At 39.6% G+C, this 265804-nt stretch overlaps 6 protein-coding genes across 19 annotated transcripts; 3 read left to right on the forward strand and 3 right to left on the reverse strand.

Annotated features, from left to right (window-relative positions):
* Positions 1 to 1571: 1571 nt before the first annotated feature.
* Positions 1572 to 21921, forward strand: MPL (MPL proto-oncogene, thrombopoietin receptor). 3 transcript variants are annotated; one of them, XM_039323406.1, is made up of 13 exons: positions 1576 to 1899; positions 2016 to 2021; positions 5891 to 6020; positions 6591 to 6772; positions 9758 to 9912; positions 10036 to 10192; positions 14838 to 14967; positions 16230 to 16387; positions 16577 to 16719; positions 19536 to 19692; positions 19827 to 19914; positions 20013 to 20106; positions 20617 to 21921. In XM_039323406.1, exons 4-13 carry the CDS (start codon positions 6622 to 6624, stop codon positions 21043 to 21045), a joined length of 1662 nt encoding a protein of 553 aa, XP_039179340.1. In that variant the 5' UTR covers positions 1576 to 1899; positions 2016 to 2021; positions 5891 to 6020; positions 6591 to 6621; the 3' UTR covers positions 21046 to 21921. The 3 variants fall into 3 exon arrangements, with proteins under 3 accessions (XP_039179339.1, XP_039179340.1, XP_039179341.1); XM_039323405.1 differs by having other exon boundaries at positions 1572 to 2021; XM_039323407.1 differs by lacking the exon at positions 2016 to 2021.
* Positions 21922 to 23094: 1173 nt separating this feature from the next.
* Positions 23095 to 30980, forward strand: CDC20 (cell division cycle 20). Its single transcript, XM_039323409.1, has 11 exons — positions 23095 to 24805; positions 25402 to 25621; positions 25846 to 25988; positions 26082 to 26178; positions 26802 to 26930; positions 27136 to 27332; positions 27695 to 27789; positions 27934 to 28165; positions 28759 to 28884; positions 29023 to 29140; positions 29616 to 30980. The coding sequence occupies exons 1-11, from the start codon at positions 24767 to 24769 to the stop codon at positions 29786 to 29788; spliced, it is 1569 nt and encodes a 522-aa protein (XP_039179343.1). The 5' UTR covers positions 23095 to 24766; the 3' UTR covers positions 29789 to 30980.
* Positions 30981 to 31999: 1019 nt separating this feature from the next.
* ELOVL1 (ELOVL fatty acid elongase 1) lies at positions 32000 to 50174 on the reverse strand. Of its 2 annotated transcripts, XM_039323410.1 has the most exons (9): positions 50017 to 50174; positions 43117 to 43206; positions 41412 to 41479; positions 38709 to 38899; positions 37107 to 37187; positions 36813 to 36869; positions 36194 to 36299; positions 34501 to 34637; positions 32000 to 34237 (listed from the first exon to the last, which is right to left on the reverse strand). In XM_039323410.1, exons 3-9 carry the CDS (start codon positions 41455 to 41457, stop codon positions 33992 to 33994), a joined length of 864 nt encoding a protein of 287 aa, XP_039179344.1. In that variant the 5' UTR covers positions 41458 to 41479; positions 43117 to 43206; positions 50017 to 50174; the 3' UTR covers positions 32000 to 33991. The 2 variants fall into 2 exon arrangements, with proteins under 2 accessions (XP_039179344.1, XP_039179345.1); XM_039323411.1 differs by lacking the exon at positions 43117 to 43206 and having other exon boundaries at positions 50017 to 50164.
* Positions 50175 to 77201: 27027 nt separating this feature from the next.
* Positions 77202 to 104064, reverse strand: MED8 (mediator complex subunit 8). The gene is made up of 7 exons (XM_039323382.1): positions 103928 to 104064; positions 88207 to 88325; positions 87052 to 87196; positions 79761 to 79901; positions 78764 to 78845; positions 78363 to 78611; positions 77202 to 77765 (listed from the first exon to the last, which is right to left on the reverse strand). Exons 1-7 carry the CDS (start codon positions 103931 to 103933, stop codon positions 77701 to 77703), a joined length of 807 nt encoding a protein of 268 aa, XP_039179316.1. The 5' UTR covers positions 103934 to 104064; the 3' UTR covers positions 77202 to 77700.
* SZT2 (SZT2 subunit of KICSTOR complex) lies at positions 104015 to 183199 on the forward strand. Of its 10 annotated transcripts, none has more exons than XM_039323375.1 (73): positions 104015 to 104107; positions 107764 to 107889; positions 108060 to 108233; positions 108537 to 108707; positions 109990 to 110121; positions 115162 to 115321; positions 117108 to 117214; positions 118527 to 118737; positions 119278 to 119448; positions 120926 to 121157; positions 121513 to 121642; positions 122877 to 123019; positions 123246 to 123398; positions 126416 to 126530; positions 127167 to 127372; positions 128066 to 128290; positions 128558 to 128636; positions 129398 to 129489; positions 130772 to 130940; positions 131276 to 131396; positions 131487 to 131600; positions 132018 to 132209; positions 132285 to 132388; positions 133460 to 133595; positions 134543 to 134671; positions 136205 to 136409; positions 136676 to 136788; positions 137061 to 137286; positions 140209 to 140362; positions 140459 to 140551; positions 140693 to 140774; positions 142531 to 142809; positions 143013 to 143148; positions 143231 to 143347; positions 143438 to 143501; positions 143702 to 143887; positions 145582 to 145863; positions 145999 to 146185; positions 147318 to 147395; positions 147598 to 147736; positions 148452 to 148557; positions 151560 to 151683; positions 152401 to 152553; positions 153559 to 153661; positions 153809 to 153920; positions 154924 to 155035; positions 155453 to 155571; positions 155744 to 155908; positions 156255 to 156345; positions 157084 to 157134; positions 158906 to 159079; positions 159232 to 159414; positions 159878 to 160032; positions 160646 to 160806; positions 161114 to 161211; positions 161566 to 161698; positions 161856 to 161983; positions 162087 to 162196; positions 162300 to 162482; positions 162555 to 162825; positions 163107 to 163186; positions 164506 to 164631; positions 166379 to 166581; positions 166860 to 166953; positions 167148 to 167228; positions 168090 to 168164; positions 175646 to 175859; positions 177060 to 177243; positions 179315 to 179437; positions 180019 to 180508; positions 181618 to 181734; positions 182065 to 182133; positions 182583 to 182726. In XM_039323375.1, exons 1-73 carry the CDS (start codon positions 104015 to 104017, stop codon positions 182724 to 182726), a joined length of 10758 nt encoding a protein of 3585 aa, XP_039179309.1. The 10 variants fall into 10 exon arrangements, with proteins under 10 accessions (XP_039179309.1, XP_039179311.1, XP_039179304.1 ...); XM_039323370.1 differs by lacking the exon at positions 104015 to 104107 and adding an exon at positions 104224 to 104415 and having other exon boundaries at positions 182583 to 183199; XM_039323373.1 differs by lacking the exon at positions 104015 to 104107 and adding an exon at positions 104224 to 104415 and having other exon boundaries at positions 166863 to 166953.
* Positions 183200 to 183757: 558 nt separating this feature from the next.
* HYI (hydroxypyruvate isomerase (putative)) lies at positions 183758 to 193524 on the reverse strand. 2 transcript variants are annotated; one of them, XM_039323381.1, is made up of 8 exons: positions 193277 to 193524; positions 192597 to 192708; positions 187096 to 187210; positions 186018 to 186096; positions 185596 to 185645; positions 184451 to 184520; positions 184195 to 184329; positions 183758 to 184039 (listed from the first exon to the last, which is right to left on the reverse strand). In XM_039323381.1, the coding sequence occupies exons 1-8, from the start codon at positions 193473 to 193475 to the stop codon at positions 183957 to 183959; spliced, it is 843 nt and encodes a 280-aa protein (XP_039179315.1). In that variant the 5' UTR covers positions 193476 to 193524; the 3' UTR covers positions 183758 to 183956. The 2 variants fall into 2 exon arrangements, with proteins under 2 accessions (XP_039179315.1, XP_039179314.1); XM_039323380.1 differs by having other exon boundaries at positions 187096 to 187270.
* Between the last annotated feature and the right edge of the window lie 72280 nt (positions 193525 to 265804).

Genomic DNA, 265804 nt, shown 5'->3' on the forward strand with positions numbered 1-265804 from the left:
TGCACACAGAGACTTTCACTATGACTGCTGGTAAAAAAATGTTGTATATGCATACAAAGGGGCAGAGAGCCAGGGAGAATTTTCAAAGCCTGCAGGAACCCTCTGAAGATTGGGTCTGTCTGAATCTATCAAGAGTGAAAGCACTAATATACTTAAGAACACTATTTGAATGTTTAGCACAGCCTTATTTAATGCCGCCTCCTGCTTCTCTGCTCAAACAATACACACTTGGAATTCTATAAAGCATTTGTATGTGAATCATTGTATGCAGTCTTCAAAGTTTCCTGCAATCAAAATTGTTTAAAATTAATGAGATAGTGACTTAAAATGAAAAACCTACAAATCCAGGTTAAAATTGAAAATCCTGGCCTGGGCACATGTGTGACATAACCATCCCTGACCCTCAAGGTCTTCATTCTCTATAAAACATTTGATTCCTAGACAACTAAAGATTATCAATCCCCGCTGTCTTCTTTCACAGGCAGTGTATAATGTAGGATGGCTGGGGAATTCTGGAAGTTGAAGTTCATGCGTATTAATGTTGCCAAGGTTGAGAAACGCTGGTTTAAAGTATTACATTAGGACTGGGAAGACTCTTGTCTGTAGACACTCCCTGGGAGACTTTGGGCCTTCTATCTTAGTCCAACCTATCTTACAGGATTGTCATTGTGGAATAAAATTGGAGGAGAGAGTGCTACATATATCACCTTGAATTTCTGAAGGAAAGACGTCAACCAAACACATAATAAATTAAGGTGGAAATTGGTCGCTACTCTTAAATAACAATATGGCTTGAGACTGTGTTTTTCACAGAACATAGGAAGAGGAAACATTACCTCTATTGTGACCCTTTTCTCCCCCCCAAGGTCTCTAAAATTTGTCTTTGCATTCAGGTCTTGAGGTATCTGTTGTGATGGGATATGGGGGATGATGTCCCCCCATCACTTTTCTACTGCAATGATGATGATGACAATGACCATGATGATGACGATGACAACGACAGCAGTTTATATCCTTACTTAAATATGAAAGCAACAATAACAACCAAAGTAATAAAAGTAATGTGTTAATGAATAGCATAGAGGATAGACTTGACTGGGGTCTCCTCTTCATAGAATCATAGGGCTGGAAGGCATCTTGGAGGTCTTCTAGTCCAATCCTCTGCCCAAGACAGGAGTCCTTATTCCATCCCAAACAAATTGTTGTCCAATCTTTTCTTGAAAACCTCTAGTGATCGAGCATCTTCACTTCAAATTTCCTAAAGATGGTAGTCAACGCCAGTCAACTATTTCTCTTGGTTCTCCAGAAATATGGCTCTTACTTATTCATATGATTCTATCACATTGCTCCCCATCCTTAAATATTGTGAACAGTGGGGAAAAAGTGTCCCCTTTCACTAATGAGGGTTGTTGACCTATATGGATTGTTTCTATTTCAAGAACATCACCAACACTTGTCTGCCCTTCATACTATCCTGTGTAAGGTCAGAGGATGTTTATTTCCTGTATAAGAATCTATCCTCCAAGGCACTACCACAAGGGTAGGACATTCACCCTATCTGATAGCAACAGCCTCTAGGCAGAGTTTCCCCTCTTGCAGGCCATTGCATAGTGGTTTGGGGCTGAGGAAGTGGCAGAAGAGTGGAACTATAGAAGGCTCTTGCCAAAGTTTCCTCTAAGCAGCTGGGCTAACACTCTACAGATAAGTTTCCGTTACAGAGGTCCAGCAGCAGAGACTCAAGAGTTTTGGAGTTCAGCCTTCTTAACTGGAACATCAGATTGAGCAGTTACTGCTCCTACCATGTCCAGCAAGTATCCAGACCTCCTGTGCATTCAGATGTCTGTAACTTATAATCAGGTTATGTGATCATACTTAGCAGCAGTTTAGATATTTAAACAGGTAATGATTAATCACCTTTAGAATGGCAATCAATTTGTGCTCAATGACACCACTTCCTTTCCTTGTTATGCTCCTGCTCACCATTTTACGTATGCTCCACTTTGTTCTTGTTACAGATAAAGGTAAGGATAAATATTGTTACACTTCCCTTTGTTTGTGAGGAATGCATGATTTTTGCTGCTTTTCTCGGATTCTGCTAATCTAAATATGAATATAGCTCAATCAGGTGGGTACATAACTATTTAACTGTAGTGTCTGGGACGGGGGATGAAGTTAAGATTTCTGGAAGCATCTCAGTCAGTTTATTTGACATTGCTAATTTCTGGACATAACTCTGAAACTAGGAAATCCATTTGGGAGAATTTTCTGGATAAACAGTCTATTAATTTTAAACAGAATTTAGGCATTTTCACTTTTCAAGCATATCTGTATCTGGTAAAGAGGGATCTCTATATCCTTTCAGCAATGTGGGAGAACCGCAAACAAAACTCCACCACTGTATACAATTTAGCTCTCTTTTTACATTATCAACATGTCCTTCTTCCACTCTGAGAGTCAGTGATAACCTGCAAAAGAAGTGATGCTGGAAGTATAGGGTAGCAAAGCAGATGCCTAGAGAGGAAACAAAATATCAGTGAATACTGTAAGTGCAAAAAGGTTATTGTCTTAATGTGTATTGAGGCAGCATTTCAGACTTCTGCATTTAAGTGAACTGATGTATTTGTCCAACTGTGGCCCATGTTTAGAGAAAGCAATTCAGAGGTAACAGAAATTGGACACTGAGCAAGAGGAATCAACTCCAGGGGCCCTTCCTTACTAATATCACAAGGCTCTCTTTCTTTAGTCCAAAGAAAAATCTATTTTGTGAATGAAGGTAAATAAATTGTTAGGAAAATCTGTTAGGATAAAAATATGGGATGGGACAATGTAACTTGGAGCTAATGACTGATATTTCTATTAAAGCCAATTGGCCAAAGTGTTTTAGACTAGTGTCTGGAATATGAAACATAATGCATTAATGGGCAAGTAAATAAATGTCCACCATCATAATCTCAATTATTTCATATTGTAATCAAAAGCAGATATTCTTTTGGATACAGCACTGCCATATCACGTCTACTCTGAAACAAGTAAATAAATATGTTTCTTTATGTTCCATTTTTCTCTTTAAATCCAGTCCTTATTTTTTAAAAATGCATGTTGCTTCTATAAAAATGCCAACAAAAGATTCACATAAATATCGACTCTGCAAATTAGCTGCTGTATAGATTTTGTACAAGAGCCTGAGTACAATTTGGTACAGTATGTGTGGCTTGGGGTTGTACATAATGAAATACATTAAAGCTTAGAGTGAAAATAAGCTTTGCTGTTAAAGTGTCTTGATGATTCCTTTTTGTTTTTCTGCATAAGTCTAGATGTCACAAACGTGTTAAAAGGGGGCACCCCTATACTAGAATGCTCTAAATGCTTTCGTTTTTCAATTGAAGGCTTTAAAAAAAAAATAGGTGTTGTATTTCCATTCCATGTTGGATAGAACCAAATATATTCCTATTTCTTATTGTTTATGTAGCCCCTTCAATCTTTTCCTCTGGCAAAAAATGCTGGAGAGGCAATTGTGCCAGATTCCTGGCTGCACCTGCCCTTTTCTGTCTTGCCCTAGTCTTCCTAAATTAGTCACCTCAGATAAAAAAGCCACTAGAAGAATAGAACACTGTCTCATCAACATCAGCCTAAATTCATACTCTCAATCTGTAGCTGTAATATAGGGTGGAGGAGAGAGAGATGATCTTGTCTTTCAGTTCAGGCAGCAAAATATCTCCAGGCAGCTCTGCTAATGAGAAAGGAATCACACAACTGTTTTCTCTGCTTTCTAAGACGGTTTTTCTATTTTCAAAATCATATGGGTTTTTTGGTCTACATTTACATGTAATATATAGTTGATCCTCTTGTTTCCTCCACACTTCCTTGAGAGCTCTATCTCCCTAAAGCAGGAAGCTTTCATCCCCGAGCCCTCAGCAAACACTTATCGCAAAACCACCTGGTTATTTTAGAATGTTTTGTTTGTGAACAAAGGCTCTTACTCTAGACCACGAGGGTCTAATAAACAGCTCCTTTGCTTCGTGTTCTCTAAGATCATCATCATAATTGTTTATTCCATTCAGATTTCTCCCTGAAAAAGAGAGCAAGTATACCATAAGACCAATGACACTTAGGTTTATAACTGGACAAGTGGTCAATAGAAATTAAAATCATACAAAGCACAGATTTATATTCATGAAAAGATGCCAAGTATATGTCTTTTCACTACATTACAAATGCAACAAAATTAATATACTGTCCTGATGCTGCCACCTGCTCTTAACATTTTCAACATTGCTGAATGCCACCATTATTTTTTTTCTCCCCTTTAAAATAGGGATCTCCAAACTTGGCAACTTTAAGACTTGTGCTTCTGGGAGTTGAAGTCCATAAGTCTTAAAGTTGTTAACCTAAGTAATGTTCACTTAAGTAATTATCTTGGAGAGGACAGAAGGTACTCAGCCTCTCTATTCTCTTATATTCATTACTCTGTCGATCCATTATACCAATGTTGTGTGTCCTACTAACAGCCAGAATGGAACAACTCACTGCAGCCAACTTGCCACGGTCAACTCGCCAGGACCAATTCGCCGTAGCCAACTCATTATGATCAACTTGCTGCAGGACAACTCGCCATGGGGCAATTAGCTGCGGAACAATTCAACAATTCAATTTAATTTAACTTTTGTCATTCTGATTTCATTTCATCCCTCCTTTGGCATCCTTTCTTTAATGATTCTATTCTGCCATTTCTTTGATATTAGTGTAATTCTTGTCCCAGGGCGATTTGGCCATGGCGAGTTGTTCTGCGGCAAGTTGGCTGCAGTAAGTTGACCATGGCGAGTTGGCCGTAGCGAGTTGTCATAGACCCCTGACAGCAGCACGTTGGAAAAAGGTTTTCACATCTCTTCATAAAAATGCAGAAAGTCTCAATAAAATGGGAGAGAGTACTGTAATGTTTCTCTTCCTGAAATTCATTACCTTCCCTTGTGCAAATAGGCGTGAATACTGTGTTCACAAGTCCTGCTAAATAAATTGATATGTAAAAAAACCCCAAAATTTTGGACTCAATTATATACAGTAATATAGAATACTTTAAAACTCATGTACAATTGAAACCAGAGACTTTTCTTTTAGGTTGGATGGATATAAGCACCTGTTAAAAAAAATAGAGAACTTTGTTTTCATATATGATGACTGCAGCAATATGCATAAAAATGGAAAGATTAGACTTTACTCACAATGGAGTAATGGATAATGAAGATAATGGAACTTATGAAATGGCCAAATTAACAGCTTTCATTAAGATGTAGGGATAGGATGTTGTCTAGATTTAATGATGATTGGAAACCCTATATTGACTTTTTGTGGGAAACATTATTTTATATTTATACTTATAGATTCTATAAAATAAAATCAGGTCATTTTTTTATAATGCTTTTTCTCTTATTTGATTTGATTTCACACTTTTTAATCTTTTTTCCTTTCCTTTTCTTTCTAAACATTAGCTTTCGTTAGTTTTTATTTTGTATTTAAAATTTTAATAAAATTTTATATAAAAAACCAAACTCTGCTAAATCATGATATCGTTTGCTTGCATATGTTTAAATGAACGTGTGAACCCACCTTAGTGCTTATGCGTGAATCGGGTCTTAGGGCATGTTTAACAAACTACGTTTTAAAAGATTGGCTTAGTGTAATCTGCAGACAAAGTCCACAACAACTATTATAAACTGCTTGATCTCTTAAAAAATAGCAGCATAATCCCCAAAAACTTTTTGTTGAGGATGTCAGCAATGTTGACTACTACAATATCCTGGATAAATTTGTTGTTCTTTTCATCTAAAAAAGTACCGGGAACTCAATTTATTTTTTGATTATTTTTTTTAAAAAAAAACATCTCCCCTTATAGAAGCTATTCTACTGGCTCAAACAACTCAAAATGTTCTCTGCTTTTCTCGAACCTTTGAGGATCTCACCTGTTTCTGGGATGAGCCAGCCCATGTGAAAGGAGCATATCGATTCTTCTATACATACGAAGGGTAAGAAGTTATTTTCCACATAGACTGGTCAAATTGTCTGAGATGGAGGGTTTACCCAAGCACTTATAAATGTAGATGCAGATTCTAAGCAAATTACTTTGGCATCTAGGAAATATAGGGGCACAATGGCTTAGTGGTTAGAGATGTTGACCTTTGTGATATGTGTTTGAGACGTCGGTGCCACAGGACAGGGTGAGCTCCCATTACTTGCCCCAGCTCCTGCCCACCTAGCAATTCGAAAGCAAGCAAATGCAAGTAGATAAATAGGTACCACTTCAGTGGGAAGGTAACAGTATTCCGTGTACCTTGACATATATAGCCATGCTGGCGAAATGACCACAGAATTATCTGTGGACAATGTTGGCTCCCTCTACTAAGAAATGGAGATAAGCACTGCCCCATAGAGTTGGACATGACTAGACAGGAAAAACGTTTTCCTTTACCTGTGCTTTTATTAGGAACTGTAGGAAAGGGATGACTGAAACTCACTTTTACCATTTCAGAAAAAGATTAGATTAAGTCACACTGGGGAAGTATCACACTCCTAATTACTCTATTTTACCCCTGCAGAGACAAAAGCCGAGAATGTGCTCTAATCTCTATGAAAAATATAGATGGAAGTTGGCGCCACATCTGCAGTTTTCCTGGAAACTATTATGGCATACAACTCTTTATCGAACTCAATATTGAAGTGTTGGATAGTGTTAGTAATCATACCATATTCTCACAGTATCTGAGAGTGAACACTGTTGGTAAGTTTCTTCCAATAGGGCATAAACTGTATGTGAAGCAGAGAAAAAGGTGAGAACTGGGTAAAGTTTTGAAGAATCCAGCATCCTAAAAAAAACATTCATACTATGACCTGCATTTCACCCAACAATTTTAGCCAAGTCATGAACAAACATGACTTCCATATTATAATTTTGATGATTGCTGGAATGAATCTGTGAATCACATAGACACTTAACTTATGGATTTAATTGAATTTAATTACTGCTCTGATTAATTTGGCACTGACAGATTCTTGTTTGAAATTAATAATAGTTATAATCTATCTATCTATCTATCTATCTATCTATCTATCTATCTATCTATCAGTATCATTTCATGACATAAGTAATAACCAGGCTTTTATTTTAAGTTATCTTTCAGGGCATAGAGTTATCAGTTTCCAAGACATCAGATGCTACTGATGTCCTCAGAAGATAAGAGAACACCCAAATCTGCCCCCAGAAGAGAGGGTAAAATTTTTGCAAGGAACCTGAGAAAATGGTTAAGCTCAAAATAGGCACAATGAGCCTTCAAAATTTGACACAACTATTTTGCATCTTATGTAGCACAGAGAGATAGAAAACAATACTATCAAATGTTGGAGGTTTGTTCACAGTCTTTTCAATATGATCTGATGGGTTTTATAGAAAATGCAAATGAAGAAACAAGGGCTGAAGGACAGCAAGTGGCTAAAACAGTGCATTTCCCCACCAATGAATTAAACAATTTTTTTAAAAAAAGCTACCTATTACTAAAAATAATTCAATTATAGTACAATACAAATGACTTTTGGTTTTCTTTTTTTAAAAAGCAGTAACCATGCTTTATTTTTCTTCCTCGGAAATGGCGCTCCAAAAATGAGGACCCACTACTAAGAAAGCCCTATTCCTAATATTTCCAACAGCCTAACAACTCTTGCTGGTGAAATACAGAGAAAAGGTTGCCATTTACCCTAAAATGTAACTGTAAAGATAAAGCAGAGACAAAGAGGAAGGTGATGAAATAAAGTAGAAAAAAAGGCCTTCATCTGTAGAATGTGATTAAATTTGTACAGTTGTACAGTTCAGGATGTTTCTGAAGGATGTACCGCTGTGTTGGATTTAATAGGTGCTTTAGAAGTATAAAGGAACTGCTGCAAGAAAGGGCCAGAAATAAAATAGAAATTGGGGAGTGGTTAGGAAAGGATTAATACTTTTTCTAGTGTTGCAGTCCAAAATCCTGAACATGCTTCTATTGGTAGGAAACAAAACTTTTATTTGTTTGCTCATAATCTTTGAAAAGTCCTCTCTCCCAGAGCTATAGAAACTCTTACCCATAGCAAAAATGCTTTGATGGTGACAGCCTAACTCTGAAACTCTCCTTAATTGAATAGCCTTGCTGGTTTCAACTGTACATAATTTTCAACTGGTGCCATGGTGGCGCAATGGTTAGAATGCAGTATTGCAGTATTGCAAGCTAACTGAACTCTCTGCCAGGAGTTCAGTCCTCACGGGCTCAAGGTTGACTCAGCCTTCCATCCTTCTGAGGTTGGTAAAATGAGGACTCAGATTGTTGGGGGCAATATGCTGAGTGCAATAGAGAGAGAGCTGTAAAGCATTGTGAAGTGGTATATAAGTCTCAGTGCTATTGCTGTTGCTATTGGTTCCAAGACTAGAATAATGGAAGATGAGCTGTTATTTTATGGATTGGATTCAATAGTCTTAATTTTAGTTGGAACTAGAACCATTTATCAAATAGCAATCACTACTTGACTGACCTCTTGGGTATTTTTAGGAGCCAGAAAATGTTATGAATGACTCTTTTCTCTTCCATGAAGGGCCAGTAGCAAAGATCCTGTAGCGGAGGATGAAAGGAATTTTTTTCTTCTGTTGCCAAATTGTTTATGTATGATGTAATCTGAGAAGAAGAATGTGCTGAGAAGAAGAATGAGAGGGGAGTAGTGTTTTACTCAAGCCCTAGCCAGCCAGCTGGAGAAGCTTAGTAGAAGCAGTCATCTGGCCTACAGACTGAATATTGATTTTAGCTTAGTCACAGGGCTTATTTGATTACAAGCATGTTTGCAAACCTCAAGACAAAAAAAACAGGAAGGCTGTAGATAGGTTTCTAGAACTGATGAATGGTGGATGTCATCTGCTCTTTCCTATAACTGTTGCTAAACAAATACTGTAATGTATAGGTGATATAAATCAACTTTCTATCTTTGTGAAAATTATGAAGCTATTTGTTCACATACTGGCAGTGGCAGTACAGTGTTGCTATTTTTCTCTCTCTATTTTTCTGTATTTCCATCAATATTTTCTTTATTAGCAGACATTTTACTCAACAAATCCTGAGTCCATCTTAAGTTCCAATAGGTACAGCAAATGAGGCATGCACTGGGTCCTGTCTATTACGGAGTGTTATCTGGCAGGTCACAGGAAGAGAGACTTTTCTGTCATGGCACCCATCTTTGAAATATCATTCCTCCAAGATTAGAGTGGCCCTGACCCTGCCAGCTTTTTGCAAGGCCTTAAACACAAGGTTCTATCAATGGAATTTGGAAATATGGCAAGGACACGCAATGGTTCTGTTGATTTATTATTGCTGAAGGTTTTTTTTTAACATGGAAATAGGACCATTTGTATGTTGTTGTTCTTTCCTTTATGATTTTTTTTAGAAAACCAATTAAATTATTATTTAATTATGATTAAATACCCAACGTAATTAACCCAAGAGATAAATTTAGGCAATAAATTAATTAGTAGATCTTTTAAGAAAGTTCAGCTATCAATTCTAAAAGAGGCACAGGTGCATTGTGACAGACATTCCCAATTTCTGCTCTAGCAAATTAGCATGCTAAATATGTTGATCAGTTTTTGCCTTCTGTTTAATCTAGAAAGGCTGTTCTTTCCTATTCAATCGTCACATGAATAGCATAGAGATAAGCAAGAGTGCTAATTTTTGTTTTGTTTTGTCGTTGTTTTAAGGTCTCATTGCTCCACCAACAAATATAACAGTTGAGTGGCCAGGGATTGCACAACAGTTGCTTGTAAATTGGATGCCTCCATCTATCAGCTATGCAGACTTCTTGATTTATGAAGTTCTTTATGGTGTTGAGGATTTGATTCAGGCACCATTCAGGGTATGGTTAATATAGGAAAAATGGCTTTGATATAATAGCTAGATTTTATTTTTGCTCCAATACTTTTTTGCTAAAATAATCTAGCTGAGGAAACATTTATAGTCTTATTCTATTTTATTGTAGATTGAAGTGAAAAACAGCTATATGTGCCATCTCAAGAACTTACTTCCAGGACAGCAATACCACATCCAAGTTCGCTCCAAACCTGATGGCCTCTCTCTTGATGGCATCTGGGGACCCTGGTCTCCAGCAGCAACAGCAGGAACACCCCATCTTTCTGGTGAGTGGCCTGTTGACTGGGAAGCAGCTGTCAGTTGTGCAACTTTAGGGCAATAGTATTTCAATAGCATAGAAATGCACCATTTCTAAGTGGAAATTACAACTGGCAGAATCATATTGCATCAATATTACTACTGCAAAATAAAAAAAATTAAATGAAATTGTTGCAAGCATGGATTCTATGACTCCCTATAAAATCAATTTTTCTTCTATGGGAGTCATGTTTATGCATGAAAGTAGTCATATAAGGCTTGTGAATCTGTATTTCTGCTAAAGTACTTGCACATTTTTCAGACCTGTAGGAGCCTGTAGGTGCCAATACTAAAAACCATGTCCCCTGAAACAATGAATTGCAAATACATTTTCTCTCTCATTCTCTATTACTATTAAATAATTTAATAACCCCTATGGAGATTCAGTATCAAGGTATTTGAAATTCTGGAAATGCAAATGTTGCATTCCCTTCAGGAACCATAGCATAAAACTACTGATTATCCTGACACAAAAATGCTACACTCAAATCTGCATTTGCTTAGCTAGCATGACTGAAAGAAGGGACAGAGAGGCATGAATATTTACTTCCAGTTTTGGAGTCTGTTAGGCTGTATGGGCACAATTAAAAAGCATGGAGAGCATAGTAAAGGTAAAGATTTCCCCTGTTCAGTCATGTCCAACTCTAGGGGGCAGTGCTCATCTCCATTTCTTAGCTGAGGGAGCTAGCGTTGTCCAAGGATGCTTCTGTGGTCATGTGGCCAGCATGACTCTATGCCTAAGTGCACGGAATGCTGTTATCTTCCCACTGAAATGGTACCTATTTATCTATTTGCATTTGCATGCTTCCAAACTGCTAGGTTGTCAAGAGCTGGGACAAGTAATGGGATCTCACACTGACACATGGCGCTTGGGTCTTGGACCCAGGCTGTTAGCTTTTCAGCTGACAAACTCAGTGCCCCATTTTATTGGAGAGCATATGGAGGACAAACTCAACCAGGGCACAAATGGTGCCCTTTTTTTCATTAATTCCTGCATGTTTTCCTGCTCAAAATTTGCTTCCCGGCTTAGTTCAGGTGTTTACTTCCTAATACTGGTAGTTCTGCTACCATAACATACTTGACCCAATCAGTCATTAATTCAGTCAGATTTCATAACAATGATTCTAGCAATACACAATCACATTAACTGAATCAAAAGGCACAGAAATATTGCCTGCCTTCTCAAAGAAGTGACTTGTGTTACAGGACCTCTTGTACCAGAAGACTTAGTAGACTTTATGACATCACCATTCCCTTTTCTGTTATCCAGGGCAAGTGACAGCATTTGATATAGTTTAGTTATTACAACTGATCAGTGTTTAATAAGTTTTGTGCAACCAGATTGTGGCAATACTTTTTTCAGTCATTTTATGTCTCAACCTTTTTTTCTTGGGGAAGTAGATACAACTGAGTTAAGTTTTATGTTCTTCCAAACATGTGATGGATAGGGACTGAACCTGACTCCAAAGGCAGTATTTGGTCCTTTGATCTAATTCCCTGCCCCTGCCCCTGTTAAGTGTATTGTATGTATCCTTGCCTGTATATTTTTCTAAATTTGCCATGCCTCATTTATAGAATTTTATGAGAAGTGTCTTATTACCTTTAATTTTAAAAACTGTGCTTTCAGTTGGAAGAGACTTTGGAGGCCTTTTAGTCCAACCCCTGCTTAACCAGAAAATCCTACACCATTTCAGACAAATAATTGTCCAATCTCTTCTTAAAATTTTTCAGTGTTGGAGTATTCACAAATTCTGGAGGCAAGTCATTCCACTAATTAATTGTTCTAATTGTCAGGAAATTTCTCCTTAATTCCAAGTTGGTTCTCTCCTTGATTATTTTCCATCCATTGCTTCTTGTTCTTACTTCAGATGCTTTGGAGACTAGGTTGACCCCCTTTTCTTTGCGGCAGCCCCTTATAGATCAGGGCTTTTCAACCTTTTCACAGATTGTACCTCTTTTAGGACATGACAATATTTGAGTACCACCAGTGCTTAGCAAGGTGTCAAAAACTTGATGACTTTAAAAAGGGGGGGGGGATTTTGGGTTTTACTGATTAGATTCATTTGTTGTTATAGAAATGGCTAGTTTATAATATTATGGAAAAAGTAAAAAGTTGTTAATGCTTCCTTCTACTGCAACAGAGGAAGTCTATTCTTTTTCCCTACTCCCCCTCACTCCCCCCCCCATTTTTCTCCCCATTGTGTCCTACTATTTGCTTTTGTATTTTTGTATTTTATTCTATAATCTAATAAAATATTACAAACTATAGAAAAAAAAGAAAAAAAGTTCCAGTTTTAATTTCTTTGGTGACTGTTCCTTTGCTGAATCACTTTCCCTTTGCACTGACAAATGTATGATGAATTTATCCATGTTTATTAATATGTGCCACTACCAGCTAGCTCAGGAGTCTTCAAACTTGGCACTTTTAAGACTTGTGGACTTCAGCTCCCAGAATTCCTCAGCCATCATGGCTGGATGAGGAATTCTGGGAGTTGAAGTCCACAGGTCTTAAAGTTGCTAAGTTTGTAGACCCCTGAGCTCGCTGGTCAGCCCTTCTTAGCTCTCCTTCCACAGTGTAGTAAGAATGCACCCTACCCAATCCCTTCCCTATACCCTTAAAGACACAGTAATCAAGTGCAAAGTAAGAAAGGCTCACAAAATAAAGAAACACTTAAACTCTGGGGTTTTTTTCTCTTTAAGCTGCCTCAGATGTGTCATGTGTCACAATGTTGCAATCCAAAAGGCTCCGGCAATTGCTAAAAACTTTAGCTTTAAATTAAACCTGTTTATCTTCAAAGAAAACTTTCTAAAAGCCACAGATAGACTCAAGAAAATGGGGTAAAACTAATTACATGTGTTTAAAGGGATTACATGTGTTTAAAGTCAGCACTTTGGACTCATTGCTAGCCTAAAATACAGACTAAAATATACCAATAACCAAAGCACACAAAGGAGCCTCTGAATTACAAAATGCTGTAAAAACTGTATAAAAATCCTTATGGTAACCCAATCAAGCTGCCAGCTGATCCAGAACTAAATAAACCCATCTCCTTTCTGACATGCTGGCTTTTCATTTTATCAGCACTGATTGTATTCTCCTGGCTGGAGAAAATGAACCAGGGGATCTTTTCTTCCAGCAACGGCTGCTGCTTCTTCTCTGTCCCTGTTTCCTCCCTGCAGGCTGACCTCTCCTCCTCTTTCTCTGTTGTCTTTTTTCCCCTTTCTGCCTAACCACCGTCTTTTATAGCCTCTCCTCTCCCCTACCCTTTTTCTTCAGTTCACCTCCATCTCTGGCGCTGCGAGCCCAGACAGTCCTGCAGCTGCAGCTGCCTCTCCCTCAGGCTTAGGTCGCTTTGGCTCATTCCCCTCCCCTGCTATACTTGGCTAGCAGTCATGTACCACCTGCCACATGGCAAACTACTTCAGGTGGTACACCTACCACCGGTTGAAAAGCCCTGCCTTAGATATCGGAACACTGCTATCATGTTACCCCATCACTCCTTGCCATTGAATTAGAAATATCCATTACGTCAACCATTCTTTGTATGTTTTATCTTCAGTCCCATAATCATCATTGTTACTGTTCACTGCACTCTCAGCATCTCAACATCTTTTTTATATCATGGTGACTAAAGATGGAGTCAATATTACTAAGAAATTATAAAGCGGTCTTAACACTTCACATGATCATGATTCTATCCTTCTGTTAATACAGCCTAGGACTGTGTTGACTTTTTGGCAACTGCAGCACACTGCTGGCTCACATTTAAGTGATCGTCCATTAGGGGTCCAAGATTCCTCTCGTAATTACTACTATTGAGCCAAGTACCACCTATTCTCTTCCTGTGCATTTATTTTTTCTTGCCTAAATATAAAACCTTACTTGTCTCATCACTGAATTTCATTTTGTTAGATAAGGCTTGGTGTTCAAGTCTGTCAAGATCCTGTTGTCTCTTGAGTCTATCTTCTGGAGACGTTCTTCTGCATCTTCTTACTCCTTTATTCACACACACACACACACACACACACACACGCACGCACACACGCACGCATGGGGGGGGAGGTGAGGAGAAAAAAGTAGAAAAGCTGCTCAATGTCCTTTGACTGTAAACCCTAGGAATCTTCCATCTGGATGTGCCCTAGCGTTCTCCAAATTCAGGCTGGTCCTTTCCTCTCCAGAAAGAGTTTTGCTTTTAGGGCACAGCAATAAAAAAAATCTAAATATAATTATTTTCTTGTTAATGAAGTTTTTTCACAATTTACAATAAAGAATAAATTCATGAAAAGTTTCTAAGGGGAAGGAGTTAGATCACGCAATAGATGTTCTGAACAGCATAAAGGGCCTCTTTAAGATAGATAGACAGAGCTCTGCAAATGTTCTGAGCCACATTCCCAAGCAGCCTTACTCAGTATACCCAATGTTGAGAGATTTGGGGAGTGTAGTTCAGTGGCATAGAATTTTTAGAAGATATTGCTCTGGAGTGGTGACAGTCTGAAAGGAAGGACATGTACTACATATAAAACAAAGAAAATAGATTTAACATGTGGGACACAAAATAGTACTGAAAAAAGCTGCTGTCAAATTGTTCTACATCTGTTCTCTTTTCTGGACAGAGGCGATTGGTCTGCACTGTTTCACTCCAGACTTGCATCAACTGCACTGCCAGTGGAACAAGAAGACCCTGGAATCTGGCCCTTTTCACAGCCTCTTGTACTGGATGGAAAGCAACAGCAGCAGCACAAGGTGACTAGATGGGCAACTGAATAGTACCAGGTCTTCTCCTTCCTGTTCTGTCCCATAATGTTTGCTCCTGTTTCAGGTACCATTCCAAATAGTGTCCTTCAGTTTTCACTGAAGGCATTTTTTTTTTCTTCCGTTCAATTGTTTCTGATTCTTGGGAACTGCCTGGACAAATCCCTGTAATTTTCATGGCACAGTTTTTCAAAAATGGTTCGCCATTGCCTCCTTTCTAGAGCTAAGAGAAAATGACTGACCCAAAGCTGGCTTTGTGCCTAAGTTGGGATTAAAACTCAAAATCTGCTGGGTTCTAGCCTGCTGCTTTAACCACTACATCAAACTAGCTCACATGTAGGCATTGCCAGTGGTGTGATTCAACCGGTTCACACCACTTTGGCAGAACCGGTAGCTAATTTGTTGTTGCCCAGGCCCAGAATGGACTTCCGGAAGCAGCATCCACACAGAGAACCGGTTGTTCACGTATTTGAATCCCACCACTGGGCATTGCTCTGAGTCTTATTTGGTAGCTTAGGTTAACAAACAAGATTACAAACATTTAATTATTGCAAATCCCATCCTACTTTCAAATTGTTTTGGTGGCATAGATAGTTCTCCTGCCTAAGCTACTTATTTAACAGCAGCAACTCTGGGAAATTGGATAGGACGAGATGAAGAGGCTGACTAAAGCTTACTGGGCGAATTTCAGGGTTGAATGGCAACTTGAACCTGTTTCTCCAGTCCCAATACAACAGTTAAAATGAAATCACATCAGTCCTGCTTCTTTGTTGCTTAACATTCACAACAACCTCACCTATTTAGTATTTATTAAGTCTCAAACCTTCGAAGTTAGGAGAAGGCTGTACTGCAGTGTCTGTTTCATCTATCATTTCTGCATCTCGGCCCTGGTAATGCATCTTCTTCACAGACTCTTTATTTCAAATGGCCCTATGACAATCAGTAGAAAGTGATGACGGCTGCTCAAAATTATAATGCAACAGGGATGATGAATAGTTGGAGCGATGGTAGCACTTTTTAGAATTTTTTACAACTTAATGAATCTCACTAATCATATTCATTCCAATACGATTACTGGAATCTCCTAATTTGGAGGGAAAACTTAAACAGAACTTGGGGGTACTAATAGTCAAGGAAAGTGTAAGTGTGGTTGATAATTTAAGAACTATTTAAAAGGCAACTTCAGATAGTTCTAGCAGACAACTCAACATCAGATCACTGTTGATATGCAATTATCCAATTTTAATTTTCAGAGGGCAACTCTGGCACAAATGTAAGAAGGAAGACCCTGCTTCCTGCACATGCACCTTCCAGCCCAGCAACACTCATTACCTTTCTATCCTGGTGACTATCAGCCAGAGGGAACAAGAGGTCAGCTACTTTGAAGAGCCATTCAAACTGTACCATGCGGGTAAGAATCTTCAGCATCTCTTGGTCTCAGCACGATCAGGACTTTCAGCTCAAAAGAGTGAGCTGTCCTGCACTAGTCTGGCATCAAAAGAACAGCAATATTAGAAAAGATACAATACTATTAATATTGCAATATTAGCTTCCCCATGAATCTAAGCTGACCTAACCAATCATCTTTCTCCTGTTATAGTGCACACTGCTCCCCCAAGAATCTTGGAGGCTTCAATAGACAGAAATATACTAAAGCTGGAGTGGGCCTCCCCACTAGAAGAAATAGCTGAGCACATGGTATATCAGATACAGTATATGGTGCAAGACACCTTGAAGTGGAAGGTATTTTTTTTCTCTAGCAAATATTCTTGTGATATCCAATTAGCAGTGTCAGATAGTTGCAAATAAATGCTTCTGTACAGCAAATTTAGAACGATGGCTTCCAAGCAAGAAATCGCTACCCTAAATTTATTTTACTCTGCAAGAAGCATCTGGAATGTTGTGTCCTATTCTGAAACTCTATATCCTTCTTATATCACAAAAAAGGATAGAAAGAGTAAAAGGAGAATGGGGATATAACAGCATTCTTCATACAGTATATCCAAATTAAAAACAATAATCATTTATTTTTGGCTGTTCCAAGATTTATTACTGATACAGTTGGGACAAGGAGCTCCAGTGATCATTAGGCAATACATTGTATGGTCTTTATGACATCAATTCTGTCACAGTTCTTAAGTAAATCACACATGATTTTTTTAAGTGAGACATCACAAGACTTGTGATTTTATTGCCATCTTCTCCATTGACTCTGCTTGTCGGACTTTAACTGTGAGGTACTCAAATGGCAATTGCATGATCATGGTACACTTTGATGATCATTCAAAGCACCTGAATCTCAATCACATGACTGCAGGGACACTGTGACCATCATAAATGTGAACACCAGTTGCAAAGTTATGTTTTCAGCACTGTCATAACTTTGAGTCACTAAACAGAGCAGTCATTAAGCAAGGACTGACTATCTGTCTTAAATTACAAAAAGGATGGTTTCAATTGAAGATTTTAAAAAGCTTCTGGGCAGTAAGGGCAGATTCATATGCCCAATTCCTGAGGAATCAGCTGGAATCAGGCCTACTACAGTGTTTGTCTCCAGAGCTGAAGAAGAGAATTCAAAATACCAATCAGCCAATCCATGCTTTTCCTCCAGATGGCCAACCCAAAAAAACAACAACAAACATTATTCTGGCATTGTCTCATTGATATTAACATAAATACTCTTACTCCAATTTCATAAATAAAAGAAATTACTGTCACTCCCCACATCCACATTTTTTTCACTACCTGTATTTCTCTGCAATTAACTAATGAATGCAGAACAGTTTTGACAGGGGTTTTTTTTGGCTATGAGGGAAATTTGCAATGGAAGGTTGATATGAAAAAAATGGAAAAAAGTAAATTTGGGGCACAAAGGGAAGAGTCCTAAAAAATCAAAATTGGGGCTGCAATTCTGTGATTGAAACCTTGTCTCTTTTTATGTATCCTACATACACAATGCACATAAAAAGAGGTGGGGCCTCAATCCACTCTCTCAAAGGTTTTTCAGGTTTTTTACAGCCATTCCTCTATTACATTTTTAAAATCCTATGAAATATGTAGGTGAAATACTAGCATATTGCCAGTTTTGAACTGGGTACTTTGGTCAATAGGTATGAAAATAGATGCATCTTGATAAGTTCTAAACAATACTTGCAGAAATAGATAATTTCCAGAAACAGGACACCAAATCTCTCCAAACAAGCTGATATACTAGTCTTTAGAATGCATAGAAAAACGGATTGTATTTCTGGGTCAAGTAATAATGTCTAAATGGAACCTTTACTAGAGAATGAGATGAATGCATGCCATACTTTTTTATTTGGCTCAAGATATAACTAAGGCAACCAGAAGTGTATGACAGCTTAACAAAATATCTTTTAAAAAACTTAGGAATTAAAAAATACCTCCTCCCCTTTTCCAAACATGCCATAACCTAGGGAACAACACTACAATGTATTCCCTAGTAAATGAAGTATGGGGAGTGTTTCATACAGAGGAAAAACCATGACCTAGTCAGTAGAACAATACCTAAGTACTGCTGTACAAAAAATCTTCAAGTTATTACACAATTGGGACCAGAATTTTCATTGCTAAACAAGGCAATAGTTGACTTTTTTGCATCTGATTGTTGTGATTCCTCACCAGCCAGTGGACCCGGTAGCTGAGTCTTAGGAATCAGAGGAGGAAGAGGGGCCTGGAGTGACATCAGAGTCAGAGGAAGGCTCTGAGGAGCTCCAAGACTTACAGTCTGACAAGGAGCCTGGCCCCTCTACTCCTGCTCAGGCTGAGACACAGCTGTGGTGGGAGTCTGAGTTCGACAGCAATGAATCACAGCTGAGAGATATCCAGGATCCATGAAAACACTGGCAAGAAAAGAGAGTAGGATAGAGGAATGCAATGGGATGGCTCCAAAGGCAAAGGCATTAGGAAGCCATGCCTTGCCTGCAAAATAAAAGGGAAGGTGTGAGAGGTGCTGGTTGCCGAAGGCAACCATTCGTGTTGAGGATCGAGTTTCTGTGAACTGTGTTTGTTTGCCTTGGACATTGACTCAGGTCTGTGAATAATAAAAAGGGATTGTTTTTTTTCCTGCGGTTCCAGCCTGCTTGTTGGAAGAGGAGTTTCTCCTTGTGAGCTTAATAAGGACTCACGTAGGCTGGGACAGAACACTGATTTTATGACCTTTTTGCTACTGTTGTTAAGCAAATTACTGCAGTTGTTAAGTGAATCGGGTGGTTGTGAAGCAAATCTGGTTTTCCCATTGACTTTGCTTGTTGGCAGTTGCATGGGAAAGTCACAAATGGCAATTGCATGACCCTGAGATGGTGCAACCATCATAAATACATGCCAGTTGCTAAGCACCTGAATTTTGATCACATGACCATGGGGCTGCTATGATTATTGTTAAGTGTGGGGACTAGCCATATGTCACTCTTTTCATTGTAATTTCCATTGCTAAACCAATGGTTGTAGGTAGAGAACTACCTGTTCTGTATTTGGGGGATGTGAAACCCAGGAAACTAATTAGTAGAGTATACATGATGGGGCCATTTTCTGGGTAGACTCTACAGGTGCAGTACTCAAACACCAGTGAAATTCATCTAGCCACCCAGGATCGCTACTGCCTTCAGCTGCGTACCCAGCCAGATGGCCAGAAGTTCCGTGGGGACTGGAGCACCTGGTCAGAATTAGCGTGTGTTGAAGTCCCACCTGGTACAGGTAAGCAACATCAGTAATGTGCATTGGAGAGATGTTGCCAGATATGGAGAGAAAATATTTGACAAATAAAACCAAGATTGCTGAGCCTCAAGAAAGAAAAGTCACAAATTCACCACCATGTGCTTCTACTTTAGATTCAGTGATTATGATCGTGGCTATAGCACTCTTGCTGTGTGCAGGACTTGTGCTGGGACTGGGCTTCACCTGCCTTTCCAACTACAGGTAACTGAATTCTGTGCAGCTCAGCCATTGAACAAAAAACATAGTTTGGGATATGTATTGTTATCCTTTTGCGACCATCTGTATTTCTTTGTTAATAGTAGTATGAAACAAAAGCTCTGGCCACGCATCCCAGACCTACACTATGTCCTAGATGGATTCTTCCAGGATAATGGCAAGCAGCAGCAGCAGCAGGTAAGACTTTCTTGTTATTGTATTACTTCTAATGCAGTAAGTCAGTAAAAGCAGAATTAGGCTATCCTTTTACCAGAAAAGAAGAACATTCCTGTTTTTTAACTCCTTCCGATATACTTTTTGTGAGAATCTTGCATTATTCTGTGGGCATATTTACCAGATTTCAGGAACAATACGAGCAAAATCATTTCTCATCTGACTTTTCCAAGATGCAGACTTTTTCAGTTCCATCCCATTTCTGAACTGTGATGTATGTGATGATGGAAACAGAAATAAAATGAGGTAATGTTAGCGTATGCCTAGAAGTCTCCCTTATTCAGGTTACAGTGCATGCTAAATACTGGGTGGAACTTTTCGTGGTTTTTAACTTTTCCTAGTTGGAGTACATTGCTCTTTTATTGTTTTTCACATTGTTATTTCATCCAGATTCCCATAAAGTGAATGTCAAGGAGGGATGAAATAAACCAGAGGTCCTTTTGAATTTCTGATTGTTTCTTTCTGAACTTTTAGGTAAATGCTTTATTTTGCAACAAAATGTTGGAGGATGTGCCTTTGACTTGCTTGTTGGAAGTACTATCTGAGAAACCCCTGGAAACACGAAGCTTTGATCCTTTGCTAGATATGAGTTTGGTAGAACAGACAGAATGGGGCAGCCAACCTTCTTCCCATCAGCACTACATGGTGCTGAGTTCTAACAATCCCCAAAGCAGCCACCATGAAAATGAGTACTTTGATGACACAAATAATAATGGAAATGCTTTCCCACAGACTTTGGAAGGTGATCTACACATAACATCAGAGCCAATGACCCAAATAATTCCATTCACCTTGTTGAATGTACCATCAGAGATTAAAGAAGAAAGAAGGCAGGAAATTTCTGATGACCAAGCCACATCTGTCACTGATATTTCAAACCAGACATATTTGCTAATGGGCTGATTGTGTTATCATTAGAGGACAGCACTATGAGAAATTATTAGGCACTGTGGAAGTTTATAATACAATACAAGCAATTTTCAATTGTAAGGCAGCTGTTTAGCCAGTACTCCTCAAATCTGTTTCTTGTGGACCAATTGAATTTAGCAGCTTGGGCAATTTTTCATGGCCAGAAACTACCTTGAATTTTTGGAAGGCAACGATGCAAAGTGACTAGAACTGTATTCATACAGGACTCATTTTAGGGGCGGGGATTGAAAGGGGAAAAAAATTACACTACAAGGTTTATTTTCGCATTTCTGAATGGCAGGGAATCATACTGCCAAATTCTAGTAGTGATGGCCAAAGGGTACTTTGGTTGCTGCAAAAGGATTTGAGGATCTGTGGCCTCAAATTACCAACCCAAGCATTGGATTATGATATGGAGTTGAATGTGGAACTTTATCCAAAGACATGTCCACATTGCATCTGGTAACAACAGATCTCCAAAAACAAAGTGATTCTTATGCAGCTGTGTCCCAGTGATTTGTAAGTCAGCTAAAATAAAACAAGATTTAAAATACCTTTTCCATTTTGAAGAAATAGGATCAACTATCTTCCTGCAAAGTATGTTTTATGAAATGATGAAAAAATTGTAATAATACAACTGCATAGCATAACCAGAAATAGAGCAAAATAGAAAATATACCATGCTGAGGACTAAATACAATTTGTGAGATAAGCACCACTCTGTTAGGTCACTGTAATAGTCGGATTTATTTCACTGATTTTAAATATGGCACACATTACTACTGATCTGTACAGATTAGGATTCACTGTTACTATTTGCATTGCCATGGTTGCTTGTAAATAAATATTTGAATAATGCAACTGCTCTGATTCATGGCAGTTAAATGTACTTTTTTTTCATGAGGATCAAATTTAGGAATTCACACAGTTCACAGTGAATTACTATAGTTCAGTGTCATAAAAGCACTTCTTACCATCGCCAGAGAGGTTTCAGTAACATTTTAAAATCCATTTTGCTTTAAAAGTAAGATAACAATGACCCAATATTTAATGGAATCATTAATGGAGTAAAGGATAAGTAAATTCTGCTGGCTTATTCTAGTCAGGACAAGATATAGTTCTGTTCTGATGCTTGCTTGTAGCAAGCAAATTAAGTGCATAAGATGTAATACAGCAATTAATGGCACAGATTCCTGGGCTCCTCAGAAGTACTTTGGGTCAAACTAACATAAAGCCTCAAAGGGCCTTACACTCTACTGCTGATAGAAAGTCCACAGAAAGGCCCAAAGCAAAGGGTATTTTTGAATGAAGCAAATGGACAGGTGAAACAGTATTGTAGTCAATGGGATGGCCACAGTCAGTCATATATGTGAAGAAAGCATAACTGTTCTAATGGGGAAAATACAAACAGCAGCTATTTTAAGGTGTCATTGTATATATCACTTTTATACTAAAATGTCAGCTAGAGAGTTGGAAATGTCAATTCCAATGCTTGGTAGGGAGTTGAAGATGTTATATTGCAGAGGTCCCCAACCTTTTGGGAACCAGGGACCAGTTACGTGGAGAGGTTTTTCCACGGACCAGAGAGGGGCATGGTTTTGTGTGCTGCCTGCACCCTGCAGATGGGGCTTTGCTTGTTTGTGCGGCCCAGTTGTTACTGTTCACTCACTGGTCCATGGACTAGGGGTTGGGGACCCCTGTTATACTGAATATAAATGTACTCTCTCTTGTCACTTGGAGGAGAGGTTGAAGTGAGGAAAGAAAAACTGGGATCCGAGACTGCATATTGTAAGTACTTCCCATTTACCTGGTATGTTCCCCATTTAAAGATATATTCTGTTAGCAGAATGGCAATTATATCTAGTATAATAACAAATAAAACCAAATTTCTCGAATGGAGTTGTCCCAGAAATGTATTTATTAAAAATATAAAGGTTAAAAAAACAATACAGTATAAAAACAATCAAAAGCAATCAAACAGCAATAACTCTTCATTCCCTGATGACAACAATCAAATAAGCCATTTCATGGGCTCCATCCCACCCTGGGGTCCCCAGACCTGTTGGCAAAACCATGTCTTATGAAGGAGTGTCAAAGTCAATAATCTCTGAGGAGATGATGTTTCACCGGGAGGGAGCCACCATGGAGAAGGTCCTTCTTGGTTCCGCTAGATGGGCCTCCTTAGGAGAGGGGACACGTAGCATTCCCTGCCTCCCTGCTCTGGTGGATTAAGTAGATTTGATTGGGAAAAGATGGTGCTTCAAATAACCTGGTCCCAAGACATGTAGGGCTTTTGAAGTGACAACTAGCATCTTGAATTGGACCCCAAAGCAAATCAACAGCCAATGTTTTTCTCAGTTGATACATATGCACATCTAGGCCTGCATAAAACCATGCATGCATTTTGAACCAATTGAAGCTTCTGGATATTTTTCAAGGGTGTTTCAATAATCAAGACGGGAAGGCACGGGTGACTCTGAGCAGGGATTTTTGGTCAAGGAAAGGGTATAACTGGTGTACAAACTGCAGTTGCACAAAGCGCCTCCTGGTCAAGACTGCCACCTGCTCTTTAAGCAGGAGTTATGAGTCTCTAGAACTCCCAGATTATATTTAAATCTTTGAAAATGCACTTTGAAAAATGTATCCAAGATTAAGGGAAGTATCAAATGTACTAATCAAAGTACAAGAGGCAGAACATGGAGCATTCTTGTAAGCGAATTCAGAATAAGGTTTAAAAAAAGTAACATATAGCAAGTAATGTTACCTTGTTCATCTGTAGTTGGTGAACTACAACCATCAACATCTCTCACTATCAAGCCTGCTAGCAAAAGCACCTGGAAATAATTCAGCAACATCTGAAGGGCTGCAGGGTATCTGTCTCAGAGGACTGCTTGCTGGGATCCATTTTTCAAATAGCTGAATTGAAAACTGCATTTGCTAAACAGCTTCTTTACTGTACAGTACTACCTGTTTGGGTCTTTCCTGCAACTAGAGGGTGAAGATGCTGATGCTATTTAATAAACAATTGAACAAACTGATTTTCTAAATTAAAAATCTATTATAGGTGTCCATTTTAAAACATTACTTCGTTCCTTGGAACATGAAAAGGCTCTAGCCTCGTGATTAAGGCTGGAGACCTACAACTTGAGCGCAGATGAGCTCCATTAACCATAGAGAAGATGAGCAGTATCTTATGGCATGATGTCTCATGAAAACGAGTCTCTTTCCATAAATCTTGCAGTTGTCTTTAAGAACACTCTTTTCTCCGATTTTGCCACTTGAATTGCTTAGCAGAAAGGTTTACATCAATTTAGGCTTGGCAATCAAATAAAAGCTATCCCCGTGTAATTTCTTGCGGCTTCTGTCTGACCTGCGTCTCTCTAAGCACCGAGCCATAGCCGTTTGCTAGCCTTAGAACGTTGAACTAAAAATATTTTGATTATAGCGTCAAACGCCATGGAAACGTTCCCCCTCCCCTTCCCACCGCACCCCGAACATCGGCAGAAACCTTTTGCACGCCACTTCCCCCGTTACGACAATGTAGGAACCATCCAAGACAACTAACCATCCAGAGAAATGTTTGGTAGCAAAGCCACACCCACCTACATTCAGGGACCAATGAAAGTAAAGTTAGGCGGGCGAGCCGTAAGTCATCCGGCGGACGTTAAGTTCGAAATGACCAATAGTTAAACAAAGTGGGAAGTTTAAATCCTGAATGGCGGAAGGAGCCGGAAAAGTTGGAGTCAGAGCAGTGGTAAGTAAGAGGTTCTGCCGAGCCGAATTTTTTAGGATCCTAAAAGCATTTTTGTTTTTGTTTTTTCTGGTTCTCGATTTCTTCCAATCCTCTAGTTTTTCTGCCCAATATTTCTTGCAACGTATTCTGCCGCGGTGCACAAAGTGTTTCCCCTCCCCCCAGTGCCAGAAACAGACCCAGAAATTGTATGAGAAAGAAAACATGCTGCTTTGAATCAGCAAACGTATCGCAATAAGAGAAAAATCACTATTTTGTCTTATTGCAATACGTTTGCTGGTTAAACCTCCTGAAGATAAACTGTAAAGTACAAAGCAAGCTCCATCCTGTTGAGCTATTTTCACCTTTTGCGTGAGGGAAAAGTCAGGTAGGAAGCAAAATATTAAAGAAAAGGAGGATAGTCTTTTCTTGCCGCTTGTGCTTTTAAGGACTACATTCAGTCAGCCGAATCTTATCTCGTTTGTTATTCTGGAACAAGATGTGTGAACCTATAGCCATCCTGTGGATGCAGATAAGTCCATTTTCCTGATGTTCTTGTCTACTGTCCTTCCTTATCTGAGATCAACTTACCTACTTTTTCCCTGGCTCCGATTACACAGCACTGCATCCCTATGGCACAGTTTCTGTTTGAGAGTGATTTGCACGGGCTGTTGAAACTTGATGCCCCAATACCAAATGTCCCTCCTGCACGATGGCAGCGTAAGGCTAAGGATGGTGCTGCTTCCAGCATTGGAACTGCCTCAGATGCTGCAGCTCCTTCACCTATGAAACCAGCTAACAGGCCTCATAGTACCAGCAAGACGCCTTCCAAAACACCAGGTAAGATGTATTTTGTAGCCAATGGGAGGATAAACATCACTGTATGACATGAAATCAGACATTAAGTGCCAAGTCTTTGTTCTGTGCTATTTCTCCAATTTGTTTTCCAGTGCTGGACATGTATGTTTATCTTAATGACCCTTTCAGATAACAATAAAAGTATCTTGTTCTCAGGCTAGCAATTACCTGAGGGGATACAGATTAATGAAATCTGTGTTTTGCAGGTAAGTCTGGTTCCAAATCACAAAATACTCCAAACAAAACTGGAGGCGATAGATACATCCCTAATCGTAGTGCTATGCAAATGGATGTGGCCAATTTTCTCTTAACCAAAGAGGAATCATCTGAGGAGACACCCACCAAGAAGGTAGAGTTTAAATGTCTGGTACAGTGACTGAATTCTGTGTGATCAAGTATAGTATTATTGATTTCTTACAGTGTTTTTTTTTTCCCCTCCAAGGAGCATCAGAAAGCCTGGGCAATGAATCTTAATGGTTTTGATGTTGAAGAGGCAAAAATCCTGCGACTAAGTGGAAAACCTCAGAATGCCCCTGAAGGTAAGTCTGCACTGGGCTTATTCAACACAAGAGCAAACTGAAAAGTGAAGTGCATGGTGGGTTTCCAGATGCATCCCTTGTGGATAAAAGCTCCTATCCATAATAGCTGGCTTCTAAACTGGTATTGCAGCAGTGGTCCATAATCCAGTTCATTCAAATTGATTCCATTGATCTATGTTTGTGTTTTAATGGGAATTAGTCTAGAGATGTTCAGTTAGCAAGCTGACAACTATAGACTTTTTTACAAACTTCTTTATCTTTTTTTTCAAGTCACTATTTAGAACCACACTGGAAAAAGCAGCCCATTTTCTGAATAACAGCACTGTTGCTAACTTGAATTAGTTTGTGTTCAGCTTGTTTAAAAAAGAACAAAACTTGACTTTCTCATAATGTAATCCTTCGCTGCGCTAGAAAATAAACTCTACAGTATCTCTTACAGTCTTCTATAATATATTATCTGTTGTATATGTTAAGACTGATGTCTCTATTGAAAGAAATCCAGCTAGTGCCCTCTAAATGGAGACTCCTATTTCCCAAAATTTCCATTGATCCTGTTAGCTTGGAATTATAGGAACATTTGAGTTTTTCTTTATTTATGCTGATAATTGTTTCCTCTTTTCCAGGATACCAGAACAATCTCAAAGTGCTTTATAGTCAGAAGAGCACACCAGGCTCCACAAGGAAGATAAATAGATACATAGCCTCTGTGTCAGAGCGGATTCTAGATGCCCCAGATATTCGAAATGATTACTGTAAGCAGCCATAGATTTTGAGTTTAATTTTAGTGAGACTTTGTTCCAAAGTGCAGAGGATACCTATCTGCTCTGCTATATTACAGCTGCCTTTGAAAGAATTATGTCCCCATATTGTATTGTATATGGCTACCATGGAGAGATAGGAAAGGATTGTATCTTGACTTGGCTTTATGTTTCCAAACTAGTGTGTATTCTCATTTAGATCTGAACTTAGTTGATTGGAGCTCCCTCAACTTTTTGGCCGTGGCTCTGGATAAATCAGTTTATCTATGGAATTATGATTCTAGAGAAATAATCCAGCTCATGCAAATGGAAAACCCTGACGACTACATCTCTTCTGTTTCATGGATCAGAGAAGGAAATTACCTTGCAATTGGCACAAGTAATGCTGAGGTCCAGGTGAGGCAACTGAGGCTGTGTTTAATGACCTCTGTGCATATTGCTAACCTAATATTCTGGCAATGGGGCAGAGAAGAATAAAAAAATCTTTTAATATTAAAGCAAGTTAAATTCTCTTTTGGGGGAAACTTCTAAGATACCTTTGGTTTTTAAACCAATGTGGGCTTGTTACATTTTGGATTGGAAAACTATGAACTGCTTCCTTTGATAGTCCTTACGGTCATTATTTGATTCATTTCTACATAGATGAAATATGTTCATAACAAGTGGGACAGCTTTGTGCATTTTATCACTTGGGCTGTATTCCATGAGACAATAAAAATTAACAAGGTTGGATATTTGGACTGTTTATATTGATTTAGTTATGGGACATCCAGCAGAAAAAGCGTCTACGAAATATGGTCAGTCATTCATCCCGTGTGAGTTCTTTAAGTTGGAATAGCTACATCCTGTCCAGGTAATAATTTCTAAGCAATAGATCTCATGGGCACTGATGGGAAAGGGGCCATGTGGCTTATACATTTCATAGTGAAGATAAAATATATTACATTGGCCGCCTGGTATATTTGATATAGGAGAATATGCTAATTTTCCCTTACAGTGGATCACGGACTGGTCACATACATCATCATGATGTCCGTGTGGCAGAACACCATGTGGCAACACTTGCTGGTCATACACAAGAAGTATGTGGGCTAAAATGGGCACCTGATGGCCGTTACTTGGCCAGTGGAGGCAATGATAATCTTGTAAACATATGGTCAATTGCTCAAGGGGACAACTGGTCACTACCTCCTGTGCAGACTTTTACACAACATCAGGGAGCTGTTAAGGTAAGTACATATCTGTATTTAGATAGTAGACATACATCTATTGGTACAAAATTATATGGTATAAAGCTCAATTAATAGTCATTTGGGTAGCTCTCTAACCAGGTTCTACAGCTTGCAGTGTGGTCTGAATCCAAACCATAGCAATTTAGGTTCTCTTGGAAATTGAAATTTGTAATACAGTAAACAAATCTTGATTGTGAGTTGTGATTTTTAAAGTCCAAAATGGTAGCCACTTTCAGGTTCTGACAGCACAAGAATTTGTTAAATAACCATGACAAGAAATTAAAATGATAGCATTTTAATAGAGCTTCTTAAGTTATAGATAGTCCTTGTTTTGCAACTGCCTCATTTATCAACCATTTGTAGTTATGATTGTAATGAAAAAGTAACTTTACGACCTTCACAGGTCTGTAAAACAAAGGAAAACTGAAGAAAGACCATAAGCACAATTGCAATTTCACTTAGGAACATCTTTGCTTAATGGCCCAGTTTGCCTGTCCCAAATGTGGTCAGAAATGAGGAATATCTGTAGTTTGCAAACACAGTATTTCTAATCACTGAGAAGGGTGACAATAGTAAACTTTTTCCCTTAGGCTGTGGCTTGGAGTCCATGGCAATCCAATGTGCTGGCTACAGGAGGTGGAACAAGTGATCGCCACATAAGGATCTGGAATGTGTGCTCTGGGAGTTGCCTCAACACAGTAGATGCACAGTCCCAGGTAGGTTTGCTTAATACATTTCGAAGAAAGATAAAGAGTATTTCAACACTCTAAATTTAACATGCTGCATTTTTTTTCTACATAAGGTTATATCCAGTCAATATTTTATTTATTGGATACTTTTTCTGGTATTAATAGGTCTGTGCCATATTATGGTCTACAAATTACAAAGAACTTGTGTCTGGTCATGGCTTTGCTCAAAACCAACTGGTAGTGTGGAAATACCCATCTATGTCAAAGGTCACGGAGTTGAAAGGTAAGACCCATTGTGGAAATACTGCAGTTACATAAATGAAGGTACAATGAAGCCCATGAACATCAATGTGTACCAATAATATCAATACCTAATGGCATCCCTGTCTCACTTTTTAAAGATTTTTATATAATTATAGAACACTGGCTTCAGCACAAATCTTTACACATATTTACAAAATTGTCCTTGAGCCCAACAAACATCCCACAGCATGCTAAGGGCTATTTTCTTTTCTGGTAAATTGGTGTTTTAAATTTGATTGTGTTCACTGTAGCAGCTCTTTTGTACACACATGAGAATTTTTATTTTGCTCCTAAAATTTCAAATGTGCCAATGGCCAAAATGATTGCTTTTCCTGAGTTGGATTAATTTAACCTACATATTATGCTGCTCAATTCCACAAAGAAAAAGTGCCTTTGCCAATTTGAATAGATTATCAGCTATTATTTACAATTATTTGTAAAATGTATTTCCTTAGGTCACACTGCTAGGGTGCTAAGCTTAACTATGAGCCCAGATGGAACCACAGTTGCTTCAGCAGCAGCAGATGAAACACTGAGGCTTTGGCGCTGCTTTGAGTTGGACCCAGCACGTAAGAAGGAGAAAGAGAGCAGTACTAAAACCAGCATTATCCATCAAGGAATTCGCTGAGTTTCATCCAACTCCCTTCCAATCTATTGCTTTATGTACAGAATTTTAAACTATTAATAAATACTTCACTCTCCTTTAGAAATAGTGTTGGTATATGGATTGAAATATGAATCACAAATGGTGTGAATTACTTTAATTGGTATTGGCTGTTTGCTAGGACTTGGCTTGTATATTACTGTAATAAAAATAAACTATTGAATCTATTGAAAGAAAATAAAGACCAGACTCTCCTCCTGATCCAACCGATAATATATTGTTCCTTCTCAAAATCACCATGACAGCTTTATCACTAGGCAAATTGTCTTAGGTTTGGTCTTTTCTTTGCTTTTGAGGAACAATTTAGTTTTCCTCGACAGATTAGGTTCCTGAACTATTAATTTGGGATTTGAAGTATGTTTTCAAGTCATAACTGAAGCTGGTGCCTCTATGCACCAGATGCAGAACCCACATACCATGTAGGATGAATGTGACAGTTTATCGACCTCAAATGCAACATCCTGTTATGGAGAAACACTGTTTTATTGGGAAATACATAACTAAAAATTTTGTCTTGCCAACTATTGTTCCCTTACCAAACAGATATTGGAAATTCACTTAGCTGAACTCAGTAATTTTACTGAACTATGTGGGCTGATACTTAAGATTGCTCTTCCAAAACTATTTTCTTTGAATTCAGCCTCAGCAGTTAAGGAATAGCTTATCCTGAGAGTTAATCATTCCACTCCTTTGTTATTTCTTGCACTTCTTTTATACTCAAGGCATTCTAATATTCCAAATGCTGGTGGACGAGTCTAGCCTTTCTGTGGTTTTGGTTTTTTGTTTTTTGTTTTTTTGCCTCAATCAAATCAACTGTAACCCAAAATGTCCTACAAATGATTTTACTGCCTTCTGATTGAATGGAAGCTGTAAAAATCCAAGCCTAATCAAGACCAATATTAGCCTCAGCTCATCTTTGCCAAGTACACTAGAGTTTTTCCAAGATTCTTGGCTTATGCAAAAATATGAAAATCATCTGTTATTAAGTAATCAAAATGACTAGAAATTATTAGACAATTGCCATTTTGGCAGATAAAATCTGTTGTGTAACTATTTTGACGGTTGGGAGTCGGGCAGTGTACAAATTTAATAAATAACAAAAAGATGCAGTAAGATTATAATTCAGATTACACGAATAAAGTACATTTTTAATAAAGATTCAGGAGTTGGTCTTCAATTCATCAGTAGGGCAATTCATCTTATGAAATCTATCTGTAGTTGTAACTAAGTGAAACTGCTTATGCCCAAGAGGTGTAAACACTTCTGTTCCCATATGTGATAGAGTTCTCTTCTGGATTTCACACAGATAATCCTTGACTTATGATTATTTGAAAATACAATGGGCTGGGAATGAGTTCTTTATGGCCTGTAAAGCTTGTCTGCCCATCACAAAATATGCTATATACAGCCTTACAGTCACTTGACCATATTTTGGGTGCTTAGCAACTGGCTCAACTTTATGACCAACTGCAATATCCCATAGTCATGTGATCCCATAGTCATTTTCCCCAGAGGAACAAGTTCACACAACCATAGTGTTCACTTAATGATTTGCATAATGACCATGATGATTCACTTAATGATCATAAAAATGTAAAATTGGGTCCAGTCAAGGGAATACCTCCACCTAGAATCGTTGACAACTTATGACCACGAATCAATCCCAATTGCATTTGTAAATCAAGGACTACCTGAATTTCTAAAACACTAATCCTGTAGCAAGCTAATGGAAACTATATTGAAGCCTTATTAACTAGTCTAAACATACAATTCTGATACCTACTCATTCAGAAAACTGTAGATAATCACACTCAAAATTTAGAGCAGTTAACTGTACATCGTATTTAGAAGGCACATGGCTATTCAAAAATGCACCACATCAGAAAGACACTAGGGCAACATGAATGCTATCTGACAAGTACTAAAATCAGCACTTGTAAAAATGCTGAAAAAATAAATACTCCATAAGGGCCTCTTCATTAGATTTCATGCAAACCAATGATTCTTAGAACAGAAATTTACTTTGGGTTTACAAAAAAGAGCATTTTGGAATGGGTAAGCTATACTGCCTAATTTGGGAACTGTAACATACTGATTTTTCATCACCCTTGCATGATTATCATTGAATATTGATCCATTAAGTACAGCAAAAAATGTTGAGAGAAGGCACACATATAGGAGAACAAACAAGTATCTTTTACTTTTTTCCAAATTGTACCCCTAAATATCCCCTACATTGTAAAAACTTCTCAGTCAAACATTGTATCAGTTTTAAAGGTTGCCATTAGCATTGGTTTAGGGTTTCTCAGACATAGGTGGGGAAATGGTACACAGTAGGATAATCAGCGGTGGGAAGGTAAGTAGTGTTACAAAACCTATTTCAACCTAACAGTGAACTTAGCTTAAAGGCTTTTAAACAAGATTGCTTTGTTTCAGAATGGCCAGTGAATGTATCAAAATATTCTGGGTTATACAAATCTCTCCAATAGTATATACAGCATTGTTTATGGCACATAATCTAGATTCTAGGTTAGTCTACCCCTAGCACTGAGGTAGAGAGACCAATACAAGTTTATTCTAACAACAAAAGTATTTTTAGTGCCTTAGCTTTTTATATTTGCCAATATATCCTTACTTTCATATTTTGGCACTCTGAACTTAGGATGCAATACAGATCTAAGATCTGGCTAAGATTACTTTTCCAATTTATTCTATTACGGAATTATTTTGTACACCACACACAGTAGTTGTAGCTTTTCCACTTGTCACACTCAACCAGACCATAGGCAATAGCACCAAGGACTACAGGTCTCTTCAAGCCCAGGAGGATAATGCCCAGTAGTTGGAACTACACCAAGAGCCTAAGCCAGTACAAACAGGAAAGCATCTGGCCTGAAAAAGTGTCCATATGAGGAGAACAAAATTAATACTGTGCTGCCTGGAATAGAAGACAGGACAAACAGGAGCCAAGGTCTTTAATGCTGTATTGAACTTTGAGTGAAGGTATTCTATAGACCCAGAAAACTAGTAAAAAATTTCAATTCCTGTGTTCTTGAACAGAAATAATCTGACACCTGACACCATGCACTGTGGATGAGCCAGAACATAGCCACCACTTTATTACAATGCTTCACAGGACTTTGATCTCAGTTTTTCAGTTCCTCTCATCTAGTAAACCAACTTCAACTAAGACGCCAATTCACTGCAAGAAGCAGTAGTCATTGGAACTGAAAATCAATATTAACACGGTACTTACAGTAAAATCATTCTTTTCTCACATCAGGCCCAACCAACAATGATCAAGGCCTTGAAATCAAGAACAGAATGACTATTCTCTTTCTATCCCTTTATTTCTGTGAATACAAATGGAAAATTCAGGAGAGAGATATATCCTCCTGAGAAGTCCTCCCCAAAATTTAGATTATAGGGAGCCTCTGTTCTTTGGAGCAGATCCAATGTTTTAAAAGGCACACAGAGCAATGGCATACAAGCTGGACAACAGGGTCCTATTTCTTCTCCCTGGACCTCAGTGCAATAAGAGCTTGCAGTCATCAAGCCATATGGAGATTGAAGTCCAGAGTTATTGCTAAGGTGCTAGGATCAAAGCAACCAAAGCTGCGGAGCAATGCCAAGAGAGGAATACAGCCAAGGCAGTAAGACTTGCCTAGTAGTACCCCATTTGCACACAGAGCAGGAAAAGTTGTCTCCAGAGGAGTTATTTCCCACCCCCAGCAAAAAGGGACCACTTACATTCAAGTAGGAAAGGAGTAGGAATGGCAGGACACCAATGGTAAATAATAAAGAGAATTAATAAATGACAACACAAACTTAGGGAAAGCAAAGTAACAAAAATCCCCACCTAGATCACATTGCGTACATTGAATTAAGTGGATAATTGTGTCCCATCTGTCAAGGGTTCTGCTTTGGTCCAGCTCTGAACGGAGCCCAGCCCAGGGCAGACATAGGCACTTTGGAGGCCTTGGACTGGATTCAGCACCGACAGCCCAGGCAGCCTGTCTCCCTTGGGGAAAGGTGAAAGCGAGGCAACAAGGGAAACAGGGCAGTTGGGAAGGTGGTTTGGAACTGCAAGATAGTCTGTAGGCACTTGATCTGGTTAACAAGCCCAGATATGGGATCTAGTTGATTTGAATCACCTTGATCCCACCCCTAGTTGGCTTTGACTTTGCCATTAGCAATGGCACCATTCTCATGGAAGCCATTTTGCTGAGGTGGTGTCATGAGCTTGGGCAGACGCTTGCCTTTGGTATATGACTGGTACCAGAAGTTGGAGAAGAGAATGAAGAAGATAACTCCATAAATCCAGATGAGGTGGATGAAGATTGGGAACTGATATTTGCAGTCAGGCATGAAGTAGTACTGGGAGATGTGGACGGAGACGAGCACAAACTGCAGCTAGAAACAGAAACAAGGCAAAGATGAAATAAGTAAAGGTGACAAGTGGAGCTCCTTCTACTCACAGGCAATGATGAGTAATCCTTGGAAGAAAATGGAAAGCTCAACATAGGCAACAAATATCAAATTAGGTTAAAAAGTTTCTGTAATTAGCTATTCAAAAGAAACAGAATCAGATGAAGTGACCAAAGCTGGTTTGTACAACTTAATCAAAGTTAAAGATGCTGGCATAATTTGCCTATTCTTTTCCCTTTATTACTTACCAGCTGAATGGCAGTGATGTGCTTCTTCCACCACAGGTACTTTTGGAAAGCAGGTCCTGCAGCTGAGAGTGCATAATAAAAGTACATCACAACATGTACCATACAGTTGACCATAGCATGGAAGGAGCCCATTCCTCCTGTAGAATAACAGAGAAAAGGTGAAAAGTAAACAATGAGGATGAATGACATAACTAGACCTTACAGTCTATATAAATATTAGAAAAACAAAAAAAACTCATTGGGGACACCTGGGATCATGAACAAAATGGTATGAGAGAAAAAGATGTCAGTAATTTTTATTCAGCCCATACAGTCAATTATTTTTGCCTGTTATTAATGTTACATATTAGTGTAACCTAGCTTATGACATTTTAAGTGTTTTATTTCTGAAAAGGTAACACTAAGACCCTACCAAAATACATTCACAACACTGGAAACAGAGTCAACAGAGCATGCAAATACTGAAAATTAAAACCGTTGGTTAAATATGCTGGACTGACCCATGGAGACCTTGTTTATAGATATGCCACAGACAGCTATAATAAATGAAATGAATATGTAAATAAATAAAACCACTTTCCCATGGTGTTTGTTTATTTGTGGAACTTCCCGACTTGAGATTTTTTTTTTTCTTTTTTGGGCAAATCTCAGAGATAGCATTCAATCTACTTTTGTGAGAAAAGTTCAGTTAGTCATTTTTAAATTCTTTTAATTGTTAAATGTATTTTGTAGTATCACTAAGTATAAGGTTTCTTCTATTTGTTTTAGACCTTCAGACCATTTTTTCATATATGAAAAAAAATTTCATATATGAACAAAAAATTTCATATATTTTTTAGATTAGATATTGCATTGTTGCATATTTTTAATAGTAGACTAGTTTGGAAGAACATGTATTGTTTTATTTATTTATGAGAATCTTATCTTACCCTTCCTCCAGGAGTTAAAGGGTTAGGTATTAGGAAATCCAATTTTTGGTGGAAGAACAGCAAATTGGGCTAAGAGATAGACTTGAGCCATCATGGTTAAAGATTACAATAGAGCCACTAAACTCTGGGAGAGAAAAAACTTTTTAATAAATACAACTTAGCTTTCGTCAATCCTCTGTTGACATTGTCAGAGTTGGTAATCAGTGGTTAGAGAAAACCACTTATATTTAACTGTCAAACCACCACACACACGCACACACACACAGAGTTTATATATATAAACTTTTTATAAAAATACATTCAATTGTTATATATACATACATACTCATACATACACAGATACATACAGACACATGAATACACACTCAGATCTTTCACCTGGAAACATGTTAACTATACACTGGAAATATATGTAATAGCTAGGACTTTAATGATGACAGGAAAATAAAAGGGTTTATTTTAAAATCTACATATATCAAAATAGAAAGGTTTGAAAAGATCCAGGATTTCTACTATCCAAGCATGATAAAGGAAGCAGATGAGGGCAAATAACTGAAAGTCTGAGACTGTCTTGTTATTCCTAGCATATCCTGCATAGCCAAACTATATGTTCAAGTATATATAACTATAATGAGAAAACACATATACTGCATGTATTCATGAGATACCATATTATAAAGAGACATATCTGAAAATAATTATGGATATATTTTTCTCAAATCTTGGAATCAAGTTCTGGAGTAAATCCCCTTTTAAAATCTCACCTGGACCAAATTTCACACCCCACCACCAGCTCCAGGGTAGCACTGAATGGTGGAAAACATGCAGAAAGGTCACTTGTTCATTCTTTTTTCTTAGGATAAAGATCACCTGGAAACAACAACATACTGTGAGATGTAGGTTTCAGGTTTTAGCTAGTAGCATCTTTATATGTCTATTTCTAATCTATACCAAATCTAAAGTAGAGAAAAAAGACCACAATGCAGTCTTCAAAATATGACTATCAAATTACTACTAGACAATCTTTTAAATATAACTGTATGTATCAAAAAGCATATAGTCTGACCGACCCAGAACATACTGCTGCATAAATCCAGCAAAGTATGCATTTATATATGGTTCCCACAGGACAGATTATTTTGACTAATGAAGCATCTGGGCAACCCCCTCCCTCCGTTCTATGTGGCAACCTAGAATGAGAAGAAAAAATGGCTGCAGCCATGCTCACTGTAGAGTTGACAGACTGACCACTATACTTTTATAATATAAAAGCTGGAAGAATAAGTAGACTTGAGTGGCCACCATCTAAAGATACAGGGTGAAAAGCACCTATATTTTAACTAGAAAAATAGGATCAATCATAGGAAGTCCAGAGTCACTTACTGTATCCATCAGCTCAATGACTTTAGAGAAAATGAAGATCCATGCCACACGGACCATCTAGAGACAAGGTAAAAGTTAAACATCCTAGCCATCACAAGATTAAAATCCCATCTTTCCCTCCACTTTTCTTTCCCTTTATAATCTCCCTTCTCAACACTCTTCTTAGAACACTTTCACCAAAGGTTGTATTAAAAACTAAAGAAAAGAAACACAACCTATAAGAGAAACAGGACAACATAAGAGTACAGGCAGAATGAAGGGAGGACAAGACAGGAAAATGAAAAACAAGCTTACCCTAAGAGCCTTGGGATCCTGGGATGTATCAATAGGGTCACACCTCCATGTATAACCATTTAGCCAGCCTGACATTAAAAACTACCAAAAAAGAAGCTATTAGAACTCATCATTCCCAGTCTTCTTCTTCATTAGACCTACATTCCAATAACATTACAGCTCATAACAGCTTTCTTTTCTAGGACTCCTATGCTGCGCAGGGTCAGACCAAACACTACAGAATTTTCAAATAAATATCAATGCATTTAATAACTAATACACATGTCTTTTTACTTGAGGAATTTTACTTCAAGTATTTTTATTGAAGCAATATTTTTACATATTATTCTGCTACAATGCAAGCCTTACAGACTTATTTTGCATTAACACCAAAGTAGGTTTTTAAGATATAATTATGATAGATTATATTTATCTCACTGAGTAACAGTGTCTTGATATGGAAAAATATGTTATTATTGATATTTCATTTTTTTTAAAAAAATCTGTGAATAACACTGATTTTTTTTTAAAAAATGAAATATCAGTAATAATATTATATTTTTATATATCAAGACAAATCCCGTGTTATTGTACTTGGGAAAAAAATGTGCATTCACAGTGAAACATAAAAGGATTCAGAGAAGTAATTCAGCATAACAGCCGATAAAAAATACTTGACCTTTTATGATAATGGTCTATTAGTATAAATTCTGTTGTCTTAAGTTATAAAATGAGCTTGCAAGATTGCCTATTAATAATCATTCTACAATGTCATTTGTACCATTACTAGTACAAAAATTCAAAATTCATGGAAATAGGCCCCCTATATTGCATCAAATTTTTAATACCTACTATCTGAAAAACAAAACAAACACTCTCAATTTGAGAAAACATTTTTAATAAGTTTGAAGAATCTGAAATTTTCTGTTAAACTGAATCTTCTAGCTAATCTTCATTGATTGATATGTCTTTGGATAACTTTTACATATTACATAAAAGTAGTGAGGACCAGTACAAATATTTCTATTTCTCCTTGCTTATAGGTCTTAAATGTGAAAATGTTGCATCTGTCTTTCATAGGAAACCTTTGTCTAAGTAAGAAAGAATAAATATTTTTCCAACTTACTACTAAATCAGTAGTACTAATTTGAACATGCAATAGTGAGTGTTTTTGTCAGAAATTGTGAATAATAATCATAATCATAATCATAAAGTTAGAAGGGACCTTGGAGGTCATCTAGTCCAACCCCCTGCTCAGGCAGGAAACCCTACACCATTTCGGACAAATGGCTGTCCAGTCTCTTCTTAAAAACTTCCAGTGTTGGAGCATTCACCACTTCGGGAGGCAGGTTGTTCCATTGGTTAATTATTCTAACTGTCAGGAAGTTTCTTAATTATTACAGACAATTTAAATATATGCTATATATTTCAAACCAAAGATAGGGGATGCATTTTTGCAAAACTTTTAGTATGATAAAAGTTTCATGTCTCTTTTGTGAACTCATTCTGTTTTAGATATGTAAAACTAGAAAGAGACGTTGAAACCGATGTTGGAAAGTCAGTGTAAACAACAATGGTATATCTAAGAGCTACAAATAAAAATTAATACAGGGAGAAGCTTACCTCATAAACAATGTAAAGTGATAGTGCCATTAAAAAAGAATTATAAAGTATCATGAACTTCTTAAGGTTCAGAGGTTTCCTGTTGGCCATGAGCTGTGGCCCCAATGATAATACAAAGTAGACATAACCCAATAAGATACCCATCATAGGCCAAGGAGAATCCATAAGTGGATATGAAGCAATCCGGGGGTCTGTGAAAAAAATAATAATAATGATCCTACAACATATTAAATATTTTGTTATCAGCAGCCAATGCACCTGGAATATATGCTTTTTAGGGATAGTGGTATTTAAAGACTTGTAAATCCTTTTGAAATTTAAATACTTCTGCATAAATATAACCTAACACATGATCTCTTATCAACACAAGTACTAAAACTAGATAGAGAGAACCAAATTAAACAAATAAGTCAAAAACATTATATTTGTTCATTGATTTATTGAGGAAAATGATCCAAAGCTACATATTTGTATGTGGCAAAAGTATGTGAACTTTTGAAGGATTCATTTCAGGGGGAAATTAGAGTCAGGTATTTCAGTCAATGGGACAATAATCAGGTGTAAAGGTAGGAGCTCTTGCCTATTAAAAGAACAGAATTCTGAATATTCACTATCAAAGTCTGATATTCGCAACACAGGGATGTGGAAGTGTGTCATGGATCAAACAAAGAAGATATCTGAGGACCTCCAAAAATAGTTGTTGATGCTCACCAGGCTGGAAAAGATTACCAAACTTTCCAAAGAGTTTGGACTCTACCAGTCCAATGTCAGGCAATATGTACATTGTCATTATACAAATGGAACCAGTTCATTACCACTGTTATCCTCCCCAAGTTCACATTAAAAGCAAAATGTCTAGTACTCCAATAGGTCTCAAAGAATCCAAGAGTAATGTCTAAGGAACTAAAGGCCTCTCTTGCATTGTCAGCATTCATAAGACCACAAAACTCCAAACAGCCACTACAGTAGACAGTATCAAAGATATTGCTTTGATGCAGCTAGTAGTTGCCCAGATTTTACAATTCCTTTTCCTTAAGGGCGGAGGAAAGAATAGCATACAACTATGATGACAATAACCTCATACTCACATTTATTTAACAAATGTTTATATGTAAAAAAATTAAAAGAGCCTCAGCATCCAAGTGGGATGGGAAGGACATAAAATACAAAGTAAAGAGGAAATGATAACAATGGATACTTTCTGTCCCTTTCCAAGGTTGCTTAATTGAATCTTAACCTTTTTCTAGTTGTTACAGGCAAATGCAAAATCACTTTACCTTTATCTTTTCCCACACAATGTTTAACTTTCATATCCTGTCAGAGAAAAAAATCATTCTATAAATCAGACTACAGACTACAATTTCTTGCCATGCTACTTCTGCCAAGGGAAGGCCAAACTTATATTCTCATCTGGACAACTAGCCAAAGATCTTGTGCCAATGCTGGTTCAAGGGTATCAGAGGCTCCTAAGCCAAATTGACTGATGGTGCCAGCTCTGGCCAACACAAAGATTTGTTTTTTTAGAATGATTCAGAAGGGGGGACAGTGTTGGTGCCCTCTTAAACTTTGGTACCCAGGACAAATACCTATGAGCCTTAGCCTAAAGGTGGCCCTGTCTCGTGCTGTGCTACTCCTCTGTCACCTCCTTTTTTTGTCTGCTAATTGTGCAGGTTGGATTATTCCATTATTCCTGGATATTTCAAGAAGAGAGTTTGCCCACAAAATGGGCCAGGACTATGTCTGGTACGAAAATTGTTCTAAAAAACCACAACACAATTTCCTATGCCGTTTGATGGCTTAATTTTTTAACACATATTACATATACTTTGGCCAGAAAGTTGTTTTAAAGAGAAATGGTGCGCATAGCATGGTGGCAAGGGGATAACCATTACTCTGCAAAAAGAATGTTGTTGCTCATCTATAGTTTGTGAATGACCTTGTGGATAAAGCAAAAGGCTATTGGAAGAATATTCTGTAGAGAAATGAGATGAAAATAGAACTTTTTGGCTTGGAAAAAAATATGAAGTTTTGCGAAAGACAAGGGCTGTATTCTACTCTAAGAACTTTATCCCACGTGTAAAATATGGTGTTGGTAATACCACAGTTTGGGCTTGCTTTGTTGAGTCTGGGCCAGGATGGCTTGCCATCATTGATGAAATTTTGAATTCTGAATTGTATTGGCAAACTGTACAGGAAAATGTCAGGTATCTGTATGTGAATTAAAGCTCAAGAGGAAGTGGTCATGCAACAAAACAACGACCCAAAAATCTAAGTCATACAAAAAATGGTTATTAGCAGAAAAAAAGTTAATACTTTGGAATGGTCAAGTCAAAGGCTTGAACTTAAGCCTATAGAAATATTGTGAAAGACCTAAAGTGAGCAGTTCATGCAAGGGATCCCACTATTATCCCTGAGTTGAAGCTGTTCTATGAGGAGGAATGAACTAAAATTCCTCCAAGACAATACCCATGATCAACAGTTATTGGAAACATTTACTTGTAGTTATTGCTTCTTAAGGGCAACACTCTAATTATTGAAATACTGAAAGCAAAAGCTTTGCAATACACGAATATGTAGTCTTGGATCATAATCCTCAGTGAACTCAATTATCAGCCTAAACTTATTTCCTTTTAGGTAGGAAAAGGAATAAAAACAAAACAAAAAATAGTTCAAGTTTCAGTCTTTCGACTAAGATCTGCTCACCTGCTCCCTTAATGAAGTCTCGATACCTGTTCACCAACACATCCATGGTAATAGTACTAGTCGCTGTTCTGCATAAGAAATAAAAGTATTAGTCAATGCACCAGAACTGGACAACCTACAAATCATGCTTTTATTTGGATGCAAGTAATGAATAGCTCTGCATTATTATCCAATTCACAACAGAGCATAATTATTTTTGGGATGAAATAATTGATTTAATTCTTGTTTTTACTGTATACATCTAGATTCTTTTTTTCCCCTATGAATGATTTTGACAGTACCGATAGCAAGGTAAGTAAAAAAAAGTGCAAATAAAACAAAGCTATTCAGACACCTCCAGTCTAGTGCAGGCATGCCCAACTCATGCCCAACTAGTAATGTGGCGCAAGGTAATTTTTCTTCACTCAATTCACCCAGGCAAGCCAAAAGGTTGGGCACACCTGGTCTAAAGGAAGCAGCTCTAGAGTTTCATTTAACCTTCAGGATAAAGAATCAGTGCCCGCATGTGTTATACAAGTCACATGACCTTCTCAAGAAGGAACAGTAAACTTAGAGTGGGTTTTATCTATACTGCAATTGATGCATTTGAAATTGCAGCCCAAATTATTATTTGTGGATTACGGGTTACATTTCTCAGGCCAAACTTACTGCATACAGAAAATATTTTGTAACTGAGTAAGAATAGCCAGCCAAAAATAATTTAGGCACCTTGGCTCCTTCAATGAAAAAAAAAAATGAAGTACCAAATACTTCCAAACTAAACACCTTTTTTAAGAGGAGTGCAAACCCATCTAGAAAAGCTTATAATCAGTTTATTCCTAATATACAGGTAGAGGTCAAATATAATATCCTAACCAAGTTCAAATGGACAGAAAATAATACATGCTATATAAATGGAACTATATTTTATCTCAGACCTTATAGCAGTGAATCCAAAATAAAAAATGCTACTGTTACTTTCTGAAATTTATTTCGTTGATCAACCAAACAGGTTATGAGAGCAACCAAGGCTTTTAGGACAGCATGTTAAGAAGAAGTATTCTAACACGGTCCATGGACCAACACTAGTTTGCAGCATGCCAGAAATTGAATCATGCAAACAAGCAAAGCGGAATGCAGGCAGCACACAAAACTACACTGCCTCCAGTCCATGGAAAAACCTCTCTCCATGGAACCGGTCTCTTGAGCCCAAAAGATTGGGAGCCGCTGCTCTAACATGACTAAAAATATATATTTAAGTGGCCAACCTGAGAAACAGGACATACAGAATAAGAAAAATCACAAATCATTTTCTAAAATATTATTTTTTGTATAGTGACTCAAGCTAGAAAGATGCCAAGAAAGACTAACACATCCAGCCAGAATACAGATAATTCAGAATAAGCTGTTACTGATGGGAAAGGAACATACAGTATCAGTATACACCGCCGATGTCAAACATGCAATGTCAACGTATCATGACGTATCGTGACTTTTTTCCCATTGCTGGCAAAGGGTGAGTGCGGTTTTGGCGTGACACATCCGGCCCGTGGGCCGGCAGTTTGATACCCCTGGTATACATCATGCAACAAGAACAAATAAGGGAATTTAGAATAGTCTCACTTTCAGAGGATCCAGCCTTTTTTTCCCCTTAGAATTTATGAGGGAATGAACAATGAAAAATCAAGACAAGCTTAGGACCAAGAAAAAGATTGGCAAAGCATACCAAGAGTCTGGTGGTGTCAATCTGCCAACTGTTCTTGGCTTCTCTGAGTTTTGGAAATTTGTCGGCAAGACCAGGAAGAACAGAACAACCCTAAAAGTACAACAGAGACAGAAGATCAAGATAAACAGTCCATATCAATTATGGGTAGCTTTTTCTTGTTTCTATTATTATACATAAGAATATACTCTGACAGTGAAGCTAAGATAGAAGTACAGATAAAGCTGCTTCAAAATGTCTAAATCAGGCATATCCAATCTTTCGGCTTGCCTGGGCCACATTGAATAAAGAATTGTCTTAGCCACATATAAAATATATAATCTAGTTAATATATATAAATGCACAGAATATTAAAGGTTTACTTGTGGGGTTGCATTACTAGCTGTATAAGGTCACAGGTGGCCCACAGGCTGTGGGTTGGACATGCCTGCCCTAAAGTATAATATCTACATGAAAGAAAGACTAATATTTTCTCTGAAACAATTCATCTTTAAAATGGGAGGCACATCATATATTTGCTGTGAATATGGCAAATGAGATTAGTTTTTTTGTTCTGTCCAAACATTTATGATTCATCCATGCAGTTGTCTTGGCAGTGTTATGAAATTCCTTTAAGCTATAGTTTTATCTCCCATCCTATACTTGGCTACAATGCAATGCAAACTCTTCCCACTATTCAAACCATGGCAATTGCTGTTAAATTGACATGGAAGAATATGGTAGTTTCTTAAAGAGAAACCAAGTTTCCTATCTTCCTATATCTAATCATTTGTATTCCACTGAAGCAATAGGGCAAAACTTAAGCAACTGATCTGGGCAATAGGAAATAGCTACTCCTTGCTGACTCACAGGCGTATAACACCAGAGTCCTGAATAAGTATAGCTCTGACTGAGGGGCACATATTGCACAAATACTGTAGGCATATTAGTTCCTTGAGGGGTTAAGGAACCAGAACTTGTCTGTAACATTATGTTTTTGTATTTAATAGGACACTGATTACTGTGATATCAGAAATAGTACTTTCAGCATTAATTTTCCCACTGGGCACTCTGTACTATGAGTTACATTTCCCTGCTTATAGATGATTACATGAGCATGTCTGTTCAAAGGCTACGATTTAATCAGGTCTAAATATTTCTTGTTTTACATAGTACAGAGAGAAAGAGAGAGAAATGAAGCATCCAAGACACTTTCCTGCACGATCAGTAAAGTGCAGTAGAGCAGTCACTGTCCCCACATGGATCCAACTTGCTCAGCCTGTTTGGGAGCTGGAGGGAATTCTGCTCAGTATTCTGTCACATAAGCAGCCCAACCCTATACTCTAGTATATGGTGCAATTGTGCCATACAAACACCCAGATCAAGAATACAGCACAGTTCTTCCTCATATCTTAAACAAACTAGACAATGCAACTGAAACCTGTGGTATTCTCAAAAGCCTATTCCTATACACTATGGGGCCATATAATATTGTCCGGATGCCATTCTGCGCTGGCACCAGTGCATACCAAAGCACTGAACAGGCCAGACTGGAACATCTGGTAGGAATTTTTACCAGCAACATTCTACATGTTGCTAAAATGGCTTTAAAATTGAAAGGCCCCCCCCCCACTGGTTTGAGAAGAAAAATGTTTTAGTTGACATCTGCTCATTAAAATTAAACTGTCATCAACTTTATGTAGAAGAAATAATAATTCTAGTGCTATAGAATTCAAACCATGAGGGTAAAAATAATCAGAAAATCATCCCTCCTCCCATCATGTGCAACAGTGCAGATCTGAATATCCACATTGGAACACATTCACTATGCATTGTCCAACTGCAATCACAGAAAAATTAATTGGAAACACATATTGAAATAAAGCTCAGTTGTGCTTCAGCTTCTATTATTGTAATCTAATATCCAAATTCCAGTTCCACCCACTTGTACAAACAATATTCTGGCTAAATTATAACATTACACATCAAGCCCCTAGCTTGGCCGCACCTCCAACCCACTGACATTCTGAAATCAAAAGCACAAAACCCCACACCCACTCGAGTTGTTTGCATAGAAGTGTTGTGCCTGGTACTGCCACGCACATGGATGCAGAGAAGAATCTCTCAATAGCATATTGATGCATAGAGATGGGGGAGGGGATTGGAATCCCTCTGTGCTTGTCCTGCCAATTGAGGTTGTGCTGAACATCCAGATCAGTGAGAAAAGTACTCCTGAAATGGAGGACAACACTGAAAACAGAAGTTCCAACTCCAATTTTATATTCAGAGCATTATCCTGACCACAAACCATATCTGCTAATTTCCACTAGTTCAACTGTATATCCATTAGATTGCTACTTCTTTTAGAATAAGTCAGGGGTTTTTGAATAAATATTTTCCCTAGTTCAGTGAAATACTGTACAATAGGCTACAATAAAACAGAACTGCCTTAACAGTACAAATAGATTAAAAAGGGGCCATCGTGGATCTGACAATCATATAAAATTATAGAATCTAAAGCTTGTAATAGAGGAACAAACTGATCAAGTAAAAACAATTAGTACAGAATTGCCATTTAAAAGACTTATGTCCAAAGGGAGAAGAAAATGGGCTCTATTTCAATCTTCTCCTCCTCTGGAGCCTGCAACATTAACAGTTCTTAGCAAGTCATAGCTCCCCATGTTGAGATGACAAGTTAAATCCTTTCAAATCTCCTGCAAGCCACATTTTGATCATGTTGGTGACATCCAGTGCGATAGGCCCAGGATGGGGATTTAAAATATCTTTTTGTGAAAGAGACAAAAATACTTTCTTTTCCAATTCAGTAAAACATAATCGCATCTGAATAAAAATAAAAGACAAGCTATTATTTGCAATAATAATCAAACTATCAAATATGAGCAAGAATCACTAGTGTTGACTTATTATCAGAAGCCAAGCTAGCCTGATTTATTTATTTTTGTTTATTTGTATCCCACCTTTATTATTTTTACAAATAAGTCAAAGCAGCAAACATATCCAACACATCTTCCTCCTATTTTCCCCAGAGCAGTTACCCTGTAAGGTGAGTTTGGCTGAGAGAAAGAGTGACTGGCCTAAGGTCACCCAACTGGCTGTCATGGCTAAGGTGACACTTGAACTCATGGTTTCTTGCTTTCTAGCCTGGTGCCTTAACCATTAGACAAAACTGGCTCTCATTTAACTTCAAGAGTCTTTACTAAACTTAATTACAGCAGCAACTCTTGCTACACCCTGCCATCCCTATTCCAGGTAGAAATCACAGAGATTGTATCAATAATAAAAGTCACATGTGTTTCCTCAGTGATAATCCAGAGTTGAGCAGGTAGTGATCTTACCTGCCTTAAGGCAAAAAACATTTCATTGTAATTGAACTGCTGTTGCTCCTTCAATTAAAACTTCGGAGTTCTCAAAACACTGAGGTCTACTTTCAGATTAATGTTTTAGATAGGGAAAAAATAAGCAAAGGCCACTCACTAACTTCATCCTATGTATTCACCTCCTGTAAAACTAATGACTTCCATCTAAATCCTAGGCAACATTGAAGGCTGCAGTATTTAGAAAGCCATCTAAAACATTATATATAAGCATAGTGCATATTGGCAGTTTCCTACTAATGAGTGCTCCAGGACAATTAAAAGTAGATCCTTGACTCAAAGAGGACAGCCTTGATGGGGTAGTCATATGACTATGGGGTAGTCATATGGGTAGGTTGAAAAAAATGCATCTGTTCCAGGTAACCAGCAAACCACAAGCCATAGTTAGAATAATAGGGGGATTAGTACCTAAACAACTGATAAAATCTCTAAGATGCACAGAATATTTTTCTGCTTTTATTTACCAGCGTGCCTGTTCATATTAAGTTCCTTGTACATAATGATTTTGACAACAAACTACTGGACTACATAATGTCCTAGACAAGAAGCATGTTTGGCTCCTTTCCTTAATCATTTACAGTTCAAGTCCATGCTAGGATTTATACATTCATATGGCAGATGGTTTCAACTATTAAGGGAATATCCCCTATGAGATACCCTCAGAGCCTCACTTTACAGAACTCAACATTTGCTCTAAAATCTGTACTTGGACAATCACCCAAACCAGAAGATGAATACTACACAATTACAAACATCACTTTAAAAAAATACATGCATACATTAATCTTCTCTATTTATATAAAACACAATTTAACTTTTTGTCAAAGGACTCTAACATGTTTATCAACTGATTTTTTATTTTTCTGAGCTTTCAGAGAGTCACTTATGAACAGATGCATTTTATGCAAGTTACATTTTAAGCCCACTGTTCTCCATGAGTCCCCTACACTGCAATGTTTTTCTCTTATTTTTCATATAGTATAAACAAATGAGGAAAAACTATATCCATTTTTCCTAAAATGAGGACCCAGATTGTTGGGGGCAATGTAAATATATATATACATTGCTTACTGGTGTACACCGCTTAGAGAGTGCTTGCACTTAAAGCGGTATATAAGTCTCATAAAAATAAAAATAAAAAACTTCATCTGTTTCAGAATGGTGAAGGAGGAAATGGTGATAGGGCAGATTACAACGAAGTAGCTGGAACTGCATTCAAAACTATTAACCAGCAATATGTGCCTACAACAATATTACATAGGTAAGCAGTGTCTCCTTCTATAGAATAAAATACAAGATACATAAGCTGAATTTAGTGGAAAAGAAATTAATGGAAATAGTGGAAGACTATAAGTGATAATTAAAGTTATTTAAAATGCAAACTTGATTTTCATTTCCCTGAAATACTGTCGCCATTGAATACCATGTCTTTGATGTAATTGTGGTGTCAGCTAAGCACAGTAACATGCCAGAAATGTGCCCTCCTGCACAACTACATTCCACATACTCAGCTCTTGTCAAGAATGTAGCATACAAGCTGGGCAGAAAAAAGTTTACAGGCCACCTCAATCAGAAGTAATTCTTTGCATCTGGAAGAAAACTGACTGAATATCTTCTCCTTGTACAATCCATTCACTCATGATCTGATATCTTCACAAAACTTTAACAACTCCAAATGCAGAATAAAAACAGCCCACCAAAGAAAATAGTTGCTATTGTGCTTAGTTGGGACTTTGGGTGGATGTAAAATAGTCTAACAAATCAATAGTGATGATATACTCCATTTTAAGTATTGAATTTATTGTAAAGTCAGATTTAAATATCTTATGTCTAACTGAGCATATAACTGTCTTGATATACAACTGAAATAAATAGAATATAACAATCTATGACAACTCTGCCTACTGAATCTAAAAATATAAGATTTGACTATTTAATTCACAGACATTTTTCTCAGATCCTTTTGCTGTGTTCCAATGAAAATATAGTGTTGCAATAAAAATTATTATGTATGTAACAGGTAAATCCATTATGCTATAACTTTTTTGTATCTTGATCAGATATGATGAAGAGTCTCTATTCCACAAAAAATATTGTTTATCTTTAAAGTATTTCAGAAGATTTTCAGCACTGTACTTTGAGGGAATCAACTTGGGTAATGACTTGTCAAGCAATTTAACGCAGTTGGTAATGTCCAAGATATGAGAGATTACTGACCATTGCAAATTCTTGCAAATGCATGCATCCATTGTTGGTTTTTTATTCTAATAAAATTGTTTTTGTTATGTTTGGTGCTCACAGATGTGCAGCACAAAGATGTGCAGCCATATTAATAAATCATTTCCTTACTTCTTAATCCCTAGTCCTTGAGAACAATGCTCAGATTGAGATTTTCTCTTATCACCATACATTTGAAAAGAAAGGAAAACACAGATGGAAGGGGAGCAGGAGATTAATTTCCTTCTGTCCCTTTCTAACTGAATGGTGAGCTATAAACTATTGCTTATACATTCTGATATTGCTACTGTACCTCCAACCCCTCTATTTTTACTAAAGAGTTTGTGCAAATACAGAAGGCTATGCATAATAACCTATAGCAGGCACAATAAAAGTTTGACTGTTTCTCCTGCAGAAACTTTCTGATCCTTTTTACAATTAATCCTATTTCAAAAAATAATTTTTCTAAGGATAGCAAATAAGGATGAAGAAAAAAAAGGGAGAGAAGAAAAGGATGTACAAGAAATGAATGGCTAAATTCAACTTCAGCATTCACCTGGCACCAAACTCAAATCCCTGAGCTTTTGGCAGCTACATGTCAACGTTAAGATTGTTTTATTATCACACTGCAAGATTACAAAAAGCTTCCCCTATTGATGTTCTGCCTGTCCCACTGACGTCAGAAGCCCTTGAGTGTGTGTATGCTGAAGGGGAAAGAGGTTGAATTTCGATTAACTGTGCCTTCTTCCCTTCTTTTACGGTTCGACAGTTTTGCCTCAGATTAATCCGTCACGAAGACCTGCGCTAAGGGAAACTTGTCCATAGTGGCGCTTGCCCAACTCGCTTCAGTTTCTCCAGCCCCATTTGTCTTACGAATATATTCGCGGCCTCTTCTGAAACAGCATTCCCGCCCCGCGGCCCCTCGACCCCATTTTTGCAAATCACCGAGGCAAGCCAACCAGTGAGAAAGGAAATAACCTCTTTGCCCAGCTCCCGTTGCTTCAACCAGAAATGCTCCCGCCCCTTAAAAAGACTCGGGGAGCTGCTCCTGTCAAGTCGGCCTGCGTCACGCGCGCTGCGGGCAGGCGGGAGAGGAAATCACTTCCCCCGCCGGCTGAGCGAAAAGAAAAAGCTCCCGGGTACGCGGACTGGGAGAAGGCGAGATCGGTCCAAAGCCCGCAGCGAATAGGGTGTGGCAGCCGGGGAATGCAGGAACTGGAGGGAGGCAACCGCGCGAAACCGGATGGGATGCGAGGCCCCGAAAAGCCTCGTTAAAAGTATCGCGAAATCTCCCCTGAACGACCGCACTCACCTGCCGCGGTGTCGGACAAACAGGAGGAAAGTGGCGCGTCCCTGAGAGCTGTTCGAGCGCGTCTTCCTTCCCGGTGGACCTGCTTCGGAGTCACCCCAGAGTTAAAGGGGACCGCCCCGAGCGTTCCACTGGCAGCGATTGGCAGAGCCACGCTGACTATAATTTACCTCACTGAGGAGGAGCCAGTCGTTGGGCTGCCCCGGAGGGGAGCGCTCTGACAGGTTGATAGGCCAATAGCTCCCGGCGGGTGGTACATGGCAGGGAGGCCGCGCTGCCGATTGGAGGGAGGTTTCTGTCGGAGTTTTCTCTGAGTCTCGTCCAGGCTCCGGAGGCGGGCTGGGGCAAACCTGCCTGACTCTGGAATTGGCTCGCGAGAGCTTTTGGCTCTCCACGCTATGCTGGGCCGTTTGGGTGGAAGTGTGACGGCAGCCATGCACGGTGATCTCTGGCATAAATGTCTCCCGTCCTTACATTTCAAATAATTGCCTTCTATCCGGGGAGGAGTGTTGGACCTTCTTAGGCCACGGACCTGATTGAAATCCTATCTCACAGTCTGCTTCTAAGCATATGACCTTGATTTTACCCTTGTATGAAAATGGCTTTAAAATAATAAATTCGTTGCATTATTCAACCCAGTTTAGCAATCCTATAATAGTAGGTTGATAAATTTGATGATTGATTGTGTGCTATTAACTTGATAGCATCATAGCAAGCACATACATTTAGTCTTGGACAAAGTGTACCAACCTCGGCCTACAGATTTTTTTAATCCGTTGTCTCTGTAATTGACACCATCCACCTGGCCATTAGTCATTCTTTTCTCGCACCTTACCCACTACTGGAGCCTTCTGAGAGGTGTGTCTTGACATAATGGATCCAAAATATGATAATTTGAGCTTGGTCATTTGTGTCCTGAATCAGAACTCTGGGTTGATTTGTTCAATGTTCCATTTGTTTGATTTCTTGGCTGGTCGCTGTATTCTTAGGATTTTTTTAAAACACCAACACCAAAATACCGACACTCTTTGCATCCTGCTTCTTCAAAGTCCATCTTTGGACTTCCATCTTTCATTTCCATACACATTAGGAAAAAATGTGACTTCCCTCCATTGAGTTAGTGTGACTGGTAGATTTAACAAGGCCATTGGAACAACCTGCTTCCAGAAGTTGTGAATACTCCAACACTGGAAGTTTTTAAGAGGAGATTGGACAGCCATTTGTCTGTAATGGTATAGGGTTTCCTGCCTGAGCAGGGGATTGGACTAGAAGACTTTCCAAATAATAATAATAATTATTATTATTATTATTATCATTATCATTATTACATTGCCTTAATAAAATATATACATTGGCTTAATAGAGTATATCTTGACTGCAGTTGTACTCAGAAAGGCTTGGAACAGCTCACACAAAACATAATTTTGTAATACATTTAATAATTATATGATTCCATATAAGGATTTATTAGTATTCGTTTGTTACCATTATTATCTTACCTTTCTACTAGGAAGAAGTTATACAGCACATGGAGATCTTCATAATATCCATATGGCAACCATTGTTGTTGATTGATATAAATCAAAGTGATCCAATGAATTTCCATGGTTGATGATGGTAGGTATGGATTTTGAGCCTGCCTTTAACTCTAATATAATCATAGAAATTTATAATGAAGTGGAATTAAAGCAAAACTGTTAAAGGTAAACTGGGACTTAAGAAAAAACCAAATCAAAGACAAAACAAGTGAGAAAAAATATAATTATGAAACTACTGCCCATAACAAAGATACATCTGTAAAGAGCTGTCAGTAAAAAGAGACTAATGAGACTGATGTCATTCTTTTAAGAAGCAAACCTATTCAAGTACAAAGAATTATCCCAAAAGCTGTTAACTCTTTTTTTATACTAGAATATATGTATGTATGTATTTTGTGTGTGTGTGTGTATATGTACGTGTTTATGTATGTATGTGACTGCGTTGGTCCACCTGCCACCAGTTCTTCTTGCTATGTGACCAGCCCATTTCCATTTCAATTCTTCTACTCTCTTTCGTTTGTTCTCTAATCCATTTGCAGGTCTTTTTATTTTGTCTTGTAATGCTGAGCATGGCTCTTTCCATGGCTCTTTGCGCCACTCATAGTTTTCGTATAGATTGTGAGGTTAGTGTCCATGTTTCACCAGCAAATGTTAGAGGAGATAGCACACAGAAGCACAGAAGGGGAAGTGGAACCAGGCACTCCAATATAGTACTTCCCTCTTGGGGCCCTAAGCCAAATCTGGCAAAGCCAGATCTTCAGACTTTTGCGGAAGGTCAGGAGGATGGGAGTCAATCTCACCTCAGGGGGCAAGATATTCCAAATTGTGGGGGCCCTGGCAGAAAGGGCTCTTCTCCTGTACCCCATCACCCAGAATTCCTTGACTGACAGGATCTGCAGCATGCCTCCTCTGCTAGAATGGGGGGGGGGGCTGTCACATAAGATAGTTCCTCAGATAACCTACACCCATGTCATGTAAGGTTTTATAGGTAATAATCAACACCTTGAATTGCACCTGAAAGCAGACCGATAGCCTGTTCAGCTTGCAGAACAGCAGTGTCACATGGGCTCAAAGACTGCCTGCACTACATACTCTGCACCAATTGAAGCTTCTGAATGCTTTTCAAGGGTACCTCCGTGTAGAGGGCATTACATTAGTCCAAGCATAAGATGACCAAGGCTTGAATGAGTAAATGTATGTCTGTATATTTATATGTGTGAGTATGTGTGGTGTGTGTGTGTATGTGTGGTGTGTGTGTGTATACCACTTATACAGTATATATACCACTTCTTCATTATAAGAGGCCTCTTTTATGTATATAACTATTAAATTTAAGAATTCACTACAATAAAATCAGATAAACCTAATATAAAGACATTTAAACAACTTATTTCATTCTTTATAATACTTAATAATTGGGTATATCGTATTTTAAGCTCATACCAAAATAATCCTATTTATAACAGTAATAATAATAATTCTTCCTACGAAAGGTCTTTGTAAAAGTTATCATTACTAGAGAAGACCGCTTTTTTGAAGTAAATAAATTTGGTATAATATTTCAATATAGGAATTTAGGCATTGTGGCCTAGCAGATGAAATCATGAAATCATGGGTTGATTTCTTAGATAAATTAGTAATAAACCTAATAACCACTAAGCATTCCTGTCTTGGATCAACTTGGGAAGAGAAAGGGCTTTGAATTTTTATTGCTGTTACTGTAGGCAAAATCAGGTGTGAAATAATTCTGGATCTGAAAGTAGCCTCTAAAGACAGAGGGAGTATTGTCCTTATACGGTACTGATTAATTTGACCACATAATACATTGCTTGTTTCTTTGTTAAATCAAGTTCTGGCAGCTTTGCCTTTCTTTAATCAGCCTATACAGCTTTGCCTGTAGTTCTGATGACAGTGTTCAGAAGAAACGTACAAAATATTGTTCCCAAGGCTGCATGTAACTCCCCAGAAGAACCCTGGTTGCCGAAACTGAAAGCAACATTTCATCTCCTAATAACTGCCCCCTCTCTCACGCAAAAAGAAAAAGGCAAAGGTTGGTCCAACAAATCCTGCTGTTATGCTCCTTAAGCAAATGGAAGTTTCATGCTCCTTGTTTAGGTGATGACTTCTATAGCAGCATTATCATAAAGAATTCTGCATCACCCTACTTAGCATATAAGCCTCAAAGTCTAAAAAGCAACAACAACAACAAAAAAAAAACCAGCAGGACAGCATTATGAGATTTATGGCCAGGACACAATGGAACCATATGAAGTAAAATAGAATGAGCTTCAAGAAAGAAAATGCTTATAGACTTAGAATCCATATCCTTCTGTACAGGTTTGATTTAGAGTGAAATCAATCACAGGCACGAAGCATCAGAATTTCCATACTTATGCGATAACAATATATCTATTTCAACCTTGATCATCAAATAACTTAACTTTATATTACTTCCTTTTATTTTTAACAATCTTGATGTTTAGTCCCTTCAAATAATCAAGACATAGAACTTGATTTGTTTTCATTTGTCCCATCTCAGAAAATTCTTCAAAGTTTTAATAAGCTCTTTTGTAAATCCAGTATTGGAAAGTTATCCAGGTCACTTTTTGTATATCCCTTTTAAGTATTAAGATATCAGCTGGTTTCATTTTTCTATCCAGTATAACATCTTTTTCCATATCATTCTTGTAGTCTGTCATTTTTAAATTCACTTTCAGATTAGTCTGTCTGTTAAAAACAGATCATGCCAAAACGATCCTATTTCATTCTTTGACAAAGTGACTAAATTAGTAGACCAGCGAAGTGCTATGGACATAATATACTTAGATATTAGTAAGGCATTCAACAAAGTAGATCACAACCTTCTTCTTGGTACTGGTGAACAAACTCTACTAAATGAGTAGTCCTTAATGGTACTACATCTACAGTACATGGAGGGAAGTATGCAATGGGCTATCACAAGGTTCTGTCTTAGGCCCAGTATTCTTCAATGTATTCATAAATGACTTAGATGAAGGAATAGAAGAGTAACTCATCAAATTTGCAGATGACACTAAGCTGGCAGGAATAGCTAACACCTCAGAAGACAAGCTCAGGATTCAAAAAGATCTTGACATACTTGAGTCCTAGCCAACAAAATGAAATTTAATTTGGAGAAAAACAAAGTTTTACACTTAGGCAGGAAAATCCAAAGGTACAGGTACAGATCAGGCGAAAACTGGCTCAAAAGAGCAACTATGAGAGGGACCTTGGAGTCCTAGTGGACGATCACTTAAATATAAGCCAGCAGTGTACGGTAGCAGCCAAAATACATAGCTAATACAATCCTTGGTTGTATAAACAGAGGCATAGAATCAAAATCATGTGAATATTAGTACAGCCTTACAAAGCCTTAGTAAGCCCTGGAAACTGCATCCACCACATTACAAAAAAGATGTTGAGACTTTGTAAAAAGTGCAGAGAAGAACAACTAAATTGATTAAAAGCCTGGAGACTAAAACATATGAAGAATGATTTAGCTTTGGCTAGTTTAGAGAAAAGAAGGACTGGGGGGGGGGGACACGAAAGCAGTGTCCCGGTATTTGAGGGGCTACCACAAAGAGGAGGGGATCAACTTATTTTCCAAAGCGCCAAGAGGCAGAACAAGGAACAATGGATGGAAACTAATCAAGGAGAGAAGCAACCTGGAATTAAGGAGAAATTTCCTAACAGTGAGAACAATTAACCAGTGGAACAACTTGCCTTCAGAAGTTGTGGGTGCTTCATCAACACAGGTTTTTAAGAAGAGACTGGACAGTCACTTGTCTGAAATGCTTGAGCAAGGAGTTGGATTAGAAGACCTACAAGGTCCCTTCCAGCTCTATTCTGATTGAAATGTAAATGTACTTTTTTATTAAAAAAATCTAATATAATATGTAAAAAAATTATTTAAATTTAATGTAAGATTTAATGTTTTAAAATGTAATATTTAAATGGTATGGGTCCAGGTTAGTTGAAAAACCATCTCACCCCAATGTGATCAGCCTGCCTCACTCGCTCCAGCAGAAAGGGCATGCTGTGGACCCCCCTGGCAAGGAATTCTGACTAACTGGATCCAAGAGGAGAACCTTTTCTGCCATGGCTCTCGCCATCTGGAACATCATGCCCTTTGATGTAAGTTTCTTAGAGTCACCTGATAGCAAATTGGGTAACATGTAAGTTTAATAAATACATTAAATAAATAAATAAAGGGTCTTTAGTTACCCATTGTTCTTAGATTTGAAATATTTTAATTTATACATTTCAAACAGTTGGGTATATCTAAGTGAATACACACTCTTGCTGTTGTAGATTTCCCAGCTGTTGATGGAATTAGATTTTCATACAACAAGCTGAACTCGCGGTCCAGAGAATTATGTATATATTTATATATATGTATGTTCGGCATGCCACCCAGCATGATGTCATATCTTTGTGCTTACTTTCAAACAAAAAAGATTTATCTGAACACTGCAATTATGTTACATCTAAAGCCCAAAAGAATAAAGCCTAATTTTAAGACAAGAGAAACAGACATTGAATTTTGATATAATATTAAATTCTAATATTTTTAATTATTGTAATTATTGTTGTTGAACAAATTGTACTTTTGAACAATTGATAAAATAAATAAAAACAATCATGAAAAAAGAAATAATATTTTATTTCCCAAAGGAGTAAACGGTCTAAATTAAGGCTATTGCAGAATTACATTCAATCCTATTCCAGAAAGAAACCTGCCTGGTGGTGACAAGGGGATGATTTTTCCTAAGAATTCTGTATTTATTGTCAGTATACTATAAGTAATACTGGAGGTTCAGAGCTAATGCAACATGACATCACAAGGGGGCAGAACAGTGCTGAAAGAGAGTTAAGGATTTACAGTTCTGTCCCCTTATCATCATTCTGCTTATTCCTTGTCTACAAGATTGTAAAGGAGAAGGTCGCTTTCTTTTGTTTTTTATTCCAGGGATATATGAGCCACACGTATTTTTGAATTGTTCCTCTGGTTGTACACCTATCTCAATAATGTATTTCCTGTGCTTCTGGAAGGGACCTTGGCGGTCTTCTAGTGCAGGCCCCCGCTCGAGCAGGAGAACCTATACCATTTCAGACCAGTGACTGTTTAGTTTCTTCTTTAAAACCTCCAGTGATGGAGCCCCCATGATTTCTGAAGGCAAGCTGTTCCACTGGTTAATTGTCCTCTCTGTTAGGAAGTTTCTCCTTAATTCCAAGTTGCTTCTCTCTTTGGTCAGTTTCCAACCATTGTTTCTTGTCTTTCCCTCTGATGCTTTGGAGAATAGTTTGGCACCCTGTTCTTTGTGGCAGCCCCTCAAGTTGTCAGAGAATGTTCACATGCAGACAAAGAAGACTTCAACTTCCAACAAGTATTGTCTAACCTAGCATTGTCTAACTCAGCATTGTCACTCAGCAAATGACTGTGTAGAGATTGATGATATGAGATGCAACCTCCGCATTATTCCAACTCAGCTATTATATTGCATAAGTAACAGGGATGGGCAAATATAACTTTGTAGAACTATGTAGAGTAGAGATTATAAAGAAATTACTGACACCACAAGTCCAGTGGGAAAGATATAATAAGCATAAGGTGTAGGTAAGAATTTGACATGCTATGTGATGCTGATCCTTTATTACCTCATTTACAATGGATCCTGCTAAATCTGACGTTTACTGCTTCCTTATTCTGTACCATTTACTGCAAAAATCAAATTCAACATTGCAATGATTAGGGGCACCTTCCTGGCCACATGCATCATATCATTCAATTTTGTACTTGGACAAATATATATATATATTGAGAAGAGTAGTCGAACACTGTTATTAAACTGTTTAATAAACTAACAACTGTTTGATAAATTTAGCTTTCCTCGACTAACTGCCAATGTCGTCAGAGTGGAATGGCAGAGGTTTGAAAGCCTGCTCATAAGACCGGCAGTTTGTGCCCTCTGCTCATAGAACACATCACCAGTCTACTCACCCCAGTTGACCGTATTGCTTCTAATAGTCTCGCATCCGTCTGTATATTTGTAAGTTCAGGGATCACCGCCTCTCTTATTGTCGCTCTCTTTGCCCGCTTTGGACATATCTGGGTACACTTTGCTATAGGATGATCCCCCAGTGCCTCCTGTCTTGTGGCCACCCCTTGTTGTGAGTGTGGCACCCAGCCTCCCATCACTGACTCCTGTACAAATTGTGCTGGGGATTTCTTCCCTTTGCTGGTTGTATTACTTTGCTGTTGCATGAGACAATGGTTCTGGTCTTGCATAGGCTTTACCCATTGCACTCGTTGTGAGTTGTTACGTTGTTGTTCCCACTTCCTTAGTGCCTGATAAGAAGGCAGTAACTCTATGTGGCGATTAATTGAATGTTCATCCGACAGCCAAGCCTCCTTCAGTAACTGGCCACCCTTGGTGACATCCTGGGCGATGGCCTCCGCCCCAGCAAGGTCAAACGTGTGATTATTGCTGGCCTTGCTGGGGCGGAGGCCATCACCCAGGATGTCACCAAGGGTGGCCGGTTACTGAAGGAGGCTTGGCTGTCAGATGAACATTCAAGAGCCACGAGTTTAGGAGCAGCCCCAAACTGCACATCAGCTCACATCAGGGAAGTGTTACTCTGTCCAGAATCTTGAATTATTTCAATGCACAGAAAATACCACATAAAAGATTATACTTTTTAAAAAAATAACCTGGCCCTGAGATTTAAACCAAAATTTTCTAATTCTATCTAGAAGCCTATTAGCAATTAGCATAATGCCTTCAGTCAAAGTATGATTTGGACTACAAAGTCTTGTAAAGAAGGACCTGAACTGCTGACAAAATGAAGTTTCTAGAATAGATCCAAAGACAATCTATCATAGAGTATAAAATAATAGTCAAGCCTGGAGGATATTAGCACAAGTACAGTAATTTTAGGATCCAATCTGAGTCGATCACCAGGATCAGATGGTTGTTCTTCCAAGCTTTCAGACTCATGCTGGAGCCAATCCCTCAGGAAACTTTGCAATCTCCAGGATGCCCCCTGAGGATGGGCTCCAGCATGAATTTGAAAGCTTGGAAGAACGAACATCTGATCCCATTGACCAACTCAAATTGCATCCTGCAATATTATCCTGGGACACTTATATTTACTTTCATTCACAATAGTTTTAATATTGTTTTCTTCCAGAAAGGAATAGATTTGGCATATCAGCAGGAACTGATAAAATACATTCTTAAATATTGCTCTCTTTGGGAAACTAAAGAGAACCAGACTGGGAAAGTGTACACCTACTGTTTTGGGAAACACTAACCCTACCTTGCTTTAACCATCATTCCTCCTAATAAGCAGTTTCATTCAATTTCAACATATGATACTAATTTTAATCCAATTTTATTCTGGACTCATAGAACGTATTAATGCAAATCACTCCAATACTTGAAGATGCATCAGCTTTACCAGACAAGAAACATGACCTAATGAGCTAATGCTGCATTATTGTAAAGCTGCATTAATAGAATCTTGCACAATTCTGAAAATACAATTCTCCCACTGTCTCCTTTACAATCTGAGAAACTAGAGACAGTCCCTTCTGAGCCTCTTGCCTGGCCCACTATCCACACTTATTTGACTGTCTCCCAACTCTTTCCATTACATCACAAGTGTCAAACTCACCGCATCATGTGACATGTCGCGATGTATTGTGACTTTTTTCACATTGCCAGAGCTGGGGTGGGTACGGCCTCTGTATAATGCAATCAGCCCATGGGCCAGCAGTTTGACACTCTTGCATTACATCAACCCTCTCCTTCAGACTCATCCCCTCCCACCCAAGTGAAAATGATTTTGTACTCTCATCCCCTCTTTGGCTGGTAACTCCTTAAGATCATATAAGGCAGGGCTTTTCAACCTTTTCACCCATTGTACCACTTTTAGGATATGGCAACATCTGAGTACCACCAGTTGCCTAGCAAGGTGTCAAAAACTTGATGACGCAAAAAAAAAGGAAAAAAAGTGATAAATTACACATAGTCCTCAACATACAACAGTTCACTTAGTGACTGTTCAAAGTTACAATGGCACTGAAAAAAGTGTCCCCCAAGCCACAGCCAAGCAAGATGCCTGCCTGCCTGGTGGTGCTCTTCCTCCTGTCCGAGGTTTTCATTGTTGTGAGCATTTCTGTTGAGGATTGGCAGCGGGGGTGGGGTGGGGGTGTTTGGTTTTTATTCCCCCATCTGCTGGGTGGTTGCAGCAGGTTTTGGTCACTTCACATGACCCTGGGACACTGTGACCGTCATAAATATGAATCAGTTGCCAAGCATCTGAATGTAAATCTCAAGACCCTGGAGATGCTGCAACATTCCAGCTGATCGGCGCTTCTTCTGGGCTCAGCAGAAGCATTAGGATCAGTGCTGCTTTCCAGCTGATCGGCGCTTCTTTTGGATTCAGCAGAAGTGCCAGGATCAGCGCTGACCTCCAGCTGGAGCCTGGCGCTGATCCTGGTGCTTTGCCAGCCCTGTAGCTCCAACCAGGGCAGTACCGCACAAGTACCGCTCAGACTTGTGCGGTACTGCCCTGGTTCAGCTCATTCCTCTCCTCCACTACCGCTTTTCTAGGATGGTCGCTTACCACCTGCTAGGTGCCAATGTACCACAGGTGGTACCCGTACCACTGGTTGAAAAGCCCTGATATAAGGTATCTTGTAAATCAACTGTGCCTATAAATGTGGTAGCCGCCCCTCCATTGGTAATCTGTTTGTCTTCTCTCCTCATGTTCTGAATGCCTGATATGGAAGTACTGTAACTAGATTATTTCTTTTGTCCCCTGTCTGGTCTATTGCTATCCCTGAGGTGTCCTTTATCCCATGAAAAAGCTGCTCCTGTTCATCTTAGTCAACACCTAACTCCTATAAGGCTGGTAGTTGCCAAGGCAGGATTTGTTAGGAGATTGGTCATGAAAGTAGAGCATCAATTATGGCACATGCACATCTGTTGCTGCCTCCTATGACCTCTCCAACTTTCCAGTGTATCAAATTCCTAGCCCTCTTCCCTCTGTATCTAGAGTCTAGCATTACTTCTACCTCATACTCTTCCTCTCTGTTTACCAGTATGGGAAGGTTGTCATCTGTAAATGCAGAGTGCAGGGGAGTACCTTTTTTCACAAAGATCAATAAAATACAGGATGAACTTCACTGATTCTGGCAATTACAAACAAAATGTTCTTGAGAAAATGTTATTTGCCTAGTCATTGGGAAATAAATTTCAACTCTAGTTTCTTGTGGAAGTCAGACATTTTGTAGAAAGCCAGACACAATCCCCTTCTGCAATTCTGTCTTGTTTGCATGGATCTGCTGGTTTTTGGTTTGTTTGTTTTTTTTGTATGCAGCCTTTGCTAGTTTGAGATGTTGCTTTGGGATGTTTGTCTCTGATGAAGGAAATCTGCAACATGAGGAATGGAGCTTTTTTGCCTGGTTGTTGGTAGAACCCATGGGTGGAATCCATAAGTTGCCTCTAATAGGCACATATCAAGTGTGATGCATTGTTATAAGCAACTTCAGCCAGAAGTATGAGATCAGTCCAGTTGTCTTGTTGGTATGAAATATAGAATCTTAAATATTGCTGTGACAGTTGATTAACCTTCTCAGATTCTTCATTCGACTTCATTGACGTGAGAAAGAAAATTATTTTAATATTTAATAAGTGCAAGAGGGCCTTCTAAAATATGAAGTGAATTATTTCCTCTGTCTCAGGTCACATGACAGACTTCATATTGAAAGATGTGATTCATAAAGAATTGAGAAAAAGAATTGAACTGTTTCCTGGGCCATTGGGAGAACATTGCAAACCAGAAAATAACCAGTTTGGTAAATAAACCATAGTACGCTAGTAGTATGCCTATTAGTATGCTAGTACAGGGGTCCCCAACCTCCAGTCCGTGGACTGGCACTGGGCAGTGGAATACTAGCAACTGGGCCATGCAAACAAGTGAAGCCCCATCCGCTGGATGCAGGCAGCACATGAAACCATGGCCCTTCTTGTCTGTGGAAAAAAATTTCTCCACAGAACCGGTCCCTGGTGCCCAAAAGGTTGGGGGCCTCTGTGCTAGTATATCTCTGCACTGGGAAAAGATCAGTTATAAAATCTAGGGAAATAGTGTCTGAAATGGTGTCTCTAGGGAGCTGCAATACCCCAGCTGGCTAACTAGGGACTGGCTTTGATCTATGACTGACATGACAAGAAACATAATCCTTAATGTTGGCATAGATGTGAGGCCATCAAAAGTTTTTGAAGTCTATATTGGGTTCTCTGAAGTCTATGTTGGATTCTCTGAGGTCTATGTTGGGTTCTCTGAGGTCTGTGTTGGGTTCTCTGAAATCTTACGTTGTGTTTTAAATAACTTCCTGTGTCCTGCTGTTTTGTTGCTATAGCACAACTGTAGTACCTTAGAGGAAGGGGAACATATAAGCATCCATTGTTCAACAGCTGCTCTCCCTCCACTATGAAAGGCAGAATAGCACTTTGGAAGTCATCCATCTGGGCTATGGCATATGCATCAGCCCAAATGTAATCAACTATATTAATAGTCTAACTTCCTACTTCCAGATTTTCAAGTTGGTCAGATTTATGGTGCAGCTCAAAAGTTGTATGAGTGGAGTATTGTTGCGGGGGAGGAGGTAACCGGGGCAAAGGCTTACATTTGTTTCTCTCTGGAACTTTGTTTTGGGAGCCTGGGATGTACGAGATATGAAAATCAGAGCAGGAGAAAAATGTTGGCACCTGATTTGACATGGGGTGAAATAGTAGATATTTTGGAAAAAATTTAAATGGTTATGGTCTAAACCAGGCATGTCAAACTGCTGGCTCACAGTCTGGATGCGTCATGCCAAAACTGTGCCCACCCCATTGCTGGCAATGGGGGAAAAGTTGCAATATGTCATGCAATGTAATGTGACGTCGTGAGTTTGACATGCCTGGTCTAAACTAATTTGTATAGGATGGACTGTTCCTTCCATTAGGTGTCTCCATTGTTTAAAAGCATTTTTTTTTTTTACCAATAGCAACTCTTTATTAAAAGTGTCACTGTTCCTTTCTGCTAGAACAGCGGTTCTCAACCTATGGGTTGCGACCCCATTTGGGGTCGAACGACCATTTTACGAGGGTCGCCAAACAACGCAATCCGCCATTTTCCCCCCTCAGGGGGCGGGGCCGCGCATGCGCGCTGCGCATGGGGACGGGCCGCACATGCACGCTGCACATGGGGATGGGCTGTGCATGCGTGGCACGCCATGCATGCACGGCGGGTCCGTGTGACGGGGTCGCCGTCACACGAAGATTGAGAACCGCTGTGCTAGAAGGAGCACTCTGGATTTAAATGCACACAATAGAAAATCTGCCCCTTCCACTTTTCCACTTGGAACAAGACTGCTCCTAGCATCTATATCTGAAGCATTTGTCTGCACCACAAAGGGGCAGGAGGGGTTGATGTGACAGTAGAGGGAATGAGAAGCAAGGAATTGTTTTAACTGTTGAAACTTTGCTCGCTCTTGGGTCAACCAGGAGAGTCACATATGCTTTCTTAAGAGCTGGGGCATGGTCAGCAAAATTTCCTCTAGAGAAGTTAGCAAAGCCCAGAAAGCACTGCACATCTTTCACATTATAGGACAGAAGCAGGTGCCATGACAGAATAGTTTGTACCTTTGCTGGATCCACCTCGATGGCTTCTGTGGAGATTCTGTAATCCAAATAGTCTAATTGTAGAAGCTCAAATGTACATATTTCTAATTTAGCAAAGAGCTTGTCCCATAATTTTTGCAAAACATTTCTGACATGGGTAACATACAGGGAGGAATTTTCGAAATAAACTAGTACATCATTAAGTACACTATCATGTACTTATGTAACATTTTTGAAAACATTTCATTCATGAATCTAGAAAAAATAACAGCTAGGTCAAAAGGCATTCACTATGTATTTGAATTTCCCATAGCTTGTATTGAAAGCTGTTAAATACTTGTGTCTTTCATTCTGATTATATTGTAAGCATTTTTCAAGTCTGGTTTTGTAATAATGTCTGTCTTTTGTTACCAGTCTAGTGGATCTGAGGTAAGTGACAGTGATAACACTCTAATTATTACTGTTTAAGTCTTTGTAGTTATGCATGATATTTACGGGTCTCCCTCCTTTCCATTCAGAGTGACTGCTGTTTCTCCTTATTTTGAGAAGACAATATTGATGAATTGTAAGTAAACACAAGCAGATAAACCAATTCTACTTTATTGTAAAGCTACATTAACAGAACTTTGCAAGTCTGAAAATATAGTTCTCCTGCAATCCCTTTTACAACCTGATAAACTGAGGAAGGTTCCTTATGAGCCTCTTGCCCCACCCACTATCCAGTCATAGGCTATGTTGCTTCTTATCTGACTGTTCCCTAGGCAGCGTCTTTTTGCCCTATCTACCAAGGTCTTTGTCACATACCATTACACGTATTATAAAGAAATAGATTTGGTTACATTCAGTTAATATATTCTAATGATCTCTTTGTATGGCTTCCTGTAGAGAGTAAGAGCTGAAGACAGAATGGAGCTAATATGGACATCATATAATAAATAACACCTTAAAGCAAATATCTCAAAGTAACGCTATTTAAACTCAATAAAAAATAAGAACTACAGCAAAGTCGTGTTTCTTGTTCACAAACCTCTCAGGTGATCCAGAGTGGTATGAGTTGAAGTCCATGTTCACAGTTCATAGTCTTGAAAGCCATTGAGACATCCAGAACCAAAGAGTCACATTCCCTTTGTTAAGCCCAATCATTCATTCAGATGATCAAAACAATCTTGAAATAGATTGAGATTATTTGTTTGTTCCAGAATCCCTGCAGCTGGAAAACTATCACCCACTTGAACACCTTCTTCATGGAAGATGAGCCTATAATTGCTAATCTTTAAGGCATCCAATATAAGCTTCTTAAGAAAGAGTTTATTATTGTTTTCTTAGAATAAGAAGGTATACTTCTAAAAGAGCATAATAATAATAATAGTAGTAGTAATAATAGTAATAATAATAATAAAATAATAATAATAATAGTAATAATAATAATGAGGACATTTGTTAAATTTTGGATCACAATTTGAACAGGGATTATGTGTTCTAACATATTGCTCAGTATGCCTTCCTATATTACAAACACGAATTGATATAGTCTAATTATATAATGAACATAGGCTGCTATATATTTGCCATGTTTCCTTTCTTCACTCAGTGCACTATTGTTATTTTAAAAGCCCAATAACCAACTGAAGTTCCTATAATGAATACATCTGACTGACCAACCTTTATGTTGTTTTATTACTGATATTAATTTAATTCTTGATTGGGAACTGCCAGAGTTTGGTATAAGATGGATGACTATATAAATGTTGTAAACAAATGCAGATAGGTGGCCATGTAAATATTATAAACAAATAAACAAACAAACAAACAAATGCACCTGAGTGGCCATATACATATTACAAATAAATATCCCTGGCATCAAATCTTTGGGACAAGTACATGACTGATTGGAAAACAATTGGTTTAATTTCCTATTTTGTAAACATATTCTGAAAGTCTAGATATTTTGCCAGATTAGTTTTCATGGATGACAATAATGGTAGAAGATCAAAAAAAATTTAATCAGATCATCCCAGTAATATTAAGATGTGATGGATACGAAGTAGAATTATGAATGCCTGAAAACCTCCACTAAGCCTGCCATCTCATGAACACATGGCCTGAAGCTTAGTGGTCCTCTTTTGATCATCTTCAACAATATGAGGCAGCCCACAGGTTGCTTGTTTACTTAATGAGTTTCAGTTATGTCCACAAAGTTACTACAGGGATGTGTTGAGAGTGCAGATATACTGGTAATGGAGAATGTGCCAGATAATACTGCAAGTTGTCAATCATTGTTTATCTTGAGCCAGTTTATAACTAAGCTATAAACATACACTGCAACATTCAAAAACATGAAATAGGAACAAAAGTATCAATCAATGTCTAAAAGCAACAATCAAAGTCAATCCAGAAATAGGTAGCTAAGCTAAATCACCAGCACAGTGGACAGTGGCTGGTCACAAAACCCACAAGTCCAAACCCCCTCTAGCTAGGGACAGCCCTGTAGTTGTCCAAATTAGAATCTCCGTTTCCTGAGCTCTCGTCTGAGTAGGGCGTGCAGCATATCCAGTGGTTCATTCTTGGATTCTAATAAGATTTCCTGAAGTGGAGGAATGACATCCTTGTATTTTCTTACTACTTGAAATTCACGATTAGCCAGAACTTAATTACCAGATTTAAATTCCAGTTGGGTACAGCTTTGGGTAAGAAAGTTCCCTAATAGAATACTATTTCCCAAACACAGCAAGGCGGAAAGAGATATTCAAAGGAGAACATGACTAAAGGTTTAGAAAAGAGGAATAATAGCTTGAAGGGGAAAACAACAATCAAGAATGGGAACATATCTTTTAATGCAAGCTGGTGAACCTTCAAAGGGATACAGAAATGTTGATCAAAAAGAAGAAAATCATGAATGTCTAAACATTTATTATACTGTTTATTATTCAAATATTATAAAGTTTAGGTTCCACATAAGCATTTTCTTATCAAGGAGAAAAGGAGCAAATGCAGCGGAAAAGCAGAACTGAAGAAAGAAATAGTTTAAACTAATCTACTTGCTTTCTTTTAGCAAGGCCTAATTATATGGCATCAAACAAAAATTAATTTTAAAAAACCCTCAAGTTCTAAGAAAGTTAAGCAACTATTTAATTCCAAGAGTAGAAAGGATTCAAGTCTTTTAATTGTCCCCTGGGACTTGAAGAAATTGCTATACTTTTAAACCAATTATGGATACGCAAAGTTGAGTTCATAATTAGAACTTCAAACTTCCTATTAAATATGAAGGCAATTCAGAAATAAACCTCCATTTGAACATGTGCGAGAAATAGGCGGGGATAGCGATGCCCGTCCTATGGCGCCATGTTCAATAGTTTAGTAGGCAGTGAGGAGCGGAAAGAGAAGGTTGTGTTGCAGTTGACTTGTCCGCTAGATCAATTGAAAGGGAACCCTGCCATAGAAAATCCCGCCAAATGTGAAGTGAGTGCAGTAATACGATTCCTGTGTGCAAAAAAACTTTCAGCAGCTGATTTATCACAAACTGTGTAATGTTTATGGACTAAACATGATAAGTGAAGATGTCATACATCAATTGTGTCGCATGTTTAAAGATGGATGAACTGATATGCACGATGAGGCCAGAAGTGGCCACCCATCTGTAATCAGCAATGAACTCATGCAGGAAATTGACAAAAAGGTCCATGAAGTCTGTCAGTTCATGATATCTTCACTTTCTTTATACTTTCCCCAAATTTTGAAGCAGTTCCATTGGGATTTTTTTCTTTTTTTATAAAAAGTTATATTGGTTTTTTCCATTTTTTTCTAAAAGCTCAGGACACAACGTGGTGGTCAGGATGTCAAATCATTCAAAGATAAAATCATATAAATATAGCTCAAATTAATTATCAAAAATTTCCTCTCTGTTTCCTAAATATAGTATTGCTTATTAAAATTAATACAATTTTAGGTAAAATTCAATCAAACAAAAATCATCAATCACATGTGATTACAATAATCTATGTCCTGTTTTTAAGCTTTACTAATTACAGTTGTCATACTCCAATTACATTGTAGTAAATATATAAGGTAGTTGGGATTTCAGATATCCTTAATAATAGATCATTCATTGAGACTGATTTTTTCCCTATCACAAATAGCTCTTCCTCTCTCTCTATTACAACATAGTTATCATATTTAAAATAATAATATAAGTCCAACAGATACAGTTCTATTTTTAAAAATATATTCTATTATTTCATCAATCTACATCTATAGAAAATCTTTTTAAGCCCTTGATAAAGTTTACACCTTCAAATACTTATCAACTATAATATCAGGAAATTCACATCCTTCATTCATAATTAAATCAGACAAACTCTCCCTATTGCAACATAATTATCATATTTGAAATTATAATGTAAAAGAATTGAGGCCTTTGAACTATGGTGCTGGAGAAGACTCCTGCGAGTCCCTTGGACTGCAAGGCGTTCAAACCGGTCAGTCCTAGAAGAGATCAACCCTGATTGCTCTTTAGAAGGCCAGATCCTGAAGTTGAAACTCAAATACTTTGGCCACCTAATGAGAAGGAAGGACTCACTGGAAAAGGGCCTAATGCTGGGAAAGATTGAGGGCAATAGAAGAAGGGGACGACAGAGAATGAGATGGCTGGAAGGAGTCACTGAAGCAGTAGGTGTGAACTTAAATGGACTCCAGAAGATGGTAGAGGACAGGAAGACCTGGAGGAACGTTGTCCATAGGGTCGCGATAGGTCAGACACGACTTCGCAATTAACAACAACAATGTAAGTCCAAAAATATATTTCTATTTTTAAAAATATATTCTATCATTTCATCAATCTACATCTATAAAGTCTTTTTACCCCCTGAAAAGGTTTACTCCCTCAAATAATTATCAACTATAATAACAGTAAATTCACATCCTTCATTTGTTATTAAATCAGACAAAATCTCTAAAGCCTTTTTAACCCATCAAGTAACATTTTATGCCACATTTAAACCTGATTCTAGCTTTCTTTCTATGCCAAGTTGGTTCCCATATTAAAGCTTTTCGGTTATCGAACCTCAAAATTTGATTACAAAAATTTCTAACCAATTCAAACTGAACAAAATTTCTTTCCCTTTCTGCCAATATCATCTGAATGTTATATTGACTTTTACTTGATGTTATTGACTTTTACTCGATAAGTAAATTATCCGCTTTATTGTAATTTCCAGAGGATTGTGTCTGAATATCAACCTTTGTTATTTTTGGTAGTTGAACTGAGTCAATTACAATTACTTCTTGGTCACCAAAGTTATCCATCAATTGTAGGTAACGTGTAGAATTAGTTGGCTCAGTGGTTTCCACATTTTCTCCCAGTATAGATTCACAATTGGGTTGTAAGCATAGTGTCTCTGTCTCTTTAAATTGTATGTCTTGATGTGTAGAGGCCTGTTCAGGATTACTCTGTTCATCTTCTATTGTTCCTTGTTCCATAACTTGGTTCATTATTGGAGGGTCGATATGAGGTTCCAAGGTAGCATCTTTAGATTTTCTCCAAGGTTTCCAATAAGTTTTAAAGTCTTCTGTAAGTTCTAATATTTTTTCCAGTATTAAATCATGGTCAAGATGTAAATAACTTTCATTCATTTTGGTGGTAATTAGCCTATTCCTTTATTAGAGACTGTATTTGAAAAAGATCCACAAATGTCCGCCTCCAAAGGTCTAATAGCCAGCTTCACCACCCAGCTGTCAAGATATCTTTTCTCTTTTATTATCATAAGAAAATCCAATCCCTCTTCAAATAACAGGGGGAAGTACAGATACAATTTCGCTTTTCACCACCAGATGTCCTCAGTGGACTATAAAGTCTTTTTTTCAAATTAATAAAGTTAAAGAGAAAAAAAGAAGAGTTTTCTCCCTTTTTTAAAAAAAATTAACAAGAGAGATATCTCCAGCATTATCAAATCAAAAAAAAAAACAAAGTAACAATGTCCCTATTTTCTTCTTTTCCCCTAAAATCCCCCCATAGCCCAGATTTGATCACCCCCTGCATAGCCCAGATTTGGCACTCAGTGACTACCACTTCTTCAGGCACATGAAACAGTGGTTTGCGTCACACCGCTTCAACGATGACAGTGTGCTTCACAATGCTGTTACAAGGTGTCTTCATTCCCAGGCGGGAGATTTTTTTGCAGAAGGAATTTCAAACCTTGTAAGACGTTATGACAAATGCCTCAATTTGAATGGTGATTATGTCAAAAAGTAATGTAATGTTGTAGTTTTCTAATGTGTATAATAAAAGTTTTGTATCTGCGAGTGTCTGTCTTTGATAACCAAACAGAGGTTTATTTCCGAATTGCCCTTGTAATTACTAAAACAAGTTATACCATTGTCAACAACCAGTTATTGAAATAACAAAGAACTGACTACCAGATCTTAATTGAATAAAAAGTAATGTCCCTGCCTTAGTTTAGATATTTTAATAAATAAGAAAATAATCCTTAAAATGAGCTCTTTAATAATTATGTACTTATGTACTTTTCTACATAATCACCATCATGCTCTACACATTTCTACCAGTGATAGACAAGCTTCTTCTCCCAATGATGGACAAGAAATCTACACTTTGTCTCTTCAGTCAGCTTCTAATATTCCTTTCCACCTCTTCATTTGAATCAAATAGATGCTCATGAAATTATCTTTCAGTTCTCGGAAAAGATTGATGTTGAATTACAGCAGGATCCAATTTGATAATTGCCTCTTAGGTGGCTTGTGAAGTGTGAGGCTTAGCATTGCTGTTACAGCAGTGTTCTCCTTTTTGGCTTTCCACCTCTGCTTAATTGTTGCATCAAAGCTTCCTTTTTCAATGTAATGTTCTGAGGTATTAGTGGTGCTAGGTTCAAGAAATCCTTGTCAATAACGCAATCTGCATCCCAAAAAATTGTAACATGAATTTTCCTGCCTGGGTTTTGATTTTTTTTCTTTTGCAGGTGAAGCTTTTTGATATTCCATGGATTGATTCATTTCTAGGTCATAATGATGAGCCCGTGTTTCATAGCTGTCATGATGCTGTCAATAGATACTTTAGTTTCATTCTTGTGTGACAATTGCTATCAAATTTCAACTCTTGAAGCTTTAATCTTTGCTGTCAGCATACAAAAAAACCTACCTTGTGCAAATCTTTTGAAGAACATTATATAACCCACATAATTTCCCTTTGGCCAATCTGCCAATTGTGCTTAATCAGTTCAACTTTTCTTGTGTAAAGCTCATTGGTCACTGTCATCCATTTTGTTTTCATCCCACAGACCAGCTGTTCCTAAGTTTACCTTTCTGTTTTTACATTTTTGGCATAGCAACACACTACTCATGTTACCATAATCATCAAAACAGCCTACCTTTGCTGGTGAATTTCAGATAGAGGTATTCCTTTGGCATCAAAATCCAGTCATGGCACACTAATGAATACTTACTGCAGGATTCCATTTCATGAACAGTAGTAACATAACCTTTTCTACCAGCTGAAGTGAAATAAGAGACACTGAGCTTAAATGCATCAATATATTATTCTTAATTCAGCTCTTATAAAATATACTTATAGGTACTATTTAACAAGATATATCTAACTAATTAACTAAGGAGGACAGGGAGAAATGATTCCATATTATTTTCCAAGTGAGATAGGCAGTTAAGAAATATTAATAGAGACTTCCGGTTCCGGATTGCGGCACTGGTGGTCGTGCGGAGAGACTTCTCTCTTTGTTGGCCGGTTTCCCTCCGCTAGTAGACTCTTAATAGGGTCGAAAAGTTGCCCTGGAGGAGCGACTACTGTTGAAGAGGCTCCTTGTCTGACTGCGGAAGGGCAGCAGCTCCTTTCGCGGTCCGAGCCAGCTCCTTAGGGCCGACAAAGATCAGCCAGTAAAATAGCCGATCACTTAGCTGCACCAGCCGAAAGTCAGAAGAACAGCTAAGCGTAAAAAACCACCATGGAGGATCCGGGTGAGACCTTTCCTTCCCTCCTTTTGCCCTAACTATTTTCCTGTAAAAAGCCTCTAAACTAATTTCCCTGCTTTGAGAGAGTGGCGTCTGCTTACTTGGGAAAAAGAGCCCTGGAAATTAAAGAAACAAAATAGCTAACTTTTACTGATTATCTAATTTTTTGGATACCTAGGGGTCCTGAAAAATTCCTATCATAGACATTATTATTATGTTATCTATTATGTTGGAGTTATCTGCCTTTTTTTCCTCTATTTTCCTAACAAGATAAAATTTTATTCACTTGGAAAAAAAGATCTTACAGTCTACTGAGGACACCCTGTGGCAAAAAGTGTTGTTGCAATTTTATTTCCTTTTGGTGTTTGAAGTTGGATTTGACCTTCAAACAATAATAAAAGGGAAAAGACAAAGGACTGGAAACAGCTGGGTGGTGAATTTATTTACTAGAAATTGTGTAAGTATAGATACCTGTTGACTTTTAGTAAATATAACCTCCACTAAAAGATTAAAAGACTATTTCACCACTGAAATGGAGGAATTTTACCCACAGCTTGATTATGAGCTTATACTGGAAAAAATTTTGGAAGCCACGGAGTACATGAAATCTTGGAGAAAAATTAAAGATGATATTTCAGAACCACAAATCGAATCTCAAACCTTAATGGATCACTCTATGGACCAAGGAGCAATAGAGGATGGACAGATCAGCCCCAAAGAGGCCTGTACGCAACAATATACACAATTTAAAGAGAACTACATTATAAGTCAAGAAACAACAGAAAATGAATTAATTAACACATAAGAAGAGACTATACAACCCCATGCACAATTTATGGAGAACCTTGCTGATCAAAGAATGATTTTAACTGAGACACCTGTAGTATCAAAAACAACAGGAATTGACATTCAGACGTGTTATTGAAAACTGTGAAAACGTGGATAATCAACTAGTAATTGTTGTTGTTGTTAACTGCGAAGTCGTGTCCGACCCATCGCGACCCCATGGACAACGTTCCTCCAGGTCTTCCTGTCCTCTACCATCTTCTGGAGTCCATTTAAATTCACACCTACTGCTTCAGTGACTCCATCCAGCCATCTCATTCTCTGTCGTCCCCTTCTTCTATTGCCCTCAATCTTTCCCAGCATTAGGCTCTTCTCCAGTGAATCCTCCCTTCTCATTAGGTGGCCAAAGTACTTGAGTTTCAACTTCAGGATCTGGCCTTCTAAAGAGCAGTCGGGGTTGATCTCTTCTAGGACTGACCGGTTTGAACGCCTTGCAGTCCAAGGGACTCGCAGGAGTCTTCTCCAGCACCATAGTTCAAAGGCCTCAATTCTTTTGCGCTCAGCCTTTCTTATGGTCCAACTTTCACAGCCATACATTGCAACTGGGAAAACCATGGCCTGGACTATACGCACTTTTGTTGGCAGGGTGATGTCTCTGCTTTTTAGTATGCTGTCTAGATTTGCCATAGCTTTCCTCCCCAGGAGCAAGCGTCTTTTAATTTCTTGGCTGCAGTCCCCATCTGAGGTGATCTTTGAGCCCAGAAAAATAAAATCTGTCACTACCTCCATTTCTTCCCCATCTATTTGCCAGGAATTGAGAGGGCCGGATGCCATGATTTTGGTTTTCTTAATGTTGAGTTTCAAGCAACTTTTGCACTCTCCTTCTTCACCCGCATCAAGAGGCTCTTTAGTTCCTCTTCACTTTCTGCCATTAGAGTGGTATCATCTGCATATCTTAGGTTGTTGATATTTCTCCCGGCAATCTTAATTCCAACTTTTGATTCATCTAGCCCTGCCTTTCTCATGATGTGCTCTGCATATAAGTTAAATAGGCAGGGTGACAGTATACAGCCTTGCCGGACTCCTTTTCCAATTTTGAACCAATCAGTGGTTCCGTGTTCGGTTCTCACTGTTGCTTCTTGACCCGCATATAGGTTTCTCAGGAGACAAATGAGATGGTCTGGTACTCCCATCTCTTTAAGAACTTGCCACAATTTGTTGTGATCCACACAATCAGAGGCTTTTGCATAGTCAATGAAGCAGAAGTAGATGTTTTTCTGGAACCCCCTAGCTTTCTCCATGATCCAGCGTATGTTGGCAATTTGATCTCTAGTTCCTCTGCCTCTTCGAAATCCTGCCTGTACTTCTGGTAGTTCTCGATCCACATACTGCTGGAGTCTAGCTTGTAGGATTTTAAGCATAACTTTACTAGCATGTGAAATGAGTGCAATGGTGCGATAGTTTGAACATTCTTTGGCATTGCCTTTCTTTGGAATTGGAATGTAAACTGACCTTTTCCAATCCTGTGGCCACTGTTGAGTTTTCCAAATTTGCTGGCAAATTGAGTGTAGCACTTTTACTGCATCGTCTTTTAAGATTTTGAATAGCTCAGCTGGAATACTGTCACCTCCACTAGCTTTGTTGTTGCTCAGATTTTCTAAGGCCCATTTCACTTCACATTCTAGGATGTCTGGTTCGAGGTCAGTGACCATCTCATTGTGGTTATCTGAGATGTTAAGCTCATTCTTGTATAGTTCTTCTGTGTAGTTTTGCCATCTCTTCTTAATCTCTTCTGCCTCTGTTAGGTCTCTGCCATTTTGGTCCTTTATCATGCCCATCTTTGCATGAAACGTTCCCTTCATATCTCCAATTTTCTTGAAGAGATCTCTGGTCCTCCCTATTCTGTTGTTTTCTTCTATTTCTTTGCACTGTTCATTTAAGAAGGCATTCTTATCTCTTCTAGCTATTCTCTGGAATTCTGCATTCAATTGGGTGTATCTTTCTCTTTCTCCTTTGCCTTTCGCTTCCCTTCTTTCCTCAGCTATTTGCAAAGCTTCCTCAGACAGCCATTTTGCTTTCTTGCATTTCTTTTTCTTTGGGATGGTTTTAGTTGCTACCTCTTGTACAATGTTGCGAACTTCCATCCATAGTTCTTCAGGCACTCTGTCTATCAGATCTAATTCCTTAAATCTATTTGTCACCTCTACTGTATATTCATCAGGAATACGATTTAGTTCATACCTGAGTGGCCTAGTGCTTTTCCCTACTTTTTTCAATTTAAGCCTAAATTAGTAATTACAACATGGAATAAAACTGATTACACCATCCAAATGACACTGGAAGAAGGGGAAAAGAATTTTGACCAGACAGAAATGTCGTTAAATACTGCTATTCAAACATTGAGATTCGATGATTCAGAAGCTCTATTATGGAAACCAGTTTGGCACAGAAAGAAAGCCAGAGTTAGATTTAAAAATACGTTTTAAAATTTTACTTAATGGGTTAAAAAGGCTTTAGAGATCTGGACTGATTTAACAATTAATGGAGTATGTGGATTCAGTTCAGAAAATATTTCTTGTAATAATATGCTTGTCTTAGATATAATTATTTGGAGGGGATTTAAACTTTACTTAATGAGTTAAAAAGACTTTTTATGGACATAGACTGATGGATAGAATATATATTTAAAATAAAGTAGAAATGTATTTTCTGAGTAATGTTTGGTAAGGGAAGGAAGATAAGAGGGATTTGTGACAAGAGAAGAAATGGTATTAATAAATGAATTATTAGATTAAAAAATAGAATATTTCTGGAAAATACAAGAATGCTATTGTTGGAATAATATATGCATTTTAGACATAACTATTATGTTAGGAAAAAAGGGAAATGAGGGATACCCGAAGTGTCAACAATATGTTTATTTCAGGCTAAATTGAAACATGGTAATTCTAAATTAGTAAAGCTTAAAAATAGGATTTGGATTTTTATAGATGAACTGTTATTGATGATTGTTTTGATTGATTGAATTTTATTTAGAACTATATTAATCTGAATATGTTACACTATATGAGGGAAACAGAGAGGGAATGTTTAATGAATCAACCTGAGTTATATATGTATGATTTTCTTTTTGGACAATTAATTTCCCCACCACCACGTTGTTTCTCAAGCACTTTGATGTAAAAACTAAAAAAAACAATAAAACTTGCTTTAAAAAGAAATATGTAATAGAAATAAATATATTTTTTCATATTTCATCCAATCTTCATCCTTCCCTTTCTAGAGAAGGTTGTTAAGATGTTCACCCTACAGCTCCTGAGAGCCTTGGATGACATTGGTTATTCTGTACCTCATTTGATATGCATTCAATCTGGATCATAATACCAACATCAATGGTCACATTTGCCAATGAACTTTGGTGGTTTGGGATGGGAATAGCCCATCTGGCCCTCCTTGATCTCTTTGCAGCTTTTGATAGAATTGATCACAGTATGATGCTGGCTGATTCAGGTGGGCAATACAGTCTAGCGGTAATTCTCCTTTTTCCAGTTGCCGGTGGAAATTGAGTCTGAGGTCCCTGCTTTATTTTCTACCTCCACATGTTGACTTTGCTACTTCAGAAACTGAACAGCAGTGAGGTGATGGTTATTTCTAGATTCAAATGTAATGTAAAAATTCTGATCTTTTCTGTATTGTGTACCTCTTGAAACTCAAAATACTACTTTAAAAAACTACAAAAAGCTTAATTTAAAACTCAGCATTTTATTCAATTTCTAATGGAAATACAATATAACTTTTAATTTGGAATTGTATGCCTTCATCATGGTAATAAAAAGGAAAAATGTTAGAATGGGAAAAATACATTAAACTTTATTATGTATATTGGACAGAGTTAAAATGATCTTTCCCAAAATTACTATTTTACTACAAGTGATTTTCCATTTTCAGAAAAGCTTTCTCCATAGTAACTATAAACAAATTCATTAACACAGTAAACCATTTTGTAGACTGAAACAACAGGGAAAAATTATTATATCTAATTTTGAAGTCTTATATGATGCATATCAAGTAAAACAGTTATTTCATTTCATATACCATAATGGGTCACAGTAGATTTGATTATGTATAGAAAATCTCCACTTTAAAATTGTAAATTGTATTTTTAATAAAAGGCATTGTCAATTCATTTTATATGGCAGCCTTAATGGTATGGGAATTGCGAATGAAATTTGAGCTTATTTTCCCTCCATTTAGTTCATCCCGTTTTAAATTAAAGATAACACAATTTTCTAAGTATTTCCCCATCTATATACTAATCAGAATCAACCATGCCACGAACCTTCTAGATCAGGAATTACGTTACACTAAAATTTCATAAGATTAACAGTTGTCCCAATTTGCTGAAACATGGGATTCATTGTCACATAAATGCAGACTAAATATCTATGGATTTAAATGTATTTCTTGTATGCTTTTAATTTCTGTAGAACACTGTAACAGTGACATTTTCCACCGTTGTTGTGATAGATAAGGCTGAGGAAGGGCTATTTCCCAGTCACAAGAGGATGAACAGGAGGCTCCTGCTAAATTAAAAGTCACAGATGTTACTGCTCCGCCTGCTGGCCCAGAAGATCCAGCAGAATACCTTTACCACTATCACCAACATCAAAGAGAGCAAGTTACAGGCCACCGGCATCCTTGCATAGGAACACTTAAAAGCTTGAGCTCGAAAGTCCAGTTTGAGCTCAACCACTGCTAGGAACAGAACATTAACTGTCTTTCAACCTTGAAAATATTTAAACACATGCTTAGGCGTTGCCTAATATCCATTCCACTGCTAGCAGCAGTAGATAACTCATGTTGTCACTTAAGGGTAAGTTATTGTTTTCAACCAGAACCTGAATCTGATGGCTTTGGATGATCACTCACAAAGTACAGCAACAGATTGTACATTGCCGTATTAGGTTATTATTTCTGGCTTTTAGGTCCCCTCACACATCATTTATCACACTTAAAACATTTTCATATGCTCATATTGATAAAATTTGAACATGTTTTTATCCATTCTATCTGCCCAGTGCTTGGCAATTTTGCTAAAGTTTCTATGATAATAAACTAAGAAGTAGAATGCTACCTCCCTCCCCCAGTCATTGAAAAATGGGGATGAGCAGAAGAATCTCAAACAAGAGTCAAAACAGATAATATATTGATCCATTTAATGGCATAAGATTTAAGCATTCTATGAAAAATGCAACCAAGACAAAGCTACAGTTGTTCCCATAATCCACCTAAAAATACAAAAAAACTACATGAGAAAGAGCACATGAACTTTTATTTTTTTTAAAAAAAGTGTTATAACTTGCATGTCTCATACAATCTCAGTGATCAACAGGCAGTTCCAAAAGAGGTACACTACTTTAGGAAATCAGATTTCTTACATTAGTAAACAAAAAGTAAAGTTATTTACCATCTTGGCTTAGCTATCAGAACAAGCTTCTTGTCTCAAAAAAAATGCTTCTATCATTTCGAATGAAAAATGCACTTCTACATTCTTGTATCCTGGATCAATACAGTTGTATGAATAAATTATCCCAAGTGACCTTCAGAGAAGACATCAAGTTTAATGATTGAAAACAACTTGAAGTGTTGCCTTGAAATCAAATCCAGGAGCAGCAATAGAGTAGAATACTTCCTACTCATCTTTGATAGGGATGCATTGAAGCAGATTTGATATTGGTTTTTATGCCACTGGGCATCTTACCTGGAGAGATGAAAAAAGCTGAGTTTAGTAATATAATAAAAATTCGACCAATTTAGGGGACAATGTCTTCATTACTATTTATGGGTCTTTCTTGTACATACTTTTGAGGAGGTACATTTAGTCACTCACTCAAACTCTAACATCACTTTGTGCAAGGTTCTCAGATATTTTATCCACTTATTGAGCTAAACAAGAAACCTGATGAATAAGAAAAAAGACTTCACCTTCCCACTATCCCATTTTCCTATGGTAAATAAAGGTTTTTTGAAAATACCATCCAGCTGGACATAATGAGAGTAGCCTGCTCCTGATTTTGATTACTAGCCACTTATTCTCAATGTAATGGATACTCCTATATGTAATACAATCCTATCTCATCTCTAGGCTCACAGATTCCTGGATAAAGTTAATATAAATCATATACTGCCATACCCACCCTAAAATGATGTGGAAGAAACAGGTATCATGTATCTTGTTCCAAAAAGCTGTTCTTTTTTAAAACCTCTCTGGTTAGACAAAATGTTTAATTTTCCTAGGACAACACTTCTTATTGTCCTAACAGTACCACTATATATTTGTCTCTGTGATTCTTTTTACCTGGTTGCCCTGCTTGTGGCATCTGCACTCCTCCAATCATTGGCTGTGGCTGATTTGGTGCACCTGACATTTGTACTTGCTGCATGGTAGAAGCACCAGCTATGATGGCATTGGCACCTTGCTGACTGGTTGGAACAGAACTTCCCACTCCTGGTGGACGTCTGTTTGACAATCCTTTTCCAAAGGCTACAGCTGCAACTAGGGCATTGGTGTCAGCGGGGTTAAATGTCTGCTTGTTCTGGCGTGAACCTGTAGGGCAGAAAAAGTCATACTGGTCTCCAAATTTTTCCAAAGGTGTAGGTTTTACTACTTACCATATTTTAATTTCTGCTTCTGGGATTTCTGTCTCTCAATAGTGTTGTCCCCACTAAAGCTCATTCAGTCTTTATTTAGAACCATACCTCCACTTTCAGATTCTCGATCTTCTTTGTTGATTTTCTCTAGCAAGTTCGAACACATTTTGTTTAGGCTTTGAATTTGTTTCTGCAATCATAAAAATCATATCATGTCAGAATTTACAAGTGTTTCAGGTTGCCTGACTTCATGTAGATGAAACTCATTAAAGCCTATGCCCAGATATTCTGGAAGCTGGAGACAGTTCGAAACCTCACACTGCCTTGCCAGAATCAGAGATAAGCATTATTTTGGACCTGAGAACTCTTTGGTGCCAAATTAGGCCTGAGAGTGGGAAAAATTATGCCTATAAGCATGCATATGAACCTATGTAAATGAACACGTTAGTGTATGTAGACATACATACCCATCCACAAAGTAGATTACTGACATACAGAGATGTTTACTATTGATAACAAGGGCAGTGGGATGTGATGATTTCAAGCAACCTTTGTTGCAAGGAAATGTGGTGCAGTAGGATTGAGACCAGTGACTATCTCTCAGTGCATCCTACATTAAAGAGCTGTATGGGGAAAGTAGAGGGAGTACATATATATTATTTTGAGGTCCGGAAGGCAATATAGAATAGAGCAACAACAACAGTATACTAAGTACATCTTGCTTAACATGTAAACAGCGATTCCTAAGAAAGAATTAAAATGAGTGAGAGTAGCAAAATTGAAGCTGGTTCAAAACCATGCCTATCCATATACATATTTACCAAGAAAAGATTTTAGATTTTAAGTGTGTTTATTCAGAATGCAATATTTTAGATTTAATTCCAAAAATGTGCTTTGGGGTACACAGAGGTAAAATACATCTGCATCTCTTTAAAGTTGACACTTTTCCCCCCTTAAATCATGAGGCAAGTGCAGAGGGTAGCCACATGATCCCAGGAAAAGACCCTACTGTTTTATAGGGCTGAAGACAGGTGCTATGTTTGTGCTCCCTCAGGCTCCAAGTTTCTTTTTTCTTCCTGATCCTACTAATCAATCATTGTCCTACCTGTGCCACATCAGTACCAATACGAGCTGCATCTGTGCTTAGCTGCTTCTCTTGCTCCTCTACCTCAGGATCAGGCTTAGTTCGCAGATGATCAGGTACAACTTCATGGCTGAACACTGGGACTCGTCCTTCTGTCTGCCGCTGCAAAATTCAGTCTATTAGGATTCATACCTTGCAGCAAAACCAGACAATACAAAGCTAAACCCATAGGCCTCAGGTTATTGGAAATGTAGCTTCAGAATGCCTATCTCTACAAGTTTTTAATCTTTCTCTTATTATAATAAAATGAAGTAATTAAAATAAATTTCAATGAGTTAGCATCTTAACCATCTGCAAGTCAGCTGTTATAAAGGAACAGTTTGAAACCGGAACTGTAATATCAAACTGCCATAACAGTATACACCAATGTATTATTTATTACCTTGTACTACTAGGTGATGAATTTTGATTCATCCTGAAAACAATACTGGCTGAAATATAGGGAATGAATGAGTATTCTCTGATCAGCTCCATGTTCATTTTCAGGACTATCTGATATGAGTTGCATAATATGAAGAACTCCCTGAGCAATAATTTTCTGAAACCACAGAAAAGCATAAAAAATAAAAATAAAAAAGCGAACAGACTTAGAGAAGATCCATTGTTTCTGGCTCCAGATTCTACTAAATATACTGTCACCTCTGCCAGTTATCTTAGCCAGTTAGAGATAGTGAATCATCAGAAAGTCTTTTCACTTGCATAATGTCATGTGCTCCCCTCAGCTGTCTTAGATGGCAAATATAAAGGGATACAATTGGCTGAAAGACTCTGTCCCTGTGATTCTGGAGAAGTGGAAAATTCTGGATACATCCTTCTTTGCTGCTCTTTTTACAGAGACATGCAAACAAAATTTATTTTCCTGATAATAAATATTTATCCTTGTCATTCTGATACCATTTATCTTTAGTGGTTGCTTAAAGATGAATGGATCGTAGTCACAGTACAGGTAGCTAGTTTTTACGCAGCAGCACTAAAGATTTGATAAATAAACCACTATAATCATTTTATACAATGCACCAAATCTTTTGATATTATCACCTTGTTATATTTTAGTATCTAATAACTTATAAACTTTCACAGTTTAAGGATTAAAAATCAATCAGAATAGAACTGGAAGGGACATTTAAGGTATTCTAATCCAACCTCCTGCTCAAGTAGGAGACCCTATACCAGGGGTAGGCAACCTTGGCTGTTTTATGATTCGTGGACTTCAACTCCCAGAATTCCTGAGCCAGGAACTTCTGGGAGTTGAAGTCCACGAGTCATAAAAGAGCCAAGGTTGTTACCCCTGTCCTATACCATTTCGGACAAGTGGCTGTCCAGTCTTTTCTTAAAAACCTCAAGTGATGAAGCATCCACAACTTCTGAAGGTAAGCTATTCCACTGGTTAATTGTTCTCACTGATAGGAAATTTCTCCTTAATTCCAGGTTGCTTCTCTCCTTCTCTCTATCCATTGTTTCTTGTCTTAATGGTGCTTTGGTAAATAAGCTGACCCCCTCTTTTTTGTAGCAGCCCCTGAATACTGTTCTGAATTAAAGCAATTACTTGAGAGTATGCCCTTCCTATGACACTTTCCCCATTCAATTTTATAATTCTGTCACCTGTGTATAGCCCAGCTTCAAAAGTAGGCCATCCATCCTTAACTTGTTTAACAAATATGGGTGTCCATTGGCCCTGGATTCTTTCTGGGTTTCCCTGGCTGCAGTTTCCAGGGACTTTGGCTGGTGGGGCAGTTTTTTTTTCCTAGGGTGGCCTCTTATCCAACAGCCATTATTTCTGTCTCCAGTTGCAAAGGAAGAAAAAATTCGCTGGAATCCACATTGTGGGAGGGAGTAATTCAGGGCAAAAATAGACGCCCGAGGGAGGAAGTGAGGAGGGAGGAAATATTATAATATAATAATATATTATATATATGCAATAATATTGTATACATATTATAAGGGAATATACCATATTTTCCGGCATATAAGACGACTTTCTAAAGCATGCAAATTGGCGCCGAAGTCGGGGGTCATCTTATACGCCGTCGTCTTATACGCCGGAAATTACGGTAGTTTCCGGCGTATAAGACGACTTTCTAGGCATGCAAATCGGCACCGAAGTTGGGGGTCGTCTTATACGCTGAGTCGTCCTATACGCCGAAAAATACGGTGATATATTACATTATAGCTTGGCCATGCTCTTGTTTATGTGCAACTGATTATGAGCTGCCAAATTATGATTTCAACATAGATTTTATTTTTATTGGTCATTATTTATTATTGGTCATTATTTTATTCTAGAACGTTTTAATTAGATACTCTTTGAGAAGTTTTAATTGTATTGGTTTTGATTGTAATAAAATATTTAAAAGATAAAGCAATACATAAAAAAAGCAATTTTTAAACATGATACAGGAAAACTGAATTTTTTTAGAAGACATTTGTATTTTGAGGAGGAAAAGAGTCAATGATTTGACTGATTAAAAAGACTTATATTCTGTAATAACCCAGCTAATTTAGTAAAGATCTGGATTTAATGTCTCTTTCTCTCATGCATTCACACATAGACTTACAGACTCACTCATGAATGTGTGTATGAACACACAAGCACACACACAAGGACGTATATATCTTTATCTATGATATGACTCCATATAGTAACAAAAGTTTGACTTATAAACATATGCTGGCCTCTTTTTTAAGGTAACTGTTTCCTATACACAATTTTGTTGTGCAACTATAGCTTGAGTTATATAGTATGTGATCGTTGCTTGTAGTTTAAAATCCAATCCTGTAATTTTAAGGCTTCTTTTTGCCTGTAAGAACTTATTTTTAAGCTTTGCAAAGCATTTCCTTAACTGCTGTCTGAAGTCTACTATTATTATTATATTTCTTGTCAGACAGAATTGAGTGCTATAGGCAATCTACAAGGGTGGGTTCCAAAATATAAAGTTATGTTTAGATCTGCAAACTATCCATTCAATCTAGTTTACTCAGCATACTGTAGAGCAGTGGTTCTTAACCTGGGCAATATTGCCCCCCAGGGGGCGATTTCATTTTCAGGGGGGCCATGGAATGAAAAGGGGCAACGTAGGGGCGAAGGAACGAAAAGGGGCAATATGGGGGCGATGGAGCGAGAAGTTTTGGGGACACTTTTGAGACTTTTTCGTACAGTGAATCGCTATATATCTGTCATACAAAAACATCAGATTGCTCGTGTTTTGTTTTCAAATGTTCCTCCAGCTAGCTTCAGTACAGAACGCAGTACATATGTGAATACGCATCGTTTATCTTTATGTGCGTTGCACAGCAGCCTCTACCCATACAGTGGTGCGCCATTGGCCAGAATGGGCAGTGATGGAGAGGGGAGCGCTTCTTTCGAAACATTGCATGCTGAGTGGCTGTCCCCTGTGATGTCAGCTGTAATGTCAACGTAACTGTTGAAACTAGGTTTATCGACATCCATGTGTGTTTTTCTGGTGTTCCAGTGCAGTCGAAAATTTAATTTGCAGGTAGTGCCTTTCATTTCAAGGACCTCTCAACATGGCCGAGAAGAGGAAGTGTTGCCAATATTCGACGGAATACCTAAAATTGGGATTCATTCCATCTCCTTCCAATGTACAGCTTCCATTTTGTCTTCTTTGTGAGAAAACATTTTCAAATGAAGCGATGAAGCCTTCCTGACTGAAAGACCATTTGGTAAGAATTCATTTGGATAAAGCCGACAAACCGGCATCGTTTTTCCAATCCTTAAAGGCCAAGTTTGAGGGTCGCAGCACTGTTGGGAAGTTATTTGGAAAATCGTCACTCAACACCGACAAGGGGCTCATTTGTTCCTATGAAGTATTTTTGTTGATAGCAAAATGTGACAAACCTCACACTATCAGAGAAACGCTGATTTTACCAGCAGTGAAACAGATTGTTGCCACCATGTTGGGGCCCAGCACAAGCACTATCATGCAATCGATTCCTTTGAGCAATGACACCGTATCAAAAAGAATTGATGAAATGGCTGCTGATGTGGAAGAAAGGCTTATTGACACCTTGAAAAATACAGAATTCGTGATGCAGATTGATGAGTCAACGATTCATGAAAATTGTTATTGGCTTATGTCCATTTCATCAATGGAAATGAAGAGATCGGGGAAGAACTGTTATTTGTTCAAAATTTAGCCAGCGACACAAAAGGTTCTTCGATATTTAAAAAGGTTGAAGAGTTTTTTAATGAGAAAAACATCCCTTTAACAAACGTCGTGGCATGTGCAACCGATGGACGATATTGTGGATTTCAAGCTCATCTATCGGTTGTAGTTATGACTGTCCATTACGTCATTCATAGACAGCACCTTGTCTCAAAAAATTTGAGTGGCCATTTGCATGAGTCTCTACGTTACCTCATTAATGCTGTGAATAAAATTAAGTCGAATGCCTTGAACAACCGACTTTTTCACAAGCTTTGTGAAGAAAATGACGAGGAATTGAACGTTTCCTTTTGCACAACGAAGTAAGGTGGCTTTTCAAAAAGAAAGTGTTTGCAGCAAACTTTTTGACACAGTTGTCGAATTTCTTGAATCCATTGACCCAAGTCTAAGCAGTTCTCTTAAACTTCGACGTCTGGATCTAGTTCAGAGTTTCTCAACCTTGACAATTTTAAGACATGTGGACTTCAACTCCCAGAATTCCACAGCCAGCAATGCTGGCTGTGGAATTCTGGGAGTTGAAGTCCACATGCCTTAAAATTGTCAAGGTTGAGAAACACTGATCTAGCTTATCTCGCTGATGTTTTTGACAAGCTGAATGAAGGAACGTAAAGCTGCAAGGAGATAAAATCAATTTTCTTAAGGCCAAGGGAGTAGTCTGCTCATTTATTTCCAGATTGGATCTCCTTGCAAGCAATATGAGTCGCCAGGAGCTGTATCAGTTCCCAAGCCTTGGTAATGAACGTGAACTCCAAGGAGAAGATTTGGACATTTTTTGCTGCCACTTGAAGCAACTAAAAGAAGATATGGAAACCAGATTCTATGATCTGATAAATCTGGAAGTGCCCACTTGGGTGCTAAATCCTTTCACAGCAGACTTTGCACAACTTCATGCCAAACTGCAAGAGCCACTGACAGATCTGAAATACGACTGTGAAGCCCAGTCACATTTTCAGAGTTACGGCTACGAAGCTTTTTGGGTGAAAATGAGGAACACTTACACAATATTGTGGAAGGAAGTTAAGTTGCTTCTTTTAGCCTTTCCTTCCACTTACTTAGTGGAAAGGGGCTTCAGCGCCATCCAACAGATCCTTTCTAAGTCAAGGAACATGTTGAAGATCTCTGAGCGTGGTGATTTAAGAATGCGATTAACAAAAATAGTTCCAGACATCAAGAAATTGGCATCAGCTCAAGTACAAGACAGCCATTGATGTTTTTTTTTTTGTTTTTTGTGTACATACATTTTTTTCGTTAATAATTGTCTGACCTTTTATCATTGTATTTGCTTGCATTGGATTTCACGTTCCAGTTTTCGGCTTCGGCTTCGTTTTCGAATTTTTGTTGTGCTCTGTAAAACATTTTGTGTGTCCCTTTGTATTGTACTTCTTTAGCGTGCACTCCAGTTCAATATTATATTTTCTTTGTGTCTTTTAAATCCTTTTTACAGTGTGCACGACTATATATACTTTCCTCGAATCTTAATTTAGTTTCAGAGTTTTCGTCTTGAAATTCTTAATCGCTGCATTGCGGTTTGTTCTTATGCCCTTTTTATATTTCTTTTTGCGTCTTAAATTTCACTTGTAATTCAGTCATTAAATGTTACTGTTTTTCTTTTTGGGCATTTCACTTTCTTGCAATTGAATTTTGTTTTCAGTAGTCATTACAGTTAAGTGTCTTGAATAAATAAGATAATAATGAAATACATGTATCACGAAGTTTGGGAATAAAGTGACAGGTGGCACCAAACTTTTTCACACAGTTGAGATATGGGAAAAAGACTGGAAATAAATTATTTGCATTGATATGTCCAGATGACAATTTTAAAGAAAACAAAAAAAGTATTTGCATAAATTGAAGAATTATTTCCTATGTTGTGATTTGAGAGGTTATGTTGGGGGAGGGGAGCGATGACAACTTCCTCATTGGCTCAAGGGGGCGATTCGTTCAAAAAGGTTAAGAACCACTGCTGTAGAGCCTTCACATTCTATCTTTAATATTGGGTGGAAGGTTCATAAAATCCGATTTAATGAAATAAATGGTTATTCTCACCATAATGAACAGAGACATGAATTTCTTCATTGTTCTTTGTGCTGGCATACCAATAAAACCTCTTAGCAGAGATCAAACTTTCACTGAGGGAAAGGTGATTTATTTTCTACTCTCAGAACAGAACCCTGCTATTATAGAGTTGCCAAATTCTTATTGGAATCTATTGCTAAAAGAAGTCTTTAGATGTCTTAATCCTGAAATGATATTACAAAGAAGTCTTGTTATTCTTTTATCTAAATTTTAGTCTTATTCACTTTTGCTTTATTATATTTTGTTCTCTTTTGCTTAATTCTTAATTGGCAGTTTATGTAATAATTTTTATGGTATTTAAACCTGCTTTTATGCATTATATTTACTTAGCTGGTCACCAACCAAAAATAAAATTTTTATACTATTACTATTCAATAATAACATATTTATGTCTTTTTATTCTATTGTCATACAGAGTATCATCCATAATACTTATTTCTATTAATCAAATACTCTAGTCTGTAGAAAGAAAGAAAAAATTTCTTGGTTCCCTACTCCTTCAATTATATATATGTCTTTGCAAAAGTTTGTAAGTTTTGCATTATTCACTCAACTTTTTCTTCACTGATAAAAGATTCATTGTTCAGTACACATACTCCTCAATGTACAACCATTTATTTCGTGACTGTTTGAAGTTACAACACACTGAAAAAAGTGACTTATGACCATTTTTCACACTTCACACATTCCCACAGTAACATGATCAAAATTCGGAATGTCTGGGATCATGTGATCACCTTCTGCAACCTTCTGACAAGCAAAGTCAATGGGAAAGCCAGATTCACTTAACCACATTACTCACTTAACAACTGCAGTGATTCATTTAACAACTGTGACAAGGGCAAAATTCACTTAACAACTGTTTTACTTAGCAAGGGGAAATTTTGGGCTCAGTTGTGGTTGTAAGTAGAGGACTATCTGTATCTTTTCTCCTAAAACTAAAACATAACAATAGTGGTCAAGAAAAGGTGCAAACTGAGTCAAATTCTTACCATTATCTCTTCATCCCGATCTGGCGATAACACTAATGGGATAATAACCTGATTGCGTAGCAGTGGAGTCTTCTCATGCTTCAGCACTTTGTTCAGAGTATTAAGCTGTCCTGAGAGCAGAGCAAAACTATCTAGCACGGAGGGCCTAAGGCAGAGAGATAGAAACAGAAATATATGAATTATATCAAAAGAACATCCATGGATGTGGTTGAGGGAATTAAATTACTCTTTGAGTGCTGTAACAAAGAAATAAAACCCACTGAACGTAACCACTCTAATTCTAACAGATGTCATGTACAGATTTCCCCATAGGAAATATTTATTTATACAACATATATTCTGGTTTCTACACATTCAAGGCAGCTAACAATTAAATTCAAAACACAAAACTTAGAAACTCAAAGGCAAATTAAAACCAATGAAAGCATTTACAATGACAATTTTGGTGAAGAAATGTGTCTTGGCTATTTTTTAAAGAGACATGTATACCAAACATAGCTTCTGGGGGAGTTCATTTTATGCTTTTCTTATTAAAACACAGGAGAATACTTTCTTCTGTGTGTCATATAAATCAGCCTTTGACAGCCAGGGCATTTTCAAAAAGATCTTAATAGGAAGACAGATCTTAATGTGAATACTGGGGAGAGCCAAACAAATCAGTTTGACCATCTTGTTAGGTCAAAACATTAAAAATGCCTTTAGTTCCAGAAAATTGTTTCAAAACTCAGTTAATTCTGAGCAAATATACTGACTTTATATTATTATATTTTTAAAATGTTCCAAAACAAAGAATAGTTGTTACTGGGATCAAGCAAAACATCAGGTTTTTTTTTGTTTTACAGCCCGAGCCTTTATATATTTTACAGCCTGAGTCTTTATATATTTACTCCAGTATAGTTGCCATTAAATTTCATGAAAATCACACAAAGTTGAAAAAGGAAGGGACCGAAGGCTTTGCTAAAAACATAACAGGCAGTCACATCTTAAAATCAGAAAATTTACTTCATTCTCCAAATAAACTGGGAATTAGTAAGGATTAAGTTTTGAACTGCAGCATATTGAGTTCAATGTATGTTGACAGTATCCTAAATTACGTGAAATGTTACGTAAAATGCTGTCCCCTCCCACCAGTACTAGCTGGCTATGAAACCTTACCAAGTGAGACGATCATACTCATTCTCCAGCTTGTAAATGAAACTGATCAAGGAGTTCTTCAGGTCAGCCACCTGACTGATAAGAGCCTCCAGGGATAGCTCAAGCTGCTTTTCCTCTCTCTGAAAAGGATATACAATAAGATTAAATATATCAGCTTTCCAACAAAATAGCAAAGTGTCCCTCAAAGTTTATCTTTTGAATAATCCCTCTTTGGTTTTCAGCTATAGATATTCATGACAACTAGCTGAACTTAAAACCACAAAAAGAGCTTTTCTGGCTATATTACTATAGTAGTAAAAGGAAGAAAAGGGTGGGAAAAAAATGGAAGACAAAATAATAATAGGTGCTAAGGAAAGGGCAGAACTCTTCAGTTCCTACTTTGCTTTCCTTTAAAGGGGAATTGTGTTTCAGTAGACCTAAACAGAACTATTGACACAAAGAAGAACTGGCAACCCATGACATGTAAATAGATTGTTAGGGGCTACCTGGCTATCATAACTGAATTTAAATCTCCAAGACCAGATCAATTATATCTGATGGTCTTGAGTAGCTTTTGGATCTCATGTTATCAATAATGTTTCCGGATACAGTTCAAGGTACTGGTTAATACCTATAAAGCACCTCATAGCACAAGATCTGGTTATTTGAGGGATCACCTACTCTTGTAATTTTTGTCGGTTTTATATTGTGACAAAGTATGCATTCTCTGGGTCCCATCAAATAGCATCAACTAATGGGACCCAGAAAACTTTCTCTGTTATTGAACCTGCTGACTGAAATAGCATTCCTCTTTTTTCAATATCTAATTCTCATGGAAAAAATTTTAACAATACAAATATTAGAAACAGAAAACAACAGAAATAAGGAAGAATAGTGAATAAGAAAGAAAATAGAAAAGATCTTAAGGAAATAGCTTCTGATCTTTTGGACAGCAGTTATAAATACATTTATATTTTACTCCCTCTCTCTATGGTTGCATTATAATTTCCTTCCTTCCATAAGCTACCCTTTCTAATCTTCAAATCTTTAAATCCCAAGCTCATTTTTCTCTGTTGTCATAAAAAATGTATACAGGGTTTCCAATTATTGATAAATGTAGCTATTGATCTTTTTCTAATCAAATTGATTTTGCCATGGTGCTAGTTTTGTCCATCTTCATCAAGATGTTGTGGGTATTTCAGAATGCTTCCATTTTTGTACATGTCTCATTTTATACAGTAATCACATACTCTATAAAAATAACCTTCCAGGGCTCTTTTCTGACTATCCATTAATCACAGCAAGAAAAGTTCTGGTTTCAGTTGAAGGTTGATCTTTAAAGTTATATCACTCTATATATTTGAACTCAGAAATTTCTGGCCTTTTTACAAATCCATCAAATATGATAAAATGACCCTTCATTGTGTCCCCAACATAAATTTGAAGTACCTTTATACATTCTAGACAATTTTTCTGGAGTCAAATACTGATGGTACATGATTTTATAAAAAATATCTTTTAAATTATAAAAAATGTAAATTTCAATTCTTTTAACTACCGTACTTATTTTGCCACTGTTCCATCAGTATATTGTGTCAAAAGTTCTTAGCCCATTTTTGTTTCTTTCATTTGTTTTTTTCTGTTTCAAATTTTAGTAAGCTTATACATTTAGCAATTCATCATTTGTACAAAGTTCAACTTACAATTCTGTCTTCTGCTGCTCAGTTCCAAATGTCCTATTGTCTACCTTAAATCCTTCTCTTAATTGAGCAAACAAAAACCATTGAAAACTAAACTCCTCTGCTGTCAATTGCTGTCTTGATTTTATCTTATATTGTTCATGTTCAAAGTTTTAGTAATAGTAGTAAAATACAATAATCACAATTCTTAATAAAATTATATTAAAAAAAAAGAAAAGCTGAAAGAAAAGAGGACAACCAGTAACAAGGTGGATGAATTTGGTTATACTGGCAATGGTAGCTCCACTAGAAGTCCTGAAAGGTCAGGTTAGGAACAGAACATTATGGAGAAAGTCTAGGGATTGCTAAGAGTTGACACTAATATGGTGGCACATAATCAATCAAAATCTCTGATCCACAGAATTTTTACAATAATGCTAAGCCTTAAATACGAAGTCTATACAGGATTTCCAATCAGATATTATCAGCTTTGAGTAGAATTAGCTCACTTGGTCGTGTTTCTTGTTTGCTCTGACAAGAAACATGACCAAATGAGCTAATTCTACTTTATTGTAAGGCTACATTAATAGAATCTTGCAAGTCTGAGTACAAAGTTCTCACTGCCACATTTAACTGCCTGATCAACTAGGGCAGTCTTTCCTAAATTTCTTCCTCTGACCATTAAACCACTGGGTACCCCCCCCATTTTTTGTCCAATGGTTTCCAACGCAGCATCCCCCTTGTCTTTCAAGATCATCCTCATATGCTATTACAGGCACCTTGGGCCAGTCACTCTTTCATAGCTCTGGAAAATAGGCAATCACAAACTGCTTCCAAAATCTTGACCAGAACCCTCAGGGACTACTCCAGATATTTGCCAGGAGTGAACGCTGAAAGAGGCATACCTACATTTAAACACAAACACACAGTTCCCCCACCCACCTCCCAAATTGGTAAGGTACCTCTCTATATTTCAAGGGTTATTTGTGGTTAAATTATCACATTCAATTGCAAAAACAGCAGGAATTCAGCAAGAAATTACTCAACAATAAAATCCAGTTTTGTCGATGGTTAGGTTATGAGTCTTAGCAGACACTACAGGCTGAGTAGCTGTCTTAGCAATTATCCGCAGGCAGTAATGATTAAGGAGTTGGAGTTTAGTTTTATAAAGACCAGCAGTCTGTAAGCTATGTGTAGCAATGTTGAAATTACATCTAATTTGGTTTCTTGTTTTGCTTTTAGGTGCATTTTCCCACACCTGAGATGTAATGATGTTGGAACATTTCACCTCCTTTTGCAACTATATTATCTTTACTCTGTATTTTTCTATTTGACAATATAATGTGATACTAATTGATTAGATCTGTACCAATATTTTCTATAATTGAAAATTGTTCTTAAGCTTTGTTATTGTTATATCTTACAAGTAAATTTGTTTAGATAAAAATGAATTAATTGGCAATATTTCTGTTAACATCTTGAGAGTTAAAGGTAAAAATAAAAATCAGCAAGTGCATTTATCTATTTTCAGTATCTTTTGGGGTTTCCCAAATTACTATGCTTAAAGTTTACTCAACTGACCATCTTAACTACACACACCAGAATGTGATATCCTTTCATGTTCTTTTTTTAACTTAGCCAATACTATAAACAACCACATACTAATAATATTCAGGGTACACTACAAAATATCTGACATACTTTTTTTGTCCCAGGTCAGGGAGAGCAAGGTACAATAAATAAGATGGTTGGAATAGCAACTGACATATTTGGTCCATGTGTAGAGAAAGGAAAACAGAGAGATCTGGTTTAGTATATCAGTACATATATCATACATTATTCAAGTAGCCATGAGTATTTGGTTTATGCTAATTCCCAGAAATTATGATACATAAACACCAATAGTTGTGTGTACACAAAATATTAAGCTATAACTAAGCAAACTGTACACAATATACAGTATGAACCCAGCCAGCATTTGTATTTTTAGAAAATGTCCTCTTATACACAAGGAATGTATTTCAAGAATACTTAGAATTAGACATATCAAACTGTCTTGAAGGGGTATTGGGGAGTGGATGTCAGGGTACAAAGACCCAGAGGATTTCTGGAAGAAGAAATTTAGAAGTTGCATCTTTTCATTCTGTAAGCCTCAATAATTTGCTGCATGGTGAACAACACTACATCAAACACCAGCTGCAATACTTAAAATACGACCCAATCTATTGGAGCTGTAAGCCTCCAATGGCTCCAATGTGAAAAAATGGGATATTTCAAGACTGTCCCCAAGTAAAGACCCAAGTGAAGAGGTCACATCTAAATGAAATAAAGAATTTTCCAGTAAGAGAGTACGGATGCTCTTCTACCAAGCAGTAAATAATTGTAATAGTAAATGGATATCCAGTAATGGCCAGGAAGAAAACTAAAGTCATGATCTCCATTGTAAAGGCCATATTCCTTAATGACCAACACTTGACTTAGGCATCACACATGCAACTGCTGTTTGCCTAAGCCAGTGATGGCGAACCTATGACACGCGTGTCAGTGCTGACACACGTAGCCATTTGGGGTGACACGCGCAGGATTTCATGCGATTTTATGCAATACATCCTCGGCTCCTGCATGCCGAGGATGAAAGAAATTTTTTTTTTGTTTTCGCCACGGAAGAAAAATCCCCACGGATACCTGGCGGGTCACCAGGTTATGTGGGACTCGAACCCACTAAAACTCTCCCATTATGACTACCGCCCCCCTAGAGCAACCGTACCACTACGGCCTTGGATCCAGGAAGGATGAAAGAAATACGCTCTGTGCTGGAGGAACGGGGGGCAGGATGTGTGATCTCCCCCACCCACACTCACTCATTCACTGTGTCCCCGCCGCAAACTTCAGCCTGCGCCGCCGCCGACTGACAGGCAAGCACAGGCACAGCCCCTTTATCAGTGCAGGGGCTGCTGGTAAGGCATGCGTGCCGTGCGCACACACTTCATCAGCACGGCTGAGAGTACGTTAGGGAGGACCCCCAGGAGAGGAGCGCAGGAACAGTGCGCGCCTTTCTCCAGTCAGGCCGCAATTAGTGAGTGCCACACAGTAAGGGGGACCTGTGAGCGCCATTAGCAGCAACTATTGGGGTGCCATGGACTTGTAATTGCCCACAATAACTGAGATAAGTGAGGGGGAGGCTGTGTTAGGCTAGTTAACCCCTAATTGGCTAACAAGCTATCTATAATTCTATCTGCTGTAACTGGCCCACTGATGGAGCACCCAAAAAATAAAAAACAAAGGTTAAGTAAAGGGAGTGGTAGTAGCAGTGGCCGACCCTTTCAAGAGACGTGGAGCGAGATGTATGGTATTATAGAAAAAAATGGCAGATCATTTTGCGTTCTATGTACTGAAACGGTAGTAAGCAGAACGTGCAATATAAATAGACATTTTGAAACTAATCATTCCCAGCTCTTGGAAAAAAGTGAGGATGAAAGGAAGGAATACATTTCCAGGAAGCTATACCTTTATAAGAGCCAATCTAACTCCATCCTTAAATTTATAAAAAGCTGTACAAATTTAACATCTGCAAGTTTGAGCATTGCTCACTCCATAGCTCAGCATGTAAAAGCACTTAATGAGGGAGAATTTATTAAAGAAACTCTCCTAAGATGTGCGCCACTTCTATTTTACGATATGCAGAATAAAGATGCAATTATTAAGAGAATATCTGAGTTACCACTCAGTAGAAATATCATAAAAGACCGAATAATGAGACTGAACACAAACGTACAACATCAATTAAAGAGAGACATAAGGAATTGTAAATATTTTTCCATCTGTCTTGATGAAACTACTGATGTCATGTCACATGCTCAGTTGGCCATTATTGGTCGATATTCTGATAGTCACACAATGAGAGAAGAGTTGATAAAGTTAGTATCAGTTCCAACAAGTACATCAGGAAGCGAAATATGTAAGGTTGTTATGCAAACATTCTGCGACCTAAGCATTGATATCTCTAAAGTTGTGTCAGTGACGACAGATGGTGCCCCAAACATGGTGGGGAAAAAAGTTGGATTTGTGAAATTGTTTACAGAAGCTATTGGACATCCGATTGTGCATTTTCATTGTATTATCCATCAGGAGGCTTTATGTGCCAAGGCAGGATTCACTGACTTAAATGACTTAATGTCAGTTGTTACAAAAATAGTTAATTTAATAGCTGCTCGCCCCCTTCACAAGCGAGAATTTTCAGCACTTTTACTGGAGGTTGATTCCACCTACAGTGGACTGCTGATGTACAATAATGTAAGATGGCTGAGCCGAGGCAAGGTTCTTGAGCGCTTTGTGGAGTGCTTTGAAGAAATTAAGGTATTTCTTGAAGATAAGGATCTGGGAAACTTTCCTCAGCTCAATGATGATAAGTGGGTCAACACCCTGATGTTTTTTACAGATCTCTCTGTTCATGTTAATGAACTGAACTTAAAGTTACAAGGTTTTGGCAAAAGTATTGATGTTATGTTTCGATACATAAAAGCTTTTGAAAGTAAAGTAAAAATTTTCAAGCGAGATGTAGAAACTAAAACGTATAAGTATTTTCCTCGAGTACAAAAGCATTTTGAGAAGGCCAGTGCAGCTGTACAAAATGAAGTGGAACTCTTGCGTATGAAGTGCCAGCATGTTTTAGACTCGTTACTTGACCAGTTTACTGATAGATTTAGTCAATTTAGAAGCCTAGAACAGACCATGAGAATAATTAAGTATCCTGATGTAGTAGTCTACAATAGTTTGGAATTAAATGGTTTCCAATGGACGCAAATAATGATTTGGAGATGCAGCTTGCAGAATTTCAAGACAGCATCTGGGCTCAGGTGTTTGTCGACTTGAGGTCAAAGCTTGAGAATCTGGAAAGGGGCCGCTTGGAGAATCAAGATGAGTGCCACTACGAACAGGAAATTTGGAGTGCCTGGAACAGACTACCAGACACTTTTAGCACCCTGAAAAATATAGCAACAGCTTTACTCACAATTTTTCCTTCTACGTACTTTTTGAGACCTTATTCTCAGCATTAAATAATATCAAAACCAACAAAAGAAACAGATTGACAGATGAGGTTAGTAGCGCTTGCTTGGGCCTGAAGTGTACAAAATACCAACCTCAATTGAAGATTTAGCCAATGAAATTCAGCAACAAAAAAGTCACTAATATGCAGGTTAGTTAAAGAATTCACCCTCCCCCTCACTTATCTCAGTTCACGGCACCCCAAACAAGTTCAATAATATCAAGGGCAACATACGAAATCGACAGATTGATGAACAAAGAAGTTACTAAGCAGGTATGTTAAATAATTTGTTTTTGGTTTATTAAATACAATTATATATTGCAATTATACATTTTTGTAGTTTAAACTATAAATTGCGCAAAATTATGATTTTTTGTCGAAGTGACACACCACGCGAGTTATGCTCGATTTTTTGCCAAATTTTGACACACCACGCCGAAAAGGTTGCCCATCACTGGCCTAAGCCATACAGAAAGAGCATGTAAAACTACATTTTAAATGGAAAGTGGGAGTCTGCTGCGCTACATAGAAAAGATCTAGCAGAACACACATGGAAGACCAATCAGAAAAGAAAGAGGATCAGCAAAGATGGATCTGCTATTTCTGACTGTAAACAATTCTTCAGAACCTTCCATAGAAGCCAGGGACATAGCTGCAGCAGACACAGTTAAAAAAGCAAAATTAAGTTCAGGTCCAGGCTCTGAGCAAATTAATGAGGTGGAAAGGCAGGTACTAAATTTGCCCATCTAACTTGCTGTCTAAGAAGCAGACACGTCTAGAAGGAAAAAAAATTGCGTAGATGCCAGAAACTGTCCTCAGTTGCAACAGAGTAGTTCAAGACAGAGCAAAAAGTGGAACAGAGTCTGTTTATGATCTGGGAGAAGGTAGAATGCAATTAGGCAATTTCAGACTTTGAATTTCATCACAAAAAATAGACTGTTGTATCAGGAGTATCTTCCAGAAAGACAGAGGGAGAGAGAGAGAGAGAGACAGAGAGACAGCTAGTTATGCTCAGGTTTTGTAGACTATTTTAAGCTTGCAGATAACCATCCACAAGGCCATATTAGAAACAAGAAAAAATTCAGAGAGATTTTTTACAGGTCTGGAATTGGTAGGAAAGTGACCAAATATGCACAATTTTGAGGTGGAGAATAGCAAGAACAAGTTGAAGGCAGATACTTAAAAAGCATGCAATTATTAAAAGGTTCATAAAAATTTACAATTTTTAATATATATTAAACATACAATTAGGAATTCTATGAAAATCAAGGCAAGTATTTAGAGTTTAATTTTGAAAAAAAATAAAATAAAATTGGGCTATGAAAAAATGACAAATAAAGCTAAGCATTTCTTGTATGATATAACTCACCAGAATCATATAACAATTTTTTTAATGGGTAATCTTATCTGTTAAAATGGAGCTCAATTATTTTTGTAGACCTGATATTATTTAACATTTTGTGAGCAAAGGAAAAATCAGAATTGATGGACTCAACTTTTAAAAACCATTTATTTATGAATCATCAAATGATAGGTTTGGAAGGAACCTTAGAAGTCTTCTAGTCCGATTTCCTGCCCATAAAGCAATCCTTGTACAGATAGCCCTCAACTTATGACAATAGGGGCTGGAAAATTTGTTAAGAGTGTAGTTGTTAAGTGAGGCATCATGTGATCACACCCAATTTTACAACCATTTTTGCCATGGTGGTTAAATGAATCATCCATAGTCGTTAAGTGACAGATCACATGATCACGACTTGCAACCTCCTGCTGGCTTTGCCACTGACTTTGCTTGTTGGAAACCAGCTGTACAGATGGCAAATGGCGATCAGGTGATCGCAGGGTAGAGGATACTGCAACTGTGATAAGCGCGAGCTGGTTGCCAAGCACCTAGACTGCGGTCCCATAACCACGGGGACACTGCAACAGTATTAAATGTGAGGATCAGTCATAAGTCACTTTTTTTCAGCACTGTCATAACTTCAAATGGTCATTAAACAAATGTCATTAATCAAGGACTACCTGTTCCATCCCAGACAAATGGCTATCCAATTTTTTTCAAACCACCAGTGATATCACCCACAACTTTAGAAACTGGCTGTACCACTGTTTTATAACTGTCAAAGTTAGGAAATTCCTCTTTATTTCAAATTTGGTTCTCCTGCAAAGCTTTCAGCCACTGGTCGTCTTGCCTTTGGTTACTGTAACGAATACATCTCTGATCTGCTGACTACTAGGGATTCTGCTTCAGAAATCACCAGAACTGAGACACTCTATGTGAGATTAGGCTGTAGGGTTCATTAGGGATTGCTGCTTTTTTACCTGAAGTGTAACAGCATCCCTGCCTGTGCTACTGGTTGTTCAGGTTGGTAGTAAAGCTCCCCAGACTTATGGTTCTGGAGGATTTCAACCTATCTGCCTGGAGTCTTGAGGTAACACAGGGGTTCATTGCTATGACAGCAGAACCTGGTCCAACTTATTTACAGCCTGACTCATGGGCGGGGGGGGGGGATATCACACATTGGATCTGGTGTTTGCCTTGTTTGCCGTGTTATGTTTTCATTTCTCTTTGGCCAGTTTCAGTCACTGCAATACAAGATCCCTTAGAGTTTAGATTTAACTCCTCTCCTCTTTAACATTTACATGAAACTGTTAGCTAAGGTCATTTACTGGTATGAGGTGAGGTATACATCTCCATCTCCTGGCTGAGCATGGGATGCTGCCATGGTACTGGAGGCTGTGAGAGTCTGGATAGGAAGGAACTGACTTCAACTGAACTCTGGCATGACATAGTGGCTTTTGATCTCCCAAGGTCTGATAAGATGGCATTTTTTACTCTGGACACAGCTGATGTACATTTTGGGGTCCCCCTAGACTCACAGCTACTACTCAATGAGCAAGTGACAGTCCTGGCAAGAGAGACCTTCACATAGGTTTGTCTTTTCTTGTGCTTACGCTTAAACAATAATCTGTAGGGGTACCCAGATTCTTCTCATAAGTACTATCATTAAGCTAGATACCGCCTATCTTGTACTTGTATATCTGGTTTTTCCTGTCTCAGTTGCAGAATCTAATATTTTTCATCACTGAAAATATGTTGTTGAATAAGGCCAATATTCAGGTCTATCAAGACCCTTTGGAACCTTGAGGCTGTCTTCTGTCAGCAGTACCCCACAGGTTTGTGTCATCCACAAATTTTTAGGAGCATCCCCTCTATTCTTCCATTTAAGTCATTTATGAAGACACTGAAGAATATTGGATCCAGGAGAGAAACGTGAGGTACCACACTGCATATCTCCCTCCATGGGGATATAGACCATTATGGATCACATGATGGTTATAGTTATTCTGCTAACTTTCCAGTTTATCAAAAAGGAGGCTATGGTCTACTACTTTATATAAGTCCACTTCATCCATAGCATTATCCTGGTCCACTAATCTAGTCACATTGTCAAAGAAAGTAATATTTGTCTGGCACAACCTGGTTTTAACAAATCCATGCTGACTTCTGGTCATAACTTTATTTCCAAATTCTTGCAAATCCAATGCTCGATTATCTTTTTAAGATTTTCCCAGAATAATATTCTTGGCAACAATGGAGCATTCAAGTCCCAAAACTTTCTGGAACAAGCCAGAAGTAGGAGATATCCTTTTTCCAAAAAGGAAATCATCATTTCTTGAACAATGAATTTTCATTTTCAAATGTATCATGAGTTAGTGCAGCTCCCACAGCAAAAGTGTCATTGGCAGTAATAGGACTGTGCAGCAAATATACTAAAGGAATTACAGCAAATGGATACGTAAGATGACAAAGCTGTGAATGAACTAAGACATTAATAAAAAGATGGAGATTTTAATTTTCCCGATTTTCATCTATATTATTGGGCTTACAGTTTAGCATTATTTCCTCAAAATCAAAATAATTAGTTCAAAGGCCATTATGAGCACAATTAGAAAATTATTATTACATTACTTAATTTGATACATGACTCCAGTTTTACAATTAATTTCGTTGCTTTTCCAATATATAAAACTGTAGAGATTTTTTGGAATATGCTGGAAAAATAATCAGATTTTATCTAAAGATTCACCAGTGGTTATAGGGAAGACAGGCTTTAAAATGCTTGTAAATCATATTTCTGAATTGAAAAAGGACAAACATTTCATTAATAATTTAGATTAGCATGCCACTGATCACTTTTTCAAAATGTTTGAGGATTTGCAAAAACAAGTAGACTATGCAAAAATGCTCAATATAAGCAGTACAAATATCTTTATATTTTGCATCATTCATTATTTTACTTATTAATATCACTAGAATATATTTTAATTTCCTTAATTATAGCTAATTTTATTCAAGTTCAAAAAAGTTGAATTGGTAGATCCATCTGAATTAACTGCCATTAAAATCTGAAATAAGGTGGGATATTCTATTTCAACTAATCAGGTGGGATATTTAAAGAATGTTAAATTACTATTGCATGGTCTTGAAATAAATTCAACAAATATTTTTCAGAGTATTGGGCACTTTAGGGGATGTACAATAATGATTGGCTTTCAAATTTTGTATTTTGGAAATGTCATATGCCAGAAGGAACTCTAGGGCAGTGATGGCAAACCTTTTAGAGACTGAGTGCCCAAAAACCGTCCCGCCCCCACCTTGTGCCCCCCACTGCCCCCCACCCCCTGCTCTGCCCACCCACAGGGCCACCCCCGCCTCCACAGCCCGCCGATCACCCAGGTGGCTGAGCAGCGCCATGGCAGCTACACCACTGCCCTCACCCTGCAGCATCAACTGCACACGACAGGGTGCAAGGGTTGTCTTGTTCCCGCTGCTTGGCTGCCATCTCCTTGGCTGCGCTGCTCTGTGCGGACCATGCTCCGTGGTGACTCTCCAGGGGGGCTGCTGATGAGGGGACCGCGGGGGGAGGCTGAGGCGATGGTGTACGTGCCCACAGAGAGGGCTGAATGCCTCCTCTGGCACGTGTGCCATAGCTTCGCCACCACTGCTCTAGGGTGTTTTGGATTTGCCCTCACATTGACACTATGTTAGTTTAGTAAGGTTGTAAATAGGATGTTGGGAAAAGAAAGGTCAAAGGTTAAATATGCTGGTGAATTATACTGTGAAAATTTAAAACCTATATAACTTTTAAGAGCTATTTTTTAGGCATGGGCAGCAATTAAGATAATTGTGGGGTTCTTGGTGTTCTATGAGCTTGGTTGTTTTCCTGCAAATGTTTCATTACCCAACTAAATAATCATCAGTGGTCCAAGGGAGGGAATGGGATTTGCTCTTTGTTTATATACAAGTGGCTTGTCCTATCAGTGTTGGTGGGAGTATTTGTGGTGGTTGCTTGATTAGGCTGGTGTTTACTGCTTGATTGTTGGTCTAGTTAGTACAAAGATAGGCAACCTTGACTCTTTTATGACTCGTGGACTTCAACTCCCAGAATTCCTAGCTGGCTCAGGAATTCTGGGAATTGAAGTCCATGAGTCATAAAAGAGCCAAGGTTGCTTACCCCTGGTCTAGTATTAATCCTGGTGTCAATCTCTGCTTATAAACAGAAATTAAACCCCACTCCCTTTTAGTATGATGTTACCTAGTTGGATAATGAGAGTACCAAGGACCCTGCAGTGCAACCTTGAGGTACAAATATTCTCTTCTAATGGCATTATGATGATGGTTTTACTATAGTAGAAAGAATGCACACCTTAACAATCTGGATGGAAGACCTACTTATATTTTCTATATATGAACTGCTTTTCCATGGGGTCAGAGTAATTTGTTCTTTTAAGATTAACACTCTTGCATGTTTTATTGTTCTATGTACTTCTACTATGCATTAATGTTTTTAATTATTTTTCTTTGTACTTTATTTTTGGATTATATTTTTTCTGTCTTGTATTATTATTTGTTCTTGTATCTAGTTATTTTCCTTTTTTATTACACATTAAAAAGCAATAGGGATAGCTGCATTACAACCCAGATAATTGTGGTTCCTAGGCGTCTGATTACATTAAACCAGGCATGTCAAACTGCTGGCCCGCAGGCCGGATGCCGAAACCGCGCCCAACCCATTGCCGGCAATGGGGAAAAAGTTCTGATATGTCGCGCGACATCACGAGTTTGACATTCCTGCATTAAACTAACTCCTGTAATTCAGGGCTTTTCAACCGGTGGTACATGTTATCACCTGTGGTATGCGTACCACCTGTTGTACTTTGCCATGTGGCAAGTGGTACACAACCATCCTAGAGAAGTGTAGCGGGGGAGGGGAATGAGCCGAAGCGACCCAAGCCTGAGGGAGAGGCAGCTACAGGTGTAGGACTGTTGGCAGAAGCCCCAGGAGCCGGCAGGGCTCCAGCTGATTGGCTCCAGCTGACTGGCACTTTTGGAAGCAGCTCGGAGCTGGAGGTGAATGGAAGAAAAAGGGGGGGAGGAGAGGCTATAAAAGGAGGTGGTTTGGGTGGGAAAGGGAAAAAAAGACAGCACGTAAAGGTTTAATCCCTTTAAACAAATGTAATTAGTTTTACCCCCTTTAATTGAGTCTGTCTATGACTTTTAGAAAGTTTTTTTGAAGGTAAACAGACTTAATTTAAAGCTAAAGCTTTTTGCAATTGCCGGAGACTTTCAGTCTTTGGTTGCAACATTATGACACATGAAACGCCTGAGGCAGCTTAAAGGGGAAAAAACGGAGTTTATGTGTTTATTTTGTGAGCCTTTCTTGTTTTGCACCTGATTCCTGTGTCTTTAAGGTTGGGGGGGGGGTGCATTCTTACTACACTGTGGAAAGTGCTCAGAAGGGAGAGAGGAAGAAGGGCCAACCAGCTAGCTCAGGGGCCTAGAGACTTAGCAACTTTAAACCTGTGGACTTCAACTCCCAGAATTCCTCAACCAGCCACGATGGCTGAGGAATTCTGAGAGTTGAAGTCCACAAGTCTTAAAAGTGCCAAGATTGAAGACACCTGAGCTAGCTGGTAGTGATGCATATTGATAAACATGGATAAATTCATCATACATTTGTCAGTGCAAAGGGAAAGTGATTCAGCAAAGGAACAGCCACCAAAGAAATTAAAACTGGCACTTTTTTCCTTTTTTTCTAGTTTGTAATATTTTATTAGATTATAGAATAAAATAGAAATATACAAAAGCAAATAGTTGGACATAGTGGGGAGAAAAAAGGGGGGGGGAAGTGAGGGGAGAAGAGAAAAAGAACAGACTTCCTCTGTTGCAGTAGAAGGAAGCATTAACAACTTTTTACTTTTCTATAATATTATAAACTAGCCATTTCTATAACAACAAATGAATCTAATCAGTAAAACCCAAAATCACCCGCCCTTTTTTTTAGTCATTACGTTTTTGACACCTTCTAAGCACTGGTGGTACTCAAATATTGTCATGTCCTAAAAGTGGTACAAACTGTGAAAAGGTTGAAACGCCCTGCTGTAATTAATGGGTGCCATCTAGTGGTACTCCAAATTTCGGCAGCCTGGTTTGTGGAATGGTAGGTCAGTTTTCAGAAAGGTCCCCAATCTTTTGGGCACCAGGGACCAATTCTGTGGAGAGAGATTTTTCCATGGACCAGAGGGTGCGTGGTTTTGTGTGCTGCCTGCATCCTGCGGATGGGGCTTTGCTTGTTTGTGCGGACTGGTTGCTGGCATGCCGCGGCCCAGTACTGGTCCACGGACCAGGGGTTGGGGACCCGATATATACTTTTTATTAAAAACATCTCAAGCATAGTAACGTGTATTGTAAGCACAACTGAAATTGGGGGTATAACATTATTTTAGTTGCAGCCATTTTTCTAAGACAGTTCTTCCTGCATTTTACATTACTATCATCTTTCAAAATCCTATTGTTAATTGAGAATTACTGGTACCTGCAGTTACCTAAAATGTATGTATTAATATTCAGTCATCCCCAGATGGCATACAAATTCATAATGTCTCACTTAAAATAGCTCTTTATATTGTCTATTTCAAAAGACATGTTCTAGAATTCAGTCAGCAAATCTGATTGTAACTTTTTTTAATCTGATAATAGCTGCTAAGTATTAACTGCAAACCAATCAGTGATATTATAACAGACCAGGCTAGCTAGAAATTCTACAAGATGGAATTGCCACATAAAGGGTGGGCATCACTTTGGGGGAAATTATTCTAGTCTATTGGGACGCCGTTCTTACTTTCATCTGCTGTTTGGGAATGCAACCTAGATCCATTCAAGCAACATTAGCAAAAGACTAATACAAGACCGGATTATAAAGATTATAAAATAGATCATCCAAAAGGTCAATGTGCTAAATCAAGCAAAAGCACAGCCAACAGGATAGCAGCAACCCAATAAATATTACTTCAGCTTTCTGAACCAACAGATTTCACAGCTATGCTGTCAGATCTCTTTCAGGTTAAGCGTGGTCACCAGTTCTGATCAGTGTGGGACCTCAGTGTGTTGTTCCAGCCCCCAAATCTTCCAACATGCCCCCCCCCCATTTGCTGCTACAGGAAGCTGGTCAGCAGGTAGCCATGTTTATTTCTACATCATTTCTGACCGACACTATTAATTTAGGGCTAGGTTAGTGGAGCCCAGCGGGTCAAAATTTAACATATGATCAGTGTCGTTGAACAAATGCAGGTATCTGGGCTAATAAAACAAACCACGGATTACCACGGAGCCTAGATCGCTCTCGGATCGAATCTTTTAAATTATTTTTAAAAAGTTACGCCAAACTCTACTCAATCCTGCGGCAATCTCTAGGGCAGCGGCCTCCAAACTTTTGGGCACCAGGGACCGGTTCCGTGGAGAAAGGTTTGTTTCTGCGGCCCAATGGGGGCGTGATTTCACATGCTGTCTGCATCTCACAGATGGAGCTTCGCTTGTTTCTGCAGCCCAGTTTCTGGCTTGCCGCGGCCTGGTGCCGGTACACCGACCGGAGGTTAGGGACCCCTGATCTAGGAGAGCTGGGTCTTTAAACAGCCCGGCGCACCACCCAAAAACCCGGCGCGGCCACTTCACCTGCATGGCACCGAAATTCGAAGTCAGCGATAAAAAGCAACCACAGCTGTTCTTGCCGTTTCCTTTTTTCCTCTTCCGGGTCAGAGCATGACGAGGCGAGGGCAGGAGGAGGAGGAGGAGGAGGAGGGAGGGGCGGCCGGAGGGCCAGCGATGGCGGCTCCAGGGCAACCGGAGACTGAGGTACGTACGCCAGGTTCGTGCATGCTGCACCCGTGGAGCTTGTGGGGGAAAAGGGTGGTGGCTGTGCACGTCCGCCCGCGGGGCGTGCCTTAATTTGAGAAGCTCCGAGCCTAATTGGTAGAAGATGCGGAATGAAGGGGGGTAGCGATGGTTGGTGGCGGAGGCGAAGGACGCCGCTGGGAATAGCCGCTAAGACTCGGGTTTGCAGAGCGAATGAGAGTGCAAGCCAGGCGTGCATTCTCAAGGACCGGTGCCAGCGCCAGATCTGGAAAATGATGAGGCTGTTGCACACGTGTCGGACGGAGAAGGTCTGAGGACGTGGTCCGTTTTAGAAAAGATTCCAGTCCCCAGCTTTCCCCAGCGAAACCTTTTTGTAGACACAAGTTGTGATGCCGTTTTCTATAGTTCTGCAGCTGTGTTTGATACTGAGCTTGTAGAGGAAGTGTTAAGTTAGACAGTTTTTTTCAGCCCTAATTTGGGCACGAAGGATCAGCGGTCGGTAAACAAGCTGCAGATGCTATCCTATCAAAGTCAGAAACTGTCACTTCTAACCCTCTTCTTCCCAGGGTCCTGCTCTCCATAATTCAGTGTTGTATATATCACTCACTTGCAGACAATTTGCTCCAATTCTTATTCGGTAAATAGTTGTATGTAACTTTACTTGCAAAGATTATGGAAAAGATAATCAGGCAACAAATCAGTGAACACCTAGAGGCAAACAAAGTCATAACCAAAAACCAACATGGGTTTGCCAAAAACAGATCATGCCACACAAAATTAGTGGACCAGAGGAATGCTATGGATATAATTTACTTGGACTTCAGTATGGCATTTGATAAAGTAGACCACAACCTACTACTTGATGAGATAGAAAAATGTGGGTTAGACAGCATCACCACCAGATGGATCCTTAGCTGGTTGACCGGCCGTACTCAGCATGTGGTCCTCAATGCATTACATGGAAGGAAGTGTGTAGTGGGGTGCCCAGGGCTCTGTTCTGGGCCCAGTGCTCTTCAACATCTCCATCAATGATTTGACGAGGGGATAGATAGGGAAATCATCAAATTTGCAGATGACACCAAGCTGGCAGGAATAGCCAACACTCCAGAAGATAGGCTTAAGATACAGAAGGATCTTGACAGACTTTGGGGACTATCTAACAAAATGAAATTCAATGGTGAAAAAAGTAAGATTCTACATTTAGGCAAGAAAAACCAAATGCCCAGTTATAGTATAGGTAGTACCTTGCTCAAAAGTAGCAACTGTGAGCGGGATCTTGGAGTCCTAGTGAACAATCACTTAAATAGGAGCCAGCAGTGTGCTGCAGCTGCCAAAAAGGCCAACACAGTGCTGGGCTGCATTAACAGAGGGATAGAATCAAGATCATGTGAAGTATTAATACCACTTTACAATGCCTTGGTAAGGCCACACTTGGAATACTGCATCCAGTTTTGGTCACTGCCATGTAAAAAAGATGTTGAGACTCTAGAAAGAGTACAGAGAAGAGCAACAAAGATGATTAGGGGACTGGAGGCTAAAGCATATAAGGAAAGGCTGCCGGAATTGGGTATGTCTAGTTTAATGAAGAGAAGGACGAGGGAGGACATGATAGCAGTGTTCCAATGTCTCGGGCTGCCACAAAGAAGAGGGAGTGAAGCTATTCTCCAAAGCACCTGAAGGCAAGACAAGAAGCAATGGATGGAAAGTAATCAAAGAAAGAAGGAACCTTGAACTAAGGAGAAATTTCCTGACAGTTAGAACAATTAATCAGTGGAACAACCTGCCTCCAGAAGTTGTGAATGCTCCAACATTGGAAGTTTTTAACAAGAGACTGGACAATCATTTGTCTGAAATGGTATAGGGTTTCCTACCTAAGCAGAGGGTTGGACTAGTTGACTTCCAAGATCCCTTCCAACAACAACAACAAATTATTATTGTTATTATTGTTATTATTATTATTTGGAAAGCCCACTAATAGAATCAAATTTACTTTCAAGTGAGCTTGCCTATGACTCAGTTTGTTGTTACTAAGGGGAAAAATGGACTTTGAATAAAATTGTCTATTTAAACCAGTGTGTCAGAAAAGATTAGCATGAGAAATATTTGCTTGATACCGTTGGCTCTTATTAGATCATCTTCTGCCACTTGTAATGTGCAAGTGATTGTTTCATGGAACATGCTTGCTGGAATCCTGATTGTAGCAAAAAGATTTAACATGGTTGATTTTATTAGAATTTTGTAAATTATTGAAATGATTTTCTAAATCATCAATATAGCATAGCAATAGACACCATTACTCACCATAATTAGCCAATTAAATATACCAAGAGCCAGCCTGTTACAGAGGGTGAGGTGTTGGACCAGGATTAGAGAAATTTAGGCTCTCATCCAATCTTACCTGTGCAAATCTTTTTGTTTTCAGTCAAGTGTGTTTGAGCCCCTAATCTGTGTGAAATTTTCCAAAGCCAACAATCCTCTTGTACAGTATATTCCCAAAAATACAAATCCAATTAATACTTAAACTGGTTTTTTTTAAAGGATTAAAGCAGAGGTCCCCAACCTCCAGTCCATAGATCAGTACCGGGCCGCAGCATGCCAGCAACCGGGCCGCACAAACAAGCAAAGCTCTATCCGCGAGATGCAGGCAGCACACAAAACCATGCACCCTCCAGAAAAACCTCTCTCCATAGAACCTGTCCCTGGTGCCCAAAAGATTGGGTACCTTTGGATTAAAGGACATCCATTAATTTCAGTAAAACTTGCCAGTCCAAAGATTCTTGATCTTTAAAGAAAGCCAAAGAATAAAAAAAGTCTAAAGTGATTAAAGGATGACCCATTAAGAGTCCATATAGGCAAATTTAATGCTATAAGCACAATGGAATTCTGTAATTCTGAGCTGATTAATAAGCTAATTGCAAAGACACAGTTCCTGTCCCCCCCTAAAAAATGCAGCTGTATAGAGCAGAGGTCCCCAACTTTTGGGCACCAGGGACCGGTTCCGTGGACCAGAGGATGCGTGGCTTTGTGTGCTGCCTGCATCCCAGGGATGGGACTTTGCTTATTTGTGTGGCCTGGTTGCTGGCATGCCGTGGCCCGGTGCTAGTCCACGGACCGGGGGTTGGGGACCCCTGGTGTAGAGCACATGTGAGTAATCTACCTATCTTTAATTCAGTCACCTGATTCCTGCAGTTGGGTGCTCTCTTTTTTGGGCTACAATGTGTTCCTTTCTCTTCATATATAAATAAAAAGGTATGTTAAAAAAGAAAGAATATATGATCACGAATGCTCAGATTCCTCATGCAGTACATTACCCTCTTTGTCAAATTTTCTAAGATTTAATGGCAGATAGCATTTTCAATCTGATTTCATTTCTAACTTGATGAATTTTTCAGGTTTTTTTAATACAGCAATTTACCTGTGGCTTTTTATTAGATCTGTCAGAATTACTCTATAAAGTGGAAGGAAAGAAGTCCAGTTAAATACATTTTTTTATACATACAGTAGTTTTTTTTTCCCTTTCAGCTTTAGAGCATGAATTCTATTCTGTTTTGGCATATAATATAAGTAACAATTTAAATACCAAATAGCTTTTTAATGATTGAAAAACACATGGGCATATTTCTTTTGCAAAGTAATGTTTTTTTTTTTATTTGCAGATAGAGGAGGCTGGACAGGTGTTCCTCTTGATGAAGAAGGACTATCGAATTTCACGTAATGTGCGACTAGCCTGGTTTCTTGGTCATTTGCATCAGGTTATCTGCTCAATGTCTGAAGCTGAATTGGTGAGTAAATTTTATTGCAAAGCTTCTAAACATTTTTTGTAATGTGGGAGAAGCAGAAAGGGGTTAGTTCTTGTGATTTTAGGAAGAGTAATTCATGTATGGAATTCTGTAATTTCTTTCAATTTTTGTTTTTAATTTTGTCTCTATTTCGTTTTTTTGTTTTGTTCAAGGGAAAGTCAGACAGTGAATTAGATGTTCTCAGCATCCTGCCAAACAGCTGGCAACCTGATGAGCCTTTGCAAACTAAGCCGTACCTCCTAGTGCCTTCAACACATGTCACTTTCCTTGCACACCGGTACCGTTTTGTGATTGAACTGGATTTGAGTCCTTCTACAGGGATTGTAGTAAGCATGTTCATCTCTTCAAGTTGTAGTTTCAGTTTTTCCACCCTTTTTCTTTGGCTTGGACTGCTTCCTGTTCAGAACTCTCAGAAATATATCCCCTATGAAGAGAAGCCTGCCTACTCCTGCCTATTTTTTAAATCTAGTTTACATTTATGGATATGTTTAATCTGTATATCTTCATTGGTTAAAAATTATTATGAGTTCCAAATACTTAAAATGTAAAATTCTTATGACTTACTTCTAGTTGAGTGGAGGTAATTACCTTTGAGGTAAACTTGCATATCCTCTCATTTTTTTTTCTAGGATGACTCTCCTGGGGAGATAATTTTTGATGAAGTGTTCTATGCTCTCTCAAGGTGTTTAGGAGGATTATTAAAGCCCTTTAGAATCCCAGGTTCTGACATTATATTCCAACCTGATATTTTCATCACTATCCAAGCATATTCTTCTATCATTAGCTTACAGATACATCAGGTAATTCTTATATCTTCAGTTTTGAGAGGTTTATGTGAAATGCTTAAACAGTTTAAAGTTGAAAACATCTTGTTGCTAGGGAATACAGTGATAGACTGTAATGTGCAACATTTAAAAATGGGCTAGGTAGCCTGAATTACTTGTGGGCATTTTGGACTGCATTTCCCATAATCTGTAACATTGATTGTATTCAGTATGTTGTATGAAAGACATAGTCTAAAACATTTGATCTCAGGTTGCCTGCCTGTGTTGTAAAGAACATTTGTTGACTAGTACATATTACATGTGGATACATATTTTGGGTAACCTTTTTATATGTAATGGGTTTGATCAGCAAGAAAAGTGACTATGGACCTAGGTGAACTTTACATCTTTGGTCTACTATTCATGTTTTCTCGAAAATAAGACCCAGTCTTATTTTGGGGGGGGAGTGTTCCGAAATAAGCACTAGGGCTTATTTTGGGGGGATGTCTTACCTGCTTACCTTAGGACTGCCACAGCCAGGCCTCTCATGCTCCCTGTTGCGCCACTGCCCAAGTTCTTTGGCTGCTTGCGGCCGCACCCCTCATGGCGCTGGTATCGTCGCAGCAGGATGCTGCATAGTGGATTCTGCCATTGCATGTGTGAACGGCAGCACTGGTGCAATGCGCCATGTGGCCTGAGAGTAGCGGCACCAGCGTGATGCACCATACGGCATCTGGCCATGAGCAAGCGGTCGCAGAACTCAGGCAGCGGTGCGACAGGTATCAGGGCATGGGAGAGTCTGGCTGCAGCAGTCCTAAGATAAGCGGGTGCAGGGCAGTTCCACCTCACCACTCCCACCCTAACTTGATTTTTACATGTGCGCCTTGCCCCCAAACTAGGGCTTATTTTGGAGGTAGGGCTTATATTAGGTGCATGTGTGAAAATCAAGCTAGGTCTTATTTTCGGGATAGGTCTTATTTTCGGGGAAACACTGTATATCAAACATAGATGTAATTTATGTTTTTGAAAATAAAATTTGTTCTTTAATTACTCTAACCTAATTTATGTTGGAGGTCAGTGCAAAGTAGCAAAAAAATGAAGCCACAGAGAGGTATAAGTCTTCTGTTTGCCAAGGAGATCAGCATTTTAACTACTGTTTTATATCTTTTTACATGTTTGAATTTGCTTTTTAAAATTGTTCTTTGTTAGTGAACTGATATAGTTCCCTTTTTAAATTTTCTTGGGTTTTGTTGATATACCATTTGCAGGACTTCATTATATGAATAAAACCCACAGATTTTTTTTGTCCATGGCCCAGGTGCTGTTCCAGGGTTGCTTGTCAGATGGAACAAAGACGGAAACCTTTTTGAACCAGGTTTATACACAGTTGTGCGCCTTTGAAAACAAAGTTGCTGAGATGCTCCAGCACCAATATGAGGCCAAAACTCAGGTGAGGAAGTCATAGTAACTGTTTTCTTCTCGAATTGGCTTCGCGTTCGTGGTTGTGCCTCATCACAGCTGCATCATTAGCCACTTTAAACCCCTCCAATCCATACATGAAGCAAACTGACACCCATCATGAAGATGAAGCACAACCACGAACGCGAAGCCAAACAATAGCAATGCAGCTCACCATCTCACATCCCCCTGCAACTCAGACTAACCTGAGCACAACAAAGCCCCCACCCAAACAGAACATTCCCCCAACCAATCAGAGCACAGCCAACCCCCCATCCAATCAGAGCACAGCCAAGCTCCTAACCAATCAGAACACACCACCCAATCAACACAGCCAAGCTCTCATCCAATCAGTTCATATCCCCACTGGCAGTTAAAAGGAAGAAACAGCTACGATCACACATTGCTCCTAGAAGCACGAAGCCAAAAACACCAGCCTGAAGATGATGAATGAGACTTTGTCAAAACGTCGCCAAGACACTTCCAATTTGATGCTGGAGAAAACCCGAATAACCAAAGACCTATATATATATAAAATACATAATACTATAATAAAATGTGTAATTATACATTTATAATTTATTATTATACATTTATTATATAAATTCATACTCTATTCTTATTTCTATTCCTGTTCTATTTCTATTTTATTCTATTCTAGAGCCTCTTATACAAATTATAGTGTCTTAGCCTATGGTGTACAGGTGACATGTTCTGCTTATAAGTTTGCAAAAAGGAATACTGAGATACTATATTTAACATGCTCTGAATGTATTGAAATACTATAGAATATTAAATCTTTTATGACTTATGTAAGTTATGTTAATTGTGTAAAAGAAACTGGCTTTAATTACTTCAATAGTTCATTGGAATAGAAAACTTGAAGGTGCCTGGAGTGGATGATAGTGTGCTTTGTATGCTCCTGGAGTTCAGAGGTAATAATTGTTAGTATTGAATAGTAGTGTATAAAATTGTTGCCTGAAAGGGCAAGACACGTGAACTTGTTAGAAGGAACCTAATATTATAATCAAGGGTATATCTGGAGCTCTGAAATAGAGATTTATTGTCTTGATAATGGGAAGCTCTTTCACACTTGTTGTGGATCAGAATAATTCTAGCCTTGCTTCAAAAGACTCCTATCTCGTGGGTAGTAGAGCAGTAGAAAGTGCTCTAGAATAAGCTAGCTGAATGGGTATTTATGGAGGCATGCCCTATAGCAGGGGTGTCACACTCGCCATGTGACATGTCGCGATGTATGGTGACTTTTTTCCCTTTGCCGGGCTGGGGTGGGTGCAGCTTCCGCGTGACGCATCTGGCCTGTGGGCCGGCAGTTTGACACCCCTGCCCTATTGGATGTTGAGTCAGAAGGATTTTTGAAGAAATCTCTGAAAGCACTACATTTTGCCAACTTAGCAAATAGAATTTTCATTACTAAAGATTCTTTTTCAAGTTTCTGTAACATGTCTACTTTTGTGAGAACTAATGAGAAACATAATGCAGGTAGTTAGGTAGTCATAGTTAAGCAACAATTGGGACCTGTCATTTAATGAAATGGTTGCTAAGTGAAAAAATCATGTGACTGCAACTGTGTTTGTGGTTTACTTCACCTTTAGTTAACAGCATCAGAAGGATATAGACTCACATAGCTGGCTGAGCCCATATATTAAGGAAAGTTTCAGGAATTTGACTCACAAGGAAGCTGGGTAAAAGGACAAATTTGCTTTTTCCCAACTCCCTCTCCCTTTGGAATGCTCACCACAAAACTTGGATAATTAACAAAGAGGGAATTAATGTTTGGGTTTACATTCATTGGAGAGGAAGGGATTATAAAAATAAGTAGGCGCACAATGGAGAATACACATTGAAAAGAATGTGCTAGTGCCAGCAGTTCTCACTGGAGAATCACAAACCACTTAGGTAAAAATAACTGTCATTGTAAAATTGATTAGAGTTTTGTCAGAGCTCTACTATAAAATGTCTGAATGTTCTTAATGCTAAACAAAATAAACAGAAATAGATGCTACTGAAAACTAGCTGTACAATATACATACATACCAACCCAGCTACTACATCTTTTTTTGAAGTGAAAATGTTATTCATTGTATAGCAGGCTGAGCCAGTCAGGGAATCTAATCCACTAAAGTCACAGCTGAGTTTGTTAATTTGCACTGGGGAGAAAAGCAGCTCAGGAACAGATAGCTTATTTGGACAACGTGTCTGCTCTGTGAGAAGGGGAAAAAAATGGGTCAGTCACAGGCAGCATGTACTAACTTAATGACAGATTGTGACTAAAAGATGCTGCGAAGGTTGTAAATGCAGGCATTGGTTGCAAAAGTACATTTGCATCACTGTAATAACTGCAAATGGTCTCTGTCTGAAGCAATCACTGAATGAAGACTACTATACTGTACCTTCATTCCTAAAGTGGGTAGGATCTTGGTGAAAGAAAGCTGGCTTTCATGGTGTATTTACTCTTTCCTGCTGACTGTTGTTCTGTATTGTTGATTTCCCTTTGCAATTTCTAGACCACTTCCCAATATATGTTCAGAAAGCTGAAAACCTTTCTCGGCAAAGGATCAGTAACAGTGAACGGGAGACAGTTGTTTAATGGAGATGAGCTCAGATAGGAATTATAGTAACTAGCAAAAGTTGATGACTCTAGTGCAGGGGTGTCAAACTGCCGGCCCGCAGGCCAGACACGTCATCTGGAAGCCGTGCCCACCCCATTGCCGGCAATGGCAAAACCGTCCCGATACGTTGCGTGACATCATGTGATGTTACGAGTTTGACATGTCTGCTCTAGTGTTTCCTAACTGAAATCGTACTATAATTGTTCTGTTGTTTTTTGCTGGTATCTTACTTCAAAGAGGTTTCAAGAGGTATATTTGGCAATTTTTTTTTTTTAGGAATCTCAAACATTTTTTAGTATAAAGACACTTAGCTGTCTTAACTACAGGCTGTGGTCCAGCCACCATTGTGCTTAGGCAAACTTTCCTCTTGGTGATAGTATACTATAAAATTTTGTCTCAATAGTCTTAGTGCTAAACAAAATTAGCTGTACAATATAAGTACATACCAACCCAGCTACTAAATCTTTTTTGGAAGTGAAAATGTTATTCATTGTACAGCACACAAGGTTATTGAAGAAAACAAAGTCTGGGGAAGTTCTAAAACTGTTATCCGTTCAAAGAAAAATGGCTTTAGCCAGCTAAAATCTTAAGGCAAGAAACCTGGTTTAGTGAAAAAGCAAGCTACTCAAAGTAATACACTATATTGCAATCACAAAGCAACAGAGTTATAACTATCGGGAGAAAAGGTGAATTGAAAACTATTTCAGCTGATAAAATATCCAGTGAGAAAATATACTCCTTATTTAACACTACCTTGTTTTGTGTCCATTCACAAATATGACAGTAATTAAACATTTTCTGACCAGTGCGCACACTTGCAACCATAAATGCAAGCTGGCATAAGTTTACTAGAGACCTTTATCTAAATGAGACAGCAGCAATCAATAATCTTTGCAGTATGTCTCTTTTTCTCTGTGTTACATATTCGCTTAGTGGCCATTTGACTTCAAATTTAGGGGACAGAATGTGGTTGCTAAATGAAAGGGTGCATATAGTTCTGATTAGTGATATCATAAAATAACAAATTTATATGCAACAAAAAAGGCAAATTAGAACAACAGAAATATTTTAAGTAAATTTTAAACCATCCAGCCCCCACTATTCTAAATGCTAGTATTAATTGTAAATCCATAAATGGAAAAACCAGTATATTTTATAAAGGTTCACCACGCTGGGAAAAATAAAAAAATCCATTAGATTGCTTGAAGTATGGAAAGCACTAGATCAGATGAGGTTGGTCCAGATATATATTTCTTCAAAAGATATCCTGCCTTGGTATCTTGATTTCTATATTTGAAGTTTTATTCAGGAAAATATAGGAAGTTGAAATCTTAACAAAAACATAAATAAACGTTGGTTTCCAATTACACAAAAAAGAAAAAAAATATAACCATAGAGAGATCTGCTGGGTGCTATATTGATTACAAAATTGTGGAAAATATTTCTCAACTGTGATGAAAGAACTAGAACAATCAACTTGGGTTTAGATCTGCATGTAGTTACAATGATCAAGTAACTATTGTAACTGTAGCTTAAATTTTGTCAAGAAATTTAAATGGTATTCAAAGCAACAGTTGATAGCATGCACTATGACAGCATCTTGGATCAGACTTTTAGCATATGGAAGTACATCTAAAGTATGCTGAAGGTTTTTTTTTTTAAATCATGCTGCAAACATGTTGGGCTGAATGACAACATATGGAATCCACAATCAATATTTCTCCATTAAAACTGGACTCCTTTAGGATGGTATCTCCTCTTGCTACTTTTATTCAATACAGACATGGATTATATTTTAGGAAATCTTGTTGCCTGGAAAGGCTGGTGGCACTGTTGTGCATTAACCCAGTTCAATAATTACAAATTTAACTTCTGTGGCTAATATGGTCATCCTAGCCAACACTTGAGAAGACCTACAAGAAAGTATTAGACATTAGAAGGCAAACTGTTGCACAGGAAGGGGTCACCATTGAGAAGGTCTGGTTCTGCTGTTCTGATTGGGTTTTGCTGATGCAATGTTATAGAGGACAGGATCTTTTGCAGGATCTGTCTCCTAGTTCATACTTTAAAGGCTTTAAAGATAATAACTAGCATCTCAAATTATCCTTGAAAGTTGACTGATAGGTGAACACTTGTTATATAAAATAAAACTAGATGTACCCATCATTATTTAGACCGTTGAATGCTGTTCTGGTTTAAGTGTTCAGATGATCTTCAAGGGCAGCCTCAGGTAGAGCCCCATGTAGAGAGAATTCCAGTAGTCTAGTTGTATTTATATGGACCAATGAATCAATGAAAACTGACTTTTGAGAGGAATTAATAAGAAAGGCTTGAGGTACCTGTAGTGAAAAATGAATACCGGTACTTCTGAGGTATAAATAGAATTTCTTCTGTTCTTGCAGGCGGACTTGTCATCCCTTAACCAGGAACATATTTGTGACTCTCAGGAAATTCCAGGGAAGAAGTTGGGGGTTTCAATGGTTACAGCTGATGTTGGACTTGTCAGTATGATTCGACAGGGAATTTTGGCATTGCAGCTGCTTCCTTCCAACTCTACCGCAGGTGAGTGGGATCTTTTAAAAAACCTTTAGAGTCCATCTCTTATGTTTACTTAGATAAAGGGAGACAAAGAAGGGAAATTAAGTTAATCTTGAATACTCTTGTCTAGAGACAGTTCTGTTAAATTTATATATCCTATCTTTCCTCTAAGAGCAGCAGAATATATAGCTTGCTTTTCTGTTTTTTCCTCTATAGTAGTAACTACAGCATTTGCAACATTGCAAGGTTTTGCGTTTTGCTTCTCTAAGCCTAGAAGTAAATCAATTCCAATGCACAGAGTTGTTGAGCTCTTTGTTTTGGAATCCTTGTTGAGGTTCTTCTATAGTTTCAGACTACCTACAACAAGCCTTTTTCTCTGAGCACAGTACAGAGGATAGCTGCAATGATTTAATTGTGAATGAATAACAGACTAACAGAGTTGGAAGGGACCTTGAAGGTCTTCTAGTCCAGGGCTTTTCAACCTTTTCACCCATTGTACCACTTTTAGGATATGGCAATATCCGAGTACCACCAGTCGCCTAGCAAGGTGTCAAAAACTTGATCAAAAAAAAAGTGATAAAGTATAGATAGTCCTTGACTTACAACAGTTCGCTTAGTGACTGTTCGAAGTTACAATAGCACTGAAAAAAGTGTCCCCCAAGCCACAGCCGAGCAAAACGCCTTGCTGCCCGCCCGGCTGCGCTCTTCCTCCTGTCCGAGGTTTTCATTGTTGTGAGCATTTCTGCTGAGGATTGGCAGTGGGGCTGGGGTGGGGGGGTGTTTGGTTTTTATTCTCCCTGTTTGCTGGTTGGTTGCAGCAGGTTTTGGTCACTTCACATGGCCCTGAGACACTTTGACCGTCATAAATATGAATCAGATGCCAAGCATTTGAATGTAAATCACAAGACCCTGGAGATGCTGCAACATTCCAGCTGATCGGCGCTTCTTCTGGGCTCAGCAGAAGCACCAGGATCAGCGCTGAGCTCCAGCTGGAGCCTGGCACTGATCCTGGCACTTCCACTGAGCCCTGACAGCCCCGAAGAAGTGCTGATCCTGGCGCTTCCACTGAGCCCTGACAGCCCTGCAGCTCCAGCCATCTCTCGCTCAGGCTTGTGCGGTGCTGCCACTGGTTCAGCTCATTCCCCTCCCCCACTACCATTTTTCTAGGATGGTCCCGTACCACCTGCCAGGTGCCAATGTACCACAGGTGGTACCTGTACCGCTGGTTGAAAAGCCCTGTTCTAGTCCAACCCCCTGCTCAAGCAGGAAACCCTATATCATTCTGAACAAATAGCTGTCCAGTCTCTTCTTGAAAACCTTCAGTGATGGAGCACCTACTATTTCTGGAGGCAAGCCGTTTTACTGATTATTCTCAATGTCAGGAAATTTCTTTGTAGTTATTGTAGATGTGCTGCATAAAAAGTATTAAAACTACAATTGTAGTATTATAAAACACATGCTGGAAATCAGTATAGTTGGGGAAAAAACTACTTACTGCAAATAATTCTTTCAGTGACATCAGCTCTTTTTAATTGCAAAAGGCCAATAGGATCTAATTTTGAATATAAAAATTACAGTGGACCAATAGGATATTTATTTATTTATTTATTTAAGATTGATCTTGACATCAGTTTTGTTTAATATGTATCTTGTTATGGATTCAGGAAAGGGACCATTGCTGTTTTCTAGTTAGTTATTTTTCCTTAGCTCTGTCACTTGCAAATCTCTCTCAGAACTTAATTCTTGCCTTTGATGATAGAATGTTCACTCGTGTCTATTTAGTGCTGATAATTGTTGTTATTATTCAAAGGGATCATTGTGATCACAGATGGCGTCACCAGTGTGCCAGATGTAGCAGTCTGTGAGACTCTGCTCAATCAACTACGCAGTGGGACTGTGGCCTGCTCTTTTATTCAGGTGCTGTGGAAAGTACACTGGCTGTTGGTGCATTATTGCATAATTGTGAATGTACAGTAGTTAGGGCCATCCTAATATTAAAGACAGAACCCATCTGCCTCTCATGACAATATAAAAGCTAGTGCTTATTAACGTATTGACCTTTTCAGTATTCGTTTATAACAGAAAGAAAAATTATTATTTATGATTATGATACCAGGAGTCTAGTTGTAGTAGTTAATGAGCAAATGCTGATTCATGGTTTGATCATTAAGGCTGTAATCCATAGTTACTTCTGGTTTAAGTAGTTCCTGTTAAATTTAGTGGATATTACTTCTCAGTGGATATTGTAGAAGTGTAGATATTGTAGAAGCACGTAACTTTGAATGGTTGTTAGACAAGGAGTCAGTGTGCAAAGGATATCTAGAAGTGATCTGATTAACTTTTGTTACGTTCAGTTTATGGGAAGAGGAGATTTTGATTTTTGTAAGATGACAACAAATTTTGGGTCAACTCTGATTTGCAGTCATCCTTTTGGCTAATGCTTACACAAATTCACATATGCTCAATTTTGGTTGTACCTTGAATACAGGTTATATATATGACTTTTATTTCTCCTCCCCCTCATCTTTAATACGTTTTTATTTAACCAATGCAAAGGATTGCATACCTTGTTTGGAGAAGCTAACCTACCCTCAAATTTAATTACCCAGTTAAAGATATATCTGTAGTTGATTATTCAAGGAGCAAGTTGATAATAAGAATCATTGTACTAAGATAAACTCACAAAGGCTAATAGCATGGTAGGTCAAAATGAGGCCTTGTATGATTTAGCTGCTATGTGAACCTAGCTAGTGTGTTAAGATTTCTCTTGTTCCTGGCTCATGAGAAGGATTTAAAAGTGAAATAGATCAAATCTCAACATGTAGTTCGTATGTATGTATACACGTATATGTATATGTGTACAGTATGCTAATGCATGTATATACATATTTGGTTTGAAACTTCAGTTTTTATCAGTTACAGATAAGATATACATTTAGATTTATGCAAGTATTTAAAACCCATTGGAAACTTTGCACCTTTCAATGGCAGGGCAATTTCATGCAACAATTCAGGGTAGGGGAAGAATACCGGTGGTAAGATTTGCTTTTCTCTCATGTCTTTCTGGTTTAGAGATCAGAATAAAAGTATGCTATGTATAGAAATATTTTCTGTCATTACAACTACAGCACTGACATCTGAATTGAAATGGACCTAAGCGCAACGTAAGAAAGAGAGCCTGTTTTTGATAGAGTTATCAATATTTCTGTGCATTCTTTTTCTCTTGCAGGTGGGAGGAGTCTATTCTTATGATTGCAGTTTTGGTCATGTTCCTAATGTTGAGCTCATGAAGTTCATTGCAATGGCAACATTTGGCACATACCTTTCCACATGTCCTGAAGTTGAGCCTTCTAGTTTAGACATAAACGTCTACCATAAAGCTTTTCTCCCATATTCCTTTCTGCGCAGTGGGGAATCCTTGAATCCTGAATATTATTGTGGTAAGCTTATCTTCCATGGACTTAGATGTAGTTTCTCAATCTTATCTACTCTATTTACCCTATCTTCGCCAGTGCCAAGAATTTTGGGTCAGATTGAATTGTCGGACTAAATAGTAGTCCATTATTAGTGAAAATAATGGGTTTTGCAAGAGGTAAAGGAATAGATGGTCTCTATAGTTCTATGAGTTCTTCGCCGCTTTCAAGTTTTGAAAGCTATATTAACTAAAGCTAAATAAAATGGTAGCTAGCTATAAACAGATTGAAGGGATTCATGTTTCTCTTTTGATGCTTTGAGGGTTATAGTGATTTGCCTAGCCTTCATTATTGCTGCAGATGATGTGCAGGATGAGGAAAAATAGTACTATGTTTACTGTTTACACAACTACATTTGTCACCCATGTGCAAAGGGACACAATAAAATGCTTGAATCCCTGCATTGAGGTCCCTGGAGTGGCTCATGGCCTCACAGGGAGGAAGAAATAGTTTGCAGAATAGAACAGTTTGTAAATAACACTTGCACGGTGTTTGCTATCATTGCAGTCTCCCAGCACAGATTATTCAATGAACACCTTGTTTCTGCAAGCAGCAACCCAGCCCTTGCCTTGAGGCGAAAGAAGCATACAGAAAAAGAGGTCCATGCTGATCTTATTAGTATAGTCTCTGTGCGGCTACGAGAAGGCTATAGTATCCGTGAGGTCAATATTACAAAAGGTGATTGTTCAGTGTTCTTAGTCTGTTTTGGGCAGAGTATGTTGCCAATTGTGATCAGGGACATGCATTATTTTCCATCTGGGGGCTGCATTTTCCCCAAAATGGCTTCTAAGTCCCATAAGGGATGGCTTGGGACACACTAGAAGTCATTGAAGGAGGTAAGGCTGAAAATACTGTACGTTTTGGGAGTGAGTTTTTTGTTTAATGCAAAATAGGGGTGTTGCACAGGCCTCAAGCATCCAACACCCCACAGAAATAAAGTCTAGAACGAACCATGTCATCTGGAAATCAATCATGCTGAATTTCACAGTATTAAGCATTCTGAAGGTTGTAGAAATATTATTAGGAGACAATCCTACTTCTTGAATATAACTCAAGTTGTGGAGCAGCTCTTAAAATTATGTCTGTAAAATTTATTGTTAAATTCCAGCTCATTTGGGTACTCCCAATTACTTTGTCTTAACAAGCCAACAACTCAAAAGTTACTGTGAATACAAGCAGTGCTTTGAGTTCCATGAAAGAATAGTGGAATAGAAATGTGCCAAAATAATTTTTTGTTTTATGAGGACTGACTGCCAAATGCACATTTTGTTTCTGAATGCTGCTAGTGCCTGATTCATGCTTGAGATTTGTGAGTAGAGTAGGCAAAATTCCATCATCTTGACCAACAAACGTTATTTAGTAAGATTCTGCATAAGGGCAGTATTTGTTAATATAGTGGCCTGTTTATCGGCAGCTGGGTTAGTTATTGTAAGGAGTTGTAATTGTTAGAAGCTCCATTGTTGGTCTGTGTTTCTTTAAATATAGTATATAAATGTGTAAAATAAAAAAATGAGAAATCTATCTACTTTTCATTGAAAACAATATTTCACAGTGGCAAGCAAAGTTGGCAAGCAAAATAGATCATCAACTACACTCTGAAATTGTTACTTTGTTTTTTTAAAAATGACTTTGTCATTGTTATGCTTCCCATCCTAGAAAATATTAATGGGGCGTTTTCAGAAAAGCATTTCATAAATATTAGCTAGGTATTGGAACTCCAAGTTCTGAGATCAATTAAAGCAGGGGTGTCAAACTGGTGGCCTGCAGGCCGGATGCATCACGTGCAGGCCACGCCCACCCTGGCTCCACAAAGGCAAAAAATGTCACGATACGTCACGTGACGCAATCGAGTTTGACACCCGTGAATTAAAGCTAGAAATATTAAATATGGAGTGTATTCCTACAGACTTTTTTCTGGCTCTTCCAACATCGCCATTCACTGGAGCATAACATTCAGAACAACCTAGATAAATCAGTAAGATCAACATCAAAAAAACAGAAATAGACAACAGAAAGTAGAAATTAATTTGACATATAAATGTGCTGATTTTGGCACAAGCTATGTTTTAATATTTTACAAAGGCAGACTTTGTTAAGAAGGGGGCTAGTGCTTTCCTATTAGAACACGTTCCTCATTCCTCTTGCACGCTTACAGGTGGTACTCAACTGGAAGTGAAGCTCATTCTGCTATGGAAGCACAATATGAGAATTGAGTATTTGGCAGTGGCCCCCTGGCCCCTAGATCCTTCAAAACGTAGCACATGGGTGGAAGTGACTATGGAGGGCAGCTATGACATTTTGCATGACATCAGCTGCACTGTACGGAAGCCCATTACCAGCCTCTATCGCACCACTGTGATACGCCGCTTCTGGAACACCTTGCAAAGGTAGAGATTTCCTTGGTTTGCCCTTTCAGTGGGGCTTTTCCCCCCCCCAAGGGTTTGGGCAATATGTAATGCTGCCCTTTAGTTTGTTTAAATGTTTAGTCCCAATAAGGAATGTTAATGTGAACAATGTTTCTAAACTAGGAACTGTTATTCGCCATGATTGACCATGATCATTTCTATTTGGACTTTAGAGGGAACTTCAGTGTTAGGCAAATAAAATATGTTTGGGTCTAGAGAAACCTCTTTAATGGGAATTAGGGATTGTCTTGAACTGATAGCATCCATCTCTAATAGGATATAAATTGTGACTTAAAGACCTTCAGAGGGATTTTTGTTGCTGTTGTTTATTTTTCAGTATCAACCAAACTGATCAGATGCTGGTTCATCTACAGTCATTTGACAGCGTCCCAGAGCATTTCACTATTCCTGAAAGCACTCGAAATGGGGTGCCGCTGTTCTATATTCCTCCAGGATCTACAACACCGGTACATTATTTGTATATTACTAGCCAATTTGCACTAAGAGCAAGCAAGAAGTAATACCTAAATTGCTGCCTTTTTAGGTAGCAACTTATTTAAGTTGCTGCATTCCTTTTTCTGTTTTAGAGGGTTTAAAACTTGCTTTATATTTATCTCTCATAGTATCTCAATTTAGGAAAATAAGGCATGAGTTGTGTGACTTGATGAGGGAAGGATAAAGAGAGAAGGCAATTCTATTCCAAACATGTGTTGTATATCTCAATTCTGTATCTTCAGTTCTGCTTTCTCACATGGAAGAAAATGTGTGTGCTGTTACAGTAATAATTAAATGAGGATGCTCAGATTCTCGATTATTTGGAATCATATCTTAGCAGCAATAGGTTGGAAGCAACAGGTTCAACATATTTGCTGTTTCCTTGAGTTAATGTAGCCAAACCTTGCAGTAAGAGCAGCTGTGCTAAATTAACATGCCAAGCAAATATTCTATGTATCACTTACTTACTATACTCTGTTGCTCATTAGGGCTATCATGACCAGCTACTGTAGTACACCATATTTTAAAACAAGCTTACATTCTTTGAGATCTTCGGCCAGTTGTCTCTTTCCCATTTTAAGTAGATGGTTATATTGTGTGCTAATGCTAACTATGTGCACATGTCCTCTTTGTGGAGTCTTTGGTCTTTTCTGAGCTTGGTTGTTTGCTTGCAGATGTTTCATTACCTGATTAGGTAACATCTTCAGTACACTGAAGGAGCGTTGAAAATATTATCTAGACAGGTAACATGTCTACAAGCGAACAACCAGGTTCAGAGAGCACCAAGGTCTTCACAATTCATCCCTGAGCTTCCTATATCCTTTTCTGTTAGTATGTCCTTTTTTTTCCCTGTTATTTTTTTCTGTTGTTTTTTTTTTGAAACGTTATTCCATAGCCCAATATTTCTCAACCTCAGCCACTTTAAGATGGGTGGACTTTAACACCCAGAATTCCCAAGGCAGCAGAGTTGCATAATCTCATAAATAAGTTGCAAATATTAAGGTACTAATAAGAATTAAAAATTAAATATAGGCTATAGCAGTGTTTCTCAATCCTGGCCACTTTAAGATGGGTGGATTTCAGCTCCCAGAATTTCCAAGCTAGCAGAGCTAACTGCCTAATATGGTTTTTCTGAGCTAAAATGTTTAAACAACCTGTTGCACAGATGCAACCAGATTCATGAAATACGATGTCTACCATTTTCAGGTCCTGTCCTTGCAGCATAGTAGCTCAGACTCCAGTCACTCACAGTTTGCAGCCTACTGGAAGCCCATCCTGTCAATGGATGCCAATCTCTGGCAGAGGTGGTTACACATGCATCGCGTTGTTATCCTTTTGGAACACGATATGTAAGTGCAAAAAAAACATACAAGACTTGTATCATGGCATGGTATTGTATTTAACGTTTAGAGGTTTCAGAGCTTACCAGCCATTGTGTTGTTATTGAGGGCTGAGGAATAACAAAAGTTGAGGAGTAAGGTCTTACATGTGAATTTTTCCTGGGGTAGGTAGAATGGGGTATAATGATGGTTCCTGAATAATGGGTACTAACTAACTGTTTGATCTGTTTGACAGGCCAGTCCCAAAGCATTTGCACACCCCAGGCAACAATGGTCGTTACAGTACTATCCAGTGTCGCATTTCCCATTCAGCTCTGACTTCTTTGCTGCGTGACTGGAGTAGTTTTGTGCTGGTAGAAGGCTACTCTTATGTCAAGCTCATGCACAGGTGAGGGAATTAAGGGGCAGAGGGGAGAAAAGGCTGAGCCTGAACTGTTGAAGTCCATGAAGGTGTAAAATCCAATGGAGATAGAAGGTTTTTGCATAAGATTGAGCCTGAGGGGTTTTTTTTCCCTATAGTAAGTAGCCAAGTCATGCTGCGTAAATAGCTCTTAAGAGGAAAAGCTCATCACGCACTTCATGTTCATTCATTAGTATAGATAGTCCTCTACTTATGACCATGATTGAGACCTAAATTTCTGTTGCTAATCAAGAAATTTGTTAAGTGTTACCACCTTTCTTACCACAGTTGTTAAATGAATCTGGCTTCCCCATTGACTTTGCTTGTCAGAAGGTCACAAAGGGGATACTGCAACCATCATTATAAATATGAGACAGATGTCAAGCGTCTGAATTGTGATCATGTGACCATGGGGATGCTGCACCCATCGTAAGTGTGAAAAACGGTCAAAAGCCACTTTTTTCAGTGCCGTCGTAATGTGGAACCGGCAGGAAACAAATGGTTGTATGTCAAGGAGTCCCGGTATAGAGCATCTGAAATAATACAAGAGCTGCTTTTGCAAGGTTCCTGTGGCTTACATATTTCCATATCCCAACATGTAATGGTTCTGCAGGTAGGCATTTGTTCATAGGGTAACTTCAGTTCCTTCTTGCACACCTTGAATATTTTCTTTGAAACTCTGGAACTGAGATTTTTGGTGCCTGTCTTGAGGCTCAGTACAGATAGTTCTTGACTTATGATTTGTTCAGCAACCATTCAAAATTTAGAATGGTGTTTAAAAAATGGATTTTCTGACCCATTCCCAAATTTATTCCAGTATCCATATGGCCACACGATCCAAATTCGTGCGCTTGTCAGCCTGCCTGCAGTAATAACTGCAGGAGTACTTCAACTTGCCTATTCCCCACCCTTTTATTATATATCCTTTTGGATGGCCTATATCCTGCCTTGCAGGGTGGCAAGGAGCCCCAGCACTGTGCGGCTTGCCCAGTTGTCTTCTATCACAGTTCCCTGCCCCAGTTAATAACAACAACAATAATAAAAATAACACCAATAACAACAACAACAATAAAGTTGGAAGGGATCTTGGAGGTCATCTAGTCCAACCCCCTGCTCAGGTAGGAAACCCTATACCATTTCACACAAATGGCTGTCCAGTCTTTTCTTAAAAACATCCAGTATTGGAGCATTCACAACTTCTGGAGGCAGGTTGTTCCACTGACTAATTGTTCTAACTGTCAGGAAATTTCTCCTTAGTTCTAGGTTGCTTCTCTCTTTGGTTAGTTTCCATCCATTGCTTCTTGTCTTGCCTTCAGGATCTTTGGAGAATAGCTTGACTCCCTCTTCTCTGTGGCAACCCCTGAGATATTGGAACACTGCTATCATGTCACCCCTAGCCCTTCTCTTCATTAAACTAGACATACACAATTCCAGCAACCGTTCCTTATATGTTTTAGCCTCCAGTCCTCTAACCATCTTTGTTGCTCTTCTCTGTACTCTTTCTAGAGTCTCAACATCTTTTTTACATCGTGGTGACCAAAACTGGATGCAGTGTTCCAAGTGTGGCCTCACCAAGGCATTGTGGTATTAATACTTCACGTGATCTTGATTCTATCCCTCTATTAATGCAGCCTAGCACAGTGTTGACTTTTTTGGCAGCTGCAGCACACTGCTGGCTCATATTTAAGTGATTGTCCACTAGGACTCCGAGATCCCTTTCATAGTTGCTATTATTGAGCAAGCTACTACCTATACTATATCTGTGCATTTGGTTTTTCTTGCCTAAATGTAGAACCTTACTTTTTTCACCATTGAATTTCATTTTGTTAGATAGCCCCCAATGTTCAAGTCTGTCACGATCCTTCTGTATCCCAAGCCTGTCTTCTGGAGTGTTGGCTATTCCTGTCAGCTTGGTGCCGTCTGCAAATTTGATGAGTTCCCTATCTATCCCCTCATCCAAGTCATTGATGAAGATGTTGAAGAGCACTGCGCCCAGAACAGAGCCCTGGGGCATCCCACTACACACTTCCCTCCATGTAGCTGCAGTTCCATTGAGTACCACATGCTGAGTACAAATCCATCTGGTGGTGATGCTGTCTAACCCACATTTATCTATCTTATCAAGTAGTAGGTTATGGTCTACTTTATCAAATGCCATACTGAAGTCCAAGTAAATCATATCCACAGCATTCCTCTGGTCCGCTAATTTTGCCAAGCAGAAGCACTTCACTGTCTCGGCTGCCTCCTTTTTAGCCCCTTCTTTTCCCTTGAATGTTTCCCTACATGTAGTTACAGCAACACTATCTTTAGAAAGCTTTTCACTACCTTTGCAACCTGCAAGGCAGGGTGCAAGGCAGCCCAAACAGGATAGGAGGAGGAGAGTTAATTAAAAGTTTTAAACAGAACATAAAAACTAATATATAAATGAAGGAAAAAGACAAAAGAAGCAGGAAAAATAGATAAAAGGAAATAAAAACTTTTGATTTCCTTTGCAGCAAATACAAGAAAAGCTTATTTTTTTCTATTTTCTATTTTGCTTTAATCATCAAAACCACAAATCATAAATTCATTTTTTCTTATTTCATACAAAAAAGCCTATAAGAGGTTTCCAGTTAATTATAAATATTGATATTCTCTTTTTCTCTGATTAAGGAAGTCAATTTCACCATCTCTACAGGTTTATCACCTTCGCCAAACATTTCTCCATTGCGGATGGTATTGATTCTTTCCACTTTTAAGCAATTAATAATCTTGCTGCAATTATTTATAAAAACAAAGTTTCATTACTTTTTTTCTAGCTGTCCATTAGTCTCAAAGGAAAAGCCCCTTGTTTCAATTATACTTTAATCTTTAAATTCTTCTGAATTAGTGCATGCATATATTTTTGTCTAAAATTTTTCAGCTTTTTTACACATATCCAACAAATATGATAAAATATCCTTTTACTTATTGTTGCTACCACAATACATTTTTTCAATTTGCTTTTTTTCCCCCTTGTTGTATAGCTCTGAAGATCTGCCTCCTTTTTCATTTTATGTGGTGAGGATTATTTCGAAAGCTCCTTGCATGGTTCTTCGGCTGGGTTTCCCCATTGGGACGCTTGCAAAACTCAGGAATAAAGTGAGTGCCGAACAGGTTTTCTTGAGTCACTGGGGACATATTTAAAATTGCAAAAAATACACAGCTAAAATGTGCTTGGTGGATGTTAGCCTTCGAAAAAAGTTTTAGGATTGCCAAGAAGCATATTTTGAATCTGTATTTTTTGGTTGCTTATAAAAACCTTGGGCTCACATTACAAGCATATCTTCCAGACCTAAATAGCATTTAGAAATCACTACCTGAAGGTAGCTGGATGAATCATTTTCCCCATGATAAGATTTTATAGAACAAGTCATTTCTGACTAGAATGTGTGAGGGGAGACAGGATTTGACCTTTTTAGGTCAGCTTTAAGGTAAACTAGTTCCATAAGAAATGTCCTTGTGGCACTGATGAATTTATTAACAAACATTTAAGGTATTGTTGACAACAACAGGCTCCATCCTCCAGGGGAATTCTGGGACTGAATATGGCTACATTGATTTTACAAAAATTAAGCTAATAACATAGTAACGCATTAAAGTATGTGGTAAAATGTTGGAATGTAGGAGAACCTATGCTGCAAAGGAGTTCAGTGTCTGGAAAAGTTGCTGTTCTTACGAGTGGTGCTAATTCCCGATATAAAAATGATTTCTTCTTATCTACTTGCCTTTCAACAGATAGTAGAAGAACTGAGAGACTGTATCCTTCAGTTACGTTTCCCCCACAGAGTACAGAGCAAAGAGGCAACTCCAAAAGTAAAGCGAAAGGTCCTTGGCAGCAGTTCCCCATCAAAATCATCTTGTTTGCCTATGGCCCAGCCACCCCTCTCAGACAGACCTTGCCTTATAGTACTGCATAAACCTCTGGAAAAACTCCTTATCAGGTATTATGTATGGGGCATATATACGCACACACTTAACATATACCTATGTGCAAAATGTTAATTCGAAGAGATGCAGTTGCTTTAGCCTAGCTGCTGTTTTCCAGATGACTTTGCCTGTAGTTTGTGTATTCCTTTATCCGATGGACAGTGGATGGTTGTGAGGTAATGGGAATGTCTTGGAATGTTGCTTGATTGAAAAAGAGCTTGTGAGCTTCCTCTGTGCCTTATCTTGACCTTAATTCATTCACATAAATGTATCTCAAGATATTATTGAAAGAATGATATGCAGCATGCACTGCAAATAGACCACTTAACATGTCCCCGAATTCATAAAATGTGTTTGGGGTACAAAATTTTCCTGTACACATGGCTTGCCTATCTGGATTCAGGCATACGTAGAGAGGGACATTTTGCTTCCTCTGCATATTCCCTTTGATTCTTGAATCTTGGACAGTTAAGCACTTTTTTTATTTTAAAACAAAAAGGATTTACAAGAACAGACAGGGACTGATGGTATAATTTATGACCCATAACAAACCAGTAAGTCATTTACTAGTCATGCTTTTTGGAGATATTGGGAATAGTTCAAAAACATCCAGCTCAGAAGTCTTGTATAGATAGTATATTGAGATCATAATGAGAAATCCAACTCTACAGTCACCTGTTGTCTTAATCCTTCTTTCTCTTTCTCAGATATGAGAAGCTTCCTTCTGACTATCATGTTCCATGTCTTTTGCCCTTGGAGAATCCTCCCATGTCAGGTCCGCTTACTATGGTGGCCAACCGCACAGCTTCCTCTACCCTGGCCTCCTTATCTCGCTATTTTTATCACCAGCGCTGGATCTGGTGTGTACAGTCAGGGCTGGTCCCGGCTGTGCCCATCACAGCCGTGGCCCAGCTACTGTCCACTCTCACTGAGTAAGTACCTATTTTGTCATGAGATGTGTTGGAATCTGCAAGTAAAGGAGCTATAAAAAAATTTTTTTAAAAAGCAGTTATATGTGAGTCACTTCTTTCTCTGAAGATCAGTTGCTTTTGACAGTGTAAGAGTTGAAGTGGGAGGGGGGGTTTGCATTTTCACTGTGGGGAAAGAACATTGTGCCAAGTCAACACAATGTTCTCTATCTCGCGGGAGACCAGGCTGCAATAGTCTTGTAACTTATTCTTCTCTTCGGCATGGTGCAGGATACGCTTGTCTGAAGGCTTCCATTTTGCTTCTAGTGGTGAAGGGATTGTCAGTATGGTTCAAGAATTACCTATGAAGGTAAATCCTGTTGCTTGTTTTATTTTGTTATGTTCTCTGGTGCCACATTTTCCTGTTCACAAGGAAATTGGTAATAGCAAGGTGCATAGAAATATGGTATATGTGCCTTCAAGTCTGTGTTGATTCCTTGTAACTTTCTGGACAAGTCCAGGCAGTTTTCTTGGCAAAATCTATGACAAGGTCACTATGAAATGATTAAGACTTCAAGCTAGAAACCCCAAAATCATGAGTTCAAATCCTACCCCTCAGGCATAAAGCCAGCTGGTTGACTTGGGCCGGTCACTCTCTCTCAACCCTAGGAAGGAGGCAATGTCTTAACCATTTCATCAATTTGACTCTTTTTATAAAAATCTTAGCTCTTGGTATATCAAAATGTATCATGGTATATTCTTGCCAAATAATATAAATATTGCCATAGCGATTTGTTCTTCACATAGAAGATCTATGACAAAAATAATTATTTAGGTATGATAAAGGTAAGAAAAGGATGGGAGAAGTCTACCAACAAATGGGTATAGAGGAATACTATGAAGCGGATATTCATAGATAACTGTCAAATAAATATGCCCCTTGTTTTTTCCTCCATAGTCTCTCATCCAAAAAAGGCATATTAAATTATATTCTGAGAAAAATCTGCTCTTGATTTGCCCAAGAATTTTATGACAAATTGGCACTGCTTCTCTCTAGTCTTGGAACCTCTTTGTGCTAGGAGAGAAGTGGCAAAGAAGCTTGACAAATTTAAAGTTGGTTTTCATCCACAGAGTGACTCCACAAGAGTGAGTGACAATGAGAAGCACACCTGCATTGTCCAATATGTGATATTCCCACCACATGCTACATCTACCAAAGACAGGTAAGAAAAGAAGTCCTGACTCTAAAAGGAAGAACGCAAGGAATAGTCGCCCAGGTTCTGTTGTAGCCATTATAAGAATGTGCGTGACTAGAAAGCATCCAAGGGTAAATAACTATACTGACCATAGCTTTTATCTACTGCAAAGGAGCCTTTGGTGCACACAAAATTCTCCACCTCACTCCTCCCCAGAAAAATAACATTGACTTGAAGATCCCATGGTTCTTTATTTGTTTTTTTTTAATATAAGACAGTACTGACTTACAGAATTAATATTACCATATAATCCTTATAATAAATAATATTTAGGTGTTCAAATCATGCATTCTGAAAATAGTAAATGATTATGTCATAAAGTATAAACATTTATTCACATCTTCATTTTTATTGTATAAAAACCATTTTTCTTGCAAATCTGAGTTTTTGTATTTACAATTTTATTCACATTATTGTACCAAGTTCTGTTTGCTTGTTATGTGCCTTTCTGGAATTCCAGACTGTGGATAACCCCATTTTTCTCCAAAATTAGCACAATGAATATCCATTTCTTTGTACCTATGGACTAAAACTGCATAGGCTTCTAGAGCTTGAAGCAAGCCCTTGTGCAGTCTTTTACCAAAGGCCCACAGCTGTGCTTCTCCTGAACATGAAATTAATAAAAGTGCTTTAAAATGACATCATCATTGGATTCATATATAAAATTGTTGATTGGCTTACCTTATTTTGTTATATCTCTGCATAGTCCTCTGTGCTGAAATAGAATGCTATTTCATAAACTGAATTGTAAAAACATGATGCAATAAAGAATTCTGTAAAAATTTCACAATGAATATGTAATGATTAATATACTGTATATTCATCCTGCCACCAATAAACTAGCCAGGAGCCACATTGCTTTAGTTTTTGAGTTTTATAAACTAAGCAACCATTATATATAATCTAAGATTGCTGAAGATAATTTTTTTTAGTCTTAAGCTTGAAGGCAAGGAAGGTTGGAATTGTACTGGAAAGTCAACTTGCTTGTAAGCTACTATATATGTTTAACATCTAAGGATAATTTGGATCTTTAACTGTCCCAGGAATAGAAATACCTGTTTTAGCCAGGTGAAAATGTGGGTGAGGCTAAAGTATACTAGATTTGATTTTATCTAAATTGGGTTAAAATAATTATAGTTATTATGAATATTTCTTCCTCCTGTAGAATTCATAATGTTCAGCAACTTCTGGAAAGCCTTTTCTGATTCACACCCTCCCTGTGGAGTCTCATTACTTGCTTGCTTTCAAGTTTCTCTACAGATGAAGATAATGATACAGAAGTGGAGGCCATTGAGGTGGACATGGAATTGAACATCGTCACAGAATGCTGGGTCGAGCCTCAAAGCGGCTATGTGGATGGTGTTCAGGAGAGTTGGCAATACTTAGACGGCTTATCCTACCAGAAAATCCCCAAAGCGGTATGTTTTTGTGCTGGGGAGAGGCAACATTTGCAGGGGTGTTTGACTGGCAGCCAATATGCTGACTTTTGTTGAATCCCTTTTGTTGCAAGGGATTAAGACAGGGACCACTTCCTGTCTGTGGGTAGCAGGTGAAATAATGGCCAAAGCAACCTGTGCAGCCAAATGATTGGGAAGATTTTGTCTCACTGAAGAATGAGATGTGGCTGATGTTTGTATAATTGGCTCTGAATTATCCTTGCATTGCTGTGTCATTTTGAATGCCTTTTTGAAACTTACTTTGAGTCCTTTTGAATAGGTTTTCCAGTCTATCTTATTTCCGATTCCTTTTTCAGATCTATCCTCGAGATCTGTCCTGCATCCATACTGTGCTTGCTTTTGAGTATATCAGCCAACTTTGCCAAAATAAGGACTGGGTTTTCCCCACATGTGACTCAAGGCCCGTTGGTGTTGAAGGTAATTCATTTATTTAATGCTTTCTAGACGTTCCTTCATTAGGTCCTATGGACTTACACCTGAGTATGACATTTTATTTTTTTGCTGTAGGTTGTGATGCTCGAAGTGGCTCTCGTGTACATGAGATTCCTTTCCAGTTTGACCTCATGAAACTTTTACCAAAATGCCAGCAGATTGAGATGGTTTTTTTGATGCTTACGAGAGGCAAGTTGTGTGTATATGTGTCAAGGAAAGGATATCAGTTTGTTCATTATTTCTTCCCAATAATGAAAATGAGGCATATCTGTAATGTGTGCCATCCTCTTTTGAACAGTCCCCATCTCACCTATATCTGGCCTTAATAAGAGTTTTCTGTTCAAATGTGTTTCTTGAGCAAACTTGACATTGCTGGCATAATTTGATGTTGAAAATATAATAATGAGCTTGATGGGAAGATCTCTACCAATTAATATTCCTTATTTATTTCTGTTGTGTGGGATTTATTTTTAATTTATTTTTAACTGGGTAGGGAAGCTTTAGATGTTGTTTGCCTATCTTGGCTATCAGATCTATATAAAGTGAATTGCTGTGTTTTCCTAGCAGCAGGAGAAAGATTCACTCATAGTTTTTATTGTCTTGTAGAAAATGATGGAAAGGATTCTTCTTTCTTGCCCAATGAAATGCTTCTTGGCCTTTTTCATGGCTGTCTCCAGCATGACCTCAGTGACAGGGAAATCATACTATTGGACACAGACCATGTAACTTTCATGGAGCAGGTGCTTCAGCGAGACAGAGATGGCCACCCACCCCCATTTAAGCTCTCTGTGGTCCAGGGTAAGAGAGAAACAGTAACTAATTCTTCCTTGAGCTATTCTTCTGATAGTTTCTTACCAACGTGTTTCTTTCCAGAAGAACTCCCAAAGGCTTCCATTCCTTCTGAATGCCAGAATCTGAAAAACACTTATCACTCTTTTGGCACCAAAGATACAGCTACCTCTGCAAGTACATATCAGGTACAATGATCTTTTGAGCTCAGTGTCAACATTCCAAGTATGTCCTGGAATTTCTAGACGTGAACTTCTTTGCTTCCTGCAATTTGAAATTTGGGGGGGGAGGAGGGAGGGGCGGCTTGGTTGAAGTAATCTAAAATGGGTTCCCTACCTCCTGGGCCATGGCCTATTTGCAACCGGGCTCTGTGAGCAGTGGGCGCTCATGTGCGTGTGTGCCACTCAGCTTGCGCAAGCAATGGGCCAGCATGCGTGTTCATGGGTGCACAGCTCAATTTGCGCAAGTCAAGCTGCGCATACATGTGCATGTGTGCCAGCCCACTGCTCACACGGTCTGGTTCCCCTCCCTCCACTGGGCTGCCAAGCCGCAAAGGTTGGGGACCTCTGACCTAAAATGTGCTATGCTAGATAAGTGAATGGAAGAGTCTGATTTATGCGTAGAAGTCTGGCAGTTCCTTGATGGCTTAACCTACTCTAACCTGGCCCTCTTCAAGATGGAAATATTTTAGTTATGAAGGTATCCCAGGACGGTGAAATCTATGTATTAGTTGAAAGTGATCCCTTAATTATTTTCAATGTAATATCTTAGTTTTCGTAAGACACTACATGGGTTCATCTATTATGAAAAACCTCAGCATAGTGAACAAGGTTTTGTAGGCCAGGTTCATATTCCGTGCATAATATTAAATCATTTGTGATCTGCAAACTTATAGCAACTGAGTTCATACCATGTTAAGCCAAAATGAACCGTGATAGCTTCATGTGATCTGCGAATATAGTAGTTACTCTGTTTAGATGTAGCAAGGATGAGGAATTTGTGAGCTTTGGATGTTGTTGTACCATGGTTCCCTGCAGTAACAAATAGAATAGCCAATTATGTTAAAATGTGTAATTCAGCATCTGGAGAGGCACAAGTTTCCCACTCATGGATTATTAAGATCTGTATAACTAAGTGATGGGAGCAATTAACTTCTGGTACCAAAAAATAACAGTATATTTTGTTTCCTGATTAGGATGGAGGATAAGTCAGCCGTATCTAAAAGCTATGCCATAATCCAGTTATGTTTCCTCTTTCAGATTCCAGTTAATATAAAGGAGTCAAAAAATGATATCTCACCAACATCTGTTACACTCTTTCCCCAATGGCGATGTTATGCCAAGCTGGTAAATCCACAGCATCTTTTCCTTACCTTCTTGCCAGCTCTTTTTTCAGGTAAAGGGCTCTGCTTTTAAAGCTATATAGAGAATGCAAGAGAAGTTTGGCTTTGGTTCTTCGGTTGTAAAGAAATGAGACAGGTATTTGCCTGTATATTGTAGTGAATGATGTGAACAGAATTTAAGCTTGCAAGATCTACTTTGCTTTTATAAGCCTAAAATGCTTCGGGTGCAAAGGAAGTTCTTTTTATTAAAGAATTTGGGGCTAAATTACTTTATTTTTAATACTATATATAAAGTGAGTTCATAGAGCTCAGCAATAACAGTCCATTCCTTATCTTTTCACTTTGTTGAGCTTTCTTCATTTCAGCAATGGAATTAGGTTTGATAGAAGAAATTAAATAAATTGTGGGAGGGGGCATGTAATTCCTTTTTAGTTAATTCAGATTATGCATACTTAGGTGCATGTGTGTGTGCGCACTGTATATTTGCTGTCCAGGTGTGCTACATAGTCTCTATTAAAAAAAAGGATATGTTAGTCAAAGCTAATCCTGCACTCATAACTAATACAACCTGTGTTGTCGAATTTACTTTGTGTTTCACAAATTCCCTTGTCTTAGTGGGAATGTTCATGCTTTTTAAAGATGAGTTCAGTGTCTTGCCCTTTTAATTTACTCTCAGAAAGTGTTTATATGTGATACCTTGCAATATAAGTTACAATATAAAGAGAATCACTTATGCTGCCAAACAAATTAGTAATGATATAGCGAAAGGATAAATACCAATTACCAAACAGTTGTAAGTTTAAATATGCCAATTAAAAGCCTGCCCAGAGTGATATCACAGAGTTACTACTGTCAATTTCAGATAGCCCTATGGGGAAAAAGGACTTTCTTGTGGTTAACATTTCCTAGCTGCCTAATAATGATCTTCATTTCATCCATCAGTTATATCCCATGGATGTATTTTGGTATTGCAATGCTTAACACTTATTTTGTTTTGCAGATGTACAGAGATTGATGGCTTCTGAGCCAGACCAACCTTCAAAAGAGACAGACCCTACATTGCCCCAAGAAGCACAAGAGCTGAAGCCTATAGCCTTGCTTCCAGCTGTCAACGTAACCCCAGCTGAAGGTATGAACCTTCTTTGCTTTGTTTGGCTGTGCTTAAATGTTGGATTGGGAATGTTGAGTGGAGAAATCATTGGTGACATTACATTATAAGCATTTGTGACTCTATACTAGAGTCTAGTGCAGTTATTTATGTGAGCTTGGAGCCTCACTCCTCATGTCCTGGAATCTAGTCATACAAATACTAGCTGCCGTGGGGCAATCAGAAGTAGACCAGCAAAGACAGAAAAATCAAACAGTGCAAGGACATGGTGCCACTTTGGGAAAGCTGAACTTAGACTAGATCAGATCAGAAATCTTAAATGCTAAAAAAGAAAAGATGCTTTAATCAAGCATCTTTGGCTATCATACATTTGACCTGTGCTAATGCCTTGGGCTTATTTGTCTAAGACCAATCTAGGCATGAACTTGCAGTTCCTAATCTGAAATGACCAATTATTTATTTCTCTTATATACTGAGTCATACATGCGTGTAAGCATTTATAAGCAGCTCATGGAAGAGGAATAGTCTTCAGAGTTCTCTCTTCCTCCCTCCTGTAGGAAAAACAGCACTAAATCAGCCTTCTTTCATTCCTCAGAAGACCTGGAAGCAGAACTGATGGTCTTCTGTAGTTCTCAGTCATTTGCCATAGAAACTATATATTTCTGACCAAGAATGATTATGGATATTATCTCTTTATCTCACATAATCCCATGTGGTTTAATAGGAAAGACTTTTGTTGTCACCTTTTCATAGTAAGCCAGAAGAAATCTTTATGGTAGTTTATCATATTATTCTCTACTGTTGCCCAAGAGGTATGGCAAGTGGAGAATGCCTCCTGCTACAAGGTGTGGTTTTCTTGGCACTATACAGCAGTCACCAGTAATAGTTACCTTATGGAGGTGAATTTAACTTCAGGTAATTGTAGAAACTAGTACCTGTTTTTGGCACTTATTTAAGTAATGAGCATAATTAAACAATAAACTTTAAGAAAAGGAAATCTGCCTGAGATCAAATCATGCCTGGCTCATTTTCCATCTTCTTTCATTCATATTCTCAGCTGGCAATCAGACCAAGTACAAATTAAAATTCAGCCTTCTTCACATGATGCATTGAAGAGCAGATAAGTTGCTTAACATCCAGCCCAGTGATTTGTCAGTTTAGATCTTTATTGGCTGACTACCGTAGCAGTAGCTCTCTTTGATCATAGGGAGACGTTTTCTCTATCACTTCTTTGATCTTTTCTGGAATAGAATTGTCAGATTGGACCAAGAGCTTTCTGCTTGGAAAGCATGCACGCTGCTACTCCTGGTAATTTATAGTGGACAACAGTTGTTGCATATTGGACAGGATAAAGAGCTTACAAGACTGCCATGTCATGTCATAATTAGAAACCACCCACCCCCCTTAATATTAACTATACACGACTGCATGTTGCTCTGAATGTCTGGGGTTCATTGTGAGTTGTATCCAGTTTAAAGTGAGAACACTTTCCTTTTCATTTGTATTTTAATCATGAGAAGGCTGTTTCATCCCCGAGATATGTTTAATCTGCAGAAACTGGCCAGACTGTAAGAGAGCCAGAGGCTGGATCCAAAAAAGAAGGACACATCTCTTTTGGCCGCCAAGCATCTCAGCCTGACCTGGGTGAGAACTGCCGAGTTCGCTGTCCTGTTTTTGTCTACAGTTGCTCCTTGGAGGTGCTACGGGAGCAGATGATAAATTCTAGACCAGAGAAATCGCTACGGGATATTTTTTTCAGGTGAGGTCAGCTTGAGGCATACAAGAAATTCAGTAGCATCTGTATATGTTGTAGATAGAAATTGGACTGAGATAAAGGATGATGTAATCAGGACTCAGTATCCTAACAATTGATGGAAAGGCATATATAAAGCTATCTACAGTCTACAAAGTGCTTGTGTTGAAGCCATGACCATTAAAACATGAACACAATATCTGAAGATAGATTGAAGGGCATTTGGGGCCTTGCTTTTTTTCTTAGGCTTATTGGTTACTTCTGTCTTCCAGAAGCCAGTCTATGGAGCGCCCCACCAGTGCTCCTTGGCTAGATTCCAAGCACAAAGAAGTGGTGAGTTACTGCACTTTGCTACAGGAACATTCTCACCAGTGCTACGTGAAAGGTAAAGGACAGAATTAACCTCCTGGGGGTGATGAGGTTGGAAAAAGTGGGATGTTAACACTTTATGTAACAAAGACACCTTATGTTTGTCCTAGGCTTAACCTAGTGCATTGGGGTACCATATTAATATAACAAATCTGTGCCCCAGGAAGCCTCAAAGAATAAAACCTGGGTGCCTTCTCTTTAACATTTGCCCTTCCTGCTTCTTGGTTGAAAAACTTATCAGAGGCACATTTGCGTGGACATTTAATATTTATGTTCCTCATTTGACAGGACTGTTTCGGAGTCTTCAGCAGGGTCACAATATCAGCTCTCCTGATCTGTTAATAGCCATGGATTATTGTGAGGAACTTCTGCAGGAGATCGATATCACTCGCTTCCTGCTGACACTATGTAATCATGTGCGCACCTTCTGCGAGCGCCACCAGCAGCGACTGCTTGCCTGCTTCGAAGGAAATCAAGCATCCAAACCACGTGGCGTACTAACTTCAGTTTCTAGGTAGGATTAACATTCGATATAAAGATAAAAAACAGAAGGGATTGCTTACAGCAATAACACTTAAAATTATAAACCGCTTCACAGTCTTTACAGCCCTCTCTAAGCGGTTTACAGAGTCAGCATATTGCCTCCAACTATCTGAGTCCTCATTTTATTGACTTCAGAAGGATGGAAGGTTGAGTCAACCTTGAACTGATGAGAAATGAACTGCTGGTAGTCGGCAGAATTAGCTTGCAGTACTGCATTCTAACTACTGCGCCACCACGGCTCACAGTCTTTTAATCTTGTATTGACTATAAACCAGGGTAAATATTTAGCACATTGGTTCTGTGACTTTTCAGGATTTTACATAAGGAAAAAAGAAGATAGAAAAATATATAATGTATAAAAATATATGAAAATATAGGAGGAATTTGCAAAACTTCACATAATAGTGAAATTATCTTTTTTAAAAAAAGTCTGGAGGGGCTTTTCACTTGAATTTTATCACTTATGACAAAATAACTAAAGTGAAAGTAAGAAATTAAAATCAGAGAGAAACGTAAATATGTCTCAGTAGTACATGATAATCTGGGACTTCGTATTAAATTAAATAATGCTTTGGCACTTTTGTTTCAAGCTTTTGAAATGATCAGCAGTCCTATCTTCTGTTTTCCTTTGGGCAACCCAGAAGTCAGAAGAAAGAATAAGAGAAATGGGGGGGGGGAAGGGATGGGAAGTAGAAGATGGGGTTAAATTTTGCAAGTTGAGGAAGTAATCCAGTTGTTAGGTCCAAAAATTAAATGTAGAAGCTCAGAGATAAATATAAACATGTAAATAATCTGGACTTAGTAAAAAAGTGCATTCAATATCTAAAAGCACCAAAATGCCCTTACCTTGGAAATAATCAGGAAAATAATTTCAAGAATTACTGACAACATCATTTTGTAGTACCACGTTAGATTGTTGGTATGATTCATTGGGCTGACTTGCTAGCTTTCAAGGTTAGTTGATTTAGTCTTTTGTGGCAGAGACAATAAAGGATCATGTGACACTTTAAGACTAACAAAATGTTATCATATAAGCTTTAATAAGTGAAGAGGGTTTGAAAGCAATGCGATGTTTTGTTAGTCTTAAAGGCACAGAAGATTCATTTCACTTATAATAACACAAAGTGATTGTTTATCCTATATATTTTTGTAACTTCTTTGCTCAAACTATAGCTTAATATTTTCCCCCTAACCTCTTAACTTAATCTTATGCTCCCCTTTCATATTGTGTAACTTTTTGCCTATAGAAAATTTAGTGTGCTAAAAAAGTTAACAAGGCAGGTTAATCTCGTGAGGAAATATGGCTTTCAAGTTATCTTAGACAAATACAGTAAATTTTATTTATTAGATTTTTATCCCGCCTTTATAACTTTATAGGTAACTCAAGAAGGTGGATATATATAATATTCCTTCCTCCTCTACTTTCCCTACAACAACAACCTTGTGCAGTGGTGGGTTGGACTGAGAGAGAGTGACTAACCAAAGTCTCCTAGCCAGCTTTCATACCTAAGTTGCACATTTGAGGGTTTTTAAAGTGATTGAAGATTGTAGGTATGAGATGATCTGGATAAATCAAACTTTCTGGGACAAAAACATTTTATGAGAAATAAAAGGAAGAGCTTCTGTCATTTATCATTTCTGATCAGAAATCTCAGGAAGTCATGCTCTTTATCAACAAAAAAGGAAAAATAGGTGTCATATAAAGCAAGCTTCTGAAATTCATATTTCATTACTAGTGATCATTTTCTAGCCCTTCTAGATTCTAGAAATTTCTCTCTGAACATGGGAACAATATATTCACTTTAGTTGTATTATTTTGTACCTAAGATCTGTTTGCATGGATGGACTGCCTAGGTTCACGTCTTGTGCTGAGTTTTTGTGTGATCTGCTTGCTTATGATTTAAGAGAACCAAATTAAGACTAAGAAGAGTTGAATTTCAATTTGGTTATATTAAAGTAATAATTTGCCATGTGTTTGACTGACAGATAGCTGTGATACACAGCATGTGCTTGTTCTGTCTTTAAGTCTTAATAGCTCATGGAGCAACACATACAACTGTAATAGAGAATTTTTTTCTTACTGAGGATACCCAATCTCTACTAATGGTAACTTATTAACTTATTTGCTACTATGCTTGAGGTACAGTGTAAAAAATATAAAGCTAGAAGCAGTATTACAGTATTGTGGTTAGGATGTTGCTGTTCTGACTCTTAAGAGACTGCTGGCGCACATAATAAATGACTTTTTCAGAGCTGCAATTAAGAATATAGTGTCCTAGGTACTGCAAGCAAGTTCTGGTTTATAGAATTATTACAAACAGACCACGAGACCATTAAAAATACTGGCAATTAGAATAAATTAATGAGGAATAGAAATATATATATAGAGAGAGAGAGAGAGAAAAACTGTCAACAATTAAAGGTTCTTGAAAACATCTATGAAGAAAAATGGCTTTCTTTGTCTGAAAGAAATAAAAATAAAGCAAAAATTTGTGGGGTTGTCCTAGCATTTTTATACTATTTATACAAACAGCATTTGTATTCAGATAGCATTTGTGTACAGATAGCATTTGTATAATGCTACTATCACTTCAGAATAGTAGCATTATACAACTGTAATTGCATACGTCTATTACTACACACAACTGCTGCATTCTGCATTGTATTCAAGGGCAACCCCATGTAGGACTTATTGCCAATATCTAACCAGGAAGTACTCAAAACCTGAGTGCTTCTTTCAGCAAAATTGTTTCACTTAAAGCAATCCTGTAGGCATCTGTGGGTATACTTTTATGTCTAACCACTAAGAAGAATTACACGGGGGGATGGTTCTTAAGAAAGGATACATAGACATGCTTGTGACTGGGTTGGTTTTTTCTGAACCCTGCTATAGTGCTGAAACAGAGGATTTCAGTGAAGCGGATTCCTATGGCTCTGCCTGTCCTTCCCAAGAGCCCCACCAGAGTTGTGACTCAGAATTCCCTCTCTCCCTACTAGACAGCAAGCAACCTTGCCAAGGGCAACCTAACTTACAACAAATTATCCAGGTAAGCGGAAGACTGCTTCATTTTGAGTGAGGTAATATTTTAAAGGTTTTTGAAGGTTGGGATTGTACCTTTATTGCTTTCTTCTTTTCCATTCAGGAGAAATTCTTGGAAATTAGTGGCTTATATTTTAAGCCTGTGCCATCCAACCCCCATTACTATTTCTATTGCCCGCCTTCCACCAAAAAAGAGGTAGGAACATAAGTTTCTAGCTTTGTCGTCATCCTGTTCTGGGAGACCTCTATGAAAGGGCTTGAGCTTAAAAGAAGAATTTGGTACAAAGACTTTGGATATATTACACTGACGGGGTTTTTTTTTATTATTATTATTTAGGAAGAAGTTTCACGGGACCATCAAGACAGAAAAGGCAGTGAAGACGTGGAGAGTTCAGAAAATGATCTGGCAACTGACGAAGGTATTAAACTTTTCTGTACTCACTATGAGATAAGAGATTTGGAGCCGTAGATGGCGTGCTTGGTACAGTTTGACAATTTGGTCAAGAACGTTGCAGTCGTGAAGATGTGAACTAGGGCATGGACGCCCAGATTTAAGTGTATCTTTCAGTCACAAAACCTCAGTTTTTCACCAGTCAGTACTCTTGGCCCAAGTTACATCACAGTGTGGTTATTATGGGAAAAATTGGACGATCCAGAGTTACAGAAAAAAGGTGAGATCTAAATTAAACAAATAGAAATAAATATGGGATTTTTCCCACCACTCCCTTGATTGGATGAAATTTGCTGTGAGAGAATGCCTGAATACCCAGCATTGCTGAATCATATTTTTGTTTGGATAAGCAAATTAGATGCAGAGAGAAGGATCCTAGTTGAGCAGTGCTTTGGAGGAGTGAAGACAGAGAGTCACTAGGACTACAGTTCCCTACCTGACTGAAAGATTTCTTTGTCTCCCCAGCTATACCCTTATTTCTTGCTTTTGGCCAGGATATAGTCAGTCAAGATAGCTATGTGTTTCAGTTTTCCTAGAATAATTTGTTTCCGAAAGAAAGATTCCTAGTTCATTTAACTCAGAGTTCCCCAACCTATCTGGCTTTGCAGACCACAGGGGAGGGAGGGAAGGGGGATGGTTCCATGCAAGCAGCGGGCAAACATGACTTCTGCTCATGCAAATGGAGTGTGCACGTGCTCGCCCACTGCTCATGCAAGTAGGGTTGCACACGCACTTGCCCGCCGCTTCCGCGGCCTGGTTTCAAACGGCTCATGGCTCAGTAGTGGGGTGGAGCTTAGGGACCTCTGATTTATCTCACCTACCATCCCAAATTGTTATGAAACATTGTCCAATATAGTCTTATATCGATAGTGGGAATCTGTGGCCTTCTAGATTGCAGATTGGATTGCAGAGCTCATTATTCTCTGCTATTGGTTGTGCTGAGTATGGCTTATGGCCAGTGTCAGCACCTAGGGAGCAACACATTCCCTGCTCTTATCTTAAGGCTACGCAGCCAGCACTGTTCCATGGCCTTACCTTAAAGGCCAGGATTCAGATAAGAGTGCTCCTGTTACTCTGAAGCAATCATTTGTGTGTATCCATAGACTGGCAAGGGTCCTTTTGATGAGTCCAGAGAGCAAATGTTAGCCATAACTGATTTTCTAGGGCATATGCTCTCCATAAAAAGTCCTGTATACATCCAGCCATATCCCTGCTGATTTACAAGAAAATGAAAAGTTGTGCTAGAGTCAATGTAATATAAAGTGGGCAAAATAGTATAGAGAGGATAGTTTTGCTGAAGGGAAACAAATCATTCTCCAAAGGCGCAATTGTACTGCATTACATTGGGAAATACAACTTCTACAAATGGAAAACATGTTAATCTCAGTTGTAACAGAATTACATGCCATGCTGTCAGTCACTGATTGGCCAACCCTACAGACACTGCTGGGCCATTGTTTAATCAATCACTGTGATGATTGTAGCTCATATTCACGTACAACTTGATATTTTTGATATAAATTATCACCATTGTACTTTTGCAACTAGCTGTTATGCTGTCCTTTTTATCCAAAGCCAATTTATCTTATTAATGTTACTGGTTTTTTTTTTTTAATCCTCTTAGGCAACACTTTTAAAAGAGGACTGATCCACTTTTGTAGAAGAAATCTTTTGGTACTTTGACAATTTCTTTTAAAATTGATCAATGAATTCTTTTTAAATAGGGAACACATCCAGCTATGCCATTGGCACTGAAAGTGACCCAGAACTGGAAGTAGAATATCGGGAGCGCTTGGACCAAGAATTTTTAGAAACTGGCTCCTTGTCAGACTCCAACACTGTTAACCAGGATGATGACTCCTTCAGTGTCCTGGGAGACTCCCTGGCGGAACAGGAGCTGCTGGAGCAAGACATGCCTCCCCTCTTTATGCATTTGACTTGTTCTGTGAAGCTACGCAGCCAGCACTGTTCCATGCCAGTTCGCTCCCTACCGACCTGCCTAGGTGAATAAAAATGAACAAGATGAAGGTTGGGGGTGGGAATGATGGAACTGTAGTATGGGAGACGTTGCATATGGCCAGATAGAAACTCCCAAAGGAAATGTGGATTGATGGAGTCCTATGGCTGAGCTCCAATCTCTCCCCGAACAGTTGGCAAAGAAGCATAAAGAGGGGTCTCTGTGAATACTATCTTCTGCTTTCTATAGGAGATGTGCTGGGCGACCTTGAAAGCTCTAAGGCACTTCACACAATTGACCTTTCTGACCTTTGTGTGACCCTTGACATTTTTGTCCTGACCGTTCCTCTGGAGATAGAAATGGTGAACGATTTACATCACAATAGGTGGGAACTCATGATTATCAAAGGGTTGGGGAGTTTTAAAGCTTGAAAAAAAGTTCAGATGTTATTTCCTCTCTTTCCACAGATACACCTCTGAGAGCAGTGTCTCCTTCACCCGTTCTCCAGGACAGCCCTCTTCTTTCCGTTCAGATGATGAGCTTATGCACACCTTGGACAGAATGCCATCATCCTCAACTGATTGGTATTAATTTTTTTCTATCAATGTCTGTGTTGGGATGTGTGAATTGAAGACTCTTAGGTTCAGAGTGTGCATTCTCATCTTATTTTCAAGGCATCCAGCACTCTCCAATCTTCCTGCAGTGCACAGGCAAGCTGTTGAAGCCACTATGACTGAAGTGAGTCTATCTGCCCCTGGGATTGGGGCAGCTGGAAACTTTGGGCATTATCATTTTTCTTCTGCTCTTGTGTACTAGAGCATGGCCTGGCTACGGACCATTATTGGTAGGAATGCAGTGAGACTCTTACTGGAGAGTATTCTATTCCATGATCTGGACTTTGCCACATTCTTTTTCCTCTCTCCTCTTTCCTTTCTCAGATCCGTTGGCTCCTGGATGACGAGATTGTGTCAGCATTGCGTTACTCACAGCCTGTTACTGCTAGCATCTTGAGTCAAGCAGCTTCTCACATCTATAGTTGCCAGGGCCGTCCAAGCTGCCATTGTGAGGTGGTCCCTCTGCAATTTGTGTTTGGACCTGAGAATTCTCTGGAAAGGTTTCGTGAGGTAAGCATGATTTTATCCCTTTGCCTCTTTATAATTCTTTTCTGATAGATTTCATGTGATTTGTATAGTCTAAAATCCCTAGATAACAATTAAACATTCCTAAAGCCCTGTGATTGCACATAGTCCCTAAAAACCTGAGCTATAATCTAAGGAACCTTCAAAATGTTCATCAGCAAATGGGGCACTTTATCCACATCTGAAGCAAGCAGGGGCACCTTGAATCCACTTGCAGTGCCTTCTCTCTGCCTGGTGACTGCTACTAGAAGAAACCTCCCTTTTTCCAAGGCATATATAGTAGCTGCATGCGTTCAGGAAAATAATTACGTTGTGTAGAACAGAAGAGAATAAAGATCAAATACATGGCAGGCAGGAGTATTTTATTTTAATGAAATGTAAATTAAATTAAGTCAAATTTAGGAACTTCTTTAAGTATTATTTTTTTCTTTATCCCAGCCCTGCTTACTTCTGAAATAGGCATTTGGATGCCAAATTTAAAATGCCTTCAGTCTGGAAAAGTTCTGCATCTCTGCCTTGGATGTTAAACCAGAGCATGGTTGTCATTTCACAATAAAAAAAATTCAGCAGTACATATTGCAACTGTAAGAAATAATAATATAATGAAACATCCCAGGCCAAAATTAAAATTACTGAGTAATAAAAATAAAACAAAAACAAAAACTTATCTATAGCCAAAAAAACTCATGGCACCACTTCATTTAAACCATCTCTCAAATCAATCTGTTTTTATTAACTTATTAAAAGCCAGCAAAATGGAGCGCAGATTTCCAAGGGAAAGCTATTTCATAACAGCATTCCCACTGAAAAGCTGCAACTGCAAATGTCAGATTCACCTCACTTTAGTGAAGTGAGGAGTGATATCAGTTTCTCCTGGAATATATGAGTCTGGCAGGTTGACTCTGTCTGGAGAAAACAATTCTGCAAGTTGCATATAAGTTAAAACCAGCACTTTGAATTATACCCAGAAGCCAGTGCAGGCCCTGAAGCAGCAATCTAGTATGCTCATACCAATATATGACAACCAATATTAATTACCAAGAGCTAATCTTCTGAACTAGTTGTAGCTTCAGAAACCGCCTTATATGGAATACATTACTGTAGACTAAAGAAATAATACTGAAAACACAAGCAACTTTTGTAAAGTCCTCTACTTTATGGAAGCAGCTGTTATACCAAACAGCTCAATGGAGATCCTGAGAAACCTCCATCTGCCTTGTGGTAATACATTCAGGAGGACTATCAAGTCGACCTGCTCTGTCAACGGTAGTGATGCTCTATCAAGGGACAACACTGCAGTTATAACAGTGCCTCAGTGCACTGTACAAAGTCTGTTTTGCCAAGGTTTTGTTAGAAGCCCATAGTCACTTTAGTGAATATGGATACACCTAGAGAAGATCTGGAATTTACCACAAACTCTTTCAAAATTGGGAGCATCACTTTCTCCCATAATGAATCCTACAAAACTGCCTGGATCCCTGGAAGTGACTCCTCACTTCTCTCAATATATTTCCAGACAGTCTGGCTGTTTGTGCTATAACCTCCCAGGGTAGTTACAGGATACCAGCAGTTTGACAAAACTGGCTTCCCAACCATCCACCCAACTATGCCCTCCCTTCAGTTAGTTTAGGCCCACAGAATAGATTTCCCTCTGGCTGTCCCTTCTATTTCTCTTGTAGGAGTTCCAGAAAATGCCCTTGCCCGGCTATGTCCTCAATCCTGAGGGAAGTGATTTTTACTATGCATCTGTTAGTCGCCTGCACGCCTCAGTAAGTGGACCCAGCCCTTCTGTTACTCTTGAGAGCACTATGACAGGAGGCAGGTGTGAAAGCAGCAGCAAAACAGAAGGCTCCTTACCCTGTTCTACTCCCCCTGATGAAGCTCAAAGTCTCTGGGCCTGGACAGCAAATGAAAACAAGACTGCAGAGTGTCTGGACATAAGTAACCAAGCACCTGTTGAGGTAGGTGTTAGACATGATTGAACCAGATGAGAGATTTAATGGTCACTGATATGGGATCACAAAGATGACTGTTGAGGAAACATCCTGGACTATCTTATCAGCAGAACTTTGCTCTGTTTCTTTTCTGTGATGCAGGTGCCAGACCAATTAACATCCCTGGATCAGACCAGTGTTTTGGAGCAGGGTTGTCCAGGTGAGGAAACTACTTTGACACAAATGCAACCTCAGGCTTCTTTTTCAGAGAAGTGGAGCAGTGAGCAATCTCCGTTAGCTACACCATCTGTACCAAATTTAACAGATTCTGTGATCCCCAGCAAAGAAGGTGAGAAACTGTCACCAAACATTCACAACTATGAAACATAGTTTTCAAAATGAAACGTAGTCTTCTGAAATAGGCAGTGCGGTACTGAACTCTTGCAGCTTTTTGTGCTGCTCTTTTACTTATTTTATTTATTGGTACCTATCTTTATTATTTTTACAAATAATAATTTTACTTAACCAACACACCTTCCTCCTATTTTCCTCACAACAATAACCTTGTGAAGTGGTTTGGGCTGAGAGAGTGTGACTGGCCCAAAGTCAGCCAATTGGCTTTCGTGGCTAAGGCAGGACTTGAACTCATGGTCTTCTGCTTTCTAGCCTGGTGCCTTAACCACTAGACCAAACTGGCTGCTTTTGTTCTGCTCACTTCAATAGAACTAATTATAATTGATGTTACTTTGGAGTTACTTTGATTTAAAGTATAGTAAATTTTTATCGGTTGACTTTATTTTTGATGTACTTCTTTATGAAGGACAGTTAACATCCCAGATCTGGAAGGCTTTTACTTGTTTGAACTGCTTTTTAAATTTTATACACTTTCAAGTCAAATCTACTTTTGTGTGCGTGTGTGTGTGTGTGTTAGAGAGAATTTAGTATATTTTTGTTATGCATTCATTTGCTGATGCATTTCTGCATTTCTCTCTAGTATTTTCCATTGTTTACTGGAACTCTTTGAACAAAAATGTAGCACTTCACACTGATAGAAACTCCATGTTCAAGTCATCATCTTTTCCTTAGCCCTGACTGTCACACCAAAAGTTGTGATCTTCAGTAGGTGTCTGTTAAAATGCTTTTCTTCATAATGTAACTCCAAGATTGATTTTTTTATGATCAAGATCATTTTAGTACTGAGACTACAGTTCTAGAAAGTTACTGCATGTCTCGCATTTCAATTTTGATATGAAGTCATTCTTGCATAATTTCTGAAATCACACAATCTGTGCAGCAGTCAGCATTTAAAAAAAATACTTTGTGTGCTTTTGGTATGCATGTATCCTTTTCAGGCTCAGTTCTTGATGCTTGAGATGTAGATTGCCAATTTTTATGTTTAAACCAAAGATTCTTCTCAAGGGCGCGAAGAATCTTTCACCTTGGGAGAAGTCTCTTAAGAGCATCTAACTCATTCTTTGCAGGTTGTTATAGAAAGCAACAGCTTAGTCAAGTGCAAAGTTTGGTGTCAAGCCAGGGAAGCATGGATTCTGATCTTCTTGGTGAGTGGATGGGTTGCGCCTTTGCCATCCAGGGGAGGGTCAGTTTTGGATAACTGGGGAAATAATCTGTCTAGGATTTCCTGACAATATCATAGATGTGGACTGTTAGAGAACCATTGGACTCTCCAGGAATCTTCTGATATTTTTAGGATGAATTTGGGTGAACCCTTCACAGATAGCAGGATACATTTTCATTTTCCAGGATATGATGGTGGTAGCAGTGATTCTGAATGCGAGGAGGCACTGATGAGTGATCTAGAATCCAGGTGCCCTCTCATACCTGCCTTCTGGCTGATCATCAAGATCCACCAGGACCGGGTTGAAGTTTATTCCCATACACGGTAAGATCCTGATTCTCATGGCTCCCTAAGCAGAGATGAGGAAGTGATACCTCTGAATGATTTTTCTGACATGGAATTGGATGATCTGTGAATGTGAAAATTTGAGAGCTCAAACTAGGAAAGAGAAAAGGAGATGCAATTTTTATTGGCCATGAATTTCACCCCCAAAATCAGGTATAATATTAGCATCTGTCAGTGTGCTGCTTTCCTCTCATCCTTATTTTGCATTTATCATATTCATTCAATGGACCCAGATTGTTGGGGGCAATGTAAATATATATATACATTGCTTACTGGTGTACACCGCTTAGAGAGTGCTTGCACTTAAAGCGGTATATAAGTCTCATAAATAAAATAAATAAATAAATGATATAATGAAAGAAAATGGTGTGTGGGAATGTTGCCCAAACTTTGTGTGTGTGTTGCCCAATCTGTACCAACTATATATTACCTGGGATAGATTGAAATTCCTATAATTCCACTTGGCCAGGGAATTAAATAATATTGTTTAGTGTAGTTCTGCTGATTGGGGAATTCTGGGAGTTGAAGCCCACACTTCTGAAAGATTTGAAAGTTGAGAAACACTAATCTAAAGAAACACTAATCTAGTGTATCTGGAGGACATCAAAGTGGGAGATAATAGCACTTTATGCTTGGAAATGGAAGTTTCCTCGTGAGTCAAGTTATAAGACTTTCCTTTGTCCTCTCTCTATAGCAGCTACAGTGCAGTAAAAGCAACACAGAATGAGGAAGGAGAATGCATACAACTTCACCGGGCAATGGTAAAGAAGATTGGAGAGATTTGTCGTGTTGTTAACCAGGTAAGTAGGGCACATTCAAGCTATAAAGCCTGTTCCTTAAATGATAACAAGTTACTCCATAATTTCCTGGAGCAGTACTGCTTTCTTGTGAGTAAGAAAATGCAATTACAAGCCTCTTTAAAAAAAATTATCCTACAAGCCTGTTAGAAAGCAACCAAATTGAGAAACTGTAGGTCAGTCACCTTAACATCTGCATAATCACCAAATAGAGGAAAGGGAATTCAGTATAGATTCTGCAAGAACAAATCCCATTGGATGGGAATGACCCCATTGACACCATATACTTAGAATTCCAAAAAGTTATTAGCAAAGTTCCTCATCAAAGGCTCTTGAATAAATAAGAGAACTGCTTTAAAACAGATTAAACAACAAAAAGCGAAGTGTAGGAAAAAATAAATGATATTTTAAAGGTAGAAGAGTATTTGATAAGACCAGTACTTTTTAACCTTTCCATTCATTATTTTGGCTTCGGGGAAATTATTTTTTTGCACAGGTTTGTGGCTTATACCAAGCTGTTCAGAAGGCTGAGAAACAAAAATGAACAGAGGTTAAATTTATCAAGGGCATATTAGTCTTAGACTTTCGGTCTTACTTTCAGGGCAAGGTTGACATGTCTCCAAATACTATTATACAAGAATAGTGGCATGAGAAATATGATACCATCTTCTGTTTGTGAGCACTCCAAGGGCATCTGATTGGCCAGTAAGAGAACTTAGCAGCTTTCAATCTTGGTATCCTTCCAGGCCGACTCTGGAGTAGGCGGTATGAGATTGTGCTGGCTTTTCTCCTTCTGGGATTAGTTCCAGTTGGAATTGATATCTTGTTTTCTTTTCTCAGAGCCCCCCTCCTTTGTGGGGTGCCATGGGGCTCAGTATCTCTCCCCTCCTATTTAATATCTACCTGAAACTGCTGGATGAAGTCACCCATTAAATTGGGGTGAAGTATGCTCTGTTTTATATCTCCACCCCAGGCTGTCTGAATAATGCTATGGAGGTGCCTGGGGGTGGCTTAGTGACTCGGGGTTTGGACCTCCTGGTCTGAGGGACATTTAATATTTTGTTCTAGATGGGATAGCAATGCCCCAGACAGATCTGGTATAAAATCTGGAGCTCCTGAATTTTCGACTTTTGCTCGAGAAGCAGGTGGCAGTTGTGGCTAGGAGGCCTTTGTACAACTTCGAGTTGTGCATCTGTTGTAGCTATTCTTGGACTGGGGCAGGGTGCTCATAGTCACTTATGCCATTGTGATCTCAAGATTGAACTGTCACAATGCACTTTATATGGAGGTGAAGACACTTCACCGAGTTCAGAATGCACTAATGATGCAGTAATGGACAATTACTGATATCAGTTACTTGGCGCATGTGACAATACTGTTTCACGAGCTGCATTGGTTTTCTGTGTGCTTCCAGATGTCATTCAAAATATTGGTTACTGCTATAAGTCCCTTTTTTTTTTTTTAATTGAAAATTTTTAAATTTTACAAAACAATACGGTTCCCTTCCCCAAACCCCCCCAACCCTCCCATGCCCTCCCCCAACCTTCCCAGAGCTGAATACAGGCTTAATTAATATTTTTTCAAAAAGTCTTAAAACAAATATAAACCATAAACAAATCTAAATACATTAATTAAAGAAATTGTAAACTAATTAACAATAATATATGTATAAAAAAAACAAAAATACAAGGAAATACAAGAAAGTAGGAAGAAAGAAAAAGGAAAAAAGTCTATAAAATATCTTAAATTTTAAGTATAAGTTATTGAAAAGCTAGATAATATTTTTTTATATCCAACTTATATTGTATAAAGTCTATCTATTTTTTCCATACCAAAAAATACTTCTCTTGCGATTGGTCTTTCAAGAAAGCTGAAATCTTTGCCATTTCCGCCAAATAAGAAACTTTAAAAAACCACTCTTGCAAGGTAGGCAAAGATTCCTTCTTCCAACATTGCCCTACTAACAACCTTGCCGCTGTGATTAAATTTAACATCAATATAGTCTCTTTAGTATCACAATCAGAAACAATACCTAACAAAAACAATTGTGGGGTAAATTTTACCCTTCTTCTAAAAATTCTTTGAATATTCCACCATATCTTAATCCAAAAAGCTTTTATATTTTTACATGACCACCAGATATGATAATAAGTAGCATCCAAACATCCACATCTCCAACATTTAGGCTGTAAGTCAGGATACATACGAGACATTTTTTGTGGATCAAGGTGCCATCTATAAAACATTTTGTAAAAATTTTCCCTTAAATTTTGGGCTTGTGTAAATTTAACATTCCTCACTGCTATAAGTCCCTTTGTGACTTGACCAGGTTACTTATGAGTCCAACTCTTCCCAATGGACTCTACCTGTTCTATCCAATCTGGTAGGAGAGGCATGCTACTGGTCCTGTTAGCTAAGGAGTTAATGATGGGGCCCAGGAGATCCTTTTTTTTTTTTTATGATACCTGCCCTTTGAAACATCCTCCTCTTGAGATTAGATTGGCTTCATCCCTGTTAAGCTTACATAGGGCTTTGAAAATGAGTTTGGCCTGAGCCTGGGGCCCTGAGCATGTGATGGAAACCACCTTCTGGCTAGGTGGATAATTGGTTGGATGATGCCCACCTGCTGTGTGTTTTATTTTTATTTTTTATATTGCATATTTTATGTATTTTATTGTAAACTGCCAAGAGTCATGTATGTGAAATGGGTGGCTATATAAATCAAATAAGTAAATATAGTATATAGATGGGGTGGTTAAAAAAATACATTGCAGAAGAAGACAGTGTAAACTACTTCTATATTTTTTACCAAGGAAGCTACATGGATGAATGAGTCCGTGAAGTCACCAAGAACTGAATTCAACTTAAATAAAACTTTACTTTTTTTTTTTTTACAAATTCTTACTTCTTTGAACAATTTTTAACAAACAACACTGGGGGGGGGGAACTGTTCCTGATATGAGGAAACAATTAAATTAATGGTTGTTGCCCCCTTCTCTTTAAAGCGGTTGCTGCTACAAGATCTACATGATAGCCACATTTGTAATTCTCTGTTGGTCGCTGAGAGCGAGGAGGATATCTGGAAAAGTGAAACACCTTATACCTATCGGCAGCGCACTGGGCCTGATGGTAGGAGCTTAAAGATAATTCTTGCTTAATGACTCTATTTAGCAACTATTCAAAGTTATAACAGTGTTGAAAAAGTAACTTTTATGACGAGCTCTTAACAAACATTGCAATAGTCATCTGATTAAGATTCTGGCACTTTGAAACCAATGGGCATTTATGACCATCACAGTATCTCATAGTCACATGATTGCTATTTGCACATTTCAGAGCCAGCATCCAACAAGCAGACTCAATAAAGAAGCCAGCAGTAAAATTGGAAGTTATGGTGATAGCTAATTTAATTATTGCAGGTGATTAGTTTAATAAGCCCAGTGGAAGTGAAGTTGTAACTGTTGCAGTCACATAATGTCTTGTGTTAAGCTTAGTGACGGAGTTGGTGGTCCCAATTATGGTTAGTAAGCTAGGATTATGTTTATTCCAGTTACCTACATTAACAGACCTCCCATCAACAACAGAATAACATAAGTCTCCCCCCCCCCTTTTTTTATTCTGTAAGATTTATGGCAGTATCTTGAGTTGAAAATCTTGCTTGTTTCCATTCACCCACTGCTGGTTATATATTTCCATACTTTTCTGCAAGGCTAACAATATCTATTGTATGTTTGGGTTTAGACGGGGATGGGTGTATGTATAGAAAATATTTGTGCTTGATTTTGGGGTTAGCTGTTGAAAATTGGTGGAGAGCAGACCTGTGAAATAATCTTTCCACTTGTTCAGATTATCCTGGAGAGGAAAGCTACCAGCCTCGTGACTATCTTGCAGCCACTATGCAGTTCATACCTGGACATTTTGCCTGTGATGCAGTCTGGAGTACCACCATCTATGTGCATTCAAGGCTTAAGATGGGACCCAATATGGGTGTTGCACGTGGTAGGTATTTGAGCATTTAAAAGGCTATTCCTAGATTGTCCTTTCTTGGACTAAACCAATAGTCATCTCCTTCCTGTTAGTTGGCACTCCCTAGGACAGGGGTAGGCAACCTTGGCTGTTTTATAACTTGTGGACTTCAACTCCCAGAATTCCTGACTCAGCATGGTTGGTTCAGGAATTCTGGGTATTGAAGTTCACAAGTCATAAAAGAGCCAAGGTTGCGTACCCCTGCCCTAGGAGATAGGAAAGCTATTGATAGGGTAGGCCAGAACAGGGTAGGGCTTCATGTCAGAGACCAGATCAGGCAGTGATACAGCGGTCTCTTGAAAAGAGTGGGATGCAGATATGGAGTGTGGGGATGATGGTATCTGGATGAATGCAACATGTAATTAAAAAATGAGAGAATTTTATAGGAGGGGATTCTGACATTAGAATTAAAATGTTTTAAGCTTTGAGCTTTGAGCTAAGCAATTGGAAGAGGTTGTACTTCCACAGTAATTAAAAGAGATGTGTTAAAGCAGGGCTGCCCAAACAAGTGAAGGCCCAACCACTGGATGCAGGCAGCATATGAAACCATACCTTCCACAGAACTGGTCCCTGGTGCCCAAAAGGTTGGGGGCCTCTGTGTTAAAGTATTAACTTTTTAAGAAATAACTTCTGTTTTTAAAATTGCTAAATACCATAGATGAAGTTAGCATGTATTTCAAACATTCTCTAGTGAAGAATTTTGTACAAATATTCTCTGATACATAATACCTTAATTGAAACCCTGCTAGCATTTAATACTTTTTCACGTATTGCTTAATGCCTATTAATAATATCAAATTAAGACAGTTTTCAAATATTTAGATAAGTCCAGGAGATTGGCAATTATGAAGTTAGATTGAATGAATGGGCTGTAACCATGAGAGACTAATGGGCTGGTATCTGAAAATCGCTATAGATTGGGCATTAAACTAAATCTTTCTCTTTGTAAACTTGTGCTTGCCGCTCTCTCTCCTGCAGCTATCCAAGCCCTGCGCTCTGTGCTCAATGCCTTCTCAGTTGTGAACAGGAAAAATATGTTTGTTTACCAGGAGCGTGCAACCAAGTCTGTTTTTTATTTACGGTAAGTTCCGAATGTCCTTTGTTCTCGAAGTTCAGAGGAGCCTGCTTGAACCATAGTCTATTACTGACTTTGCTGCCTCGCTTTTGCCTCTCAGAATGTTTTTCATTCATTTCAACACACTTTTTTTCTTTTGCTATCCTAACCCAGGCTCTCCGAAACCACTTCTGGTGGGAAGGCTGGGGAAAATGAAATCCAAAACGTGTACCGTTCACTGGCACTTTCACGCAGCCAGGAACCCATTTACACTGAAGACTTGAGTGTAAGTATCTATTACACTCACAAGGAACCTGTGTGTCCTTGGTGCTAAGAGAGAGTACATTTACACTGAAGACTTGAGTGTAAGTATCTGTTACACTCACAAGGAACCTGTGTGTCCTTGGTGCTAAGAGAGAGTACATTTACACTGAAGACTTGAGTGTAAGTATCTGTTACACTCACAAGGAACCTGTGTGTCCTTGGTGCTAAGAGAGAGTATAGGTAGTTCTTGACTTATGATGGGAACTGGGACCTGGATCTCTGTTGCTAAGCAATACAGTTGTAAACTGCAATCCTCTTGCTTAGTGACAACAATCCCTACAGTTATGGTTGTTGTCCTTAACTGAATCTCATGGTCATTAGGCAAGGCAACTTCCCACAACCAAAGTCAGTGGAGAAGTAGAGAAGGATGTTACAGTCCCATGCCTGCTGGCAGGTAGACGACTGCTGTGGAGGAGAAAACAAGGGAGTACACGGGTGGATTGGGAAGGTTGTGCCAGAGGCATAGCAGAAGGGTGCAAGAGAAGGGCAGTGAGGGTGCAAAGGGGTGTGTAAGAGGCAACTTACAGGCCAGGGAGTTTGCACAAAGGTGTGAGGAGGTATATGAGAAGTGTGGGATGGGTGCACAAGGATGTAAGGGATTGCACATGAGGTACCATCACGGAGGCTGGTGAGAGAGTGCAAAATATGCCATGCAGGTTTTGGAGGGTGTGCACCAAATGGCTATGGAAGGGTGCGCGGTGGGAGAGACCTGTGACCTTCCCTGCCAGCTACCCCATTGACATTCTGGGGAAGTTAGCAGGGAAGATGGCAAATGACAATCACTTGGCATCTAGTTGTAACTCTGAGGCCTGGTTATAACCGCCATTCATTCAACACCATCATAAGGTGGAATGGTCGATGACCAAATGGTTGTAGGTTGACAACTACCTTTATACTGAATGTTTACAGTGAGAACTTTGCTCTCTTTCCAGCCATGCATTGTGATAATTGCTTTTCTTCAATAGGGCTCTCACTCATCCCTGGGAGCAGTCTCTTGCCGCAGCGTGGATTCAGCTCGTCCTATAAGCCAAATTGATAGACACATCCAGCTTGTGGTTCATGGAGTGGCACCAGCAGGTAAGCTGGGCACACACTTCTAATCTGGTAATGGATAAGACAGAAGGAAGGAATGCCTGTGGAGATACTGCTGTTGCTGGCAGAATAAGAAGTTATATTCTGTTACATTTTTCCTTGTAATTTAATCATCTCTTTTATACATATTTCCATTGTAGCTTCTTTGTTCCAACATTTCCCTTAGCCATACTATTTAGGCAATTTCAGGACAGTTTCACAAGACAAACTCACTCTAATATATGCAGATCTTTGGTCTGGATCTGTAATTAACATAGCAGCAGCAGGTGAAAGAGCAGAGGAATGGCAGGACAGAACTCAAAAACAGTAACCTAAATAGGTTAATTGACAGGCACTGTAGCAGACACAAGAGCTGCAGTGGAATTCAGGTATAAAAAGCTCAGACTATCTCTCCTTTCATAGGACCTGAGATCACAGATGAGCTGGTGAAGGTTCTGCGTAGGCGTCTGGATGAAGCCACCCTGGATATCATCACAGTTATGCTGGTGCGGAACTGCAAGCTCACTCCAGCTGATGTGGAGGTATTGGCTGAAGGAAGTACTGTCTTGCTTCCTGAGATTGTTGTAACTTCCGATTGAAGTAATTTCCCCCCCCCCCTTAAAATAAGATCTTTACTCCTGAGGTAAAACCTCCCACCTTTTGGAGTTTGTGGTCTCAAAAATATCAAACGATTGATACCTATTTCTTCTGCAGTTCATACAACCTCCTGGCAGCCTGCCCACTGAAGTATTACAATTTACTCTTCCTACTTCATGTCTGCCTTGGCTTCCAGCTGTCACCTGCTATCTGCGACAGAATCTGCTGATCTTTCTGCATACACCCAAATACACAGATAGCAATGTGGAGAACCACTTCAAGGTGAGTGTATGGTTACCTTGACCTGCATGCTTAGTTTTTGGAGCTGGAGTGGACTTTTTTGGTTGCCAGGTTATTTTGGTTCCAGTCTCTGAAAACAGTTATGTTGGAGGGTAATTTTATGGCTAAAAGTAAATGTTTGCTTTACTGCTCTATAATCTCACATTAGACTGAAGATCATCTCTGTGATCTGATAATATCCTTAAGTATTAAGAACAGCTACAAATATATTATCTATACCTTTTAAGTGTCATAATTTTACTTCTGAGGACTTTAAATTGAGCTTCCTTTTGTGATGAGGCATATCTGAACAGTAGTCTGAATTAACCACTCTTTTCCTGCTTTTCAGCACTACTTGAATCAGAACGGCAGTAGCAGCAGCCCTGAGCTGGATCTCTATTTATATAATAAGCCAGGAGGTCAAGGCACTGGTGGCAAAGGTACTAAGCATCTCTGCTCCATTACAACAGGATAAAGACTAGAACAGTCTGTAACAATAAACTAGAGCACTTTGGAACAATCTTAGGTATGTGAGAATAAAGGCTAGTTGGCCTACCCAAAAAATAGAAGATTCTGTGAAGAGCCATCTGTCTCTTGTTGGGGCCATAGGAACCAAATTATAAAACTTCCATGCATCTCTATACTGCATCTTTCTGCCTTTCCAAATCTGGTGTAAAGATGTATTACCCATTGTTTTCAGCCAGCAAAGTCAGTAGCAATGCTGGTTATCTGGGCATTGTCAGAGTGGAAGTATAGTGTAACTGGAGGATTAGGAAAGGCAGGTCTAATGCTATGTTCCCAATATGATGGAGAGGCACTACATTTTTTAAACTCCCTCTCTGCCATTTGTGGGTTGTTATTCAGTGAAGGCTGTTGTTCAGTACTGCACATTTTCTGATCCATGATGATTAAAATGAAATGACACGCAGGGGAATATATAATGTTCTTTAATAGGGAGCCAGACTGACTAGGGATTAAAATATTTCCGCTTGGAACGAGACATTTTTGGTTTTGGCCCATTCATTTAGCTGGTAATGTTGATTGGTGTTGCCTATATGCAGAAAGAATAATGCATGTACTTTGACATACTCTTGCCTCCTTTTCCACCTGCACTGTGGTTTGGTTGTGTGGGTAATGCATCACTTCAAAGTGTGTCTGACCATTCTTCTGTCATGTAGGTTCCATGTTGGATCTTGTGCAGCACCTGTTTCCACCTTCCCAGTTTCAAGGTAGCTTCCTGTAGAATCCAGTGGGCCACTGAATTTTTTTCCAGTGCTGCTTCCCATCCTCATTTTGATCCTATGCCTGCTGTGCTGTTGGCTTTTGCTCTGTTGTTTACTGTGTCACCCATGTTTCCTCTTCAGTGTTGTCACCCTGACCTTTTCCAGCTCTTAGTCTTTCTTCTGGTTCCAAGGAAAAGCTTTTCTTCAGATAAGGACTATTTGTTGAAGTTAAAGAATCTATAACAAAAACAGGAGGAAATGGCATATTTGGTGGCTTCAGAAAGGGATAGAATAATTATTTTTTCTTTTTGCCTTTAAATCTTTCATCTTGAAACCGTAATGGGAGTAAAACATCTTGCACATTTCAGAAGATCTATATAAATCTATGGAGCATCTATTACTGTAGAGATTATTTTGCAACACATATCAATAGACTATTTTCTTCTGTAATCTTGGAATTGTGGAGTGAGATTCCATGATACTCTGGAATAAAGATGGAGAACTGTACAACTGATAGTAGATTGGTGGATAGGTGGAGCTGCCCGATCCTGCAATGCATTTAGAAACAGTCCTAACTGAATGGATTTTATACTCAAAATCAGAATATGCCGAGCTTGGGCAAGAAACTTTCCTAGTGACATGTTTGTTCAGGATCTTAAAACTGTTGGATCAGTGGAAATGGGACTGGACCACTTGAATGCCTTTAGTGTAGTGCATCTTTTGGAGCAGGTTCTTTACATGTAATTTGACAGATGGATTTCTGTTTATTTTTGGTAACTTTGAGCTTTATGGTTCTATACCTAACAGAATAGATGACACTACTAGCTCTTCCTTTATCTTTGTTCTCATGCTGTTGTTGAGTGAATAACATGATTATGTTTCAGGAATGCTGGGAGTCAGTATAAACTTGAAGGATCAGTTTGCTTCCATAAGAGGGCTTATTGCATGCCTGGAATAGGGTCTCTTTCTCTTTCCTAGGCATGGTTTAGGAGACATATCTCCACGTGATCTATTTCTTCCATGCAAAGGCTACATCAGGCCACGGTCATGCTAATAGGAGGTGCTGAGCATGTTATGATTACCTTTGATGATGGGGTGCATGATTGAGATAGCATCTACAATGTCTTTGCCATCGTGCACCTTCTGCATGAAGGAAACTCACTACTTTTGTCTTTAATTAATATCATTTTAAAAACCTAGAATACTAGTGTCTGCTGATGCTATCTATAGAGGATTTCCTTACCTTTCTGCACACCCTTCTTAGGAACTTTGGCATGCAAATATTAATAAGAGATTGTGCTTGGCAAAGTTTGATTCCTAGAAATGCCATTTGTCATTATCTTGTTTTTTCATGGGTACTAATTAATGTGGTGTGTTACAGGCCAGAAGAAGGTTAGAAGAACTGAAAGAGTACCACCACAATCCCAAGGGATCCTGACACTGTACAGGAAAGGAGCTGCTTGCTTGCTTGCTACTGTTTGCTGGAATAAGTAAAAGTAATCTAGAGAGGGCTGGTCTGTTGTCTGATGCTTTTGCTGGCTGGATTTTGCTAAGCTTGCAATAAATGCTGTTTTGTAGGTAAAAACCCATTCCTAGTGGGAGCAGGTCCCTTTGTTATCCACATGTATGTTGATTTCCTTGTCCACTTTTGTTTCATCCTTTCTCTCTGCACATACTTGTTTTTTTTAACCTTCCTAAGTAGCATCCAAAGGATGCTGAGTTTCTGTAGTAAGTACCAAGAAGAGTGGGCTCAAGCAGATCTTTTATTTCCCTGCAGGTGTCGCATGCATTGCCCTGTCCTTTGTGGATGACTGCGGAAATCCCATTTCGTTGGCTCGCTGGGTGAGGCCATCCACTCTCTTGCTGAGCACGTCATTTCTCCCAGAGGCGGACTTTGAGAGCTTGACTACAGTCAACAAGCATGAGTGTGAACCTGGCAAGTCACAGTCAGGTAGGAAGGCAGGATTTCTGTTTTCCAAAAGAGTTCACAAGCAAAATAATGAAACCAGATGCACATCTGGCTGTCTAAGTTCAGGTTCATTTGGCAATTGCCCTAGATTTTTCTAAGAGGCTTTTCTCTTGAAACAGACTTTTTCGTTACAGCCCTCTCTCCTCTAGTGCGCTTTGACATCTGGGAAAAGGGAAACATCAGCTTGTTGCAATTGTCTGAAAGACTGCGCAGTGCCCTGCGCCATGCCCTCTGTGATGCCCTCATGGAATTTCATGTGCTCCCCAATCCATTGTGTGTTGAGACATCCACTGAGCTGGAGGATCCAGATAATATTGGTAAGATCTTTCAGTTTCTCTGTTGCTAAATTCTGCAAAATTATTGCAGCCAAGTGTTTCCTGACTCTTACATGACTGTTCTTAGGAGCAAAGGAAGTTGCCTTCATGAATTTAAGTCTGTATTATCGAAGTGTTCACGAAACTTCGGGTGAGGGGCTGCTATTTCTGAACTTTACTGACTATAGTATGGCTTGAAGCTTAGGAATAGTAACATGCAAAGGCACATAGCTTACCATAGTGTGTTTTAGCTCTTTCCCAAGGTTTATGATTGCTTTTTGTGGAATTCTTTTATGTGGCTGCCACATAAAACAATAAGAGCTTGATGAGGCTAAAAGACATAGAAAGCCATGTTGCTTAAGTCAGTTTTCCTATGGAGAAGAGTTGTTGACTGGAAAAAGAGGGAGTTTCTGGTTTGAGTAGTGTGGTATTTTCACTGTAGCTGTAATGGAGACTGTACTTTCAGGAAGCCTTCGCCGGACAATGTCTGAATCAAAAGGACTGACTCAGCACACCAGAGGCAGAGCACGTCCTCCACCTCTGCCCTTCTCAGTGCCCACCACAAGTGAACCTGTCACACCTACAAGCAAGATAGGACGACGGAGCTTCTGGGATAAGCTGGTAATGACTATGGAAAATGGTGGAGGAAGCTGTTTTGAGTGTGAAGGGGAAGGGTCAAAACTCATGAACAGAAACTAAATTAAAGAACTGTTACATCAGAGTGCAAACCTAAGAACTTCTTAAGATAGTCAGTACTCTAGCCATATGTTTTTATCCACTACATGCTTTATAATTCAATACTAGAATTTTCAGCCCCATACCATTAAGAGGTAATTTTCAGTCTAATGGCTCACAATTCCAGAAAATACTTTGAAATTTACCCCATAAAGCAGGGGTGGGCAACTATGGCAACTGTGGACTTCACCTGCTCCATGCTGGCTCAGGAATTCTGGGAGTTGAAGTCTTAAAGTTGACTTCTGCCATAAAAGTTCTCTAAAAAAGGCCTTTGGCTAATGGTATAATTGTATACCTATTTCCACCAAGACCCACAATATGTGTTGAGTGCTATAGTTGCAAAATAGTATGTTTGTATCATATTATGTGTGGATTAGTAGAATGCTCTTTGATTTTTGACAAAAAGACCACATATCAGTGCAGAATGTGGTGGTATCAATGTTTGTCTAATACAGAAGCTTAATGGACAAGTTTCCCTGTGCTCTGTCTTAATTGTCAGAGCAAACCAGAGATGGCAGAACAAGGAAGCCCCAAGACTACAGATGACATTGTGTTGGAGCGACCTGAAGAGAATCGCAGTCGCCGTCGCCATAAGACTGAAAGTGTAAAGCAGCACTCAAGCCAGGAACGTGCTGCTTCCAAGCAGGAGCAGAGCCAAAGGCAAGCATGATAGCTTCCCTCCACATCATCTTCTAGGAAATTGTGGGAGGGGTTGTTTCTTCCAGGCCAAATCCTGCACTTTTTTTATGTACTGGAGTGTGCATGAAACTCCCACATCCTCAAAAGAGGTCTAATCTGATATGTAATAGGACAAGTAGATGTTAATCGGTACAGCTCATAGGATAAAACTTGGGCAATTGAGATGATGGTGAGCAAGAGATCAGCTTCTCTCCCCACCCCCTGATTTTTCCTTCCTGAATCTGTTTTATTCTTGAACCACCTGGACTTTGATATTTTCTCTTCATAGACGTCGGACTTGCCAGCTAGAGGAAGGAGATGTTGGAATTTTGCACCCAGTTTTCAGTCAGATTTGCCAGTCTTGGATGGCTTTCATGAACCGCTTGGGTACGTTTCTAATTTTGTGTCCTAAATCATTTCTCCCCCCTGTTTTCAGCTTAGCTTAGTGTGGACAGATTCTGCTTTTTCTGGATTGATGCAATATTTTAAATCTGGATCTCCATACAAGGAAAAGAAATTCCCCAATAGGAACAAAATATAAATCTCAGATACTGTACGTTTAGTCCAATTCCCCTAGATGGGGAAAAAAATAACTTGCTGTCATAGGAATGATAAAAATTTAAAACCCAGAATAAGGTTAAATAATAAATGAAACTTACTGATGGCCACAAAGCATCTTGGTTTTTAGAGAAATGGTCTGGTGAATTTTGTTCCAGTATATGTGGTTTTCTCTCTGTACAGGGTGTCCATCTGTGCAACAGTGTGTCCTGGAAAGTGTCTCCCGCTTCCTGCTGCCTTCTATCATTCTTCAAGTAGTGAATCTTGTCACTACTTTAGCAAGTGACACCACTATCAAAGTGTTCGAAAAAGTCAGGTAAGTGCTGAGGCTAAACTGCCCAGAGAATAGGAAGTTGCTTATGGGTTTAGGAAGCTCCTTAACAAAGATGGGAATGAAGTATGTGGGAGAGGAAGCTGGAATTACCAGATGGATACTCGCATACCAACATGTAACATCTTATCCTTCGCTACAGTGGTCCTCAAGGCATGTCCTTTGTGCCATATTCTCTGACCCCAGGCACTAGTGCTCGACCAGCTGTTATTCGACAATTTACTCTGCTTGGCCGGAACTTCCACCAGTGGTACTGCAGCACCGAACAAGGTGAATAACTCACAGTAGGGGAATGAAAAAAAGTAGTCTGGGGTTTGTTTGTTTTTGCTGCCTTTGGGTTCAGGAACGGTATTTCATAATGCAATCCTTCTAGCTGTCAAAGGATTCCAGCGTTTTGAGAGTACTGAGCTTAGCTCTGCAGATAAGGGTTGTGATGTTGCTCCCCGACAAAGATTCCTCTTCATGGAAATCATTGACAAAAAGGTATGTATTTAGGAGTGAAAGCTGGGCAACAATAATTTGGTGGTCTGAAGTCTGATCCAGCAATGCTGAAAATGAGGTTTTCTTGTCCCATTTTTCTTTCCAGTTGGTGCTTTACACTTACAATTGGTCAGTGGACCTGGGCAGTGCCCTGAACAACTCTCTCACTCGCTTACTGCAGTGGCAAAATGCCCGAGCCCACGTGGTACACTGTCTGCTTAGCCAGAAGCTTGGGCTGTTCCATCATTACTGTTATATGGACACCCCGTGGCACGAGGACAACAAGCAGGTATTTACATTCTTTGCTTCTGTTTTCATGCTAGTCTGCCTCTAAACTAATACTACGTCTCTCTTTGTCCAGGAGCAAAATCCCTTCCTAAACTCGACCCTGGAAATCGATGCCCTGATCCGGAGCCCTAGTGTTCCTCCAAGCAAAGAGCAAGGTCGTCTCAGCAGTTCTGCACGCATCTTGCAGCCTTTGCACTTTCCTCCAGACATGGTGCCCTTTGACGAAGCTCTTCGAGATATTTCAATCATCCAGCCTATTGTTCACAACCCAGAACAGGGTGTTCATGACCCTGTAGCCCAGCATGGAGCTCAGTTCCTAGAGATCAAGAACACAGAGAGGAAAGGTAAGTGTAAAGTTAGGTGGTAAAGGGGAATGATAAGCAGGATATGGCATTATTACAGTTCCGGGGGTATCCTGAGAATCCCTGTATGAAAACTGGCCAAGGAAGAGTTCATCGAGATAAAGCAATAGAGTGCTATAGAGCCCAGATTAATTCCCATTTTTGAAGATGCCAAATCTATAGTACAGGCAAATGTATAAATCTTAAAAGCATAAGTTTTCAGTTGGGAATGCTGTCTGGCAAAGAAGAACCTGCTCTCTTCAGCTTCTGCTCCTATTCCACAGAGCTGGAGAAACAGATGAAGATTGAGAACCTTTTTGTGACATGGCAACAGCGTTCTGCTCAATCCAACATGCCCATCACTGTGAGTTTGAGGCTGGGACATGGGGCTGGGATGTGATGAACTACAAGAGTGATGATAATCCCATAAAACGATCTTCACTATAAGGAAGGACTGTGAATTAAACCAGTGGGATCTTGAGATATAGTTTTCTAAGGATCACTTACATTTCTGTCGTTCTCATGTTGGTATAAATTTATTTTTAATTACCAGTGTTCATCACTTGCTTGGACATTAATAGCTGATAGACTATAAACTATAAACCAGAGGAAGGCTCTCCTCTCCTGCCTCTTACACTGTTTCTAGATGTGGGCATTGTGTGGAGCTTATGATTTTTGTGCTTCTCTTGTAAATTCTGTGATCATAGTGGTTTTAAAAAGTGCCAGTGTTTTTATGCAAATAATACTGTACAAATGTAGAAAGTGAGTCACTCACCCCTATGATGGAGGCAGTGGCAAAGAACGTCTGAATAACCTTGCCAAGAAAACTATAGGAATTTGTCTAGGCAGTCACCAGAAGCCATTACTGACTGAAAGGCACAAAAAATCTTAAGGACAGCTTACCAGAAACTACGGCATGCCAGAATGTCACTGTCTCTCTGTCCAAGAGCCACAATAGACTTTAGTTACGTTTGCAGCATAGGAGCAGCATAGGAGCAGCAAAAACAATTACATTTGGAAGAACAAATGAATTGGTTTCATCGGCTCTGAATATCTTTAAAAGGCAAAAGATTTATATGATCTAAGAAAAGCCACAATAATATCCCTGATTCAGGCTCTATTGTTAAATCTTATAATGCAGGAAATTAGTTTTTCGTTAAATATTGGCAGAATGCTAATTGTTGGGTTCTTAGTGCTCTCTGAGCTTGTTCTCATTTTGCAGGTTACTTGGTAACCCCATCAATGCATTACAGTGGGATTTGATGGCTGTTTTTATGTAACTTATAGAACGCCAAGAACCCAGCAATTCAACCCTGAGCTTACATATATTTGCCACTAGTGCAAGGAAAATTAATTTTCATACGTTGTCTTGCCTGCGTCAGAGCAGATTCCATTTGAAACAGCCCCTTTTTGCAAGTTTGAAGCAGCAGATAAATTTATCTCCTGTTCCTGTCTGGTTTCTGCATATATTTAATAGAGGAAACATTCACATTGGATCGATGGTATGCCATACTTCCATAAGTTGCCTATTGTCCAGGGAAAAATGCTTAAGAGGAAGATTGTGGCACCTTTCCCTTTGAAAGCTTCCCCTTTGTTCTTCAGGAATGTTATATCACTGGGGTATTAATAAATGAAACAGGCCTAGCAATATGCAACAGTTTTCTCCTGTGTGTATGTGTGCAGCTTGCAGACCTAGATACCCTGAAGCAGTCGTCACGCTTGGTCCATTACTGTGCTACACCCCTGCTCTTTGATCCAGGCTCCAGGCAGCAGATTCAGGCAGACCAACAAAGCAAGCTGGAAGGCAAGGTGAAACAAGGGGAGAGGGAAACATCTTTTGTAATCCCTTTCCTCCTCAAGGCTTATGAGGGTGGCTCATAAAAGGATTTTCCCCCCCTCAGATTGAACTAATTGAGTGAACAATTTGACAAGAGCCCGATAAAAGAGATTAGACTGAAACTTCTATTTAAAGAGTCATTGGTGGAGGGTGATCTTTAAAATCTCATTGTCTATTCATTTGGAGAGATACTTTTGCATAGGTATAGGCAGACTATCTGCCATTTTATAGGTAGCCCTTGACCTGTAACCCTTCATTCAGTGACCGTTTGAAGTCACAGTGGCACTAAATGAAGGGACTTATAACTGTTGCTGAAATTGCGGCTGTTGCACCATCCCCACAGTCGTGCAATCAGAATTTGGGCACTTGGCAGTCTGCCCACATGTATGACCTCAGGGGCACTTCAACTCTCCCCACCTGTCTAACTCCCCTTATCTGTGCCCTATGGTCCCTATGGCCTCTGACGCCCGAGTTGAACTTCACCATCTTCTGCTTCTGCTGACCAATCACGTCTGGCCGGGCCCTTCACAAGGCAGCTGCTGCTGGCACAAAAGGCTTGCTTCCCCAGGCCAGGCATGGCAGCTTTCTCACAAGACTTGAGGAAGATAGCCGTATGTGGTCAGCAATTTCCTCATGTGCCAGGCTGAACATCCCTCATTAGCCGCAAAAGCAAGAAGGTAACAAAGGTCAGCTGGGGTGGCAGAGCGTAGGGCGGTGGGGGCCTTGGAGTGCAAGATAGGTAGGGTGATTGCAGCTGGGACTTGGCTGGAGGAGTTGTGGCTGTGGCTTCCCGAGGCAACAACAAGCCTCTTTGCACTTTGCTGCTGGACCAGACTGGGGCTTGGTTTCATGCTACGCTGTGGCTGAAGGGCTTCCTGCAGACCCAGAACTGTGGTGCTCCAAAAAGCCTCTGAGCTACAGCATATTCCTTCCCCAGCTTCCCTGCACTTGCACGTATGCATATACTCCATACCCTCTTTCCCTGGCCTACCTGAGCTTGTCCTACATTTCAACAACCCCCTCCCCCAACTCTTGAAGAGCCTATGTCAGGCTTCTCCCACCTCTTTGCAGCATTCCTGCACTCATTACCTGGAACTCCTTCCACTTACCGCATAATGACCTGCACATCTGGAGTTATGAGGGCAAACAATACTGCCAAAATTGTCACTATATATTAGGGTCCCATGATGTTGCAAGATTCAACTGCATCACTTAGCAATGGAAATTCTGCTCATACAGTCTAGAATGCCTGAACATGTGCATGAAATTATTCATCAGACCTCCTGGTGCTTTCCATGTTATTTCCAATGGTGCCCTCCCAACCATTGGTGCCAATCTTCCCACAAGGCCCTTACCTTGTCCCAAACCTTTTCAGACCTTTCAAATTATCATACTTTCTTTTGGCTTGTTATTCTTTCTAATTTCTCAGGAACAATTTCATGGACATCGTCTGTTATTTAGGGGGGAATGTCTAGACTTAGATTTTGTCCATTTATCCAAAGTCCTTTTGATGAAGGTCCATTAAATCCCATTATTACTTTATACTCTTAACAAGTAAGGGCTGAATTTATATGGTCTGATTCTCTCTTAATTATCAAAGTCGTTTTGTGGGTTCGCTGCAAAGACTGAAACCCAGATACCACTGTAAAGTTATTACATTACGTACGTTCAGCTTTTCTCTGAGAAAATATAATTGTCTGATTGTTTGCTCGCATTCAGAAGCGCCATCGCTCCAATGACTCCACAGCATCTGGTAGGGACCGTAGCCACAGTTGTGACTCTGCAGAGGGGCTACCATGTCGATCCAAGGATGAGGCCTGGCTGCTGGAACTCTGCCATGCCTTTCTCCAGCAATACATACAGTATCTGCAGAGCATGGGCTTCATCTTGGTACAGGTGCGCCCAGCCTCACCTGCTCGCAGGTTAGTATGATTTAGCAAGGAGAGGTGATTTACAAGGGAGATGGGAAGAGGGGTTTTTTTTGTTTGTTTGTTCTGGGTTGCAGCAAAACATATGGCAGAGACATGCTTTGTTTGGGAGAGAACTTCCTGCAAAATGTGGTTGAAAAATTATCAAGTGGAAAAACTTGTTAAAAGGAGACACACAAGATTTTAAGTTTGTTTATAATCTATTGAGTCAAAACAGAGAGATTATCCTGGTAGGTCTTTGAACTCGTTTCTGTATTACTCTGGATTTCCAGCAGCACCAGCCGGATTAGAGCTCTGGCATCAATGGCCGGTGAGACAAGGGGCTCCTTCTCATATTCCAGGCCAAAAGCGGATGGGAGTCCAAAGGTAAGAATGTAAATATGGGCAGGGTGCTAACAGGATCTGTTGGCATTGTTGCTTCATTATAACTGGAGGGAGGATGGGCCATTTAACAGAGAGATTGAACCTCATGTTTCCTAGCCAGGGAAGCATATTTTCTAGGTATCATCTAACCATCTTGGAACCGTACTCCTGAAAAAAAAAATGTATTGATTTTCTAGACCACAAACCCTCCTGTCACAACGTACCATTTGCAACGAGCTTTGCCTGGGGGAATTGTACTAATGGAATTGGCTTTCCAGGTGAGTGGAAATTGCCTTTTGCCATGACCAGACCATATGGTTTAAGGAGATAGAATAACCATCAAGGTTCCTAGGTCAGCACATTCTCAAGATGAATTGCAAGTACAATGGGGAAACTAAGGGTATGGCCAACTATTGTGAGATGGTGTGCACTAGAATTGCTGGCGTTGTGGGAGGGGCGGCGTGAGGATGGAATCTTCCTAGGCTGAGGGCCATGTTACAGTTGAGTATTTCTTTGGATTGGCATGCTAAAAATATGGTTTGAATCTGAGACAAACTAATCTTAAATTTTATTTCATTTAAATTTATATTCAAATGTAATTAAAATCAAATATAGTTGTTATGATGCCCTCAGTTATATGTTCAATCATTTCCCCTTGGTATCAGATTAAACACTATCTTTTGTAACAAGTTTTGGAATTCTCTGGGGCCATACCCAGCAGTTGAACTATAGAGGTAAAAATCGAGTTGAGATAAGCATCTTAGATGGAGACAATGTGAATTAGCTGATATAAGGAATAATATTTATTTTGCTTTACTTAAGATGCTTTTATGCCACTTCACTTTTTTCACTTCCTTAATGTTTATATGGCATATAGCTACATCTCTTTTTTGTTGTTGAATACAAATTCCCTTTGGAATTTGGACATATTTGAAAAATAATTTCCCTTTTTATAAATTTTACACGCACACTCTGTGTCTCTGCCTCACAGTTTCTAAATAAATGTTGTAATATTACAAGAAATAGATAGGATAAAATCCAAACATAGTTTTCAGAGTGGGATAGTTAACAAAGGTAACTGCAACATATGGGTGTTATGGACAAATAAAAATTGATATTTTATCTTTTGCTCCTCTTAGGGATGCTATTTTTGTGTGAAACAATATGCACTGGAATGCTCACGAATCCCCATGGGCCAAACTGTCAACTCACAGGTAATTCTGCCATTTACCTAACAGGTAAAACTCAGTGGATGTAGAAATTGTCATCAAAATATATACACAGGACGCAGCTTGAACCTTGTAGGCTGCCTGTTTTTTTTTTATTTTGTGCTCATTATGTGACCACTCTCCATTGATTGATTGATTGATTATATGTCATTTTGTGAGTGGCAAGTCTTAGTGGCCACAAAGGTGAGCCTTCTCTAGGGCTCTCTGCAACCTAGTCCTTCATTCCTCCCAACGGTGCACCTGTTATTGATATAATTAAGACCATCCACCTTGCTGCTGGTTGTCTTTTTCTTGTCTTTCCTTCCAGCCTTTCCAGGATTATAGATTTCTCCAGAGAACAAAGTTATACAATGTGACCAAAATATGACAGCTCAGATTGTTCTGTGATCCATTGTATGGTTTTGTTGGCTATCTATCTTATTGTCAAAAGTCTTCTCCAACATCAAAGTTCAAAAGCATTAATGTTCTTTCTATCCTGCTTCTTCAAAGCCCAACTTTCACACCCTTTGAGTGTCACCGGGAAAACATTCTCTGCATAACTCTGTTCTTTGAACATATGGATAGATCATTGCATCTGAATATCATTTCCAAGGCCTTTTGCTATTTGTTGATATTCGGTCCTAAAAGGCAGAAGCGAACCACAATTCAGTATCTTAATTGTCAGTTTTAAAACTATTTGCTGTACCTGCAGTCCTTAGTTTGTTCTTTTGTGCTGTATATTCAATATTGGTTTTATTTTTTTACAGTGCTACTTGACATTTATTACTAAAACTTTCAGGTTGTTTGCATTTTCAGCTGCCAGAATAATGTAATTTGCATAGCACAGGTTATTAATGTTTTTCACTGAAATTTTAAAACCACATTTATCTTCTTTCAATCCAGTTCCCCTCCTTATGTATTCAGCTTTAGGTTGAATAAATAAGGAGTGGGTATACAGCCTTTTCTCACTCCTTTGCCAATTTTTTTGTGTTTCACCATTCTTCATTCAGTCTTTGGGTTCCTAATCTATGTACAGGTTGTCATAAGAAGACAATGGGAAGTTCCAGGATTCTCATTTTTCTAAGCATATCCTGTAGCTTGAAAGGGTCAAGATAAGCACAAGTCTATATTCATTGAAGCACATTCTGATTTTTTTTTTATATTCTCAGTTTACACAATTATTAGCAATCATATTTTTTGTTCATCAATGTTTTCTAAAGCCATCTTGGATCTCTGGCATCTCCGTTTGCATATATGGCTTTAATTTACATTGGATGATCATATTTTGTTGGCCTGTGAAATTTAGGATATGGTGTGATACTTTGCCCATTCTGCTTTCTTTCTTTGCTATCAGTGTGTATATTGACTTCTTCTACTATATGGTCAGTGTGTCATTGTCCAGATTCCACAACATCCTGTTAGAACATTTACTGATTCTTTTTCTGTTTCCTGCCCTTTTTCTGTAGATTTTCCATCAGTTCCCACAGTTTTTTGACTTAGTTATGAGTGGAGTGTTGATCTAAGTTAATCTTCTAGTAGTAGGGATTCTTGTAAAGTAGGAATATATTCTAAGGTAAGTTAGCTGTTCACATTTATACTGTACAGTGGAGGGAGTGTGTAAAAATATACCTTCCATCTTTCTTTGATCTTTTTTGAGTAATTGCTGTCTGTCCATTGGCATCCTTTAGTAGACCAGTTCAAGGTTAGAACCTCATCCTAATTTTGGAGATATTTAGGAAGATTATCTTGGTTCCATGTCTGTTTCCATTGTTCAATGTCTTTATAGATGTCATTGTAATGCTTTTTGTATCTTTTGACAGATCTCTTAAATTCTGAGCGTTCCTTCTTGGAATTTGTCTGTCTTGGCTTCAGTTTGTCTTCTTTTTTATATATATAAATATTTTATTAATTTTCTATTTTTACAATCATGAGTACTCAATAACCAACGTGTTGTCTGGATCCATTGGTAATTCAGTGGTACATATTAACTTTCTCAGTCTAGTTCCAATACTACACCCTCCAGTGTTTCCTTGGTCCTTTCTTCTTCTGGTGGTATGCATTTTTCCCCCACTGGGCAAATACAATTCTTGTTACTGTTAATACATATACAATTAAATATAGACATCTTCATCATATTTATCTGGTATTAAACATAATATCGATAGTGTCAGTTTATAATATCTTTTCTAGCCAGAACATATATTGATTGTATTTGCACTTAAAATCCGTTTATTCAATCAATATCCTGTTTTTTCTGCTTTTTTAAAATTTTAATTTCCCATCAATGTTCAAAATATCTCTCTCGCTTATAATTTTCTCATAATAAATTATATTTGGGTAACTAAAAGCTTCCCTTATTCAAACTCTTTTAAAATTTTCATAGTTCCCATTTCATAACAAAGTATAATATTCTAGTTACAAATCCTATCTTTGTAATTATAATAATACTTTTATTTCTAACAGTTATCTATTTTCTTAACCATATTCAAACATCTGTTTAATAGTATAATATCCCATCCAATAGGTCAAAACCTCTATTTTCTTCAGTCTTACTTTAGCTTTCTTCCTTTGCCAAATAACTTTCCAAGTCAATGCATTTGAATCATCACATAATTCTTCCTCTGTTTTTGTATATATTGTTTTGAATGAGGAAGAGAATTTGATTGAAGTATTTTTGGAAGAACGCTCAACCCATTTATGTTCATTAAACAGCCTCTGTCCTTCTCCTTCTGTTTTTCTTTTCATTTCTTGTTTGTCAGTATTCAACATTTCTCCTAACAGCTTTATCATCTGTTCGATCAGCTCTTCTTCCTTATCCTCAAATGTGTTCTGAGATCTTACAAGTAAGATATCTTTTCCATTTCCGGTGTTATCACTGCATCTTCTAATTTTTCATTTGTCTGTATATGTCTGTTAATTCCTTCCTTTAGGTCCTCCATCTTTGGAGCCGTTTATTCTAATTTTCCTTCTGTTTTCTGGGTTACTACTTCCTTCTTTGTAGTCATTGTCTGGATTTGTAAGTTTAGGTTAGAAAATTGTTCTTTTATCTCATTTGCATTATTTTTAGTCTCAACATGAAATAAAACAGTTGTCTCTTGGATTGATTTCAGCATAGAAAGAATTTCTTTCTGAGATTCATTAACATTTTCTTGCTGGTTTATCAAGCTGGGGGCTTCGGAGACAAGTGTTAAAGATGTTTTTTTTACCATTTGTGGCTAAGTATGGAACACCCATTTTATTTTTGTATATAGTCTTTATAGTCCAATAGGGTCCCCAACACAGATAAGCAGCCCAAGAGTTTTTTCCCCCCTTTTCCCAACTGCAGTCTGCAAAAGTGAAAGTTTCCAGGAACAACAAAGAGTCTTATCTAAGTCTAGGCTTCAAGCCAAGTTTCCTTTAAGCACAATAAATTGTAGTGCTATGATTTGCCACTAGATGTCATTGACACCATCTTCCATCTTTCCAAATCCAAGCCTATTTTATAGACTTTCAAATATCTTTTCTAAAAAAAAAGTCTCAAAGGTACTTTTAGTCCCCAAATCTCAAAGCTATATACCAAATTGAACTTGTAGTTTTCTCTATTTTCCCCCAAAGCAATTAATTCACCGCTTTTCTTTTCCTGAGGGAGCAGGGCAAAAACTTCCCCTCCCTCTTCCCTTTGCTTTGGGCATTCTTTTTTCCAGGAAAATAGTATTAAGGTCATAAAAAGAGGATAAAGTCTCACCCATTTCCATCCACATTGCTTAAAAATTGCTAGTTAGTGTTTATCTTCAGTTGTCAGCAGCTTCTGGTTGACCACACAAATGTAGCCAGTCTTTCCCCTGCTGATTTGGAGGGCTTCCTCGGATCCAGCGAAGGGCCGCCATCCCTCTGCAATCGATGAGAGTCCCTCCTTCGTCGCTTTCCAGGGTGACTTTCGACCCTTTTTAGGGTCCCCAATGGGGTAAAATTGAACGTGGAGGACAGAGCCCTGTCTTCCTGCATCCGTCATGCCGCAACACCAAACTGGAAGTTCCGGCTTCAGTTTGTCTTCTCTTGGCAATATCACCATTTGTTCTGACATCCAGTTTGCTTTCTTCTGTTTCTTGGTTTTTGGCAATCTCTTTTCACATTTGTTCTTAACAAGTTACTTGCTTTCATTCCACAGTTCTTCTGCTTGCCTGCCCATGAAGTTCAAAGGGCTTCAAAACAATTCCCAGTGTTCTCATTGAAAATGCTGGGCATATGCTCAAGATCATATTGTGGAAACTGGGGGTTACTTCTTATACTTAAACTTATACATGAGCCCTTTGTGATTTGTTCTACAGTCAACCCTTAGCCATACCTTGGCTGTTGTTTCTGAGCTCTTCCACCTTTTTGTGTAATAATATACTGAATCAATTTCTGTACAAACCATCTGCATTTTCCTGCTTCATTTCAGTTCCCTAGGCCACACAGTCCAAATACATTTTCTTCCTTACTTCTTGCAACCACAAGAGGCACATCTTGCTTTCATGTTTTGTTGATTTTTATTGGACTTGATCATAAAACCTTTTTTTCTGTATCAATGGTTAGGACATAAATTTGGATAATTGTCATATAAAAGAGTTGTCTGCAAAGTCTCACTGATATTATTTGATCATTGTCTGCATTGTATCCATCAACTCTTGTTGCTATCACCTTTCTGACAATGAAATCAGTGCTACTCTTTCCTTGTTTTTGTGTTGAGTAGCAAGTAGTATGATTGTTTGACTGAAAGAGTCAAATTCCAATCCATTTCTACTCACTGGTGTCTAAGATGTTAATGTTAATCCATTCATTTTATTTTTCATTGTTCATGCTTCTTATCTTCCATGTTCCTAGTGTAATTCTCTTTTCAGCTTTAGATTTCCTGTATAGCAACATCAGCAGATAGATATCTGGAAGGCTTCAATATAGCCACATCATAAACAACATGATAGTTATTTTGCAGTTTTGTAGTTGCTTAATTGGTGATCCTCTGCTCCATGTAAAGCACCATCAAACCTGAGAGATCTGTCCTCCAGCACTATATCATTAATCCTCTTAGGTTATCCTTCCACATTGCTTTATGATAAAATGCAGAAATGGTTGCCTCCTCTCTCACAGTTATGAAATTATGCCTTTGCCATTATCACTAAAATGCACATCCACCTCCAGCAGTTTCCTATATTGCTGTTGCATATTAGTACTGCTTTAGCTGGGTAACTGGGATGATTTGCAGACTTTAACCCAGCTGTGATTATATACTCCTGGCACTCTTTGCTCTCCCTCCCAGGAATACTCCCCCTCCCTCCACAATGAAAAAACATAGCAGAGCTTGAGGGAGCATCCTCCCATATGTCACTATTTTTAATTCCTGTTCTCTACATTCTGTCAGGCCTGATGTTCTATGGTATTGGAAGGCCTCACCACCATTAAGCAGGCAAAAAACTTGATTTGACACTGCAGACTTTCTCTAATTTTTATAAATGTAGTTTTTTCCCCCTCCTATTATGTTATGCTGACAATCTGTTCAGTAGTCTTTAGCTTTGATTTCCAGAATAGAGTGCATCTCAGTTGCATCTTGGTTCCTATATTATGCTATGGCTCTTGCTGAAAAAATTCTGCACCAGCGACCTGCGGAGTGCAGAGTTACAGACCACCTCTTATTATCTTATTAGGTGCAGTTGTGGACTGAGTTTTACAGGATGAGATTCTTCCTTCGGGTTGGTTCTTTGTTTGGTCATGTCTACACCTGGTTGTATAGGGTCTCTTACTACACTGGGAAAGTTGGTCTGCCAGAATAGTATGAGCACAGAATATTGATCCCACTGAGTGACGTTTCTTCCTTCAGATCCAGAAAATGATTAACCTTTATATTGTGTGTCCACTGCATGGGGTATCAAAATGTGAAAATATATTTTTGCAAGTTCTTTGTATGGATGGATGGACCTGGGATTCTCCAGTTCTTGTTGGATTCCAATTTCGTAAGTCTCAACCATCATAGCCAATGATTAAGGAATTGGCCCAATAATATGTAGAGAGACTTTGGCATTCCCAGGTAAAGATTTCCATCTTGGAATCTGCTCATTAATTGCCAATCAAAAACTGACGTTCTTTAATTTGAAACTAAATACAACCAATTTCTGGGATATTGAAGAAACCAAATAAATATAATACTAAATAATCTAGTAAATATTTTTATCAGATCCATGTTACAATATTTTTTCTTAGTTTCAGTAGTAAATTTGGAATAGAGGAGGAAGAAGACGAGGAATGGCACTCATGGGACATTAAGATTAATTGTAGGAGTTGGGATTGGGAACCACAAAAATAAACAGAAGTATGTGAAAGTTACTTAAAGGCACACATTTTCTGAGCATTTAGGAGCTGCTGTCTTCTACCTGTCTAATTTCAAAATTATCCTTCCAGTCAAAAATTCAAAGCTCGGTCATCTTTAAAAAAGAAACTGCACTATAAAAGTTTTAAGTAGTGAACTGTGATTTTAAAATATGTGATGACACCGCTTGCATTTTGTGAAATGCAAATGCCCATTTGCATTTGGGAAGCTGCACTTATTAGTTGAATCTGTTCACAACCTTTTCTATTCACAATTCTTTCATTCTGAGAAAAGGCAGATCCTTCAGATCATTTCTGTTTTCCTAACAGAGCCATCTACTGCTCTTAATATTTTCCTACTGAATTAAACCAAGCCAGCAACTCCCAACATGCTTTTTCTCTCACCCTAATATAAATTTTGTTAGATGCTTATTTGAGAAAAGACTAGATCCTCATACATTTACTTGTTTATTATATTTGACAGTTTAAATCTTCAGTGGCTTCAACCACTGCTGTGACCAGTTAAAATGTTCCTTCTAATTAGTTAGTTAGTATTAACGTAAAAGTCACAGTCCTTCTTTTTTATGGAGCAGTGTATATATCAGAAAGAGGCCCTTCAGTTTTCATACTTTCTTGATACATTCTCATGATATGGAATATGGCCCGTACCAGAATCTTTCCAGGTCTAGTAAGTAAAAAATCTTGCCTAATTCTCCTGAAGCAAAAATTAGAATAGCTTACTCTGTACAATTCAACATTTCCTCCAGCATGTATCCTTTATAATTATTGTTTGAGATATTTTTCCCAGCCTAATTTGTCTATGCTGCTTTTGCAAAATGGGCAATTTGTGAGCCAGGGTAGATTACTGGCTGGATAAAGATTGTATAGTTTGAATCAGAGAAGTTTCTATTGGTAGATGAGCAAAAGCACACAAGCTTACTTAGCTTTTCAGCCCCAGATGTCAGTATACTAGGACTATTGACCAAACAACTTTCTGTTGAAAACACATTTCTGAATGATTATATGTTGCTTAGCTTGGTAAGGAAATGAGTATGCAGTCAGATATCTTCCATCATTATCCCTCAGTACTGTTTGGATCCATTGCACCCAAACCATATGGTGATATGCTATTTTTGTTAGGCTCTCACTCCCAATTGCTCTCTCCTCAGCTTTCCATGCTCTTCACAGAGGAGTGTGACAAAGTACGTGATCTCATGCACGTGCATTCGTTCAGTTATGATTTTCACCTGCGTATTGTGCACCAGTATCTACTTGGATCTCACATGGCATTACGGCAAGGTTATCACCTCACAAGCTTCCTGGAAGACTTCATCACTCAGCATCCTGACATCCCCAAGTTTGGACGCAATCACATTTTTCAGGGTGAGGATTTCAGCAGAGAATTTGGGGAGATCTTTCAGAAGGAACAAGCCCATCTGAACAGTTCTATGTCACTATGCAGGTCTACAGTGCAAGGAAAGTGGGTGGAATATCACAGGGCACTATCAGTATTTTTATTGCCGTTTATGTTTTGTGATGCACTGACATTAGCAAAATGTCTAAGGAAAGCTTACAAATGGATAAGGAACAATTCAAGTTTTATTTTGAGTCTCATTTCTAAGTAGCTACTACAGTAATTCTACATAAATCAATAAATCTTATAGCTGGATAAACAGGACTATACCAAAACAAAACATTTATAATTGCCCTTGTATCTTGTAGTATCATCTCTCATTTGTATTAAAAGACCACACAGAATACTTTTTAAACCAAAAAGCAAGTAAATTGAGGTTGCTTTCTCCTTTATCATTTTAATCTTCCAGGATATTTCCAACAACTCCTAAGTTAATTTTGCTTTGCTTTTTCTTGGCAAGTAGAACAGTTCTAAACAATACTATGTTGCTATCCAACTATTTTATAAGTCAATCTAATGAGTTTACACTTCAGAATTATGTTGGAGAATAATAATTTCTTTGTAGCATGCTAGTTTTCTATCAAATTGTTTTTTAAATAAAATATTGAATTATTTTTTAAATAAAACATAGAGCTTATATAAAATTCAGGTGGTACAAGAAATCTGGGAGGTACTCTCTTACAAAGCGCTACAAAAGATAGCTAAAAAACAAGCAATAGGAACAACTGGGTTGTTGTCACAGCTAATTAAAGAACAGAGAAAAAGCAAGTGAGTAAATGATGAGGATGATATAGCAATAGCACTTAGACTCATAAACTGCTTCACAGTGCTTTATAATCCTCTCTAAGCAGTTTACAGAGTCAGCATATGGGTCCTCATTTTACTGACCTCAGAAGGATGGGAGGCTGAGTCAACCTTGAACTGAGAATCGAACTGCCGGCAGTTGGCAAAATAAGTCTGTAATACTGCTTTCTAACCACTGTGCCACCACGGCTCTATCAGACATAACAAAAAATATAAAGCAAAACAGCTTCACGTGAAGGCTAGAATTATTTAGATTAAAGAAGCCTTTCATTCTCATGTATTCCTTCCCACCCTGATGGAGAGGAATATTTTAGTTTTGTTTCATGCCGATAAACAATCCACCGTATCTTGTCTCTTCTCAACAGGTACACTAGCTTTGCCTACCAATACTATTACAGCCCATCAGCTGTATAATTATATAACTGATCATGCCAGCACCTACCATATGAAACCCCTGCGCATGGCCCGGCCAGGAACTAGCAATGAGAGCAAGAAAGGGACTCCTGGCTCTGAGCAAAATGAATATGCCCTGGTCTCCATTTGGAACAGGTATGTGAGTCTAATGCACTTCTAAGGATTTGGTAAAAGTTGGTATCACTTATTTGCTTCCAGAATTCCACATGCAATGTTTGGTCAGTGAATTTTCCAGTGCAGTCATGTAAAAGGCAATTTATCTTTTTACATTTATTAGTCACCTAGTACGACTAAAATAATGCAAGCCATGACTGTAACTTACAATGTAGATTCTTTGGTTTTCTTGGAACTAATTGACCAGGTACAAAATACATATTTGAGTCAATATTGAATGTATCATAATTTTAAAGGGTTATTTATTTAAAAACAAAGTAAAACTGGCTCTGTATGTGTGTAAATATATTCAGGAATACACAATTTTTTGTAGGCCAAAAAAGTCACACTTGATTTCTAAGTGGTATGCTAGAATCACATTTACAAAGTAGTAGGTGGGGGCAAAACAAAAATGGAATTAGATTTCATTTATGTTTAAATGAAAACTTAATATAGTTACTGTTAGAAACTCTATTGGCAAGCAATGGCAACTTTATGACACTTCAAAACAACTTCTGGAGGTTTGGGAGGGGCATGCCCATGTTTTTTGAGAGATTATATGCTACAAGTTACACACTTTATCTTACTTATTTCACCCTTCACAATTTCAGCAACAGAACCCTTATTTTTGTTTTAAAAAATGATGGTAATTTATTTAGGTCACTTTAATCCCGGTTCTTACATTTTACATTTGATATGTCCTCCGTGAGTCTGAAATAATAAAAATTTAATCTGTCGTTCTCTTTACTATTGCAAATATCTGAAGAGAGAAAGAGAAAACATTTGTTTCCTTTTCTAAACTAATAATCTCTGATCCTTTTGAAAATTCCATGAGAACAGCATGATGTTTAGATTGCTTGCAACTATTAAGAAGAGACTAGACATTCACCTGTCTGAGACGGGATACTGTAGGTTCTGCTGCTTGAGCAGGGGGCTAGACTAGAAGACCTCCAGGATCCCTTCAAGCTCTATTCTATTCTATTCTATTCTATTCTATTCTATTCTATTCTATTCTATTCTATTCTATTCTATTCTATTCTATTCTATTCTATTCTTGTTTTCCACTCTCACATTCTTCCTACTTCTTTTAGTTGACTTTTTATTGCTTCTACTGGAAGCTAATACCCACAGGATGCTTTATTATGTTTAAAACCTCTCTCATCCATTTTCTTTATAACAAAGGCCTTCTGCCTCCCCCTCCAGTTGTGGCACAGAGTAAAGCCCAGTTCTTGCTGCCTGCATTTTAGGCTCTTGCTTCAAAGTACCAGGCAGTCTTTTCCAAGTTTTCCGTCACTTTGATTTCTAATAGGTGAGTCAAGCACCTTTGTAACTGAAGTGCTCAGTCTTTAGAGTTGTATTCCTTTGTTGCCTAATCCTTAACTAATGATTCCCTGAATTTGCTTTGCAGTAGTTCAGATCATCCTGCTTCTGAACAAGCCTAGCAAAGATTTGCACCCTTTTGAAATGCTAATGTTTGTGTTAATGATGATGGTGTGTGATTAAGAATTTTGATTATTCAGGATGGAGTCAAGAAAGGAAGCCAGTCATCTTTAACAAAGCATATTAGTATGCTCATATCTCTTCTGGCACTCAAGGATGTTATAACCAAGTTTAATGCACAATAACAGATATATCTACACAAGAACACAAAGTTTATCCTGCTAGTTGGATGGTTTCAAGGTGTAACGATAGAACAGAGGCCAATGCTCCTCATTTATCCTTTGCATTAGATTCACTTAAGATTTTCCAATTAGTCTTTTCCTCTGTGACTCCATACTTGGTGAACTGGTCCTACTTAATTCAAGCTGAATAATACACAAATAATGTTATAAACATTAAATATTCCCTATATCTATAGGAAAAATTAGAGTTGAGCTAAAGGCATACCAACAGTCGGATTGAGGATTAGTTCCTTGTCTTTCTGCTTTTAGTTCAGTTGAGCCATCAATTGCAATAGTAGCCTGTCCATTAATAATAAACATTGTGATGGAAAGAACTGTAGCTGTTTCCTTTCCTCTGCTGAAAGAATTCCCACACTTCTCTCTACTCACAGCGCTGGTTCCTACAAAGATTCAGAGGGGTTGCGTCATCATGATGATTTTGATGTGTCCCTGCTTGTATGCCATAGTGCTGTGCCCTTTGAAGATCAGAGCGAGGCAGACCGACACATGCTACGGTAAGAGTGAAGGCAGGCAGGGAAGACTAACAAGTTGGACAACTTTTCAGGCTTCCAATTTAGAAGATTGGAGGTGCTTACCATGTTAGACAAAAGGTAAGCAGAGACATAGTTTAGTTGTAGTACATTAGTGGATGGATGGCCAGGACTATCCAGGGGAGGGCCATAAGATGTAGAAGGCGCAGGAAATAGCCACAAAGGACAGGAGAAAGGACTGCTATTTAAGCAATGGTCAGAAAAGCAGGGGTTTCATCTAAGCCAAGAAACTAAAAAATGCCTCACACAAGTCTCTCTGTAGTTCAAAGGCAGAAAGAGGGAGGGGAAAAGTACATTCAGACTTGCAAGATACTAATGCTATCGCTAACTGCAATAGAAGTAGTCCTGACATATGTAGCATTGGTTTCTTAGTCTAGCCTACCTTGTTGGGTTGGGTCGACATAAGATTATTGGGTTAGACAGGTTATGGATAACTCAGAGAGCAGGGAAGATGCCTTTTTTCAAATGTTGCTAGGTGATATACTAAGGCTGTTGGTAAACAGGGCCATCTGCGAAAGGCATGACAATTGTTTACCTGTTTCCAGGTTGCAATATTACGTAATCATGACAAGCCAACGGGAGCTCTTCCCTCGACTAACAGCAGACATGCGGCGCTTCAAAAAGCTGCCACGCCTACAGCGAGAGGCACTAGAACCTGTCCTGGGGCGCTCGGCATGGGAGACAGCAGAGGGTGGCCGGCAGCGAAAGGAAGTTCCAGATCCTTGGGAGGAGGTAGACGATCACGGCGAGTTCTATGCAGGTGGCCCCCAGGTCAAGGTGGGCCCAGGACTCTTCTACACTTCCCCACTGTTTCCACTACTTGCCTCTGAGGTTGCTGCTGCCCAGAAACAGCTCAGCACCATGGTACAATGTGCCAAGGGCCACTGTCGCCGGGATAACCTCTGGAAGAGGCTCTTCTTGCTGGAACCTCTGGCTTCTGACAAGCTTAAGCTGGGCAAGCTCTCACTAAGTGAGCTGGAGGAGCTGTTGGATGCTGTGCATAAGAAATCCATTGCTGACATTGATCCGCAGTTGGTAAGTGGCTGAATCAAGGGCACCCAGGGTCAATTTAACGGTATTATTCATTTAGGTTGGGCCCCAGAATAAGAGCAGTAGGCAGAAGCAGGCTATGAGCAAGAAAGGGTATGAAAGTTAAGAGATGTTGACGGCCTGTCTCCATTACAGAAACTGAAAGAGAGAGCACCTTGTGTTTGCCTGGGACCATAAGGATTTGGGGTGGATAGGTTTACTCATAAACATAAGAAGGTCTGTGTTGGTCAAAAGATAGATTGGAGTGATACAAAAGGCTGATTGATCCATCCAACAAGTAGATTGAACCAACAGGATAAGACTTTTACCACGGGATGGCTTTTAGCTGGTATATTTCTTCTATATACATTTTTAAATTTTAGTTCAGATTCTGAGAGTATTCCTTTCTAATTGCATGGTTTTAAGATCTCACTTTGCAGTAATCTACCTGCCAAAGCTAATCTAAGACTGGGGGAGGGTCTTTAAACATAGTATCCAATTGGGTTGCCAGATTCCGTGTTCATACAAATGTGTGCAGCATTGAGCTTCACCTTACAGAAAACCCAGAAGGGGGAAAAATGCTAATATTATTATAATGAGAAAGATTCAATTTCCAACCCAGTGAAATGTTGGAAAGCAAGGAGTCAGAACTCTGGCCACTAGCATGATACTGTAGTCATCCAGAAACTGAGCAAACTAAGACCAAATGCGATATGTTGGGAGAAAGCATCTAGCAAAAGATCCAAGTTCAAAAATGAGTTACATGCATCTTGCAGCTACAGAGAGAACGCTTCAGAAAAGAGTGGGAAGGAATTGGGCAGTGGGTTTGGGTCATGGTAGGTTCTCTTGTCTTCTTCCTTTTGGTAATATGAACTAGAGTGAAATGTATATAGTCCATCCTAAATACAAACAAAATACAGAAATAGCAATACCTATGCACTCATCCTGACACCTCCACGCAAACACATTATTTCCTTACACGGGGAAACATAACCCTTACTATGGCCACTGCTAGTAAAGAATTTCAGAAATCATACTCTGTCTGCCTGTTTCGCATTTTCTGCATGCTGCAAAGGACCTCCCCTCACTTCACCCGTTTTTCCTCTCCCTGGCAGAGCTGCTTCCTCACTATGACTGCCGCCTGGTACCAGAGTCTTATCAAAGTCCTACTTAGTCGTTTCCCACAGAGTTGCCGCCATTTCCAGAATGCTGATGCTGGTACCCAGTACCTGGTAAGACGTTTCCAGCAGAATTGTGCCCTGCTGGACCTTTCTAATTAGCTTGCTGAAGTTCAATAAAAAATAATTCCTGATTATTCAGGAATTATGAACTGGTAATATTTTCACTATTAGAATGACATTTGTATTTGTTGCTTTTTTAGCACAATACACAATGCGGTTTTAGACCAATTTGTATATGTGTGTATACATAAATTGGGTGTTTAGATTTTCTAGGTAATCCCTAATGCCTTAACCATGTTCTCTGTTCCCCGATCCTTCCACTGACTAGAACCTCTTTGTGTGTCATGACTGTAATGCAGCACTGTTGCATTTTCTCTACAGGTTGTTCTGAATCAGAAATTCACAGACTGCTTTGTGCTTGTATTCCTTGATTCGCATTCAGGAAAAACAGTAAGAGCTTTATCCTATGTAATCCTGAAGGTCAAGGGGAAGGCAGTAGAATTTTAGGGTAACTCCATTAGTATGATTGTTTTTAACCACAGAGATTTCTTCTGCTCAGAATTGCAGACCCTAACTCAGGAGTTTGGGGTTTCTTCTTCTGGATTAGAACAACTGCCTGTAAACAGTTCTGATTTTCTCTATGGCCTGTCTTGACCATAACCATATCTGAATCTGTTCTCCAACCCTAATAGGGACTGAAAAGCAAATATATAATATTAGGATATTTTTCCAGAAGTACTCTTGACAGTAGTTTGTTTATTCATTCATTTATCCATCCGCTCTATCCGTCCGTCCAATTTCTATAGCCACCCATCTCAGTCAATGACTATGGATGGCTTAAAATTCAGAAAATATGTGTAACAATACAAGAGCTATGTCTTGTTGGTTTTGCCTTGCAGAGCCTGACAGTGGTCTTTCGAGAGCTATTCCCAGTTCAACCCCAGGACAGTGAAAGTCCTCTGCCACAACTTGTATCCACGTACCACCATCTGGAATCTGTTATCAACACAGCTTGCTTCAACCTCTGGACAGGGCTGCTCTAAAATCAGCTGAACCTTCTGACTGCTCCACAGGCATCTACAACCAGCCTTGAATGGAGGCTGCCCTGACAGGACTGAGATCTGAGGCTGTAGCTTGCTGGATAAGAAGTCAGAACACTGAATCTGACTGGGCCAAGAGGGGGAATCATGAAGAGAGAGCAGTTCCAGGAATTGAGAAAGTAACATGGCTGGCCCACTTAAAGGGGCAGGGGTATCCTTATCCAGAGAAATTGCTCTAGGAGGCATCTGAAGGATGTGCCATGTTTCTGGGGGCTCTTTGAGATGAAAGGCCAAAAGACTACTGGAGTCACTGACCTGGCCAATCGGCTAGAGCGACACTATTAAAGCATAAGGGAAGGGTTCTGCACAATGGTGGAAATGTTTTATATGAAGTGAATGTACAGTAAATTAAATAAATGGATTACATGAATTTATTTATTAAATAAATTAAATGGTTGACTAAGGACTTTGTTACAGATCGTCCAACAGGCTGTTGCATTGATCTTTAGGGAGAAGCATAGTGGATTTCTGCTTTCTTGCCCAACAACTTTCTGTCAAGATAGATGGAAGCACTGCTAGATTCTTACCCTGTTGTTATAGTATATACTGATGTATTCTCTTAAGACAGTTGACCTGGATTCTCATGAGTTCTGTCAAACACTTACCAGGTTTTATGTTACATAGTGGATCCAGCTGTTTTTCTGAATAGAAACAGGACGTAATGCAAGGAAAGGGCAAATTTAAAAAAAAAAAATCAAGGAATTCTTTTTCTAGACCCACCAAGCGGCACTGTTGAGCTAAATCTGGAGTGACATGACTTACTTTCCTTTGGACCAACCTGTTTCCCATTAATTGTTAGCAGGAAGAAAAAGGGATGCCAGCATCTTTGAGAGTCCTTACCTTTGGCCAGTCTTTGTTACTGTATTGAGGATGTGGGGGTACAAATGCTTTGCATCTTTAAAAAAAAGATCAAAGTAGAATACGTAATTGAGAAAGAAAGCTACCAGCAGGAATGTCACTTTATCAGAGAACACTGAGTGATATGATTTTCAGCTTTAATACTCATAACAACAAACATATTGACCATCTTACTTTACTAAGAAATATCCTCCTATTAATGCAAAATAATGGGGTGATTTTGGTATCTCAGGCAGTAGCAAAAGAGTGGGGTTTTTTTTCCCTCTGGTGGGATATATAAATTGTTGCTGTTGGTTATTCCATCTATAATGGTCTTTATTTCATTTTTTTCCCAACTTTTCCCACACAGTGATCTTCCCAGTATGAGTACAGCCAGTTTAATCCATCCAGTGTGTTACCTGCAGAGGCAACCATAAAGACGTACATTAAGCAAAAATAATACTTCGACAACTAACCTCAGTTCTTTGAGGTTGCAGGGCTGGCCAAAGATTCCATCATGCAATAATCAATTTCATATAACAAGAACTTCCCATTCACATAAAGTAAAACTTGCCTTTTGGTTTATATTCACAGCCTATATAACCGCTATAACTCATTGATTCCAATAACTGGAATAAGTAAGGGAAATTCAATTCTCCAGGGCTATCAGGTTCATGTCGTCCTGGTACTTGGGCAATTTGAATATGTCCTACAGAAGAAGACAGTAAACATCAAACATTTCTTATTTGCTCAACCTTATTCTAGCCTTGTCCCCTTAATAAAAAAAAACCTGAAACAAGCAACAGAGCATATCACTCTTTTTAGCTTACCAATAATTGGGAAATACGCCTTTAAATTCTGTGTCAGATTACCATTCATGATCTGGCAATGAAAAATATCCTGCAGAACAAAAAGTAGGTCTTCAGCTCAGGGTATATTCTATCTCCTTCTTCAAACACAATATTGCCTCTGAATTGGGGTGGGGGGGGCAGAAAGTCTCAAATACTAGCTGCAGGGAACAACTGACTGAATGGAAATATCTGACCGGAGTCAGCATGAAAAAGAACACTGTACTTTTAGTGGACTTTGCCCTGATCTATTAAGACTCTTCTCACACGGCCTTAGAAACCAGCAGTTTAATTTTGCAGACTACATAATACAAGTAGTCCTCGACTTATGACCACAATTGAACCCAGAATTTCTGTTATTAAGTAAGACATTTATCATGTCTTACCATTGACTTTGCTTATCACAAGATCGCAAAAGGGGATTACGTGACCTTGGGACTCAGCAATGGTCAAATATGAACCAGTTACTAAGCATCTGAATTTTGATCACATGATCATGGGGATGCTGAAAAATGGTCATTAAGCCATTGAATGGTCACTAAATTAACTGTTATAAGTCATGGACTACCTATACACCCTGCCAGTCCAAAGTAGCATCCAGGAGCCCCCCCCAGTTTTTTTAAATTTTAAATCTAGGTAATCCTCTCATTACAATGGCAATTGCGACTGGGATTGCTATGACTGTCACATGGTCATAAAGTACAATATCAGATGACCAAATGCATCATTTAGCAATGCCATAATGCCAAGAGATGTGGGTCATTAAGAAAGAAGAGGGAATCCCAGGTAAGAAGTGCAGGAGTGCTGGGCTGGGGCTGTTGAAAGAGGTCCTGAAGGGCTGGCATTAGGCTCCATGTGAGATGAGCCTTGGAAGCGCCAGCACCAGCTGCATGTGAGTGGGGAGGGAGGCCTGGGGGAGGGGGCAATTCAGGCTGCAGGCTGGTAGGGGTGGGCTGCAGGAGGGGAAAAAAGCAGGAGTGTTATCAGCAACCTGCGCCCTCCGCTGGCTTCCCGGGTGACTATGGAATTCCTGGGCATCACTAACCAATGAGCAGGCTATTCTGAGTCACATAGCCAGTAAAAGAGCCCAACATTCCCTTTTAAAAAGCATATCTAATGGCACTCACCAGCTGTAGCTTCAAACTGGGGCTTCCCACCTTCTCCAAAATGGCAGCAGCTGAAAGAATACAGATTTAGGTTATCAACTGAGATTATTCTCTACGTATCTCAGCACTACTACAGCCAACTCTAAAGCACAAATGTGTAATTCCACAGGTGGTTGATGTAGCCAATCCGAACATCCTGATGATCATCGTTCTGTTTTATTAGCTTCTGCTACCAAGGACCAACATTATTCAATACAGCATTTCTATCTTCTGCCCTTAAAAGGGTTGCTGGGAATTAGCAAAGTGGGATGGTAGCTGGGAAGGGTTTTAAATTCCTCTCCTCTACCTTCTCAGTACAATCAGGAACTGCTAAGGAAAGAGAACTTCCATTCTCTCCATTCAGTTCTCTGCCTATGAGAGGGAAGTTTCACACGTTGTCTTACCTTGTTGTGGTGTGGTCAAAAAATAATTGGGATCACTAATCTGGTTATTAATAGGCTCCAATAATCCAATCAGATTTTCCTGCAGGGAGACACAAAAAGGAAATCCTAATTTGGAAGTTTTAAGAATAGCGTATCATGGGAAGTTTGTTTTTAGGCTTAAGCCCTTGTGTTTCAGTTTTGCCTAATCTCATGGATAGTTCCATACCCTGTGTACAACTATTTTCCCTTAGTGCCTGTCATCCTGGAAGCTTGGGAATTACAGGTAATCCTCATTTAGCAACCACAATTGAGAGTGGTAACTTGGTTGCTAGGTGACAAAACTGTTAAATGGAAAATCACAAGATTGAGACTGCTTAAAATTTTACTTACACTTTCCTTTTTCTCATTCCCTCACCCTTTGGAATGCTTAATTTCAATGCTGAGATAATTAACAAAAGGGAAATCACATTTGTATTTACATTAGTTGGAGAAGAAAGGATTACAAGAGAGTAAGCAGGAACACAGTGGAGAATACACATTGAAAGGAATGTGCTTGCTTACTATGCAAACAATCTACTGTGAGGGGAAGAGGGAAAAATGGTTCAGGCAAAGGAGAAATTGCCTAAATAGATCACTTGCCCCACCCCCTCTGCAAGGGGGGAAAACGGGTGAGGCACACAGGGACATTGTCTACTAACTGACTGTAAATGGCAAATACATGATAGAGGAGAGAGACTGCAAAGTTGTAAATGTGTGCCTTGGTTGCAAAGGTTTTTATTTTTTTTTCCCCAGCATTATTGTAACTTTAAATGCTGCACAAGGCAATAAGCGAGGTCTACCTGTAATTGGATTATGGCTTTTCTGAGAAGTTTACTCTTGCTGTTCTTTTGATTCTATGGAATTCTTGGAAATTGGAATTCAGGAATGTTTAACAATTCCCAGTAGCCAGCCAGGCAGATACTGGGAATTGCAGTTCAGCAACATCTGGAGAGTGATAGTTTCCCCCCTCCCAGAGAAAATCAATATTAAATAGAATCCTTCCTCTTTCTGGAAGAAGCATGGCAATCTGCTAATACCCCCATTTCCATTCAGTCCATACTTGTTCCAAGATGTCAGCAGCGTATCTGAGGTTTTCAATAAAGGTGGCTTCCATCTCAGTTGACACAGCATCCCTTTTAGCACCTGTAGGAAATCGGCCCGCCATAAGATGGATCCTAAAAGCACAGAGCTGCATCAGTGCAGAAGAAAGGTCAGTCAACTGCTTCTTGTACAAACTAGCAGGGGTAGAAATAAGGGAGAAGTTGTGTCTTTTTGTACTTGGATCAAGATATCTCAGTTGCTGCTACAATGTGACTATGGCAAAAAAAGCTCTTTTATTCCCAGTTTAGTTATGCCCTAAGAGGCAATGATCCATAAAGTGCATTAAACAGTTAGCATATATCACCGCATGCAGACTATCTGTGGGAGCAAGTGAATCCACTTCCTCTTCAATCATATAATTCAGAACTATACAAGATGCAGTTAGTTCATTTAATGTAAGATCGCCTAGCTTCACTTAGATTGGCACACAAATACCATGAACTGTACATATACACTCACTATAGGAAGATTAATGTACCTTTGTGCCATTTAACAAGCAAGTAGGACATATACAGTTGGGTAGGAAAGACTGATTTTCTCCCTCGCCATTTTCATTTCTTGCTTTACAGATAAAGAATAGATTTAATCAACAATGCTATATAAGATTACGCTTGTGTAGTCATATGTGGCAACGTTGATCAGACACTCTACTTTGTAATGATTGGTATTCATTTTTCCCAATCAATTAATATAAAATAAAAGGATGAAGCTATAGCTGCTTCATCGCTTTTTTCTTCTTCTCAACCTGCAAAGAAAAAAGAAATAGTATGAAGAGCACTAAACCTGGGAATCTGTCATTATCAATGACAGATGCCATATATCCCCCGTTCCTCAAGTGGTATTTCTACTTATAAGTCGTATGAGTACATATTTCTGGCTTTTTTATTAATACAAAAGAGACAACCTAAAAGCCACCAGTGTGATACAGGGGAGGCTGAGCTGTGAAAGCTCATTTGGGCCAATCTTGCGAGTCCAACTTATCTCACAAGTGGTACCTATGAGGAAAGCCTGGAGGAAGAAATGGCAGGAAGTACATTTAATAAAAAGAGTTTTTAATTAAAAACTGAGAATAATCCTGCTGTCAGTCCTTCAAAATGGGCAAGGATTCAGAATGCTCTTTACTGCTGTAGGATAGAATCCAGAAATTTGAAAGCCTATCAGTGTTTCTCGTTGTTCCACCATAGGCCAAGCAAAATCAAGGTGGTGTTATTTTCCCCAGGCGTTTGAGGAAGGAGGTTAGGTGGGCACTAGTGCTGCTGCTGTGCTTTCTTGCAATTATTGTTTTAACCTTGTACATTGTGGGTTGAGGTCTGTGTTTTAGTCCTGCTACTCAGAGTAACTGCTGTGACATGGGTGGCCATATAAGCTATTTAAATAAATACATACATTTATTTTTATTTATTTATTTATTTATTTATTTATTGAAATTTATAGACTGCCCCACTCGCGCAGGACTCCGGGCGGCTAACAATAAAAACACAATATAACTTAACAAGACAAACAATACAGTAACATTCATCCAGGGGTCAGATTCTTTAAACCCCAGGCCTGCCGGAAAAGCCAGGTCTTAAGCAGCTTGCGGAAAACCAACAGGGTGGGAGCGGTCCTAATCTCCGGGGGGAGCTGGTTCCAAGACGTGGGCGCCATCACAGAGAAAGCCCTCCCCCGCGGCCCCGCCAAATGGCATTGCTTGGCTGACGGGACCCGAAGGAGGCCCAGCCTGTGGGATCTAACCGGACGAAGGGAACTATGAGGTAGTAGGCGGTCTCGCAAATAGCCTGGCCCTGAGCCATATAGAGCTTTAAAGGTAATAACCAACACCTTGAATTGGACCCGGAGACCAATAGGCAATCAGTGCAGCTCGCGGAGGATAGGTGTAACATGGATGTACCAAGGAACACCCACTATCACTCACGCGGCTGCATTCTGGACCAACTGTAGTCTCCAAATACTTTTCAAGGGTAGCCCCATGTAGAGCGCATTGCAGTAGTCCAGGCATGAGGTGACAAGGGCGTGAGTGACTGTAAGGAGAGCCTCCCGGTCCAGGTAGGGTCGCAACTGGTGCAAAAGACGAACTTGTGCAAAGATCCTCCAGCCACAGCCGTCAAATGATGTTCCAATTTCAGCTATGGATCAAGGAGGACACCCAAGTTGCAAACCCGCTCCGAAGGGGGTATATTTTCCCCTGCTAGAATCAACACTGGACAGTTAACATGATCTTTGGGAGGCAACATCCAAAGCCACTCGGTCTTGTCAGGATTGAGCCTGAGTCTGTTAACCCCCATCCAGACCCTCACGGCTTCAAGGCAACGGCCCATCACATCAGCTGCTTCACTGAGAGAGCTCAGGGAAGAGATATATAGCTGGGTATCATCAGCATACTGATGAAACCTCACCCCGTGCTGTCTGATGATCTCACCCAGCGGCTTCATGTAAATGTTAAATAGGAGGGGGGAGAGGACCGACCCCTGCAGCACCCCGCATTCAAGGGGCCTCGGGGTTGACCTCTGCCCCCCCACCAGTACAGATTGCAACCAGCCAGAGAGGTAGGAGGAGAACCACCGTAAAACGGTGCCTCCCACTCCCACCCCTCCAAGTCGTCGCAAAAGGATACCATGATCGATGGTATCAAAAGCCGCTGAGAGGTCAAGTAGGACCAAGACAGAGGAATAACCCCTGTCTCGGGCCCGCCAGAGATCATCCATCAGCGCGACCAAAGCAGTTTCTGTGCTGAAGCCGGGCCTGAAGCCAGATTGAAAAGGGTCTAGGTAGCGTCTTTCTCATACTTTCCTCTTTCTAGGGACCAAGTTATCTTTCATGATTCACCATTCCTCCCTCTTGTCTAAGCTCCACATTCTTTCCTATTTGAAAGAAAACTTCTGAAGACGGTTAGAATGAGAGGGGATCCATCTCTAGGCAAAGCAAAGTAATAGTCAATTTTTTCACGATTATTTTCCTCCTTTCCTAACTTCCTCTATCACCAGCCATTCATAAATAGGAGCAAGAGTTGAAAGTTTATATTCTCTCATTCAGCAGAGCACAAGGAATTTGTTTCTGACTCCTGGCACTACAGAAGATGGCCTAATTGCTTCTGCTCTGGAAATGAACAGCTTCCAAGCACCACTAATCACTACTGACATAGATATATGTTGTTATCCAGGTTTCCTTCTACCAATTTTGAAACTCAAGATATCTTGGTTCCCCTGGATCATTGCAGCTGCTGCAATTTATCCACCTTAAAGCCTATATACTGTCAACCTAAACTGAGCTGCCTACTTTAGGTCATCCTTGTGATGCATTTAAAAGAGTGTATTTGAAAATCCTTCAGAAGAATTGTATTGGACGGTACATGAGTACAGTGTTTTTCTGTTAAACATTAAAGCAGCCCATCTTTCTCAAGCTTCACAACCAATCTGAAAAAGATGCTTGGCTTAGGGAATTGGCTCAGTGCAACTTTTACAGAATCAACAGTGGTCCACTCAATCCCATTATTTGAGTTTACATGATATTTAGACAACTACATGTGCTAGCTTGGCACAGCATGCTAGTCTAAAATGCAATGGCAGTTCAATGTGTTGTGGAAATATAGCCAATTACTTTAATCAGGTAATTTCCCTATAGCAGCCTTCTCAAAATGGTGCTATTGAGATTGGTAGCAATGTAATCCTGATAAATTCCAGCATGTTGGGAATATTTTTGCTGCATGTAAATTGGTACATGTGAAAAGGATTTGAATATCTTGATGGATTATAAACTGAAATGAGCCAGCAGTGTGATGCAGTGGGAAAAAAAGCAAATGCAATCCTGTATTCACAATAAAAAGTAATTGTTCCTGCTAATTCTTAACTGGTCAGCCTACAAACAGAATATTATATCCAGTTCTGGGCAATCGCATTTAATAAGGACATTGACAAAATGGAACATGTCCGGAGAAAAGCAACCCAATATAATAAAATGCCTGTAAATTTATGAGGAATGGATAGAAGCATTGGGAATGTTTAGTTTGGAGAACACTGCAGAGAAACACCATAGCTGTCTCTTGAGTATCTGAAGAGCTGTCAGATAGAAGACAGGGTAACATTGTTCGGAGTTGTTCCAGAAGATAGATTAAAAAAAAAAAAAAAAAAAACGGTTTAAACCACTAGAAAGGAGACTGGGGTGAGACATAAAGAAAAAAAGTCTAAACTCTAAACCAAGAACGATTCAACAACGGAACAGATTGCAGCAAGGAAATGAACTCTCCTTCACTGGAAATGCATGAGCAGAGGCTGGATGTTTACTTATTGGTGGATTCCTGCTTTAGGTAGAGGATTCACACTAGATGATCTCCAAGGTCTCTTTTTCCCCTTCCATTATGAGACATGGAAATCGCCAGGGTCCCCCCTTCCCCCACTCCCAGGAAGCAAGATAAAAGCAAGTAAATCTGTTTCTTACAACATCCATCAGCGCTGCTGCCAGACTCAGTAACAGATACATCCAATTATTCTCTGATTCCTTCCCAGTTAAAGGGATATACTTTTGCTTGGATCTGGGAGAAGCAAGGTTGCACCTGTATCATTCCCTTACTTCTAATGTGCCACAGTGAGGAGATTTGTAAACATTCTCAATAGCAGAGCAGCAAGCCACAAGGAGATGTACAATTATTTCCTGCATGGAACAACATATTTTATAACAGACGATGGTAGAGATGTAAGAAACAGTTTGCTGCGGTGGTTAAGGCATCAGGCTAGGAACCAGGAGACTGTTTGAGTTCTAGTCTCATATTGGGCACCAAGCCAGCTGGGTGACCTTGGGTCAGTCACTGTCAGCCCTAGGAAGAACCTGGCAATGGAAAACCATTTCTGAAATCTTGCCAAGAAAATTACAGAAACTAGTTCAGTTGCCAAGAATCAACACTGACTCAAAGGAAAAGAAAAAGGTAAAACTGTAGGGATACTGCATTATAGAGATAGTCCTCACTTAGCAACCTTGAGACAGGCAACCCCATTGCTAAGCTATGTGCTCACTAAGCAAAACATCACATGACCACAGCAACCTTATGTTGGCAGTTCCAGCAGCCCATTTGTGGTTGCTAAGTGCATTGTCACATCACTGCAACTTGCAATCTCCTGCCAGCTTCCCCACTGAATTTCTTTACTGGAAGCTGGCTGGAAGCTTGCAAATGGCTATCATGGGACTGTGGGGTGCTGGGACCATCCAAAGTGCAAGGATGAGTCATAAACCACTGTTTTCAGTGCTGTCATAACTCTGAACAGTCACTAAATGAACGGTTGATAAGTGATGACTACTATACAGAAATTTGCCCAGACTTCTAGATATCCTTTTAGAAGTCTTGGAGCCCACACTCAGCCATCATGCTCTCTGACAGAACGTGGTGAGCGTATTATAGTACATCTGGAGAGTACCTAGCTGATAAAGGGACAAATCTATCGTTGGTTCATGGTTTATCTTAATTATTACCTTGGACATTTCAGTTCTTTGGCATACTTTACAGCCACAGCCAGGGCTTCCCGGAATTCAGCCTGGCGTCCAGGCACTGCTCCTAAACCCATATCACCTTTCTCTTGGTTCCCTGGAAAAAAGGACAGCACAAATTTATCTCCACAGACTGGTAATTCCTTGGTCAACCCACTACTGGAAAAACTGTTCCTTGTGGGGGCAAATTTGTCTGCTTTCCTTCTTATCTGCCACTATTTTGAAGAGAGGGGTAGAAGTGGAGTTTTTAGAAGGCAGATGGTCAGCTAAAGTACTAATTCCAGACCCTTCAAAACGCTTGGAGTATAAATTGTATTGATTCCTGCAATATAACTGGCAGATGTTTCCCAGGTAATGAAGCAAGTAACAATTGTGCTAGTGATTTTTCCACTTTTGCTTAACAACCCTGTGCCTTTAATAGCTGGGTGGCTTCACAAAGAAGGAACGGTAAAGTATTTTCGTTATATGAGATTACAAGGCGAAGAAGACCTCCGATTTTCGCCGGATCAACACGGATGGCACCGGTCTACTACCGCATTTTAAGGAGCCCACTGGGATTTCGGCTGCTGCTAGGCAAGGCAGAGGAAGCGAAAGAGGAGATCGGGGGAAACAGACAAAGAGAAGGCGAAGTCTTCGAAAAGCAATTTAAAAATCCAATTGAGTACCCGGCGGAGTATTGAGTAGGACCACCTCCAACCCGTCCCGTTCTGCAGCCGCGCGCAGCTCTGGGGCGCTGCAGGTGTAGGGGAAGCCCAGCTCAACTGCTCGGAATCCAGCCCGCGAAGCCGCCTCCATGCGCTGAACTAGCGCCGGCTCCTCCTGGAAGAGCCAGGCCAGGTTGGCCGCAAAGCGCAGCGGGGCCATGGCACAGGCGGCGAGGCACCGTCTGAGGCCCAGCGCACACTGCGCCCGGGAGGAGGAGTTTTCGCTGTTCCGGGAAGGAGCAGCCGCAGCTGGGTGGGAATCGCGTGGGGGGGGGGGGGTGGCAGGGTTCCATGCGGGAATCTCAAGGCAGGCTGCTCGGAGCTATGGTTACTTCTCCTTGGCGCAATTGGAGTCCACGCACCACGGCTAATGGAGTCCAAGAGCTTCTTCCTGAGCTGCAAATCGTAGCGACACGGCATTTTCCCTTCCCGGGAAGGAAGAGGGGAAAAAATCGTTATTTAATAAGCAATCTTCACTCTGCATTCCTAAACCAACCTGCGCAGCGATACCCCATCTCACTACGGACCATGTTCACACATGTGAAACTGAATGACAAACGCCTGGACCACAGGAAATTAACCGTTAATTGAGTTGAAGCGTGGGCAAGTCAGCTCTAAATAGGTATTATATAATCCCAGATAAAAGCTAGAATCCCACGGTTGACTGAGGTCATTTAGGCTATTGAATCGGCTTCCCTGCTTATTTCAGAAATTCAGATTGAAGCATCCCGAGTACAGTCAATGCCTGTTTAGCCTCTACTTGAATACAGCGATCACTTCTCGGAATAATTAGCAGCTCTTGTCAGACTATAAAAGGAGGATTTTTTTTTCTGGATTCAATTGATAACTGCCACCTTATACCATCTTAAATCTATTTTTTCCATGTATTGCATTCTGGAAAAATAGATAACAAGAGCTTGACCTCCTTCCACTGACCTCCTTTTAGATGCTTAAAAAGTGCTATTAGACTTCCCTTGCCAGTGACCAGGCAATCTGCCTGGATGTTGTTTAGCCTTGTTGGTCATAGATAATGTGCTCTCATTCAGTCAGAGTTCAAAGCTTATTTACTTTTCCTGCTGCATTTTTGTGCCATTGTTTTCTGAGGACCATTTTTCATGGTCTTTGCATCCACCTGCTTGTTCTGGTTCTCATTTCACTTCATATGTTGCTTCTCCAATGGAGGAGCTGGTCCTGCTTTACAGGGATGCAAATAACTTTTGATGAGTCGAGTCCTAGCATCGTGTGTCGGGGTGAGCTCCCATCATTTGCCTCAGCTTCTGCCAACCTAGCAGTTTGAAAGCATGCTACATGCAGGTAGATAAATAGGTACCATTAGGTGGGAAAATAATGGCCGTTCATGTGGAAGTACAAATCCGACCGATGCTGGATCTGCCCAAATGCAACGCTTGAATGTGAGATGACATCAGTGTTGGGAAAAAAGCGCTAGATGCTGCTGCAGACTGTTATTAGCCATTCTGATATGGAGCTAGTTCACTTCTTGTAGTGCACTTCTGGGTAGCGCATGAACATGAACTGAATGGACTAGCAACCTTAGACAGCCAAACTCTGGCTGTAATAACTCTGTATTAACACTGTAGTCTCCTGATTAAGGTACTATCACCATAGGTAAAATAAAATAAATGTACAGCTTATATGGAAAAAATTCTAAAGTGCTTTATCTTGACTGATTTTCTTACATATCAAAAACCTAACTTTTTAACGGGTGTGCAAGACTTTTTATATCCACTGTATATAAACAGGAAAGATGCAAAACAGAGCAAAATAATAAAAAACAAGGGTTTTTTTTACTATTTTTCAGCTGCATTTATTTCAAAAGCAGATCTCATTGCTCAAAAACAGGCAAATCCTTTAGCAATGAACAGTATTTCATGATTTCATTCAGTGTTGCAGGAACCTCCCTCCACATTTTTAAATATTAATTTTAAAGAATTTAAAATGATCAAAAAATTTCACTCCAAAATTTGCATGACCTGGCTAATTCATGAGATTTTAATATTTAAATTTTAAAATTAGATTTAAAAAAAATGAAGTCCTAATCCCTATGTTTTGACAATTTGACTGTGAAACAGGAAGTATCTGAGATTTATATAGAATTGCCCTCTGTTGCAGTTTTATATCTAAAATCTATAACTATATGCTAAATAACTTTGGAAGGAGAAATGACCAAAACAGCTTTCTCCTGTGCATGTTCATTTGAGAAAAATACACCCTCAGTACAAAAGTAAAGATTGATAAATTTGGGCAGTGTTGGGCTTCAGGGTTAGTGATTATGGTCTAGACCAGCGGTTCTTAACCTTTTTGAAAGAATCGCCCCCTTGAGCCAATGAGGAAATTGTCATCGCCCCCTCCCCCAACATAACCTCTTAATCACAACATAGGAAAAAATTCTTCAATTTATGCAAACACTTTTTTTTGTTTTCTTTAAAATTGTCATCAGGACATATTGATGCAAATAATTTATTTCCAGTCTTTTTCCCATATCTCAACTGTTTGAAAAATTTTGGTGCCACCCGTCACTTTATTCCCAAACTTCATGATACATGTATTTCATTATTATCTTATTTATTCAAGACACTTAAATGTAATGACCACTGAAAACAAAATTCATTTGCAAGAAAGTGAAATGCCCGAAAAGAAAAACAGTAACATTTAATGATTGAATTACATGGAACGCACACTTCATGGTATTCCTGAGGTCTGTCCCTACTTCGGTGATGTCCTCATTGCTGGGGAGTCATCTCTAAACTTAGCTGAGAGATTAAGGACTGTCTTGCTTCATTTCCGCCAAGTGGGTCTGAAACTGAAGCAAGAAAAGTGTAAGATTGGAGTCACTTCCACTGAATTCTTAGGTTTCAGAATTGATGCTCAAGGCATCCATCCTGCTGAAGAAGCTTCAAGCGATTCAGCAGGCCCCAAGCTCCAAGTCCAAACGCGAGCTGCAAGCTTTCTTGGGGCTCTTAAATTTCTATCACGCATTTCTTCCACACAAGGCTGCAGTGGCAGAGCCGTTACACCGGCTCTTAGATAAACAAGCTCCATGGCAGTGGACTAAAGTCCATAAAAGGAGTTTCAATGAGGTTAAGGCCTTGCTCTCTTCAAATGCTGTATTAGCGCATTTCAGTGAGCAACTGCCTGTGTGCATCGCATGCGATGCACCTTCTTATGGGATGGGAGCAGTACTTAGCCACCTGAAGGCTGATGGGACACAAGTCCCTATAGCATACTATTCAAGGACTCTGTCATCTGCAGAGCGGAATTATGCTCAGATTGACAGAGAAGCCTTGGCCATAGTGGCTGGCATAAAGAAATTCCATGATTTCTTATATGGCTACCACTTCACGGTCTACACAGACATAAGCCTCTGCTGGGTTTGTTTACTACCAACAAACAGACACCACACATTATTTCCTTGCGTATGCTGAAATGGTCAATTTTCCTCTCAGCATATGATTATACACTCATCCACAAATCGGGAAAAGAGATGGGTCACGCAGACAGCCCCAGCAGATTACCTCTCAAACAAATAGAGGCAGATCCTGCTCCTTCTATTAATAATCTTTCCATTCAGGAGTTGCCTGAATCTACCCTCAATGTTAGGGATGTGGCTGCAGAAACTGCCACAGATCACACGCTCTCACGCGTGCTGACATGGGTCTTGTCAGGATGGCCTGACACGTGAACAGATGCTGCATTTCAAAGCTTCTGGCAAAGAAGGCATGAACTGTCTACATTTAAGGGGTGCCTATTATGGGGTAGTAGAGTAGTTATCCCAGCCTCACTGAGGTCTAGAGTCTTTTCTTCTCTGCATGAGGGACATCTGGGCATTGTGCGCATGAAAGCGCTTGCACACAGCTATCTTTGGTGGCTGGGGCTTGATAAAGCTATCAAGGCCCAGGTGCATGGGTGCCAGGTGTGCCAACAATCATGGCCTGAAATGCCTCAGGCCCCTGTACACAGGTGGGAGGAAACACAAACCCCTTGGTCAAGGGTACATTTAGATTATGCTGGGCCCTTTCAGGGGCAATTCTTCCTTATCCTGGTGGATAGCCATTCCAAGTGGCTAGAGATTGTACCTGTCTCCTCCACTACTACTGCCAGGATCATCCAGGTGTTGAGAGGAATCTTTGCTACCCATGGCCTTCCTGATGTCCTCGTTTCTGACAACGGTTCTCAATTTACTTCTTTTGAGTTCCAGGCTTTCCTTCAGGCCAACTTGATCCGGCACGCAACATCAGCTCCTTTTTACCCTTCCACCAACTTTGCGCATCACCAAAGATGCACTCAAAAGAATCACGCACGATAGCTGGCATCAGAGGTTAGCAGATTTTCTTCTTGCACACCGCACTACACCATGCACTGCCACTGGAAAGAGCCCAGCTGAACTCCGCTGGGGTCGCCGCCTCATCACGAAGTTGGACAGACTGCACCCAGACTGGATGGCTTCACAGGTGTCACAGCCATGGGCATCTAGGAGACTTCAGGTGGGCGATCCGGTCTGGGCAAGGAACTATGGTCCTGGACATCTCTGGGTCTCTGCTGTCGTCTGCAAGATCTCGGGGCTGCTCTCATACGAAGTGACCTTGGGAGAGGGCCACGTCCTTCGGCATCATATTGACCAACTGCGCTGGCGGTTGTGCCCCAACATTTCTGCTCCTGGCTCTGCTCTCGGGGGGAGAGAGACCAGGAACAAGCTCATACTTCAGGTCAAAATCCTGGGAATCCATCTTGCAGTGCCTGGGGTTTTCCAGTGGGTGAACAAGGGTCATCCCAGAGTTCAGCAAGTGCTCCAAACAGGAAGTCATCCTGGGGAGTGGCTTGGACATCCGCAAGTGCGCCAAACAGGAATTCTCCTGAGAGGAGGTTTGCCATAGAGGCGGCTCCTGACTCTGGCACCTCGGCCACCTATACGGGGGGCTGGAACTATTGGGGCACAGCTGCAACGCAGGTCACGTCCGAGACTGGTTGCGGGCTTGAGGGACTAAGTTTCCAGGAGCAGTCCATGGTGGAAGGGGAGACCTCCGTTCCACTATTGGGCTTGGGGATTTTCTCCCCTCTAAGGGAACTTGGCTGGAGTCCAGAAGACTCAGCCAGCCCACCGCAATGGGGGTCACCTGTCATTTATGGCATCAAAGTCCTGGTCTATTGAGCCTACCAGACGGGCACCATTAAGTAAAAGTCCTGGTCTGCCTAGCTGGGCAGATGAGCTGACAGGCCAGGCACCCTCCCTGACCTTGCGTAGGTCGCAAAGGGCTAAGGCCCCTCCCAAGCATCTGGGAGACTATGTGAAGTTTCTGACATCACAAAGGAACCTTGCTGGTCTATAACTGGGTGATGGGGATCTACACTTGGTAGAGATAAACACACTAATTATAATTTTGGAGGGTGGTTTGTTTAAGTTAACTTTATTATTTTATAAAGATATTCTGCCTGTGTGCTGGGCAGGGGAATTTTTTTTTTCCTGCCAGGGAATAAATGTAATTGTTTGTTTCATCTAGTGGGGAGGGGTGTTGTGTCCTGGGCCTGATGAGGCAGCTCAGCAGGTCCAGAAATGTTGAAAATGGTCCCGGGCAACCCAAAAGCTGCCCGGGACCAGACTGGTTGGCACCGGCCTTGCGCGCAGGCGCAAGTCGCAAACAAAGGAGATTTATGATAGGCTGTTTGGGAAACTATAAAAGGCTTGCGAGCCTGTTGGGTTACTGAGTGGTAACGTGGAATGAATAAAGAAGAACTTGGTTACAATGTGAGTATGTGTTGCTTCAATGCCGCGAACCCCAAAACGTAAAAAAAATCTATCTAAAATCGATTCTGAGACCAATCCAAGATGTTTAAGACAAACTTTGTACATCAGAGTATAATTTAAGCAGGAAGGAAGTACAGATTAGGATAAAGAGCCCTGCACGTATCATGTGTGTAAAGCTAATTGGTCCACCAAGAGGGAAAGTGAATGCCAATTTTCTTTTACCAGATGTTGTATGCAGCATCCTGCTTGTCCTCTTCCCCATCTTTTCTTAAGCATTTACGGAAATCAGATACTTTTTAGAGACTGAATCTAAGGCTTTTTGCTCAGTTTCCTGCACATACACAGATTACACACTTTCTTATCTCTGGAGGTTGCAGTTCCTAGCTGCTCTGCGGCACTGCTGCTGCTAGCCTCTGCTTAGCATTATGCACACGGCTCCTCTGTGGTCTGATGCATGCTGTTTGTTTGCTTTGAAGTGATGTATAATCTGCGCTGATAATTAAAGAACGTCATTCCAGGGTTAGTATTTATTGATACCAATTTAACTCGCCTCATACATCAAACTGCAACCATCCATTGAAATCCCCGGTGAATTGCTCCATTCCAGAGACCTTGTTTTCATTACCTAAAATGACAGGACAGGCTTTGGGGGCATTGGCTTCTCTTCTTTGCCTGCATTTTTGTATCAGCCACCATTTCTTACTTCATTGAAGATTCAGGTAGAAAGGCTGCAGTTCAAATTCAAATGGGACTGGGACAAGAATGGGGCTTTGTTATTACAGCATAGCATATATTGGCAAGTCACTAAGATTTATGATTTTGAATCTCTGAAAATCTGAGAACATGCTATTTTAGAGATTAGGAGGCATAGACTAAAATTTTCTAAGGTAATGCCTGCTAAGTCAAAGTATCTGCTAATCCTAGAGATCATAGAGGACTGTTTTTTTGCCAGTTGAACTATGAATTCTCAGATCTGTTTTTTGGACTAACTCAGAACTGGCCAAGAATTCATAGTTCTACTGGCAAAAAACAGTGCAGCATGTCATTGCTCCACTGTTTTGGAGTCCTCTTCCACCCCATGGTTCCAGCTGGATCTTCTCAGTTTCTTATGCAGTAATTAATTGGACAACAAACTGAGCAACAAGCTTAGATGGTGCCTGATTCTGCTGGCCATAGGGCATCTGTAATGGATTGATGGTAAGTGTGGATGATTTGAAGCTTAAGGTCTGGTGTGTCTGATGTTCTTTTCTGTTACTTTGATTGTTATCGTTGTTTGCCACTGTAATTATCATAGAAGAGAATACATATTCATGAAATGGTTGTGTCGACTTTTATTTATTCTGCTGCTGCAGATTTAAAATCCATTGGCTATTGGCCAGCAAAAGGGGGCCCAACACTGGCCTTCAATATAAGGTCAGTTGTTGCTTAGGTAGTAGCAGATAATCTGTAGCCAACCTTGCCATACATGTTTAAGTGGAGATGGGTGTGGTTAGTGTTGGCTAGAAGAGCACCTCAATTTCCAAGGATTAGCCACTACCCCCAGCCCAAATCCAAAATGAAGGCAGCACTGACTACTTGCATTCAGTTGCTAAGGAATTTTTCTAGATTTATACACAAAGTCACCTAGTCAAGTTCAAGATAGAGAAGTTTTGCATCTTATTTATATATAGCCACATCTTTCTGGTTTTTTTTTCCCGAATGACATTCAGAATTTAATTTAGGCAACAAATATACAAATTTGCTAGCATCTTTTTTTTTCAAAATACAATATGGCATTTCCTATAGGCTTTAATTAAAAGAACCATGTATTGCTCTAATACTCAGAAATAAGAAATACTAAAAAGAAAAAACAAACTGGAAGAAAAATATAAACGCATATTATCATCCTTCTAAGAATTCAATTTTTACATGAATTCTGGCCCCTCCAATTATTTTACATTTTTAGCATAACTAAGTTGAGAACTCTATTTAAAAATTCTCTGCAGTGTATAATAACCATGAAAAAATATTTTGCTGACATAATCATATCCTGTAAACATAGGAAACATATTTAATATATTTATAAAGACCTTAGACCAGTGGTTCTTAACCTTTTTGAACGAATTGCCCCCTTGAGCCAATGAGGAAGTTGTCATTGCCCCCCCTCCCCCAACATAACCTCTCAATCACAACATAGGAAATAATTCTTCAATTTATGCAAACACTTTTTTTGTTTTCTTTAAAATTGTCATCAGGACATATGATGCAAATAATTTATTTCCAGTCTTTTTCCCATATCTCAACTGTGTGAAAAATTTTGGTGCCACCCATCACTTTATTCCCAAACTTCGTGATACATGTATTTCATTATTATCTTATTTATTCAAGACACTTAAATGTAATGACCATTGAAAACAAAATTCAACTGCAAGAAAGTGAAATGCCTGAAAAGAAAAACAGTAACATTTAATGATTGAATTACAAGTGAAATTTAAAATGCAAAAAGAAATATAAAAAGGGCATAAGAACAAATCGCAATGCAGGAACTGAGAATTTCAAGACGAAAACTCTGAAACTAAATTAAGATTCGAGGAAAGTATATATAGTCACGCACACTGTAAAAAGGATTAAAAAGTCACAAAGAAAATATAATATCGAATTGGAGTGCATGCTAAAAAAGTACAATACAAAGAGACACACAAAACAGCATGCGATGTTTCGAAAGAAGCAGTCCCCCCTCCATCACTGCCCATTCTGGCCAATGGTGAGCCACTGTATGGGTAGAGCAGGGGTAGGCAACCCAAAACACTCAAAGAGCCACTTGGACCCGTTTCCCACCGAAAACAAAACACTGGGAGCTGCAAAACCCTTTTGACATCTAAAATGAAGATAACACTGCATATATCCTTTTTTACCTTTATTATATATATATCTTCAGTGTTATCTTCATTTTAGATGTCAAAGGGTCTCTCTCCCTCTCTCTCTCTCCCTCCCTCCCTCCCTCTTTCTGCCCTTGGTCTGCCAGTCCTCTTCCCCCACTCAGTGTGTGTGTGTGTGTGAGAGAGAGGGGGGGGGGAGAGAGAGGCACTTGCGCTTCCTCTTTCTTTCCTCTCTTTCTCTCTCTTTTTCTCTTTCCCCTCTCCCTCTCTCTTTCTCTCTTTCCTCTCCCTCCCTCCCCCTTCTTTCTCCAGATGAGGAAAGAGAGGGGGGGAGAGAGAGGCACTTGCGCTTCCTCTCTCTTTCCTCTCTTTCTCTCTCTCTCTTTCTCTTTCCCCTCTCCCTCTCCCTTTCTCTCTTTCCTCTCCCTCCCTCCCCCTTTCTTTCTTCAGGTGAGGAGAGGGGGGATAGAGAGGCACTTGCACTTCCTCTCTCTTTCCTCTCTTTCTCTCTTTCTCTCTTTCCCCTCTCCCTCTCTCTTTCTCTCTTCCCTCTCCCTCCCTCCCCCTTTTTTCTCCAGGTGAGGAGAAAGAGAGAGAGAGAGAAAAAATGAAAGGCAGAGGGCACCGAAGGGGCGGGGAGGGGGGGCAGGAGGCAGCAGAAGACCCCGTCGCTGCTGGAGGCACCCAGCTTCGCTGCCCACCGGGCCTGCTGGGATGCCCTGGCTCACAGTCACGTTGGCAGGCCGTCCCACCTGCTGCTGGCGTCCCTGAGCTCAAGTTGGGGCCACGGGGCATCTGCAGAATGCCCTGCCCGTCGGCTGCATCGCCAAGCCTCCCCTCGCGCCACCAGCATCCCCGGGCTTAACTCGCAAGGCATCTGCAGAACACCCCCATCAGCTGCTGGAGGAGCTGGGGCCGCTCCGCAACGCACGATGCTCTCGGCCATCCGTGACCCACCAGCATTGCCCAGGGAGCGATGCCCCCGCTGGCCACCACCCCAGCCAGGACTGCTGCCTGGGGAGCAACAGGAGGAAGAAGGGGAGGAGGAGGAGGGCAAGGAAGCCGGCGCCGGACCCCAGGAGGAGGCGCTCCCACGGGTCTGGTTGGAAAATGCCTCCCCCTCCCTTTCTCTCCCTCCCATCTTCTACTCACCTCTCAAAGCAACCAGGACTCTGGCACACCTTCCCGGCCAGCTGGGCCAACAGTCCCATGGCTGGGGATCGCAGAGGCAGCTCTCCCTCAGGGCTGCGGCTTGCAGGAAGGCTGGCCCGCTAGGCTGAGGCTCTGGTGGGCTGCTCCCAGCAGGGATCCTGGGGATCCCCTGCGCGGTTCCCCGGCCACATGCACTTGGTACGGAGCCAGCCAGGGAAATGGACTTCCTGGCTGTGCTTGCCCCAGGAGGCGGGGCACCCGGGCTCAGGGCCTACCAGGAGCCCTGTCAGGGGGCAAATCCGCATCAGAGAGAGAGAAGCACAAGTGCCTCTCTCTCTCTCTCTCTCTCTCCAAATGGCGGAGGAGGCTCGGAGCCGCAAGGGCAGGCTCAAAAATGTCCCCAAAACTTCTTGCTCCATCGCCCCCATATCGCCCCCTTTTCATTCCTTCGCCCCCACGTCGCCCCTTTTCATTCCATCGCCCCCCTGAAAAATGAAATCGCCCCCTGGGGGGCGATATCGCCCAGGTTAAGAACCACTGCCTTAGACCATTGATTTATTAATATGAAGTACTTCAACTTTTTATCTTATAATTATTGCAATTATCTTATACCTAACAAGGAAATATTCTTCAGTTATTGTTATACTGACATTCTAAATTTTTAGGTAACAAAATAGCAATTACCTATATAGTTTAAAAATATATTAGCAAGGAACTGATCTAATGTACTAATACTTCTATCCACCAATGAGTTCCAAAAACAAAAGTTTAGCTGGAATTTTCAAACTGAGATTTAAAACAATTGTAATTTTCATGTGAACAAGGATCAAAATTATGTTTAGCAGCATTTTCCAAATGTACTTTGCATCATTTTGCTGCTGAAATGCAATCAAATTATGAACTGTACAAGTTGGAAGAGACCACAGCGATATTCTAGTCCAACCTCCAGCTCCGTGCAGGAGCCAACAGAGCATTCCTGACAGATGACTCCCAACCTCTGTTTCAGGACTTCTGGAGCAGGAGAATTTACCCTGTCACATGATACAGCCTCTTTCACTGGCTGATATTTCATGCAGGAAAGAAGCTCCTTTTGAGTCTGATCCTCCTTCCTTATATGGGTAGTCTTTACAAAGTTTATTTAGTGACAGTTCAGAGTTACAACAGCACTGAAAAAAGTGACTTATGACCATTTTTCACACTTTCAACCTTTGCAGCATCCTCATGATCATGTGATCAAAATTCAGATGCTTGGCAACTGGTTCACATATAAGACCACTGCTGTGTCCCAAGATCACATAAACCCTTTCTGTGACCTTCTGAGCTCAAAATTTATGTTGCTAAGACATTTGTTAAGTGAGTTTTGCCTCATTTTATGACCTTTCTTGCCACAGTTGTTAAGTGAAGCACTGCATTTGTTAAGTTAGTAACACAGTTGTTAAGTGAATCTGGCTTCCCCATTGACTTTGCTTGTCAGGAGTTCGTAAAAGTTGATCACATTACCTCAGGACACTGCAACCATCATAAATATGAATCAGTTGCCAAGCATCTGAATTTTGATCATGTGACCATGGGATGCTGCAACAGTTGTAAGCATGAAAAAGATTCATAAGTCACTTTTTCAGTGCCATTCTAACTTTGATCATGTTAATCATATCATGCTATGGAATGTGCTAGAGCAGGCATGTCAAACTGCCAGCCCGCAGGCTGGATGCATCACGACAAAATCGTGCCCACTCCATTGCCGACAATGGAGAAAAAGTTGCAATATGTCACGCAATGTCATATGATGTCGCGAGTTTGACATGCCTGTGCTAGAATGAATTTGAAATCTGATTAGGCCATCTAAGTTTAAACAATCTCTCTATATATATTAATGACAACATTCCCAGAAACTTGATCTATGCTTGGATACATTAATTTTCCTCATAACCTTTAAACAAATGAATATTCCCTCTGTTTTGCGATCTTGAGGATTCTTACTGAATATTCAATATACAGTAATACTGGGAGGCAGGTACTTAAAATGATTTTTGCTATTCTAGAGACAGCATTTCCTGGTTTGATATATTCAGTTTCCACTTATTTCTGATATCTCCTTTACACAATGTTAACTTTCCGTAACCTGAAGCAAGGAATAATCTAAATGAATGCTACTGATATTTTGCTTCAAGTGAAGATATCTGTATTATTATATCACAAAAACATGATTTAAAATATAGTTGAGATTTATTTAAGCCAGGTTCCCCAACCTGTCACCTTCCAGCTGCATTGTGACTGCACTTACAACAACAACAACAACGTCTGATAGCACAAAGTTGCCAAAGATGCTGGGGGAGGCAGATTTATGTTTTAACTGGACATCTTTCTCAGAAAGATTGTTGAAATACTGTTTATAACTGTGAAGATTCATCAACATAATTAGATTACAATTTGACAGTTCAGAAACACATATCTATTCAGCTGAGTTTATGCTGACTTTCTATTGTTGTGTTAATTAACTACACAGGGATTCTACATGCGTGTCGTTGGCATCTGGTAATTTCTAAGCTCAATTGTGACGACTTGCTGATCAGTTGCCCTCTGTTGGCTCTTCCTTTCCCTTGACAGCAAACATGTGGATAATTGCTAAGAAGTGGTGTCCCATCAGCTCTTCAACAGTTTAAAATATCAGAGCAGAATACTGTTGTGTAAGTTACAAGAATCAATTTTGTTTCTGTTGTGTCCTGAGCCTGCAAATGCAGGCTCGAGACGTTGCAATGGTCCCGGGGTTTGCAGAAGCTGCCCGGGACCAGACTGAGTGGCGCCGGCTTTGCGCGCATGTGCAAGGCGTGAAAAGTGCCTGACTATGTTGCCATTATGTCCGGGGATCTGGGCATATAAAAGGAGGCCTGCGTGCCTTTGCTCGTTGTTGGAGTTTTGACTAAAAGCACAATAAAGAGTTGTTCTGTAGAAATGTGTCTTCATCCTTCACCATCACTTCAAGGACTTAACAGTTTCCATGATGCTTGGGCTGTGATGGAATTTATCAGCTAATTAAGGAACTGACTTCTGTCTCATGGCAAGCCTTTCTTTTCTGTTCTGGTACCCTTAAGAACCTTAAGTTGCTCCATAGGCCTGCCCTCCTTTTCTCTGGATTTGCTGATACACAGGTAATCAGCCATTCTTTTGTTTGTGTTGCCCTCAGAGAGGTGAAAGCAATTTCCTTTCTGACTTAGAGAGGTTCATTGCACATTGTATGGGAACCCTGCCGCGAAGGGGTAACTGCTCTATAATTATGTAACTAGGGTAAAAGCTTGCTGAAATTAGAATATATTGTTTGAACTGATTTCATAAGGCTGCTGGTTGCTTTCCGCACTACAAAAAGCTGCAATATTGTTCTCTAATATTGGGGGCTAGGGAGAAGATTGTAAGCTTGTCAGTTTACTGGCAATGAAATAACTTAGAAGCTGTAAAAGGGAAGCATTCCTTAAGTATACTTCTTTGTAGAGGGCAAAAAAATCCAAAACAAAACAAAAGAGAAGGCTAGAATAAGTGTTGGGATACTAAATGCAAGCATGCTCTTAAAAAAAATTAAAGGCCATCGGATGAGATGTGGTGAGAAAGACAGCAACTGGTGAGAACGCCTAGCAGAAAGATATAGAGAGTGGAAGAAGAAGCTAGGAAAGGGAAAATGTATTAATCACATGATTTTACAGTATATAACAAAATAAGATAGGAAAGCTTCATAACTGAAAACAAGAATACTTATGTGTTCCAAAATTCCATTTGTGAAATTATTTTTTGCATTGCTTGTTGCATGATGCACCACCTACCTGGTTGTTTCAGGCTGTTTGTTTACATTTGTGTGTGTGTGTGTGTGTGTTTGCATACGAGTCTATTAATTTTGAACACGCAAGATACGCAATCAGATTGAGGATGTCAGAACAGGCAGCATTAAAATTCTCCAAACCTAATCACGACCCCTTCCACAAGCCGATGTTTCCTTTGAAATATATACTGGTACTACTCCCTTCCTGCCCCCTGTCCAAGCAGGTCTTTGTATTCCTAGATTCCAGGTTCTAGAAATAAATGAAAGAACCTGTGGCTCCGCTCATTAATAGGGTTAAACAAGCTCTGCCACTCATAGCATTAATTATACTACTACCTGCTATGAGATACTGTAGCTTAGTCCTGTCCATCAAAGTTGAGAAAGACTGAAATAACCCACTTTGGCCTTTGTCAGCTCATTACAGCAACACCATGACAGCCAAACAAAGAAAAGTGGAGACAGCACAAGACTTAGCTGAGTTTCCAGGGCAGATGGCTGATCCATGCCATCTAGTTTATCTCCAGTAATAAGCAGTAGCCCATAAATACCAGCATTCCAATTAGTCTGACTTTTGGCTCCATCACTAAGGAAGACCTCTTTCAAAACTTTATGAAACAAGAGATCACTTGGCGCGCGCGCGCGCACACACACACAAAATCTCACAAAGGGGGATGACAATAAACTCCAGTCAGGGGACAGTTCCTTAGAGATCAACATAAAAGTAGATCTGGGATCCCCTTTTCTTATATGCCTTGGTCTATAGGAGGTAACTACCAGCCTCCCACATTTAGGTGTTCTTCATTTGGGCTGGATCAGTTTTCACAAAGCCCAGGCTGAGAATTATTTCATCTGAAGAGCACCAAGATGAAAGAAATCCATGTGACTAGAGAGGCTGCTTTTCACAGCACTGTTAGAGAAGACTTCATTTTCCCATTAGCACTAGCAGCATGAACCCTTCCTGTCTTTATTGTACATTTTATTTAATATTTCCATTTTTATTAATAGTATCTTGCTAATGTCTCCAGAGATGTTATTTCAGGTTCTGCTTTCAGTTTATCTCCTTCTTCTCTTTCTCCCTCTCCATTATCTCCATTCTATTATCTCTATCTTCATCCTCCATCTTCTGATCTGATATTTCCTTCCTTAATTACACTTATTATATTCTATTAAGTCCACACATTGCCTTTGCACATGATTCTGGGGAGCATGATTGCAGTATCAAAGCTATCTAGGAAGATGAAAAATAGAAAAGGGGATATTAAATCTGCTTGTGAAATGTTAATACACTGGGAGGACATTGTGACTTCTTTTCCAAATATTCTATACATTGCAGAAGAGATTGTAGGTGGCAGCATCTCTCATTATACTAGTCTGCAGGAAGATTGAGAAAGCAGTCACACAAACGTTCTGCGCATGCGCCGGGCCGCGCGCATGGGGGCGGGCCCCCACGTGCAGCGCGCATGCGCGACGCCACCCCATGTGCGATGCGCATGCTCGACGCCCCCGTGTGGTGCGCGTGCACGGTGCCGCCCCCATGCGCGACGTGCATGCGTGGGGGCTCCCCCCATGTGCGGCGTGCGTGCGCGGCGGCACCCCCATGCGCAGCGCGCGTGCACGGCCCTGCGAAAAATGGCGGATCGCCGCCTTTGGCGACCCCCGAAAAATGGGCGATCGACCCCAAATGGGGTCGCGACCCATAGGTTGAGAACCGCTGATCTATGTGAAAAGGTTATACAGTAACGTGATCAAGAACAAACAGGCAGGGCCAGGTTTTATTTATTAAACTTTTATGGTTCTCACTGATGCCTACTTTTTCTAGCAAGAATTTGTCCCATTGAGGAAAATAAGAGGAGCATAGCGTATTAGAAAGAACTGTATTTCTGCAACAGGCATTTTCAGCCAGGTGTTAGGCAGTTGTCTCCAAAGAGAGATATATTAATTAGTTTCTTAGGGAGCAAGTTCAAAGCAACATTCTCATTAATGGAAAAAGTGCTCTTTTTATTTTAGCACTGCATATTTTAGTCTGAAATGAAATGCCTCGAATAACAGAAAATGAATGTGTGCATGAAAGTTGTTTCTTTGCAAGTATGCAAACCTTTCAGTAATGCAGAACTCCTTCCTTATTAGGCCAATACAGAAGAATAGTTGCATATCAGATTCCATTCTACTTTTTTCTATATTGGAATTAGACCCTTTAATTGGAAAGAAAGTAACTGATTTGTATTTATCAAACTTATATGGCTAGCTATCTCATAAAAAGTGACTTTAGACAGCATACAATTAATTTAAACAAGAAAACTGATGCATTCTGCACCAATTGAAACTTCTGGATAATCTTCAAGAGCAGGTCCAAATAGACCACATTAAAGTAGTCCACATTATAGTAGCCTGCTCCCCCCCCCCCCGTAGGATGTACAACAGAAGCTGTGCAAAGGATCCTAACCACAATTGCCACATGATCTTCAAGCAAGAGATGTGAGTCTAGGACAGTGGTGGCAAACCTATGACACGGGTGCCAGAGGTGGCACTCGGAGCCCTCTCTGTGGGCACATATGTCGTTGCCCCAGCCTTGCCTCCCCATGCGACCCCCTCCTCTCCAGTAGCCCCCCTGAAGGAGAGTTGCCCCTGAGCATGGCCCACACGAAGCAGCGCAGCCAAGGACATGGCAGCCAGGCAGCATAGACAAGACTCTGCCCTCACACTCCATCATGCAGTTGATGCTGCAGGGCGCGGGCAGAGAGTGTGGCCACCATAGTGCTGCTGGCTGCCTGGGCAATCTGCGGCAGGCCCTGGAGGCGGTGAGTGTTCCTGTGGGCAAGCTGGGCAGGGGATGGGGGGCAGAGCGGGGGTGGGGCAAAGGGGGTAGAGTGGGGGCGGGGCCAGTTTTTGGGCACTCAGTCTCTGAAAGGTTCACCATCACTGGTCTAGGAGGATCCCTAGTTTGCATTGTTTACATCTGGGTCAGTGCAACCCCATCAAGCACCAAAGGTGGCATAGTCCTAGAGCAGGGGTAGGCAACCCAAAACACTCAAAGAGCCACTTGAACCCGTTTCCCACCAAAAACAAAACACCGGGAGCCGCAAAACCCTTTTGATATCTAAAATGAAGATAATACTGCATATATCCTTTTTTATCTTTATTATAGGTGTGTGTGTGTGTGTGTGTGAGAGAGAGAGAGAGAGAGAGAGAGTGTGTTTGTGTATGTGTATGTGTATACACACACACACACACACACACACACACACACACATTAAAAATAAAAGTAAAAATATGACTCTTGGGAATATCCCTACTATTAAAACAATGATCACCGAGAGAATGCTTTAAGAGAATAAAATTACATACACACACAGGTAAAAAAAGGATATATGCAGTGTTATCTTCATTTTAGATGTCAAAAGGGTCTCTCTCTCTCTGTCTCTCTCCCTCCCTCCCTCTCTGCCCTTTGTCTGCCACTCCTCTTCCCCCACTCTCTTTCTTTCTCTCTCTTTCCTCTCTCTCTCCCCTCCCTCTCTCTCTCTCTTTCTCTCTCTCTTTCTCCCCCCCCCATCTGCTGCTCACCTGGCAAGCTTCAAGTTGTTCTCCAACAATCTCAGGGGTAGGCAACCTCGTCTCTTTTATGACTCATGGACTTCAACTCCCAGAATTCCTGAGTCAGCCTAGCTGGGCTAGCTAGCTCTCTCCTGCCCTTCCTGCTTCCTGCAGAGATGCAGCAAAGGGAGGAGCTCCGCCCAGAAAGCTTTTCAGCTCCTCAGAGAACAATGTGAGTGCACTCTCTTTTACACATACACACACACACACACACACACACACACACACACACAAAACACACACACACACACACACACACACACACTGAGAGAGAGAGAGAGAGAGAGAAGCAGGGAAGCGCAATTGCCTCTCTCTGTCTCTGTCTCTCTCTGCAAAGGCAGAGGAGGCTGGGAGCCACAGGGGAAGGCTCAAAGAGCCGCATGCGGCTCCGGAGCCGCAGGTTGCCGACCTGTGTCCTAGAGCCAGCAGGCCCCAAAGCCACTCAGTCTTGCCAGGGTTCAGTTGAAACCTGTTGTTCTCCATCCAGACCTCACAGCCTATAGCACTGGGGTAAGTCATTCATGGCCTCATTTAATTCTCACAGGGTAGAGATACATAAGTGGTATCATTAGTATATACTGAGGAACCTCAGCCACCGTGACAGATGAAGTCACTCAGCAGCCTCATGTAGTTGTTGAACAGAAGGGGAGAGAACACCGAACTCCTCACATAGTAGGGACTGGGAGGGCAGGATCTCTCCCCCCAATCACCACTGACTGTACTTGACACCCAAGAGAAGAGGTGAACCCTCGTGGAAGGGGAAGCCAGGCACTCCCAGGCATTTAGCTTCACTATCTCGTTAAGCCATCAGAGTACCCAGCAACCACACCTCTCTATTAAATACTGTTTAAAAAAAAATGTAAGAAAATACAAATGAAAAAAGAAGCATACTCATTTTGCCTAATGTTTTTCTACACTTACTATCCATTATTGAAAAGTGCAAAATGAGGCCAGCCCAAATTTCCTTTGTGCTGAACAAAGCTATATATAATAATGTATGTTTCATTACACTGAATAGTGTCTGATCATAAATAATGTGAAAGATATGACATAGCATATTCAGCAGTAACACTATAAATTGTAGTGATGAGCAGAAAAAAAGGAAACCTTTTTTATGTCAGGCAGCATTAGCCAGAAACCAAGGTTCACAATATATGTGACATTTGTCACCATGTGTCAAGTAATTTAGAGTTCAATTAAAAAGTTGCTATTGGTGTGTTTAATCTAGTCAGTACTCTGGTGTGAAGGATGGGCATATCTTTAACCCTTTAGCGCCACTCTGGTCCCAGTCAAAAGCAGCTCATTTTGATCTTCACAATGGAAATAATAATAATAGTAAAGTTGGAAGGGACCTTGGAGGTCATCTAGTCCAACCCCCTGCTCAGGCAGGAAACCCTACACCATTTTGGACAAATGGCTGTCCAGTCTCTTCTTAAAAACTTCCAGTGTTGGAGCATTTACTGCTTCTGGAGGCAGGTTGTTCCACTGATTAATTGTTCTCACTGTCAGGAAGTTTCTCCTTAGTTCTAGATTGCTTCTCTCCTTGATTAGTTTCCACCCGTTGTTTCTTGTCCTGCCTTCAGGTGCTTTGGAAAATAGCTTGATTCCCTCTTCTTTATGGCAGCCGCTGAGATATTGGAATACTGCTATCATGTCCCCCCTCGTTGGGGAAAGATCAGGTTTGTTTTGCAATGACCAAAATATAGACCCTTTCCTACATGGCATTTGCATTTATTTGGAATTGGTACCAGGTTCGGATGTTTCCATGAGGTTTTGAGGTGTCTGCAGCTCAGCTGATCGACTTCCTGCAGATCTTTAGTGCAGGAGTAAACACTGCAAAAAAGACTAATTAATTCCTGAGTCATGGGGCAGCTGGTCCCATTGGCAGGAATTATGACTTTATCCTGCCTACAGGCTCCTCAGATCTTTCCTCTCCCTGCTGAAACCAAGATACCATAGCATCATGACACATTTACACTAGGCTTAAACTGAACAGAAGACAGCTTTTTCTTCCACACTGATGGCTAGATTTCAGTTTTGCATTCCCTGGTTGGTCCACAGGGAGAGTACCCATCAGCTGACAGAAAGTTCTGTGATCACCAAGTACAGCAGTGTTGAAGGCACTTGTGGAATAATGCAACAATATTTCTGATGGCTGGGGGTAAAAGAGATGACTGGATATAAGTGTCCTACAGGGAAAAACTGTCTTTCTTAGACAGCAAAGGAAGAAAGAAAAACTTTAGGAGCAAAGGACACTGATTTTGTTGGAGGTCACTGACTGAGTTCTCAGGATACACACATATGGTTCTTGGAGTTTTCAGTTATCAGAAACAAATCTCTCTACCCAAGCACCTTCCATATTTGGAATACAATTCTCACAATTTACTACCTACTATCTTCTGGGGATACAAGTATCTTCAGGCCTACACATCTAGAGGTGTAGGTGGTGGAAGAGAATTCAGGGCTACCTTTGATGTAATCTTTTCTTTGTTAATATCAAAGTAAGCAGCTGAGGACTGGAAACCCAACTGAGTAGACTGATGTCCACAGATGGCTAGGCCTATAAAAGCTCACATTGGATGGTACCAGAACACCACCATAAAAGCTTGTCATTGATGTCCTGATCCTTATCCAATTGCATCCTTAGCTACTCAGTAAATTTGCTCTGAAATATTTTCTTCTAGCCTGGCTGTTTATCAGGGCCAAGTCAAGGAATTTCTCTTTTTATTCTTCTCTAATGATGTTGTCTTATCCTACTCAAAGTAAATCCACTGAGTTCAGTAGGATTTTATCTCAAGTAAACAAAACTGTAGCCTAAAAGAGCCTTTTTTTTTTAAATTGACCGGTGTGGGAAGTCACCCCCCTCCCAAGAAGGAAATATTTTGGGAAATATTAAAAAAGGCAGAATATTATATTTCTCCAAAAGATCTTAAAGGCAGAAAAGCAGGCCCAATTTTTCTTAATAGCCCCAAGCAGAAACTAGGTAGAGGCCAGATCTGTAGAAATGCAGATTTAATAATCCCATTCAGAAAGACTGAGGCCCCATTCATGAGCAAATACTAGCAGGCAGAAGCACATTCAAGACAAAATGTTTTGAAATCCTTTGCAGCAAAACTAATAGCTAACAATGATAAGATTAAAACCAGCAACCCCTCACCCATCCAACACAGGACATAGCCATCAGCCACAGCCACAGGGAAGCAGGATATGACCTTTAGGACATAATAGGATTAACCCACCACCATCAGAATAGAAAAGGGGCACACTGAATCCCAGGTCAAAGTTCATGCCACAGGAACAGGAAGAACAACTCTAAATACAAAAGCCCAAGAAGGTATAAAAACCCACCACTCCCAGCAACATATGGTCAGCTGCTCCAGAGCCACATGTTTTGTGGTTCTGTTCTTCAATAAACTACAACCTTTCTAAAGCAGTCTCTCTTTTTTTTTTATTCCTGGCTTGGACTGGATTCTGATGAAGATTTTTCTTTCAACACCAGAAACTGAATTGAGACAGTTTGAACAGTGATTTATAAATGGCCAGAATGAACCTTGACCCTTACTATTGCTCTTTTAAAATGTGTTTGTATTCCTCTATTTGTGAGGGTTGGGGAAAATGCCTGACTTTTGAGAAATGTTTTCTTGTTTTCTATCTTGAACTTGGGCTGAGGCCAATGCCTGACCTTCATGATCTAGACAGCTCTTTCTACTGCATAAGCAGTTTTTGGCAGGTGAGTGGCTTGGGTCAATGTGTGCAAGGAGATTAAAAAACAAGAGCCAGTGGGCTATCCATTAAAGAGCTGCAACTCAATTAAGGTTATTGATTAATCAATGAGACTAAGCATGACTCCATTCCTCAGCAATAATAAAAATCTTGGTCAGTGACGGACATTTGCAAATTACAGAAAGAGAAGCTGTATTTCAGGCAAAACATGAATGGTGGTAAAAAGAATCCATTGAAGATTACCAAGGGTATAGTTAGCATGACAGGCCCTTGCCAGTCATTCTATCAAACTAGAAAGGAATTGTTAGCCAGAAATATCACTTTCTGACTTCAAAAGTTTGCAAATTGTGGCAGGCAGTGAAATATTCTTGTAGTTTTTTTAGCGGTAATCAGGCTGAGTCTTCAGCATTAAAATGCAGTAATGTGAAAAGTGTGATTTTCCTGTTATCTCTTAGATATTGAGGACTGCACTGGAAAAAATTAATGATTAAACTGATCCCAGGACAAGAAACATATTACTTGATTCTGGTTATTGTTGCCATTTACCATCTACAGTGGTCTAGAATTTCTCTGTGGAAACAAAGGAAGTTTTTTATCCTTGATGCTAATTATTTGGTTTGAAAATTACAAACAAGTATGCTAGCCAGGTTTGTTCAAAAACCAGACTCATTAATTTTAACATATGGTATTTCTGGTTAACTTTATTTGTATTTAGGATTGCAGCCCAAGTATGAATAATGATTTAGAAATGTAACAAGGGGCAGGATTGATATGAAACAGGTTAAAGGAACTAAACACCATGGATGACCAGAAACAACTTCTGAATTGAGAAGCTCAAAGATCCAAGACAATAACAGGTGCTTTCTGCCCCTTCCCTGGCAGTCCTGCTGGTCCTCCTGTTGATGGTCTTGTTTTTCTTCATATTTATTCTTACAGAATTCAGTCCTGCATTTTAGAAGTAGATCCCTTACAAGATAACTTTTATATTCAAGTATAATGCACATTGACAAGTACAATGTCAGACATCCCAAATTCATAAAGAATAGCAGTGAAATAGCATACACATAAGGACTTCTCACCATAGCACAAATTATATATGTGTTTCTAGCATAGCATGAGTTTGGCTCAAAGTAGGCAATTTGGGACTCTGTTTCTTTGCCATCTGCTACCTAGACCTGAGAGTTTATCTGCTTTACTTCCTTTGCTGGTGCTGTAGCCACCTGTTACATTAAAGCTTTCCAGGAATTCTTATTCTTCCAGAATGCATTTTGAGTTTTTGGATTTTAAATGGCTTTTGAAACTGTGGGACTCAGCAAAGCTATGGCTGTGAACCCAAGGTGATGCTCAACAGAAGCCTGATCCAAGAGCCTAATCCAACATACAGCTAGACACATCTAAGCCAACTGAAATCAATAGCCTTCCTAACTCTGCATAGAATTAGGCTATAAAATTCTGGAAGCAGAAATAAATGACAGCTTTAGCTGAAGATGAAAAGTCCACTAACACTTTGGTCATGCTGGCAGGGAATTATGGGAGTTGAAGCCCAAGACATCTGGAGTTTACCAGGTTGTAGAAGGCCCAAAAGAAAAATATATTGCTCCAGACCTTGGTTTCCTTTGACTATATTCTTTGCAGCTCCCAGCAAAGTATTTTTTTTTCCTTTTTATTAGCTGAATGATATTGTTTGTGTTGTTCCAACTTAGCTCTTCTATCTTTAAGAAGAATATTTAAAAGAAATTGTCAGGTTGTCTTGAGCTCCCAGTCAGACAGTTTGGGAGATCTCTGTTTTCTGCAACATAATTTGGGTTCCTCCCCCCTCCCCCATTTTGCTATTCTGCAGATAATAGATTTGGTAAAGAACTGATTCCAGTACACTGATAGAAGAGGCCAGAAAAGAACCTTGTATGGTTGAGGAACAAAGAGGACAGGACATAATGCTGTTGCTTTTTTCAAAGAGCCGAGAGACAAAGTATGTGTTACCCTAAACTAGACATAAGAAAGCTGTTTGGCTGAAAGTGGAGCCATTTTCAGTGGGAGAAGGAAGATCTGAACCCCTCACTCACTTTCTTGAGATAACATTTCTACTGCTCCTTTGCTAAAAAGCACTCATGTTGAAACAGTAACTTTGAAAACCAAATTGCTAGAGCTTCTTCTTTACTATTTTGTTAGAAATTAATATACTGTGGTGGTCTTCATATGATAAGACAATAGGGCCAACATATTTTTAAATTTGGTCTTTATTTATTGCTTTAATCAAAGGTGTCATACCCCTCATTTTCCCCATTTAATTCCCTATTTAATTTTTTCTCTGTGGATTTTTTTTTTTTTTGAGTAGTGTGCTGTTATACATCTTTTCTTATTGTAAAAATACAGTGAGAGATTAGTGTTATTTGGTAGTTTGCCAAAAAAACTTTGAGGTAGTAATCTATCTCTAATGACTATGGACCACAGTTTTTCTCTCATCTTTTCTGTTTGGGATTTTTCTTAGTGTAGTTTGACCTGCTGTATTCAAAAAAGAGAAGGATAAGTGGGAAGCATAATTCAGGTTGTCACCCTCTCTCTTCAAGAATTGGAAAAAAAGAGAGAGGGATGGTTGCCACATGTTATGCAATCCTGGTATAAGACCATCATTCTCAACTAGCTAAGTTTTGGCTATGAGCCAAGGATGAAGTCATCAGGTTGAAGAAGACTTCTACAGCATTCTTTGAGATTGGAAAATATGTGTCTCTTATATAAAAAAAAATCTCCTTTTTTCTCTATTTCACTTTAGAGAAATGTTAGGATGGCCACAAGCCCATCAGCTGACAGAAACAAAGCAGATGGGCAGGAGCTAAAGGCAAAGAGCAAATTCCTTTAATCCCGATTTGTAGTGATCATGCATTCAATTTTGGCAAAGCCATTGCATTTCTGCCTCTAGAAAGCAGAGATGTGGCTACAGGATTTCCTAGATGTGGTAATAGCTTCCAGCTCTCAATTTAAAGGATTATAACCTTCAGATGGAGGTGGACTATAGAGTGGAAGTGTAAAAACTGGGGGGGGGAATAAATAAAGGATCTCATGAACTTTCCTACAGTTTGATAATAGGGCAACATAGCTGGAAGTCAGCAAAATGGGAAAGGCTGCCTTAGTCTATTTCTAATGACTATAGAATAACAGTTTTTTTTCTCTCTCATCTTTTCTGCTTGGGATTTTTCTTGGTGTATTTTGAAATGCTGTGTTCAAAAAAGAGAAGGATAACTGGGAAACACAATTCAAGTAGTCACCATTTCTCTTCAATAGCAAGACTCACTTGTTCTCAGAGAAGACCCGAGACCACTTGACCTTGTACTATGAGAGAAGAAGCTGTGAAAAGAAAAATCTTCATCAAGTCCAGTCCAAGTCTCGAATAAATAAAATAGAGACTGCTTTTGAAAGATGGTTCTTGTTTATTGAAGAGCAGAACCACAACAGCATGCGATTCTGGGAAAGCTGACAAAACGCAGCTGGGAGTGGTAGGCCTTTATACCTCCTTTGGGTTTTGTATTTGAGATTCTTCCTGTTCCTGTGTCATGAACTTTGACCTGAGGTTCAATGTGCCCTTTTGGTATTCTAACAGTGATGAGTTAATCCTATTATGTCCTAAAGGTCATGTCCTGCTTCTCTGGAGCTGTGGCTGATAGCTTTGTCCTGTGTTGGATTTTTGGGTGAGGGGTTGCTGGTTCTAATCCTATCACTCTGCTGTTGTTAGCTTCAAATCTTGCTCCAAGGTATTTCGAAAAATCCTGTCTTGAATGGGCTTCTGCAGGTAGTATTTGCTCATGAATATTCTGCCCCCTTTTTTAATATCCCCCAAAATATTTCCTTCTCTAGGAGGGTGGATAGGTGCTGTAATGTATTGATGTGAATTACTTGGAAATGTTAAAAAGAAACAGTCATAAGACTCTCAGTTAAGTGCCAGACTTTCTGTCTACATGCTAATTAATTTGTGTAAAAGCGGGAACTAATACCTGAATCCTATTGGCCACTGCCTAGTTGCTGAGTGTATAAATAGGGTGGATTGGCAGTTATCCAGGCTTCTGTCTAAACCTTTAATGAAGAGTTGTTATTGCACTGCTGCCTCGTCAATGCCTCACCGATCACTGAACACAACAGTGGCGATGAAGGTGGCATGTGCTGCCAACCTTGAAGAGCTGAGTCACTAAGGGGGTAAGCCAAGTGACAACACCTTGGTTGGACCACATCCCCCCTTCCTGCCAGTACGAAAAGGAGGAAGAGTGCTCCCAAGGAACCGTCCCTGGGAGATTAAAAGAAGCCTTGGCAGCACAAGGCATTGCGAAGCCGAAAACACCAAAAAAACTCACCATGGCCAAACTCGGGAAACTCTCAGAATTTGACATCGCACATCCAGAGACGTGGAGCTCGTACGTCACGAGAGTCGAGAATTACTTAAGAGTCAACCAAGTTTGTGAAAATGGCTTGAAGGTTGCAACGCTGCTGTGCATTTGTGGCCAGGTGACGTTCGAAGTCGCTGAAAACTTAGTCACTCCAGCTCTGCTTGAGTCCATTGCTTATTCCAAACTCAAAAAAAATGCTCAAAGAACACTTTGAGCCGAAGCTATTGGTCATCACCTGGAGGCACGCCTTCAAACGAAGAGACCAACGACCGGGCAAGTTGGCTGATGAAGCTGCCCTTCATCAAGTGGCCTGACCCTGTGAATTCAAAGACCTCGAGGAGTGACTGCAAGACCACTTAGTGTGCGGGTTGAGAAGCAGGGAACTCCAACAGAAATTGTTCGTGAAAGAGACTATTTCGTTCCAAGATGCCCTAAGGGAGATCACACAGCCGAAGAAGCTACCGGGGAGCCGTCAAGGCCTTATGGCTCTCCAGGAGCACTCCCTGCACAGAGGCATCCACCAGGAGTTTGCACAAACCCACTTGCATAAGCTACCACAATCAAGAAATATGTGAAGGTTGTTTGAAATAATGCTGCCAGCCATGAACACATTTTCAAAGGGGATCGTTCCAATTAATGTGTGATTTTAAAAATTCACACATTTAAACTGTGGTTAATACATTTGATTAATCATTGTGCCAATTAATGGTATAATGCTTTCAGCTCCACTTTCAAGTTGCCTTCTTTTTAATTAGATAGGAAAGGAATATTTTAACCACATTTGCAAATTTAAAATGAATGTTACCTATATTTTATGCTTTAGCTATGCCAACCTCACTTCTGGAAGATTCAATTAACTCTTATTTGATTACTACCTTAAATGGCTTCAAAAAAAACCCATGCCTCAGTACAATGCAAATACAATACAAAATTGTCTTTTATCCAAAAATATTCTTGGTTCTCATGTGCCAATGACATGCAAATTATTGTTCTTGGCTTACATTGGTATCACCCAAAGCTTTTCCACCTATTGAAGGTGGAATTGATTGTCATTGGTTGTACTGAGATAATCCAGAGTACAATAGCAATAGCACTTATATACCACTTCATAGTGCTTTAGGGGCCTCTCTAAGCAATTTACAGAATCAGCATATTGCCTCCAACAATCTGGGTCCTCATTTTACCGATCTTGGAAGGATAGAAGGCTGAGTCAACCTTGACCCAGTCAAGATCAAACTGTTGGCAGTGAACAGAGTCAACCTGCAATACTGCATTCTATTTTTTTCAGTTTCAAGTTTTTTATTGATTTTAGAATATTACATTTACATATTTGAAAAGTAGCATGGCGGCTGAGCACAGTAATTCCGTTACATTTGAATATCATCAGTACAAATCTCAAATTATTACAATAAACTAATTCCCTCTCTTTCCCCCATGATATCTACTGTCATGTTCAAACCAACACAGTTCTTATTCTATTAATCAAACAAAAATACCTTTCTAATATTCATCAATAATTTTCAGTTTATACATATCATTAATTTGACATTCCACCTTTTAGACAATAACCTAGTAAGTTTTTTTTAACTTTAATTTGCCATTGATATTTAAGTTTAACGTTTAATCTTTATCATTTCCAGGTTTTAAATGATCCCAGTTTCTAAGTCTCCTATCTCACATTTGCTAATATTTTTTTTTTCTTGTCTTCCTTCTACTTTCTTCCTTTCCAGAAAAAGAAAAAAAAGTAAAAATAAACCACCAACATTTATACCACAAACCCATATACAAATTTAATTATTAGTACTTATACTTTTAAATTTTACTTAACCTTTGTCTCAACTCATAACAATAGCTTAAATTCAAATCTTAATTTTTTATAGACATTCAGATTACATTTAGTATTTAATTTTTCCAAATTTTTAATTAAACACAATTCCTTTATCCTGATTGCTCTTACATTCTAATATTTAAAATACACACCTTATATATAAATTCTACCATCTATCTTACCCATCTAATGACAACATAACATTCTTATTTCAACATATTTCTAGATTTTATATGACCAAAATTTTCTTTATCTCAAATTGTTACAGTGTCTTGTGTTCAGAATACATATTCTATCTATTTAGATATATTCTATTTTAGATCTCTTATATAGATCAGAACCCCAATCTTTTTTAATCTTATTCTGGCTTTTTAACTCTGCCAGGTCATTTTTCGTATTTTTGCCTTTAAATCATCAAAAAAATCTCCTTGTGCAATACTGCATTCTAACCATTGTGCCGCCATGGCTCAGTAATAGAAAGCAATAATACTGAGTACATTATTTGTTCAAGTAGATTGCTTCCTCAAATACATAACTCTCTCCATTGCAATAAGTTCCATTTTGGAAATGCTCAGTTTAGTTATTGGCTTGGTTGGGAATCTGCAGACAGTATTGTCTGGCACAGAAAGAGAGAAGATTTGGCTAACAGAGCTAATGTTTGCAATTCACTCCAATTCAACAGGTGCCAGTACCATGATGTGAATACATAAATAGCTCTGAGATAGCAAAATTGGCAACATTATTAAGCATCTTCTGACTTTTGTAAAGGACACCCTTGTTCTCTAGTCACGGAGCAAGTTGCTGCTGCTGCTATGCCTGTAGCACAGGTTCCATATCCTTTGGCACAGTCTAGCTCAGGAGACAATCATATGCCTAGAGAGGAAACCTTATTCTGCTCTCATTCAGAAATCCAACTGATCTGACATTGTTAAATTCATATAATTATTTCAAATTGTCTTAAGTCAAGAATGCTTTATTGTATTACAGAGATGTTATTGTGTTATAGAGAAGGCAAACAGGAGCGATTCTGACTCACATATAAAGTAGCATCAAGACGAATGCATATTCCCCATCACCAGTGTTCATGGGATGTGGTAAAAAAATTTAGAAAGGCAGCCCTGATGCTGTAATTGAGGCACTACCTATTTTTATGTGTACCACAATAAAAGTTGTTGGTTGTTTCAGATGAGAAGGTAGTCAGAGATGATAAAATGGCAAGAAATGTCATGATAAGTTAAAAAAAGGTTGTAGCTTAATTGGTATAGACTGTTATTGATATTTGGTTACCACATTTACATAATGAAGGATCCCAGAATGCCAGTTCATGCAAAGCACTCTAGGACAGTGGTTCTCAACCTTTTTAATGCCACGACCCCCAACCAGTCATAAGTCAAGGACTACCCAACCGGTCATAAGTCGAGGACTTTCCCTGCCCGGGAGCGCCACACATGCATGGTGCCGACCCCTGTGCCAGCCGAGGCATAGCTGGCAAGCGGCAGAGACAGAGCAGGCCAACCACGGGCAGGGCCACCAGCTGGCCCAGCCCAAGGGAGGTAAGGCACCCGCCAGGCCCCATGCACGCCAGCAACCCTCCCTGCGCCCGCCGGCCTCCCACCTCCCACTCCTGGCCCTCTTTTACTTAAATTTTTAGTAGTTGCTCAGCAGGGAGGGGTGGAAACTTCCAGACAGCTCGCCTTCGCTGCAGACAACTTGCAGCACCGTTTGCAGAATGGGACTTTTGGCGGGCTCAGCAGGGCAGAGACAGCCTGGACAATTCCTATTGGCTTTTGAAAGCCAATAAAAGTAGACTCTATTCAAGAGAGTCTATTCTATTGGCTTTCAAAAGCCAATAGAATAAAAGGGAGTAGCACAGCTAAGGAAAAGGGGGGGAAATGCTGGACTGCATTGTTTGGCGACCCCCATGAAATGGTCATTCGACCCCAAATGGGGTCCCGACCCACAGGTTGAGAACCACTGCTCTAGGAGATCTTGAGATTAGGTTGGTCCCCAGCTTGGCTAATGCTTGTCCTAATGGATCTGTGCTACTAGATCTGGGTCTATTTTTCTACAAAATAGGCCATTCCCAATCTGAATCTCTTCTTTATATGTTTATTTTGATATGATAACAGAGTGTGACAAAATTAAATGTTGCAAAACAACTGTTTATCATTTTTACCAATTTCAGATGATTTTTAGGCTGTAAGTGACTGAAGTGAAAAGTTACAGCTATTAATGTGAATAGGACAATTACTATGCCCACCTTTTCTGTTCCAGGGCTTGCTCTATGAAACATACAGATGCTTTAATCTCCTGTCAGTCACCCAGAGTCCTGGAAGCAAGACAAGTGGCTATATAAGTCATTTACATAAATAAGCGGCAGGCACAGTTAAGAGGGCTGCAGAGATGTGGAGAAGATCACAAGATACTCATGAACCTCTGCCACTGCAAAATTGCTCAAAACAGGAGGGAAAGCAGCCTCCAACCTGCCTTTGCCTCACAATCCAGGTGCTATTGCCAGGTGATCTCCCTGTGAACCGCAAGGAAAGAAAGTGAGGTAGATCAGAATTTATGAGACAAAAAGCTCTTGAACATGCATATGGAATAGGGTTTGTGAGGGAGGAAGCCACTTTTGTCTCCTAAGGCTGCTTAGCCAACATACAGGGAGACAGCAGGGCAACGGAATGGGGCAACTCATCATGGCCAACTTGCTGTGGCCAACTCGTCATGGCCAACTCTCTAAGACCAACTCACCATGGCCAACTTGCTGTGGGACAACTTGCCACAGCCAACTCACAATGGGACAAAATAAATTAAACTTAAAAATAAATAAATAAATATTTTAATTTTTGCCATTCACATTTCATTCTGTCCTTCCTTTTGCATCCTTTCTTTAACGATTCTATTCCAACATTTGATATTAGTGTAACCCTTCTCCTGCAGTGAATTGTCCTGCAGCAAGTTGTCTGTGGCGAGTTGTCCTGCAGTGAGTTGGTTATGATGAGTTGGCTATGGTGAGTTGGCCACTGCATGGCAAGTTGGTCACAGTGAATTGTCATAGATCTGCAGGGCCAATGCTCTTGCTTCCTTCCCCCCACTAAAGGTTGTGTGAATTATTGGCCAAGTTCACAAAGTACTTCACCTTAGAAAGACATTTGGTATTGCTTTAGCTTAGTCACAGTGGCTTATCTATACTTGAAAGGGAAAAGTCAATTTGGACAGCATACAAGTGCATTTATCATACCAATTGGCACCTCCTTGGAAAAAGAATGCAGCTTCTTCAATTGTGATGGGAGGGTCCTGTGTGACCCAAACTATTGTTGAGTTCAGCACTGTCTTTTAGCCTGTTGTGGAGAAGGGGACCATTATCAGCATGGCATGCTTTAATGTATGCAAAAAACTGTCAGTGGAAGTTCCTGCATCCTGATTGTTATCCCACAACCAAAACTTGCTGGGGAAAATGTGTAACTGTGCAGGGGACACTGAAATGGACACTAGCAATAGATTCGGAGCCCATGGGAATGGTTAGGAGAGTGCATTTTTTAAAGCTTGTCTTATCTATGTTTCCTGGTGAAATACATGGGAAAATCCCATTGGCAGAAAACCCAAGTAGGGTTAGGAATAGGTCTCCAAGAATTCATAGAGCAAAATGAAACCCACCAATGGATTCAGAGCCCATGGGAATGGTTAGGAGGATGCAAACATGTCAAGCCTGCCTTATCTAAATTCCCTGGTAAAATAAATGGAAAAACCCCTTTGGGGTCAAATCCACAGAGAGTTAGGATTAGGTCTCTATGATTTAGAAGACAAAAATGGCCTTTGCCCATGGTTTGGTTAGGAGGGTGCAAACATTTCAAGCCTACATTATGTTTTCCTGTAAAATACATGGCAAAATCCCTCCTCCACTTAGGATTACAGTTAGGTCTCCATGATTTCCTAGAACAAAATTGACATCACCAACAGATTGCGAGCCGATGGCTTTGGTTAGTAGGATGCAAACTTTCCAACCCTGCCTTATCTACATTGCCAAGTAAAGTACATGGGAAAAATTCCATTGGCGGGAAAAACACACACAAGGTTAGGGTTAGGTCTCAATGAATTTGTAGAGCAAAATGGACCCCAACAAGAGATTTGGAGCCCCTGGGAATGGTTAGGAGGGCACAATCTTTCCAAGCCTGGCTTATCTACATTTTCTGTTGAAATACATGGGAAAATTCAATTGGCGGGAAAACCCACTTAGCTTTAAGGTTAGTTCTCCATGAATTTGTAGAGCGAAATGGACACCACCAATGGATTCTGATACTATGGGTATTATAAAGAGGGCACATACTTACCGAGTCTGCCTTATCTATGTTTCCTGGTGAAACACATGGGAAAATAGCATTGGTGGTAAAAGCCACTTAGGCTTGGGGTTAACCTGGCAGGCTTAGAAAGTATGTGCACTGCTAACCATATCCATTGTCTTGAAATCCTTTGCTGGTGTCCATTTCGATCTATAAATTCACAGAGACCTAATCCTAACCCAAAGTGGGATTTCCCACCAATGGAATTTTCCCATGTATTTCAACAGGAAACGTAGATAATGCAGTCTTAACAAAAATGCACTTTCCTAACCATTTGCAGGGGCTCTGAATCAGTTGGTCATCTCCATTTCGCTTTACCAATTCATAGAGACCTAACCCTAACCCTAATTGGGTTTTTACGCCACTGGGATTTTCCCATGTATTTCAATAGGAAACCTAGATAAGACAGGCTTGGAAAGTATGTACCAACTTAACCATACCCATGTACTCCAAATCCGTTGGTGGTGTCCATTTTCCTTTATGAATGCACGGAAACCTAACCTTAAGAATAAGTGAGTTTTGCAGCCAAATGGTCCTTCCCATGTATTTCACCAAGAAACATAGACAAGGCAGGTTTAAAAAAAAAGTATTCTCTTGACTATTGCCATAGGCCCAGATTCCGTTGGTGGTGTCCATTTCTCATTATGAATTCATAGAGACCTAACCCTAACCCTAAGCGTGTTTTTTCTGTCAGTGAGATTTCCCCAGGTATTTCACAAGGACATGTAGATAAGGAAGGCTTCAAAATTATACACCTAACATAATTATAGCTTTAACCATACCCATGGGCTTCAAATCCATTATTGATGTCAATTTCAATGTAGAAAATCATGTAAAACAAACCATAACCCTAAGGAGATTTTACGCCAATGGGATTTTCCCATGTATCTTATCAGGAAACATAGATAGGACAGCCTAGAAAAGTGCGCCCCTAACCATACCCAACTACTCCGAATTTGTTGGCGATGTCCTATTTGCTCTATGAGTTCATGGTGATCTAACCCTAACCTAAGTGGAATTTTCCTCCAATGGTATTTTCCCATGTATTTTACCAGGAAACATAGAAAGTGCAGTCAAGAAAAGTAAGTGCCGCCCTAACCATACTTAAGCATTCCGAATTTGTTGGCGATGTCCATTTTCCTATATGAGTTGATGGTGACCTAAACCTCACCCTAAGTGGAATTTTTCTCCAATGGTATTTTCCCATGTATTTTACCAGGAAATATAGATAGGTCTGTCTAGAAAAGTCAGAGGCCTCCTAACCATACCCAAGTACACTGAATTTGTTGGTTATGTCCATTTTGCTATACGAGTTGATGGTGACCTAACCATAACCCTAAGTGGAATTTTTCTCCAATGATATTTTCCCATGTATTTTACAAGGAAACATAGAAAGTGCAGTCAAGAAAAGTAAGTGCCCCGCTAACTACACCCAAGCACTCCAAATTTGTTGGCAATGTCCATTTTGCTATACGAGATCATGGGGATCTAACCCTAACCCTAAGTGGAATTTTCCTCCAATTGTATTTTCCCATGTATTTTGCCAGGAAATATAGATAGGCCTGCCTACAAAACTCAGACGCCTCCTAACCATACCCAAGTACACCGAATTTGTTGGTTATGTCCATTTTGCTATACGAGTTGATGGTGACCTAACCATAACCCTAAGTGGAATTTTTCTCCAATGATATTTTCCCATGTATTTTACAAGGAAACATAGAAAGTGCAGTCAAGAAAAGTAAGTGCCCCGCTAACTACACCCAAGCACTCCAAATTTGTTGGCAATGTCCATTTTGCTATACGAGATCATGGGGATCTAACCCTAACCCTAAGTGGAATTTTCCTCCAATTGTATTTTCCCATGTATTTTGCCAGGAAATATAGATAGGCCTGCCTACAAAACTCAGACGCCTCCTAACCATACCCAAGTACACCGAATTTGTTGGTTATGTCCATTTTGCTATACGAGTTCATGGTGACCTAACCCTAACCCTAAGTGGAATTTCTCAACAATGGGATTTTCCCATGTATTTTAACAGGAAACATAGAAAGTGCAGTCAAGAAAAGTAAGTGCCCCCCTAACTACACACAAGCACTTCAAATTTGTTGACGATGTCCATTTTGCTATACGAGTTCATGGTGACCTAACCCTAACCCTAAGTGGAATTTTTCTACAATGGGATTTTCCCATGTATTTTAACAGGAAACATAGATAAGCCTGCCTAGAAAGGTAAGTGCCCTCCTAACCATACCCAAGCACTCCGAATTTCTTGGCGATGTCCATTTTGCTATATGAGTTCATGGTGACCTAACCCTAAGTGGAATTTTCCTCCAATTGTATTTTCCCATGTATTTTCCCAGGAAACATAGAAAGTGCAGTCAAGAAAAGTAACTGCCCCCCTAACTACACACAAGCACTCTGAATTTGTTCACGATGTCCATTTTGCTATACGAGTTGATAGTGACCTAACCCTAACCCTAAGTGGAATTTTTCTCCAATGATATTTTCCCATGTATTTTGCCAGGAAATAGAGATAGGCCTGCCTAGAAAAGTCAGAGGCCTCCTAACCATACCCAAGTACACCGAATTTCTTGGTTATGTCCATGTTGCTATACGAGTTCATGGTGACCTAACCCTAACCCTAAGTGGAATTTTCCTCCAATGGGATTTTCCCATGTATTTTACCAGAAAACATAGAAAGTGCAGTCAAGAAAAGTAAGTGCCCCCCTAACTACACACAAGCACTCCAAATTTGTTGACGATGTCCATTTTGCTATACGAGTTCATGGTGACCTAACACTAACCCTAAGTGGAATTTTTCTCCAATGGGATTTTCCCATGTATTTTCCCAGGAAACATAGAAAGTGCAGTCAAGAAAAGTAACTGCCCCCCTAACTACACACAAGCACTCTGAATTTGTTCACGATGTCCATTTTGCTATACGAGTTGATGGTGACCTAACCCTAACCCTCAGTGGAATTTTTCTCCAATGGTATTTTCCCATGTATTTTGCCAGGAAATATAGATAGGCCTGCCTAGAAAAGTCAGAGGCCTCCTAACCATACCCAAGCACTCCGAATTTCTTGGTTATGTCCATTTTGCTATACGAGTTCATGGTGACCTAACCCTAACCCTAACCCTAAGAGGAATTTTCCTCCAATGGTATTTTCCCATGTATTTTACCAGGAAACATAGAAAGTGCAGTCAAGAAAAGTAAGTGCCCCCCTAACTACACCCAAGCACTCCAAATTTTTTGGCGATGTCCATTTTGCTATATGAGTTCATGGGGATCTAACCCTAACCCTAAGTGGAATTTTCCTCCAATGGGATTTTCCAATGTATTTTACTAAAAAACATAGAAAGTGCAGTCAAGAAAAGTAAGTGCCCCCCTAAATACACACAAGCACTCCAAATTTGTTGACGATATCCATTTTGCTATACGAGTTCATGGTGACCTAACCTAACCCTAAATGGAATTTTTCCCCAATGGGATTTTCCCATGTATTTTACCAGGAAACATAGATAAGCCTGCCTAGAAAAGTGAGTGCCCTCCTAAGCATACCCAAACACCCCGAATTTCTTGGCAATGTCCATTTTGCTATATGAGTTCATGGTGACCTAACCCTAACCCTAAGTGGAATTTTCCTCCAATTGTATTTTCCCAGGTATTTTACCAGGAAACATAGAAAGTGCAGTCAAGAAAAGTAAGTGCCCGCCTAACTACACACAAGCACTCCGAATTTGTTGACGATGTCCATTTTGCTATACGAGTTCATGGTGACCTAACACTAACCCTAAGTGGAATTTTTCTCCAATGGGATTTTCCCATATATTTTACCAGGAAACATAGAGAGGCCTGCCTAGAAAAGTAAGTGCCCTCCTAACCATACCCAAGCACTCCGAATTTCTTGGCGATGTCCATTTTGCTATATGAGTTCATGACGACCTAAACCTAACCCTAACTGGAATTTTCCTCCAATGGGATTTTACCATGTATTTTCCCAGGAAACATAGAAAGTGCAGTCAAGAAAAGTAACTGCCCCCCTAACTACACACAAGCACTCTGAATTTGTTCACGATGTCCATTTTGCTATACGAGTTGATAGTGACCTAACCCTAACCCTAAGTGGAATTTTTCTCCAATGGTATTTTCCCATGTATTTTGCCAGGAAATATAGATAGGCCTGCCTAGAAAAGTCAGAGGCCTCCTAACCATACCCAAGCACTCCGAATTTCTTGGTTATGTCCATTTTGCTATACGAGTTCATGGTGACCTAACCCTAACCCTAACCCTAAGAGGAATTTTCCTCCAATGGTATTTTCCCATGTATTTTACCAGGAAACATAGAAAGTGCAGTCAAGAAAAGTAAGTGCCCCCCTAACTACACCCAAGCACTCCAAATTTTTTGGCGATGTCCATTTTGCTATATGAGTTCATGGGGATCTAACCCTAACCCTAAGTGGAATTTTCCTCCAATGGGATTTTCCAATGTATTTTACTAGAAAACATAGAAAGTGCAGTCAAGAAAAGTAAGTGCCCCCCTAAATACACACAAGCACTCCAAATTTGTTGACGATATCCATTTTGCTATACGAGTTCATGGTGACCTAACCCTAACCCTAAATGGAATTTTTCTACAATGGGATTTTCCCATCTATCTTACCAGGAAACATAGATAAGCCTGCCTAGAAAAGTGAGTGCCCTCCTAAGCATACCCAAACACCCCGAATTTCTTGGCAATGTCCATTTTGCTGTATGAGTTCATGGTGACCTAACCCTAACCCTAAGTGGACTTTTCCTCCAATTGTATTTTCCCAGGTATTTTACCAGGAAACATAGAAAGTGCAGTCAAGAAAAGTAACTGCCCCCCTAACTACACACAAGCACTCCGAATTTGTTGACGATGTCCATTTTGCTATACGAGTTCATGGTGACCTAACACTAACCCTAAGTGGAATTTTTCTCCAATGGTATTTTCCCATGTATTTTGCCAGGAAATATAGATAGGCCTGCCTACAAAAGTCAGAGGCCTCCTAACCATACCCAAGTACACCGAATTTCTTGGTTATGTCCATTTTGCTATACGAGTTCATGGTGACCTAACCCTAACCCTAAGAGGAATTTTCCTCCGATGGTATTTTCCCATGTATTTTACCAGGAAACATAGAAAGTGCAGTCAAGAAAAGTAAGTGCCCCCCTAACTACACCCAAGCACTCCAAATTTTTTTGGCGATGTCCATTTTGCTATATGAGTTCATGGGGATCTAACCCTAACCCTAAGTGGAATTTTCCTCCAATGGGATTTTCCCATCTATCTTACCAGGAAACATAGATAAGCCTGCCTAGAAAAGTGAGTGCCCTCCTAAGCATACCCAAACACCCCGAATTTCTTGGCAATGTCCATTTTGCTGTATGAGTTCATGGTGACCTAACCCTAACCCTAAGTGGACTTTTCCTCCAATTGTATTTTCCCAGGTATTTTACCAGGAAACATAGAAAGTGCAGTCAAGAAAAGTAACTGCCCCCCTAACTACACACAAGCACTCCGAATTTGTTGACGATGTCCATTTTGCTATACGAGTTCATGGTGACCTAACACTAACCCTAAGTGGAATTTTTCTCCAATGGTATTTTCCCATGTATTTTGCCAGGAAATATAGATAGGCCTGCCTACAAAAGTCAGAGGCCTCCTAACCATACCCAAGTACACCGAATTTCTTGGTTATGTCCATTTTGCTATACGAGTTCATGGTGACCTAACCCTAACCCTAAGAGGAATTTTCCTCCGATGGTATTTTCCCATGTATTTTACTAGAAAACATAGAAAGTGCAGTCAAGAAAAGTAAGTGCCCCCCTAACTACACACAAGCACTCCAAATTTGTTGACGATGTCCATTTTGCTATACGAGTTCATGGTGACCTAACCTAACCCTAAATGGAATTTTTCCCCAATGGGATTTTCCCATGTATTTTACCAGGAAACATAGATAAGCCTGCCTAGAAAAGTGAGTGCCCTCCTAAGCATACCCAAACACCCCGAATTTCTTGGCAATGTCCATTTTGCTATATGAGTTCATGGTGACCTAACCCTAACCCTAAGTGGAATTTTCCTCCAATTGTATTTTCCCATGTATTTTACCAGGAAACATAGAAAGTGCAGTCAAGAAAAGTAAGTGCCCCCCTAACTACACACAAGCACTCCGAATTTGTTGACGATGTCCATTTTGCTATACGAGTTCATGGTGACCTAACACTAACCCTAAGTGGAATTTTTCTCCAATGGGATTTTCCCATATATTTTACCAGGAAACATAGAGAGGCCTGCCTAGAAAAGTAAGTGCCCTCCTAACCATACCCAAGCACTCCGAATTTCTTGGCGATGTCCATTTTGCTATATGAGTTCATGACGACCTAAACCTAACCCTAAGTGGAATTTTTCTCCAATGGGATTTTCCCATGTATTTTCCCAGGAAACATAGAAAGTGCAGTCAAGAAAAGTAACTGCCCCCCTAACTACACACAAGCACTCTGAATTTGTTCACGATGTCCATTTTGCTATACGAGTTGATGGTGACCTAACCCTAACCCTAAGTGGAATTTTTCTCCAATGGTATTTTCCCATGTATTTTGCCAGGAAATATAGATAGGCCTGCCTACAAAAGTCAGAGGCCTCCTAACCATACCCAAGTACACCGAATTTCTTGGCAATGTCCATTTTGCTATACGAGTCCATGGTGACCTAACCCTAACCCTAAGAGGAATTTTCCTCCGATGGTATTTTCCCATGTATTTTACCAGGAAACATAGAAAGTGCAGTCAAGAAAAGTAAGTGCCCCCCTAACTACACCCAAGCACTCCAAATTTTTTTGGCGATGTCCATTTTGCTATATGAGTTCATGGGGATCTAACCCTAACCCTAAGTGGAATTTTCCTCCAATGGGATTTTCCCATCTATCTTACCAGGAAACATAGATAAGCCTGCCTAGAAAAGTGAGTGCCCTCCTAAGCATACCCAAACACCCCGAATTTCTTGGCAATGTCCATTTTGCTGTATGAGTTCATGGTGACCTAACCCTAACCCTAAGTGGACTTTTCCTCCAATTGTATTTTCCCAGGTATTTTACCAGGAAACATAGAAAGTGCAGTCAAGAAAAGTAACTGCCCCCCTAACTACACACAAGCACTCCGAATTTGTTGACGATGTCCATTTTGCTATGCGAGTTCATGGTGACCTAACCGTAACCCTAAGTAGACTTTTCCTCCAATTGTATTTTCCCAGGTATTTTACCAGGAAACATAGAAAGTGCAGTCAAGAAAAGTAACTGCCCCCCTAACTACACACAAGCACTCCGAATTTGTTGACGATGTCCATTTTGCTATACGAGTTCATGGTGACCTAACACTAACCCTAAGTGGAATTTTTCTCCAATGGTATTTTCCCATGTATTTTGCCAGGAAATATAGATAGGCCTGCCTACAAAAGTCAGAGGCCTCCTAACCATACCCAAGTACACCGAATTTCTTGGTTATGTCCATTTTGCTATACGAGTTCATGGTGACCTAACCCTAAGAGGAATTTTCCTCCGATGGTATTTTCCCATGTATTTTACTAGAAAACATAGAAAGTGCAGTCAAGAAAAGTAAGTGCCCCCCTAACTACACACAAGCACTCCAAATTTGTTGACGATGTCCATTTTGCTATACGAGTTCATGGTGACCTAACCTAACCCTAAATGGAATTTTTCCCCAATGGGATTTTCCCATGTATTTTACCAGGAAACATAGATAAGCCTGCCTAGAAAAGTGAGTGCCCTCCTAAGCATACCCAAACACCCCGAATTTCTTGGCAATGTCCATTTTGCTATATGAGTTCATGGTGACCTAACCCTAAGTGGAATTTTCCTCCAATTGTATTTTCCCATGTATTTTACCAGGAAACATAGAAAGTGCAGTCAAGAAAAGTAAGTGCCCCCCTAACTACACACAAGCACTCCGAATTTGTTGACGATGTCCATTTTGCTATACGAGTTCATGGTGACCTAACACTAACCCTAAGTGGAATTTTTCTCCAATGGGATTTTCCCATATATTTTACCAGGAAACATAGAGAGGCCTGCCTAGAAAAGTAAGTGCCCTCCTAACCAGACCCAAGCACTCCGAATTTCTTGGCGATGTCCATTTTGCTATATGAGTTCATGACGACCTAAACCTAACCCTAACTGGAATTTTCCTCCAATGGGATTTTACCATGTATTTTCCCAGGAAACATAGAAAGTGCAGTCAAGAAAAGTAAGTGCCCCCCTAACTACACCCAAGCACTCCAAATTTTTTGGCGATGTCCATTTTGCTATATGAGTTCATGGGGATCTAACCCTAACCCTAAGTGGAATTTTCCTCCAATGGGATTTTCCAATGTATTTTACTAGAAAACATAGAAAGTGCAGTCAAGAAAAGTAAGTGCCCCCCTAAATACACACAAGCACTCCAAATTTGTTGACGATATCCATTTTGCTATACGAGTTCATGGTGACCTAACCCTAACCCTAAATGGAATTTTTCTACAATGGGATTTTCCCATCTATTTTACCAGGAAACATAGATAAGCCTGCCTAGAAAAGTGAGTGCCCTCCTAAGCATACCCAAACACCCCGAATTTCTTGGCAATGTCCATTTTGCTATATGAGTTCATGGTGACCTAACCCTAACCCTAAGTGGAATTTTCCTCCAATTGTATTTTCCCATGTATTTTACCAGGAAACATAGAAAGTGCAGTCAAGAAAAGTAAGTGCCCCCCTAACTACACACAAGCACTCCGAATTTGTTGACGATGTCCATTTTGCTATACGAGTTCATGGTGACCTAACACTAACCCTAAGTGGAATTTTTCTCCAATGGGATTTTCCCATATATTTTACCAGGAAACATAGAGAGGCCTGCCTAGAAAAGTAAGTGCCCTCCTAACCATACTCAAGCACTCCGAATTTCTTGGCGATGTCCATTTTGCTATACGAGTTCATGGTGACCTAACACTAACCCTAAGTGGAATTTTTCTCCAATGGGATTTTCCCATATATTTTCCCAGGAAACATAGAAAGTGCAGTCAAGAAAAGTAACTGCCCCCCTAACTACACACAAGCACTCTGAATTTGTTCACGATGTCCATTTTGCTATACGAGTTGATGGTGACCTAACCCTAACCCTAAGTGGAATTTTTCTCCAATGGTATTTTCCCATATATTTTACCAGGAAACATAGATAGGCCTGCCTAGAAAAGTAAGTGCCCTCCTAACCATACCCAAGTACACCGAATTTTTTGGCAATGTCCATTTTGCTATGCGAGTCCATGGTGACCTAACCCTAAGTGGAATTTTCCTCCAATTGTATTTTCCCATGTATTTTCCCAGGAAACATAGAAAGTGCAGTCAAGAAAAGTAACTGCCCCCCTAACTACACACAAGCACTCTGAATTTGTTCACGATGTCCATTTTGCTATACGAGTTGATAGTGACCTAACCCTAACCCTAAGTGGAATTTTTCTCCAATGATATTTTCCCATGTATTTTGCCAGGAAATAGAGATACGCCTGCCTAGAAAAGTCAGAGGCCTCCTAACCATACCCAAGTACACCGAATTTCTTGGTTATGTCCATTTTGCTATACGAGTTCATGGTGACCTAACCCTAAGAGGAATTTTCCTCCGATGGTATTTTCCCATGTATTTTACTAGAAAACATAGAAAGTGCAGTCAAGAAAAGTAAGTGCCCCCCTAACTACACACAAGCACTCCAAATTTGTTGACGATGTCCATTTTGCTATACAAGTTCATGGTGACCTAACCTAACCCTAAATGGAATTTTTCCCCAATGGGATTTTCCCATGTATTTTACCAGGAAACATAGATAAGCCTGCCTAGAAAAGTGAGTGCCCTCCTAAGCATACCCAAACACCCCGAATTTCTTGGCAATGTCCATTTTGCTATATGAGTTCATGGTGACCTAACCCTAACCCTAAGTGGAATTTTCCTCCAATTGTATTTTCCCATGTATTTTACCAGGAAACATAGAAAGTGCAGTCAAGAAAAGTAAGTGCCCCCCTAACTACACACAAGCACTCCGAATTTGTTGACGATGTCCATTTTGCTATACGAGTTCATGGTGACCTAACACTAACCCTAAGTGGAATTTTTCTCCAATGGGATTTTCCCATATATTTTACCAGGAAACATAGAGAGGCCTGCCTAGAAAAGTAAGTGCCCTCCTAACCATACCCAAGCACTCCGAATTTCTTGGCGATGTCCATTTTGCTATATGAGTTCATGACGACCTAAACCTAACCCTAACTGGAATTTTCCTCCAATGGGATTTTACCATGTATTTTCCCAGGAAACATAGAAAGTGCAGTCAAGAAAAGTAAGTGCCCCCCTAACTACACCCAAGCACTCCAAATTTTTTGGCGATGTCCATTTTGCTATATGAGTTCATGGGGATCTAACCCTAACCCTAAGTGGAATTTTCCTCCAATGGGATTTTCCAATGTATTTTACTAGAAAACATAGAAAGTGCAGTCAAGAAAAGTAAGTGCCCCCCTAAATACACACAAGCACTCCAAATTTGTTGACGATATCCATTTTGCTATACGAGTTCATGGTGACCTAACCTAACCCTAAATGGAATTTTTCCCCAATGGGATTTTCCCATGTATTTTACCAGGAAACATAGATAAGCCTGCCTAGAAAAGTGAGTGCCCTCCTAAGCATACCCAACCACCCCGAATTTCTTGGCAATGTCCATTTTGCTATATGAGTTCATGGTGACCTAACCCTAAGTGGAATTTTCCTCCAATTGTATTTTCCCATGTATTTTACCAGGAAACATAGAAAGTGCAGTCAAGAAAAGTAAGTGCCCGCCTAACTACACACAAGCACTCCGAATTTGTTGACGATGTCCATTTTGCTATACGAGTTCATGGTGACCTAACACTAACCCTAAGTGGAATTTTTCTCCAATGGGATTTTCCCATATATTTTACCAGGAAACATAGAGAGGCCTGCCTAGAAAAGTAAGTGCCCTCCTAACCATACTCAAGCACTCCGAATTTCTTGGCGATGTCCATTTTGCTATACGAGTTCATGGTGACCTAACACTAACACTAAGTGGAATTTTTCTCCAATGTATTTTCCCATATATTTTCCCAGGAAACATAGAAAAGTTGCAGTCAAGAAAAAGTAGTGCCCCCCTAACTACACACAACACTCTGAATTTTTGTTCACGATTGTCCATTTTTGCTATACGAGTCTGATGGTGGACCTAACCCTGTAACCCTAAGTGGAATTTTTCTCCAATGGTATTTTCCCATATATTTTACCAGGAAACATAGATAGGCCTGCCTAGAAAAGTAAGTGCCCTCCTAACCATACCCAAGTACACCGAATTTTTTGGCAATGTCCATTTTGCTATGCGAGTCCATGGTGACCTAACCCTAAGTGGAATTTTCCTCCAATTGTATTTTCCCATGTATTTTCCCAGGAAACATAGAAAGTGCAGTCAAGAAAAGTAACTGCCCCCCTAACTACACACAAGCACTCTGAATTTGTTCACGATGTCCATTTTGCTATACGAGTTGATAGTGACCTAACCCTAACCCTAAGTGGAATTTTTCTCCAATGATATTTTCCCATGTATTTTGCCAGGAAATAGAGATAGGCCTGCCTAGAAAAGTCAGAGGCCTCCTAACCATACCCAAGTACACCGAATTTCTTGGTTATGTCCATGTTGCTATACGAGTTCATGGTGACCTAACCCTAACCCTAAGTGGAATTTTCCTCCAATGGGATTTTCCCATGTATTTTACCAGAAAACATAGAAAGTGCAGTCAAGAAAAGTAAGTGCCCCCCTAACTACACACAAGCACTCCAAATTTGTTGACGATGTCCATTTTGCTATATGAGTTCATGGTGACCTAACACTAACCCTAAGTGGAATTATTCTCCAATGGGATTTTCCCATATATTTTACCAGGAAACATACAAAGTGCAGTCAAGAAAAGTAAGTCCGCCCTAACTACACACAAGCACTCCGAATTTGTTGACGATGTCCATTTTGCTATACGAGTTCATGGTGACCTAACACTAACCCTAAGTGGAATTTTTCTCCAATGGGATTTTCCCATGTATTTTCCCAGGAAACATAGAAAGTGCAGTCAAGAAAAGTAACTGCCCCCCTAACTACACACCAGCACTCTGAATTTGTTCACGATGTCCATTTTGCTATACGAGTTGATGGTGACCTAACCCTAACCCTAAGTGGAATTTTTCTCCAATGGTATTTTCCCATGTATTTTGCCAGGAAATATAGATAGGCCTGCCTACAAAAGTCAGAGGCCTCCTAACCATACCCAAGTACACCGAATTTCTTGGCAATGTCCATTTTGCTATACGAGTCCATGGTGACCTAACCCTAACCCTAAGAGGAATTTTCCTCCGATGGTATTTTCCCATGTATTTTACCAGGAAACATAGAAAGTGCAGTCAAGAAAAGTAAGTGCCCCCCTAACTACACCCCAGCACTCCAAATTTTTTGGCGATGTCCATTTTGCTATATGAGTTCATGGGGATCTAACCCTAACCCTAAGTGGAATTTTCCTCCAATGGGATTTTCCAATGTATTTTACTAAAAAACATAGAAAGTGCAGTCAAGAAAAGTAAGTGCCCCCCTAAATACACACAAGCACTCCAAATTTGTTGACGATATCCATTTTGCTATACGAGTTCATGGTGACCTAACCCTAACCCTAAATGGAATTTTTCTACAATGGGATTTTCCCATCTATCTTACCAGGAAACATAGATAAGCCTGCCTAGAAAAGTGAGTGCCCTCCTAAGCATACCCAAACACCCCGAATTTCTTGGCAATGTCCATTTTGCTGTATGAGTTCATGGTGACCTAACCCTAACCCTAAGTGGACTTTTCCTCCAATTGTATTTTCCCAGGTATTTTACCAGGAAACATAGAAAGTGCAGTCAAGAAAAGTAACTGCCCCCCTAACTACACACAAGCACTCCGAATTTGTTGACGATGTCCATTTTGCTATACGAGTTCATGGTGACCTAACACTAACCCTAAGTGGAATTTTTCTCCAATGGTATTTTCCCATGTATTTTGCCAGGAAATATAGATAGGCCTGCCTACAAAAGTCCGAGGCCTCCTAACCATACCCAAGTACACCGAATTTCTTGGTTATGTCTATTTTGCTATACAAGTTCGTGGTGACCTAACCCTAACCCTAAGAGGAATTTTCCTCCGATGATATTTTCCCATGTATTTTACCAGGAAACATAAAAAGTGCAGTCAAGAAAAGTAAGTGCCCCCCTAACTACACCCAAGCACTCCAAATTTGTTGGCGATGTCCATTTTGCTATATGAGTTCATGGGGATCTAACCCTAACCCTAAGTGGAATTTTCCTCCAATGGGATTTTCCAATGTATTTTACTAAAAAACATAGAAAGTGCAGTCAAGAAAAGTAAGTGCCCCCCTAAATACACACAAGCACTCCAAATTTGTTGACGATATCCATTTTGCTATACGAGTTCATGGTGACCTAACCCTAACCCTAAATGGAATTTTTCTACAATGGGATTTTCCCATCTATCTTACCAGGAAACATAGATAAGCCTGCCTAGAAAAGTGAGTGCCCTCCTAAGCATACCCACACACCCCGAATTTCTTGGCAATGTCCATTTTGCTGTATGAGTTCATGGTGACCTAACCCTAACCCTAAGTGGACTTTTCCTCCAATTGTATTTTCCCAGGTATTTTACCAGGAAACATAGAAAGTGCAGTCAAGAAAAGTAACTGGCCCCCTAACTACACACAAGCACTCCGAATTTGTTGACGATGTCCATTTTGCTATACGAGTTCATGGTGACCTAACACTAACCCTAAGTGGAATTTTTCTCCAATGGTATTTTCCCATGTATTTTGCCAGGAAATATAGATAGGCCTGCCTACAAAAGTCAGAGGCCTCCTAACCATACCCAAGTACACCGAATTTCTTGGTTATGTCCATTTTGCTATACGAGTTCATGGTGACCTAACCCTAACCCTAAGAGGAATTTTCCTCCGATGATATTTTCCCATGTATTTTACTAGAAAACATAGAAAGTGCAGTCAAGAAAAGTAAGTGCCCCCCTAACTACACACAAGCACTCCAAATTTGTTGACGATGTCCATTTTGCTATACAAGTTCATGGTGACCTAACCTAACCCTAAATGGAATTTTTCCCCAATGGGATTTTCCCATGTATTTTACCAGGAAACATAGATAAGCCTGCCTAGAAAAGTGAGTGCCCTCCTAAGCATACCCAAACACCCCGAATTTCTTGGCAATGTCCATTTTGCTATATGAGTTCATGGTGACCTAACCCTAACCCTAAGTGGAATTTTCCTCCAATTGTATTTTCCCATGTATTTTACCAGGAAACATAGAAAGTGCAGTCAAGAAAAGTAAGTGCCCCCCTAACTACACACAAGCACTCCGAATTTGTTGACGATGTCCATTTTGCTATACGAGTTCATGGTGACCTAACACTAACCCTAAGTGGAATTTTTCTCCAATGGGATTTTCCCATATATTTTACCAGGAAATATAGATAGGCCTGCCTAGAAAAGTAAGTGCCCTCCTAACCATACCCAAGCACTCCGAATTTCTTGGCGATGTCCATTTTGCTATATGAGTTCATGATGACCTAAACCTAACCCTAATTGGAATTTTTCTCCAATGGGATTTTCCCATGTATTTTAACCAGAAACATAGAAAGTGCAGTCAAGAAAAGTAACTGCCCCCCTAACTACACACAAGCACTCTGAATTTGTTCACGATGTCCATTTTGCTATACGAGTTGATGGTGACCTAACCCTAACCCTCAGTGGAATTTTTCTCCAATGGTATTTTCCCATGTATTTTGCCAGGAAATATAGATAGGCCTGCCTAGAAAAGTCAGAGGCCTCCTAACCATACCCAAGCACTCCGAATTTCTTGGTTATGTCCATTTTGCTATACGAGTTCATGGTGACCTAACCCTAACCCTAACCCTAAGAGGAATTTTCCTCCAATGGTATTTTCCCATGTATTTTACCAGGAAACATAGAAAGTGCAGTCAAGAAAAGTAAGTGCCCCCCTAACTACACCCAAGCACTCCAAATTTTTTGGCGATGTCCATTTTGCTATATGAGTTCATGGGGATCTAACCCTAACCCTAAGTGGAATTTTCCTCCAATGGGATTTTCCAATGTATTTTACTAAAAAACATAGAAAGTGCAGTCAAGAAAAGTAAGTGCCCCCCTAAATACACACAAGCACTCCAAATTTGTTGACGATATCCATTTTGCTATACGAGTTCATGGTGACCTAACCCTAACCCTAAATGGAATTTTTCTACAATGGGATTTTCCCATCTATCTTACCAGGAAACATAGATAAGCCTGCCTAGAAAAGTGAGTGCCCTCCTAAGCATACCCAAACACCCCGAATTTCTTGGCAATGTCCATTTTGCTGTATGAGTTCATGGTGACCTAACCCTAACCCTAAGTGAACTTTTCCTCCAATTGTATTTTCCCAGGTATTTTACCAGGAAACATAGAAAGTGCAGTCAAGAAAAGTAACTGCCCCCCTAACTACACACAAGCACTCCGAATTTGTTGACGATGTCCATTTTGCTATACGAGTTCATGGTGACCTAACACTAACCCTAATTGGAAGTTTTCTCCATGGTAGTTTCCCATGTATTTTGCAGGAATATAGATGGCCTGCTACATAGTCAGTAGGCCTCCTAACCATACCAGTACACCGAATTTCTTGTTATGGCCATTTTGCTATACGAGTTCATGGTGACCTAACCTAACCCTAAATGGAATTTTTCCCCAATGGGATTTTCCCATGTATTTTACCAGGAAACATAGATAAGCCTGCCTAGAAAAGTGAGTGCCCTCCTAAGCATACCCAAACACCCCGAATTTCTTGGCAATGTCCATTTTGCTATATGAGTTCATGGTGACCTAACCCTAAGTGGAATTTTCCAAACATAGAAAGTGCAGTCAAGAAAAGTAACTGGCCCCCTAACTACACACAAGCACTCCGAATTTGTTGACGATGTCCATTTTGCTATACGAGTTCATGGTGACCTAACACTAACCCTAAGTGGAATTTTTCTCCAATGGTATTTTCCCATGTATTTTGCCAGGAAATATAGATAGGCCTGCCTACAAAAGTCAGAGGCCTCCTAACCATACCCAAGTACACCGAATTTCTTGGTTATGTCCATTTTGCTATACGAGTTCATGGTGACCTAACCCTAACCCTAAGAGGAATTTTCCTCCGATGATATTTTCCCATGTATTTTACTAGAAAACATAGAAAGTGCAGTCAAGAAAAGTAAGTGCCCCCCTAACTACACACAAGCACTCCAAATTTGTTGACGATGTCCATTTTGCTATACGAGTTCATGGTGACCTAACCTAACCCTAAATGGAATTTTTCCCCAATGGGATTTTCCCATGTATTTTACCAGGAAACATAGATAAGCCTGCCTAGAAAAGTGAGTGCCCTCCTAAGCATACCCAAACACCCCGAATTTCTTGGCAATGTCCATTTTGCTATATGAGTTCATGGTGACCTAACCCTAACCCTAAGTGGAATTTTCCTCCAATTGTATTTTCCCATGTATTTTACCAGGAAACATAGAAAGTGCAGTCAAGAAAAGTAAGTGCCCCCCTAACTACACACAAGCACTCCGAATTTGTTGACGATGTCCATTTTGCTATACGAGTTCATGGTGACCTAACACTAACCCTAAGTGGAATTTTTCTCCAATGGGATTTTCCCATATATTTTACCAGGAAATATAGATAGGCCTGCCTAGAAAAGTAAGTGCCCTCCTAACCATACCCAAGCACTCCGAATTTCTTGGCGATGTCCATTTTGCTATATGAGTTCATGATGACCTAAACCTAACCCTAATTGGAATTTTTCTCCAATGGGATTTTCCCATGTATTTTAACCAGAAACATAGAAAGTGCAGTCAAGAAAAGTAACTGCCCCCCTAACTACACACAAGCACTCTGAATTTGTTCACGATGTCCATTTTGCTATACGAGTTGATGGTGACCTAACCCTAACCCTAAGTGGAATTTTTCTCCAATGGTATTTTCCCATGTATTTTGCCAGGAAATATAGATAGGCCTGCCTAGAAAAGTCAGAGGCCTCCTAACCATACCCAAGCACTCCGAATTTCTTGGTTATGTCCATTTTGCTATACGAGTTCATGGTGACCTAACCCTAACCCTAACCCTAAGAGGAATTTTCCTCCAATGGTATTTTCCCATGTATTTTACCAGGAAACATAGAAAGTGCAGTCAAGAAAAGTAAGTGCCCCCCTAACTACACCCAAGCACTCCAAATTTTTTGGCGATGTCCATTTTGCTATATGAGTTCATGGGGATCTAACCCTAACCCTAAGTGGAATTTTCCTCCAATGGGATTTTCCAATGTATTTTACTAAAAAACATAGAAAGTGCAGTCAAGAAAAGTAAGTGCCCCCCTAAATACACACAAGCACTCCAAATTTGTTGACGATATCCATTTTGCTATACGAGTTCATGGTGACCTAACCCTAACCCTAAATGGAATTTTTCTACAATGGGATTTTCCCATCTATCTTACCAGGAAACATAGATAAGCCTGCCTAGAAAAGTGAGTGCCCTCCTAAGCATACCCAAACACCCCGAATTTCTTGGCAATGTCCATTTTGCTGTATGAGTTCATGGTGACCTAACCCTAACCCTAAGTGGACTTTTCCTCCAATTGTATTTTCCCAGGTATTTTACCAGGAAACATAGAAAGTGCAGTCAAGAAAAGTAACTGCCCCCCTAACTACACACAAGCACTCCGAATTTGTTGACGATGTCCATTTTGCTATACGAGTTCATGGTGACCTAACACTAACCCTAAGTGGAATTTTTCTCCAATGGTATTTTCCCATGTATTTTGCCAGGAAATATAGATAGGCCTGCCTACAAAAGTCAGAGGCCTCCTAACCATACCCAAGTACACCGAATTTCTTGGTTATGTCCATTTTGCTATACGAGTTCATGGTGACCTAACCCTAACCCTAAGAGGAATTTTCCTCCGATGGTATTTTCCCATGTATTTTACCAGGAAACATAGAAAGTGCAGTCAAGAAAAGTAAGTGCCCCCCTAACTACACACAAGCACTCCGAATTTGTTGACGATGTCCATTTTGCTATACGAGTTCATGGTGACCTAACCTAACCCTAAATGGAATTTTTCCCCAATGGGATTTTCCCATGTATTTTACCAGGAAACATAGATAAGCCTGCCTAGAAAAGTGAGTGCCCTCCTAAGCATATTTCTTGGCAATGTCGCTATATGTTGGTGACCTATAAGTGGAATTTTCCTCCACCCATGTATTTTACCAGGAAACATAGAAAGTGCAGTCAAGAAAAGTAAGTGCCCCCCTAACTACACACAAGCACTCCGAATTTGTTGACGATGTCCATTTTGCTATACGAGTTCATGGTGACCTAACACTAACCCTAAGTGGAATTTTTCTCCAATGGGATTTTCCCATATATTTTACCAGGAAACATAGAGAGGCCTGCCTAGAAAAGTAAGTGCCCTCCTAACCATACCCAAGCACTCCGAATTTCTTGGCGATGTCCATTTTGCTATATGAGTTCATGACGACCTAAACCTAACCCTAACTGGAATTTTCCTCCAATGGGATTTTACCATGTATTTTCCCAGGAAACATAGAAAGTGCAGTCAAGAAAAGTAACTGCCCCCCTAACTACACACAAGCACTCTGCACTCCGAATTTGTTGACGATGTCCATTTTGCTATACGAGTTCATGGTGACCTAACACTAACCCTAAGTGGAATTTTTCTCCAATGGGATTTTCCCATATATTTTACCAGGAAACCTAGATAGGCCTGCCTAGAAAAGTAAGTGCCCTCCTAACCATACCCAAGCACTCCGAATTTCTTGGCGATGTCCATTTTGCTATATGAGTTCATGATGACCTAAACCTAACCCTAATTGGAATTTTTCTCCAATGGGATTTTCCCATGGATTTTAACAGGAAACATAGAAAGTGCAGTCAAGAAAAGTAACTGCCCCCCTAACTACACACAAGCACTCTGAATTTGTTCACGATGTCCATTTTGCTATACGAGTTGATGGTGACCTAACCCTAACCCTAAGTGGAATTTTTCTCCAATGGTATTTTCCCATGTATTTTGCCAGGAAATATAGATAGGCCTGCCTACAAAAGTCAGAGGCCTCCTAACCATACCCAAGTACACCGAATTTTTTGGCAATGTCCATTTTGCTATGCGAGTCCATGGTGACCTAACCCGAACCCTAAGAGGAATTTTCCTCCGATGGTATTTTCCCATGTATTTTACCAGGAAACATAGAAAGTGCAGTCAAGAAAAGTAAGTGCCCCCCTAACTACACACAAGCACTCTAATTTGTTGACGATGTCCATTTTGCTATACGAGTTCATGGTGACCTAACACTAACCCTAAGTGGAATTTTTCTCCAATGGGATTTTCCCATATATTTTACCAGGAAACATAGATAGGCCTGCCTAGAAAAGTAAGTGCCCTCCTAACCATACCCAAGCACTCCGAATTTCTTGGCGATGTCCATTTTGCTATATGAGTTCATGGGGATCTAACCCTAACCCTAAGTGGAATTTTCCTCCAATGGGATTTTCCAATGTATTTTACTAGAAAACATAGAAAGTGCAGTCAAGAAAAGTAAGTGCCCCCCTAACTACACACAAGCACTCCAAATTTGTTGACGATGTCCATTTTGCTATACGAGTTCATGGTGACCTAACCCTAACCCTAAATGGAATTTTTCTCCAATGGGATTTTCCCATCTATTTTACCAGGAAACATAGATAAGCCTGCCTAGAAAAGTGAGTGCCCTCCTAAGCATACCCAAACACCCCGAATTTCTTGGCAATGTCCATTTTGCTATATGAGTTCATGGTGACCTAACCCTAAGTGGAATTTTCCTCCAATTGTATTTTCCCATGTATTTTACCAGGAAACATAGAAAGTGCAGTCAAGAAAAGTAACTGCCCCCCTAACTACACACAAGTATTCTGAATTTGTTCACAATGTCCATTTTGCTATATGAGTTGATGGTGACCTAACCCTAACCCTAAGTGGAATTTTTCTCCAATGGTATTTTCCCATGTATTTTGCCAGGAAATATAGATAGGCCTGCCTACAAAAGTAAGCCTCCTAACCATACCCAAGTACACCGAATTTCTTGGTTATGTCCATTTTGCTATACAGTTCGTGGTGACCTAACCCTAACCCTAAGAGGAATTTTCCTCCGATGGTATTTTCCCATGTATTTTACCAGGAAACATAGAAAGTGCAGTCAAGAAAAGTAAGTGCCCCCCTAACTACACCCAAGCACTCCAAATTTTTTGGCGATGTCCATTTTGCTATATGAGTTCATGGGGATCTAACCCTAACCCTAAGTGGAATTTTCCTCCAATGGGATTTTCCAATGTATTTTACTAGAAAACATAGAAAGTGCAGTCAAGAAAAGTAAGTGCCCCCCTAACTACACACAAGCACTCCAAATTTGTTGACGATGTCCATTTTGCTATACGAGTTCATGGTGACCTAACCCTAACCCTAAATGGAATTTTTCTCCAATGGTATTTTCCCATCTATTTTACCAGGAAACATAGATAAGCCTGCCTAGAAAAGTAAGTGCCCTCCTAAGCATACCAAAACACCCCGAATTTCTTGGCAATGTCCATTTTGCTATATGAGTTCATGGTGACCTAACCCTAAGTGGAATTTTCCTCCAATTGTATTTTCCCATGTATTTTACCAGGAAACATAGAAAGTGCAGTCAAGAAAAGTAACTGCCCCCCTAACTACACACAAGTATTCTGAATTTGTTCACAATGTCCATTTTGCTATATGAGTTGATGGTGACCTAACCCTAACCCTAAGTGGAATTTTTCTCCAATGGTATTTTCCCATGTATTTTGCCAGGAAATATAGATAGGCCTGCCTACAAAAGTCCGAGGCCTCCTAACCATACCCAAGTACACCGAATTTCTTGGTTATGTCTATTTTGCTATACAAGTTCGTGGTGACCTAACCCTAACCCTAAGAGGAATTTTCCTCCGATGGTATTTTCCCCTGTATTTTACCAGGAAACATAAAAAGTGCAGTCAAGAAAAGTAAGTGCCCCCCTAACTACACCCAAGCACTCCAAATTTGTTGGCGATGTCCATTTTGCTATATGAGTTCATGGGGATCTAACCCTAACCCTAAGTGGAATTTTCCTCCAATGGGATTTTCCAATGTATTTTACTAGAAAACATAGAAAGTGCAGTCAAGAAAAGTAAGTGCCCCCCTAACTACACACAAGCACTCCAAATTTGTTGACGATGTCCATTTTGCTATACGAGTTCATGGTGACCTAACCCTAACCCTAAATGGAATTTTTCTCCAATGGGATTTTCCCATCTATTTTACCAGGAAACATAGATAAGCCTGCCTAGAAAAGTAAGTGCCCTCCTAAGCATACCCAAACACCCCGAATTTCTTGGCAATGTCCATTTTGCTATATGAGTTCATGGTGACCTAACCCTAACCCTAAGTGGAATTTTCCTCCAATTGTATTTTCCCATTTATTTTACCAGGAAACATAGAAAGTGCAGTCAAGAAAAGTAAGTGCCCCCCTAACTACACACAAGCACTCCGAATATGTTGACGATGTCCATTTTGCTATACGAATTCATGGTGACCTAACACTAACCCTAAGTGGAATTTTTCTCCAATGGGATTTTCCCATGTATTTTACTAAGAAACATAGAAAGTGCAGTCAAGAAAAGTCAGTGCCGTCCTAACCATCCCTAACCACTCTGAATTTGTTGGCGATGTCCATTTTGCTATACCTGTTCATGGTGACCTTACTCTAGCCCTAAGTGGAATTTTCCTCCAATGGAATTTTGCCATGTATTTTACCAGGAAACATAGATAGGCCATCCTAGAAAAGTAAGTGCCCTCCTAACCATACCCAAGCACTCGGAATTTTTTGGCGATATCCATTTTGCTATACGTGTTCATGGTGACTGAACTCTAACCCTAAATGGACTTTTTCTCCAATGGGATTTTCCGAGATATTTTACCAGGAAACATAGATAGGCCTGCCTAGAAAAGTCAGTGCCCTCCTAACCATACCCAAACACTCCGAATTTGTTGGCGATGTCCATTTTGCTATACGGGTTGATGGTGACCTAACCCTAACCCTAAGTGGAATTTTCCTCCAATGGGATTTTCCCATGTATTTTACCAGGAAACATAGATACGGCAGCCAAGAAAAGTCAGTGCCCTCCTAACCAAACCTAGGTACTCCGAATTTGTTGGCGACGTCCATTTTGCTATACGAGTTCAGGGTGATCTAACCCTAACCCTAAGTGGAATTTTCCTCCAATGGGATTTTCCCAAGTATTTTACCAGGAAACATAAATACCGCAGCAAAGTAAAGTCAGTGCCCTCCTAACCATACCTAACCACTCTGAATTTGTTGGCGATGTCCATTTTGCTATGCATGTTCATGGTGACCTTACTCTAACCCTAAGTGGAATTTTCCTTCAATGGTATTTTCCCATGTATTTTACAAGGAAACACAGAAAGTGCAGACAAGAAGTGGAATTTTCCTCCAATGGGATTTTCCCAGGAAACATAGAAAGGCCTGCCTAGAAAAGTCAGTGCACTCCTAACCATAACCAAACACTCCGTTGGCGACGTCCATTTTGCTATACATGTTCATGGTGACCTTACTCTAACCCTAAGTGGAATTTTCGTTTTCCCAAGTTTTGGAAACATATACATCAGTTCATGGTGACCTTACTCATAACCCTAAGTGGAATTTTCCTCCAATGGGATTTTCCCAAGTATTTTACCAGGAAACATAAATACCGCAGCAAAGAAAAGTCAGTGCCCTCCTAACCATACCTAACCACTCTGAATTTGTTGCCGATGTCCATTTTGCTATACGAGTTCTGGTGACCTAACACTAATCCTAAGTGGAATTTTTCTCCAATGGGATTTTCCCATGTATTTTACCAGGAAACATAGATAGGCCTGCCTAGAAAAGTAAGTGCCCTCGTAACCATACTCAAGCACTCCAAATTTGTTGGCGATGTCCATTTTGCTATACGAGTTCAGGGTGATCTAACCCTAACCCTAAGTGGAATTTTCCTCCAATGGGATTTTCCCAAGTATTTTACCAGGAAACATAAATACCGCAGCAAAGAAAAGTCAGTGCCCTCCTAACCATACCTAACCACTCTGAATTTGTTGGCGATGTCCATTTTGCTATACATGTTCATGGTGACCTTACTCTAACCTTAAGTGGAATTTTCCTTCAATGGTATTTTCCCATGTATTTTACAAGGAAACACAGAAAGTGCAGACAAGAAGTGGAATTTTCCTCCAATGGGATTTTCCCAAGTATTTTACCAGGAAACATAAATACCGCAGCAAAGAAAAGTCAATGCCCTCCTAACCATACCTAAGCACTCTGAATTTGTTGGCGATTTCCATTTTGCCATATGTGTTCATGGTGACCTAACCCTAAACCTAAGTGGAATTTTCCTCCAATGGTATTTTCTCATGTATTTTACAAGGAAACACAGAAAGTGCAGACAAGAAATGGAATTTTCCTCCAATGGGATTTTCCCAGGTAACATAGAAAGGCCTGCCTAGAAAGGTCAGTGCCCTCCTAACCATAACCAAACACTCCGAATTTGTTGACGATGTCCATTTTGCTATACAGGTTGATGGTGACCTAACTCTAACCCTAAGTGGAATTTTCCTCCAATGGTATTTTCCCATGTATTTTACCAGGAAACATAGAAAGTGCAATCAAGAAAAGTGAGTGTCCCCCTAACTACACCCAAGCACTCCGAATTTGTTGGTTATGTCCATTTTGCTATATGAGTTCATGGTGAACTAACCCTAACCCTACGTGGAATTTTCCTCCAATGGGATTTTCCAATGTATTTTACCATGAAAAATAGATAACGTTGCCAAGAGAAGTCACTGCCCTCCTAACCATACCCAAGCACTCGGAATTTTTTGGCGATATCCATTTTGCTAAACGTGTTCATGGTGACTGAACTCTAACCCTAAATGGACTTTTTCTCCAATGGGATTTTCCGAGATATTTTACCAGGAAACATAGATAGGCCTGCCTAGAAAGGTCAGTGCCCTCCTAACCATACCCAAACACTCCGAATTTTATGGCAATGTCCATTTTGCTACACGAGTTGATGGTGACCTAACCCTAACCCTAAGTGAAATTTTTGTCCAATGGTATTTTCCCATGTATTTTACCAGGAAATATAAATAGGCCTGTCTAGAAAGGTCAGAGGCCTCCTAACCATACTCAAGTACACCGAATTTGTTGGCGATGTCCATTTTGCTCTACTAGTTAATGGTGACCTAACCCTAACCCTAAGTGGAATTTTCTTCCAATGGGATTTTCCCATATATTTTACCAGGAAAAATAAATACCGCAGCAAAGAAAAATCAGTGCCCTCCTAATCATACTTAAGCAGTCCGAATTTTTTGGCGATGTCCTTTTTACTACACGAGTTGATGGTGACCTAAACCTAACCCTGTGGAATTTTCCTCGAATAGTATTTTCCCATGTATGTTACAAGGAAACATAGAAAGTGCAATCAAGAAAAGTAAGTGCCCCCCCTAACTACACCCAAGCACTCCGAATTTCTTGGTTATCTCCATTTTGCTATACGAATTCTTGACGGCACTTTCTATGTTTCCTGGTAAAATACATGGGAAAATAAGATTGGAGGAAAATTCTACTTAGGGTTAGAGTTAGGTCACCATGAACACGTACAGCAAAATGGACATAACCAACAAATTCAGCGTACTTGATTAGGATTCGGAGGGCACTGACTCTTCTAGGCAGGCCTATATATATTTTGTTGTAAAATACATGGGAAAATCCCATTGGAGGAAAATTCCACTTAGGGTTAGGGTTAGGTCACCATGAACTCGTATAGCAAAATGGATATAACCAACAAGTTCGGCGTACTTGGGTATGGTTCGGAGGGCACTGACTTTTCTAGGCAGGCCTATATATATTTCATGGTAAAAAACATGGGAAAATCCCATTGGAGATAAATTCCACTTAGAGTTAGGGTTTGGTCACCATGAACTCATATAGCAAAATGTACATAACCAAGAAATTCGGTGTACTTGGGTATGGTTAGGAGGCCTCTGACTTTTCTAGACAGGCCTATCTATATTTCCTGGTAAAATTAATGGGAAAATACCATTGGAGAAAAATTCCACTTAGGGTTAGCGTTAGGTCACCATGAAAACGTATAGCAAAATGGACATAGCCAACAAATTCGGAGTGTTTGGGTATGGTTAGGAGGGCACTGACTTTTCTAGGCAGCCCTATCTATGTTTCCTGGTAAAATACCTGGGAAAATCTCATTGGAGGAAAATTCCACTTAGGGTTAGGGTTAGGTTACCATGAACCCGTATAGCAAAATGGACATCGCCAACAAATTCGGAGTGCTTGGGTGTAGTTAGGGGGGCACTTACTTTTCTTGGCTATGGTATTTATGTTTCCTGGTAAAATACATGGGAAAATACAATTGGAGGAAAATTCCAGTTAGGGTTAGGGTTAGGTCACCATGAACTCATATAGCAAAATGGACATTACCAACAAATTCAGAATGCTTAGGTATGGTTAGGGGGGTACTAACTTTTCTAAGCAGGGCTATCTATATTTCTTGGTAAAATTCATGGAAAAATCCCATTGGAGGAAAATTCCACTTAGGGTTAGTGTTAGGTCACCATGAACTCATATAGCAAAATGGACATAACCATAAAATTCAGCGTACTTGGGTATGGTTAGGAGGCCTCTTACTTTTCTAGACAGACCTATCTATATTTCCTGGTAAATTACATGGGAATATACCATTGGAGAAAAATTCCACTTAGGGTTAGGGTTAGGTCACCATCAACTCGTGTAGCAAAATGAACATCGCCAACAAATTCGGAATGTTTGGGTATGGTTAGGAGGCCTCTGACTTTTCTAGACAGGCCTATCTATATTTCTTGTAAAATACCTGGGATAATCCCAATGGAGGAAAATTCCACTTAGGGTTAGAATTCAGTCACCATGAACACGTACAGCAAAATGGACATCACCAACAAATTCAAAGTGCTTAGGTATAGTTAGGAGTGTACTGACTTTTCTTTGCTGCGGTACTTACGTTTCCTGATAAAATACATGGAAAAATCCCATTGGAGGAAAATTCAACTTAGGGTTAGGGTTAGGTCACCATGAACTCGTATAGCAAAATGGAAATAACCAAGAAATTCGGTGTACTTGAGTATGGTTAGGAGGCCTCTGACTTTTCTAGAGAGGCTTATCTATATTTACTGGTAAAATTCATGGCAAAATACCCTTGGAGAAAAATTTCACTTAGGGTTAGGGTTACTTCACCTTCAACTCTTGTAGCAAAATGGACATCGCCAACAAATGCGGAGTGCTTGGGTCTAGTTAGGGGGGCAGTTACTTTTCTTGGCTAGGGTATTTATGTTTCCTGGGAAAATACATGGGAAAATCACATTGGAGGAAAATTCCACTTAGGGTTAGGGTTAGGTCACCATGAACTCAGAGAGCAAAATGGACATTGCCAAAAAATTCGGAGTACTTAGGTATGGTTAGGCAGGCACTGACTTTTCTTGGCTGTGCTATCTATGTTTCCTGTTAAAATACATTTGATAATACCATTGGAGGAAAATTCCACTTAGGGTAAGGGTTAAGTCCCCATGAAATCGTATAGCAAAATTGACATAACCATCAAATTTGGCGTACTTGGGTATGGTTAGGAGGGCAGTGACTTTTCTTCGCTGTGTTATCTATGTTTCCTGGTAAAATACATTGGAAAATTCCATTGGAGGAAAATTCCACTTAGGGTTAGGGTCCGGTCACCATGAACCCGTATAGCACAATGGAAATAACCAACAAATTCGGAGTGGTTTGGGTATGGTTAGGAGGGCAGTGACTTTTCTTCGCTGCGTTATCTATGTTTCCTGGTTACATACATGGGAAAATCCCCTTGGAGGAAAACTCCACTTAGGGTTAGGTTTAGGTTACCATGAACTCGTATAGCAAAATGGACATCACCAACAAATTCAGAGTGCTTAGGTATGGTAATTAGAGCACTGACTTTTCTTTGCTACAGTATTTACATTTCCTGGTAAAATACATGGGAAAATCCCATTGGAGGAAAATTCCACTTAGGGTTAGGGTTAGGTCACCATGAACACATATAGCAAAATGGACTTCGCCAACAAATTCGGAGTGTTTCGGTATGGTTAGGAGAGCACTGAATTTTCTCGGCAGGCCTATCTTTGTTTCCTGGTAAAATACCTGGGAAAATCCCATTGGATGATAATTGCACTTAGCGTGAGGGTTAGGTCACCATGAACTCGTATAGCAAAATGGACACCGCCAACAAATTCGGAGTGCTTTGGGTATCGTTAGGAGGGCAGTGACTTTTCTTCGCTGTGTTATCTATGTTTCCTGTTAAAATACATGGGAAAATCCCTTTGGAGGAAATTTCCACTTAGGGTTAGGGTTAGGTTACCATGAACTCATATAGCAAAATGGACATCGCCAACAAATTCGGCGTACTTGGTTATGGTTAGGGGGGTACTGACTTTTCTAGGCATGGCTATCTGTATTTCGTGGTAAAATACATGGGAAAATCCCATTGGAGGAAAATTCCACTTAGGGTTAGGGTTAGGTTACCATGAACTCGTATAGCAAAATGGACATCACCAACAAATTCGGCGTACTTGGTTATGGTTGAGGGGGTACTGACTTTTCTAGGCAGGGGTATTTTTATTTCTTGGTAAAATCCCATTGGAGGAAAATTCCACTTAGTGTTAGGGTTAGGTCACCATGAACTCATATAGCAAAATGGACATAACCATGAAATTCTTGGGAACATACCATCGGAGAAAAATTCCACTTAGTGTTAGGGTTAGGTCACCATGAACACGTATATCAAAATGGACATAACCAACAAATTCGGAGTGTTTGGGTATGGTTAGGAGGGCACTGACTTTTCTAGGCAGGCCTATCTATGTTTCCTGGTAAAATACGTGGGAAAATCCCATTGGAGGAAAATTCCACTTAGGGTTAGAGTTCAGTCACCATGAACACGTATAGCAAAATGGACATCGCGAACAAATGCGGAGTGCTTGGGTCTAGTTAGGGGGGCAGTTACTTTTCTTGGCTAGGGTATTTATGTTTCCTGGGAAAATACATGGGAAAATCACATTGGAGGAAAATTCCACTTAGGGTTAGGGTTAGGTCACCATGAACTCAGAGAGCAAAATGGACATTGCTAAAAAATTCGGAGTACTTAGGTATGGTTAGGCAGGCACTGACTTTTCTTGGCTGTGCTATCTATGTTTCCTGTTAAAATACATTTGATAATACCATTGGAGGAAAATTCCACTTAGGGTAAGGGTTAAGTCCCCATGAAATCGTATAGCAAAATTGACATAACCATCAAATTTGGCGTACTTGGGTATGGTTAGGAGGGCAGTGACTTTTCTTCGCTGTGTTATCTATGTTTCCTGGTAAAATACATGGGAAAATTCCATTGGAGGAAAATTCCACTTAGGGTTAGGGTCCGGTCACCATGAACCCGTATAGCACAATGGAAATAACCAACAAATTCGGAGTGGTTTGGGTATGGTTAGGAGGGCAGTGACTTTTCTTCGCTGCGTTATCTATGTTTCCTGGTTACATACATGGGAAAATCCCCTTGGAGGAAAACTCCACTTAGGGTTAGGTTTAGGTTACCATGAACTCGTATAGCAAAATGGACATCACCAACAAATTCAGAGTGCTTAGGTATGGTAATTAGAGCACTGACTTTTCTTTGCTACAGTATTTACATTTCCTGGTAAAATACATGGGAAAATCCCATTGGAGGAAAATTCCACTTAGGGTTAGGGTTAGGTCACCATGAACACATATAGCAAAATGGACTTCGCCAACAAATTCGGAGTGTTTCGGTATGGTTAGGAGAGCACTGAATTTTCTCGGCAGGCCTATCTTTGTTTCCTGGTAAAATACCTGGGAAAATCCCATTGGAGGATAATTGCACTTAGCGTGAGGGTTAGGTCACCATGAACTCGTATAGCAAAATGGACACCGCCAACAAATTCGGAGTGCTTTGGGTATCGTTAGGAGGGCAGTGACTTTTCTTCGCTGTGTTATCTATGTTTCCTGTTAAAATACATGGGAAAATCCCTTTGGAGGAAATTTCCACTTAGGGTTAGGGTTAGGTTACCATGAACTCATATAGCAAAATGGACATCGCCAACAAATTCGGCGTACTTGGTTATGGTTAGGGGGGTACTGACTTTTCTAGGCATGGCTATCTGTATTTCGTGGTAAAATACATGGGAAAATCCCATTGGAGGAAAATTCCACTTAGGGTTAGGGTTAGGTTACCATGAACTCGTATAGCAAAATGGACATCACCAACAAATTCGGCGTACTTGGTTATGGTTGAGGGGGTACTGACTTTTCTAGGCAGGGGTATTTTTATTTCTTGGTAAAATCCCATTGGAGGAAAATTCCACTTAGTGTTAGGGTTAGGTCACCATGAACTCATATAGCAAAATGGACATAACCATGAAATTCTTGGGAACATACCATCGGAGAAAAATTCCACTTAGTGTTAGGGTTAGGTCACCATGAACACGTATATCAAAATGGACATAACCAACAAATTCGGAGTGTTTGGGTATGGTTAGGAGGGCACTGACTTTTCTAGGCAGGCCTATCTATGTTTCCTGGTAAAATACGTGGGAAAATCCCATTGGAGGAAAATTCCACTTAGGGTTAGAGTTCAGTCACCATGAACACGTATAGCAAAATGGACATCGCGAACAAATGCGGAGTGCTTGGGTCTAGTTAGGGGGGCAGTTACTTTTCTTGGCTAGGGTATTTATGTTTCCTGGGAAAATACATGGGAAAATCACATTGGAGGAAAATTCCACTTAGGGTTAGGGTTACGTCACCATGAACTCAGAGAGCAAAATGGACATTGCTAAAAAATTCGGAGTACTTAGGTATGGTTAGGCAGGCACTGACTTTTCTTGGCTGTGCTATCTATGTTTCCTGTTAAAATACATTTGATAATACCATTGGAGGAAAATTCCACTTAGGGTAAGGGTTAAGTCCCCATGAAATCGTATAGCAAAATTGACATAACCATCAAATTCGGCGTACTTGGGTATGGTTAGGAGGGCAGTGACTTTTCTTCGCTGTGTTATCTATGTTTCCTGGTAAAATACATGGGAAAATTCCATTGGAGGAAAATTCCACTTAGGGTTAGGGTCCGGTCACCATGAACCCGTATAGCAAAATGGACATCACCAACAAATTCGGCGTACTTGGTTATAGTTGAGGGGGTACTGACTTTTCTAGGCAGGGGTATTTTAATTTCTTGGTAAAATCCCATTGCAGGAAAATTCCACTTAGTGTTAGGGTTAGGTCACCATGAACACGTATATCAAAATGGACATAACCAACAAATTCGGAGTGTTTGGGTATGGTTAGGAGGGCACTGACCTTTCTAGGCAGGCCTATCTATGTTTCCGGGTAAAATACGTGGGAAAATCCCATTGGAGGAAAATTCCACTTAGGGTTAGAGTTCAGTCACCATGAACATGTATAGCAAAATGGACATCGCCAACAAATGCAGAGTGCTTGGGTCTAGTTAGGGGGGCAGTTACTTTTCTTGGCTAGGGTATTTATGTTTCCTGTTAAAATACTAGGGAAAATCCCATTGGAGAAAAATTCCACTTAGGGTTAGGGTTAGGTCACCATGAACTCATATAGCAAAATGGACATCGCCAACAAATTCGGCGTACTTGGTTATGGTTAGGGGGGTACCTACTTTTCTAGGCAGGGCTATCTGTATTCCGTGGTAAAATACATGGGAAAATACCATTGGAGATAAATTCCACTTAGGGTTAGGTTTCGGTCACCATGAACTCATAGAGCAAAATGGACATCTCCCAAAAATTCGGAGTGCTTGGGTATGGTTAGGAAGCCACTGACTTTTCTATCCTGCCTTATCGATGTTTTCTGGTAAAATACATGGGAAAATCGCATTGGAGGAAAATTCCACTTAGGGTTAGGGTTAGGTCACCATGAAATCGTATAGCAAAATGGACTTCGCCAATAAATTCGGAGTGCTTGGGTGTAGTTATGGGGGCACTTACTTTTGTTGACTTCACTTTCTATTTTTCCTGGTAAAATACATGGGAAAATACGATTGGAGGACAATTACTTAGGGTTTGAGTTCAGTCACCATCACGTTAGCAAAATGGACATCGCCATTCAGAGTGCTTAGGTATGATTAGGAGGGCACTGATTTTTCTTTGCTGCGGTATTTATGTTTCAAAATGGGAAAATCATCGCCAACAAATTCGCCAACAAATTTGGAGTGCATGACTTACTTTTCTTCATTGTCAACTGGTAGCAAAATGGGCACGCCAACAAATTCGGTTACGAGGGCACTAATTTTTCTTTCCTGCGGTATTTATGTTTCCTAGTAAAATACATGGGAAAATCCCGTTGGAAGAAAATTCCACTTAGGGTTAGGGTTAGGTCACCATTAAGTACTAGAGCAAAATGGACATCGCCCAAGAATTCGGTGTACTTGGGTTGTTTAGGAGGCCTCTTACCTTTCTAGACAGGCCTATTTATATTTCCTGGTAAAATACATGGGAAAATACCATTGGAGAAAAATTCCACTTAGGGTTAGGGTTAGGTCACCATCAACTCGTGTAGCAAAATGGACATCGCCAAGAAATTCGGAGTGCTTGGGTATGGTTAGGAGGGCAGTGACTTCTCTTGGCTGCGTTATCTATCTTTCATGGTAAAATACATTGGAAAATCCCATTGGACGAAAATTCCACTTAGGGTTAGGGTTAGGTCACCATGAACTCTTATAGCAAAATGGACATCGCCAATAAATTCGGAGTGCTTGGGTGCAGTTAGGGGGGCACTTACTATTCTTGACTGCACTTTCTAGGTTTCCTGGTAAAATACATGGGAAAATACCATTGGAGAAAAATTCCACTTAGGGTTAGGGTTAGGTCACCATCAACTCGTGTAGCAAAATGGACATCGCCAAGAAATTCGGAGTGCTTGGGTATGGTTAGGAGGGCATGAACTTTTCTTCGCTGCAGTATTTATTTTTCCTGGTAAAATACATGACAAAATCCCATTGGAGGAAAATTCCACTTAGGGTTAGGGTTAGGACACCATGGACTTGTATAGCAAAATGGACATCGCCAACAAATTTGGAGTGCATGAGTGTAGTTAGGGGGGCACTTACTTTTCTTGACTGCACTTTCTATGTTTCGTGGTAAAATGCATGGGAAAATCCCTTGGAGGAAAATTCCACTTAGGGTTAGGGTTAGGTCAACATGAATCCGTATAGCAAAATGGACATAACCATCAAATTCGCCGTAATGGGTATGGTTAAGAGGGAACTGACATTTATAGGCAGGGCTATCTGTATTTCCTGGTAAAAAACATGGGAAAATCCCATTGGAGATAAATTCCACTTAGAGTTAGGGTTCGGTCGCTATGAACTCGTATAGCAAAATGGACATAAGCAACAAATTCGGACTGGTTTGGGTATGGTTAGGAGGGCAGTGACTTTTCTTCGCTGTGTTATCTATGTTTCCTGGTAAAATACATGGGAAAATCCCATTGGAGGAAAATTCCACTTAGGGTTAGGGTTAGGTTACCATGAACCTGTATAGCAAAATGGACATCGCAAACAAATTCGGAGTGCTTGGGTATAGTTAGGGGGGCACTGACTTTTCTTGGCTAGAGTATTTATGTTTCTTTGTAAAATACATGGGAAAATCCCATTGGAGGAAAATTCCACTCAGGGATAGGGTTAGGTCACCATGAACTCGTATAGCAAAATGAACATCGCCAACAAATTCGGCGTAGTTGGTTATGGTAAGGGGGGTACTGACTTTTCTAGGCAGGGCTATCTATATTTCGTGGTAAAATACATGGGAAAATCCCATTGGAGGAAAATTCCACTTATGTTAGGGTTAGGTCACCATGAACCCTTATAGCAAAATTGACATAACCATCAAATTCGGCGTACTTGGGTATGGTTAGAAGGGCAGTGACTTTTCTTAGCTGCGTTATCTATGTTTCCTCGTAAAATACATGGGAAAATCCCATTGGAGGAAAATTCCACTTAGGGTTAGGTCACCATGAACACGTATAGCAAAATGGACATCGCCAACAAATTCGGAGTGGTTTGGGTATGGTTAGAAGGGGAGTGACTTTTCTTCACTGTGTTATCTATGTTTCCTGTTAAAATACATAGCAAAATCCCATTGGAGGAAAATTCCACTTAGGGTTAGGGTTCGGTCACTATGAACTCATATAGCAAAATGGACATAACCAACAAATTCGGACTGGTTTGGGTATGGTTAGGAGGGCAGTGACTTTTCTTCGCTGTGTTATCTATATTTCCTGGTAAAATACATGGGAAAATCCCATTGGAGGAAAATTCCACTTAGGGTTAGGGTTAGGTTACCATGAACCTGTATAGCAAAATGGACATCGCCAACAAATTCGGAGTGCTTGGGTGTAGTTAGGGGGGCACTGACTTTTCTTGGTTAGAGTATTTATGTTTCTTTGTAAAATACATGGGAAAATCCCATTGGAGGAAAATTCCACTTAGGGTTAGGGTTAGGTCACCATGAACACGTATAGCAAAATGAACATCGCCAACAAATTCGGCGTACTTGGTTATGGTTAGGGGGGTACTGACTTTTCTAGGCAGGGCTATCTATATTTCGTGGTAAAATACATGGGAAAATCCCATTGGAGGAAAATTCCACTTAGGGTTAGGGTTAGGTCACCATGAACTCTTATAACAAAATTGACATAACCATCAAATTCGGCGTACTTGGGTATGGTTAGGAGGGCAGTGACTTTTCTTAGCTGCGTTATCTATGTTTCCTGGTAAAATACCTGGGAAAATCCCATTGGAGGAAAATTGCACTTAGGGTGAGGGTTAGGTCACCATGAACCCGTATAGCAAAGTGGACATCGCCAACAAATTCGAAGGTGGTTTGGGTATTTTTAAGAGTGCAGTGACTTTATCAGTGACTAGCTGCGTTATCTATGTTTCCTGGTAAAATACCTGGGAAAATCCCATTGGAGGAAAATTGCACTTAGGGTGAGGGTTAGGTCACCATGAACCCGTATAGCAAAGTGGACATCGCCAACAAATTCGAAGTGGTTTGGGTATTTTTAAGAGTGCAGTGACTTTTCTTAGCTGCGTTATCTATGTTTCCTCGTAAAATACATGGGAAAATCCCATTGGAGGAAAATTCCACTTAGGGTTAGGTCACCATGAACACGTATAGCAAAATGGACATCGCCAACAAATTCGGAGTGGTTTGGGTATGGTTAGAAGGGGAGTGACTTTTCTTCACTGTGTTATCTATGTTTCCTGTTAAAATACATGGCAAAATCCCATTGGAGGAAAATTCCACTTAGGGTTAGGGTTCGGTCACTATGAACTCATATAGCAAAATGGACATAACCAACAAATTCGGACTGGTTTGGGTATGGTTAGGAGGGCAGTGACTTTTCTTCGCTGTGTTATCTATATTTCCTGGTAAAATACATGGGAAAATCCCATTGGAGGAAAATTCCACTTAGGGTTAGGGTTAGGTTACCATGAACCTGTATAGCAAAATGGACATCGCCAACAAATTCGGAGTGCTTGGGTGTAGTTAGGGGGGCACTGACTTTTCTTGGTTAGAGTATTTATGTTTCTTTGTAAAATACATGGGAAAATCCCATTGGAGGAAAATTCCACTTAGGGTTAGGGTTAGGTCACCATGAACACGTATAGCAAAATGAACATCGCCAACAAATTCGGCGTACTTGGTTATGGTTAGGGGGGTACTGACTTTTCTAGGCAGGGCTATCTATATTTCGTGGTAAAATACATGGGAAAATCCCATTGGAGGAAAATTCCACTTAGGGTTAGGGTTAGGTCACCATGAACTCTTATAACAAAATTGACATAACCATCAAATTCGGCGTACTTGGGTATGGTTAGGAGGGCAGTGACTTTTCTTAGCTGCGTTATCTATGTTTCCTGGTAAAATACCTGGGAAAATCCCATTGGAGGAAAATTGCACTTAGGGTGAGGGTTAGGTCACCATGAACCCGTATAGCAAAGTGGACATCGCCAACAAATTCGGAGTGGTTTGGGTATTTTTAAGAGTGCAGTGACTTTTCTTCACTGTGTTATCTATGTTTCCTGGTAAAATACATGGGAAAATCCCATTGGAGGAAAATTCCACTTAGGGTTAGGGATAGGTCACCATGAACTCGTATAGCAAAAAGGACATCGCCAACAAATTCGGCGTACTTGGTTATGGTTAGGGGGGTACTCACTTTTCTAGGCAGGGCTATCTATATTTCGTGGTAAAAAACATGGGAAAATCCCATTGGAGATAAATTCCACGTAGAGTTACGGTTCGGTCACCATGAACTCGTATAGCACAATGGACATAACCAACAAATTCGGAGTGGTTTAGGTATGGTTAAGAGTGCAGTGACTTTTCTTCGCTGCATTATCTATGTTTCCTGGTTAAATACATGGGAAAATCCCCTTGGAGGAAAATTCCACTTACGGTTAGGGTTAGGTCACCATGAATATGGATAGCAAAATGGACATCGCCAAGAAATTCGGAGTGTTTGGGTATGGTTAGGAGGGCACTGACTTTTCTAGGCAGGCCTATCTTTGTTTCCTGGTAAAATACCTGGGAAAATCCCATTGGAGGAAAATTGAACTTAGGGTGAGGGTTAGGTCACCAAGAACTCGTATAGCACAATGGACCTAACCAACAAATTCGGAGTGGTTTGGGTATGGTTAGGAGGGCAGTGACTTTTCTTCGCTGTGTTATCTATGTTTCCTGGTAAAATACATGGGAAAATCCCATTGGAGGAAAATTCCACTTAGGGTTAGGGTTAGGTTACTATGAACCCGTAGAGCAAAAAGGACATCGCCAACAAATTCGGGGTGCTTGGGTGTAGTTATGGGGGCACTTACTTTTGTTGACTTCACTTTCTATTTTTCCTGGTAAAATACATGGGAAAATACGATTGGAGGAAAATTCCACTTAGGGTTTGAGTTCAGTCACCATGAACACGTATAGCAAAATGGACATCGCCAACAAATTCAGAGTGCTTAGGTATGATTAGGAGGGCACTGATTTTTCTTTGCTGCGGTATTTATGTTTCCTGGTAAAATACATGGGAAAATCCCATTGGAGGAAAATTCCACTTAGGGTTAGGGTTAGGTCACCATGAACCTGTATAGCAAAATGGAAATGGCCAACAAATTTGGAGTGCATGAGTGTAGTTAGGGGGGGCACTTACTTTTCTTCATTGCACCATCAACTCGTGTAGCAAAATGGGCATCGCCAACAAATTCGGACTACTTAGGTATGGTTACGAGGGCACTGATTTTTCTTTCCTGCGGTATTTATGTTTCCTAGTAAAATACATGGGAAAATCCCGTTGGAAGAAAATTCCACTTAGGGTTAGGGTTAGGTCACCATTAAGTACTAGAGCAAAATGGACATCGCCCAAGAATTCGGTGTACTTGGGTTGTTTAGGAGGCCTCTTACCTTTCTAGACAGGCCTATTTATATTTCGTGGTAAAATACATGGGAAAATCCCATTGGAGGAAAATTCCACTTAGGGTTAGGGTTAGGTCACCATGAACTCGTATAGCAAAATGGACATAACCATCAAATTCGGCGTACTTGGGTATGGTTAGGAGGGAACTGACTTTTCTAGGCAGGCCTATCTATATTTCGTGGTAAAAAACATGGGAAAATTCCATTGGAGGAAAATTCCGTTTAAAATTAGGGTTAGGTCACCATGAACTCGTATAGCAAAATGGACATAACCATCAAATTCGGACTGGTTTGGGTATGGTTAGGAGGGCAGTGACTTTTCTTCACTGTGTTATCTATATTTCCTGGTAAAATACATGGGAAAATCCCATTGGAGGAAAATTCCACTTAGGGTTAGGGTTAGGTTACCATGAACCTGTACAGCAAAATGGACATTGCCAACAAATTCGGAGTGCTTGGGTGTAGTTAGGGGGGCACTGACTTTTCTTGGTTAGAGTATTTATGTTTCTTTGTAAAATACATGGGAAAATCCCATTGGAGGAAAATTCCACTTAGGGTTAGGGTTAGGTCACCATGAACACGTATAGCAAAATGAACATCGCCAACAAATTCGGCGTACTTGGTTATGGTTAGGGGGGTACTGACTTTTCTAGGCAGGGCTATCTATATTTCGTGGTAAAATACATGGGAAAATCCCATTGGAGGAAAATTCCACTTAGGGTTAGGGTTAGGTCACCATGAACTCTTATAACAAAATTGACATAACCATCAAATTCGGCGTACTTGGGTATGGTTAGGAGGGCAGTGACTTTTCTTAGCTGCGTTATCTATGTTTCCTGGTAAAATACCTGGGAAAATCCCATTGGAGGAAAATTGCACTTAGGGTGAGGGTTAGGTCACCATGAACCCGTATAGCAAAGTGGACATCGCCAACAAATTCGGAGTGGTTTGGGTATTTTTAAGAGTGCAGTGACTTTTCTTCGCTGTGTTATCTATGTTTCCTGGTAAAATACATGGGAAAATCCCATTGGAGGAAAATTCCACTTAGGGTTAGGGATAGGTCACCATGAACTCGTATAGCAAAAAGGACATCGCCAACAAATTCGGCGTACTTGGTTATGGTTAGGGGGGTACTCACTTTTCTAGGCAGGGCTATCTATATTTCGTGGTAAAAAAGATGGGAAAATCCCATTGGAGATAAATTCCACGTAGAGTTAGGGTTCGGTCACCATGAACCCGTATAGCACAATGGACATAACCAACAAATTCGGAGTGGTTTATGTATGGTTAGGAGTGCAGTGACTTTTCTTCGCTGCGTTATCTATGTTTCCTGGTTAAATACATGGGAAAATCCCCTTGGAGGAAAATTCCACTTACGGTTAGGGTTAGGTCACCATGAATATGGATAGCAAAATGGACATTGCCAAGAAATTCGGAGTGTTTGGGTATGGTTAGGAGGGCACTGACTTTTCTAGGCAGGCCTATCTTTGTTTCCTGGTAAAATACCTGGGAAAATCCCATTGGAGGAAAATTGAACTTAGGGTGAGGGTTAGGTCACCAAGAACTCGTATAGCAAAATGGACATCGCCAACAAATTCGGGCTGGTTTGGGTATGGTTAGGAGGGCAGTGACTTTTCTTCGCTGTGTTATCTATGTTTCCTGGTAAAATACATGGGAAAATCCCATTGGAGGAAAATTCCACTTAGGGTTAGGGTTAGGTTACTATGAACCCGTAGAGCAAAAAGGACATCGCCAACAATTTCGGCGTACATGGTTATGGTTAGGCGGGTACTGACTTTTCTAGGCAGGGCTATCTATATTTCGTGGTAAAAAACATGGTAAAATCCCATTGGAGATAAATTCCACTTAGAGTTAGGGTTCGGTCACCATGAACACGTATAGCACAATGGACCTAACCAACAAATTCGGAGTGATTTGGGTATGGTTAGGAGGGCAGTGACTTTTCTTCGCTGCGTTATCTATGTTTCCTGGTTAAATACATGGGAAAATCCCCTTGGAGGAAAATTCCACTTAGAGTTAGGGTTAGGTCACCATGAACACGGATAGCAAAATGGACATCGCCAAGAAATTCGGAGTGTTTGGGTATGGATAGGAGGGCACTGAGTTTTCTAGGCAGGCCTATCTTTGTTTCCTGGTAAAATACCTGGGAAAACCCCATTGAAGGAAAATTGAGCTTAGGGTGAGGGTTAGGTCACCAAGAACTCGTATAGCACAATGGACCTAACCAACAAATTCGGAGTGGTTTGGGTATGGTTAGGAGGGCAGTGACTTTTCTTCGCTGTGTTATCTATGTTTCCTGGTAAAATACATGGGAAAATCCCATTGGAGGAAAATTCCACTTAGGGTTCGGGTTAGGTTACCATGAACCCGTATAGCAAAATGGACATCGCCAACAAATTTGGAGTGCTTGGGTGTAGTTATGGGGGCAGTTACTTTTCTTGGCTAGGGTATTTATGTTTCCTGGTAAAATACATGGGGAAATCCCATTGGAGGAAAATTCCACTTAGGGTTAGGGTTAGGTCACCATGAACTCGTATAGCAAAATGGACGTAACCATCAAATTTGGCGTACTTGGGTATGGTTAGGAGGGAACTGACTTTTCTAGGCAGGCCTATCTATATTTCGTGGTAAAAAACATGGGAAAATTCCATTGGAGGAAAATTCCGTTTAAAATTAGGGTTAGGTCACCATGAACTCGTATAGCAAAATGGACATAACCATCAAATTCGGCGTACTTGGGTATAGTTAGGTGGGAACTGACTTTTATAGGCAGGCCTATCTATATTTCGTGGTAAAAAACATTGGAAAATCCCATTGGAGATAAATTCCACTTAGAGTTAGGGTTCGCTCACTATGAACTCATATAGCAAAATGGACATAACCAACAAATTCGGACTGGTTTGGGTATGGTTAGGAGGGCAGTGACTTTTCTTCGCTGTGTTATCTATATTTCCTGGTAAAATACATGGGAAAATCCCATTGGAGGAAAATTCCACTTAGGGTTAGGTTACCATGAACCTGTATAGCAAAATGGACATCGCCAACAAATTCGGAGTGCTTGGGTGTAGTTAGGGGGGCACTGACTTTTCTTGGTTAGAGTATTTATGTTTCTTTGTAAAATACATGGGAAAATCCCATTGGAGGAAAATTCCACTTAGGGTTAGGGTTAGGTCACCATGAACACGTATAGCAAAATGAACATCGCCAACAAATTCGGCGTACTTGGTTATGGTTAGGGGGGTACTGACTTTTCTAGGCAGGGCTATCTATATTTCGTGGTAAAATACATGGGAAAATCCCATTGGAGGAAAATTCCACTTAGGGTTAGGGTTAGGTCACCATGAACTCTTATAGCAAAATTGACATAACCATCAAATTCGGCGTACTTGGGTATGGTTAGGAGGGCAGTGACTTTTCTTAGCTGCGTTATCTATGTTTCCTGGTAAAATACCTGGGAAAATCCCATTGGAGGAAAATTGCACTTAGGGTGAGGGTTAGGTCACCATGAACCCGTATAGCAAAGTGGACATCGCCAACAAATTCGGAGTGGTTTGGGTATTTTTAAGAGTGCAGTGACTTTTCTTCGCTGTGTTATCTATGTTTCCTGGTAAAATACATGGGAAAATCCCATTGGAGGAAAATTCCACTTAGGGTTAGGGATAGGTCACCATGAACTCGTATAGCAAAAAGGACATCGCCAACAAATTCGGCGTACTTGGTTATGGTTAGGGGGGTACTCACTTTTCTAGGCAGGGCTATCTATATTTCGTGGTAAAAAACATGGGAAAATCCCATTGGAGATAAATTCCACGTAGAGTTAGGGTTCGGTCACCATGAACTCGTATAGCACAATGGACATAACCAACAAATTCGGAGTGGTTTAGGTATGGTTAGGAGTGCAGTGACTTTTCTTCGCTGCGTTATCTATGTTTCCTGGTTAAATACATGGGAAAATCCCCTTGGAGGAAAATTCCACTTACGGTTAGGGTTAGGTCACCATGAATACGGATAGCAAAATGGACATCGCCAAGAAATTCGGAGTGTTTGGGTATGGTTAGGAGGGCACTGACTTTTCTAGGCAGGCCTAACTTTGTTTCCTGGTAAAATACCTGGG

Source organism: Crotalus tigris, unplaced genomic scaffold, assembly GCF_016545835.1.
Source record: "Crotalus tigris isolate CLP2741 ecotype Arizona unplaced genomic scaffold, ASM1654583v1 scf7180000024167.7108832, whole genome shotgun sequence".
Taxonomy (NCBI): Eukaryota; Metazoa; Chordata; class Lepidosauria; order Squamata; family Viperidae; genus Crotalus; species Crotalus tigris.

Excerpts from the sequence above, each read along its gene's own strand:
- MED8 (XM_039323382.1), bottom strand. Across the intron at positions 79,902-87,051 it reads ATCGGGATGAAGAGATAATG|CGGCAGACAGAAGGACGAGT; the intron begins GTAAGAATTTGA and ends TGAATTTTGCAG. Across the intron at positions 78,846-79,760 it reads TTGGTACTGATGTGGCACAG|AAACAAATTCAAAGCCTAAA; the intron begins GTAGGACAATGA and ends TTATGATTGCAG.
- ELOVL1 (XM_039323410.1), bottom strand. The coding sequence starts at position 41,457 with ATGGATGTGTTGGTGAACAGGTATCGAGACTTCATTAAGGGAGCAG. Across the intron at positions 36,300-36,812 it reads TCATTGAGCTGATGGATACA|GTGATCTTTATCCTAAGAAA; the intron begins GTAAGTGACTCT and ends TGTTGTTTCCAG. Across the intron at positions 34,238-34,500 it reads ACATCACTGCCATTCAGCTG|CTGCAGTTTGTGCTCGTCTC; the intron begins GTAAGTAATAAA and ends TTCTGTTTCTAG.
- MPL (XM_039323405.1), top strand. The coding sequence starts at position 1,922 with ATGGCAATCAATTTGTGCTCAATGACACCACTTCCTTTCCTTGTTATG. Across the intron at positions 2,022-5,890 it reads TGTTCTTGTTACAGATAAAG|AAGCTATTCTACTGGCTCAA; the intron begins GTAAGGATAAAT and ends CTCCCCTTATAG. Across the intron at positions 19,693-19,826 it reads TGAAGTCCCACCTGGTACAG|ATTCAGTGATTATGATCGTG; the intron begins GTAAGCAACATC and ends CTTCTACTTTAG.
- HYI (XM_039323380.1), bottom strand. The coding sequence starts at position 193,475 with ATGGCCCCGCTGCGCTTTGCGGCCAACCTGGCCTGGCTCTTCCAGGAG. Across the intron at positions 185,646-186,017 it reads TTTGACCACACCACAACAAG|CTGCTGCCATTTTGGAGAAG; the intron begins GTAAGACAACGT and ends GTATTCTTTCAG. Across the intron at positions 184,521-185,595 it reads CCAGTTTGAAGCTACAGCTG|GATATTTTTCATTGCCAGAT; the intron begins GTGAGTGCCATT and ends TTTGTTCTGCAG.
- SZT2 (XM_039323370.1), top strand. The coding sequence starts at position 104,239 with ATGAAGGGGGGTAGCGATGGTTGGTGGCGGAGGCGAAGGACGCCGCTG. Across the intron at positions 132,210-132,284 it reads TAAGCTCTCTGTGGTCCAGG|AAGAACTCCCAAAGGCTTCC; the intron begins GTAAGAGAGAAA and ends GTTTCTTTCCAG. Across the intron at positions 180,509-181,617 it reads CTGACATTGATCCGCAGTTG|AGCTGCTTCCTCACTATGAC; the intron begins GTAAGTGGCTGA and ends TCTCCCTGGCAG.
- CDC20 (XM_039323409.1), top strand. The coding sequence starts at position 24,767 with ATGGCGGAAGGAGCCGGAAAAGTTGGAGTCAGAGCAGTG. Across the intron at positions 24,806-25,401 it reads AAGTTGGAGTCAGAGCAGTG|CACTGCATCCCTATGGCACA; the intron begins GTAAGTAAGAGG and ends CCGATTACACAG. Across the intron at positions 28,166-28,758 it reads AACATCAGGGAGCTGTTAAG|GCTGTGGCTTGGAGTCCATG; the intron begins GTAAGTACATAT and ends TTTTTCCCTTAG.